General features: G+C 43.8%; 4 protein-coding genes and 1 non-coding gene across 12 annotated transcripts; all 5 read right to left on the minus strand.

Moving 5' to 3' along the window:
* Positions 1-54,776: 54,776 nt before the first annotated feature.
* Positions 54,777-113,224, minus strand: LOC118252907 (nucleolar complex protein 4 homolog). Of its 4 annotated transcripts, XM_050714155.1 has the most exons (67): positions 113,132-113,224; positions 110,418-111,794; positions 108,181-108,291; positions 104,287-104,374; positions 103,747-103,854; positions 102,660-103,039; positions 102,085-102,387; positions 101,144-101,329; positions 99,587-99,727; positions 99,395-99,473; positions 98,896-98,948; positions 98,352-98,406; positions 97,595-97,684; positions 96,279-96,386; positions 95,356-95,549; positions 95,002-95,179; positions 94,279-94,415; positions 93,741-93,910; positions 93,108-93,282; positions 92,571-92,707; positions 91,710-91,896; positions 90,581-90,747; positions 89,782-89,936; positions 89,023-89,259; positions 87,800-87,964; positions 86,787-86,954; positions 84,716-84,795; positions 83,909-84,207; positions 83,333-83,535; positions 83,061-83,230; positions 82,660-82,856; positions 82,131-82,242; positions 81,318-81,461; positions 80,953-81,111; positions 80,601-80,684; positions 79,890-80,021; positions 79,736-79,780; positions 79,473-79,626; positions 78,799-79,040; positions 78,120-78,293; positions 76,674-76,810; positions 76,067-76,123; positions 75,864-75,942; positions 75,102-75,302; positions 74,035-74,080; positions 73,824-73,933; positions 73,018-73,222; positions 72,316-72,479; positions 71,729-71,935; positions 71,200-71,395; positions 70,493-70,623; positions 70,108-70,275; positions 69,279-69,356; positions 64,532-64,670; positions 64,348-64,454; positions 63,958-64,065; positions 63,285-63,434; positions 62,577-62,676; positions 61,766-61,800; positions 61,612-61,662; positions 61,191-61,302; positions 60,500-60,560; positions 59,806-59,916; positions 58,344-58,507; positions 57,798-57,880; positions 56,768-56,881; positions 54,777-56,460 (listed from the first exon to the last, which is right to left on the minus strand). In XM_050714155.1, exons 2-67 carry the CDS (start codon positions 111,738-111,740, stop codon positions 56,344-56,346), a joined length of 10,521 nt encoding a protein of 3,506 aa, XP_050570112.1. In that variant the 5' UTR covers positions 111,741-111,794; positions 113,132-113,224; the 3' UTR covers positions 54,777-56,343. The 4 variants fall into 4 exon arrangements, with proteins under 4 accessions (XP_050570112.1, XP_035412610.1, XP_035412608.1 ...); XM_035556715.2 differs by lacking the exons at positions 54,777-56,460; positions 56,768-56,881; positions 57,798-57,880; ... (10 more) ...; positions 64,532-64,670; positions 103,747-103,854 and adding exons at positions 65,009-67,500; positions 77,829-77,876 and having other exon boundaries at positions 70,114-70,275; positions 84,716-84,807; XM_035556716.2 differs by lacking the exons at positions 54,777-56,460; positions 56,768-56,881; positions 57,798-57,880; ... (11 more) ...; positions 103,747-103,854; positions 108,181-108,291 and adding exons at positions 65,009-67,500; positions 77,829-77,876 and having other exon boundaries at positions 84,716-84,807.
* A 1,098-nt stretch (positions 113,225-114,322) lies between these two features.
* LOC118252829 (E1A-binding protein p400-like) lies at positions 114,323-124,485 on the minus strand. The gene is made up of 14 exons (XM_050714280.1): positions 124,435-124,485; positions 120,787-120,983; positions 120,388-120,499; positions 120,007-120,159; positions 119,153-119,236; positions 118,627-118,755; positions 118,145-118,189; positions 117,887-118,040; positions 117,213-117,448; positions 116,866-117,036; positions 116,258-116,448; positions 115,694-115,769; positions 115,086-115,205; positions 114,323-114,538 (listed from the first exon to the last, which is right to left on the minus strand). Exons 1-14 carry the CDS (start codon positions 124,483-124,485, stop codon positions 114,452-114,454), a joined length of 1,806 nt encoding a protein of 601 aa, XP_050570237.1. The 3' UTR covers positions 114,323-114,451.
* LOC118253039 (small nucleolar RNA SNORA49) lies at positions 121,466-121,603 on the minus strand. The gene has a single exon (XR_004780319.1). It is a non-coding gene; the product is annotated as a small nucleolar RNA SNORA49 (small nucleolar RNA).
* A 10,751-nt stretch (positions 124,486-135,236) lies between the features above and the next one.
* Positions 135,237-141,259, minus strand: PUS1 (pseudouridine synthase 1). Of its 2 annotated transcripts, none has more exons than XM_035556575.2 (6): positions 141,155-141,259; positions 140,640-140,855; positions 139,210-139,347; positions 138,394-138,496; positions 137,423-138,120; positions 135,237-137,026 (listed from the first exon to the last, which is right to left on the minus strand). In XM_035556575.2, exons 2-6 carry the CDS (start codon positions 140,841-140,843, stop codon positions 136,976-136,978), a joined length of 1,194 nt encoding a protein of 397 aa, XP_035412468.1. In that variant the 5' UTR covers positions 140,844-140,855; positions 141,155-141,259; the 3' UTR covers positions 135,237-136,975. The 2 variants fall into 2 exon arrangements, with proteins under 2 accessions (XP_035412468.1, XP_035412469.2); XM_035556576.2 differs by lacking the exon at positions 141,155-141,259 and adding an exon at positions 141,024-141,144.
* Positions 141,260-147,240: 5,981 nt separating this feature from the next.
* ULK1 (unc-51 like autophagy activating kinase 1) lies at positions 147,241-227,048 on the minus strand. Of its 4 annotated transcripts, none has more exons than XM_035556571.1 (28): positions 226,479-227,048; positions 225,818-225,910; positions 225,687-225,728; positions 210,876-210,908; positions 210,106-210,142; positions 205,099-205,272; positions 203,579-203,652; positions 200,494-200,595; positions 192,527-192,585; positions 188,533-188,615; positions 184,375-184,425; positions 176,888-176,976; positions 174,541-174,706; positions 173,580-173,640; positions 172,638-172,727; positions 168,487-168,612; positions 164,872-165,023; positions 163,958-164,041; positions 163,512-163,774; positions 162,675-162,859; positions 161,730-161,845; positions 160,997-161,143; positions 158,276-158,463; positions 155,349-155,527; positions 155,107-155,225; positions 152,719-152,876; positions 152,367-152,502; positions 147,241-150,427 (listed from the first exon to the last, which is right to left on the minus strand). In XM_035556571.1, the coding sequence occupies exons 1-28, from the start codon at positions 226,566-226,568 to the stop codon at positions 150,372-150,374; spliced, it is 3,153 nt and encodes a 1,050-aa protein (XP_035412464.1). In that variant the 5' UTR covers positions 226,569-227,048; the 3' UTR covers positions 147,241-150,371. The 4 variants fall into 4 exon arrangements, with proteins under 4 accessions (XP_035412464.1, XP_035412465.1, XP_035412467.1 ...); XM_035556572.2 differs by having other exon boundaries at positions 174,541-174,703; positions 226,479-227,008; XM_035556574.2 differs by lacking the exon at positions 160,997-161,143 and having other exon boundaries at positions 174,541-174,703; positions 226,479-227,008.
* Between the last annotated feature and the right edge of the window lie 18,616 nt (positions 227,049-245,664).

Consider the following 245,664-nt stretch of genomic DNA (forward strand, 5'->3'; position numbering starts at 1 on the left):
TCAAAGGTCAACAGGTGTCAAAATATCAACCTGGGCCTTAGAGAGGCTTTTCCTTTTCTCCCTTTCCAGTGTTTTAAAGAGGTTTTGTCTCAAGCTGGCAGCTTCAAATCTTTGATCAATGCTCCTGCTGACTCCCATACAAGGAAAATAGGGAAGAAGGAGGTAATTGTGGGCTTTGCCTCGCTCCATGCCAGAGATAGGGCCCTCAGAAATGAGGACTTCAGGAACTGTTTGTTTGTGTTCAGATAAGTGCTTTTCTACTTGAAGTTCTCTGGAGACTGCAGGAAGGGAAGAAATTGCAAGGTTATTTGTTTTCTTTAGCATTTACAGGCAACTTGGCTTCTGGCCTTACACATTAACTAGAGTTGGCTCCTTCACAGAAATGATAACGTGCTCTGACTTCCATTTCAAATCCAATTTTACTGGCAAAATTTAATTCTAAATCCATTCTTCACGATGAAAATATATTTGCAAAGTCAGTGGGCAAATAGGAGCCCCAGGTTACCAGCATCCTAAGGCAACCAAAGCTCCTCGGCAAATACTGGTAAAGTGATGCCACTTCCTCCTGATACAGAGCTCGAGGAAGGTACCAAAAGCAAAAGTTATAAAATATCACCAGCTCAGAATCAGTTTCTGAGGTTTCCGAGCTTTAATGCAAGAATAAACTGGTTTTGGTGAGGACTCTGCAAGTCATCATTTTTAAAGGCCTTTAAAAGCCCTGCGGGAGGGGAGAGGCCTGCATGCGAGGTAACGAAGAGCGCAGATCAAGTGGTTAGCAATTAGACAAGGCCATTAGCTCCTTTGCAGCTTCCAAATCAAAGTGAGGCCTCCCAGGCCCTCTCCAGGCAGCCGTGGCGATGGCTCTGGATGGGAACTGGGTCCCCTTGGTCTTTAATGTGATCCACATGCTGGCTCTTTGGCAGGCCTAGCTCTGGCTCCATCTGTCAGGGTGGCATCCTGCCCTCTCGCTAAGCACAGTGCAACAGGGTAGCTCTGCTAATGAAGCACAGGTTGAGAGACAGGGACTGGCAGATAAGAGCAAGTGAGCAATTGGTTTCTAGCCAGAGGATCACGGAGCAGAAGTCAAATTTCCTGACGCTGTTTGGGAGAGCTGCAGATCCCAGGAGGCCCTGTTAGGCATCTGGGATGGCAGAGTTTCCTCCATGTGGATCCTCACGCGCACAAAACCATCCTTGAACCACCAGATTGGTGCGAGGGCTTGATCCACCTCGAGTAGGGGGTAACACAACATGGATGCTGGCCCAGAAGCTGCAGCTCTGCTATGGGCTTCAGAAATGCTTTTCAGCTGTGTCTCTAGGGCAAGGTGGAGCCCTGCCGTGTGCAGTTATCTTGCAGTTCTTCTGCAGAAGCCAGAATGTGCCACATCCGATGTGTGGGTGGGTGGAACATGGGTTAGCTTTACCCAGCCAGGCTTCCCCCCGTTGGCAGACCCTTTATCCTTTGGTGCATGAAGCCACTATAAACAGGTACTTTTTAACGGTGTTGTAAAGTTCTGCATGCTTCACTAGTAATTGCCCGTTTGCCAGGCAGGGATGAGCAGAGGTTGCTCCATAAGAACCTGCTATAAAATAAATGTTCTGTCTGTAATGCAGCAGTTTTAATCCAAGAGCTTTTTAGCCCTGTTCTACTGTAGAACAGAATACCAACAAGAAACACAGGCCAGCCTAATGTGTGCTACAGTATTTTCATTGTAATTTAATTTTTTATCAACAACTTGTATGAATAAATTATATTGTTCAAAACTAAGCATATGGAAAGTGGGGAGGGGACATGTCTCTGTGATTCCTCACTCTAGTATCAAATACCTGAAAAAAGGACAGCTCACTTTTGTTTTGTTTAAACTATATTTTATATTACTTAGACTTTATCCTGTCTGAACAGACTGATGTCTGTTGTATTGTAGATTTAAGTAGATGTATGTTATAAACTGTTCCTCGTATGTAGGCACAAGTATCAGCATGGTACTGAAAGAGCTAAGGGACTTTGCTAAATCAATGCCTCACTGACTTAGCTGAAGTAGGATGAGATCCCTAACAGGACTTTTGATGGTACATCTAAAGCTAGTGTTTGTATTGTAGTTACCAACAAACGAAGCCAGCAGATTGTTTATCAAGTATGCCTTCAGAAGTAAGGGGAGGTTTGCATGGGTATGTGCAAAGATGAAAAGCAAGGGTCCAGACTGTCCTAAGCTGAGCTGTACTCATTTTTTCTTGATCTGTCACAGCCATAAGTAATGACTGTTTTGTTGTTTCTCCCTCTTTCATATGCAAGGAAAAACATATGAATAGGTGGAAAGGTTTTTTTATTATTATTTTCAGGCATTGCAAAATGAGGGGGAGGGAGAGGAAAGAATGGTTTTAGGAACAAGGGTCATAAAAACTAAAACTGGAAAGAATAGCAGAAATCGAGACAAAAACATTTTATTTTAGCTTTTGGCATCTTGTTAAAAAAAAAAAAAGCTTTTAATGAAAAATCGTTCTGCCTCGGAAAACAAAATATCACAGTGAAATGTTTTGACTTCTTTTTGTGGCTCTTTTAATAGAGTTAAATGGAGTCCAAAAAGTTGTACAAAATACTGTGGCATCCCCATGCTAGTATTTTTCTTTCTGCTGTGCTCCAAAAGCAAAGCAGAAGAATCATCTGGTTTTCCTTTGCAGTCTTCCAGCTTGGGACCAAAGCAGTGCCTTAGGTTTGTCTCAGTTGCCTGGTCCAGGGTTAGCTGCTGTGATGTAGTCCTGGCACTGACTTCATCCTCCCTAATATGACTGTGAGGTTTGAGGCAGTACTGACTGGCTATATGCATGTTATTTACAGAAATGGTGATTTCAAGGCAACACACTCCAGCGTGTTCATCACCTGTGCAGCTGTAGTAGGATAAGGCCATGCTTGCAGGGGCTTCTGCAGTAGAAGTTTCAAGAGAGACACATTAAACAGTTTGCTGTATAAGACTCTAATTCCTTAGTAAAAAGAAAAAAAAAAAACTCTGCTTTTATCTATGAGGTGTGCATGAAAGAAAATTTCAGAGCAATGACTTTTATGGCATGTGCCAATATTTTCATTTTAGCTTAATGGAGGATGTAAATTATTATTGTATCCTATTTTCTAAAGAGAGCAAGTGCACAGAAATTTGATTATATTGAATCTCTAACTGCATAAACACAATACTAGCCCCGATGGACTAATTCCATTAACACCTGAACTATCCATCCTGAAGTTGCTCATGAATGCAAACTGCCAGAGCTGCTGGCATTACTTGGTTTGCAAAACAACTTGTATGTTTTTGTGTCAGATAATAAAAAGCAGCTTTATTTGGAGAGATATTAAAATAAACAGATTTAATAATATATTTTAAAACTTCATTGTTACTCATATGTTGTTTCTCTCTGCTTGAATGCTATTCTTTATTACAGCTGTATATTACCTTCAAAATGCCTTTTGCTCTGAAGCTTGAAAGGTGATGGATCTGTAAACATATGATCTGTAGTATAGGCTGGTGGAGAATTTTAATTCTTGCAGTAGAAAGGGACGTTTCAATATTTTGCCTATCCAAATTGTGCTATGGCTTGCCAGTTTTTTAATTCTGCCTATCTTTTAGATAACTCTTTTCTATCTAAATAACATATTGCTGCTGAGGTTTGGGAGTCATTAGGGAAGATCTGCCCAATTAGCATGTTAATTAGGACCTACCCAGTTTGGGGAGAGGGAGGTGATTGTTTTATTAGCATTCTGTGAGATGAAAGAAAGATTAATGACTGTGCATGCACCCCTTGAGGGGTATAGAAGTAACACTTCTTTTTGGAGGTATCTGCCGGTGAGAGGAGGTATTTGAAATGGCTGGGCTTACTGAGGGAGTTGCCCGCTGATTAGTTATGCCTGGAGCAGCAAAAAGTATAACTGAGTTTGTTTCTTGATGAGATGGAAATGATGGTACAAAGCAAACATAACAGGGCAAGAAGGTCTGCTGCTATAAATGAGTGAAGTCCCACTGATCGATTGATATCAACTAAAGCCTCTGGACACCCCGTGTGTTCGGGCTGCAGTAGTGCCAAATGAAGCGTGTCCTGTGCACTGGCAGTGCCTGATGGTGTGGTCAACTTGCTCCTCATCGGCTCTCTGCAAGCAGGATTGCACCTCTCTTCCAAGTGCTGTGCTGTCTCATGGCCACGTATTCTGGCACAGCCATGGAGTTTGACCCATCAATATATTAAACAAGTTATGCCCAAGATATTAAAATTCAAAAGGCCTAAAGTAAAGTCAACTCACGGAATAAGAATGAAATGTAGGCAGAAATCTGTATTCAAATGGAGAAAATAATAATAATAGTCTGGGCAACGCTGAGACAAACATGTCTTTCTTATAAATTCATGATTGCTTTCCCCTCCCATGGCATTTCACCTTAAACTAATGAATTCTGCTGCAAGAGAAAATACTACGTGCTCATAAAATGCTGAAGAAAGAAGCAAAGTGTTGTCGTCATTGATCTTGCCATCATTTCTCTCTTGTGCTTGATTTAAGACTTGTCCTCTCTTGCTTTGGTTGATGAGCTGAATTCTTGAAGTAGCTGATAGCAGGAGACTCTCTCCAGTTGCATTCCGCCAAGTCTTTCGCTATTGCTTCTTGTGACAGCACCTACAAACTCCCACAGTTTAGCACTTTGCACGCTGCTCAGTGCTGTATGCAGAGATTCTTCAGTAAATACTATCAGTTCCTCAAAATTTAGAGGGTTGTCAATGTGGCCTCTTCTATGAATACATGGGAAATTGCGTATCTGGCTTGGGATTTGAGCAAATATTCTGTGTAAAGCAAAGGATATCTTCTTCCCTAGATTATTCCCAACAGCATGAAGACCAAAAAAAAGATTGTTGTGAAGCTTATGAGTTTACCATAGCTTGATCTTGTTACAAATGCAGGACGTTCTTTAAACCTTTGTTCTACTGTTTTGTCTGGTGCTCACACACACATCTGCATTCATATGTTACTCATGAAAATCTTAAAATTTATGTGATATATTGCTGCAGTCCCAGGAAGATTTTCTGGAAATAATTGTATCATATTTCTCTGCATGTCAGTTGGCCCTGGACGTCTCCACCATTCGATGACCATAAAGTACCACCTGATGTAGTAAAATCCTGACATGAGTTCCCATCATACAAGCAGGGACCTTTTGCTTTCAGTGGTTTACTGTATTTTTATGATAGCGTTTTTCAGTCAAGTAAAGCTAGGATGGATTGCTTTATTCATAGACTTTTCTTTCTTTTGTAATGCCATGTCATTCTTATCCATGCGAATGTGGATCTGGGTTGTAAATTAAGCTCCTGATGAATTTTAAATTGGGATATGAGCAGCTTGTTCATCTCACTCAGAATGCAGAGAACTGGGATATGTGTGTCTGTGCTCATGTGAGTTACAGCCAGGCTGTTCAATAAAAAGCTACACACAGCAATAGTGATGTGTTTTTTAAAGTCACCCTGAGACGGAGTTTGCTGTTTGTCAAATGATAGCTTTTTGATACTGGTAAAAACTGCATAAATTATCTTTCCATACAGCCAGCAATACCTGTGGGAGACCACAGTTATGCATAAAACAATTGATTCTACTGATATAAGCAAATTAGGTTTTTGTGACACAGGGAGGAGTTTTCCTTTTAGTCTAAAATGCTCCCCATTGAGCACTCCCACCAGGTGTACTATGCTTTCTGAAGTCATTAATGTAGATCAAAGAATAATTAGGCTTTGGCAAGCATAAGCAGATTTGATTAATCAGACTGAACAGCATCCTTTTATCTCATAATACCAACTGCCTGTTGATTCAGCATGGTGTGATCAGGTTTTAAGAAAGTACTTTTGCAATTATTTTCTTTTTCTCTTGCACAAAGGTATGATATTAAGACCAAGCAGAATCCAACCTTTTGTTTCTTATCTTTCCCAAAACTGAAGACTAGGAAAATGCCTATAAGCCAAATAGCAGATCCTGGGTGGAAACAGCAAAAGGCTGTCATGAAATTTAAAGCTGGAATTTTCTGGTGGTTGACACATTGCTGGTCTCCAGGAGATAGCAGGTTTTTTCTTGTCCTAGAACAAGATAATAAGGTGATATTTTAAGATCGACAGCTGGCTAGTGACAAGTGCTGAACTGTAGTGGAGTCAACTGCATGAATCTAGCAGGTGCCAAATCTTCGCAGTTATGGTACAGAATCACCATGACTTTCACAGTGGGAGGGCGTGAGGGGAACTCTGTCTGGAGATACTTCCATGTTCCCTTTCTTTGACTCTTGCTGTGGAATTTTCTCTGGCCACAATTTGTGCAAACTTTTGTGTATATTAAATGCTTTGCAGCTGAATTGGGTTTTCATCCTTAACCTTTTTCAGTACATCCTTCTATGTTTCCCAAATGTTGACACAAAAGAAATGTTAACCACCATCTTTTTCAGAGTTTAGGAGTAAGAAAGATAGGGAGAATTAGCGGGCAAAATTTGACCGCTGTGGAATTTACTGGTGATATCAGGAGATTTTTAGCATAAGAGTGTTGAACTTGTTGCAAGGCGTCATGCCTAGGAATCGTGTTTTCTCTTTATGGATATCTGAAACTGTGTGTGATAAAACATCAGGCTCCAGGACTCTACCTAATGATCGCTGGAAACAAATAGATTTTTTGTACCCAGGCTCCAATGTATCCACTGAATAATGCTGTCTTCATAGTGGTTGAACAGAAGGGGTTCACTGCTACAGGAAAAATAAAAAAACGTAGACTAATCATTGATGGTATGCAGCAATTTCTAAAAGAAAGGGTGTATCAGCCACTGGTATTGGTGTATCTTCTTGAACAGCCATGACATCAGAGAGGCAGAGGTTATTTTATAGTAGAATGTAGTTCCAAAACTGTTATGAGATACACCTGTACATCAGAAAACTGCTTTCCCAGCAGCTGGCATCCTTGACTTTGTCTCTCCGACTTCCTGAAGAGGGAAATAGTCATAATTCACAGTTTTCAATATGTCATATGAATAATACCTGGTCCAGGTTCTGAAAGAACAACAGAATGAACTGCAAGTAGCTGCAGTCGATTCCATTAGACGACAACCCTATTCAGATGTCTGAATTGAAAAAAGGATGGAAAATTATTATTTACAGATTTTATTCTGATGGCTCTTCTGGCTACACCTCTGTTCCTATCAATATACTCTATTACCCGATAATTAACCTAATGAGACTTGCATATCATAACAAAGTCCTAGAAAACTTGCATTTGTCTGGGTCAGGCCATGGATCCCATATCTTTGCATAGGATTCAGGTACCTAAACAAAATAATGTTTCTTATACTAGGCAGGTTTACTCTGTAGAACAATTGTCCTTCTGTGAGAACAAGTAAGACTCAGGCTGTTAGATCTTTTAAACAATGCATCTTCCCTCTGTATATGAGGGCAGATCACAGAGAAACGTTAATGGTAGAACTAAATCAGTGTCCAGTTCGCTCGCTTGTGTTTTCCCATTATGTGGCCCATCTTAAATCTCTTTAAGAGATAAGCAACCTCTATTGGAATTGTTGAATTAAGTATATACACTTTTTAGCCAAAGTTAAAATTGCTTTGGGAGCATTCACTTAATAAGTGTAGTTTTTAGATACTAGACCTCAACATCTAATTCTTCAGTGGCAGAGACCATTAGCCTCACCTTGCAGTTCATGTATATGCTAATACCTATAGAAAGTAGGAACATAGTTACACTTTTCCAAGCTTCGCAGTTTTTCTGTACCTTTGCAAGTGTGCTTTGCCTGGTGGCACACCAGATGTAGAAAATCTGTGTTGAGGGTTCATTTCCCGAGGACAGAGTCCTTGGCAGTGCGAGACAGGTTCTTACTCTGTATGTGTCAGAGAACAGACTGGTACTTTCTTGTTCACTTGCAGGAGTTTGATTTATTCATTGAAATCTCTGTTTGCAATTCATAGCCCATTTTTCCAAAAGATTCCCATACTCCGTGCCAACACCTATGCCATAGCTTTGTAAAAAGGGCATGCCCTGCTACCTCGGCTTGCAGATGGCCTATCAATTCCTACGATATAAATGTTTATTTCAGATGACACAGGGCAGAAAGTCAATGGTGTTAACATGATCTTGTGTCTGTAGAGCACTGGTGAGACTGTCTAGCGTAAAAATGATCAGGGTCTGGCATACAGAGACCTCGGCTGCCTTAATCACCTAGCAAAACCCTAAAAAATTACTATCAACATTTTATAGTACATTGATTAGAGCAGACAAGAGGAGAAGAATCAAAACAGGATTTTTTTTGAATTGATTTTGCACTTTTTTTTTAAATACGAGAATACAGACCTCCTTCAGGGAGAAGGCAGCTGCTTGGGTCGGTTCTGTTGTGCAGCTCTGGAGAGGTAAGGGAAAAATGGCTTTTGATGTTAACATTTAAGTTGACTTTAATGGCCAGTCTAACATCTGAGGGAGCAGATAATGTAACTGGAGGAAATATAGTTTTTTTGACTGACCGCAACCCTGGGGCTTGCTGTGCACACACTGAAATTCAGGTGCTGCAATGGAGGGGCCGTGAGCATGGAAGGAGGGGCAGAGGAGGAATGTGTTAGACCCCATCCTAGTCCCTTCTTTTATATGTCCCAAAGGAGGTAAGATCAATTATCAAGGCCTATTTTCTGTCCCCATTTTGACCCAGTCACTTCCAGTTCATTCTCTCCTTTCCCAGAAATGGCTCCCCCGCAGGCACTGAACAGGTTGCAAGCATGTCTTCTGCTGTGATTAATTCAGCCCTCCCTTTTTGTGTGCTTACCGCCTGACATTTACGGCGAGCTGGGTGTAGCAAAGTATAGCAACATTATGAATTCTCACCTTCTTCCCAGAAATTGTTCTCTGCTTTTCCCATCATGCCGTAATAGTGTGAAACACCGGTAATGTCACTGCTGCACGAGAGCATGCGCCTGGCAGTAGCCAAAGTTGTTTAAGGTGTGCTGAGAACAGCCCTTGAGAAATAATCGGAGTGGGACACCCTGGGTTGCATCCCTCACCGGTAATGGGAGGAATGCTGGCATGGGGAGTTGGACTTGATAGAAAACTGGTAATGAATTATTTTAACTCCAGCAGTTAAAGAAGAAATAGCACAGAAAGCTGCTCTGTGTTACACTGCATTTCCTTATGAAATGCATCTGGGTTTTCCCTGGTCGTTGGAGTGGAAAAAATAGAGGATCATAAAATGAACTTTGCTGTTTTATGGTAACAATATGATTTTCATCTTTACTGGAAACGAGTATTTCCCATTTTTTAGCACAATTGTAGATGCTATCATCTTTCTGGTAAACTCACACAGAGTTACAAGCCCCCCAAGGTCAGCTGTTAGCAGCTAGAAATGACAGAGGATCCTGGGGAAATGGGAGCCTGCAGGCAGAGCACCCAGAGTAACTTCAGGGTCAGGGCCTTGGCCTCGCTTCAATTACAGATTAATGCAATTTACTCAGAAAGGTTTCTAGTGGGTTTTGTGTCTGGCTTCTGTGGAAAAGGAGAGAATTTCTGTGCAGCTGGAGCACACGAGCTCAGAGAGGGTGGGAATTTTCACCCAGGTGAAGATCAACCTTGTGGTATTTTCAGGTGGAAAGAAAAATGCCAGAAATCTTTGTGAAGGGAATAGTCTTCAACTGACCTCAGGGACGGAAAAAAAAAAAAAAAAGCCATATCTGTTGCTTTTTCTAAAAAGAAACCTCACAACTGCTTAGTTCCCCACTGCTTTCCAGTAGTCACAGCTTCCATGCAAGGCAGTCAGCATCACACCGCCCGTCCTTCGGTGTACCACACAGCACTGGCTCCCTTCCAGCTCTTGGGGTTGATTTTAGTTAAAATAATAATGATAAAATGATCCTCACAAGTGTGAAGGCACTTTGCATAGAGAATGGCACCAGGTGATGTAGCTGGACGTGCACAGCAGTGCTTAGCGGAAACATTAGCTAAGGAATTGAGCTCTGCTCTGCCCAGAGGAACAACAACGTGTTTCTTTTCACCAAGTGGTGAAAGATACCTCAAATGAAGTAGGGAAAGTAATGCTTTTATCACCAAAGCACGTGGAACAAAGTGCTTCCTTCTTCCTGTTTATTTCTGAATCATATTCACACTAGCAGTTGCATCTCTTTCCTGACTTCTGTCCGTGTGAGAGAAATTTGGGGAGAAATTACCTCAATAATGTCTTTCTAATCTTCCTTGTTTACAGCACAGTTTTTGTTCAAAGTCATTATGACAGGCGGTGGAAGATTCTGAGTATGATGCAGTTATTGAATTTTAAATGAAAACTAAATTGGCTGTGGTAGAGGGGAAAAATATTTCATAACATAGTAATTTTTCCTCAGGGTACAGTTGCTACATTTTATTAGAAATAAGTAATTTTCACTATGTCTCCAAAATGTATAGAGCAGATAAATGTGAGATATTAATCTAAGGAAAAAAAGCTTTTACAAGTATTTAACACCAAATGGTGGTTTAAAATTTGCATGTTTTCTACCTTTTTCTGGTGTGCTGGAGAAGCTTTTCACTCATTTTACTGAAGTAAAACATAGCTTTCTGTTTTGGTCGAAACTCTCCCATGAGGTCAGTTTAGACAGTATTTAATGGAGCCATTTGGAGGTTTTTCTGCTTGATCTGTGCATTTGGGAAGCGAGGAGCATTATCCATATGCGATAGGTATTCCGGCGCCCACGTGGCTGCTGAACAGGCAGCGCCTGGCTCCCTCAGCGGTCCCTGCGCACCATTCTCTCCTCGTGGTTCCTCTAGCAAGGGAAGGGGAGGGTAAGATATAACTACTGGAGTTAAATAATCACATCTCCACCCCAGCATCCCAGGCACTTCACAGGTATTCACTTCAGAGGACGACTCAGTTCGCTGGTGGGTGTCTGCAGGGAACAGGCCTCCGGCCCAGCACAACACAGGCCTACCCAGGCTCAGCTGTGGGCACCCTGCCATTCAGCCAGCCCCTCCGAAGGGAACAGCACCGCTGCGAGGCTTTCTGTCACAGCCCACGTCTGCCAAAAGAGAGATGGGAGCATGGCCCCTATAAGCACTGGTGGTACTGAGCAGCCGCGCTGATAGGCCACCTTTGTGCATGCCCCTGTGGATGGCCTCTGGAGGCTTTATGGATGTTTGCCCATCAGCTTTCCCTACTTGTGTCCCCGATTCGTTTCACGGCTGCAGATCACATTGCAAATCTAAATAAATACACCAAGTGTGCAAAGTAGGGGAAATGTGGCAAGCAGGCATGAAGCAGTTCGATTTGAGCAGAGCCTGTAGGCTTGCAATGCGATGCGATTATGGAGAAATCATGGGTTGCTTGGACTCAGATTGCTCTATACTTTGGAGAGTAAAATCTGCGTAGGCACTGAGTGTAAAATGAATGTTAGAGACACTTTCAGAAGAGCACGGATATGGGATTTTGTTAGATCCTCACAGACTGGTGCCATTTTCAAAACCCAATCTGTGGTTGGATTTTTCACGCTTTTGCCAGGATGCAAAAAATAGAAATTCAGGGGAGGTTTGCAAGCCAGCTCCCAGCAAACCTCACACTAAGTAAGCTAATTCAATTTATCAGTACTTATCGAATGCTGGGATGAGAGACCATTTAGAACTGCATATGTTAATGTAAGTCTCTCTCCAGATTAATCACAAGCAGTTATATTTTTATGATTTAGCAGTATTGTTTATGACTAACATTTACAGAAGATTACTGGTAGATTTTCAATAAAAGCTTTTCATCTAAAACTCAGATTATAACAATTTTAGCGCTAATTGGACAACCATTAAATTCAAAAGCTGATAAATATAGGGAGTTTTTCAGAACTCTATATTACATGCTGGCATAATGGCAGGTTAGACTTCCAGATGCATCACTATACGATGAATGTATAGCTTGCTAAAAATAATGTTGTTGTTCATTGGTTGAAATATGGCACAGCCTGCAAGCAAATGAAAGGAGTCATCGTCATCCGTCCCCCCCTTCAAATTAAATCAGTCATAAAAGCATTTTATAATGAAAAAGTCTGTTCATTTCAGAACAAATACCAAAATCCCTCATATTGCATCTTTCCCTCTTCTCTTTGTTCACTCTGTAAACATGCCAGTACCTTGGCATCAGTTGCTTGGCTTCTCACATAGTCTGTGTGGGCTTCACAAACCTAAATGGGACAGAGATGTGTGTTAAGAAAAAGTAAGAAAACATGATTGTGAAATCTTGGAGGAAAACTTATGGTTCACATGTAGTTTCTGAAAATAACATTTTTTTCTCCTTTTATGCTGCCATGTGATACACTGGTACTGGTGTCCCCTGAAGGCTCCAGGCCGTTGGCCGTAAGTGATCAGATTAGCTCAGCTAAATGAGTGTCTGGGGGGCAGAAAGGCCAAAGTAACCCACAGCTGGATTTACCAAGCACCACGTACAGAATAAGTTCTAGAAAGAAAGAATCAGACCCCTAAAGGTATTTAACACCTGCAGTCGAGCTGCCTTTTTGCAGCCATGGGTTCATGAAGATGTAAAAAGTCCTGGTCTGGAAGTCATTTGGCTCCTTCTATCACAGTCAGTGATGAAAAATCTCTGGCCTAGGAAAAAACTATATCCTCTCTGTCTCCCAAACTGGGATCTTATGGTCTTTAAATTTTGCTGTCAGATTTGCCATTAGAGCTCTTGAATGCAAATACTGTTTCCCTTACCTTCACACAAAAACAAACACTTCAGATGTTTTCTATATGTGTATGGGTGCCTCATTACTCAGACACTGCTATGTCAGACCATCCTCCATTTCATGATATTTTAATTAATTGTTTCCTGGTTCTCAGCATTGTACTGGCAGCCACACTTTCAATCTTAGTCTTATATTTTGCACAAACCTTGCTGTAAATAGTCTTTCACTGTCTACACAAGAAATGTAAATGTTGTCCTAATTTCCAGCATCATTTAAATGCCCACATAACAGTTATCCTTGTGAAAGCAAATTGAGCCTGTCACGTCATCTTCTATGGAAGTCTAATTCTTGGTAACAAAAGATATTGCAGCTGACAGATGGAGCTGCACACTACATAATTAAGTCTCCAGTGTGTGTCAACTGTAGCCTTTCAGACACAATTAGAGTCTGACCAGTTCAGCAATTTAGGTACTTAAAAAAAAAAAAATCCCTGAGGTGGATGCAGAGGTTTCTGTGAAAAATGAACTCCAAAATGCGCTAAGCAGAACCAAATAGGATCGTGTTCATCACCAGACTTTCCAGTGATAAAATTTGATACAACTCTTTAAATCCTCACTTTACCTCTTTTTCCTTTGCATTTATTATGTCCTGAGTGTAGCTAAGCATAAACTCTTCTCAGCAGGGAGGCTCGTGGAGTCAGTGGATGGAAAATACATTTTCTTCAGAAAACTAGCTTTGGGAACCCCCAGCTGTGCAGGAGATACAATTGTGTTAGGTTTGTAATGGTAAATTGTAAAACTTAGGAAAAACTACAAAACAACAGAAAACTTTACAGAAAGAAAAAAAGAAGAAAAAAAAAGCACTTAGTGATGTGTGATGCATTCAGAAATAAAGACGAACCTGGTACCTTGTGATCCAGATCTCAGTATCTGCCATGCTCAGGGATTTCTATGTTTAGGACTTTTCTTCCTAGATCTTCCTAGAGTCACAAAAGATAAAAACAGAAGAGGTTTTTAAGTAATCTGTTCCACTGCTCTGCTGAGAAATGGGAACACGTCTCACAGAATCTTCTCTGACTCCTCATGAGCTCTTCTGGTCTGTAGGAATACCTGAGCAATACCAGGTCTCAGTTTTTTTCCTCTTACACCTGTGTTTTTAGTCTCCAGAGTTGATTCCAGTATTTCTAATGTACGATCTTTGATTCATTTTTTCTTCCTTCCTTGGAATACACATAACAGCTGCCTGAAAGTCATTATGATGATGTACCAACAGCAAAAGCAGCTCTCAGAATACAACTGTTTGTTCGTGCTCCTCCTTGCTCTTTAGGTTTGCTTTGTTTTGCTGAAGAGAAATTCCATGCTACGTTTATCACCCTGGCTACTACGAAAGGATAATTCATAAGTTTTACAGACCCACTCAACACAAAACTACTTTCCCCTAATGTCTGCCTGCAAGAAGCACGCAGTGGCACAGCCATCCTTGCTGAGCATTTGCTTTGGCCGTCTGTATTTCCAGCTGGCCCTGGCAAGGTGGTGGGAAGCAGGGGACACCAGGACGGCTGTGCACAGGGCAGCACTCCCTGCACCCAGAGCTGCACTTCCCAGAGGGGAGACAAAGGGGCGAGCGACATGTAGGCGTGAAATCTGAATTTTCAGCTGAACACACTGCTGTTCCCCAAGGCAGAAAAATGGCTGAGGGCATGTTTGTGGGAGGAGTAAAAACCTCTGTCCCCAGCTCGTTCCCTCCTTTTGTTGCTAAAAATGACTTTGCTTTTTCAACTGATTTGTGTTCATAAGGATGCCACAGCTGTTTAATCCCACAGCAGCTCATGGCTGGGAGGGTTTGTCTGCTGGTAGTTCATATTAAGTCACCATCCTTTTTCGTGTGCTGTCTTCCCAGTAAGATACACACCGGACCATGGTGAGCATTTCCATCCGTGCCACTGGTGCCCATCTTATGGCAGCTTCCTGTTAGGAAGCCACGCACACAGCAGCTTCCCTGGCTGTGAGGAAAGGTGGTCTAGAGGAAGGCAAAACTAAATCCATCAACTGCCTCATGCCTGGTCCTCGGGGGAGCCTATGGAATGACTACTTCGGCTGGGGAGTTAGTTCTAGCTGTTTAAATTAGGATAGGAGGGAGATTTGTCTACCTTTCTTGAGACAAATCTCCAAAAGGCATGTAAACTGCAACAGGTCTGCACTGAGAAAAAAGGGAGCCAGGTCCCAGAACTTGGGTTTGCTCTATGGCTTATACTAGATAGATTTGATTTTAAGAAGCAACCTTTCCCTGAAAAGAAAAGAATGAATCTGTCTAATTCTGGGAACTGCACTTGATGGTGAATATGCCCTCTGACCTGCATCTTTCATGTTGCCTACCCCAATCTGGCATGGATTTACAAAACTGGTTTGAAGACAGCTTTCTCTTCCCATTTCCGTGCTCTCCCCCAGCATAACCAAGTTACAACCCTTTCCTCAGGCAAAATGCATTATGGAGAATAAACCACATGTCAGGTCAGGCAGGAGAAATTTTTTTCCTTGCAGTCTTCTGAAGAATAGGAAAAGATGGCAAAAGAGTCTTGATTTCATCTGTCAGGCTACACCCTGCTCTTTTCTCTTCGTTTGAGCCATGGAAATCCTGGTGGCAGCAAGTGCTGCCAGGAGGGGCTGATTCGGGTCTCACACCCTGGTGCAAGGCAGGAGAAACCCCCCCCAGCTGGGACCTCAGCGCTGTGATCCAGCTAAAAGCAGTAATAGCCATGATACATCAGGTGCAAGACCTGCAGAGAGCAAATGCTCTTATCTCATGCACCAAATTTACAGTAATTAACAACTGTAAATGCAGTCGCAATATGTTACGGGCTCGCCTTCCTACGGCTGTGGAGAATGGAAGGTAATGGAAATACACTTGATAATACTTGCTGGCTGAAGGGCTTACATTAGCTGGTCTAGTACCTCCAAATGCGCACTTAGGTAATAATGCTGTAGATGAATCAGGGGAGGAATGAGATTATTTTTTTTTGAGAAATAATAAACATGTTTCTCTCTCACTAGGCTCAGATGGGATATTACCACTGTTCATATAGCCAAGTGTTTTGTCGGGGAGATGAAGTGCTGCGTATAAACTTGTTCATTACCAGCAACCTGACAAACGCTGAGCTAATATCATGTCAACAATCAGCTGGGGATAATGCATTTCCTCTCCTTCTAATAGATTTTCTTCTTACGTATAATCATAACCAATACTAAAAATTACAATGGAAAAAAAAAAAGGCAGCAGAAGAGTGTTCTCTGATATGCAGTTCTTTTGATTTGAAATATCAGGGACAGCGAGGATGGATATAATTTGTTTGGGGATTATCTGCACACAGAAAGAAACTCGATAATCACTCGAGTGAGTAGCTGCTGCTTTTGTTTGCTGCACTTTTGCCTGGTGATCTTGACTCCGTTCAGTGAAATTATTCTTTCCGAGGGTGGGGAGAGAAGGAGAGCTAAAGGGCCTCTGCTCCCCTGTGGCAGAAGTGTTAGTAGCCACTTAGCAGGGCCTGCAGGCTCAAGGAGGTGTGTTAGCCAGATCTACAATATTCATTGACCAGTTAGTGGTTTTTTTTTCCTAGGGGAGCACAAACGTGTTAACACGATCAGGAAGGTTTAATCTCCAGACTAACTAGTCCTCAAAAAAGGCTTAGTGCATCTTCAGCACAATGTAGCACTTAATGGCACGTATGTAATTATGTTTTATAAAGATTTTATAAGAATGGTCTAAATAATATTAATGACGTGTGAATATAGGTGGCAAGACTAGATTTATGTTTCAGGCAATTACATTTTACAAGCTGAAGTAGAGAACAGAGGTAATTAACAAGAATAATGAAAGCACTACCTTGCCATAAATCACTGTTAAAAAGAGTAAATAATAGAAGACAAAGGGATTGTGAGTCAAGTTCAGCCATTATTCATCAATTTTAGAGCGGGAGGGTGGGTTTAATTAGTGAAATGGCATAGCACTTGTTTGGTGCTTTTCAAATAATCCTGATGCTCTCCTATCAGGGGGAACAAACATCTGATTGAATGCAAATGACAGTGATTGCCTTCTCTACATTTCTAATCAGTGCAGGAAATTTCATTTCACCCTTCTTTTAATGAAGCAAATGGAGCTATTAGTCGGCATGCTGGACAGGGGAATTTTGCAGCCCTGATTGCAGATGAGGGTACCAGTCTCCTTAATCTGTGAAGGAAAAAGCACCCGCTTCTCCAGCAGTTTCAGTTTTCTATGAATTGTTTAGTTCCAGTTTTTAATCTGCAGTGCTTTGTGGATCAGAAAGCAAATCAGCCTCCACTGGGAAGGCCCTTATCTATTAATTACTTTTTCCTTTCCTTATCCTAGGAGAAGATATTTCTCACGCTGAGCTACAGGAAGTTGATGCTGAAATGCAATGACAGCAGATGTTACTGGGATGCAGTCATAAGATGGAGGCAAACGGGCTCTTTGTGACCAGCTCAGGCCATAGCACCAGCATATTTCCAGGTGATTTCTTTACATGTCTTGAGGAAGCAGCCCATCTTCAGCTGAGTTTACTCTTACTCCCCATTCTGTCAGATCTTGTGAGAGGAGTAGCCTTATCTCTGCCCCACAACTGACTTTTGCAGAAGAGGAACATTTGGCTTTCACGAAGCATGAGATCACAGCAGATGGCACGTGCTTAAGATACACCCGTGGTCTGCTCTACCAGGGCTTGAATTCACTATGGCCCTTTTTTCTCTGTGTGAATTACCTAGTTCAGTCCTGACAGCAGTGAGTTGCCCAGCATCCTCCAAGGCTGTCAAAACCTAGGACTGTCTCTCAGAGCGATATCGTCTTAGTTTGTCTTCGTTCTTTAAGCAGAGGATTCATCCTCAGTGCATGCAGGAGGAGCTATAACATTCTTCCTCTGCCTGTGTTTTGCAACTTGCGTTTACACACGATGTGCTTTGGGCAGGTCACTTGCTATTAGAAGCCTCTTTTATATGAAAACCTTGCAGTTCTTCCTCTGCTGTGGGCTGTTGGCCATGAATACCTGGACACCATGCCGGTATAACTGCTAACTGGTATAACATTGCCAAAAGGCAATGACATGCTGCCATTCTGATAAGGAAAAGTTATGCCAAGTTATTTCTTCATTCGCAGAACACAAATCCAGTTTTTGCAAGCTGTTTGCCAGATTCTGATATAAATCAATGTAGCCTCTTTACTTATCCCCAGTCAAGGGCCATTTCGTTTGCACTTGGTATTTGTCTAGTCTACTCTAGTTTAATCGGAGGAGGGGGGGGGTTCTGTGCACTGCTCAAGAATTGCTACAAGGCATCGTGAGAGAACGCTGTGTTATTGCTGGGTAAAAGATCTGAAACATATGTAGTCTGTTTTGTAGAGCATTAGGGCATCCTTTGACTGAAAAGTACCATAATGAGGAATGGACTATTAACTGTTATTCATGATTACATATGCAAAGCTTGTGAGCCAAGTTTAATTAAATTCAATACAGACATATGCAATAAAAATGAACAATTAACAGCAGTGAAGAGTTCTGATCTGAATCTGCGAAGACTTTCTTCATCCCTATTTGTACAGTGAGAAATAAAAAGAGTGTGTAATCTCAACTCTGACATGTATAGAAAGAGAAAGTGCAATATGGAGCTATTGCAAGTGGGTAAATTCTATTTACTTGTGTTTGTCCTTGATTATACACTGCTTTCTCCCCTGTCTATAGACCTCAGCATAAATGTCTAGCGTACCAGCTCACCTTCAGATCCTGACAAACTGCTGTGTGTCACACAGAGAACACACCTACCAAATATAAAAGGTTGCAATGCAAGTCTAATGAACGCTTACAGGAGATCTGCTAATCTGTACAACCAGTCGCTAGCAGCTAGCCAGGGTTCCAGCACACCCCACACTGCAGGTCATGGGGTGAGTGCTAAATAATTCTGGAGGGATGCAGTGCTGAGCTAAGGATGCTCGTCCAATACTCAGGGTTGTCTGTGCTGTGTTGTCACCTCTGGTGATGCTGGGATTAGAGTAACAGCATAGCTCCGTTGTGAAAAGGCTCGATATTTTCTCACGCACCAGTAAAAAATGATCGAGGTGGGTTTGAGCAGTGTAAATAGTGGATCTTTGATGGGCTGGCTTATTTTGACTGGAATGGGCTGGGCTGGGGAACATTTGTAGGAAAAATTCTGCAGGCAAATCTGGGTCAAGCTGATCTTTAACTTGTGAGAAGTAGCCGGAGCCAAGGAGGGGGTGGTCAGCGTGATTGCAGCAAGGTGAGGAAGAGGATGTGAGGCAAGCAGCTGAAGGCTGTGTAAAGAGTTTCTGTGCACTCCTTCTGGGAAAAATCTCGGTGGTTTAGGAGCTTCATTGGCTGATAACAGCCATGGTGTAGTACTTCATTTTGGAGTCCTCAAGAAATCAGACTTTCCAAACCTTTTTAGATCTAACTTCACCAGAAGCTTAGCCTAAAAAATATATTAAAAAAAAATTAAAGTATTTTAACTTGTGGCAAATATATTTCTTTAAAAATCCTAGAGTAGAGGAAGAGATTTTTAAAAAAATGGCAGTTTTATGTAAAACAAAAAATCTGTTTTCTGCTCAGCTTTACAGACAACACTGCCCATGTATACAGCTTTGGGTGATGGCTTCATACGAGAAATACTCTTGCTATACTGAGGTTGTATTCTTGCCTTTAGCGATCTGAAGCTCTGGATGCAGGTGCATTGAATACTTTGAATTTCAGACTTAATAGATAAATGCATAATAAGTGTTTTCCTCAAAATTCATGGATTTTTCAGTTTGTTGGGGGATTTTTTTTGTTCCTTGCATTCACCTCTGTGTTTTTGTCTGTATCTAGGCTTGGAGAGTCAAGCAGAGCTACCCTTTAAAGATGCCATTGAAAATCAGGGGAGGGGAAAAAATCTTCAAAGGCTAGTTGTGGGCATGTGGAGGGAGGGGAGATTTCTAACAGGATTTAATGGAGCTAGGTTATTTAAGACTTGCACAAAGATCCTTTGTATTGACAATTCACTGTACGAGACATAAACTCTTCACTCTGTGCATATAAAAGATGAAAGGACCAATTACTTATTGAAGCATTAAACACCCAGGGGACAAAGACTCCTGTCTGGCAATAGTAAACATATTGACTGAAACCTATTTGAATTTCAAATTGCCAAATGTCCCAATTTTTGAAAAGCTTCCTATGATAACCAAGGTCTGGAAAGTCAATTGAAACTTAATTCTCCTGGATATCTCATGGGGAAAAAGTACATGAATCCGGACAGATTCAATTATTTAATTTTAATGAAAAAATAGATAGCTGCTTTATTCCCTTACAGAGCAGTAGATGGGAATTTGGCTCCTTTTCCTAAGATATTTTCCTAGGATAAATGACAATTGAGGCCTGCCAAATACATTGCCAAGGGGTTTAAGTCCAAGGATTTTCTGCTTCCTCTTGTCCCTAGATCTTCCTTTTCACTCCGTCTGGGACTAGATCTTTTTGATATGCCAGGCTAATATTTTCTCTCTGTCCACAGACGGTGCAGATGCTATTTATAAAGCATTGCGCAGGGGATCTGTTACGGGGTGCTTTACAGCCACACTTTGCAGAAGGACACGTCTGCTGTCTCATCCATTGAGAAAGACTCTCCCAGAGCAAAAGAGCCACAGGTCAGTGCTGCTGCTCTCAGGGGCATGTGGTAAGATATCCTGTGACTGTAGCGAGGACAAAGTGGGTTGTAAAGAGCAATTGGGAGAAAAAGCCTCCCTGATCTGCCCAGTGTCCTGCTTCTCTCTTTGGGATGGAATGACAAGTTTCTGTTTGGACTTTCTCTAGTTTCTTATGTTCTCTCTTCATGATGTAGAAAAGGGGCTGTAAGGAAAATTCTGTTAATTTCACATTTTCTTAAAAAAAAAAAAAAAAAGGCAGCTCAGACTAGTGACTTAGTCCATACACCACCTTTGAATTAGGCACAAATATATGGCTCTGAACATCTCCTTGAGGTGCTTGAAATGCCCCCACTGTCAGCAGAGAAACTCAGATGCTCTGGAAGAGGTGCGAGCCCTGTGTAACTTGCCTCTCACCAACTTGCACTACTCTCACTACATTTGTTACTAAAAGGGTTCATTGTGATTAATGCCACTGATAATGGAACATACCAATGGAATCAGTGATTTCCTCCGCATTGTACAGCATTCCCTGTAACTTTGACTCCATGGGAAACGGTGAATGCAATTAGTACAGTATAATCATGGGTATTTACTGTTCAATTCATTTTCCTTTTGTTTTTACTGTAATGTCACATACAGAACAAAGATACACAGCAACAGCAAGGTTGTTATCAAAACCTCAGAGGAGTTTATCCTCCCCTCTGTATGCTCTGCACACGTGGAGTGAACATCCATAATTGTAACAGTTGTCTGCATGTGTACTTTGGGGCAGAATAGACGCCTACTACTGTACAGCTGCCCTTGACCTTGGCATACTAAGATTTATCAGATACAGTCAACAGGACTGCCACACGGTGCTTCTGGATGAGTAAAACCAGTATTTGCTGTTTCTTTTGTTTTAATAGGTCCTTGTTAAATAAGAGAGGACGAGTTGCTGCATATCAGATAGGTTCAGCTTAATGTGAAAGAGATTTCATCTCTCTGCCTTTGTCTCCGGTGGTTTCTGTTGGGATTCCCATCATGCAGTCATTTTTCTGTATTCTGTCTTCTCTCTGTCTTGGTGTACAGTCAGAAATGAAGGCACGCATTCATCACCACAGCAGCTTTAAATATCAAATGCTTGATGAATTTACTCCCAGCTGGCCGGAAGCAATACTGTGATTGCAGCGTTTTATAATCATCAAGACTTGTTTCTCTTGTTTCTCTAAGCTGAATTAATTTGCATGAGCAATGAGTTATTAGCAAAGTTGCTGGTAACTGCCATGTACAAGCAAATAGTAGGAGAATTCGTGCAAGCTGTGCTTTTCTTGGGGAAACACAACTTTGTGAAAAGTTTTAAATCGGTAGGTGAAGAATTGTATCTGGGGGTAAAGGCTTAAAACGCGTGCAAGGAATCCAGTCCTGTGTGGTCACAGCTGGGATCCTGAGGAGTCAAGCTCTATCTCTGGCCATACAGAGCATTCCCGTATTTCTACCAGCACTTATCCCCAGCTGTGGTCTTACCTTACAGTAAATCCAGCACTAGGGTTTGAAATGCCTGTCAAAAATGCAAAGAGAAGCATTACTCTTTTATAAACTCAACCCATCGCTCAAGTGTGCTCAAGAATTCTTGACGAACTAATACTGTGCCAGCAGATCAGGTATCGTCTGTCCTCCTTCGTGCAGCCAGTGTGAAGCTGATCTGAGCTCTATATCCTGCATGCTGGCTCTATCAGCAAGAGTAAGCGCCATGCCTACCTGTCTTTAATCCTAGTATTTACAGCTAGGTGTGCTGGTAGCATTTGGATCTGGATGGATGATTGGGCCAGCAGTAGTTCTCATGACCATGATATTTTTTAAGATGGTTGAAGGTTTCTCTATCACGGCTGAGGACAGACATTTGTGTCTGCAGCCAGAGCTTCAGCTTTTTCTTTCCGTGAAGCTGCTGAACTGCTTCTGACAATTACTTTAAGTGGAGGGCAGTGTTTACACTTCCCAGCTTCAATGAGGTTTCTCCAGCTCATTGTGGTATTCATTGCTGTATTAATTGCACAAGTACAGAAGCTTGTGGTATTGTGCAAAATGCTAATAACGGATCTTAATGACTGTGTACTTCCCTCTCCTTCTCCAGTCTGTGTCTTATTGATGTTTTCATTAAACAGTCCAAACAGCGAGGCTGGATGCACACAGCAAAATGTCTCCACCTCATCGGAGAAAAAGACAAATCCTTAAAGAAATTGGCAGCTGGAGGATGCCAGACACCTCGCTCTGAGGACAAATAAAAGCACTCTGAATAATCATGTAAGAATTAATAGGAGGGATGGCAGAGGGAGAGACTGCGCCTTCCTCCACACAGCTCATGGAAAGGCAGCTAGCAGTAGGACATTAAAAGGTAATTTTTGCAATTTTGAGAAATTTGTCTAAAAAGGGGTCCTGATCCTTGAAGGATGCTAAGAGAATTCATATGGCAATGGAGTACACTGTGTTTGGGGAAGGATGCATGTGGAGAATCTATTTTTTGGATGCTTGTCTGTAATTGTAAAGGACTGAAACAGACATGGAAAATAATTTATCAATACCGAAGTAAAGCCTTTAGGAGAGTCCTCTCCTTGCCTCGGGAGGAAGAGAGACACTGGGCAACAAGGGTCACTACTAGAGGTTCCAGAAAATTCTTCCTTGATTTAGTGTGCTGGGACGAAGGTAAAATGCCAAGCCTCTGGGCAGACCTAGGTAAACACCTCTGGGTGCATCCCTGAAATATGACGGGATGACCTGTTAACTTAAAGGCCCACGTAGCCTTTTTAAAACAATTTACCAATCCTGCTTTGCCATGTCCACTACTGTAAGGATCTTTAATAATTCTGAAGAAGGGAAAAAGCTCTGGGAGAAGGAGAGGCTCCAGTATCAGCAGCTCTTGTGGCAGGACAGCCAGACATTTAGCACGTGAATCTGAGATTGCTGAGACTTCCTACGGCCAGGAACAGCAGTCCACAAGTTGTTTTTGTTCTAATGCCTGATACTTGGCTTTCTGGCAAGCACCGTTGCTGTTTCTTGAGGTGGAGGGGAAATGACAAGAGGCTGGTCAGACCCTGAGGTACCTGTGGCTGATCTGCAAGGACTTCCAGTCTGTGCACAGCTGCAAGGGGTAGAATTTGGTGCTTCCCCACGAAGAGAGCTGGTAGCTCAAGGCCAGAGCCAGGCAGGCAAGGTAAGTAGTGGAGAATGGAGACTTAGACATAGCTGGAGTCAGAAACAGAGTCAGTCTTGTGTCTGTAGCAATGGGGAGGTCTTGTGCTGGTCACAGATCCCCTGGCAATAAAGTAAAACCACTTTATTTCATTGGAGGATCTGGACCACTGAGAACAAAGCTGAGCCTTTCAGTGAGAAGCAGAGAACTGGGTGCAGCTTCTGAAATTCCCATGACGTTAAAACTTCAAAATAAAGCTATTTTAGGTCAATTTTAGTGGTTCTGAAATACATTAATTATATTTTTTCTTTTGCTAGGTCTGTGCGTTTCGGCTTATGTTGCCAAGGGAACTTGGCAGTATTGGTGGGAAGGTATGAAAAATAGTGCTAATGAACCGCAATTTACTTCTCAAGTACTCAGAGTAGAGGGACGGTGTGATGGACATGCAAGTTTTTATTGGAATTTACTTGGACAGACCTGAATAACTTGCAATGCCTCTGTACAAAACTTGTGTTATTCTGACAGCTTTATCATGTTCCTTCTCTTTCTAGGTATATGTATTTTTCTATATATGTACATTTGTGTACACATTAATTTATTCTTGGTTAATTCTCCCTTACATAAAATGGCATCATTCCTTTGCCTCCCAAACTGCGGACTACACCATCCCAATTTTTATTCTTTCCTGGAACTCTGGGGATGGTATGTGCAGAAGGTGCAATAACTCTTTGTTCTTCATGTTTTTCTTCTCACCTTATGAATTCTGTCAGATATTAGTTCAGATGTCTCCTTTATTGAATTCATAAATTACATTCCACCTTTATTTGTCTGTTCATCAGATCACCATCTATTTTGTTATTCCTTTGAGAAGTATCCAGCATGAATCTGAATTTATGAACTATCAGCATCTCCCATGCTCACTGAATATTCTAGGTGCTCACACATTTAACTATTTTCTGCATTTTAATCTTGAGCTAGTGATCGGAATTTGATTTTTTTTTTCCAGCAGAATATTCAGAGATGTTTCTTTTGCAGCTAGGCTGATGTCCCCCTTCTAGCTGCACAGGACTCCAGCAAGCCTGATGGGTGAGTATGAGTAATAACTTGTCATTTTGTAGAGCTTTTCATCGGAGCCATTTGAAAGCCCCTCACAATGGAATTATCATTATCTCCATATGCCAGAGGAGAAACCAAGGCACAAAGCTGTTCAGGAGATCAAAAAAGCAGGACTTGCAGGACCTTGCTTCAGTGCTTTGTCAACTGTCGTCACTGCTGACCTGAACCTGTGTCTTTGCTGTTATTCTTCCTTTCCCTCTTCAGTTGAAGGAGGTACTGGGGAGAGGGCAGTGATGCTGTATCTTCTTCGGTGTCACAAAATGCACAGCAGACCTGGAATTAGAAAATAATAGGATTTTTTTTTTAATTCCTAATATGAGTTTGTGTTAGAACTCTGTAAAAATAATTAATTTTCAATTTATACTCAGAATAATAACTGACATGGTAGTAAATGTATTCATTGATATCTAATTTGGTATGGCTAATTTCCTCAATGCCAGTGAGCTGCCTGGGTCCTTCTTATCACCTTCATGTATTAGCTGAATCTTGTTGCACATTTGTTCTGTGCTTATGTAACTATGACTTAATTATATGGCAACTGAATTTATACCCTGATACAGAAGGGTTGCTCCTCAGACAGTTTCCTCAGATAAACAATAGATAATTGCCATGTTCCTGCTTTAATTAATGTAAGTTATAGCATTATTTGAATGGTCTTGTGTCCAGGCTTGGTGAGGTGCAGATCACTGCTCCAGCTGTGCTGTGCTCCCACCGTGCCCCTTGGAGTCAGTGCTGCTCAGCAGAGATGGGTTCCATCCAGCTGCAAACATCAGCGATTTTACTCATGAAAATAGTCCCTCGGTAGGGGGGAATGACATGCACATAGCATTTAAATACTTGCTCATTGTGGTACTCATTGCCTGTCCCCATGCCTCAGAGAAGAATGTGCAACATGCTCCTGCACTGCGTGACCTACTTACAGCAAGTGGGAGCCAATTCCCATCAACTTCTCGCTGTTCTGTCAGTCAATACTTTGTTCTTAATGCTGTTGTTTTCCTCTCCCAGCTGCACAGTTCACGATCGCAGGGAAAAAGGACCTTTTCTTGCCTCCTTCCCCCAACGCTTTTCCCCGTTAATATGGTCAAGTGGTGTTGATTTCCAAACCACACCTGAGATGTGGAAGACAAGTGTAGGAGGGAGACAGACACCCGGTACCGCAGCTCTCTCAGCACTCTCTTCTGTTAGAAGAACAACAGTGATTTTCACAGATTTGTAACTTCCCCACGATGCCTTGGGGTGGGCAGGGCAGGAGAGTGCTTTGCTGGAGCATGGCTCGAGGCTAGGCACGGAGTGTTAACTGTCCTTCCCCTCCTGCTGCTGCTGGAGGAATGCCTCCAAGAGCTAACATAATTAATTAAAAATGCCATAGCATATGAAAAACTCCCATTTATCCCACACCGTCACCTGCGCTGTGAAGAAGAAGGCAGGCACCCACCCATTTCTGCATCCAGGTGTCCTCTGGCATGGAGGTAATGGGACGTGAAGGTGCCTCCGCTCTCAGGGAACGTGGCAGTGTTTGGCTCCTGGGGAGGCCATGAGGAGCTCAGGGGAAATGGGATTTTGTTGGCTTTGGGCTGAGCTGGCCTTTGTTTGTTTGTTTTCAGTGAAAGTGTTTATGTCTTCAGTGTGCAAACTGGGATGCTTCTGCCAGGGTTCAGCCCACAGGAATGTTGTACAGCCCACGAGCAAGAAGAGACACTGAAAGCGTCCCTGTGTGGTGCAGCTCCTGAAATTGTGGGGTGAACGCACGCTGACTTGGAGACGCTGGGAGGAAACACAAGCGATCCTTCAAGATACTTAAATAATGTTTCATGACTCAAGTGAAATGCTCTTGTTAGGCCCTCTGGAGGAGAATTTGACATTTTCCATGCCACCTGCAAGATTAAAAGAAAATGCTGTTGGCTTCTGCATTGTCTCCTGAAAGGCAGAGGGGCTGACAGAAATGTAATTAAATTACCTGCAGCATTCATCTGTTGTCATAGCAGCCCTTGCAATGAATATAACAATAATTTCATCCACAGTTTAGCTTAATGCAGCTTCGCCTAGACCAGCCAGCAGGCAATTTTTCTGTCCCATATCTGGCAGAGAAAGAGTTCAAGAGTTCCCATTTCTGCTTCGCCAACTGTGATCTACCACAGGGTAAAATCACCGATTATGTCTTTGCTGCATTCCTCCAGCATCAGATAACACTGGCCATTACCTGTGGGTGTTCTTGTGTGATTCAGAAGATCAGATTAGGTGATTATATTTTCTTCAGGCCTTAAAAATCCCAGAATCTCTGCATCAACTTACATGCAAGTAATAAAAGCACAATGCAGTGTTTTCCATCTCAGCTAAATCCAAAAAGACCTGGCTGTGCTGTAAATATATACCTTCATTTTGATGGAGCAGTGTTTGAGCTTTAGTGTGAGGAGCACGGTAAGGACACAGCAGTGCTGGCATTGATCAAGGGCACAGAAGAGCGGGTAGAATATCTATTTATTTTTTAATTTGCCAATAGTATATTTCAAACTGAGATGTTCTTGATGGACCCAGGTGTAGAGGCTCCAAGCATCTTGTGGCTGTCCTTTGGTAGCTGTAGAATGAGCTCCCTGGCTCGGTTCAGTATCCTATAGGTAAGTGGTACCCATCGCTGTGCTTGGCAGAGACAGGCCAGCAGGCTTTCTGCAGAAAGGCTAAAGGACTGGGGGATCCTGAACACCTGCATAATGTCTAATCCCAAAAGGTGGATCATCCGTTAACTCCAAGAAAAGGTAACAGGGTAGTACTAATTTCTCCGTAAACACCAGTGATAGGACCCGTGGGAACGGTGTGAAGCTGAGGCAGGGGAAGTTTAGGCTGGACATCAGGAAGAGGTTCTTCACCGAGAGGGTGGTTGCACACTGGAACAGGCTCCCCAGTGAAGTAGTCACTGCACCAAGCCTGTCTGAATTTAAGAAGCGATTGGACTGTGCACTTAGTCACATGGTCTAAACTTTTGGGTAGACCTGTGCGGTGCCAGGAGTTGGACTTGATGATCCTTATGGGTCCCTTCCAACTCAGGATATTCTATGATTCTATACCTTGCCCTTCTTTGGGAATGGAGGACTTTGATTTACCACCTTAGGAAATTTCAACAAAATTTACTTCAATTGCTGATAATCAATTTTTTTTCTGAAATTTATGTACTACTTTCCTCTAGAAATGACTGCTATTTACCACTTTTCTCAATTAAGCAGTCACACAATTCAGATATGTAGGAGTAACATTTCAAGAGAACAATTAAAAACAACTCAAAAATGGAAGAATAAGATAGCGGAGACATACAGCATCCACAAGAAATCTGTGGATCCACCTGGTATACCTGGGAAACATCCCCTTCTTTTTGCTTCTTCCCTTTCCATTCCAGTTAGGCAGTTCTAGGAAGCGGAGGTTCCCCCTACAATGGCTTGTTCTTATCTCACAGATTCAGGAATTCACAAGTTGAAGACTGTTTAAATACCATGTTTAAAAGGCTAACTTGTGCATGGCCAAGATAAGCTGATTTGTAAGCTGAGGCTTCCCCGAGCCTGGTGTTCGGAGGATTCTTCCTTCGGGCATGCTCTGCTCAGAGCACTGAAGCTTTCTCTCTCTGGAGCAACTGTGCATAATGACCTCCCCAGGCTAAGCAGTAAAAAAAATGAGTTGTTGCAAATTGCTTGTGTGTTGTCATTTTACTTTTCTTCATATAAATAGAGCCAATGATATATCCACATGCAGTATCTTTCCTATGATGCTCTCAAGTGCTTTACACAGGTGCATAGTTTGTTCCTGTTTTGCAGATGAGCTAAGAGGGATGGCAGTACCAGAAGAGCACAGCTGAGTCTCAAGTAAGGGTAGTAAGAGTCTAAGCATTTAAATGTGCCTTTGTCATGCTGGAGCATTCCAGGCAGTATTTTCTTAGAGTTTGGTAAGTATCAAATACATATCAAAGACAATTCTTGCATCAGGCTGTATGTATGGGCCTGTATATCTGTCCCTTTGAAGGACCCAGAGGGAGGTAGAGAACACTGAGCTAGAGAGCAAGGAAGAAATGTTCCCTACCTCTGCAGCTTCTCCACTTCCCAAAATACAAACACAAAAAAAGCTGAGAGCTTAAATACTTCAGTCATCTCCTGTTAGTCGTGGAATGTCACAAGGTGTTAAAGACCCTGAGTTAAGTATCTTCTCCAGTGGTTTGTTTGGCACTGAAGAAAGGCATCAGGAGATGAATTTTCCTCAAATTAATCATTTCCCTCAGTGCTGTGTTCCCCTGTGTTTTTCCCTCCTTTCTTCCCATGTTTAACTACAGCACACTGGGCAGCAAAGCTACCCAGTATGCTAACCTACACTCTCTGCTACCAAGGGATTTGCTTATAAAGCACACAGGAGGGATAATTATGAGCATTCATCTGTCCCTCATGCCTAAAATGAATCACTCTTTATAGACAAAATTTGCCTTTCTTGGGTTCAAATAGGAGATGGTCCTTGGTCAACTCCAGTTCCCACTGGAGCCAAAGACAGTAAGTTCAGAGCTGTAAATGATGAGTTGCATCCAAGTGAACTCGGACCTGCAAGGTTTACAAGGGCTTGCTCACTGAGAAACTCTGCCTGATGGCCATCTGGCAGTACTTTCATTACAAAGCTGCAAAACAGACTCTATTACAAGACACCAAAAGCTACTGACTCAACAAAAGTCTTGCTCTGAGTTTCATTACAAATACTGCAGTGTCAGAAACAACAACAAAGTTTTGCATGACTTAGCCCTTATAGCCTGGCTAACCTCCAAATAACTGTTTTTCCTCTGAATTGGATGTTACATTGAAAAAGTTCCAGTTTCTCCTTCAGGGGACAGTACAGATTTAAGTCGATTACATTTGGCTTCTGTAGCCCACCCTGAGAGGCAGCAGCAGCAGGTTTCTCCCGCAGCTCACAGGGGCTGGGCTCAGTTGCTCCGAGCTCCCTGGCTGCTGGGTTTGTGTCCCACGGGGCCGGCGTGGCTGCAGCCTCTGGTGCCTTTGAGCATCACCTTCTGCTACCACTGGCACTGTGGGGAAAAGGAGAGAGCCAGCCTCTCACAGCTCTTTCTGTGGAGGGACTCCTTGGCTGTCTGTTTTATAATCTGTTAGAGAGTGTCGGAAGTGGAAAATGGACTTCAGGATTTAACGAGAGAAGCTTCTGATGAAAAATGAGACCCAAAAAAAGGATTGAATGCCACCGGTATTTCTGGTCTGACACAACAATGAGGTCGATTGTGAGGGAGTAAATTAAAGAAGGAAGGAAGTTTAAAGATCCAACAGTAAATATACTGAAGGTCATGGGACATAACAAGTTAATAAACTCAACTGGATAATTTAATTCAACACAAAGAATGTGTCTGTGTGTGCTGTATAGTAGGTAAGAATTTGACATGACAAGATGGGAAGGTTTTGTTATCCTCTTGTCTTGCTGGGATCTGCTTCAATTACGCCAAAGAATGTTACTTCATTCTTGCCCTAATAACACTGTAGAGGAAATTAAATTACTCATATATAACAGAAGCGAACTGATTTTGACATCTCTTCTAGGCAAAACTCCCACTGTGCTAACTCCTAAGCACATTCTCCCTCATGTAAGGTCTCATGCATAAGTATGATTATCACTCATAGTAAATATAAGCACTTTGCAAGAACGCAAATTAACTGCAGAATGTAATGGGGTTTGCCAAGGGTCTTTTTTATTGTTGACTGTAACGTGAAGTCTGCAATATGGGTACAATAATGAATGGGTCATGAGACACAGAAATAATTCCATCAAAGGATGCTGTGACATCAGAAACCACAACAGCACAAATGATGTCACTAGAACCCTGAGCTGCTCTGATTGTGTTTTTATTGCATTTCACATTAAGAGGAGCTTTGGTTTGGCTTGATTTTTTTCTTTATATTTCTGTAACATATCATTTGGTGAAAAGAACAATTAAAGACAGTAGAGCTAAAAAAGAATCTTTTTTCTTTCTTTCTTTTTTTTTTTTTTAGGCTGACAGACCTTACCTTTGGTTTTAACTAGATTAATAATGGTGGGTTGTCTCTAATGTGATTGCTCTTTCTCAATATTTGATTGCATTTTCATTGTATTAGCTGGGTTTAGGGAAGTTTTTTATAGTAAATTTAGCTTCCAGAAATAAACCTCACAACCTTGAAACTAAGGTTGAATCCTTCAAGGCACAGACTATTGCCCAATGATCTGCTCTTCCAGGCTTTCATTAGGAAGGAACTAACATGTCCCAGACAATGTACCATTTAAAACAGGAGAGCTTTATTTTTAAAACCTGTTACTTTTTCCAGCCCGTTCCGAATGCAGCTCTCAACCTTTGTTCTTTTGATAAAACAGCATTTTATCTACCTTTTTTTCAGACTGATCTTTATTCGGATCCTTCCCCCAGGCCAGCAGTACCTGCACCTTCTGAGCCTGCACGTGCCAAGCCCTGTGCCAGGCGAGCTTTCTGCTGCAGCCAAGTCTTTAGGGTTGATGAGCATTACTTTCATTGCCCCCTAAACTGTTGACCTGTTCAGCAAGAGCCAGTTTTGAGATAGGTATTCCTGAGCTATTTTCTATAATTTCTGTCTGGAGCCTCAAGTTATTTCTATGAAGTGGGGATGGTGTTTTAGGGGGGGTTGCTGAGCTTTTTCTTTTAAACTCAGTGAAAGAAACCATAAAGGCTGGGAGAAGAGTTGAGGGGTGGGAAGGCAGAATAGGCCAGCTGTAGCAAAGGGGCCTCTGCCTGCCTTTTCCTAAGGCTCGCAGCACTCTGTCTGCACTGCTCTCCCAGGGAACAAGAGACAAGTCCTCTTTAGGCCATGATGGATCTCCCGGTGCACAGGGACATGCTGCCATTGTCAGGCACGTCATTGTTATAAAGGAACAGACCCAAGAAAAGAAGGGAGAATATATATTGCAGGCATGGGAGGAGCGGGGAGGAGGAAGGGAGTTGAACTTTCATTGCAAATGGCAACGTCCACTCCGTCCATGATTGAGTAGAGGAGAAAAAATGGAGACAGATGGTCCTGGGGTTAACTTTAACCATGCCTTGCTGCAGTTCAGCATCACAGGCTGTTCTGTGCAGTGTCGCATGGGTCAGCTCTCTTGGCGCTGAGAAATTGCATGCGTGGGGAGGCACTGAGCCGGCAGAGAGCGAGCATCGAGGCTCTGCAGAGCCTGCAAATGGGTCAGAGCGGCGTGCTCAGAGCATCACGCAACCAAGGGATAAATGGTTCTGACACAGCTTCCGAATAATAATTCCAAACACCAAGCATTTTAAAAGACATTTACAAAATAAATGAAATATGGAAACTAATGGAGAATGAAAATTGTGCTTATTTTACCCATCATCATTTTTGTTTCTAAAGCAAAATGAGTCTGCCACACAGACAATGGGGAACATAGTGTTTTAATGACACTTACAGCATCCCAGAGGACCATTCAAAGCAACAAAAAAGACCTGATGATGTTCTTAATGACAGCAGATGGTTTCTTCAAGGTGAATAATTTTATTGTTTATTGTCTGCTCTGTATAATGCAAGGAATGACATTTAAGAAACTGCTCAAAGATGTTGTTTCAATGCACAAAGAAAACATTTAGGAGCCAAATTAGCTATACCAGTGACTGTGTCATCACCAGAGCTTTGGGCACATAACAGACGGGGGCTGCAATGGGCCGTGGATGTTCAGAAAACATAAAGTCGGGGTCAGGTTTCTAGAAGTGCATGTTTCCTACACAGTCTTTGCAATCGACATGCTTAAGATCTAGGAAGAGGAAAAGAAAAATAAAACAACCTCCCCCTAGCTGAATTTTAAGTTAAGCAGCAGCAGAACATGTCTGGTTTTAGCAGCTTGATCAGTCACTTCGGTATCGCTCACCGTGCTGCTGCTGTGGTGGTATTTTAAACTTGATTGCACACAGCTTAGCTGAAGAAGTGCGTTATAAGGCTAAAAGCACGTTAAATACCAAACATAAGGTCTCTTGCAATGAGGTAGTGATTTCACTGTATTTCATGCTTCAGTGGGTTTTCTGACAACGCCTTTGTGAATGGAGAGACTGGTGGGGAACTGACTGGTGTACGCTACAATGGTCTCTGCTGAAAGGGGGCCACTGACGTGCGGCCGGTGAATCCTTCAGCTGCACTGAGCTGGAAATGGGCCTGGAGATTCAGATACTGGTAACAAAAGTCAAGGGTTCAGAGGAAATCTCAGCAATGGAATGCTTTTACCTAGTACATGGAAATACAGCCTTTGAGGGGAAAAAAAAAAAAAAAAAAGTGTTATAAAACCAGGTTATCTTACAAAGCTTGTTTTACGTTTTTTTGTTTTTTGTTTTTCTTTTTTTTTTTTTTTTGGTGGAGAATGAAATACCGTTCAAAAGCTTTCCTTTTACAATATATTTCTGATCAAAGTTTCCAGATCTGACCAAAAAATGTCATACAAAGCAACAGCACCTAAAAAAATGTCCTTGAATCTTTTGTAAGCTTGTGTTCAACCTTTCATCTGGACTGAGTATTTTAATGCCTTCATATTGGCCAAACCTTTCACTTTGTTTTCAGGTGTTTTTTTTTGTTTGTTTATTTATTGTTGGGTTGTTTTTTTATTATTATTGTGTTTGTTTTGTTTTGTTTTGTTTTTCATTTTCCTATTTATATTCATGTTCTCCCTTCAATTCCTGTCACAGCAAATATCTGTCACTTCTCCAGAGGAGTGTTAACTCTGAACAGAAATTTGTGTGTGGCTTTTCCCACAGGTAGAATATTTATTGCTCACTAATGCAAACTGTTTGGGGAGTGTGCTTCCTCTGTGCCCTGTCCAAGGCTTTGACCATTTTGTTCTGATTTTGCAGTGGGATTTGAAAAAAAACAACAACAACAACAAAAAAAAAAACTTTCTGAAGGTAGAAGAAATAACTGTTTACAACTTTTTGGTTTGTGTTAGTGTTTTGCTTTTTTTTTTTTTTTTTTTCCCCCCTTCAAGGTTGCTCCTGGAAGGATGGTGAAAAGGTCACAGCAGAAATACAGGATAAAAGTGTCCAGAGATCACAAGCACAAGCTGCTTTCAAAGCAACTTTTCCAGGCAAAAAAGATTAAACATAATCGAAGCAAACAACTTTTTTTTCTTTTGCCTGAAAGTCCATGTAAAATTTCAGGTCATCTAGCTGGCAGCTGCTCAGCCTTGAGAAGGATGGCAGGAGACACAAGCCCTTAAAGCAGGCCATGCCTTCGCCCAGCAGCTTTCTGCAGCTGCTGGTGCGCCTCGTGGCCTCAGGCTCCTCACCATACAGTTGCAGCAATGCAGTTTGGCAGATACTGCGCGTCCTTGAAGCCCAGTGTTGCTCCTAGGCTGAGATTAACAATAAACCTCCTCTCTTGGCCTGGTATTTCTTAATCACATTTACAGAAATCCCTCAGGGAGCCCACCCGTCAGCCATTTTTAACACCACAACACCTAGCAGGATCACGCTCCCACAAACTATTCCCTTGTGAAGGTCTTTCTAAGCTGTTTCCCCCTTGTCTCATTGCCGTTCTGCTGTCCACAGAGAAGTTCCTCAGCACTTCCACATCATGAGGAGGCAGGAGGACCCGTATTCCCCTACTTCCTTGCCTTGGGGCCTAGTAACAGCCCCCAGCCCTTAGCGCTGGGTTTCAGATTCACCACCTACATGATGTCAAGCGCAGTGTGGCCATCTCCTAACAGACAGCTTTTACAGCCTCTCCTGTTCTGTGTGATACAGACCTCTTTTCTATCCTTGCACAGTGCACAAGCATGGCTATCAGAGGCCACCAAAATAATCTAGACCTGCCTTTTTTTTCTGTACCTCAATATAAAACAAGATGGAGCCTGTCTAGGAGCAGAAAGCCTGGGCCAAACTGATCTACATGTCCTGGGAGAAACCTGTGATGTGTTTTGTGGAAAAGAACCAGCAGGAAGGCAGAGAAAACATGGGCTTTGGGGTTACTGCTGTGTCAGTTTTACTACTTATGCAGAAGGCCTGGGGGCGGGGGGGGGATGTTAGTAGCTGGGCGTGAATAAAGAAGCCAGGCCTATGTGGCTCGCTAGTGAAAATAAATTTGGGGTTGTGTTAAATTGAATAAGCTTATATATGAAATCTGGAATATAAGTATCTCACTGTAAGAGTTATGTGCAAATTAAATGATGGCAGAAAGAGGGGACTTTGAATACAACATCAGGAGACATGGTTATAACATCCCCCCTCCCACAGCATGGCCCGGGCCTGCAGAGCTGCTGCACTCCTGCCAGGGTGGGCTTTGCTGTTGATTTAAGTGAACGCTGCCCTTCCTTTGCACCTGCCAAGACATGTTTGATTATTTGGTCGGCCTTTTCTTTTTTTGAAATTGTGGCTTATGTGTGTTTACCAGTAGAGAGATAAGCAGTCAGAAGCACACTTTTGAGATATAAAAATGCCAACGAGAGAGAAAACTCCTTTTGCATAGTAAGAAGCTGTTATAAGTAGGACTACTAAGATCAAATCAAAGATAGGAAGTTTTTGGTTTGAGTGTCCAACTGGTGTGATTTAATAGGCTGGAGAAAAAGCGGCCATGGGCACATGGGTGCGTGGCACTGAGTACAGTGGAGGCACAGCCTAGGATCCTGCCACGCTCTGATGGTACAGATTATCAATGATATTCGTCTCCTTGCTTCATTTGACGTACAGAAAAAAGAGATATCAGTAACAAGCCTAAAAACAGAGCGGATGCTAAGGGTGGCTCACAACATGAGCCATTTGTATTGCTGCATCAGAAACAGCCAATTAAACCACGGTTTAAGAAGCACGAGCTCTCTGCATAGCACTGTAATACCAGTTATCTGCCCAGTTATCTACCAGTTATCACCCCAGTGCTAATGGGCTTTCATAGAAAGCCAGGTACCTCATGGTAAAGATGCTGTATTCTCCCATTGGTCTATGGGACTCAGGGTCCCGTATCACAGGGATGTGAAGGCAGCAGCTTTGCTTTTGGGTCACGTTTGAGACTTGGACCTCGGTTCTTGGCAGACAAGCTAGTACACAGCTCTGTTCACTTGAGAACATATCGCCTGGAAAAGCACACATTGCCTTTATCTTCTTTAACCGTTAAAGCCATTTTCCTAATTGACTTACAACTGTTGTAATGTAGGAGTTTTAACACTATGAATAAAGATTACATATGATTTGATAAGCAGTTCAAAAGCTCAAGGGACTGACTCACTACATTTGTTAATTGTGCTCTCTCATTTATCTTTGTGCTTTATTTATTATGATACAGTCCCTGACACCTTAATAAAATTGTTTCAGAAGGAAAAGCTCATTGAAAGCTACTTGAAAAAAAAAGTACATCACTTATTTAATTAGGTCAATGTGCATGTCCCTGCATGGAGGGCTCTTGCTGTAACCCAGCCGGGGTGCAGGGGCTGCAGAGCTGCCTTGCTGTACCCAGCCTGGAGGTCTGAGCCCCACTGCATGAAGCAGCCCTGTGTTTCCTACTGGCAGATCCTCTCAGACAGGATCACACCTATAAATGGATAATTTAACTCCATTTCTTCAGATCAGTTTCCAGTCTGAAAACCGCTGTCGCAGGGCTATGGTAGTCTGCCTTGAAATGCATGAGCGACTAAATGTTAATGTCCTTCCTTGGAAGGGAAGGGCGCAGGTTTATGCTTTGTTTTCTTCCCCTGGCCGACAAGAGATTACACTGAACTGTAAAGAAGGACCTGGGCTTTAGCCTTGTGTATACATTTTTTAAAGAAGTGGCAAATTAAAAGTAATGACTTGGGCATTGCTTGTTTGCACTTTCAGCTGGCCATAATAAATCTCTACACCGAACTGTCGGAAGTATTAAATCACTACAGAGAAGCTTGTCCTTGTTCCTCACTGCAGAGACAATAGGATTTTAATAAACAATATCTTTGATTAGGTTCAGCAGAAAAGCCAAGGATAACCAAGTATTTGTATCTGTCAAGGATTCAGCAAGAATCCTTGTAATTCACCTTGACTGCAAAAGCTCCTACAAACACAGGTGAAAATTGATGATAGGCTTTGGTTGCTGGGGAGAGGGGGTTCTCTGAGTGCTCACATGTGCACAGGTGGAAACTCACCTGCATGGTGACAAAGCCTTTTTTATTTCTCTAGTACGTTGTAGAAGATACAAAAATATTAATATCCTACCCAAAGTTTGTGATCTGTAAAATGAAAGTCTCTTTCTCAAAATACTGGAAGCCAAACATCAGTACATTAAAGCAGAAGCAGTGTAAGCGATGCTCACAGCTCTCAGGGTCACCCAGAGAGCTGCTACCTGCCAGGGAAAGGCTGCTGGAGGGCTGATGCCTCCCTGGCTGCTGAGCACAAGGGCACTGACCCGCTCAGTCTGTGCTCCCCTGACACAACCCCAGCAGGCCACCTCATGCTAATTTTGAATAATGACAAAAAAAAATTTAAAAAAAAAAAGTGGGCTGATAGACAGCAGATAGCATGGAGGACCTTGTCCTGCTTTAACGTATGGTAATGTGGTCCTGTTTGGGATGCAGAATAGCACTGGCTGCTGCCCGGGACTCGCTCTTGCTGAAGCAGAGATGCAGCCCCGTGGTCTAGGTGCAGCCTGGGTCTGGCACAAATATTACACTGCAGCTTTTTAACACCATTAAATCTGGGACCATTGAGGCGAGTTACCACGGCATATACTTGGCCTGAGGCTGGCCTCTGACTGGTAAATGAGATGGCACCAAAGTCAGGTGGTTGACGTGAGTCAGCCTGCGTCCTGCAACATGTGGCTTGGCCCTGAAGCCCCCGGCTTGGTCAGCCACCACGTCCAACTCGTGGTGCCACCGTGTCCAACTCGTGGTGCCCCTGGCATCCCGGTGTTCCTGCTCCTAGGCCAGCCCTGCAGCCTCACAGCCTGCTGCACTCACGTGCAGAGTGCTGTGGTGCTGGAAACCCAGCTGCGCTCTGACTTTGTGCCCAACCCCGAAATTGTCCTGAATGTCACCTATAGGCATTTCCTTAGGGAAATAGCAGCAAGTAGAGAGAGTCTTGCTTGTTTACACATGGTAAGAACTGACTCTGAAGCACATGCAGTCTGTGGACGGTAGTGAGGTGAAAAACTTATTGCTTTTTCTTCCCTTTCGTGCAACTGTATAAGTCAGTTCATAATTTAAGCAATATATGTCATGCATTGCTACATTCAAAGCCTGTTGCTATCAAGTCCGGAGCCTGACTCTCCAGGGTTGTGTGCAGATGTCAACTACAGGCACACACCAGGTACAGCAGTGCCACCCTCCTCCTAAAATAGAAATCTTGTCTTCAATATGATGACTTGAGCATGGGTAGAGGATATGATGCCGTCCCAGATAATAAATGCTTATTATGATAAATGGAGTCATGTTCCTCAGAAGAAGCAGCAGCAACTCACAAAAAAAATAGCCAAGGAAAATGAGACATGACAAGCTGAACCAGCTTGATGAACAGTAATGATATATAGCCACCAAAAGAGATTTGCAAAATGCACTTTGACTTAATTTTAAAGTTGCTTAATATTCTCATGATATCTGTAAAAGGCTCCAAGACAGACTTTGCACTGGTTTAAACATATTATTATTTATGTTCCAGCCACAGAGAGGGCTGGAGTATGTGACCAGTACTTAAAATGAAAGAAATGCTCAAAATGAAAGTGAGCAAAGAAAACTGCGAGATTTTGTTTCAGAATAATGACTGCCCCAATGGGATAATTAATTTCCTTTAGAGCAGCTTGTTATTTTTCAAAGATATTATACTTATGCAGATTTAACTGTAGAAATATTATATTGTAATTTCTCCAGTGTGATGCATTTCTAATTACTCACTGCTCAGAGCATGAAAAGGAAATAAAAGATGAACAGCAAGTTAATTTTTATTTTTAAAACAAAGAAGAAAGATAAGTTAAAAGAAAAAAAAAAGAAAAGAAAAGCAGACCATCATAACAGGCTGGGAGCGCTGATGCATCTCACGCACAGGAGCAGCATTAACAGGGGTGTTCCCAGGGGGACGTTACCAAAGGTGAGCTGCAGCCTGGAAAGAGCGCTGCTTTTCATTTTTTTTCACATTTTCATTTTTAGTCACACGAGATACAGCAGGATGAAAGAAGCACAACCTGCAGTCCCTGCCACTAAGATCTAATGTGCCGTGCTTCTGTCACCTCTTTCTTGGGAGTCACCCTTAATCCATTATAGACGTTGGATCCCACTTGTCTCCAAAGTTAAGGCGCCATGGTGTCTGCAGGCTGCCAGCTCCGGGCTGCTGGCTCGGGTGTGCTCCCAGGGCAGGAGCTTGGGCACTGCAGACAACAAACCCACTGGCACAGGCTGCTATTTCTGTGTCTGTCACAACTCTTCTGTGCGTCTACTGCTTATGCTATACCCTTTAAGTAATCCAATCATCTTCCCAGGTTATGAAACCCCTTTTCTGCCTCATTTTTCCTTGCCTTTCTAAGGCCTTGCGATATAAGGTGCTGAGCAGGCATTCAAAGCTCCTGATTCCTCTGCAGCTTGGAGAAATTGTGCTCAGCGCAAACAAATTCTTGAGAGCTTTAGTAAATCTGGTGAACAGCTTAGCCGCTGCCTCCTGCCCGAAGCACGCACCTTGGTGCATCCGTCCACGTGAGCTTGGAGCGGTGGGGAGAGCTCTGCACAGCCCAGGTGAGGCTGGAGCCAGTTCCCCCCACGGGGATTGCCAGCAGGTTGGCTGTGCCTTTACAGCTAACCCCTGCAGCAGAAGGAGCAAATCCAGCAAGTCTCTCCCTCGGATGTGCGCATGCATACCGCCAGAAAAGGCTTGAGACAGTTGCAGTCCAAACCAGCTCTGAAGCATCCATCACTTGAGCCAGCGCTGGCTGCCGCTGGGACAGCAATTAGGCTCGTGCTGGCTGTCAAGGTGCGATGGGACACTGACAGCTCCCCGCTTCGATGGGGAGCCCCAGCACCTGATTGCCAGGATCTTGGAAAGGAGTTGCACTTTGTGCCAGGCTTTCCAGACCTGCCATGTGGCCTTCACATCATGATCATCAAATGACTCTTTATGGAAACAGTTTTTGTTGTTATTTTTTTTTTCTTTCAGCCATGCAACCCCTAAAAATACCACTGATGCCAGTGGAGCTTTCCTTAGGTACTTGCACACTTTTTCCCTCCCAGTCTTCTGGTCTTCTCCTGCACTGAGATCCCAGGTGCAGGTACTGAGGATGCTGGGCTAAATGAAAGTGTAGTGAACCAGCAAGCCCTGCCAGCTGCTTATCTCATTTCTGACCAGTCACCGCTATCCCCCTCTACCACCAAAAAAGAAGATTAAATTGCTGCCCAGTTTCTCTGCCGTGTGTCTCAGCACCCCACCAAGCACAAGCACAAACCCATGTAGCTTCCATCCCCTGCCTGACCTTCAGATTCAAACTTCTTGAACGCAGGGGAGCAGGAAAGGCTGCTTTGTCACAGACGAGCGTTGCCTTCATATGCAGGGAGCTGAAGGAGATTTCATTAGACATTTTAGACATGCTATTGAGACTTAAACGTTTGATTCAAAACTTCATTGTTTTCCATAAATAAGCCTCAGCTGCCACACAACAGAGAAAATCCTTTATCAGAAACCCTAAGGCTGGTACCACACAAGGCTCCTTTCCCTCTTCCGCCAGCAGATAGATAGCTCATCTTACGGAAAAATAATTCATTTTAATTAAGTTGAGGAATATCTTTAAATTGTGCATGCAAATTGAAATGTATTGTTTCTGATGTATAGGACATCAGGATTATGGTTCACACCGCGGTTTAACTCATTCATCCACGTTACATAGCATGAAGCAGTGGAGACACCATAAGAATACACAGATTTGACCTTGCAGTGTCATACAGCCAGGAGGTGGTGGCAATGTTTGGGTGCCTGCTCGTCAGAATCAGCTGGTGCCTCTTGGGCAAAGACAACTCCCACTGCTAAGCCCAAGCAGGTGGACCAACATGTGGGATCACATTGCTGTGGGAAGCTGGAGGTCAGCCATGAACAGACATTAAATGAGGCCAGCTACATTAATGGAGAGATAGGGTAATCAGGGGTTATTAAACAGTGGCTCTGGATATTTGGTTGGAAAAACTTTAATCTGATATTTCTCCAACCCTTCTAATGCTCCTGAGAACTACATTTAGCAGACTGCTCCACCGCTGTCTGCAGGGTGCTCTCACCGGCTGCCAGAAATATTTCCTAGCTTGAAACAGCCCTGCAGCTCTGACCCTGCAGAAGGCAGGTCCCTGTGGAGCTGCTGCACCCAGCTTGTTTATTGAGGAGCTGCAAATAGGTCAGGGATGTGACCCCTGTACAAAGGCAGCTAATTAAACGTACAGCTCCAATAACAATAAATATGCCACGTTAATATGCAGGTCCTGCTGTTCCAAAGATAATAGGATGGCAGTCGGTTGCTGTAGCTACCAAGATAATGGCAAAGAAGCCCAGGCTAGCCCAGGGAAAAAATACCATGGGCAGCCAGTCCCACTCCAGCCATGCTGCAGTCAGCTACCCCAGGCTGCTGCCTTGGCTGTGGATTTACGGGCTGAGTAAATGCAGCTTTTCCCTGGCCATTAACCCTCTCTTGCCTTATTCCTTACTGTTTTGACATCAGTACTATTTTATTCACATCAACTGATGGCTGTGTGCCTGCGCTGCCAAGGGCTTTGCCGTGCGGTGGGCTAGGAGCTCCCAGCGCTGTACCTGGCTGGCCCCCACTGCTGTGCTCTGGTGTGCGCTGGCACAGAGGGGAAGCGGCTGGGGCATCGCACACCCAGCCATGGAGCCACCCACTGCTCTAAACCAGCATCCCTGGCTTGTACCTGCAGCATTAAGTCAGTACAGAGAAAAAGCTCATTAGAGGCGCTTTTGTCTGTCGATGTGTCACTGTACATAGCAAGCAATAAAAAAAAATAAACTCTTCCCAGGCCTTTTGCTCTGCCTGGGAGCTGGACAAGCTATCATCAGTGGTGTGCTGGGGCTGCTAGCAGCTGCAGTGTAACACACACGGACACACACACATGGGCACAAGTGCATGTGCACACACACACACACACACACACACAGAGTGCTCCCAGGCTCCAGCTGTGCAGTTCGACTCCAGACAGACAAATAGACAAAGTTGCCCCAGGTTGCTGTGTAAAACCCAAGCAAATCAGATACACTACTGTTTTTTAGATGGTGATGCAAGTTATTGCACTAAAAGCTCATTTATGGTTCTCAAAATAAAGAACCTGACTTCTCTAGCTGCTCACTTTGCCGTCACAGCAATGCCACCAAATCCGGTGGGGGAAGAGCAAAACAAACAAAACAAAGCAAAATAAACAAAAAGGCAAAGCAGATCAGACTCCCTCACAAGTTCTTTTTTTTTTTTTGAATAAAGCTGAAAAGATAAAATAAGATGCTGAGAATTCATGTTTACAGCAATTGTACCAAGTGTAGGGCATGAAATTGAGCACATCCATACCACCGACAAAAATTAAACAGAAAATTGAATGCCATGATTCAATTCTCACCTAACAACAGCTGTAACAGGGGGAGGAAATTGAATTCTTTTACTCAGTTGTCATGACAATGCATTTTTTAAAAAATATTTGCTGTGCAATAAACCTTCACTGCCTCTGTGTGACCAAGGAGCGCGTGTTTTTGCTGGGCTCCCCACCTCGCTCTCCCTCATCTCCTCCATAACACAGCACCTTCTCTCTGATCAGTCCCAGGCCCTGCCATCACCCTGCGGCTGTGTGTGATGGCAGCAGCATGAATGGTGCAGGTTCGGATGCAGTTGCTATAACTAGGTTTTGAAAAAGGCACTGCGCTGGGAACTTCTCCAGCTACATCATTATATGTATAATGGGCTAAATGCAATATGATCTTGTATTTCTCTTTGCTCACATTTTTTCATTGCTTATATGCTTGTTAAGCAGTGACAAGTATGTGAACATTTGTTCACAGCAGAAAAATGAAATGCGAATGCTATTGGCATTCCAAAAAACAGTCTTACTGGCCACGAGTCTCCTCAGCTAACATCGTGCCTTGGTGTGTGAGGAGGAACGCTCTGGGCCCATGGCTTGGGTTGGGTGCATGACTGCAATGACAGCCACTGCTAAACACCATTAAGAGTGAAAGTGTTCTAATAAAATGAGACAGAGAGTTTAGGAAATGTAATTAAACTTTAGATAGAATTGATCAGAACACAGTGGATGAAGGCAACTGTGTCAGTCACTGCCAGTGGGAGGAGGCAACTGGCACCAGCTGCCCCGCATGCCTAGCAGGGGCCTGGTGAAGGCCGCAAAGACACTGAGGTTGAACATGGCCTAATAAACTTGTCAGTGTGTGATCTAAATGGCTGTTTGCTGTTATTGCCACCTTTTGCTGTGAAAACAAACAGGAAGGGAGAGAGAAAAAAGCAGTGAATATGAGAAGGCCACAACTAGTGAGGGGCAGAGCAGGCCAGCAAGGAGCAGGCAGTGAGGAGTCACCAAGCGCAGAGTTTGGCCCACACGGTGCAGCAGGCACTGTCTCTTCTCCAGTCTGGATTTTGAGGGCATAATGAGGCAAAACACCTCACAGTTCCGTGCTTTGGGCAGAACTCAAGTGAATTGGGGACAAAGCAGCAGCTTTAACACACAGATCCCCGAATCACCGTCCACACAGCCCATTACAGTAGGCACAAGCACTGAGTGGTTCCTGTGAGGGGTGCCTGGTCCTTTGGACACGCTACGGCACAAAGCCCCTCACAAGCACAAGTGTCTATGAGTCTGTGGAGCAGTGCCTTGCTCCCCAGTGCTGCATAGGCCCCACAGGAGATCAGCACCTGAGGAGCTGGAGCCAAGCCCCAGGAAGAAGGACACGGACAAGGGTTGGCATAATGATAATTAGGAACAGCTGGAAAAGGCATTGGCTGTCTCAGCAGATCAACACATTTTAGCAAGGGGATGTTACACACAGGAAAACATGCAGGCTGCAGGTTCAGATACAGAGAAAACAACTGAACTGCTCCCAGCAGATGAACTGCTGCTTGCTGTGGTTTAATCTAAAACCAGCTTTTGGACAAAACAACCACTAAATGCAAGCAACTGGCTGCCATGCTTTTTCTTCTGAAACCCAGAGGGCCACATAAATCCTGCTTGTGCCTGACCTTCCCTGACAGGCAGTGCACTTCCCAGACCTCTTTGGAAGATAAGGACAGGCAGTATGATCAGCCAAAGATGTTCCACAAAGTAGGCTGGAAGTTCAAAATAAAAATTAAGCTAGGACTTACAGAACCAAAAAGCTAAAAATATATTTATCCTTGCCCTTCTCTTAAATGATCTGAAACAACCTACAGGAAAAATAAATAGTTTTATACAGAAATACAGAGTCAGGTACAGCGAGGATGTGCTTGCAGTTTGGCAATAGCCTCCTTTTTTATTTTTTTTCTCCTTGCTAAAAATCAGTTGGCAAGAGATGTGATCTGAGAACAAAGCATTTGATTCAGAACTAACCAGGACAGAGTTAATCTGGGAATTCTTTCCAGAAGTAAAGGAAGGAAAAGAAAAAACATGTTACAACAGACAACAGTTATTTCTTCAAGAAGTCTCTCTTTTTGGTAAGCACAAATTATAAGACATGGGAGGCAACTGAGGGGCAATGCTGGAGCAGAGAGGAAGGGCTGCAACCAGAAATTAAGCTGTCACCTCAACGAGACACATGAGGTGTTGAAGGTGGCCTCTCTGCAGCAATGAACTCACGTGTGGCTTGCATGGCACGTGGGGTCCCGTAGCAAGGTCTGGTCCTCTCGTTCCCCACTGAAGCTCTGAAGCTGTGCTCTGAAGGCAACCGTCTCACCCGCGTGGAGGAGCTGCTGCTGACAGCCAGCCAAGCTGTTATCAGGTGCTCATTCACAGTATGAGCAGAAGGAGACAGCACCCAGAAAAATACTCTTGCATTAAACAATGTGTTTGTGATGCAGTGTGAGAGGTAGCTGCAGCACAACTGCAGGTGGGGAAGCGCCCAGCTGACATCCCTGCCTACACAGTCATGCAAAGGCACCATGTGCCCCACAATATCGGGGCGCAGGAGCTGGGAGCACCAGTCTGGGGGACCAAGCCTGCAAGTAGAGCCAGCTGAACACACACTCAAAGGGATGAATAGGATCAGGCTGCATGCATGCAAGCTCCTATGCTTTGGTAAGGCTGTTTTCAAGGTCACCACAAATGTGCTTAGACACAGAACAAGTTGAGTCTCACCATTAAGAGGAGACAATCCATTAAATCTGCCTCTCACTGTCCTCTCATCCCCGCTGCTGATTTGAGCCCACCTCTGCGAGCTTAGTGAGTCAGGCATCAGGGCAGCACAAGGCAACCACTTGTGGTAAGCAAGGACAGCAGATACCTGCAAGCCTGCAGTTTGCTAGCTATCAAACATATGCGGATGGCTTGGCAGATCCAAAATTACAGTGCAAGAAGGAACTGAAGGTTTTACAGGGGAAATTATTTTTGTCAGTGTTTTATGGAGAAAATAACCCCACAGAATGTATTTTAAGGTAGTAGTTTAGACAGGAGCATGATAACATCATAAACCATAAGAGGAAAAGTTGAGGCATTCAAAAACATCAGGGGAAAAATGAGAGTGAATTACTGCTGTCTCATCTTTCCTAGTTATTTGTTGTCTTAAATGATATACATGTGTGTTTGCAAATATATTTCTTTAATTCTTTTTAGATAGAGTTTACAAATGGAAGAGCTCACAGTGTCACTGTATTAAAGAATGAAAAGGTGATTGTTCACAAGCAGCAGCTGGGGTGTTCAAGTGAGTGACCCCAGTGCTGCAGGAAAGAGAAGCACAGGCCCCATGGCCAGCTCACCTGGTTGCAGCCAGCAGGAACAGCAGTGTTCCCTGCAAAAGAACACAAGCGTGAAAGTCTAAAACATATTTAAGCAAATTGCTGGGGATTTTCCTCTCTTCTTCAAAAATATGATCGGGATTCACCACTGTTTTGAGGCTCTAGTACAACATTTTTACTGCACATCACTCACCAAGGTGGAAGCCAATGGAAGGAAATGTCTGGTTGATGCAGAGAGAGGGAAAGTGATTTCACCCTTCACTGAACTCTTGCAGCTTTGCAAGGTTTCGCTCTCACAGCTGAGCTTTGTAATAGGGCCTTCTCAGAGCAGGATAGGGGGCAACACAGAGGCGGGCATCTCGCAGGGATGTGAGAAGCTGTCACCTACACATGGACAAAATGGTTTTGCCACAAAGAACAGATTTCCAGGTGGTGTACAACAGCCTGGATGCTGAGTTCAGTGGAGCTATGCTGATTTCCACAACATAAAAGTCTGACTATTGAAAAAGTGGGTCTCTGTTAGAGCATCTTCCAGGATATTTTCACGGCAGAACACACCCTTTCCTAGTGAACTCTCAGTGGGGAGCATGAGTTATTTTAATGGCTACATCAGTTCAGCCAAAGCCTCCACCATCTGCTATACATTCTAATTACAAATGCAGGAAACATAATTCACAATCAAATCACATGGAAAAAAAAAAAGGCAAGAAAATGAGCAATTAAAATGCACATTCTGCCAGGCAAATCAACCTTCCCTTCCAAGCCAGTGTATCCACTACAGCTCTCACCTGTTACAGGCAGAGGCTGAATTAGTCCCGGACCATTGGAGACTTCAGTCCTGCTGGTTTCCCTGACAGCAGCCTTCCAGGCTTGATCTTCTCATCTTCTCATCTTCCTGGGATGCTCTTCAGCTCCGGTTTGCTGTTGTATTTACTGATGGCTTGCTAACCCTCGGGCTAATTTTCTTTTTCTGAGGGATCAATTTACCTTTCCAATGCACAGACATACCTTTGTTATTCCCTGTTCCCTGCCTCTCTTCTGGGGCTCCCACAGCTCACGCGTCAACAGAAACTTGAGTGTTTCAGGGGAATAAGCAGAGATTGGTGATAGCGCATTTGCCAGAAAACACCCCAGGCTGAATTCATCTTTGGTGCAGCATTGCTTCACTTAGTAAACTTATCATCCTCTCCATAACATTCATATTGAAATGTGCATTAACATTCAGGCATCATTTATACTCTGTAAGCAATCCAAACCTACAGAGGCTACTTCTTGAATGTTCAAAACTCTAAATCTCCCTCTGGAAACCCAGCCATTGGGAAGGGTTGGAGCTCAGTGCTGGGCCCAGAGCATATAGGGGTGCTTGGAGAGCTCTGACAGGAGCTGGAGGAAGCATTTGGCTGCTGTGCCTTGTCCCACGAGATGGAGGAAAGACAGCTCTGTCTGTCCATCAGTCACAGATGAATGGGCTTTTTGGCAGTCCAAACGCACATTGTGTCCAGCCCAGGAAATCAGGGTCAGCACCATGTAGCAGCTCAGAGAAGAGCAAAGAAACTTTGCTCGGTTAATTCAAATAAAAACATTGGTCAAGGAATTTAAAGCTCTGTCTCTGGAGTGCCGGCAGACCCTTTTCTTATGGCACATTCCCATTCCTGCGTGGGTGGAACTCCTCTGAGAGCCAGCGCTGCTGTCTCCCTCTGATCTTCCTTCCTGCCAATCCCTGCTCAGAGCCTGTAAAAGTCTCTTTCTCTTTTTGGCAACCTCCATTTTCCATGCTGGGTCTCAAGAAACACACAGCAGGGCTGTTCCCATTATCCCCTGCCTGTACAGCTGCTGTACAACATGGCCAGGGCACAGGACAGCATCAAAGGTCTCATGCGTGCACAGAGCTGACTCGTATTGCATCTTTTTGACTTTAAAATTGTGTACCATCTTACCACAGGTTAAGACCCCATAGTTAAGCCTGATCCTACCTGCTCAGTGTTAGCACTCAGAGGCAAACACACAAAAGCAAATTTTCACATCTTCCAGTGTTTCAATTCCTAAATCATTTCTAATTTTCCCTCTAAAAGCCTGCTCTGGTAGTCTTCTCCCCCCAGCCTTTCAAAGGTGCTCCCTGAGATCCTCATCAGCAAGTACAGCACAAGGCTCTGATACCACTTCGGAAATGTTTTAAGGCTTCACAACAGTTTTACAATATCTTGCAGCAAAGTGGCAGATGGGATTCTGGACAAATCAATACACTAAGTAGAGCCAAGCACTGGATCACTGATCTGAACTGAAAGAATAAATAGTGAATCAAATGAATACAAAAGCACCATCAGTTCTGTAAGGCAAGAATAGTGGTGCCTTGTTCTGTGAGCTCTCTCATCCCCAGAATTACAAGACTGCCGTACCATGAGCTCAGCGTGTTACGACAAGGAGACATTTCTCTTCCTGCACCAGCCCCAGCTGCTGTGCCTGAGGAGCAACCGCAGTCCTGGCTGCTGCTGCAGCTGTCACCTCTGCAGCTCCTTGCAAGCTGCTGAGCCTAAGGCGAAACAGCTGGGCTGGGCTGAGCACCGGGCAGCTCCCCGGCACGCTGCCAGCGCTGTGTCCCCTTCCCTGGCCTGACTCTGCTCTTCTTCGTGAACCAGAAACATAGGAAGTGACATGAAAAGCACAAGATGCATGCAGCAAAATGAGGTGCCTGCAGCCGACCAGTTTCACAGTGCATCACTTCAAAGGCAGCTCCCCAGCTTCCTCCCTCCCACAGCAGCGTTTGCCATCAGACATGCAGCAGGCTTCTCTGGCAATTAGCAAACAGGGCTGAGACAATCCACAGCTCCCAAGTGCCGCCAGAGCCGCAACAATGCCTCAACAAAAAGCCAAGGGTCACATCCACATTGCCAGAAGTTGAGAACTGGTGGCCAGGAGGTTAACAGGACCATTAGCTGCCACAAAGGGACAAGTGCCGGCTGCCCAGCTGCAAAACACGCACCACAAAGCTGCGTGTGGCAGAGGGGAGGTCAGCAGGCTTAGGGGTCAGGACAAGCAGCCACAGCCGTGCACCAAGTTCAGGGGCACCAGTGACCCTCCAGAACCCTCAACCGTACAGCTGCAACCTTAACCAGGACCAGCAGAGACACCACGCTGGATGTGGCTTTTCCTCAAGAAAAGCAAAGAGCTCCTGGCAGAGGAGAAGCGATCTGTCCTTCCCATTTTCTTAATGGTCCCAGGGAACTGACCCTGTTTTCAGGGAAAGTCAAAGCCTTTTTGTCTTTTTCTTCCTTTTTTTTTTTTATTTTTTATTTTAACTATTTAGGGATTATGAAAGCCAAACAAAGGACATGCAACATGTTACAAATTCAAAAGAGATCTTTTTAAGTGCCAAACAGCAGCTGAACTGTAGTTATGGTTATTATACAAAAACAGACATAAAACTATAATGTGGATCAACACATTTTATCACAGTCATTCAGCGATATACCAAGTTCATGCAGCTCAGCTATTACCTTTCTACAGCTCTGAAAGATTTACCATAGTTTCAGCTTAATCTGGAATTTTATTATGTAGTTATTTTAATCTCACTTTGATAATGGGACTCAAAGCAGTGATAAAATAAAGTGAGATCATATTTAGATACAACAGTGATGAATAATGTTAGAAACACCTAAAAGAAGCACGGAATCCATCTATCTGCTCTGTTTTGCTGTACTCGGTAGACAACCATCAAGAGAGCCTTTATGATGTAGTGTATGAGTGATAAAGGGGTAGTTCCAACTGGGTGTCTGGGATGAGTGTTTAATTGGATGTTCCCTTTCCTCATTATTTATCCGCGTGAGATCTCTCACCCTTCACTGGTTTGAAAGCCAGAAAGGGCCATGAGACCATCTCCTTTGAGCCTATGGCTGAAGACCAGGCACTACCCTGACTTCACAAACTCCTCTGCACATTGCTCTGAGCTGAAGTACTCACTCAGGCAGGACAAACCTCCTGCACCATGAGCTCCCACTCCCCGTATTTCGCCCCCGACACTGAAAGGAGGCTTCAGTTCCTCCGCGGTAGCCACGCAGGGCCTGCGGCCTGGGGGAGCAGGCCAAGGCCGAGCCCCTTGCAGCTCTGGGCCGGAGCAGGCCCTGTCCCACCCAGCCCTTGTTTTCTCTTTGGCACTGCTCCCTGCCTGTTCCAGGGCCTCCCTTTACCCCCTCCTCTTCCCCTTGGCTGTCACTGCATGAAGGACTACTCTGGGGACTCATCAGCAAGGCTCTTGTCTCTATTGCTGCCACCCCTTGAAAGGCCGAAGCCTGTCCCAGTCAGGAAAGCAGTCTGCAATGTGGATGAGCAGAGCTTGCCAGCCAGCAGCATCCCACGTTCCTTCCTACGACTGGTTTCCCATCCCTTCTCACCACACTGGGGTCAGTGTGTCTCTAGGAACAATAACCTGGCAGGGGCATCCTATACCAGCAAATTTCCAGAGAGCCAATTCCCCTTGGCCCCATCAAACATCAAGTGCTATCTCAGACCAAATTACCTCACCAGTCCCTGCACCACCATGACAGGACACTAAGCTGATATTGCAAGGACGCTCCACCACTTTTCTGTCTGATCCCTGTCTTTTAGTTTCAAACAGAAGATTTTTAATCTGTTTTTCTCCATGATAGCGCATGCTGCTGGCTTTTTAAAGCAGACATTTTTCCACAGTCTTGTAACAAGGAGATAAGAGACCAGCAGCAGATAAAACTACCGAATAGCAGTTGCCTGCTGCCGCGACTGTACAGAACAGCAAGGGCAGCAGTCCCCGTGAAACAAAAGGATGAGCACAGGGGAGGGCAGGCAGGCGAGACCCCCTCTGACTGCTCTCTGGGGTTGTGGTGCTGCATGCAGAGTCACACAGGATGGCTCCCAGCTCGGCAGGCTGCAGAGCAGCCACGCTGACTGCTGAGGATCAGCTCACCCTCCTCCCCAACACCTCTTGCTCTGGTGACACCAGTAACAGGCTACCAGAACCACAGCCCCCGGCCATGTTTCCAATGACAGCAGCACCCTGGAAGACCCAGGGCTGCAGCCACCTACTCTTTGACACAGAGGATGGGAAGGATTTTTTTTTGCTGTGGAAAATGATCCCTGCTGTATGAAAGTATTACATTTATTTCATGAGTATGAAATAAAAAGTTTTATGTAAACTCAGGCCATAAATCTGTGGGTAAGCTGAAAGAGGATGAAAGGCCTCATCAATATTTATACTCAGTTCCTCAAAGATAACAGCAGTTCATTTACTAAATATCTTTGAGAAACTAAGCCTTCAGTCAGATGTGGTCAAGAGGAAACATTTTAGCCAGGCAGGATGCTTCAGGAATCACCTTAACAAGGAAAAGCTTCACAGGAGACAACTGTATTTCTGGAAGCTGCACACTATCACTTCACACACGACGCAGGGAGCACAGGAAGCCAGGCCCTGGGACAAGCAGAGTCTGTCTGCAGAGCTGCTCCAGCTCCTCTTGGCTTCACCAAGGCTTGGAGCAATCCCATGGAGCATATTAGGTTGTTGAGTGGTCAGACACCCTGCAGGCGCATATCAAACAAAAATCACCACACGCTGGCCCACGGATCCAGCCAGACACAGCTAATTGGAGCCACTCTGCGAGGCTCCATGGCAGAGCCCCATGGCACAGGCTGCAGAACCAGCAGCAGTCGCTGCCGACATCCCCGCTGCCTGCCTGCAGCCCCCAGGGCTGGCACGGGGGGTTCATTTACTGTCTGCATCCCTGCTTGGGGAGGTGCCTGCAATAACAGGCAGAGACCTGTCTCTTCACCACCTCCAGCAGATGGGACCGAAGGCCTTCCACTTGGGAACTGCAGTTCTTTGTCATCGAGCCTCTGTTTCCAATACCGCAGCATGTGATATCTCCTGTCTCCTGCCGTGATAACTAAAACATAAATCCTCACTCTCCCAATCTGCAGGAAATTGATTTAGGCAAAAGGCAGGTGATGATTCATTCTCTTGCTATCTTGGAGCCCAACACTCTTTCCCCAAGAGCAGCACAAGACTGCACCTTGCCACCCACCTAAATATTTGATAAAAGTTAAATACAACTAGCTGTGATTGATGTTTCTCCTCACATAAGCTCTCCAGCCACAATCTGGATAATGTGTAACATCATTAAAACATTAATTATCTTCAGTGCAAGTGAAGCTACATTAGCAGGACTGAGTCTGTTCATTTTGATAAGGTTTTCTCTGTTCGTTTATCAACACAATGGGGATACCAGCAGGCCAGGGAGCCGGCAGGGTTTAACTCTGTTAGGATGGAGTTGACACTTGCATCCTCTGTGCATGCACCATCAACAAGAGCATCCTGATTGTCAGGGTTTATTTCTCAGGCAGGTTGGCACTAAAGCCTGTGAAGAACCAGTGCTCATCTCTGGCAGATATCCTCCAGCTATAAAACACCGAGTGAGCTCCCTGGCTCCCTGCGGTGTGCTGGTGCCTGACCAATAGCGCTCCAGATACCCAAGCAAAGGGGCCAGAGCCATCAGGTTCACTGCTGAGCAGCTGATGTTCCCAAACAGCTCAAGTTTTGCTCCTCTCATGTGGCTGCAGGATGGTGGCTTGGAAAATTACAGGAAAGCGAGACAGTAACCTCTGAAGCTGGCCATCCACTAAGCCAGCTGCCTTTCAACAGCTCTGAAGTTTCCCTCTATTGTTCCTCTCTTTTGACTCTAATCAAGAGCTGCAGTTCTCTCTCCTTTTAGAGAGGCAAGCATGGCCTTGACAGGGCTAAGAAACTGCAGGAAAGCAATTCCTTTTCTTAATAGACCTAAAATTTCCTTCATAAACTACACTCAGATAGACTCTTGGCTTATTAATAGCGGTAAATCTCCAAGTCCAATAGACTTCAGTTAATGAATATTGATTATGATAGTGCTGGAAAAGGCTGGTGTCAGTCGAACTGATATCCTATAGTCCCTCTTTGTCTGAGCAGGGCTGTAAATTACACAAGAGCTCATTTGTTTTTCAAAACTAGGCAGTGGAAAACGTGGTTATAGCTGCACTGCAGCTTTCACTAACCCAGTGCTAGGAAACCACCTTAATGCTAATAGCAGCTGGTCGGTAAGGCCAAGCATTTCTTACTGGGTGTTTGTTGGTGTGCTTTTTTTGTAGTTGTTGGCTTTTTTTTCTGAGCACTTGGGAGTCTGTGGGTCTACCCCTACAGAGCTAAAACAGGATTTATCAGGATGAGAGGAGGGAGGCAGCTGCTGACCCTCCAGGCCACATGCAGCTCCGAGGAGCAGAGATGGACTCCCAGGTGGGTAAGAGGGCAGGCAGGGGATTCCTCTTAGACAGTTCCTAACACCTACTGGAGATGCCTGAACGTATAGCATGAAGTGCTATTTTACAGACAGACCTAATTTCTTAGAGGGCCAGCCTGCAACCAAGTGTTTTTATATCCCACAGCACCGGAGGAGGACAGTCACTAACGCTGACTGCCGCCAAGCAGACATCCATCCCTGCACTTGGGCAAGCCTGCCCCAGGCCTCCAGCTGGCATTTGCACTTTTCCATCTATTTACAGATGTAGATGCATGCTTCCCTCTATCCCCCCAGTGAATATCTTAAAAGTAAAAATCTAAGCTGATTAACGCAAACGCCATGGTCACACAGACCTTTAACTCACAAGATAAATCTCATCGTGCTCTTGATGAGCAGCTCTATCTTTTACCTTCAGGCTGGGATGACTTTGAACGGCTTTTAAATGAATGAAAGCTCAGGAAAATAAACCAAGGGCAGTCCATTGCAACCCAGAGACCTTATCGCTATCCTCTGGTGGGGGAATGAGGCAGTAACAGGGATGGGGAGGGGGGAGACTATGTCAGTATTTTCATAAAAATACACTTCGTGCTTACTGAAATAACCCAACAGCAACAAAAACAAAACAAACCACAACAGCCCTCCCCATGTCTGATAAAAATCAAATAATAACAGGAGTGACTTATGCGCTCTATGCCTGGTACTTCAATCTGGCCTTCTAGTTAATACACACCATGATTAAAGCATCTATAATCTGCAGTCTGTGGAGACCTGTAGAGCAGCAGCAGCAGCGGGTGTGCAGCCTGATAAGGGTTGTTCACTCAGTGCAGATGAAACTTTTAATATTTATAACTGCTGATTTTTTTCTTGATGCCTCCTATTGAAGGGAAGAGGGTGAAAGTTTAAAGATAAAAGCTTGATGAAAGACCAGGTGGAATGTTTTTCCAAGGGCAGGCAGGGGCTTAAAGCTATCTCCACCTACGAGCAGGTTTAAGGATGCTGCTTAGGCAAGCACAGCATCAGAGATTGGGGGTGAAGTCTTGGGAAGACCTTCAAGGCTCCTCTAAAGAGCACCCAGGCTTTAAGCTAGAAACTCCCATGAGCAAGGACTGTGATTCCTGCCTGCACGGTACCGAGCACAGCGGGGCTGTGCCTGGGATTGCTAGGCATCACCACAAAATACTTAAACCACACCAGGCTAGTTGCACAAACTTTAAATAAAAGTGCTAATGGCATTTCTAATTCAGCACTGAGGTATGCTGATAGATCTGAAAACATCGTGTTAGCCTAACCCTCCATCTCGACATCAGTGGAAGCTTTGACAGCCAACATGCACGGCCCTGGGAATGCATGAAGGAAAAATAAATCACATCGTACTCCAACCAAGTGTCTGCTCACTGCAGTACAGTACACAGGATCCACAGCTGGTGAAATGTTAAAGATGCAGGTGCCTTCCCTGTCCTCCTCCTGGGAAAGAGCAAAACCTCCCGTTTCCAGTAGCAGCCCTGCTCCAAGTGTATTGAAAACATTTCAGTCTGTGGGCATTTGGTCCCAAAGACACAAGGCTCTGCCAGGCTTTGCCCACAAGGCAGCAGCAGGCCCTAATCACAAGCCAGAAGCTGCTGCTCTCCACTAGTCCCCAGCAAATCAGTCAGCCTCGTGTGTCGGATACCCTTGCTTGTCCCAGGAACACCCCGGTTAACAGACACACACAGGTTCTGCAGCCCTTAGTATGCCACACTGCTCAGAGGTTGTGCTCACCCTCCTTCCAGGTATGGGAAGCCAAGGAAACTCCCTCATTTTCAGCATCACGAGACCTTGACTACCCCCTGCCCACATGGTTTAATATTTGTGTATTAAAAGAATCTTAACACTCCCAGAGTGTCAATACTGTGAAAGATATGAATGACATCACCCATCAGCAATTTCGGACAGACATACCCAAGCAAAACAAAAAGACGCAGAGAAAGGTGTTCAATAAAAATGTATTTCCATAGTACGTGATTTCATTTGAGGGAGACACGTTGTAGAACTGAAACACGAGGCTTGGGTGAACACGAGCTGAGGCATCTCGAGCTGTAAGTTATCATCTCAGCCACTCTGCCTTCCTACCACAGATAGCAGAAATGAAAGAAAGAGGAAATGCAGGCTGGCCAGGGAGGAGGCAGTCTTGCTTCTTCACAAGAGAACAGATTTCTTTTAAAAAGATCCTCAAAGCACCTCACCTAAATTCAAAAGTACCAGAGAAAAGAGGTAGAATTCTACATTCTGAGGACACGTCCATCGTTTGGATAGCATGAAGAAAATGTAACACAGTGGCTCTAAGGTAGCTGCAGTTTTTCTTGATCTAAACAATTTGTCTGCCAGAAATTAACTTTCTTAGTCTCTACTTTACGAACTGTATTTTTTTCCTCCACAAAATGTGATTTCAAAACATTGTAAGCAGAGCTGAAGTCTAATGAGACAACATTAAGCTGGTGAAAATAATTAGAAAGAGTCCTGAGAGAGTGCATCTGCATTCTTAACAAGGAATTTATCTCAAACCAAGGCAGAGCACTTAACACCTTGGAAAACACCATCAGAAGGAATTTCTGCATGACTTCTGGAACTGTATGAGAAATCCAAATTAACAAAGCCACCTCGTATCAGTGGGCTAGCTAAAACTTAATTAGCACCTGCATACACACTGGCCACAGCTCCTGCAACGCTTGCAGGTTACAAGCAAAACTGCATTAAGCTGCTTATCATTCTGAAGCAAAAATCAAGGATTAGACATACCTTGCACTGCACATCAGTCGGCCTCCCTAGCTACAGTAGTCACCAAGATTATGTTTATTTCCAAAGCTCATGAGCATTTTGAATTAAGCAACTTTACAGCATGAGACGGACATACATGAAGGCACATTAGCAACATGACATACATGGAATGACAGAGCATCATCTGTAAGTTGTTTCTGATAAACCTAAGCTTTCAATGCCTCAAACATGGGTTAGCACATGGAAGCTAAACATTTCTCCAAAAAAGTGAATTTAAAAAAAATATATAAAAATTTATAATTAGACTATGATCAGGTGTTGTACTGAGGTCAACTGCTACAAACAAGTTGTCTGCTCTTGTATAAAACTAACACATCCGAAAAACAAAACCAGTATTTGGAAACCACACTTCCCCTCAGTCCCCCGAATGGCAGCAAGGTGGTCTGTCGACAGTCACTGATCACAGCCAGTACCAGCATCTCTGTAGAAAAGGGCTTCAGTTCCAACAATGAACAAGTCCAGAAAACTTTGCTCCGAGGGAAAATCCCTCCCAGATATCAGGCAGCAGTATGTAAGCTTGAGAAATGAGAAACAAAGGAAAGTCCATCCATGGATAATGGCAAAGGTCACTGAAGAAGACCGCACCTTTCTCAGGCAGTCCAGCTTTCACCACTTTGAGATATTTCAAAGTCAGAAGTGTCCAGCCCAGCAGGTGAGCTTTCTGCATGTCCCTAAGATCAGTCAGTTGACGCATATAAATACGATAAGAGATCACGTCAATCTAAACTGAAGTGCTCGGCAAAAATATCATTTTTCTTCCCAAACAAACCTCGTACTTGCTCAAACTCCAGAGGCACAGTAGCAGCTGATTTCTTTACTTCTTTATCAAAAAGCTGATGAAAGAGAAGATATTAGCAAAAATTCAGTACAAGCTCTTCACCCTTGCCAATACCAGTGCTCGCTCTAACATCTTAGAAGGTACAGCAACAAACCTTTTATTTAAAAGCAAGTCCTGCCATCATTGCTACTTCATGCTCTACCATTAAACAGACGTTTTCCCTTTTTCTCAGGCTCTGGGTAACCAAAAGCCAGCCTAGCTCCCTCCCCACGAAGGCTGATGAACGGGGCACGGCTACTGCATTCAGGAAGCAGTCTCCCTTCCTCTTATTACAATCACTCACAAAGGCCCAGCAACACTACCTCAGAAGCTGAGAGCTCCAAGAGCCCTGATATGTCATCCTCTATTTCAGACAGCGACTGGTTCAGGGTAGCAGCTGCCTGGGCCACATCTGGGTGATAATGGTTTTGTAGAGCCTGCAAAAGCAACACAAACAGGAGATGGTTTAATGAGAACAGGGTAACACAAATCCATCTGGCTTCCCACACAGGTATCTAACCCTTTGGTAGTCAGCAAACATCAAACTCAGACAAAAGAGGCAAGTTTACTGTACTGTGTTACTACAGAGCTTCAAGAAATTCCCATTTTAGCCACGCTTCAAACACAACTAAAGGCCCCTTTCCCCTGGTTCATGTCCAGCTCCAGACAGATGGATTCCTCCACAGACCATGCCTACAACACATACCCCAATTTTGCCACCTCCCATAACCCTAATGCTGCATCTGCGCTTCCTGCTCCCAAGCAACATTCTTCTTGCTGCTTCAGACCCTCACGCAAAACCCCTGTAACATTTAAATGGAAAGTGATAATCCTGCCATTAAGGTTTAGAGTCAGCAGCAGCAATTTAACCGATTTCAGCCTTCATACGCCATCCTACAAATGATCCGGGTGAAAGGTGAACATTATAATCTTCTCTAGCATTTTTAAAACCATTTCTACAGGATGACCTAGGTGTACCCAATTAATTTCCATCAATGCTCAGTAAGTTCCTCTCTCCCCTGCAAAGCAAATAAAAAGCCTTATACATTTGCAGCTATTAAGTCTTGTTTCAGCTGTTAACCGCACGCTTTTCAGCTGCATGGTCAGATGTGCACTCACAAGTCACCTATTAATTAGCACATACTAGTTCTCATGTGTGTGAAATCCTTTGCCTCTTATGCAAAGATAGAAAAGGATGCAGAGTAAAAGAGTAGCCAGAAGTCATCTCAATTGCAAGATGTGTGTCAGCAGGTTCTTATAAGTGTTACTGCTGACTGCCAAGGTGTCATGAAAAAGCAACAAGGGGGGAAGAAGCCCACACCATACACAGATGTGCCCCGTTAGCTGACATACCTGAAGCTCCCAGAGAGAGCTCTCCAAAGCCTTGCTCTCAGATGGTTCCTCCTGTTCCATAATATATGGATCTTCTGACAAATCTAAGGAAAGAAATACAGAGCTAAATACCTCCTGTGTGATGCCCATAATGCCAAAGCGAACACAGAGACCCAGAGCAGTGCTGCACCTTCCCAACACATTTAGCATCCAGGAACACGCTGACGCACCACAGTACGACCTAAGTATCACTGTTTGCAGCACTACAGAATCATAGTACTTCTAAGGGCACAAAGAACTGGAATGGTCTGAAGCAAGGGCATCTCAGGTAACCTCGATCTGCCACTACCGTCATTCAACACTGGTCAATTAAACCACAGAGGAAGAAAAACTCGGGAGATTGCTGAGGCCCCAGTAGGACTGCCTACACAAAAAACCCTACAGACTGAAACTGAAGAGGTCTCTGGTTTCTGCGTTTGGTCTCGTTTCTCATTTCTTTATTATAGCCTTGAAGTGAACAAGACAAGCTCAGAGCCCAAAAACTCCCCTGCCCACCTTGCCCCTTACCTGCCGGCCCATTAGGTCTGTGCACTAGCACTTTGCACGCAGGGTGCCTCCGAAAGAGATTACAGATGAAGGGAATGACCATGAGCAGAGCCTCGGGGGGAGCCGTGAGGGCCAGCCGGGAGAGGCGCTTTATAAAGGCTGCTACCAGGTACGCCGGCAGGTGGCTGTTGGAAGGGAAACAGAAGAAACCAGCATGGACAAGTCCCAGCAAGCAAGCCAGCGGACTCATCAACCCAAACTGCATGTCAAGCTAAGGATCGGTGGGATTCTTCAGCTTTTTGGACTATGGAGTGAAGCGAAGCAGGAATATAGGGTCTTGAGTGCTGTCTGGAACAAACCTGGGGGCATTTCCATTCAGTGCATGACTAATCTCTAATCATTTTGTGATTCAATCCAGATGCATGGCACCACTCCAAACGCTTGCTGTATCCAAGCACAGCTCTTGTCCACAGTCATTCACACTGCAATCTTTATTCAGTCATTTTACAAACTTCTGAGTGCTTGGCCAGGCAACCTTAATTATATTCTTCTAATGCAGCTTTGTGGGTTTAATTAATACACGTGCCATGGTGTTAAATTTAATACTTCCAGGACTAAAGCAAGCAGTGCAGCTGTTAATGGGAACATAAAGCTGCTGTAACATAAATGTGCAGGATAGCTCTCTTTTATGGTAAAAATGCAAATTTCTAACAGCAATCAGCCCATCCAGGCACTTTCTTAAGGTCAGAAGATCTGGGATAAAAGATGACAATTTTCAGCCACTCAGCCTTCAGCCCCAGGGCTCACTACACCTGCAAGGCTCAACAAAGTCACCCCAAGGTACAACATCTGTCGCATCTTGTTACTCTCTCCAAAGTACAATATGAATACAAGTGGGGTTGATATTAATGCCTAGTGCTGAACTGTAAAGCGTTTTTCTTGGTTTTATTTTATAACATATGATGGCAACTACATGACCAGCTGCTTATCTAGTTTCTCTCCTGTGCACAATGAATTGACAGCATCAAGACAGACTGTCAAACACTTTATATTTCAATGTTATATGTCTGCAAAAGGTCATCAATTTATCAACAGCTTTATGATACCACGTCTATAAAAAGCCTGCAAATGTTACTTTTCCATATTCATAAAGATGGAGAGAAAAATCATCACTTTCAGCCAAGCTGGAATACAGATCAAAATACATCCATAATGATTTGCAGATCAAACTCAGATAACTAACTGCATTTTTACTTTTTACTTTCTGGAACTAGATGGATGTGTGGCAAATCTTCAAAAAAAAGTGCCTGAAAAATTACACAACACTCTCGGATTCAGTTTTCTCAATAAGAAAAAGAATTTAATTCAGCAGGCACAATGAATACATTAAATCCAGATGCGGGGGAGTGTTCAAGAACAAACGCTAGCCAACAGAAAAGCAGGAGTAAAATATGTGAACATATATAATAAAGTTGTTACTTACGATGAAGACAAAAACAGATCAAGCAAATGGAAAAAGCGGGCTCGGTACTTCACGTGATATATAGAAGGGTCTAAAAGACTGTACAGCTTTTTGTAAAAGTCAGGGTATTCTCTGTTAAAAAGGCAAAAAGAAAAAAAAGTCAACATCCTCTGCTGATTAGTGACATACAATGGGACTACACTGAGTCTAACTGGTTTTTCTGTGCTTTCATGACAAATTGCTCCAGGCCACTGCTGTGCTGTGGGGGCAGGTTTAGCTTTCTTTGGTTTGTCTCCAGAACCACCACTTGAAATCAGGCTGTAAGGTGAATTTCTGGCTGTTGCAGTGCCTAGCCATCCTGGAGATGTGAAGCTATGTCCACTGACTTCAAGTGGTACAGGATCCAGTGAAAGGCACACCAAAGACTACAGTTTCACTGTGTAATCAGATCAGTGGAAATCGATTTTCAAGTGCTGAGCAACCGCAGACCACAGTCTGGAGAAGAGGATATTTAGGCTCAGCTGAAAAAAAAAAAAAAAAGTCAGACTATAAAAACAGCTCAGCATCTAAATAGCTGAGCCTCTCGTGCAGGGTTTGGCTTTCCTGTGGGGGAATGTTAAAGCCTGAAGATGTGGAGAATTGTTTTCAGTCTCTTCTGCATAAGATAAAAATACAAAACCCATGGCCCTTTAAACAATATGCTCTTTTTACTTACAGATTATGCTGATGAATCAGAATAAATAATCCATTTAAAGCCAGAAGACTAATCGCTCCACCTGTAAGAAAGCAGGCAGATATCAGCACAATATAATCAATCAATAAATAAATTTATCCGCTGCAACTTTTTTCTATTGCAAAACCTTTCCAGAAGGAACACAAAACTAAAAGTACCTAAAATTAGAGCCAGCATGATGGCTGTCAGGTGAGACAAGCTCACCTAAAACCTTCCAAAGGCTCACAACTTACTTGCAAAGATTAAGCTGTAGATTAGAAGAACAGAGAGACAAAGATGCTGCTCTAATCCCCTGAGAAAGCCAGACCAGGAAGGCAAAGTTATCCTCAGAAACACCATTTCTGTAGGAAACTGCACGTCCTGCGTCTGGATACAGGCCAGGTATCAGCAGTGCTGACTGAACTCTGTGTTTAAAAGAAATCACTCCAGTACTCAACACTTTTCAGGTCCTTAAATATAATTTTCCTAACACACAAGGAGCAACAACACAGACAAATGCAGGTAACATTTCACTTTGGGAGGACAATACATTTCACCCTAGTTTCTTATCTTCGTTCCAGCCAAAGCACATCTACTTCATCCAGGCTGTGGTGTTGTGTCCAGCAGCCCTTTCAAGTCTGTATGTACCATGCTGCAGAGCCCCACAAAGGATAAAAAAACTGTTTTCACTCACCTATGCCATAGGCCACCGTCAAGAAGTCTATCATGAGAGTGGGTTCGTTCATATAAGGAAGGATGGAATCATGCAAAATGACAAGAACTTTTTTGTAAAGGCCAGTGGGTAGCTGTGAAGGACAAAACAATACAGTCAAACCACCTTTGCAAGGAGAACTCCAAGAGCAACAGCAACACACGGCTCAGAAAGGCAACACACAAGCAAAAGCGAACGTGTCAGGACAGAACAGAATGGCTTGTGGCAACAGTTCCCAAATGTGAGAGTTTACAAGTGACATCTGACAATTAGGTTCATTCAGAGAAGTGGGTCCTCACAACTAAACTGTCATCACAGCTCAGAGAGAAAAACTCCAGGCAAGGAGCGTCTAAGGATTAGCAACTGGAAAACAATACAGATCAGTGACAGAAGTAACACTCACTTTGTGCTTCAGGAAACTGAGCCACATTCTTTCAAACGCCTGCTTGTGTGCCTGAAAACAGAATTGCAAACAGTGAGTTAAACACACTGGTGTAGGTAAAGCTCTGTTTTCAGTAGATGAAAGTTCAACTCTGAAGCACCGAATGAACAGTTACCTGCAGCTTCGAAACTTTCCATTCCTCTCGGTTACCTAAGAAGAAAGGTAAAAAGAGACATGGAACTTGAAATGGATGTTTAAAAAAAATAAGATGATTCTTGTTTTACTTAGTCCTTTGAAAGTTCTCACCTTAGTTATTACAAATACCCACCTAAGACTGAATGAATATTAGTCCACTTCGATAGAGGACCCAACTTATTTATAAGTGAATTTGCATTCTATTAGTCAAACCATTCCCTAAGCATAATTGGACGTACTAGAATTAAATGACAGTTTTCTCCTCCTCCTGCAGTCTAATACAAAAATACTAAGAAAAAACCTTCATAAAATTTAATTCCTCTGAATTTAGCAGAGTGAAGATCATGAATGTTCCTATGAGTTATTAAAGCCATATGTTTGAGTTTCCGATTTTCCACTACCAAATGAGCTGGGGGACATCAGAACTCAGTGAAAAATGTTCCTACTCCAACTCAAAAACATCGCTATCAGCTCCAGAAGCAGGCCTTTTCTCTACACTAGGAACACTCCTTTTCCAGTCATTAAGACAAGACTAGGAACAAGAGGAAAAGGTAATATTCCCCAAACCAGGGTATCTAAAAGCTTGCTATAAATTCCTTGTATTGATAAAAAGCTGGTGACAGACCCCACCGTAAACCAGGGAACATGGATTTTGTAATACTGTTTGGAGTCTCTGTGATCACATAAGCAGGCATTTTTCATTAGCAAACTCTAGCAAAGTCTTTACACAACAAAAATCTTAAACGTGATTTTCCTTTTCATATGCAGATCGTCACGTGGAGTTTACTAACCTTGTTTCACCATAAATTTGACCAAGTCACGCTCTTTGTTTGGCATGTTAATGGGTGAAATGAGGGAAAATATGTTCTGCTGGTAAAATGGCAGAGGCCTCTAAGAAAAAAAGCAGAGAATCAAACGTGAAGTAAGGTCCACAGAAGATGGTAAGTCACACTGGACTTCCACAGTGTCCTATTTCCCAAGCATGGAATATATTTAGGAAAGAAAATGGAACGGAAAAACGCTGATGCATGAACTACATACCAGCTCTCCATTTTTGCCCTGTCCTGGAATATTACTCATTCGAGTAACCTTCAGACATGACTTATGTCTGAACTAACGCTGGTTTAACAAAACAGGTGGATTGGACTAAAGAAAAAAGACCCTTTTCCAGCACCAAAGGAAGAGTAAAACTAAATACTCTGTGCCACTCGAGCTACAGAGATTTGGGTAAAACAGAAGCTAGAGCCCAGACCATGAGGTTTTGCAAGAACTATATATCTGTCTTGAACGACCTCCAGTTTTAGACTGAAAACTGTCTTATGCATAGTCGACATACCTTGAAAGCACAAAAAAATCAGTGCCTTCAAATGGGCACACTTACTCCTGCTTCTGAAGTCTTCCCATATACCAGTAGTCCCTCCCTGCTTCGCACACAAGGTACGGGCTTCAGAGCAAGTGTTCATCCAGACCCACCCCAAGAGTAAGGTTGGGGTCGTTACCTCTTTCGTCTTCTGCATGACTTGCCCAATACTCTCGGTGACAGCCTTCATGACAAAGTACCGAATGTCGTCGTACTCCATGTACTCTTGGAAGCGAGAGATCAGGAGCGATGCATCCTCGTTTAAGGGAATTAAGCCATCAACAACCACCTAGCAAGAGGTTTATAAAGAAAAGCAACAGGTCAGTTTCTTACAGTACTGGAGCAGACAGCTGCGATGGCTGGGGGCAACCCCTGTCTTTCTGAAGGGCAGCTAGCAACGCTGTGTCCTGCTTGCCCCGGATCAAGGGCCTCTGTCTCCTGACCTCTGAGACAAGTCCCTCACGTCGGAGATGTCACTTCAAAGTGACACAGTGGCTGAACCAGGGGCAGTACCTTCCCCCTCACCTCCCACAACTGCTCGCAAGCGAGACCGAGGAATAAGAAAGAAAGACCGCCGATACCTCAGAAGCACTCAAGCATTCAGCTTGTTCCTGCCCAAGGCAGCTGCTCCCACACCTGCAGGGGTCACCTCACCTAGAGGCCCTAGACTTGGTGCCACCTCTGTAACACCCTGTCTCCCATCCCTATCATATCTCCTAGTCTGAAACTTTTGTTCTGGAGGACTCAAACACAGCAGGTTGTGCACGTCACTGGCTACCTGACAGCAGGAACTTTTCAGTTCTACAACTGACCTTTAAAAGTTCACGAGGAAACGTGAAACTCCCCTTCCACTCCACTTTGACCAAAGGATATTCTGCCTCCAACTCAACAAACTTCATCAGAGTGCAGAGCGACAATTCCTTCAAAAAAGAAATAAAAGAAAAAAAAACATTTCAGCAAGGACAGCAGTGGGCAGACGCAAGGGAGGCTGCTTCTAGGCCTGTAGGAAAGCGGGAAGAATGAAGTACGACGTTCTTTACTGAGAAAGTTACTGGCAGATCAGTATGCAAAGGTAAGTTGGAGCACCAGCAATGTCTTATAGCATTTACTATCCTTGGGCACTTTCGTATTAGAGCGATGATGGCTTCTCCACCGCGGGAGACCCCCAGGTAAAGCCGTACCTCGGAACCAGGCTCACTGACCTTGACCTGGAAGGAGCCGTGGCCCATCAGCTCGGCCAGCCAGCCCACGCAGTCGTTGTAGCGGTGCCGCATCCACACCTTGTACTTCTCCTCGGCGCTGCCGCCACCTGCGGAGGGGACGGCGCCGGGCTGGGGGCTCAGCGCCTCGGCCCGCGCCCCGCCGCCCCCCCCGGCCCCCACTCACCTGCCAGCGCGGCCTCCTCGGCGGGCAGGCGGCCCACGAAGAGCTCCCCCCGCTCCAGCAGCGCCCCGAAGAGCCGACCGCAGGCCCTGAGGGCTCCGAGGACCTTCTCCTCCTCCTCCTCCTCCTCCGCCGCCGCCGCCTGGGGAAGAGCGGCGCTGTGAGGAGCCGTGGCGCCGGGCCCCCGCAGCCCCCCGCCCCGGCCCGCAGCCCCTCACCGCCAGCCGCTCCAGCAGCTCGTAGACGCGGTTGGCGTTGCCTCGGCTGCCCAGCACCGCCTCCAGGCAGGCGGCGAGCCCGGGCTGCGCCATGCTGCCGCACCACGCCGGCGGAAGGGCCGGGAGGAAGAGGAGGAGGAAGGAGAGGAGGAGGAGGACGAGGAGGAGGAGGAGCCCGGCCCCGCCGCTCCGCCCGCAGGGGGAGCGCTCCCCGCCGCCGCTGCTCCCCCCCCGGTCTCAGTGAAGCCAGGACACGGGCAAATTATAAAAATGTACACTTTATTACACCTTCAGGTAGGATACATCACTACTCCTTACACCCCTACTGGATCAAGTACAAATGCTTATGTTCAGAAGTTATGTACAGGTTGACTTCCTAACACACGCCTGGGAGAAAGACACACAGAAAGAGGGAAAAAAAAATAAGTGATTTTTATCTTCACTAACTGACCTAAACAAGAAATAATTGCCTCTTTAGACACCAAATCAGACCAGCACAATGATGCAGTCAACAGCTCTTTCACTGCTGAAGTGTTCCCCCCCACGCCTTCCATGCACCTAATAGGAGCTAAACACTTAAAAATAAAAATGGGGCGAACTGTGCAGTATTTTCGGATGAGCAACGTACTGTACACGGCGTCAGTTAGCTGCTACCACTGCATTTACTTTGCGTGTTAAACTGTTCCATTGCCAACGTTACTGGCTTTCCAGAGAGTAACAAAGTTTAGGCAATGGAACAAAACAGGGGTTTGGCAGGGTCAGGGGAATACTTCATGTACAAGCTGAGAAAGGAGGAGAGAAAAAAAGAAAAAAAATATATCTCCCAGATTTGCAGACCTGAGGGTCCAAGAAAAAATGGATATAGGAGAAATGCGGTATAAAATTAAAAAAATAAAAAATAAAAATCAGTAACTCTGCCTGACCCACTGTTTACATTCGTGATCTTAACAGACTGGGCTACCAGAGGAGCTGACCGGGTATTCTTTCTTGTTTAAGCCATTTGGATTGCTAGGTACCAATAGGTATGTACATATAGAGGTTAAGAACAAAAGACAGACTTTCCTTGCCTTTAAACAGGCTCCCCTCTTAGAAGACTAAAAAGATCACACAATGAAAAAAATAATTTTAAAACCATTTCAGAAAAGGAATGTTGTAATTTCATCTGAATCTTACATGTTGTGCAGTATTATGGCCAAAAGTAAAATAAATCTATTCAAGCCACTGAGAGCTTTCTGATTTCTCATGCAGTGCTGTTTGCAGTTTGTTTTTCTTTTTATGTAAGAAAAGTAAAGAAAACACCCACAGTTCTATGCAGCTTTTTGCTTTTTTTTTTTTTTCATAACAATAAGGCAAACTGATTTGGAGGAAGAGGCCGCGCTCTATTCACATCCAAAATACCCACCTGAAGATACATTCATCATTAGCTTTAGTAAAAGAATAGTACAAAAGTTAGATCTTATTCTTTACACAATTGAAGAATTAGTCTTAGAATTTCACCATTCTCCCCTTCCCCCAGTCCCCCACCCTCCCCAAGCTGAAAGCTGAGTAGAAAGTACTGAACATTTAAACATGTTGCAAGAGCAGAATGAAACTAAGAGATTAAATGTTATCTGTTGGAGAGTTTCCGAGACCGAAGTCCTATGAGAAACAGCTATGGACCATTTGTTTAGTTGTATCCACTAAACAATTCTTTTACAAAAAAAAAAAAGGGGGGGGGGGGGGACTACACTTTAATACACATCTACTATCAACACAGTATTTACTCAGTTCATGCCTAAAATATCCATTATCTTAAAGTGAAATAATGAGAATGAGGGCACAGGTTGGGTGCTTCGGTAAACTGTACACAAAACTACTAACAAACATTTTAAAAGACATACAAAAATGGAGAATGAAACTTTTTTCCTTTTTTAATTACAAATACTTACAGGTTTTCACATTTAGTGGCTAAACTTTTCAGGGAGCACTTCAAATGTAAGTTAGATCTTCCAGAGGTATTTACCTCAAGAGAGAACAACATGCAGCTTTCAGACAGGTGGAAAATACTTTGCTATATTAGCCGCACTTGCTTCACTGTGCATATTGAGTGCACATCCAAACTATAGCAAAGAACTGCATATTCCCACGGGCCGTTTATGGTATGCTAACATGGATGGATTTTCCTGCCATTTATGGCATTTTACCATTTTACTTTTGTGAACCTGGGCAGAACTTAATTCTAACTAATAGTTGCTTTATCTGGTTTGAATGAGCACAGAGAACACTGGCAGAATGCACTTTGTACAGGTCCTGAACACTAAACAGTTGCTAATATGCTGAAGTTATGTGAGAGTTTCCACATTCAAATGTTCACCAGCAAAATCCTTCTGTTAAAAAAAATAGAGGTGGTTTGTCTTCATTTGTGTGTTTGGAGTAGCTTGTCACTTGGCGTAGCAAACAAGAAATGGTGCATTTCCCTGTTATTGCATTTTAATCGTTAGCTCAACTTGGTTTTGTAGGTGCCTTTAATCTGACAGTAGGCGTCCTCATTTGTACTTTTGCTTGCTGATTCTGGGCTTCAGTTGTTGCTGGTGTCTGGGCTGGGTTCTGTACACCTGGAGCCTGAATTTGGGGAGATGCTGTTGTCACAACTTGCTGTTGTATCAGTTTCTGCTGGACAACTTGAGCTGTAGCAGTTGTTGCAGGAATCACCTGAACCTGCTGTTGACCTGCTGTTGTCTGTGAAAGTGTCACGGTTTGGGGCTGAGCTTGTACCTAGACATTAGGATAACAAGGCAATTACAAAATAGTACTTTGGTATTAAGCAGTGGTCATTAAATTTCTGCTCTACGGAAGGAGGTGTTTGCTCTCTTGACTGACAAGCATCCTGGACAAAGTAGAAAGACTGGGAGGGATACTGGGAACTTAGGGTCTGTGGCTTTAGTACGAAACAATGTTCTGTCACATTTTCTAGAACCTTATCAATCAAAACTAAGAGCCAGGATGCCTTTAACTCAGATCTCCTCAGTGCAGATTAAACATGAAAATATATGGAAGGTTAAAAACAAAAAAATACTGGAAAATAGGAAATTCTAGTCCTGCAGTAGTGTAGGGACAGAGAAATGAACAGAAGGATAGATGGAGGATCAAACGGGGAAGCACCCATATTGTGACTGTAAATACAGCCATTAAGGCTTCCTACCACTTCCCAGCATTAAACTTTCAGACTACAGCTGCAAGTCTCTATCACAAATTTAAGGTAGAATCGTTTGAACTTCATCCAGAAATCTAATTTTCACAGCCCTACCCAGAGGAAGGGAGAAAGAAGCTGAATGTCTCCTTACTCAGAAAAGGTAATGAAAACCAAGCAGCTTCAGATGCCTTTGTCAAGAGGCAGAAGCCCAATGATCCTGCAAGGGCTTCTCCAGGGGACAGTTAACTCCTGACTGACCCGCTGGGAAGCACTAGCAAGGCAGGTGGCTACATACCGAACATCAGATGCTTAATATAAAGACCAGAGTTTTAAAAAGAATACTTCACAGGGCCTAATCCTACTGTCACTGCGTGTGTGTGAGGGGAGCTGTTTGTTTTTACCATGGACTTCAACAGTCCCAGAGTTATGCCAACACCAACGACTTCTGAAAAGCCACTCCTTAATGTCCCTTGAAAAATTATCTAAGAGCTCTCAGTGACTACAGGGAGTAACTCGTGTTGACTGATGAGGTTTCTACTCCCCGCTGTCTACCTTGCCCTTGCAGCATTCACATCTGAGGTGGTTACCAGCCAGCTTACACCACTTTATCATCATTTTAAGATAAACAGTCACAGATTTTATTCCACACTAAAACATTGCACTATAAACTGTGACAGATTAAGAGCTGATTGGCTCAGATTTCTGCGCACTGAGGGCAATAACCTCATCCACCATCCAAAGTTAAATCATTCTTGCCAATCAACAGCGTAAGTTATGCCTGTTGCTAATGGTCTGAAAGAGATTGTTCTAAACAGCGTTAAACAACCTGCCTGGTAGCTACGGGAGGGCAGACCAAACCGTCTGTCCCTCTCTCACCCTAGTGCCGCCTGCTATCATTCCACATTTAGAACAGATACCGTACCATTCTGACTTTTATTAAGCACTTTGCAAGGCTTTATGAACTGGAACAAAACAAACAGTAACTACCTATTAGCCCCAGTTTTTGTAAAACAAATTTAGATGGTGCTCATTACTTCAATTATTTGCTATCTTGATTAAACATCACAAGAAACCAGTATTTAAAAAACACTTTCTGCTCTAGGAAATACTTTCTAAAAATCTGTTTTTCAGCTCATCTACAGCGGTGAACAACACATTGTTCCATCTATTAAAGTTTTATACTAAAGAATATACAGCAACCTGACGGTTTTCATGTGATTCATTTTTATAGAAGGGAAATTGCTACGTCCTTCAAGAATTCTATCTATACCACACAAGGGGAAAAATACTTATCTCCAAATAAACGAGCTTTCAATAGGATTGTGCTTCTAGTGCTTTATTTGACGAGTGCAAAACCCACCTGTTGAGAAACCGAAACCATCTGTTGAATGTTGGCAACAGTAGCCTGTTGCTGGACCACTTGAGGAAGTTTTGCAACCTTTATTGATATGAAATAAAGAAACATCTAGTCAAAATAAGAAATTGCTAACAGCAGCAACACACCATATCTATCAAAACTGCTACCAAGTGAAAACCTTTCCTGAGTCCTGTTCACTGCAAGTTGGTATCTTGGCCTCCTCAGTGATACTGCACTTTTGTAAAAATAAACTTTCTAGAACGGTGTATTGAGAACTTGGCTAGGAGGGGAAGAGGAGTAGTAATATTTTCAGTTTTTATTTTAACATACTTTTTTCCTCCCAGCTATATATAACACTGAAGGAAGCACAGACATTCTAACGGGCTACCTTAAAGATAAGACATACTTAGACATACTTTTGAAAGAGTAAGGGTTCCAGTTCCTAATCCCCTTCCTTTTCCTTGGTTAGACTGATCTAGTTATCCAAAGAAGTAGTTAACTATCAGCTACTCTTGGCTGCTAGAGATTAGGCCAGAAGACAGCACCAGAAAACGGGAAGAACCACATCTGAATTTTCCTTAGTAATACAGTACAAATCCCTTCCCTAATAAAGAGGAGTAATACACTTTATTTCTTTCAAAGAGGAAAGGCAAACTTCTGTCTCAGATGGTTCCTTTGACCTGCTAAAAGGCCACGTATTCACCACCAATGTATTTTATTATAAAAATAATTTAAACAAATATGCAGCTAATGGGTGTTAAAATGCTACATCACCTGACAGCTTTAGGGTTATCCAATCACAATAGTGTTTAAAGGTGTAAAACTGTGTTACCTGTACCTGAATCTGGGCCTGCACTTGCTGGGTTCCGCCTGGCTTCTGGGTTTGGGAAATTGGCGTTGTTAAGAACTGTGTTTTAATGGCGGGCTGTGTAGTATAGGTTACTTTTTGTTGCTGTGATGTCTGCTGTTGGGTTTGGACTGTAACCTGTTGAGCATTTATCTGCAGAAGAAAAAAGCATCAGTAACTACGAAATATATATATGTATTTTAAAGAACAGGAATGTAGCTAACAAGATTAATTACATTTTATCATTTAAACAAATCCTCTCATGTTTCAAAATAGCAAAATGAGCTAGGAGTGGCACCACAATTCACAGCCGAAGCTTTACAGCCACAGCAGCATTACCTAACTCCGTGGAAGGGCAAACAATAAGTACCTTTTGCTGCACAGTAGCTTGGCCCTGTGCAACCTGAGGCTGGATAGCTTTCTGTTGCTGTGCTGCTTGATGATGCTTGAGTTTTAGAAGCTGCTGGACATGCAGTGGCTGTGCAACTACTGTCTGGCCTCCTGAAAATTACAAAAACAATTAGAACTGTAAGATTCTTCATTTTATTGCTTTGTCCCAGTAACCACAGCTTGCAAACACAGATTGTGCTTTTATAGACTTATACATCTGCATAGCTTTGAGCACTAGCAACCCACTGATTTTAATAGGAATAAGACATGATTTTGACAGTAAAAACATTATTTTATCTAAGGGCATGAGTAAGCTAAGTATGTGATCTTACAGTCGTATTTCCTACAGGAAAAATTCTGTCTGCATTACAGAAGACAGTTATGAAAGACAAGTTTTTCTGTTTCCACTTCACATTTTAAAAGATGCAGTTACTATGGCTTTATTTTTAAAACTGTATCTGTTCACCTACTCATACACACAGATTTCTGAGTTAAGAATCACACTAACCTCCAGATTAAATGGATTAAGTGCAATTCTCTTACTTCATTTTTGAAACATAATGGAGTTTAACCTCTACAGCGTTAGTTTTCAAAAGTGTCTTCCACAGAAGACATTACTTGAAACAAACATCCTACCTTTAAAAAGGCGGAATTTAAAGTTATGTTTTAGCAAGTGGGTTGACATACCTGCTGCTTTCTGTGGCTGCCCAATAGCAACACTAATGCCTGCAACAGTAACAGGGAGTGTAGTGACTCCTGCAGATGACACAACAGCAGCTGGAACGGATACCACTGGAGGTTTTGCCAAAGCAACCTGTGCTGCTTGTGGAGTTTGGGCCTGGATCTGTCCTTGTGCTTGAAGCTGGGAAGCAGGAACACGAGTCTAAGCAGTAAGGAATGAAGATTATTGTACTGGCACAAATATATATATATATATATATATATATATATATATATAATTTGCTGTATAGAACAGATTATTATGAAGTGATAGTTGCAAATGTTTCCAAATATAATGTCTCCTTTACATGAAGCACACGTCACAGATGGTGTCAGTTGGTCTTTAGAGCTATTTGTGTTAGAGTTCTATCTTTTGTACTGCCTAAGTAATGCAAAAGGCACTTATGTGCATGAATAACCAGTATTCAGTTAATTTAAACTAGCAAAGAGAACGAGCTGTCCAAGACTGTTTTCATGAAGTCAAGGAAAAACTTACAAGACGAGCAACTTGCAGGTTTGTCACAGTAGTGCCTGTGAGAACTGCACCAGGACGAGGTGCTGTAACAGCAGTGAGTTGTTGAGTTTGCTGTTGCTGTTGCACTTGTACTTGTGCTGTTTGCTGTTGCGCTCCTTGCTGCGTCTGCTGCGCTGTCTGCTGCTGAGGAAGCTGCAGTTTCTGTTTCTGCAACTTGATCAGCTGTTCCTGCAAAAATAAAACACTTCCATCATTTCAAATTCTTTATATGACTACAGGAAAAAGAAGGGAGATGAAGTTGCAGCCTTAAAGGAGAAAGATTCTATGCCAGACTTCAGTTAAGATCAAAGAGCTAAGAATGCAACTTCTTTACACTATGGGTTGCCAGTGAGGTAGAAATAAGTACTTAACATCCTGACCTGCGGCGATAGTGGTGCTATTTGAAATGGCTGTCAGACTCCCTGCCTCCTTGAAATTTTAGTGAGATCAACTTTAACAAAGACCCATGTTTCATTTTAGTTCAAGAAAACAGGGTGCAACACACACTGCTAATGATGCTTACAGTAACAAGAGCAACACGCCACATTTCTTCAAGGACATTTCCTCACCTGTGACAATTTCCCAACAGTTTTTATTTGAGCTGGAGACTGGGCTTGTGCCTGAGCCTGAATCTGTGGGACCTGCACTTGAGCAGCCTGCTGCTGCTGCTGTCTCAGAAGCTGGAAGTGAGCAGGGGTGATGGTTTTACCGGAGAGCTGAACTGTTGGTGTAGCTGTGAATTAAAAAAAATAAAAAAAAAATAATCCGTGAATGGATATTTCACTGAAAATTTCACATTCAAAAACTGTCAGCATATGAATTAATTCAACACCAAATTTAATTCTTTGATTTCACCTCAAAAGCTACATTACAGTTTGGGGACTAACCACAAATAACAACATATTCACATAAAAATGATGAAAAACAGCATAAATACTGCAATATATACTCCTTTCTTCATAATGGGTTTTAGTTGCAACACTCAATTCTAATATTTTACTGCTAGGTTGTTAATAAACCTTTTTAATTGTAATGCCTAGCAGCCAAGCCATTCTCTACTGCAACACTCTATCCATAAATACTCACTGGCAAAAAAAAATATATCATCTAAGCACCAACAATAAGCAAGTTAAAAACCACAGCATCATTTAACTGGTCTGTCTACAAATCCAGACTTTCAATACTGTGGAACTACAGAGGTCAAACAAACTACAGGAATTCTGATGTCCTTGTGTACCCTACGAAAAAATCCCTCAACACACGATTATTACCTGGTGTAACCTGAGTCACCAAAGATCTTGTCTGGGTCTGCACAGGTGTTAAGTTTGTAGTTACCACTGCTGATGCTGTCACCGATGTTACTGCACGAACCCCCTGCGTAGATGCAATGGTCACCAGTTCCGTGGATGCAGCAGGTGCAGCCGCCGTCCGCTGCTGGGTATGTACCACTTGTGCAGTTGCAGTGCCTCCCGAAGTCTGAAGAGGAACACAGTCATTATTCCTCAGTTCTCATACCTCACATAAAGCTATGGAACGTTCTGGAAATAGACTATACGGTTTTAGAAACAAACATCAAAAATAAAGTAAAGAAGGTTCACATCTTTCTAACACATCTATCTGTTCGATTAGATCGCACAATTGGCATCTGGTTAAAGTTCTTTCAAACATGCTAATCACCAAACCCTTAACTACATTGCAGTTTACTACCTTTCATTTTTTTGCTTAATCTTTTTAAGATCTTGCAACCTTAAAATAATAATAAAGATCATAGTTAACAGAGCATAAAATTATTACAGGCTGGCAATGATATTGACATAAACAACTTCCTAAGACAGCACTCAATTATGGACTAATTTCAACATTATTTCTTAGATATTTTGTTCTGATAAGCCATCCCGGCGTATTCTGGTATTTCGGTAAGGGAGAGGAGTTGGATACAGAATCACAAGACACACATGAAGTTAGCAAGGAGCAGAGTTTCTGATAACATAGAAAGCTAATGAAGGAAGCAGATATGCTGACACAACGTACAATCAAAATCAATCCAGAGATACAACTGGTGCTGCAATCTACTCACAGTCAATGTTCCGGGTATAACTGGTGAAGCCAGACGTTTATTGATGGGCTGAAAGGTAGCAGCAGGGACTCCAGCAACAGTATTCACTATGACATTTCCACTCACTGTAGCTGAAAGCAAACCAGGATTAAATGTGAGATTGTAAGAAAAAATAAAAGAGAAAATCTGAATGTCCTATCACCTCCAATGCCCAATTATAAAATCTTCTTACCAGTCTGTATACTTGTCCCTGTAACTGCTGTTTTGATTGTGCCTGCCTGTTTAGAAGACAATTGAGGTAACAGTTCAGAAAACAATAAAAGAAAATTGAATATAGCTCTTATACTACTATGTTGTTTAACAAAGTGATGTATTCCAGAAATGACAATTCAAGAAAAATACAATAAAATTAACAGTTCTACAATTGCTTTCGTTTTGCATATCAACAACAATTTCTGTATATATTAGGATTCTGCCACGCTAACGAGCAACTGGAGACCAGTCAAATATCTGGTCACTTCACATCCTTGTTAGAAGAAGGGAGCGACATGTTACTCTGGCACGCCTCACGTAACCTCTCACACATGAGCATCGCTGAGCAGTAGATACACAGCACTACCTGGGGGTTAGAGCACTTCGTCTCTTTCTGTAAAAGCTGCAGTACTCTGGCCTTTCAACAACCAAATTAAAATCACCACTACCTGCACACATTAGTATGCAAACTGGACCGACTCTAACAACAAAAGCCTCAAACTTGTCATCAGAATTACTAATAGACTCTGGATTTAAAGCAGCCATGAAAGCTTTGCACAGACTTGCAGTAATACAGCTATTGTAGGTCCTGTAGAATGCAACATTCCACTTTCCCAGCTGAGGTTAATTTACTCAAAGCCTTGTTTTTTAAGTTACTTTATCAGAGTAGCTGATACAGCTACAGTCTCTTTATTCTCCAAGTTCTTTGGATACACACTGTGTAAATTCATTTACTTAAACTTTAATCAAAGTCTAAACTCAAAAAGACAAAAAAAATCTTTGCAAAGCATATGGCATTTTTTCACTTCAGAATTCCAACACCTATTGCAATAACGCTATGAACAGAGTTTTAATAAGAGAATAGAAAAAGATGGAGAAGAAGATACCAAGCATACTCAGGAAAAAAAGAAAGAAAAAGGAATAGCTTTTATTTCCCTATACTGACCTAAAATTCTTACTTTCTAAGGCAAGTAGAAACCACATATATGGTACACACAAAGGAACTGAAGTTACTACATCAGAGACACCAAGCTCTCCCTTTCTTACCAATACTGCTGTGTTGGCCACAGTAGTTACTGCAGTCTGTACTACTGCCTGTGGCTGCTGAACTACCTGTGCCTGAGCCTGCGGCTGTGGTTGGGCTTGTGCTTGCTGTACAGCTGGTTGCTGAGCTTGCTGCTGGCCGGCTTGCTGCTGCTGAGGCTGCGGACCTGTCTGTTGCTGTGCCCTCTGCTGTTCAGCCAAAGCCTACGAAATCAAAGTGAGAGCTTCATCGTCTTCTTCAAAACAGTGCATGGATTAATCAGGATGTATTTAAAATGAAAAAGCCCCAAAATTTAATTCTAAGCATGTGTACATCATACAGATCTGATTTCATTGTAGCTCTCTAACTGTAACTTACATGATCTAACTAGTTTCAAACTACAAGCTATAATCATGGTTATATAGCTTGTAGCGTAACACAACAAGCAATTTACCATCAACAAGCAAGGATAAGTATCTCCTGAATAATTTAAAAAAGGAGGCTACAGAATGGTCACGAATAAAGAGATTTTTACATCTTTTATAAGATTTTTACAAGTTGTTTTTTTTCACGTGTTCCAAAACAATGCTTGTAAACAATTATCAATGTCACATACCGGCCCAAGGAAAGGTCCCACTTTGGGCCTTGTGTACATTAAAAAGTTACAGCTACCCAGAAAAATGACTATACCAGCAAACTTCGCCCAGGAGTTAGCCCTCCTCATACTTCCTCTGTTGTCTAGTTTAATTACTGCAGTCTACATATAACCAAGACAGAGACTGTACCTTTTTCTCTTTTGCAATACGCTCTGCTCGGAGGGATGCAACTTGAATTGGAGGAAGTGGCTTATCATAGTTAATTCCACTAGAAACAATGGTAAGACAAAGTACGCAATAGTTAAAAAGTAAATAACTGAAAATAAATAAATAAATAGTTAAAAAGTACTTTTTACACAATCCATAACTCCTTCAAGATATAAAGTGCCCACCTTTCTGCAAGAACAGATGCATGCTTTGGATTCTTCTGGAAAGGATTCATGCCAAGTCTGAAATTGAGCAAAATTGTATTATTGGAGATAGAAGAAATTTAAAACCAGTATTTAATTTCACATGTTTTAGTAGATGACACTGCAGTTGTGGTGAAGTTTTCATGATATACCCATTAGTACTGGAGGCTAAATAAAGACAGATATTTTAAGAGAGACTCAGAGTAAATAATAAATGAATACAGAAAAAAAATACTGCAGCAATCTACATAAAAAACAGAGTGCTACTAATCAGCATAGACATCAAAACATTTGCAATTCAGGCAAACAGAAAGTCTGCTTTATAAAGTAGATTAAAAAAACAACCGAGCTCTTAATCACATACAAAAACAAATTCATGCAGTGAGTAAAAACTAACCCAAACACATGAAACATGAAGATGTTCCAATAACACAAGGCCAGAACACAAGGAAAGAGGTCAAGAACAGAGAAGCAAAACAGCAATTTGAAACAGACTGTGAAATAACTCTCAGCTGGGAGAGCAATTCAGAACAAAGTCTCCAGGAAGTCTGTGGTGATGGGGAGACTGGATGATCCCAGTTAAACTTACAGAGGTTTGATAGGTGGACTTCTTTTCCCTGCAATCATTTTCATCATCTCAAAATGATTAGTATAAAGCTGTGTGTGGGTGGCACCTTCATCCTGAGCATAGATCTGATTGGTACGAAGTGGGCGACTGTTTTTAGTCTAAAAAATGAAAACAAACCAACTTTTAATTGTGAACACACCCCACATTGCATTTTGTCTATGTATAAACACATGGTGCGCTTGTAGATTATTTAAAAACGATCTCCAACATATCCTACCACAGACTGGTTTCTGCCTCATGTCATTGATAACTTACTGTTACACAAAACTCTATGGGAAATATATAAAGAAAAAGCAAAATAAGGAGCAGTTCTCACGGTCACACTGGCATCAGCACTTGGGGACATACAAAATGGCAAACTCTAATTTGAAAAAGAATCTTTGCTTTAGTTTAGATCTTGCAAGTTTAATTCGGTACCCAAACCAAGAGCCCATTAGTGTATAGTTATGCATAGCGCACGCATAATATAATAAAACCATCACTGCACTGCTCTCCCAACAAAGCTATGTTAACATCCAACACACCATGCCATTCTAATGCTTGGCTCCTCCTAAGTGGAAACTGCCAGTCAGGGACAAACCTGCTTATTAGTCAGAGAATGGGACTACAGTCAGAAGTTCTAGATTCTCTACCCAGTTCTGTCACTGAATCGCAGTAGGATTTGGAAGAAGTTGTTTATAATCGCGGAATTTATTTTTGTTTCTGCAGCGCATTATCGTCCTCATTTACAAAGAGGTGCTTCAAACATTAAATTCACTATGTATTCGTAATCCACTTAGACCCTACTATGAAGTACGTCCTTACAGATCTTAAGTACCATCATAATAATCAAGATAAGTTACATGGTGGTTGTTAGATGTAAAAATATCCACTACAGTTTAAGTGAAAACAAACTTTTTGCATGATTTAAAAATTATCTATCAAATCCAAAAGCTGAAGTCTGGTGTCAATCCACTGTATCAACAAAGAAAGGAAAAAATAAATTTGGAATTTTAATTGATGTTTCAGAACTCAAGTAACACTCAACATGGATCTCATATGAATTATCTGCCCACCTCCATTGCTGCTAAATACCACAGTGTCTAGATTTGATTTTGAAAGAATACCAATGCACACCTTATAAATACTTTTTGTCTTCTTTTTAGGATTAGCTTCGTACATTAGCTGTAAAATAAGAAGGAAAGTTAGATGATCTTTTGTGGAAGATTTTGTTCAGGTGCTTTTTCTTTTCAAAGAAATCATATAAAATAAGTGGAAATCCTGATGAGGATAATTTTTTAATCTTTTAAAAGTTATTTATTTACACTGTTGAAACATTTAACTAAAAAAAAAAGTGTTTACGGAGATAAGGAAAAAAAATTCTATAAACTTAATGTAAAAAAGATGCATCACTCTACATAAACTCACCTTTCCTTCTTCCCTTGGAATAATGACATTTTCATATCTGTTTCGGCATTGTTTTGGTGAGCGATAGACTCTGCTGCATGAGTTAACAACATCACTAACAAGGTCCCAATTGGGAGTGTGTGCTGGCGATACAACAGCAAGATTTAAAGGAAGCTCCAGCAGCTGCTTCACTGCCTACAACAGATAAGGGTACAAAAGCTTCAGGTGACAAATCATTCCAATCCTCCAAACCAATCCTTATTTGCATGTATCCACACACCATTATTACAATGGGGCAGAGAGCTTAGAATTCAGTCCATGGGTTCACCTATGTTCAACAGATAATAAATAAGCATAAAATGCTTTTATGCAGATTGATGTCTGCATAGGTAGAACTGCCATTCAAGTGCTGCTCTCTTCTCAAAGGCGAGAAGAACTTTAGCGGCATTATCCAATGTCCAATCAGACCAATCTGGGCCACAACAGTAAGCAGTCTCTACAGCAAGAACAGAACTTAATTTATCCTTAGGGAAACACGAGTGATATGCAATCTGCTCAGAGTTAGATCAGCAAAATGCCAAGCTAACCGTAAGGAATTAGAAATAAACTTGAAGAGAGAAAGTGCTGAAAGAGCCATTTATGAAATTAGAAGCAAAAATACAACACATAATATCAGCAGAAAGTACAGGTATTGTCTGACCTGCAGAAGTGCCCAGTCTTCACTGATCAACCACTCAGGATTATCCTGTCCAGCTTCAGCAGCAGGTTTGACAAGTGTTGGCAAAGGCTTTGCAAACTGTGTTTGTTGCTTCAACAAGATATTTTTCTTCTGGTCCTTGCCTTCTCGTCGCATTTTCAACATTCCTGGAGTTGCTCGATCAAAAAGTGAACGAGGAGGAATAACTGTCTCTCCATGACGTTGCTTTTTCTTCCTACCTGCAGCTAAGAGCAAAAAAAATTTCTCAGTAAATAGTTACTACCATTGTTTGATTCGTGTACTATGTATAGCTGCAAAATGCTCCTAAACGCTCCTAAAACAGAGTATTCTATACTACCTCTTAAAAGCACAATGTCAGAAACTATAAAGGTGCTGGCCATACTATGTTTTAAGTGAGAACAGCCTAACTCACCCAGCAGAATATCTATTTTCTAGGACTTTAGAGGTAAAAATAACCATATGTCTAAATCAAAAGACACACTGTCTAAGACAAATTGAGTTTTCAGTGACACAAGACCTCAGTGAGACAAGAAATTTCATATCCTCAAAACTGTACGTTTGATCTTTACTAGACCAGACATGTAGGAAGTATCAAAAATCCCGACGTTTTTAACTTTCAGCAATAAAACTCCCAACAGTTTTGAACAAGCATTTACCAGAAGGATCTGTTTTGTGTCGTTTACGTTCCTTCCTGACATACACTGGAGGCAACTTTGATTCTGGAATAGGGGTGGTATCATACATCAGGCACATAACTGAATCAATATAGATATCATTGTCATCCTGAGGTGGAGTGGGGGGAGTCCAAAGCTGCATAGAAAAAAAAAATTGTAGTTACTGCACTATTAACTAATCACAGGTTTTTATATTTCAAAAGATAAAAAGCCTATTTAGGCTGCCTGCTATTACGTGTACTTACTGGCATAATTTCAGTTTGTCCATCTGGACCTTCATAGACATACTCCTACAGAGCAAAAAGAGAATGCAATTCAAATGATCTGACTGAACTCTGAAGGAAAAGGTATTCTCAGAATAACTTAATACACTTAAGAAATACAATAATCAGGAATTACTTTGTTGTATGCATCCTCTCGAGTGTAGGTGAGAAGTTCTTCTTCATCCTCCCAGAGCATTTTTTGCTCTTTTTCCTTTAACTCCTTCATATGCTGGACTTCCCATGCTTTCTTTACAGTTTTCAATTCCACCTAGGTGAAAGTTAGACTCCTTATAAACTTTATGCAGTAACAGACATTAGATTAAAAGTTACTGATTTGTGTTTTTGCGGACAAATTCCTTAAGCTTCGATATTTACAGGCAAAGAAATCTTAAAGATACTTTATATACTTTTATGGTCAGTTAAAGGAGATTTTGCAGGTATTGCAGGTATTAAAACCCTTGAAATAAAACTCTGAGTTAAACATCCAAGACAACCAGAACAAGCTCCTTTACCCAAATAAGCAGGCTCACTGAAGTTAATGATATTTTTCCCTGCTATCAGTGGAGTACAACAAATATTTGCTGAACTGTGCTGAATAATGGCAAACCCATTTTACAAAGAAGAAATGAAGAATTGACACCTGCTTAAACCTAAAGAACGACAAGACAGGAAAAACTCTGTAAGGCATTCTTGGTGTTCATAAAGTACAGCAAGAGAAGACAACAGAGATGCCTACAACATACTTACTCCATGCCACTGGAGCACCTTCCACTTCACACTGAAAACATTAACCCTGCTTGTACGCATTATGATGAACAACATGGAATAGAAATATTTGCTATTTTACCTCATTCAACCGAGGCTCAGTCTCATCACCTGAAACGTGGAAGAGCTCTAAATAATTCAAAGCGTACTTCTCAATTGGAGTCAACTGTGAGAATGTATCAAAGAAAAAGAAAGTTAGTATTGAGGATAACAAAAGAAACGTAACTGAAGGAGAGTGTATCAAAGGTTTCCTGAAAACTAATCTCCCTTTCTGATAGTTTAACAACAGCTTAAAATCAGTACATTTCCCATCCATTTAATGAAGTATCAAACTAATTGAAAACAAAGTTGCTTTAAAGCAAGACTGCAAGGGAATTGAAATATGTGAACTAAATATGACTTTTTAACTAAATATTCATGGAAGGTCACGGTACCTGATCCACAACAGCGACTAATTCCTGCAACGGTGAGGGCTCTTCGTTGTATTTTGTCCCGCAGAGCTCTGAGATTAAAGGTTCAATGTGTGACTCAGATCTTATTTCTTGTATGTAATCATTTGACTCTTCATCTTCATGCTCAATACTGTTGAGGGCCTTTAAGAAAGACATTTTTTAAAAATAATGAGGACTTCAAAAACATGGAAAGAAACTCCCATAAGAAGTTCACTAAGGTCCAACACAAATTTCTGCAATAAATCTCTCCTTGAGCAAGAGAAACAGTCCCCCCAAAAATACGATAGGGCAGATGTTTAACACTAATGTTGTACAGCTGTATTTTTAATGTTTGGGTTAATAATTACCTCTATGAATGGTCGTGCAACTTTAGGTGAAATGGTTTCTGCTGGAGAAGGCTCCTGAGAAAGTACTACAAACTCTTCTGCTTTCACTCTAAATCCAGAATCCTCCATAGGAGAATGAACCTCAAACAACTCCTGAATGGTTTGCTTGGTAGTTGGAAGAAAAAAAGAGAAGTATATTCAGCTTTCAGAATTATTTTGGCTTTTATATTATTTTAAATTAACTTAGGTTCAAGTAACCTTATAAACTATGTACTGACTAAAGAAAAAAATAAATCTTTATCTTTTATTTCTGGAAAATTGTCCATTTTCTCTTCTGTAATTTTCTCTTGTGACTACACAGCAGAATAAAGTATTATTGAGGAACTTATAGGAAAGCCAGAAATGCACGCTTTAACAACCTACATCACAATATCAGGAGTGCCAGAAGAGGACAGACTAGCTTCATCAGTGCTGTCAATGTCTTCTGCACCTTGAGACCAGCCTACATCACTGAATACCCAAACTTTGTATTTCATGTTTTCAAAGTCATTGAAAACTTCAACCTTACAAACTACAGAAGTTTGTAGCAAAGTGCAAGAAACCAGAATATAAAGTCACAAAGGTGATGACTATACAAGCAACAGAACAAGAGCAGAGAATACCATATTCTCTCAAATACTGACAGCTATGTTCCAGCAATCCTGAAATCTAATATGCTTGCCTATCAGTTCCAGCCCAAACACATTTCTTATACACTGTTATTAAAAATTCCAGCACAGATTTTTGAAATTATTAAACACCACAACACTGGTGCATGTTTTAATATTAACTTACCTGTGTTAAAAAGGCCATTGAATAGTCATTTCCCTGAGCAGCTACTTCTCTGATCAAGTCCTTTGTGCCATTTTTCAAAAGCTTCTCTTCTACAGAATTACCACTGACAAGCCTAAAAAGGGAAGAAAAAAAAAAACAGACAGCTTTCAGAAACAGAAATTTCCCTTGTAGAATAACGATGAACTTTTAAAAAACTTTTTTTTTGGTGCTGGTACAGGCCAAGAACAAAACAGATACTACCTTCTCTACTTTAAAGTTTTCTTTTAACAATTAGTATAAAACACCTACTGTTTAAAAATACGAGGTATGCAAGCATAGAAAAAACATGCATATATGATTCATTAATTACACGTGTGTTAAGAAAGACTATAACTTCGCATGATAAACTGGAGGAGGGGGGTGAATATTGAAGTGAGATGATGGGTTCGGCACTGTTTCAACTTTATTTCAGATCATTTAGGGCAGTGCTATCTGAAATAACCTTACATTAAAGCGTGTTAAGGAAAAGTTGCTGATCTGTAAGCATCACCTGTATATGTGGATATCTTTACACCTCCCAATTCTGTCACACCATTCCTGTGCCTTTGCATCCATCACTGGATTTAGATCATTGTCATAGAACACAACAGTGTCTGCCTCAACAAGATTGACTCCAGTGGAGCGACTGTGAGAAGAAAGGATGGCACAGAAAATGCGCTTGTCCCTGTTGAAACTTTTCATCAGCTCCTACATAAACAGAATAAAAGCAAGTAGTAAATAAACCACACACCAAAATAAAACGCCAAACCACATTCACTGAAGCCTAATAAAAACAAAAAAGACAAAAAACAAGTCAATATTTCACAAGAAGTGAGAAACAACATAAATTTCCTTCTACTAGCATATAAAAGCCTAGGGAGCATGTACTGTGGTACCCATGGACGCACTTACCTGCCGCTGTTCATAGTTAGCATATTCATCAATCCTCACAAACGTGAGGAAATGGAAATTCAAGAACAATTCCAGTATGTCCAACATCAGAATCATCTGTGACAAAATCAGCACACGGCGCCCTTCAGATTTCAATTTCTGAAGCAAGACAGCAAGAGCTTCTAATTTTCCTAAATTTTAAAATAGAAAAACAATAATGGTTTTTATATAGACACTCCGTTGATCCGAAACTTGAAATTACCAAAGTATTGCCACCCAGTGTCCACCTTTACCTGAGTCATACTGCACCAGCCGGAGGTCAGGAAACTGCAGCAAGTGTGGAGATGTAATCCGTTGCAACTGACGCAAGTGTGGAGCTGCCTTCTGCTTAAGACTGTGTTTAAGGACTTTCAATCTGTGGCTATATGAAGGGGGAGGATTTGCTACATACAAACACGGGGGAGCAGCAACTGCAGCTGGCAATACGAAGAGAGCCCTGTGAAAAGCATTTTAAAAAGTGAATGCCAGGTTAAGAAGCTACGCACAAAATGATGTGGCAATAATTTTCAGCCTGTCAACAGTGTAATTTTACACTATTACCTACACACTTTGTTGAACTGTCTTAGTAAGCAGTACAAATCTTAAAAGTGTTAATATTCTCTCTCTCCCCATCTTTTTTGTTTTATCTGTTTTGATGATAGCTTCTATTAAGATGTTTGTTATCATTTACATCATTGTCTGGTGAATAAATCAATCTAAACCAAACAAGCTCATGAACAGAAACAACAACTTTACAGTTTTACTGAAAAGGACTGTTTGAGAAATAACTAAATGTGGGAAAGACCTACAAGGGCTGAGCCGCACGTTACCTGTTAACAACATCCCTTAGAGATTCTTGTTGCTGAACCAAAGTCTGGATCATTTCTTGCAACGGATCACTTGGGCCTCTGGAGGCACTTGAAGAAAGGCAACAGTTCACAAAGCCAGCCCACCTCCAACTGTTGTCCTCACAGGAAGACAGCTGAGAGGGCTTTTGTTCACCAGTCAAAGAACAAATACCCAACAAGTCTCTGCCATACACTGGAGCCCTTGAACAACGGCGCTCATTGCCAGAAAATATTCTGTCCAGACGTTCCTTTAAAAGTCGGTTCTTTTCTTCATATGTTTCCTTTCACAAGAAAAGTTGAAAAAAAATGTATTTGCTGCCAGTAACAATTACTTAGAAATTCATATTTCTTTAGAATTAAGTTATCAGGACCAGAGTAGTGTGTCTTTTAGTATTAACATGCTCATTTCTAACAACTACTTAGACCAATCACAAAACATGTAAGTTTCAAGATAAAATTTGAAGATTACATTTAAATCCAATAAATATTAAAGTCAATTCCACCTTAGATTGGTGTCTTGCTTCTATTAGAGTATATTTCATAGTTTTCAAAAAAAATAATAATTTATACTTGGGACATTTCAAGTAATGCATTAATATTGATAAGTAGCAGTTTCTTGCATTTTAATGTTTGATGTTTTCCAATGTTTTATAGATTGCTTAAGTACCTTTTTAAAAAATTGTCCACATTAGAGATCCATGAAATTTGCCCAATTGCCACTGTTGTAAACTATAGGTTAATATCAACCCTGAAAAGTTGCATTTCCATAAGAAAATAGAAATTAAGTACCTGTGATTGTCCATGTGTAGGTGCTGGTTTTAACACTGCTCCCATATCACCAGATGACAAATTAGTAACTGCAGTTCTACCTGGAATACAAACTGAGGATAAACCTTGTGTTTATATATTTATTCTTCTGAAGTTGCATTTATTATTTTCAATAAGCAGACATTTCTTAGCTGCAACACATACCAACATTACAGATAAACTTTTAGTCTAAATATTCATTCGGTACTGGAAATTCGTACCTCCTTCACTACACATCAGGCATCTGATACATGTTTATTCCAACTATTTTCACAAATATAGGAGAACAGAATTTTACTTTGCTTTGCACAAAGACCTGTTGCATTCATAGTTTATTCAGAATGTCATGTATAGTGCATTCAAAACTTATAGTCTAGATCAGAAGAAGATCATTCTAATTTATTTTAATAAAACTATACAAGATTTTGCAGAAAATATATTAGATTGGTATATCTACAAATTAAAGAAACTATATATGATGGAATCTAACAGTAGCATTTCCGTGAAGTCAACTGCTTTCTGATGTTTTACCAGGCACCTAACTGAACTATAAGAATATTACACACAACTAACTGAAAATACAATGATACCCTTCATATAGTAGCAGACTACAGACACCATGTACTGATTATTTTCTTGATATGATTTATAAGTTTCTATCTCAGGCAGAATGCATTGCTTATCAGCACTGATTATTTGTAATAGAAAAGCAGCACAACCCTCTGCTAGTCAGTGTGAAACTGGATTTAATGGTGAGTCGATACGCCAATGAAGAATTGAATTCAAGTTAACAAGCAGACACTAGCTCTTACATTAAGAATAACAGTCTCTGAGGAACAAGCAGAGTTGAAAGCTTTGCCTTTATACATTTTTATTACAGAAAAACATGCCAATAGAGATATCCAACATATTCCGATCACCCAAAGCAATTTATTTATCTGGTATCTTTTCCAAAATTCAGGAAGTCAAAATAGGTATTTTCAATACGCTTTACATCTTCCTCCAAAGATAAATAGTAATTTTTTTCTTTCAGTACTTGAAAACAGTATTTTTATTATTATTATTGCTTTTAACAGAGCTCTCTCTTTACCATCACGAGAGTAGTAAGATGTGTGAGTTTTTGTAGAAATCTTTTATCGAGTTATCAATTTCGGTTGCGGACTGTGGCCATATTAGGTGCACCTGTAATGTTATCAGAGCTCGAGGATGAAACATTTGAGCCACAGATCTTACAAATTATGACAGAAATTCTTTACCTCCCAACAACTGGGAGGCTGCTGAAGATTCCTCTCCCTTTTTATGATGAGGTTCTTAGTCTTCAGAATGTCAAAATATGAACTTCAAGGGCACATTAATACATCAAAAAGGAGCAGTAAACAGTCTGTTTTAAGTGAATGGTTTATATCCAGAGAAAATTACAGCAGATGGCCATTTCCAAGGCATGAACTCCTAGTACTGCATTTATCACCACTTAACAACCTGCTGTTATGTTGTAAGTACATCCTAGACCACAATTTCTCTATTGTTTTTTGATCAACATCTTGATTGTGTTTTAAAGCAAGGAATTGATCATATTCACAGCAAGGCATCTGAGCAGCATTTACAGAGGGAAACGAAAACAGTAGCTTGAGTAGATAGAGAAGCAAAGAAAATTAGTTATCAGAATTTATGTGCAAAAACAGAGGGAACTGCTGGACATTCTATGCCAGTATAAAAAAGCATCACCTTGATCTTTCTTTGAAAAAGAATCAAAGTATTTCAAACTCGTTTCTTCCCCAAAAAACCTGACCTAAGATATAACTGGTAAAGAAAATTCTGTGTATTTAATTTGGTTTCAAGCTCTTCCAAGTTTGTACTAAGACTTTACCTAAAACTTCGATACACATCACTCATAAATCACTAGTCAGAAAGATTTCCCTCATAGTTTACCTGCTTCTGAACTCAACTGAAAAAAAAAAAAATACAATCTGTAAAACTGTGGAGTATTTATGAATATGTGATTTTAGCAACTGAGTGTTTAGATAGAGACATTTCTTCAGGTCAGAAAACCTACCTTGCTGTGTGACTGCCGTGGAAGTTGGCACACCTGCTTGATGCTGGTTTCCTAAAGCATTCAGAGCATTCTGAACAGTTCCAGCTTGGGAAACTGTCTGCATGACAACTGGACCCTGAGGTCTCAAATACTGCTGTCCTGGTGCTGAAACAATTTGGAGAACGCTTCCTGCAACAGATGGATTTTAAAAAATTAGACTGGATAGAGTGTAAAAGGACCTCTAGTGTTCCGTAGCAAAAGATACCACTGTTACAAACCAATCATTACTGTTTCAAACTATGTTAAAATTTTTCCCCAAAAAGTCATTATACCCATCTGATTTAAAATTCCATAATTTCTGCTAGGAGAGACCGAAGTCTTCATAGTTATACAGGAGTTTCACATGGTCAGAGTATCATTACATATCTAGGTATTTTATATGGAATTTGGACAAAATCCAATTAAGTAAAAAAATCCTCACTTAGTGTTTCCTCTATTTATTTTGTTAGCCATAAGAATCAAGATTTCTAAATTCTCCTGAATTTGGCAATGCACACACCATCAGGAGGAGAAATTTGAGAGCAGAAAGTATTGTAAGTAGAGCTTTCGGATCAGCGAAAGCTCTGATCAGTACAGAAAAAATCATAGGCACACCAATCTTGAAGTGTTATTTACACCATTTTCGAGCAAATGAAGAATATCCTTACTTTTGTCTGTTTCTACTCATCAGGTAATTTATCTGAAATAATATCTCACCTTACTTCAGCTGTATTGCATACATGTGAAAGCAAATTCAGTAATAAAATCTTGAAATACAATACAGAAAGGAAAGTAACCATGTCTTTGACTTAATACACATTTATTTACAAAACAGAGCTAGCTCATTGTCCATCTCACGCAGAAAACAGGTAGAACAGAACAGTACAAACTGGCAGGATGAAATCTCCTTAATATACAGCAACAAGGAATGTGCTGCCCACATCAAAAATGGAGCATTCTAAATAGCAGAAAACTCACTGTTTTGAAATTAGTACCTTGTAACTGCAAAGGCTGCCCTGCAGTGAGCTGGCGAAGTTGACTGTGTGATAAAGTAAACTTGTTCCCTTGGAACTGCAGTGTTACAGGGGTCTCTGGCTGAGCAATTCTGCCTTGTGCTCCTGCTATAGAAGCCAGCTGGGCTATTTTTACTACCTCACCGCCTGTTGAGGAGGAAAACAAGCATTAAGAAAAACAAAGTGGAAGGTGGGTTGTTCAATATTCACAGTTCTAAATTTTGGTTAGTAAACTGGTGCTGAAGCGCCTTCCATGCAGAATTATACTTAGTGCATCAAAAGTGTCATATAAAAGTTAAGCAGGTATTGCTTTCTATATTTGTTGGACAAACTGGAAAAAAGCTGATTGTTTAAAAGCTAAGAACATCAACATTTTAGAAGTTAACACTTTCATTAGCAAAAAAGGTAAGAGCTACCTGAAAACTCATGTGACACTTTGTAACAGAACAAGTTTAGACACTAAAGTGATTTCCACTGCCTTTTCAAGAGCATAAAGGAAGGTTGAAGGAAGAGACAAAAATATTCACACATGTAGCTATAGAAATACATTTAAAATAATATGAAATTTGCTGATGAAACATGATTTACATTAAGCAATCTGCACTTAGACAAACCAAAAAGCTTTAAAGTGACAAGGACCAAGCTTTTTGTGATTTAAATGCAGAAAGGTTAGAGGCATTTAAGCATTAAGTTTTACGATCTTGAGAAAATACGGGCATGGAAATTTAGCTTTTGTAAAGGCAGTGCGTTACCCCAGAGAAAAAATTACTACATCAGTGCTCAGTACTCTACATACATGCTAATAGGCAGTGCACATACAACCTTAAAGCAAAGCCTCATTGCTTTTCTCTGCCTAACAGTTGCGACGCTCCTCTCTGTGAGAGGCCTTTAGCAGATGGATTAGTGTTTAATATGAAAGGAATAATTAGGATAGAGCTAAAACATTTGGTCTGAAGGAAGTCTTGCCAGCAGAAGGAACATGCAGAAATAGGAGATTAAGTTGACACCGCTAATGTATGTCCACAGCAATTCTATTGTTTCTTATCCAATTTTTGATTTTCCTTGGTCATAAGCAACGTACTGAGCAAGGCTAATCAGAAGAGTGAAAAAAAAACAACGATTCTGTACACATTTTAGGGTGCCTAGTAACTTAACCTCGTTGTAGTAAAAAGGTGGGAGAAACCTCGAAAGGGGAGGCCACTTACTAGGCAACCGTGCCTGGGCCTGGGAGGTGAGTACCAGCCTCTGAGGCAGCACACTCTGTTGGATGGTGTGCGGGGGGGGCTGTGGCTGGGCCTGGCCCAGCTGGGAGGCCTGTGCTGTGGTCTGGCCCCGCTGTTTCACAGGATGGGCTGTGCTAGTTGCTGTGGTGAAGGTCGCTGCGGGCTGGTGTCTTGGAGCACTGGTGGAAGCCTGAGTTGTCTGAAACTGTGCTGCTGCGGCTGCAATCGATAAGGTTTGTTTGTGCAAGCTGTTAGAGGTTTTAACTCCACTGCTTTAAACAACCTGCATTAAAAAGAAACCTTCCAACAGGATATTAAAACGGCTACAGGAAAGGCTTTTCCTTACAGACTGGGATTTCTAGCCATGCCTACTACTCCATCCTACTTTTACAACATTATTTATTTGGTAAGCATTGTTTAAAGGTTAAATAAATACACAAAAGTACTCTAAATTCCCAAGTTTGACAGAACATTACATGTGATCAGGGTTTAAATACCAACTATGACATATTAACTCCATACACTATCAGTTAGGTTACACAAAGCTTAGTTTTGCATTACACTGGCAGATCATACTGTAGAAACTAGTGGGGAAATTTACTGGCAATTAGTTTGTTGGTATTTTTAAGCTATTAGTATTCTAGACCATTAAGCTAGATGGAAAAAGAGTTCTATTGTCAGGCTAACTGGTATCGGTGTATTTAGAAGTCTATCTAATCAACAAAGCCCTAACCCTCTTACCTTGATTTGAGGACACCGTAGCTATGGGTGACCTTCCCCGTACTTGTCCCTGTTGAGTTACTGTTGCTGTGGTCACCGTGCGTTGTACCTGAGTGCTTGGAAAAACTACAGTCCTGCCCTCTGGTTTCTGACCATACTGAACCGGTTGAAACAACCTGAAAAGAACATGAAAAGTCAAAGGCTATAGGAAAATCATAATTTGGCTTTTAAAAAGTAAGCTCTATCAGCAGGGAAAGCATAAACTGATCCCTCAGATACTGATCTCTTGCTTACAGATCGCTGACGCTGGCAAGACTCATCACTGGCAAACTTCAATTACGGAAATCCCATAAAGTCAGTTTGCCAAGTACACACAAGAAGAAAATCTCCATTGCCATGCATCCAGTTGAATGCAGGAAAAAACAGAACTACAGTAAACAAGTTACACAGTCTAGCTTGAAACTGGAATGGCATCCTTGTACCATTTCCAGAGAGATGTCAACCTGCCAGCAGGTCATCGGGCAACTCCTTTTCATCAAAAAACCAGTTCCACATAATTTTGAGATTTTCCGAGAGAAAAATACTAATACATCCACCAATCAAGTAAAAACTTTGGGAAATCAAAAAACAAACTTCAGAAGGATTGTATAACTGCGGAAAACTATTAAAATGGAATCCCTACTTACAGTTGTAAATAAGAAAGAATAAAAAAAATACAAAGCAAAGTCTGAGAATTTACATGAATTGCATTACCAGAGATGCAGAGAGAATTACATTTTGTTCAAGTAACTCTAGCTAAAAGGAAGACACTTGAACATACCTGCTTGGTTTGAGCTTCACTGGGTTAGGCCTAGCTGGTGGTGGAGGGGAGCTGTAGATTTCTTCAATTAATTTTCTAGTAACCTTTTGTTTTGGCAACAATTGTGCTTCATAATGAGTCATTTTGTTTTCCATTCCAATGAGATCAAAGAGAGACAAGTCTGACTCCTAGAAGTATTGTAAAATAAGGTTTATTATTTTATGTGACAGCACAAACAGTTAAGTATTCTCTACACTAAATTCACTTTCTACATTTTACTTTTTAATTTGAAATACACTATCTAAGTTTAAAAAGTTAACTATTAATTATTAGCCAAAACCATCTAGAAACTTTGGAAACACATCTTAAGCTGGTAGTCCCGTTTTATGCATCAGCATCAGAAACAAGAGAATTTAAATCATTAGCTGCCACTATAGAAAACAAGGCAAGCCATCATTTGACAATTCCTCATACACCATAATTTCCACAGAATTACGTAAAATTCTTAGAATGTGTTTGTTGACTATGGAACTCAAATGCCAAACTATAAAGTATGTGTATAATTTAGGTGTAGAAAAATACGAAGAATGAAATATGATCAGCCAAAAAGATCACCATTACTCATGCTTCTCTCTAGGGAAATCATTCCATTATCTTGAGAGAACACACCTTTGATGATAACGCAAATAGTGATACTTCAAATGGACTGACAGAAGCGTACTAATTTAGTCATTGAATCAGTGTTTACTTTCATGTGAATAAAGAATGGGTCCTACTCTCCTTTAGCTACTGAAAGCACACAAAAAAATGTTATAAATAAGCACTGTGCTACCCAAAGTGTTGCTGGTGTAGGAAAACTGCAAATGACTATGGCTACGATGAAAGCAAAGCCAATTTCTCTTCAACCAAGTAGTTCATGAAAAATTGCAAACTACTTGAAAAAAACATGATTGGAAAACACTCGAAAAGCTCAAACTGCTATTATGAAAAAGAGATGCAGCAAATATGTGCTTGGTAGGCATCGGTATGGAATTGTGAATTCCTTCTATTTATAACTTCAGGTAGACTTACGATGTATAACACAACAATATTAAGTACCAGTATTCTACGAGGGCACTAACAGAGAAAAATAGTTTACTTTTCTACTTACCTTCCAAATATCCCTTTCTAGGGCACTCAGTACAAGAGATGCAGTTCTGTATTCCAGTGTTTCTGATACATAAGAGGTACTTGAAAGCCGGGGGTTTATCAGATCAGGGTGATTACAGATCCTTTGCAGCTGCATCAGGACATGCAGGACACTGATGAAGTGCCCACTTTTGAGGGCTTCTTGGGTTCTACCAAATAATTGATACAGAAATACATCAGTTTAAGCACATTTTTTCAAAGCCATAAAAAGATGTCCCTAAATCAGCAAGGTGAGAACGTGCAGCACAATATGTTATGCAAAAGTCTATAATGCAAGCTTAGTCTTTACCTAGGTCCTTCCAGGGTGGTTTAAGTAACACTGCAGTGAATATAAAACTGGGAACATGAAGCTTAGGGACCAGTGCTACCTTAAAGTCAGATACAACCTTACCATCTCCCTATCCTCCAACTTTCTTTGTTCTGTTTCTGTTCCATCCTTCCACTTTTCAATAACCACTTGGTATCACAGCACAAGTTAAGAGGAGAAAGGTGGAGGAGGGAGGAGAGGCAGAAACATTTTGGGCTTTAAGAAATAAAGAACCAGGCATTAGAGAGAAATCTTGAAGCAAAACAAAGGCAAAACTGACCAATAATTACAATTTGATTTTTAGGTTTCCGATGTAAAAGCATGTGTTTTTCATTAGGCTCACAGCATCATCTGTCTATCACTTTAGTTTACAATTTAATTGTATTCTAACCACTGGTCATGCAGGAAAAATTCAGAAAAATATTAAAAACACCTCCAACCATGACATTCCAAGCATATCATCTTGCTTAAGCACCAAAAATGAGAGCATTTTTATTTCCTGTTTTAACTCCTTACCCTGGTTGTAATATGACATCTTCATACATAGCTTTTTGTCGACTAGAAAGACGACACTTTAGCACATGTTCGTATTTCTTTGTTAGCTGCTTTTCAACATCCCTCTTTGATCTTCGCAAGATAAATGGCTGAATCATCTGAAACATTTCATAATTGAAGAAAGAAACTTCTCTCACTTCAAAGATGCAATTTTACAACAGGAAGCTAAACCCATTCACACCCAATACATTTTATGTGACAAAACTCATATGCCATATGCAATCATACCGAACGTACACAGTTGTATAAGCATGATTTGTTCATAAATTTCTGCATGTTATCCTTCAAAATCTGAGCCTCACATAATTTTCAAATGATACCTCTATACTTTTTTGGTAGCAGAAAACCCTGCTTACAGCTGGACTTTCTGTCTGAACTGAACAAAGATTAAGAAAGGCCAAAAATCTAGAGGTAAACCACATCTTTTACTTTTTTTTTTCCTCTCCAACATCTTCTACACCTACTGTAGCATGGCAGATGAAAAAAATGACAACATACTCTGTGTAACCTGATGACCAGTTTATGGCAATAATCCTGGTTCTCTTCATTAGCTGCTTTTACTGGAAAATCTAGATAAGGCCTGGAAATTCCCGGAATCAAGAAGTGTACCATGGTCCACAACTCCATTAATGTGTTATGCAAAGGAGTATCTATCAGAAGTAAACGATGTTGGCTGCAAATAATAAAAGAAAAATTGTAATCAATACAGGATTTAGCTAACATCACTATGGAGACCAATATTCAAACACTGTACAGGTTTGTCAGATACACAGAAGAAAGAAGGAGTAGTGCTAGTAAAATTAAATCTAGGATAAATTGTCTTTTTAATCTTGCATATACCACCAAACTAGCTTCCTCATTGCAGAGAACATACAAGGGAACCTGTTTTGAAGCAGATTATCAGCAAAGAGGAGTTCTAGTGTTACAGTGGAAATAACCAGAAGATCCTGAGCATGTCTCTGTATCCTGACTGTTTCAAGTAGAGGCACCTCCATAGGCAAGTGCTGGTAAATAGTACAGTAATTTGGGCAGACCAGAGTATTCTTACTGTTCTCTTTTGAACAGAAAACTGATGTGGCGTGAAGAAAAAAAAAAACGCTGCCAATATGAAAAAAATGCTCTATGCCATACCTGCGGAGACTGAAAAGTGCTTCCCAGTGTTTCTCAGTCATGTTCTTAATTTGTTGCATCTCATCTACTATTAAATATTTCCATCTCATTTTCATAAATGCCGGGTGGCCTTTGAACAATTGCTTGTAGGAGGTGATACACACATTAAAGCTGTTGGGTTCTGACCATTCCTACAGAAAAGGAAACAAAGGGTGAGACAGAAAAGTTAAGTCAGAACGCTCTGGTATAGCTTCATTAAGAACAGAAAGATGCTATGACCCAAAGCGTTCTAAAAGATAGCCTTGTCTTTAAATGGCAGTCCGTTCAGAAAGCAGGTTAAGTATTGCATGTATTCCTCAATACCAAGGAAGTTCCAAAGATGCCTTTCAAAATCTAGAACTGTTAGCTGTGAATCTCTCGGTAAAGCAACTGGTAGTGTTAGAATTTTTTTTATATCCCATCAGGACAGAAGGAATATACAGATTAATGCCAGTTAAGAGAAAAGTCTTGCCATCTAAAATGAAAAACATAACAGTGTAAGATTCACGGAACACAGTACCTGTCTCTTTGCTCTAAGTTCTCTTTGGCTGCCAAAATAGAGAAGAATTTTCAACCCTGGGCACCAGCGTTTCAATTCCAGCTCCCATTTCAGTATGTTACAGCTCCGTACAACAACAAGGTGAGGGCCCCAGTTACCTACAGTTAAAAATAGAACGAGACTCCTATAATTCACGTGACTTATCTTCAACCCTGATTTTGAAAGTACAGAACACTAAATTCATCATTAAATGTGAGATCCAACAACATCAAACAGAAGTAATTTAATGACTAATCTACTTATTATTTTGAATAAAAGATATGAGTCCCACAACTTTTGCCTTACTTGTAATTCTTAAACCATGCTGACTACAACAACACTGTTAGTAATACCTGAGATGACATACAAGACACATTCGTCCAACTGATTATATTTACTCCTTGAATTTAACCATCTGCAGCTATCTGCTTATTACAATTTGTGAAACTTTTTTATTAAACTAGTAAACTAGGCTTCAGAAGAATTTTGTCACCTAGAAGGTAACAGCAGATTGGTCAAACAGTATACTTGATATGAAAGCACTCCTTTGTCACACTTAACCTAAGAAAGCTTTTCTGACATAATCCCACTCTGTACATTAACTAAAGTCTGATACAGTTCAGCAGAAAAATGTGACCTTAGTCTACCATTCACAAAGACAATGTTGGCCCAGTACCTGTCTAAAATTGAGACAAATCAACTCACCTTCATTACAGGCCAAATGTGCAAAAAAGGCAATAATTTGCACTGTTTTGCCAAGCCCAGCTTCATCTGCCAGAATGCCATTGAGGTTTTTCCTGTACAACTTTGCTAACCAATCCAGCCCAATCTTTTGATATTCTCTGAGAGGCCCATACAACAGGGACGGAGTATTGTATTTTACCTGTAATGAGAATTCATTGTTACTTTTTTTTTCAGTTAAATTGACAGAGCATGTAAAAAAAAAATACCATAATTTGATAAGCAGAAAATATTTACTGTTATTTGTGGCTAAAATCTGTTAAATCACATAAAAGCTTCATTTAAACACACACAGTAGCAGAAAAGAGGGAATTTTACCGTTGTTGTTATCCTAGAGCTGCCTTTAGGTAACAGCATTTCTGCTGCAGCAGCAACTTCTGATATGTCTCGCATGTGCTTCTTCGGAGGACTTGATCTGTCTATACTTTTGTACTGGTCAATGCTGAGGAGAGAGTCTATGAGGACAACTTCTTTCTGAGGACTTTCCCTATCAGACATATGGTCATCCATTTCTGTGAGACAAAAATGACATTGGCATATAAAATAAACAAAAACTTAAGAATCAGCTACGCAAAGGAATTGAGATGGCTAGCATTCAGTAATGGTTTAAAAAGAAACAATTACATGATCTTCAGGGTAGTCAAGATAAAATTCAAGTAGCTTAAGCTCGGTAAGATGAGCACGTTCTAGATGTTCACACTAGGTATACAAACAAGACCATTAGCTTTTCACAACTTCTGTGGAGGTCCTCTCATATTACCTATTATCTATCTTCAAATACTTAATTCCATCATCACTTTAGTACAGAACAGATGGCAACCGTGTAATAATAACTACGAAGTGTGCTCTCCTATTCAGTGCAGAGAAGCTCTTTTATCACTCACTATTGTTTCTGAGAATTTCACATACCATGACTTTAAGGCAGGCAAATATTATTCTCTTTTTCATGAACTAAAAAATGAAAGAATGGAAGAAATTCTCCACAGGCCTTTATCCAAAAATATATAGCAATAACAGAAATAAATCTAACCATCTTTCCAAATGCTTACTCAGAAAGCCACTGTACTTTCCATTCATTCTTGGAGAGAACATTGCTCATCGCTTAATAAAAATAATTTCAGATGTAATTCATTCAATATTTGTTTTCCCTTAGCATAAAATGTTTTTGAATACAGAACCTAAGAGCCATTCAATTTATTTCACACTGTAAGTCAGCACTTTCTTCTAGACAAGTAATTTACCTTCCTCACTGCTATCCTCTTCGCTGTCAGGTTTAGGCTGGGGCCAGTGAAAATTTTCAGAAAAGGCACCTTCATACATCTTTAGTAAATCATCCAGAGGCAATTCAGCTGAAGGTCATTAAAGCACATGAGTTTAAAAATATCAAAACTTAAAACAAACAATACCATTATTTTTAATCTCATGACATTCTTCACTTTTATAAAGACAGTCCTCTAATCAGAAGTTAACTGAAGGAGTAATTACTAGTTGGAGGAAGGCAGTATTTATTTAATGACCCAGAGTATAGAGTACACTTGGCATTACACCATGTAGCCTGCTCATCCAGGTTGCTTTTTACTATACTACAACCCACCACGCAAACATACAGTAAGCTACTGGTTGGCAAGATAGGGGCATCAAATCGAAGTGGTTGAAAGACAACTGAAGACTTCCAAGTTTCAGAACTGAACTGCACCTCAACCCTGCTTAACAGTATCTCCACGACCCCTTGTCTGATCTGTTGAGGCAGGAATGTACATGTTGCCAGTGGCCAATCAATCAAGAAACACCCTAATTAGGAACTTGGCTGACCAGCCAAGAGTTATAATCCCTCCAACTGGCCAGCTGGCTGCAGCCACTAAGCTGCCAAACAGACCAAACAAATGGATTAGGAAACTGCATGTTAATTGCCAAGCGGGCCTAGCTTAATGGGAAGCTCGCCTCTAAAAACCAGCAAGGTTTTTACCGTGATAACTGAAGTGATCCCTATGGGACACTTTGCACACATCAAGCTCTGCATAGTAGTTACTGTTAAGTTCCTAATGAAAGCAAATCAGCAGCATGAGCATTGTCCCTAAAAGTCCTATACCTTTCAAATACTTAAATCCCAAGAGCAGCCTTTCAGCACCATTTCAGACTTATCAGACGCATCACAAAACCCTTCTGAAATACTCAGGACAGTTGATGACAAAATGTTTATGTTCACCCTGCTATACTTCTGTTTTTCAGTACTTATCATATGTACCTAGAACTTAGATTGAGTCTTTTGGTTGAGGTTTTAAAGAAAAGCCATGCTTCAATAGAGACTTCTTTTCTCAAGCCGCCTTGCATAATAACTAGGTAAGTACATGGACTGCTTTATGAAGTACAGAAATCCATCATCATAAACTAACTGCTATAACTTCCCAAACAGAAAAATAATATCGGTTATACATGACTGAATACCTCAATGCATTCAACTTTTCATCTATAAGCCTATTTACAAATACAGTAACTGCTGCATGTTTTTATCTGTTGTTTCAGAGCCCACCAGAGAAGAATCAAGCTACATGCCTACCTTCTTTGGCTAGATTAGACAATTCAGCTTGATGGTTTATATTTCCTTCTTTAGCTTCTTGTTCTTCAATTGTTTCTTCTTCATCTTCAACTAAAATCAAAACAAATGCTAACTGTGTCATTCAAGTTCCAAAATAATTCTGGAAGTTTATAACTATGTACCCTTGAAGCGTACTAGCATAGAATATTACAAGTTAGCAGGATTCAAAAAGAATGGGATATGTATATGGAAATCAAGAAAATCTGACAGCAGCTATACCTAGAAACTAAAAAAAAATATGAAAGGGAGAGAAGCATTTCTGTCTCAAGACAAAAGACAGTCTTTAACTGTTTACTGTTGGTTGACAGTAGTCCCCAGATTACTCTGTAGCTTTGAACTGGGAATTTTCTTTGTCAGAAACGTGCAATAGATGTCTTCACAAGAAAGTCACTAAAGTAGATGTGTTATTCAGTCTGAAAGCCTCAAAAGAAGTTTAAGACTACTGGTAAGGTTTGAAAAACAAAGGAATGAGAAGAGAAAGAATTTAAATCTACCAAAGATGGCAGTTTGATTCCAGGGAAAGTTTTATTTCCAAATTTTCACTGAAGCTCTTTTCCACAGTTGACTATCTAATCTCTCTAAGAAGTGGATTAGGGTTGGTATTATTTTGGGAAAGGCAGCAGGTCCATGCAGAAAGACTGAAAAACAGTGGCCTCGGGGTTTTAATGCATAACTTATGTACTATGCTAGAGACAAACAATTTTGAAAAGTGACATACCTTCCTCATCAGTCAAAGATGTGCTTGCCTTTCTTTTCCTTCCAGATGAAGAACCCTAGCATTCAATAATTAAAATATTTAAGATCCCAGAAAGCAAAGCTAGGATTTTTTTTCTTTGCAGTTTTAAAGAAAATGAGTGCCTTGCAATGACAGCAGCAATCACTAATAGACATTTAATATCTATTAGCACTTTTCTGGTCATGGAAAAACAAAACACAATAAAATCAAACTGGACATGCATGTACACTATCTTTGTCAAAACCGGTTACCTTCTCCCCAGCATTTGTTTCCAAACTCTCATTCTCACCATTAAGGACAAAGATTAAGGTATTTCAAGGTGCACATCACGCCCTGTAATTCTAGCTAAATTGTGCATGTTTTCAATGAAGTTTAAAACTGAAAATTCCCTTTGGATCATATCCATACCATTCTGCTTTACCTTGTGATCTGAGTATTTTACCAGCTACTGTCAACCTGAACAAGCAACACTGTATGAAAAAGCACAGCGTGACCAGGCTGACTAGCTCAGGTTCAGAAGACTTACCATTTCACTTTCTTTTTCCAATAAAAGCTCTTCTGAAGGCTTAGCATCCTTACCTGGAAAATTATCACACTTGATGTAAGTAATGGTTTTAAAATAAATAAGTGTAGATTTAGATTAGAAATTAAGAGGAAATTATTTTCTCAGAGAGTGGTGAGGCAATGGAACAGGATGCCCAGCAATGTTGTCAATTACGCATTCCTGGAAGTGCTCAAGGCCAGGTTGGATGGGGCTTTGAGCAACCCGATCTAGTGGAATGTGTCCCTGCCCACAGCAGCGGAGATGGAATTACATGATCTTTAACGTCTCTCTCAACCCAAACCATTCTACAATTCTATTAGTCACTTAACAATTTTATGTTTATGTTAACTTTTAAAAGCATCCAACAGAGAACTAATACTAACTAAATCTAGCAGAAAAACACTGCAGAGTTTTGTACAGTTCTGTTGCCACCAAGTAACAGCATTTATATTGAATTTCTTATGAAATGAAATGCAATTACCTTTCCTTGAAATTTTCTTTAAATTCAAAGCTTTTTTTCTTTTCTCTTGAAATTCAATTTGCAGTTTTATTTCAACGACCTAAAATGTAAATCAAGTCTAGTAAAACACTTCCATTTTAGAAATTAATTACTGAAGATTAAAAAAAACAGTGCAACTCACACAAGTATTAATGAGTCAATATTGTATTTTACCTGCTCAATGTTAGACCAGAAGTATTCTATTTCTCTAGCAATTGATGCAGCAATTCGCCTCAGTTTGTTTTGTTCCTCCCTTTTAGCTCGCTCTTCATTAAGTTTCTTCTCTTCATGGTAACGGGCCACAGTTCTTACCATCTATGATACAAGAGATACTGACTTCGGTTACCTCAAAATACACATCATCACATTTCTTAAGTTTACATTAGTTGGCAGCAGACAGATATTGACTGTAGCTTTAATAGATGTTAGCACTTAGTTCCATTATTACTAATGCTTACCATGTCAGTAAAACAGACATGAAACTGGAAAGAAAAAAGAAAATACAAGAACTATAATGAAAAAATCCAGTAGAGAACTCTTAATTCACTACTCTCTCTTAATACAAAAATTAGGAAAAAAAAATCTACTGTAATAATTGGCAAATGCACAAAAGAAAACTTAGTTTTCAGGCAGCACAGACAAAGTCATAGAAACCACACCACAAAATGTCAGAGACCAAAGGTAAAAAAAAAAAAAAGTTCAAAAAGGGAGCGCATACATAAATGACAGATAAGTCAGTGGCTGCTAAATACTGCTTCAACAGGAGGTCCCTAAAATGCTGACTTCCAGAAGTTTGAAGCATACTGCCAGGGGAAGGTTCATTTCACGTTTGCCCTGCCTGTTTCTCCTATTTTTAAAAACCTACCATTAGCCACATATGGAGTGAGTGCTTGAAATCTATATTTAAATTATTTTCAGATTGCAGATCTGCTTTTACAAAATGATACACCTATCTTAATACTTTGCTTACAAGGAAGAGAGTCCTGAGTTCACATTATTTCAGAAGACACAACAGAAAACAATACGGTGATTTCAACTAATGACCTTCAGTTGCTCTCTTCATAACCCCAAACTGGTCATAAATGTATGGAAAGAACGTACAAGATTGATAGAATCCATAGAAAATGCTTGCTTGTTCTACATAAACAAGTTTTACATATTTCATCTCATCCTAGTTTTCGTTCCGTCACTAAATTAATTATATGCACTGTGTTGCTTTCTTTTCCTACGGAAACCATTCTGTACCATGTTTCCACTGCTGTCCCTAGTGGAGACAAAGAATGGAAACTGTGGTTTCCCCTACAGATTTTTCTTAGAGGAGAGTTAGACAACCACATCCAATGGAACTTACTTACAAAATTCTGTATTTACTCTTCATTGAGAGGAAGTAACCAGTATATAAGGCAGGCACAATAACTGTCATATTTAAATATGACATAATTAACGTATTTACTGGGTCCCCTAAATAAGCTGGTTTGATTTCCAGAGGAACAAAGACCACAAAAAACAAAACTATTATTTGCATCTGTAACAAGTAAAATTATCAAGTCCATGCCAAATGCTAGAATATTCAAAGCTAACAACATGGCTTCTCATTTAAGTTAAAAATCTGTGCTTTATATTCCATGACTTTTATCCAAAGGACCAAAAAAAAATATTTAAACTTTGTTACAGAATTGAATGATATCAAGATTAATTGTTCTGACTCAAAGCTGTATGTATGTCAAGTACCTTCTTAGCAGTTGCCATTTTCCATTTTCTCTCTTGGGCAAAATCGGTTGCCATCCACTGCATTTCTTCCAGCAAATAATCCCAGTGAGATTTGGGTCTTGGAGCTTCTTGGAGTTTGGGCAGTCGCCTCAGGGACCATAAACCTTCCTTCCTCAGTTCTGCTATCCGCTGATGGATTTGATTTTCCTTAAAAAGACACACATATGGTTACAGAGAAGCTGCAGAATGCACCTAGAATAGTAGTCAAATATAAAAATAATAATTGCTCACACTTCATCAAAATAATTGACAGCAAAAATAAAAAAGCAGTGAAACAGCATGATAAATGCATTACAAAACTGAAGTCTGAACTTTACATTAATGGAAAAATTACTAGGCTAAATTCAACCCATGCAAAAAGAGTACTTCAACCTTTATTACAAGAGATAGTCTGTTAAATAACAGGATAAAAAGTTTCACTTGGAAGCACAAAAATTTACAGGACATATGTAAACTATAATCAGATAATCCATTTTTTCATAAACTGAAATTGCAGCTGTATTTAGCCACAGAGAAACCCAGAAGATAAATATATCTTCCTTACTAATAGGGCTTGTTTAGGGGAAAAAAGTCATCTTTATGATGTTAAATAATCAAAATGTATCTCTAGTTAGTTATAAAAATAAATAAGGTTGCAGACACCTTGAATGAGTAGATATAATCAACATAATAGAGAGAATGCAATGACTGCATGAAGACTTGAGTCTTCTTTAATTTCTCTGAATGTCCATAAAAGCCAAATTCATTAAGTAAAACATATGAAAAAATAAAAAGAAAAAGAAAAATCACAAACAGGTAATAGCTCGTTTTCAAAATTAAAACATATTGCCTGCATTAACTGTTACCTGTGTGTTAACTGTCGCAAGTTTTTTGGGGAAAAAAAAAACAAAACAACAACTTACCAGCTTTACTTGCTCAGCGAGCTTGTCTTGAGAGTTGTCCTGTGGTAATGCTGCTGCATTCTGAGCTGGACTTTGTGTTTTAGGAGCTGCTGTTACTGCTAAGCCTGGGGGTTTTGATGCAATAGGAGACAGGGACTTGTTAGTTGCTGGAGATGTCCTGTTTGTTTGTACTGGGTATGTAGAAGGCGGTGTTGTGCCTGAGATAGTTGCTGGCGCAACAGATGAGGTAGGCGGTAGTGTATTTGCCGTAAGACGCTGAGAAGTCTGAGCAGGATCTGCAGATGGTCGTGTCAGAGTCACAGTCTGCCCAAGAAACGCATGTTAGTGATGAGTTTGGCATTCAATGCTGTCTTAGTCTGCATTTCAGTAGAACATAATAAGGACTTTAATTTAGTGAAAAAATTATACCTGTATTTCTACAAGGAAAGACTTTTTGTTTGCGGGCTACTTCTAAGTGCGTTTGCCCAGAGGAATTTAAAAACGCTAACATTTTTCATATATTTTCAGGACGACAATATTCTTACATTGTACTAGGCGTTGAAACAGACATTTTCTCCCCAGTGAAGTTCACATACCTGTTGTTGTATTGTAGCTTGTGGCTGTGACACTTGGTTTGGTGTCTGTCCTTGTACGTGGATTGCTGGTGGCACCTGCTGTTGAAGCGGTGCTGGAAGTGGAGCAGAAGTCAGGGGTACGCTTTGGGGCTGGATCTTCACCTGAATCTGGGGCTGAGTTGGAGATTCCACTATCTGTGGTTGCTGCTGCGAAATCTGCAGTGCAGCTGGGAGAGACGCCATGGGGACATTCACAGGTTGCAGCCTCCCCGGGAGCTGCGGCGGCGGTGTATGCAGACTTGCTGCGTTCTGCACAGGAGGGCCTTTCGATGGGTCGTACTGTTGTTGACTCTGTTTCTGTCCAGTCAGCTGTACGGTTTGAGGAGTGGGAGGCATTCCACCTACAAAGTAAAAGAAAACAACTCAGATGAAATTAAAAGGTCCAATTCTTTTTACTAATATAAAGAGGAAATCGACTGCAAATAGACTAATTTGTTACTTACTTTGCCACAAGACACCATCACTTGAAAATACCACATCACAATCACAAAATAAATCACTATTACAATAAACAACAAAGTATTTCATGCACTGGACTGCAACTAAAATTTGGAGCACGGCAACTACTAAAAAAAAAATGTCATTAAATGTCTTCTGAATGTCCTATACTTAAAACAAACACAAAAAAAGACTGGTGAGCTAATGGAAATTTAACCTAAAATAACTACATGAAGTCTAAATAATATTTAGTTCTTAACACATTCACTCTAACATAATCTAGAGCTTGGCACGAATAATGAATAAAAATTTGTCTTGAATGTTGCAAATTAGGAGGTTTCCTTTTCATGATCCATTGGCTCAGGTCCAGAATTCTCAAATTAACCGTTTTGCATCAGCACCTGTGACGTATTTCCATGCCCACATGCACTTTTGGAGCCCGTCACTCAGCTCCTTAAACAAACCAGGCATTGCATACCAAGTATTAATTTACATGGAGAAGTAGGTGGTGGGGCTAGGATCTTGGAAGGTTGGAAGCCCAAGTTTCTAGTCCCATCACTAACGTCTCCTTGTTAAATTAATGTGCAATTGGCATGTGGTGACACAGTACCTTGTGCCGTTGGCATTAGCTGTTGAAGAGGAACTCCGGAAGCCACACCCGGATGCTGAAAAACCATCCCATGACGGCCCACTTCAATTCGTGGTCTCTTAGACGAATCTGTGATATTCAAATTCCATTTATGGCATGGTACAATGGAATGGGTTCAGTTTCACAAAGCAAACTACTACACATGATTCCAACATCAGCTCAGAAAGCTACGACTACTATACATGTGTAGCATTTATGAAGAGCATGCTCCAAGGGCAGGATCCTTTTCACTTCCAGTTGGCCAGCTCCAATCTTCTCAGCCAGAACAAGCAACCTAACAACATCTCCATGCTTGCCAGGTCCGGTCCTATGTATTGTGAGTGGCGTGCCCTCTTCACACAGCACCATTCACAATAGATAGTCCTACCAATCTGTCAGTTTCCAAGGTGAGGCAAAACTGTGTTTCGATAGTTACTGAACAGTGGGCTCCGTCAACTGTTTGGAAAATGAAATAAAAGAAAAAAGAAAAAAGGAAAAAGAACTTTTGCTCGAGAAACGTACCTGCTGGTGCAAGTGCCTGCTGTCTATTAAAAGCTTCAATGTCTATGGTGTTCACAGTCCCCGTAACTGGAGTCCCTGTATGCGTTTGCTATTGGAAAAAGAAAACAAATCACAGAAGTTCAATCTGTAGGTAGTCTAGCACCAAGACGTAAGACACAAATGGATCTAAAAAGGCCATCAGAGAACAAAGCCTTGAGAACATTTCTACAACTAAGAAAACAAGACTGATTCAATATCCGCTAGGAAGTTTTAGATGTCCGTATTGCCCAGATATTCTTCCTTCGGTCTGAACTTCAAAATCACAACGAAACTGATGAAGGTGGTTATAAAGAACACATTTACATTGCCCATTTTTTTTGGTTTGTTTTTTAAATAAATTAATGTTTGCATTAATGTATAACCCTGCTGCAATGAAGTCAGAACAACATCTTCTTATAGTTTACAGCTGCAATAAAAGGCTGACATGAGAAAAATTAAACAGTGGGACTTCATTACAGGATTAATTAGAAGGGACATCAGATTAAGGAAAGAAGTCACGCACAAACTGTATCATAACTAAGATGACAAAAATCAGAAATGAGAGTCAATGCATTCGTGAAAGCTAATCCTTTTCACTCTGTGCAAAACATTAGCAACACAAAAATTAATTCTCATCCCAAAGACAGTTCAAGCTTAGTTGAGTCTCCACCACTGTCACCTTTAGGATGGAGTTCCATGAGATTTAGGCTCGCAGTATTTCAGGAAGAACTGCTAAGACTCAGAAGAGTGGGAATAAAAGAATCGCAGCAACATTGCAAATTCCAGTTCCAGTTTTCCAGAGGCTAGCCTCGCATTTGTTTGGCAAAATGAGTACAATGAAGTAACTTTATGATGAGAAACATGGGATTGCTATAGTGCTAATGTCACCTCAGAGCATGTCAGAAATTACTAGACATTTTACCTGAGGATAAATATCATGCACCTAAATATCATGAATTATCAAGCCTTGAAGAGCACTGATGGTATTGAGACAGAAAAGAAATCTCAGGGCTTTGATTCAGCAAGTTAGAGCTTAGCTTCAGTAAGGTTACGCAGTGCATAATAACTTTATTTTAAAATTATTACAATTAATATTGACCAAGATGTCAGCTGATATATTCTAAAAAACTCGTGCAAATGGCAGACTTGCATGCAGGATTACCTTAAGAAAGTAGTCTGTGAACTTGATGATTTCCATGCTCTTTGGGCTCTCAGCACTACTGGCAAATTATTAACGCCCATCAGTGTTTGTATGAGCCCAGTTCTTTTCAGTGAGTTTCTGCATCATATTTTTAAACTCTCCTCAACATTGAGCCATGTTATAACCAATGAAACTATATGAAACTTAACATGAGAAAAATCAGGGCTACCCAAAGAAAGGGCTTAAGAGCTTCTATCAGAAAACAGAGGCAGCCTTTATGTACTGCAGCCTCTATGCCCTGGAAAATGAACTCATCTACCACTCAGGCTCTCTAAGTGTAATCTGCTCTTGGTGAGAGCCTCTACCATATCAACGTACAGTGAGGGTTTCCAAATGTTGTGAAAAGTTACTACAACATCAGAGCAAATACAGCAATTTCCCCAAAGAATCTTCTACTTTATTCACGGGTCTTTGCTTCTCTGATTTTTCACAAAAATTCTGCTATAGAAATTTTGTAAATTAAACCTCAGGAAATAAACATTGGTCCATATTGAAATAACCTGTAGCAGCCACAACCCCACATCTTCAGTGCTTCATTGAAGAGCATTAATAAACACGGACATTGCCACCTAAAATGGCTGGGTTTAAAACATTCCTTTTTGAGCTCCATGTATCTCATACCCTCAGATTCTATCAAGAGCTACGAATTACTAACATTTAATCTCTTTGCTGCTGTGAGGATATTTGTGACCACTCTAGTGATACAGCTATACTCTTCAATGTCAGTTTTGGTTTTAAGAATATCTGACTCATATTCAGTCACAGGTCACTGTCATATCACATTCAACATGGATCAAGTTTTCAAATGTTTGTTTTACCATAAGGCAGACATGCAGCATATTTCCAGTTCAACAGTCAATGTCTGGCAGCGCATCACAGACTTAAGCATTTAGAAAACTATTCAATCAATAGATCACAAAAAAAGTATTTTGTACAAGGGTCCTGAATTAATTAACAAATTCTGCTCATGTGCAGTTTGGATCAAATGCTTTCTGGGACATCAGTTTGAGAAGGTACGTTCTCCAAGCTGCTTCAAATGTTTCTTATGTCACCTGCACTCATGCCCTGGATGATCACATTCTCACATTTTCAGGCTGCTGCATGTCTACTTCAGGACTTCTGATTGACACTTTCTGAAGTGTATGCCTCCCAGCCGTCTGCATCATCGCCGCGTAATTTAGGCCAGACACTTCAAAGAGCAAAGATGTTATGCCTTTATAAACTGTAGTCACATACCGCTTATGTTAGACTAAAACTGTCCTAAGTTTAATTAAAATAATGTGGTTCTCCAGAGGTCATGATTATGCAGCACACCCGCAATAATCATTCTGAGTGCTGCATTTACGCACTCAAATTTGAATGATGCCGATCAGCACACGTTATTTCTCTATAAACAGTTAGGAAGAAAAAGATGGATGGGAGGAGATGATGCTTCCAGGTAACAGTTTGGGCTGACATTACAGAGAGTTTTGTACAATTACAGAGAATTTTGTACACTTCTAGCATGTACCTGCCAGTTTCCCCGAAACACCTCTGAGATGCTATAAAACTTTCAGAAGTACTTATTCATTGGTGTCGCCAGAACATAATGACAAACCTAATCACTGTAATAAATAACCTGACACAACATTACTCATTTTAAACAGCTTAGATGAAGCCTGTCTACCTGCTAAACATGTCAGCACTGGCTGTAACAAACCAATGAGTTTGCTGTGCAACTCATTTGTGAAACACTGCCGGTAACCTCCCATTTGTCAGATGCAGGGATACGGCCCGTTCGACAGTTCATTTAACTCTCCCTTTTCCAAAACCTAGATGAAGGCAGTGCAGACCTCACAGCTTGCATGGTACAGCGGAGCAAACTCCACGACATCTGCTCTCTAAGTGTGCACAACTGATCTGACAGCTGAGCACGGTAGTTGCAGGGAAGCAGGCTGTGCTCCTCCGGGTGCGCGAGCACCGCTGTCTGGGTAACGCAGAGCCGAGGGTAGCTGCAGAAGCACGTGCCAGCCTGAATTTGAAAGTTGCAACACCATCGATCCACGGTTTTTTTGCTATTACATTTATTCCTTTACTTTGCTCAGTGTTCTTTCATGCAAATACAATGTAAAAGACCACCTATATAATAAAGATGAGCACTTCGGTTTCTTCTTCCCAATATTTACCGTAGAGCTAATGGAAAGGGGTTAGTTTTTGAAAAAATTGCGTCAGAGGATTTTATCATTATTTTACACATTTCATGGAAGGTCAAACCAAAGCCTTCTGTAGCCACACTCAAAACCTTTAATACACAAAGAAAAAAAAAAAAAACAAGAACAGAAATTTAGAAGAAATCCACAGTTACAATGCCACAGACAAAAGAACCCATATTATCACTATGCAGAATGCACAAATGAACCAAATGCATTAGGGAAACAAAAGACAAACAAACCAAAGTGCAAACATTCAAGCTGAAAGTTAATGAAACAAGCCAGCAACCTGGAGACAAAGATTTAACTTCCTCAAAGCTTCATTAATATCGATGCATTTGAAGACTGTAAAGGTTTTCGTTTTGTTTTGTTTAGATGGTAAGGGATGGGCTCTAGGGAAAATTCTAATTCATCTAAGAAATATCAAATCTGAATGAAGAAAAAAAATCTGGGATGAAACTACATTTTAGAACCATTGAAAAGTACCTGAAATGGTTGCTGCTGGGATGAAAAAGCAGCAGAAACATTTGGAGGAAGCTGGGTTGCTATAGCGACAGGAGTACCAGTCTGCCCATCCTTTCCTGTCACAACCTTTACCTGAGAGAAATATTTTGGGAAAAAAAAAGAAGGGAGAATCATTTTCTTTTTAAAACTTTTTCTTCTTTTTCTTTTTCTTTTTTTTTTTTGACTTGTTCAACAACAACCTTTTGTACTGATGGCACCTCGCTGTAGAGGGGATTATTACCAGGCGACCATCAGCGCGGCTTGGCTGCACCGCCGGCCGTTTGCGAGTTCTGTCTGACTTGCAGTAGCAGAGCAGAGCACGGCCCTCACTTCTTACAGCGGCTTCTCACCACTTTTCTTAAATCCAGTTTACAGAGAAGCGTGCTTTGAATTTAATGATTGCTGCTCCTAACGGACAACAAACCAGCATGACAGACAGTTTGAACTTAAGAGAGCTCCGACATTCATTTAAGCAATGAGCACAGCCACCATTCGCTCTCCCCCTGAATTCCCAAAGGGATCAACCTTTCCAGGCAGGGGATGGAGTGCGTTGCTTTAGCAGAAAGTGATAAAGAAGGGGGAAGGGGAAATAAAAGAGAAGAAGACAAAAAAATACAAAGAAAGAACATACTCAAAAGATGTCTTAAACTTTCAAAAGGATTCACAGTCTGAAAACACGCGGACTTTCGCTGTTGCAGCTTGCAAAATTCGCCAGCAGTTAGACTGACAAGAGGCTTTCACAAACAACAGATGATCCATCACAAGAAGGCAGCGAAGTACAGCAACCTCCGAACCCGAAAGACTGAGGGTGATGTAAATTGTAGCAGTGCCACTGATTTCAATGAACTTGTACAATTTACACCCACTAAAGGTCCCTCAAAATTGGCATACGGTAGTTAAAGATACGTGGTATTTCAGCTGACAAACACGCAACCCCACAAGAACACCTAAACAATTTGACAAAATACAAACCAAGTGAAAAATTATTGAATACCATTGTCAATAAATAACAACAATAGGCTAGCTTTTACTTTACTATATCTAGAAATGATTCCTTCCAAATTATCAGTAACTAGTACGCACAAATATTTTTCCTAGCCAAGAAATTTAACCACAAAACAATTAACAAATTAAACTTTCGCTGTTATACTGCTAAAATTTCCCACGAATTCCAGCTAAAGATTTCATCACTAGCAATTCATACCTAAAAGCATCGTCAATTTTCTCTGAAGACACTGATTTCTAATAGATATTTCAGAGTAACAAGTTTATTTACATAATCAGTTTTGTTTTGTCTTTTTACAAACTGGCAACTACATACCCATATGTGTTTTTACAAACTTTAAAAGGTCTTTACGCAGCGCCATCACTTGTATCAACGCTGTCACAACCACTTGCCATGTAACTGACAGGTACTGCTCCAGCACCCGAAGGCTGCTGCAGGTCAACATCTACACGAATGGGTACAAACACCCAGGAAAAGCTGCACAGCATCTCTTTGAGGCAAACTTAATTCAACTCATTTGCCATTAATAAACGGTGAATCGAAATTATTTTAAACCTCTGTGTAAATAACAAAGTTAGCTTGTTAACATCCAGGCTGTAAGTACAATTTTTTTGGTATCTTTCAGAGTGCATTACGTGCACAAAGCTCCAAGACAGCCTCTGTGAACTAATTTGTTACTACAGACCCATACACGTTACGATTCACGTGCTCTGACTAATTAGATTACTTCAGGGTTTTCTGCTGGCCACAGCAACACTGAACTTCAGTAACATCTATACTTAGAAGTCACGAGAGTCAAATAAAGGTTAACCTCTTAGGAGGCTTTGCTTACTCTTTTTAGGTTTGCGTAAGTCTAGTAAGTGAAATTTAATCTACGATCCGTGTTCATTCTGACAGCTTAAACCAGCTTCTATAGCAATGCTGTCTTTACTTGTGCGTTGCCTTACGTATTAACTGGGACAGCAAAAGTTCCCTTCACTTCTCTGCTCTTTGCTTTTAAATACGTGCATCTGATGGCCTGCTCGATCCAACCTGTCAAATCACACCACCTAGCAGCACGGTGCTCTCTCAGACCAACCACTTATAAACAAAATTGCTGTACTTCATCAAGCAAAAAGGATTTTTTCAGGTACTGTTACGTTATCTAATACATCACAATTCAGGTGCCACATCTACTCTTTTATTGCAAAACGTTAAAAAACAGATTTCTTACCTCATCGTTGATGACCTCAGATTGTTCTTCCTCTTCTTCCTCCTCCAGATCCAAGTCATTTTGCCTCAGGTACGCTTGCAGGGGAACACAGTGCTTCTTCTTAAAGGCTAAAAAGTCCATCATATTCCCTTGAAGATGTTGCAGAAAAAACAGTTCAATCAAACATTCCTTAAAAGTTTCCTTAAGAATTTCCATTTGCTTGTGGTGATGGTCCAAGCACTGCTTTCTCATTTGAGCAGTCTCTTGGTTGGCAGGAGGTATCTCCTCCAGTTTTTTGGGTTGTTTTTTCACGGCCGCATTAACTGCAGGAGCAAGAGGAAGACTTGACAGCCCCTGCGGTACCGTGGCGCGGGAAGGACTTGTGGGAGGAGGTGGCGACGTCATTCCAAATGCACTCGGTCCTCCAACTCCTGCTATTAAACCCCCAGAAGTCCTGTCATACCCAATGGGTCTGCTCAGCTGCTGTCCTTGAAGCACTTGCTGCTGCTGTTGCATAAGCTGCCCTTGGATAATATTGCTGATTTGGGGTGGCAAGCTCGTTGTCGTAATGTGGCCCGGGCTAGTCAAAGACTGGATATTCGCTCCGCTCGCTACAGGACTTTGAGGACCAAGGTGATGAATGGTGCCGCCAGACTGCGAGTGAGGTTGGGAAAGCCTGCGCTCCCTTACCGTCGCGGGCGTCCCAGAAGATGGAAGTTGTACTTGAGCCGCAGCTCCTTGAGCAATCTGTGCAATTCCCGGCCCTTCTTGATACACAAAGTGTCCGCCATTTGAAGGGCTCAAGCTGATTTGTCTCACGAGCACGCTAGCATCCACAAAGCCTCTGGTAGGGCTCTGGCTGCACATACCCAAGCCGGGGCCTGGCGTGCCAGCCCGGACGTTTGGTAGCGTCTGCACGGGCACAGGGCTGGGCTGCGTGGGGCTCTGAGACTGAACCTGCTGCGGCAGCGGGGACGTAACTTGAATATACGACGGGGACCCATGCTCAAACCGCCTCTGCTGCGGGCTGAACTGAAAACTCGGCGACGTCGGGTTTGGAATTGGCAGTGGGGTAAGCGTTATCTGCTGGTTTCCTGAAGCCACTGGTCCGACGTTTTGCAGCGTGATGTTCACATTCTGACCAGCTACCGGACTCCTACTCATTATAAACTGCTGAATTTGGTAACTGGGGGATTGGGGTGCAGACGGACTTGCAGAAGGCGCAAAAGAAGCTGCAGGGGACTGGGGTAAGTTTGCCTGTTGCTCTTCTCCCTCACTGCCCGTGAAGGACCTGGACCTCTGGAGCTGGCGCTGGGCATTCTGAGGACCATTGCCATGGTGCATTCTCACTGTCAGATGTTGGTGGTTCAAAGGTGGTTGGTTTTTTTACAGGATATGCTAAAGGAATACACGAAAACAGAAATTCAAGTAAGTTTCAGTTACAAAACTATATTTACCTATTTAGTAACTATTTAGAAGAATACCTTATAGTAAGAACTCAGTTATCCTGCCTTTGCAGTTACTTAGATGTTTTATGTTAACAGTCAATTTATTTGAAATCCTCATTACCACAAACTCACTTAAATATCTCATACGTCATTCTAGCTAACAAAGTGCTATTGGATAGTTTAGAAGTGATACGTTCCTCTTAAAACTGAGGAACAACCAAGTTTAAAGTCTTCCCCTTTCTTCAAAACTTCAGAGTGAACTGTCTCCAGCATCAAAAATACCTGCTCTTTTATGTCCATTATTCCTAATGTTTCAACGCTTTTAACATAGTATTATGTCCTCCAGACCAGAATAGTTCCTCATAACGTAAAGTACATTCAATCAATGATAACTAAAAATACGACAAAAGAGGGTATAGACCATTTGACTTTATTGTTCTAGCCCCTGGACAAGAAATGCGTCGTGAAAAGTCTCCCTAACAAATTAATTGAAAGTTTGAAAAAGTGTCATGCCTAATATTTAATGCTGCCTTCTCTTTCCTTCTGAACACCAACCGCTTAAAGAGATGAAAATCAATGCTAACGTGCATTTGATTTTAAATGCCATTTATCGAGCCAAGCTTTCCAGAAATCCAAACACAGTCTGGTTTTGAATTTCAGAAAAAAAGATTCCAGTGACGCGCACCGACAGGCAGAATCGGCGCTGGGAGTCGTGCAGGGATAGCACCAGGAGAAAGAAGAAAAGTGGCTGTCGTTTCTTCGGCTTGTTTTGTTTTCCCCAAAGCTCTCCCATTCCGCCTTTGGCGTTTCAGACCAAACCCAGCCACGGCGCGCTGCTGTTCGTCCTGAACTCGCAGCCGGGCTCCGAGCGGCAACAGGCAGCGAGGCAGCAGCCGCTCCTGCCCTGCGCCGGGACAGCCGGGGGGCTGCGGGGGTCCCAAACCCGCCCCTCCCGTCACGGCTCCGGCAGCCCGTTATTTAATTACCCCGGCACGAAACAATTAAGATCCAAACGATACCGCCTATCGCCGGCTCGTTGCCCTAATTACCCGCGCCCCGCTCGCAGGCACCGCAACGCCCCGTGACGGGCCGTGAGGGGCCGCGGGGCCGCCTTTTGTGCGCCGCGCGGCGGGGGGGGGTGGGGGGGGCTCCCCTCACGGCCCCGCGCCGCTCTCCCGCTGCCCCCCAGGCCCGGCCCGCTCCAACACCGGGACGGGGCCCGGGGGGACGGGGCAGGGGCGGAGGGGAGCGGGGCCCGGCCGCCCCCCCAGCCCCGGCCGCACTTACCGGGCCCCTGGCAGGAAGCGGGGGGGGCCGGAGCGGCGGCCGCTACCAGCGCCGGCAGGAGCCAAACCGCGCCGCTCCGCGCATGCGCCGCCGCCCCGCAGCGCACGGAGACTGCGCCGCCCGCCCGCGCATGCGCCGCGAGAGCCGGCGCTGGGGTTGGGGTTGCGGCGGGGCTGGGCCGGGGCTGAGCGAGGCCTGGGGGGGCTCTGAAGCGATAGCCCGGTGCTGGGACGCTGGGGACAGTGGGGTAACGGGTGGTGGTGGCTGCTGGTTGTGGAGGTTTCGTGTGAAAATCACCAATAAAAGCTTGCCTCTCACCTGGCTGACTAGACCCCGCTCACACAACTGACTAGACCCTGCTCACCTCGATCGTGGCCGTAAAACCCTACGAGGATGTGAAGAGAAACACAAGGGAGGAAGAAAAAATTACCTGGGGGTTGAGTCTGGTTACAATAAAATGCTGCCACCTGCACCATTATAGAATCATTAGGGTTGGAAAAGACCTTCAGGATCATCTGGTCCAACCATCCCCCTACCACCCACGTCCCCCTCTAAGCCATGTCCCCAAGCACCAGATCCAGCCTCTCCTTAAACAGCCCCAGGGACAGTGACACCACCACCTCCCTGGGCAACTCGTTCCACTGCCTGAGAAGGAAGGAAACACTTTGCTAAAATTTAAAGAAAAATATTGAAGAAAAAAAGCCACCTGATAAAGAACAACTGCTGTCATTTACATAACAGAAATACATTTACTACTTTTCACATCGGCTAGTAAAAATGCCATGTGTGCTGGAATCCAGGCTGCATGTTTTCCATGGGGAGACAGGTGCCTGCTGCCTACCCTCAGGGTAACTTCTGTATTGATTCCACCTGTGCCGGAGAAATGACTGTAGTCTGATGATCAGGACTGTGTTCCTGGAACTTTTTGCGACTAAATCTAAATTTTAGAAAAACAGTTGTTACTAGCTAAAAGTATAGAACGTGTATGCATTTAAGATAAAATTGAAAAGAAGTGACAGAAAATGTAATTTTAAATACCAACATATTTGTATGTAATTAAAATGAACTACACTGTTATCTGAAGAGTAAAGGACTTAATGAAAGTGTTCTCCCATCATTTTCACGTATTGCCAATTTAAAAGTGAACAATGATATTTACTAACGACTTGAGGCATTTATTTTCAACAGCAGAATGTAAAGTAAAAGATTACCTAACATAAACTGAATCATCTAAAGTATCTGCATGTATACAGTTGCCATCAGACTGAGAGTCACAACGCATGCTGTCGAGTGCTTCTGCTTGAAAAAACTGACAGGGAGTTACGGGTTCGGCTGTGCTGCAACAGCAGGTACTGTGGACATCTGCTGCAATGTAGCTGTGGCTGGAGTGAGCATACTTCCTGAGGCCTGTAAGTACCATAAAACAAACTATTGTATTTTTCGTTTACAAGTGTTGCAAAGTGACCACAGAAGAGGATGTGAAGACTTAAGAAATTCTTCCACTGATGGAGATAAATACCTTGAATGAGAACAATTATATTAGTACCGTCAGATGACATTTGTTCCACTCTGTGTATGGAATGCCTTTTTCATAATCAGAAAATCCACTGTGGGATGAAACCCAAAGCCTTGTATCTTTAAGAAGGAGCTTGTCTATCCTTGTTTGTTGAATAGTGTTCTTTTATTCTTGAACAAGACTGTAATTTTAATTTACATTTAAGTCCATCTCCAATGACCTCAGCTCAGATAATACCAAATACTCTTGTTACTCAGCATCCCAGTTCTCCAGATTTGTTGAGAGTCCCACAGGCAGCCTCAGTGAATTCAAAACAGACGCCATAAGTGCACATGAATTACAGAATCATTTAGCTGAGAAGAACATGTGTCTCTGCATGCAACTTCAGGAGTGAACTGAATTCACACACCACATGGCAATCATGATTTTTTTTCTCACCTGTGTTCCCCATTGTGGTTGATGCTGAGTTTGGACTTGCTCCACTGTTTGTCCCTCATCTTGCTTCTGAGGAGGCTGCCACTCCTGCAGCTGTGGAGCTACTACATCTTCAGTCAATGCCTATGACAACAGAAGTAGGGGAAGGAGAGGAAGCTAACTCAATAATCCTCTTTAATTGTTTTAACTTTGAGTAGAGCAAAAACATGGTTGTTACCATGAAGTCATGTGAAGATTTATGCTGAAATTAATTCCTATTTATCTATACCAATAATTGTGACAGAAAATTCTGACTTGACAAAAAAAATTATATATATGTAACACAGTTGCCTGTTTCTGACATTGCTAAAATACCAGGGTGTAAGAGAACAGATCTGGAACAGACAACTGATAGCTTTGTGGCACTGATAGAGGGGATTAGGCAGTCAAATCCCATATTGAATAATTTTCAGGCTTTCAAAAACCCTTATAATTTTTCCTAATTTCCAGCCTTTGCAATTGTTTTTATATGAAAGAAAAAGTAATTAAAAACATTTGAAACTTAAAAGAATTTTAAAACTATATTAAAAAGAATTAACAGAATGGAATAAACGTGTAAAAACTGAACAGACCTTTTCCATTGTCGTCATAGGCTCTGCAGAGCTGGAAACAACTTCAGACATAAATAGCTTGTCATAGTTGCCTACACTGAAAGTAAATAAAATAACTTACACTAACTGAATTTTGTGCAACTGTTTTAATATTCGTGACATTTTAAGACAAGGAATTTTAAAAGTCTGGAATAGAACTCTGATTAAGATTCAGCAAAACTGGGGAGCTGGGGATTAGCAGGGAACTCTAGCCAGTTCTCTACCTAGAAACGTGATAGCTATATTGTTGGACCTAAGAACAGAGTTAAGGAAAGCCTGGGCTAACCCTCCTGGTATATCACATGGAGCAGTACTAGAAGCTTTTCTTTACATCAGCAAAATGCAGATTTGATCTTTGACACTAAATGCACTACTTTAACTCAAGGCTGATTGTCATCACAACACCTCTGACAAGAGAAATGCCACTGTGAAATACATTTGTGCTTAAGAGGAAACAAAAAAAAAAAAAAATCACCGATCAAGCCACCAATGCGATTAAATGTTAAATCTGGGAAAAATTGTAATTGATGGTAGAAGTAAACTTACAGAAACCTGTTTGAGAAACTTCTTTTTCTAGCAGTCATTGTCATCAGCTCAAAATGGTTCATATAGATTTGATTATGCTCAGAATTCTTGTCTTTAGAATAGGCTTGTCTAACACGAAGAGGATAACCATTTATGTTCTGGAACAAGTAGAAATTGAAGACACAGGTACCAAAGTAGTCACAAATGCCCTCCTTCAAAAAACAGTTTACAATATTCATGACTGAAAACAATTCATATCCTATCTCTTAAATAAAAGATAAAATAAATAGCTTCACTGTCTTCTTATTTGTAATATACTAGAGTGGAAAGTGGTACATTCAAGGTCATAATATTCATACAGCAATGGGAAAATTAATATTTTTAAGTGTAAGGAAACTATAAAAAATACACCCTATAGTAGCCATACTGACAGGGGAAGATATTTACTAGCATTTATTTGTATTAAAAAAAATAAATATAGTTATGATTCTGCCTATTAAACACTGGCATAGTCCACTAACAGCAATGAGGAATAAACAAAAAAAATAACCAAACGACAACAAAAAACCTGCAACAAGTAGGTTACAGGTTTGCATCATAATGTAATGCATATCTCAATTGAAACTCACCTTTCCTTCTGCACCTACAAATGTTTTTATGTAATGATTTTGGCATTGTTCTGGGGAGCGATAAACATAGTTACAAGAGTTAACAACATCGCTGACAAAGTCCCAGTTCACTGTCTGTGCTGGCGACAGGATAGCAAGGTTTAAAGGAAGTGCCAGTAACTGTTTCACCGCCTAGGGAACAGAGAGAAATCTAGTGTCATGCTTTAAATGCTTTTTTTGAGCATACAGATATGTATAAACGCATGTTAATCAAGATCTACAGAAGCTGTAATAAGCTTCAAGGTAACTTTTTTTTTTTTTTTTTTTTTAAAAATCAATGAAGTTCTGTTCTGAAGACAAAGTCTTACTTTTAACAGTGCCACATCTTCACTAATTAGCCATGCAGGACTATCTTGCCAAGTGCCAGCAGCTGACTTGATGTGAGCTGACAAAGGTCTTGCAAAATACACTTGCTGTTTTACAAAGAGGTGGGCCTTCTGGGCTTTGCTCTTTTGTCGTGTTTTCAATGTTCTTGGAGTCACTTGATCAAAAAGTGAAGGTGGAGGAATCCTTCTACGGCAATGTTTCTTTCTTTCACCTGGAGCTTATTGACAGGACAAAGTACAATTTCCAGTAAGAAGGGAACTTCATGCAATAAGATCATGACAGAAAACTGACTGCTACAAATGATATGAATAATGATAAGCCTTTCACAGTGCTTTTCTGAATGCAAGTACCTTATATCTATGGTCTTCTAGTACTGTATGTGACTTGATCAATCATTTTTAAATAGCTTCTCACTTCAGGAAGAAAATAAGCATTTAAAAAAAAATAGCAAAGAAAAGAAGAAAAAAATCCCTCTGCTCTCACTATATCCTACTATGTTTTGTCTAAGCAATGTCAAGCTTAACAGAAATAACAGTACATGCATGCCTAAAATTTTAAACTACAAATGTAAAGGTATTCTTGCAGAAAGAGGTTTCATATCGTTTCCCACAAAAATGTTACTGCATCTTCCAATGCAATTCCAAATCCAACTTACAAGGCAGATCTGTTCTCTGCCGCTTACGTGCCTTCCTGACAAACGGAGGTGGAAGCTTAGACTCTGGTATTGGGGTACTACTGTACATCAGACACATAACAGAATCAGTGTAGACATCATTGTGATTCTCAGGTACGACAGGGGGAGTCCAAATCTTAAAAACAAAATTAATAATAATAAAAAAGAAACATCACAGTTTGCCATTAAAGTGTTTTTACATAAGGTTTCCTTCAGATGAAATAGGAGTCGTTGACTTACAGGCATAACTTCTACTTGTCCATCTGGTCTTTCACAGACGAATTCCTGTATAAGAAAAGGAATTTTTGATACCCCAATGCATTGTTCACCACAGAACCTAGCATTTATAAACATACTGCAAACATGCTTAACTATAATAAAAAAAATGCATTACAAAAAATAATTAAGAAATAAACCTTAATTTTCAAAAGGCAATATATTTTGCTCAGTCTCCTCCCTCAGTTAATATCGTCTTGATATATAACTGCTGTTTTCACAGGAGGACTGTGGATTGGTAGGTTGACCTGGAATTGCAATCAACTACTCTACAAAATTACTGCCGTCCACAGAGTGACAGCTTCACGTTCAAAAGAACAATATTTGTGCAAGGGTACAAGATGAGTACAATAGGATTTTTACAGACATCCTTAAATACACGAAGTTCATAGTTGCAATATGCAAATTTTTTGAAAAGCCGGGACTTGTAGATCCCTTGCTGTTACCATGTTGTAAGCATCCTGTCTGGTATAGGTTAAGAGTTCTTCTTTCACTGCCTGCTGAGTTTTTTCTTTTGCCTTTTTCAGCTCCTCGGCATGCTGGTATTCCCATTTTATGTTTGCAGTTTTTAACTCCTTTTGGGGAAAAAAAAAATTACACTTTAAAATATTACAGCTTTTCACAATAAAAATGCTAACAGCTGTGAATTGCCACAGATTTGAGCCTGGTAACTACATCATAAATTCACTTTTTATAGGCTAGTAGTGATAGCAAAGTTAGTTAAACTGCGTTTTCATTCATGGGCAAGGACTTATGCCATTAAAGAGAAAGTGAAATATGTCTACCTGTTAGTTAGGAATCAATGTGTTTTTAGAGCACAATCATTTCAAGCAAAATTTCAGTGCTCCTAAACAAAAACAAACGAACAAAAAGGAAAGAAAAGAAAATCTGGCAAATGTTGGGGTTTTCTGGTTTTACAAATTTAACTTTTGTTTTTATTAATTACTCCAGAAATGAAATACAGTCCCTTACCTTGCTGACTTTCTTGCTTTTTTGATCATTCATAGTATGAGACGATTCCAAGAAATTCAATGCATATTTTTCAATTGGTGTAAGCTATTCAGAAAAACATTTTGTCAAGCTGCTAGTTATTTAGCTTTAGAATTAGAAACACATATAAATAACCAGTGATTTAAAAGCAAACAAACAACAACAGGAAAAAAATAATAATGTATTTATTTCGGTTGCAAACACCGGCACCGTGATTAAGGCAGAGAAGAGACCCAAGGACCAAAGTTTGGCATTCTGGTCCCTAGTTAGTCTGCTGACATTCCACCAGGATCACTGAGAGTAGGCTCCAAATATTGCCCACCATTTTGCTAACTGAAAAAAAAAAAAAAGAAAGAAACCCATCCAAGTTAGTCTGCAGACTCTTGACAGCTTGTTAATAAGCAGGCTGTTACTTGGGTTCTGCACTAGTAGCCAAAAAAAAAAAAGAAATAAATTGGAATCCGACAGAACTTAACAAGTGCTAAGAATAGTCATTTTGTGAATTAAAAGAAAGAGACCCAAAGCTTCTAAGAAAAAGCACAAATATCCGGCAAAGCATAGGGCTGTAAGACAAGTTTATATCACAATTTAGTCAAAAGCAAGTCACAATCTTCAGGAGAACATTTGGTGACTTAAGTGTTTCTGTACGTGAACAGATCTGCCGACAAGCTCTGAGTACCTCCCAGGACTGTTTCAATATTTACGTTTACACAGAACAGTTTCATGTAAGTGAAGTGGAAATCAGGTACTTTGTGAAAGCCAAATGGCTCGTTGCACAGGATAGTAAATATTGAATATCTCTAACGGTTTTTGTAAATCCAGAGAAATCGTCATACCTGATCCACAAAGCTAGCCAGCTCTTCTAACTGCGAAGGAGCCGTGGTATTTCTTGAATTATACAACTCTGAATCTATGTCATCTCTTACGTCAGATCGTGTCTCTTCTGTAAACTTTTTGGAATCCTCTTTTCCACACTCAGTACAAAGAACCTAATGAAACATGTATCATGCCAGAAGTTTTTTAATCATCTTAAAACTCAGTTTTAAAACAAGTCAGGTTACTGACACATTTGAAACCTTTTGCTGTAGGAAATGTGATTTCATTTGACTAAAACAACAAAAATAGTTTTAAAATAGTTTAAAACTCTGACTCTGATACAGTAAAGCACTTTTTTTAACATGTCAAAGAAAACATTCATATTCTCAATATTGAAGTACCTGAGTTAAAAATTCTACTGAACAATCATCTCCCTGAGTAGCCACGTCTTGAATCAGATGTTTAATACCATTTTTCAACAGCCTCTCTTCTACAGAATTACCACTTACAAGCCTGTAAAACAAAGAAACATTAAATACTGTTCCCTAGAACACAGTGAAACTTCCTGAAATTCAATTTTTCCATTTCTAGTGTTCCTCAACTACCACAGTGAGCAACAATGCCAGCTGAGGGACCACCAGGTATTTTTGTAGAAAACTTTGTATTCAATTTTAGTTTCACAGAGGAACCAGATTATGTAGACTACAACAATAACCTCAGACAAAAATCCTAGTTTCCCCTAGAAATATCATCGCTCTATTTTTCATTTTAAAACACCTATTTGTCAGTGTAAGAGTCACCTGTATATGTGAATATCTCTGCCTCTTGCAATTCTATCACACCACTCTTTAGCCTTTTTATCTGACAGTGGATCTAAATCAATATCATAGAACACAACAGTGTCCGCATCTACATGGCTGACACCTGTAGAAGGAGTGTGGGAAGAAACAATAGCACAGAAGAATCTCTTGTCTTGGTTGAAGCTTTTTATGGATTCCTAAAATGCAGAGACAAATAACCTAGTTACAAATTCACATTAATAAAGCATAAATCTCTGTGCAAACTTTTCAAAAAATGAGAAGATCAGAAAAGCTGCCTTCTGATTAATTCCTAAACATAACTTAAAATGTTGGCAAGCTTAATACATCTGAAAGTCCATGTTACAAATCTACGCAGTTCAAAATTAACTTATGGAGCATTAAAAATATCAATTTATGGTGCATTCAACCTGATAAAATCTACAGGTCTATGACAGTAGTCATATTTTTGTCCTATGACTAAGCACACCTGACTGGGTTATTACATTCTGTGCATGCTTCATTTTTCTTCTCTATTGACTAAATTGAATCCCTTCTACTGTGCTGACTTGCGTTGCTTTAAACCAAAGTACTCCTTTATGTTTTATAGTGCATCTGACAGAAAACATAATAAGGCAATCTGAAATCAAAAGTAAGAAAAGAATAATGTATCTATATCACTAATGTTTGCTCAAACGGTAGGCCCCAAAGGATACCAAGAATCTTACTGGGGAGGGAAATGAGCATGCTTTGAGTTTATCCTCAGGCAGTGCCAGGGCACTCTACAGAAACAAAAGCCCCTGGAGTAAGGCTGAGGAAGTACCAACATAAAAACAGGAGCTATGCTTGAAGTGTTAGTAATGTAGATGCCTACAGACACAGAAAGTAAAAGCAATTATTCAAAACACTATTGCGAAATTAAACATCTGTATTTCAAGCACAAATTACTCATATATACATATAGGACAACTTACGGCACATCTCTCAGAAACACCCTGGATGCTTCATCAAATAGTAATATGACTGACATATTTTGTACATAATTAGGTATTTTGTGCTACAGACACATATATATTTTGCTTAAATAACTAATGAACTTATGCAAATAAATTCTTTGAATGCATTAAATGACATTTAAGCATTTTCCCTCCCACTATGAGCATCTATTCACTATTAACTTGAGTAAGAGGTCCTCTTACCAGATAATGGCAAACGTGAGCATCAGTCTTACCAACTCTTATGTACGTGAGAAAATGCAAGTCTAAGAAAAGCTCCAGTATATCAAGCATTGGAATCATCCGCGTCAAAATCAGTACACGATGCCCTCTTCCTTTCAATTTCTGAAGCAAAACAGCTAGCGCTTCCATCTTGCCTGTTTATGAAATAAGAACTTGAAGGTTCTGCAGGCAGCATTTAGCAATTACAGAAACTGTGTTTGAACAGTTGTAAAAGGTAGCTTTGTGTGTGTGTGTTGGTTTTTTTGTTGTTGTTGTTTGTTTGTTTTTTTAATACCTGAATCAAGTTGCACCAGTTGGGGGTCTGGAAACTGTATAAAATGAGGCCTTGCTATCTGCTGCACTGGATGGAAGAAGGGCAGTAGCTGTTCCTTCAGATTAAACTTGAAGACCTTCATTTCATGGGTATATGAATAAGGAGGATTTGCTACATACAAACATGGAGGAGCAACAACTACAGCTGGCAACACACAGAGGCCTCTAAAACAGAAAAGCAAACTTTAATATATCATTTTTTAACATTTTAACTTCTTAAAAACAGTAAGAATGCAGATGTCTCCATGGAAGCATAAAGGACTTGGCTAAAGGTAGTTGCAAGTAAATCAGTAGATAGAAGTTTTATGTTAACATCAGGGAAATATAAAAACACTCAAGATCAGAAGACATAAGGAAATTACCACTATCCCTAAAGTTACCAAGACAAGCTTCCCTCTAACTTACAACTCCCATATTTTTGGTAATAATTCACAACAAAAAACAAACAAACAAAACAAAAACAACAACAAAAATCAAGGTATGTCATGCTTGAAAATAGAGAATTGCTATATAACTGAAAACAATTGCCATGGAACTATTAAGAGTTTTAAAATTTTAGGATGATCTGAAATTATAGATTAGGGATGCAAAGTCGATTCAGCATAAATGAATTTAGCCTGCAGTAAGAATAAAACAAGGTAACACGCTTATCTCTTTTGGATATTTATGTTAAATAAACTGTTAAATGCTATTTTGAATGGTGTTGGATGGTAGCATACACCCATTAAAATTTGTGCAAAGACTGCAGACGGATTTGTCTCAATTACCTAGTAACAATATCCTTCAGGGCAATCTTTTGGTGCTTTAGTGTCAGAATGAGTTCTTGCAGTGGATCCTTTAGAATCTCCGAAGTACTTGAATATGGAAAGCAATTTGCAAAGCCAGCCCAGCCCCATTTGTTAATCCTGGCAGGATAATGCTGAGAAATTTTTCTTTCATTGATCCACAAACAAATTTCTAACAAGTCTCTGCCATACAAGGGGGTTCGGGAACAACGATGCTCATTCCTCAAATATATTTTGTCCAGGTGTTCCTTTAGTTGTCTTTTTTCTTCTGTGGTACCCTTTAAAAATAAAAATATATATATTTTTTTTCTGAACATATTTTGACCAGACAGAAGAAAAGAAATCTGTGCAGAAGAAAGATGAAAATAAGATAATTTAGTTAATGTGAGTGTTCTTTGAATTGATATGAAAGGAGAAGCAAATATGAAAAAAAATAATGATTAGAATAATATCTGTCCTTGCATCACAAACATTAAGTTTGGTATTTAATGGAAAATAAAACTGCTTTCCTACTCTATGCCTACCAGAAAAAAATATAATGGCATTTCAAAACACCATTGGAGAGTCCACTATGACAGGTGGATGAGACTAGTGGATGCTACATACTTTAAAAATAAAAGCTTTGTCTATTTCAGTGAACAGATAACCACACATGAATCTTGTATATGTTACATTGTTTGTGATCAAGTAAGTACTCTATCATATAAAGAGTTAGTGTAATACCTGAGTTGGACACCAATGTGTAGATATCAATCTAGATTTAGTGCTTGAGTCATCCACTGTTATAATTAAATGAATTAATAAATTCATTTTTCCAGGAAAGCAGCAAGACAAGAAAAATATTTTAGTGAAGAAAAATAATTCCATTTAATTTCACAGACATGACATTAAAATATTAGGATATTCTAGCTTCTATGGTTTCCATTTCTGAATAATTCAAAAATGGAAAAGAAAAAAAAAATGAACTCAAGCTGATCAATGAGCTTCACTGAAGTTCCATGCTCTTCTAGAAAGAAACAAATTTAAAGACAAGCAACAGATTCACTGTTTAAAAACATAAAAGTGTACTGCATAATGTCACACCTTGTTGCTTCAAAGACTCTCTACCAACAAGCAGACAGAATTGACTGTAAGACAAAGTAAAAGTTTTCCCTCTAAACTGTAATGTTACAGGTTTCTCTGGCTGACCAATTCTCTCTTGTGCTCCAGTAGTGGAAGCCATTGGGCCGAGTACTGCCTTGCTGGCTGTTAAGACAAAAAAGGTACAAAGTTTAAAAATAATTTCCTCACTGTAAACTAGAAGATTTCATGCTTACCTTACACTTATGTGCTGTATTTCCAGTGAAGAGGAATTTTACTCCAGACATGACTCCTGGGTTGCACTTAAATGCAAACAGACTAGGTCTCTCTGTTTGTTCTTAAACTACATGCGAAATGTTCTTCCCTCAGTGAGGATAATTTCCTAGATGCTAACTGTTTGACTGGTATTTCACATGTATATTTGTATGAATTGATAACGTACAGACTTTGTGAGGGCTTCAAGAATCTGCACAGGTATATTTTATGCAAAGTTATTGGAGAAGACAACCACAGGATTAGAGATTTTTCTCCTTCACTGTTCATTTTTAGCAACATGAGGAGCTCTTAGAACAGTACAACCTTATTTCTCCTCCAACTTTGAACAATATAAAAATACGTAATTATATGAGAAAGTCAGAAAGCAACACTTTATGTGTACCGCACACCTTTTCTATGCTGAAATCCTGAAAACATGGCAAGGGGTTGTCGTCTTTGTATTTTCTCATGGTGGTCTGCCATAACCGTTGCTGTGTCCACTGTCTGCTGCAATTGAGACCTTGTGAAGACTCGAGTCCTGCCTTCGGGTTTTTGTCCATACTGCACTGGTGTAAATAACCTAAAAATTAACAAATCCATCTTACTACACATATAAAAACCATACATGAGGAAGTTGTTAGTCCCTTCATCCTAATACACAAATTAAGTTAAAAAACAAATAGTTTTAATCAGTAATCTGACCTAGAAGAGCTGCAGAGTGTACAGCAGGAGAGATTTTGCTTCTCTTGTGGACTTAAAGAATGCAGAGGAAACACAATATACTATTAAACGTAAGGTATGCTGAATGCTCTGAGGCTCCAACCATCTCTGAAACATTATGTGAAGGAATACAAGGAACACAGATCTCCCAAATACCTTTATCATCTTCGGAGTTTGGAAACAGCAAAAAACCTCCCCAAAAGATGCTAATAAAGGTCAAACTTCTTAACAAAGCAAAATCTTAACTGTGGCTGGGTGCAATGTAAGGACAAAAAGCAGAGGATCTCTACTTCCATGCATCTTGAATGCCTACAAATTATTCATACAGTCTGGTTTTAAAAACACACTGAAACAGCTGACTTCACAGTAATTGTTTCATATACACTACTTCAGGGAAACTAAAGGTGTCTAAACAGCAAAAGAATGAGATCTGTTTCTGTTCAACTTTAAAAAAAAAAATCTCTCTCTTCCAACTCTCAGATTTTATTAGCTGACAAAGCTTCATTCTGGCAGAACTGCCTAATAGAACTAGTGCAGGACCTCCTCCTTGTCATCTGTTACAGCCATGTGTTACACAAGCTGTCTTGGAGCTAATGTAATTCTGCTGTAGAATAAGTCAGAGCAATGTTTAGGTAAACACTCTACAATACATTAATCTGATAAAAGCAAAGTATGGTTACTGAAGTCCAACACTGAAAAATGACTCTCCCAATTGATTTTCAGAGAGTAGGTTCAATAGAACAAACAAAAGGTCAAAATTCATCAGCAAGCCTCTTTTCTACCCATAGAAAGAAAGGAAAAAAAAAAAGAAAAAACAAAGATTTAAGTGCATTGCAAGTGCATCTTAGTGTTAAAGTGAATTAGGAGGAGAAGATTTAATTATTATGCTTAGGAAACTCTCTACAGCAGAAATCACTTCCAATGTTCAACAGAGTTGAAGTCTGTTGTGTTTCTGAGTTTGGCAATAAGGATCACAAGTGAGCCTTCATAACTGAAAAGAACTATCAAGTGGTAAAATGCAGTTTGCTTTCCCTCAGGAGACTCAAATAGAGTCCTATCAGCAATCAGTTTGGAAACAAAATAGCAAGACAAACAAATGCATCTGAATGTACCCCCTCAGCGCTCACAAATATTATTCATTTTCACCCGGTACTTAAAAATCACTAGAACGTTGCATACCTATTTGGTTTGAGTTTCACTGGCTCGAGTCTGGGTGATGAAGGAGAACAGTAGATCTCTTCAATAAACTTCCTAGTTACCTTCAGTTTTGGCAGCATTTGTGCTTCATAGCGAGTCATTTGGTCTTCCATCCCAATCACATCAAAGAGAGACTGGTCTGTGTGCTTAAGAAAAACAAAATAAAGAAATATTCTACTACCATTCAAGTGCAGCTATAAAAAAGTGGTAATAATATTCCACATTATCTGATGATTAAAAAGCACACAGCTGAAGCCAGAACGAAATGAAAACTTGGAAGAGTCAAGTATCATGCGATTTTGCAGAGAGCAGCTGCAGTTACTTTAAAAGGTTTCAGCAACCTCTACCATGAAAATAGAGTATTATGCTCATGTTACCAAGAGTCAACAACAGGACAGCACGCTCGGATTACAAGCTCTGCAGTTAATGCAATGCTTGTAGTCAAAACATTTGTCTTAGTAGAACTGAGATTCCAGTCTCATTCATTCCCACCTTGATACATTAACCCTACTTCCTCCACAAGCCCTGACACCCTCCTCCCACCCCAAAATAGTTTTCCAACAGGCTCAACTGAATAATTATTTGAATTTCCCAGAAAAAAAAAAAAGGGAAGAAATCTCTTGCAATGTAACTTCAACTGACTACGGTTACAACTAAACTGTGAAATGAGACAGCTTCTCATTTTCAGGGCAGTACACAGCTTAATTATGCCGTTGCTGCTCCTGAGGACAGGGCAAGAATGGCACTTTTCCCTCGATTCCAATATCCAATATTTTAGATTAACTGGAAACTTTAAGCAAAATCAGAAAATGGAAAATGTTGCAAAATAGTCTGACCTTCTGTGATAAGGACAGCAAGTACCCAGCTTACCTACTAAATTCAGTACTGCCATGAAGTCAACAGGTACTATTTATAATCGTCGTGGTTGCTTCTAAGAATTAAAAGAATTAGCAATTCACAGATTTTGAAATTTATTGGAACCTGACTTGTAATATATTGTACTCCTAAACCACCTGCTCTCCCAGTCAAATTAAATCAAACACAAGAGAGTTACTTCCCTACGTACCTTCCAAAGATCCCATCTTAATGCACTCAGCACTAGAGAAGCAGTTCTAAACTCCAGTGTCTCTAGCACAAAGGAAGAGCTGGGAAGCCGGGGATTTATCAGATCAGGATGATTGCACACCCTTAGGAGCTGCATCAGAATATGGAGAACACTGACAAAGTGCCCACTTCTAAGACATTCTTGAGTTCTGTTATTTAAAATGAAAATATAATTATGTTTTTTAAAGTGCTTTTTAGGAGCTTAGGTCTTTCTGCGCATTCAAATTGTTTTTCTAAATAAACCTGACAAAACCAATTTATTGAACTTACTGTAGTATGACTTTAAAAATGCAGTCTTCCATTCCTCCAGCTTCTCTCACATCCACACAAACTTTTAATAATTTGTAGAATACATTCTGATTTAAAAACTCACATTATTATAAACCTGCATTTCTTAAATACCCACTATTTCAAATGAAAGTGGCATGAAATAATATACAAATACATATTGTCAATATTAAGGCCATGTTTTTTATTGCCCGAGTAAATACCACTTTAAATCATCAAATTCACTGTAAAATGTAAACAAGGCACATTAGGAAAGTGAAGTAAAATATAAACTAGGATATTCAGTTCCTAAACAAGTGTTAAATTTAAACAAAAGCTGTGGCACATGCTCAATTGCCTAAGTTATAAATATAGAATACTGTGTTTTGTCCCATAATCTGCAAATACTGTTCATTTATTCTCCTTTTCACCTTGTAAAAGGATTAGATATAAAAAAAACAAACACGGAAGAAATTACTGAACGCAATTGCCACTTAGTGTGGAACATGATTAGCCTGCACAGCACTATGATTATGCCACACACTTTAATCTTTTGGTTTGCCCATGACTCACTTAAAAATAATATGCCAACAGTTAAGCTCTCTTACTGTAACTGGAATGCTTCCTAACTTATCATTTCAATAATTGAGCAACTAAGAACAACTCAACAGATGTACCTGGGTTGAGACAGGATGTCTTTATACATTGACTTCTGTCGTTTAGAAAGAGTACACATCAGCACATGCTCATATTTCCTCGCTAACTGCTTCTCGACATGAATTTTGGACCTCCGCAAAATAAATGACTGAACTACCTAAAAGAATACAAAACAATAATTTCTTAATTGTGTTCCCCCAGAGAAAAAGATACTAGAATTAAGACACTATCCTCAAGGGAGACATACTCTCTGCAGTCTTATTGCCACTGTCTGGTAATGATCCTCATTCCCCTCTGCAGATGCTACCTTTGTAAAATCCAAATAGAATTTGGAAATCTCTGGGATCAGGAAACAGACAGTGGTCCACAGATCTTTTAGGGCAGTAGGCAGAAGTGTATCCATCAAGAGTAAGCGGTGATTACTATAAACAATGAAGATAACAAATAACATAAAATTTATTTCATAAATTGAATCACAGCAAGAAAAAAAAAGTTTTAAGTACTGAAGTTATTTCAGCAATTATCTAAGACAAAAGCAAAAGGAAAATTTGTAGTGAGTACTCCAGACCTGTGGAGACTGAATACTGCATCCCAGTGCTTCTCTGTCAGATTATTACCATTTTGCCTCTCGTCTAAAACTAGGTACCTCCATTGCACTTTCATGAATGCCTCATAGTCTTCGAAGAAGTGCTTGCAGGAGGCAACACATATGTTAAAATTGTTGGGGTCAATCCATTCCTGCAACATAAAAACACAAACATCCTAAAGGGATATATTTTTTGACAGATATCAGAGCAAAAAGAGGGCTAGAAGTTGTATGTTGTAATAGCGTCATTGGAGGAATCCAAGAAGTTCCTTGCAACTATGGAAGTCGGAAAAAATAAAAATAAGAGGGGAAAAAAAAGAAAAACAGGAAGAAACATATTTTGCAAATAAGTGTAATGGAATCTTGAAGCCTGGAAACAAATACGTGGTTTCTAAACTACAAAACACACACCAGATTTCCTGTTGTTTCTTCTGGATTATACATCAGTTTCTCAACAAAAAAAAACAAAACAAAACAAAAAAACACTCAACGCAATTTCTTAATAAGCTTCTGCAAATACTAAGATGAGGTAAAAGTCATTGGAACAAAGATGGAAGAGATTAGTCATTAGTCAAAAACATCTGTACAACGAACATCATGCCAATAAATAAATACGCACTAAAAAGGCTAGCCACTGCTGGTCATCAAAACAAGTTTTATCGGTAAATACCACACTCTGCTTTTTAGCCAGCATTCATGAAATGAGAAAGTATCTTCATTCTTCTTGTGCTTTCCGTATGTTACATAACAATAGAGAAAAGGAGGAGATTGTGAGATCGCCATCCTCAAGTTTTTAACCACAATGGTGCAAGTGGGATTCAGCCTGATACTTCCTTTCAGTGTAATGCTTACCTTACTCAGAAAATGTGTAGACAAAACTATGTTTCGTAATACCTGTCTAGTTTTTAGAAGTTCTCCTGGATCCCCAAGGTACAGAAGGATTCTCAAAGCAGGACACCAGCATTTCAGTTCAGTCTCCCACTCCAGTACATTAAAGTTTTGGGAAATAACAAGAATGGGACCCCAGTTACCTACAGAGATAACAAGTACAACGTAACTGGAAGTGACTACATATCACTTCACAGCTTACAAGAAAAGGCAACTGTGTACATACAAACAACATGCACTAAAACTCAATAGCAGGAGTTGTCTCTCCTTTTGTATACAAAGTATTTCAGATGCATTTCGTTAAAAGCATATTAACATATTAAACAAACATACACATTAACATACACATATTAAAAGCAATTTTGTCCTTACTGAAAATACATTCACTAATGAACTTTTAAAATAGATATTAAAAGGTCTATGTTTCATACCTTCATTACATGCCAGGTGGGCAAAAAAAGCTACAACTTGCACTGTTTTACCAAGTCCAGCTTCATCAGCCAGAATGCCATTAAGATTCATCTTATAGAGCTTTGCCAACCACTCTAGTCCAGTCTTCTGATATTCTCTAAGAGTGCCGTGTAACAAAGACGGAGTATTGCTTTTTACTGCTGTTGTGATTTGAGCACTGCCTTTGGGTAACAACGCTTCTGCAACAGCAGCCATGTCTGCTAAATCTCCCATATATTTCTTTGCAGTGGGCATGAGTAGGTCTGTAATCACCACATCTTCCTGAAGGCTCTCTTTCTCGACCATAGAGTCTCTTATTTCTGCACAAAGTAATAAAGTTAATGGCGCAGCCACATCTGAACTGAGCAATCCATTAAAAGGTTTGATGCCACTTACAGCTAAGCCAGAGTCTAAAGAACATAAGAAATCTACGCTATAAGAATAACGTAAAAAACAGTTTATGACAAATGATTACACAAACAAGGGCAACCTGCAGTGGGACACAGGTGCACATATGACAGTTTTAGTGAATTCAGTCTCACTCATGGCCCCCAAGGGACCCTGATTGATACAAACAGGAACTCAGCAACAAAAAGCCTTTACAGTGCATTCACCAAAGCTTTAGTAACACACGGGAAGTCAGAGAGCTAGAGAAAGGAGATATTTATAACTCAAGAACAAAATATTATTTTCTTAATATTTATTTTGGTAAGCTTATTTTGTTACTACTGGCATGTCCCACAATATTATGCTAAGAAAAGCCTGAGGTCCTTATTACCTTTTTTTGAGGTGTTCTGGCAGTTGAATACTTTCCTTCTCCTCTCTTCTAGCTCTACTTGCAATTTTAAATCTACCACCTAAAGTAGAGAGAGTGCAGAGGAAAAAGAGCAGAAGAAAGTGACAAATATGAATGCACTTAGCTTTAAATACAGCTGTGAATTGTTCAGCATTTCTTCAGTGGTCAGACAGACATCCAGACATGGCTACAATGCAGAACACTCCAAGAATAGCGTGTACAAAACTGACCATTAATAGCAGTTATCCACATAACACTTCAGAGCTACCCCAAAATAACTTGCATCAAAACTTTTATGTTCACAGTGAGCCAACTGCACCAATGAGGTTTAGTAAAACACTCTCCTCATGACATATAAGGCCTCATATTATTCATGCAATCGTAACGTGAAGCTATCTTTACCAAGGTATAATATTCACCAAGAGGACCGAACAAAGTTCAGTTGTAGAACTCTTGTTGTTACGATCCACGGGGTTTTTATTCGGAACTTCTTTGGGGGGGGAGGGGAGGTATTTACCTGCTTAATGGTGGACCAGAAACATTCAATTTCTCTAGCAGTAAAAGCAGCAACAGCCTTCAGTCGCTTCTCTTCTCTCTTTTTGCATGTTTCCTTATGAAGGGTCAGATCCTCATGGTAACGATGCACACTTATAATTAGCTGAATAAAGACATACAATTATTTTAAGTTTTCACTACATGTATTCTATCTAATAAATGTGTTTCTAAAGAAAGAAAAAAAATACAATCGATACGCCCTAAACTTGCCTCTTCACTGTGTTTGTGAAAACAAAAGTCATATACCCTCAGTGATTAAGTCCTAACCACAGAAACGCTGCCTATTCTTCCTACCCACAACTCCTTTTCTAGTAGGAAATATCAAATTCACATTACTCTCTTGGCACTTATCATCTTCCATCTTCTTTCTTGAAGAAAATCTGCTGCCATCCACTGCATTTCTTCCAAAAGATAATCATGGTGTGATTTGTGTCGTGGGGCCTCTTGGAGTTTGGGCAGACGTTTCAGAGACCATAAACCTGCTTTCCTCAGTGTTGTTATTCGCTGCAGAATTTCGTTTTCCTTCAAGCAAGATCATTATTACTATTGCACAATACAAAAGCAAGACAGACACTGTGAAAAGCGTTACACAAATAACCAATACAAATGATTCTGCAGTCCTTGCAGATATTCTGCATGGTCTGAAGTTGCACTTTATTAATATCTAATGAATAACCCATCTTTTGTAGATTTACATAAAGCTCTATGAGGAACTTTGTTATGGGGCAGTGTTACATCAAATCTGTAGAAAAGTTTGAGATGCACTGATACTGTCTCTAGAGAACTGTATTTTTTCCTCCTAAACTATAGTATTTCTAAATGTCATCAGGAGAGCAAGGTTGATACAGTGAGAATTTTCATAAAACTGAAATGCCATGCCAAATGGCAGATGGCCAGAATTCCCTAAAAAGTTCACATACAATTTAGTTTATGGCATTTGTATTAACACATGCAAGCATTCTGCAGCTGCTGGTGAGTAAGCACAAGCAATAGAAATTTTCATTGTGATTTTTCCTCCTTGAATCTAAATATGTTCCACAAAATATTAAAATAATTGATTCTATTTAATTAAATCTCCTTCTAGGATATCATTAGAAATACAAATTCTACTTCCCCAGAGAATCTGCCTGATTTCTTCTCATTCCTTTTCTTTCTTCAAGAAAAATTACGTAGCATGTCTGCAACTCTGAAAACCACAGGAGAGATACTGCTAGCTACAGAGCATTCTAAATTTAAATGAACACAAAGTTTTATTGTAAAGTGAGATTTAAGCCGTTATATAGTTCAGTTGGGCGACTTGAAACAAATTATTAGTACTTGGCAAAGTCATCTGTAAAAAATAGTCAAACTATTTGCTCCTTTCTCCCAGGTTCGAGCAATGCTGTCATCCACAAAGTCTCAATACAAAGGAAAACACTGCCTCACAGTGAGAGGTTAGAGTGGTGCTCCCTCTTGCTGTAAATAGCAATGTACCTGCAACTTTGCATACACATCCTAAACTTTCTCCACAACATGAAATTTGATTCAATGAGAATCCATCAAAAGAGTCTTTAAACTGAGAGCTGGGTAGCCATCGTGAATTGGAAAAAAAAAAATGCATGCTTTATGGATGTAAAATTTCAAGAGAAAGCAGCAGCAGCGAAGTGCCAACAATTAATCTTGTCTAGACTTTCCAATAAGATGATATTACCTCTTTCGTTCCGAGGATAGTTTTCCCAGTATTCAAAGAGAACCATTTAATGATGCAGAACAGAGATGAGCAGCAATTTCAGTACATACAAAACAGGCACTAAAAGCCACATACAACATACTATGCAAATCTGATACCTGTTGCTGTGGGGAAACTGGAGCTTGGGCCAAAAGCTCATGGTTCTTATCATGATCTGCTGGTCGTACCTGCTGAAGAAAAGCCAGGTTCCTGCTGCATGAAGCAGGTGAGGAGCTATGCAGGCTTGGTGAATTCGGTTTGTTTTGCTGTCTGCTTTGCTCCTGGCTGATCTGTTGAGCCATGTGATGAACAGGAAGCATTCCACCTGCAAAAGAACTTTTAAAAATCACAATTTTGGTAATTAACAGAAAATTAGAAACAAAACAGAAAGAAGTGGCAATGCACGCTGGTACATCGATGGTCAAATCAACTTCCTAGCACCCCACCAGACAATTACATACCTAAAAGCTATGCGGATGCAAATCAATCAGCACCCTGGTCTAGTACGTATTTATCACCTCTTTCAACTGACAACACAAAGATCTTTTAAAATAACATCCTACGGAGAGGTGATAATGAGGCAACCAATCTCCATCCAAGTATCAAATGACCAGAAAGGAAAAACTTGGTGCAACAACATCAATTAAAGAAATGAACAAATTAGGCACAGAGGGTACGAGTGTTAAGCCCAATGCATGGAAAATGAGACGTGCAGCACCTACATTTCCAGGATCTTCTCCTGAGGGCTTTTAGGTCTTATAATAATTGGTATTAGATATAATCTTACAGTTACAGAAATTCTCATTAAAGCAATTATCTTTAATTACAAAACTCAAACCTTATATTTGATAGCAAATACTTTACCATAAATCATTAATATATATAAGATTTGTCTGTGTTATTTTAAAGGTCTTTTTTTTTTTCTTTCTTTCAAACCGTTACCACTGTCAAAAGTAATTATGGCACTGAAAGAAAACATTTAAAAATAGAGGGTGCTTCTGCACCTAGCAGCAAGAGATGCCCGACTATATGTAATGGGAAGCGATTTGAACATAATTTTTTCCTGGGAGGAAGAACTGGTTGGTGCTGTACATATATGCTTAGTGTTTGTGTTGCACACAGTAACCAGACGGCCGGGGCTCCTGTTGTCTCGGTCTTTATGTGAGGGCTGGCTTGGAACTACAACGAAATTAGCCGAGGAAAGCGTCCCGTCACGAACGAGGAGGCCACCCGCCGCCTCCCCCCTCCCGCCACCTCCCCTCAGCGGGCGCCCACCGCGCACTCCCGCGGCCCCAGCGGGCACGCGCGGCGTCTCCCTCCCCTCAGGAGCTCCGCCCGGGGCCGTACCACTGCCGCCTCAACGGGGGGAGCAGCAGAGGACGGTGCCACCTGCGGGATGGGGAGGGTTAGCACGGCGCATGCGCGAGGCACCGCTAATGGCGGCTGTGACTGGGGCTGGGGCTTGTAGCGGGAGCTGAGGGAACCCTCAGGAGCCCCAAAGAGCCCCGAGGAGCCCCAAAGAGCCCCAGACAGCCCCAAAGGGCCCCAAAGAGCCCCAGATTACCCCGGCTTCCCTCGCTCCGGCAGCAGCCGGGCCGCCGGCCCCAGGCTGAGCGGGCACCGATGTGAGCCCGCCGTCCCAGTGCCCTGACAGAACCGAGCGCCCCACATAAACGCCCCGGGCTGAGCACGGAGAGTGCCCCAAGGGGCAGTTTTAAAGCTTGAATCGCTTTTAGAGCCTTTATTTATTTATACTCACGTCCCGAGCCACAAAGCCACTTACCTGCACAGAAACCAGAGTTCAAACACCCAGCTCGTGATCCCCACGAAATAAAACAGAACGTGTAACAAGAGGTAAGAAACACCCTGGTTTTATTATTATTGTTTTTTCTCCATAGGTTATAAATAGACATTCCTGTTGATTTCAGCTGAGCCACTGGTGTCAGTTTTGATGCCTCTATTTTTAAGTAAATAAAGGCATTGTTCTCAGATTGAAAGGGACAGAAAGATAGAGCTTTGGACAGAAGACTAATACAGACTAGGTCAACAGTATGAGTTAGCAAAGGATGTAAAAGGATCTAGGTAGAGTCCCTCTCCAGAACACTTACACTCCTGTCATTCCAAAACAGTACGGCCTTCACATAAACAAAAAGCTCTGATTAAAATCCAGATGAAACATGCAAATCCCTTTTCAAGGGACAGCTGTACTTTGGCCAAAAAAAAAAAAAAATCCAGGAGGCGTAAAATCAGAAGCCATGGAATGAAGGCGCAAAGAACCGTCTCCTCTAAGAAGTAACTACCATATTCAGTATGGACCCCCAGTTTTGATGCACATCTTTGGGCACGGGACTAGTCTGTATCCCAAGTTAACAGGACAGAAAGGAGAACAAGAACTGCAGAGTATGCAGATCCCAGAACACAGAAAATTAAAACAATTTCCCAGAGGAAGACAACACTCAGGCATGCTCTTCCCTTATTACTGATCACTGCACACTCCTCTACTCTGAGCAGCTTGATAGAAATTACAAATTCACACATACAAAGCAAATGCAGACTTGATTAAGCCCCGAGGAAGTCAGCACCATTCCTTTCACACATGCTAAGTTGAATCAACCCAGAATCTAGCAGATGGCAAGCTAGTTTCCACTAAAAACAGAAATACTAAACCAGCAGCAACACATCTAGTGAGCCACCCCAGGGAACACTAGAACTTTCATAGCGGCATGCTTTGAATTGCAGTGCTGGCAATTAATTTACATGTGTTCCTCACATCTCAACTGCAGGTCTGTGAAACGACACCTCAGGCAGTGGATGTCCAACTACGTACGTAGCTGCAGAGCTACGTTCTTGAGCCTGCCCAAGCATGAGGACAATAAAGGGAGGATGACACCTTTCAAATATAAGGTCTTATCTTAAAATATGTGGTTCAATCCATGTTCCAACATTAAAACCTCTCACTGAGTAAGGAATCATTTCCTCTAGGCTTGCAAAGCTTTAGAAAACATGGAAATTTTGATTCAATAGCAAAAGAATTCACAGCAGTTAGCATGATAATGAATTTATACCCCACACATGTTATTCCACAAGAAAGCCATGGATGGCATGGAAGATAAAAGCTTAAAATGATGTTTAGAGATCAGGTCAATTAAAGGTGAAAGGAAAATAAAAACTAAATTGAAAGTTCATGGAGTCATAAATTCATAACAATCATCAAAAAAGTATATTAAAATGTTTTTCCCCATCTTTATGTAAAGATTATACATATTTAAAATACTACTTCCAGGTAAACATGTAATAAAAACGTTATTCAAATAGCAATTAAGACATTCTGCATTACAGGAATCTTTTAGAAAGCTTCTTTCTTGTTACACTTTTTTCAAGTATACCAGGCAGGTGGATCAGTCAGTGGTACCAACGGCTTCTTTTACTCTTTCTACGGCAGTTTTCCCCACCCAGTTTTTCCTGGGCATCTGGTTCTTGTTCTGCATGCACGCAAACCTCTGCTTTACTGGGTTCTTGGATTAGGATGGCCGCTTTTTTGTAGACAAAGTGAGCTGCAAGCAGTAAGGGTCCCAGGTCCAAACGCTTATTGGCTCAGTCAGAATCATCACCACAACCATCACTGCCTTCAAGATCGCTGCTGCTCTGAAATGTAAAATGGAAAACGGTGTGTCAGTATTTCACATATAACTAGAGATGGACCTAAGTCAAAAGACATTGACCATTGACTTTAAGCTTCTCCAGAAGCGTAGGAAAATGCAGCAAGATTTGCCAGTTTATGACTCTGCAGTCAAATCAGCCAGTGTTTCAAAGCATTCCTTCCTCCTTCCCTCAACTGCGCCATGCAAAACCCTGCATAAGTAACACTCTAATTCATTCCACCAACATCAAGAGCACGCAGACTGAAAAGATAAAAACATTTTATACTCCAGATGACTGTCCTCTTCCACAGTGTGTTCACGGAAAACAAAATATTACTAAGGGAAGAGCCATTTTAACTTGCAGCTTCTGTTTGAGAACAACAATGGCTTCAATCATTACCTTTGAATTTTTGTTGTTAGCTTGCATCTCAGCAGCAGAAGAGTTAAAGTCATGGATGGAGAGGGTGTTTAGCCAGTTCATCATGGATTTCTCCTCCCTTTCTGTGTTAATAATAGTAGGATAGATATACTGCTCTTTGAAAACAGCAATCTTTTCCTCCTCCTCTGTCCACTCCAGCGGCTCATGCAGCCCATCATTTCCAAACCGCCTGTTGTACTTTTCAAAGTGTACTCTTTCCAAGACCAGACCGAGTCCAGGAGCTTTGGGGACATCTACTTTCTCTTCTCCCCAGCTGCGCTCTATGATCGACTCTGCAGCATAACCTTTCACGACAGCTATCACCAGCCCAATCATCTTCCTTATCTGGTGCATCATGAAACTCTGACCTTTCACTTTGATCACTGCAAATTCGATGTTTTCCCGCACAAAGGGCTCTCCACAGTACATCTCCATTATGTACCGCTTGGCGCTGGGGTCCTTGGGTCCCTTCTGAGACGTGAAGTTGTGGAAGTTGTGTGTTCCTTTATAGCAAGCAAGCAGCTTGTTGACTTTTTCAAGGGTCTCTTTGTTCAGTCGATAAGCCTCTTCTTGCACATCTTCGTCTTTATGGGCAAAGGTAAATGTTGGCAGCATGTAGGAGTAGGTTCTGGCATCACATTTGTTCTTGGAGTTGAATCCCCCAGTGACTCTCTTCAGCCCTTATTTTAAAAAGAGATGTTAAGTTTTTGAATCAGTAGGCCATAACCCAAGTGTGATTTCAGCTTTACCAACCAATGTATTTTTTTTAAATAAAATTCAATTCAAATATACAAAGATTTATTTTATAGGACACTAATTTCAAAATAGCAGAAACATAGATTCTTGTTAAAACTAAACTGCTTTTGAGGAAAATTATAATAGTAAGGGAGAGACTTTGTGCAGGAGAAGGCTCCTCTTTGAAAAGTTTTCTTTGCCCATTCTGGCATCCTTACCCAGAATTCTGATGTGAGAAGGAAGATGGTTATTGATCTTTTCTAAGATGTCATCTATTAGCCTGACCTTTAGTGACACAATCTGTCCAGCTGCAGACACACCCTATAAAAATCATAAAGCACATATACAGATAATTATGTACCTTGGAAGGTCTAGGATAGCACTTGAAGAACTGAAATAGCTAAAGAACAAGTTTTTCTCACTGTCATTTCAGGCTGAAGTAAGGCAAATGCAAGGTCACAGGCAGAAATCCAAGTAAGAGTACTCCTGGAAGACCAGCTGGTGTTGTATGGCCACCCAGCACCTTAGCAATCTTAGACAGCATAATATTGCACTCCCTTTCCTGATGTATCTCACTGTATTTGACTATTAAGTAAAGCACCAGCAGAAAAGAAATGACTTATACATAAGATCAGCCATGAATTCCAGTTCAGATTTAGAATCCTGCTGTGGCAGGGTTGAAAATCAACGGTGATGCAGTTACATTTCCAAGCTCCGCATCAGCCAGGCAGCAAGAGCAGCGAGGAGCAGCAACAGGTTGGGAAGCTGAAGCAGATAAATGTGACAGCAATGCAGAGACACAGTGTAAGTGTGAAGCACCAGCTTTACAAACACCATATAACCAATATCCCACTCTAAATATTTACTTTTTACTTAAGTTTAGTAATGAATGAAGGGAGGAGTTTCAAGTAACATTCACTGCAAATAGGATTTGCTGTTGGATCTCATGCTAAACAACACTTTACCAGGCAATCACAACAGCACTGGTGAGAACAGACCACATTTTATGAGAGCAGAGGCCCTAACCAATGTACCTTATCTGTTCGAGCACACCGCTGAAAAGACATTTTCTTCATGTTCTCTCCATGGTTTTCTGGGATGCAGCCTGACTGAACAAGGGCGGATACCAAGTCGTCTTCAATTGTCTTGAACTGCGAAGATCCCATATTTCTCTAGAAGAGAATATAAAATAAGAAAACAAATAGTAATAATGGGGTAACTGTTCTGAAGAACATCACTGAAAAATTTTGTTAATTGAGTATCATTATGCACTCTTTTAAAAATCTTCCCTTCACAACCCTGAATTAATTGCTAGTGCCTGCAACAGTAACAGCTGCTGTTCTAAACCTAGCCTCTGCAAATTGGGCTTCTAGAAATCAGTGGACTCTTTTGGTCAGGTAGCCCGAGCTGTTATATAACTCAGACTACTGTTTGCTCCAGCAACTTCTGCACTAAACTTGTAGACGGACTATGAGAGAAAACATGCAACTCTACCTGTGTAAGGCTGCTTGGCACATACCCTCCAACACACACCACTCAGTAACAAATGCAGAAAAGCTGAAATGCACTTCCACAGACATGCCCATGCACGTTGTTCACTGCTGCTGAACAAAGCTACTTTGCTGTATAAGCATGAAAAATTCTTCTGTGTTCAACCATTACCAATTATCCCGTAGAGCTTTTAAACTACACCTCGGGAATGCGTATGGAGCATGCAGTATGCTGAGAGGAGCAGCAGATGGAGCAAAATCACGCTGTTGCTGCTAACACTGTGCCACAAGACCATTCCTGCAGGAGCAAGTCTGGGGCACTTTGCTGCTGCAACAAAGCAGCATCCCACGTGTAAGCATAACAATCTTACAACAGTTTTCCTGTTCCTAAATTGCTACAAGCCACTCTATTGAGCATACCAGGAAAAGGACAATTTACAATGTCTTTGAATACAATCTTTTCATATATCCAAGAGATGTCAACACAGCTGGCAATTTGTTTCTTTAAAATATGCAGCTCAGTTCTCCAGGATCTGCACGTTTTGCAGAACACAGTGAGACAACCTGAGGTCTGACCTAAGGAAACCTCTGCACGGCTGCTTTGAAATGTAAAGCTTCAATCTGAAGCTGGTGCACGGGTCGGGAGGGATCATGAGACAGCACATCACGCGCTGACAGAACAGCAGTGCCTGTGCTTTCAGCCTCCTCAAGAGCCTTGTCTGCAGCCCAGCTTTTGAAAGACCTGCTGATGCTCTATACTGAAAGGCATGTTCACTAGTCACGGAATACAACAGATGTACAACTGACAGCTTCCTAAGTCCAGCTACTACCACACCACTTGACCCCAGGAGCCACTGAACCCATCTGTCCCCGCCCCAGCTCCTGAAGCCGCAGCCCTCCCTCCCTGCTCCTGCAGCTCTAAACCCCACAGACCTCAGTAACGGCCGGCCGCGACGCTTTATTGACCCACGTACTTGCATGCCGTGGTAGCCTTTCCCCGAATACGCCATCAACAACACGATCTTCCTCTTGGGCGACCTTTTGCTCTGATCCTCCTCCTCCTCACCCCCGTCTCTCTTCAGCCTTTTGCTTTGGTGCCCGTTTTCCTCCGGCCTTTCCAGCACCTCGCCGCCGCCGCTCAGCCTCTTGGCAACCGCTGCCCGCAGCCCCTCGGCCATGCTGGGAACCACCTGCGGGGAGCAGAGCGCTCAGCGGGGCGAGCCCCGACCGCCAGCCCCGGCCCGGCCCGGCCCGGCCCACCCCGGGCAGCCCCAAGGAGCCGCCCGGCCCCCGGTGAGGCGCGGGGTGCCCGGGCCCTGCCTCCCTCGCCCCGGCCTCCCCCCGCGGCCCGCACGCACGTTACGCGGCCGGGCCCCGGGCCCCAATCCCGCGGGGCAGAAGCCGAGGCCCCGGCCCCAGCCCCAGGCCCAGGCCCAGGCCCAGGCCCGCGCCCCCCACCGCAGCATCGCGGCCCGGCCCCGCCGCTCACCCGCCCGGGCACGGCCACAGCGGGCCCGGCCGAGTCCTACGGAGGCCGCGCGGGGCCGCGCCGAGGCGGCGCTGGTGCTGCCGCTGCGCGGAGCGGGGCGGCGCTGAGGGGCGGGAGAGCGGCTGCTGCATCCAAAATGGCCCCCGGGGCTGTGGGGGGTCCTCAGCAGGCTCTGGGCCCTGCAGCCGGGCTCCTCTCGTGTTTTGGCGATGTTTCTCCGTAGGCTCGCTCACACACAGGCTCTGTGGGGCCTGCACGTGTGAAAAGTGTGAGAAGTTATTAATCCAAGAAGGGGAAAAGGCAGAGTAACAAGTGCGTTCCTGTGATAAGCATTACCCATATAAGCACAACATTTATTTCCTCACAAACCCACTTGGTAAAGCAGTACTACTAGCAGCAGTTCAGTCACAGTGAAACACAGCAAAAAGTGGTGGCGTCACTGTCCTGGGGGTGTTCAGGGAAAGGTTGGACGTGGTGCTATGGACATGGTTTAGCGGGTGACATTGGTGGTACAGCATGGTTGGACCAGACGATCTTGAAGGTCTTTTCCAACCCTAATGATTCTATTCTATTCTAAATACCTCATGTGAAGCACAGGTCACTCGCTAAAGCTCAAGATCACCCTCCCAGAGGGGTACTTGCAGGGCAGTGGTCACTGTCCCTTCGTTATGCAGCTGCCACCCGCACCAGCATTGCCCACTGTTGAGCACAAGCCCCCACGCTTTTGCTTTCCCTTCAGGTTTTCCTCCCTCTGGCTTTCTCAGGCAATCATTATGCTCATGTCTCCTCCAACAAGTTTTATCTGCACTGATGTACTTAATGGGAAAGCTTAGTACAATAGGCACCCTTATCAGGCAACAGCACGTACCTCCTAAAAAGCCAAATGCACCTGGAAATTGTTTTGTTATGCTATGAGCTTCAGTGCTTTATGGGAGGGAGCTACCCAGAGAGGATGCTGCTCCCCTGGCATGGCTGTGAAATTAGCGTAAGAAAGCTCCATTTATTCATTCAGATGGAAAATGGAATGGTTGACAATTCCAAGCAGGCCAGATTATCAAACGCAGGCTTGTTATTTCTGCTAATAAGGGGAAGAAATGCAGCACGTCCTTTTTTGAACTGACACATCTGAGTTATTTCAGTAGCGGGATGGGGCAAGGGAAGATTTATCACATGTTCCCAGCTGTACTTTGTTTAGAGAAGTGATAAAAGATAGCCTGTCAAATAGCAGCACCGCTGCCAATGGAAACAGGAATATAAATGTCTGTATTGCTTAGACCGGGGCGTCTGAATCTCTTTTAGCCTTGCTTCCTTAGGAAGTGAAGTGTGTGCAGTCACACTGCCTGTCTGTACAACACCGTCTCTTCCTCCTCCCTTCCTGCTATGATTGCTGAATTTGGCCCATTTCGAGGGAGGGAAGAAGGCCCCAGCAGATAGGATAAAACAATGGTATGACAGGAGAAAAACTTACGTGGATGTCCCCATGATGGAAAAAGCTTTGCTATCCCAGCCCCTTATCCATTCTAAGGGCAACAAAGGAGCTTCAAAACAGCATGAACCTTGCTCTGAAGCTGCCAGAGCACACACTGACTCTTTCCCAAGATAAAAATTAGGCAGGTGGAAAGGAGATGGAGAAAGTTGTTGGTCCCAGTGCGGAGTTGTAGGACACACACATGCCTCACTGCTTCACTGTTAATAAAATGACTTGGTTCGTAGTGTGAACCTCATTGTCATAAAATATTAAGAGTGGTTAATGTCGCCTTCTTGCTCAGTCCCTTCACTCAGTCTTGCTCAGTCCCCTCCATTCCCAGGCAGATGGGAATCATCTCTGTGATCTGCCTACCCTGCCATAAACCCCTGCCCTATCCCTGAGCATATCACACCCCTGCAGCTGCAGCCAGCCTCGGGTCATGAGGAGCACTGCCACCAGTGGTAAGCAGCGCTGGGGATATCGTCATTTTACTCAGTTAAACATAACGACAGGAGTCCAGGTGACAACAGGAATCAAAGAGGAGGCGCTTGCTCTATGCAATTAGCCAGCTTCTTACAGCCCACCAGTAAAACGCTCCCTACAGCACCACAGAAAATGACTGACTTGGATGTTCCGAATGATTCATTTAGCCTTCAGGTTTTCTAGCAGAGCAGAACTGATAAGCTGCCAGCAACATCAGAGGTCCCAAATGAGGTTGGGACCATGCTACAGCACCTGTCAAAGGAGCATGTTTCTTGCAAGGAGTTTGCAGTCTAAATCCTCCAAACAAAGGAAGGATTATTGTCCTGTTCTCATTTGGTATTTTTGTATTTTATTTTATTTTATTTTATTTTATTTTATTTTCAACAGGTAGATAACAAAGGCGAGGAGAAATTAAGTGACTTCCCAGAATTGCCACTGTAAATCAGTTCTGTGGGAATCTGCACTGTGAAGGCAGTACCTCAGGGATGTACATCTTGAGTGAAAAGGCAGCAGAGACGAGGCTGCAGTTTCTGGTGTAGAGCAGAAGGTCCAATTGCAGATCACTGCATGAGGTCTGCAAAGCCGGTGCACTTGCTTGGATTTAATTTGCATCACACTTACCCAGCATCTTCAGGAATTTGCCTAATCTTCAAGAATTAAATTAGCAGGGGTTTTATTCCTCTCACAGCCGTACCCAGGGTTAAATTGGAATAGGCACAAACAATTCATGAAACTCCCTGCTGTTTGTGTGAGGAGCAGAACGTTTCATACATGTTTAATAGGACTGGTGAAATTAAAGTACGCTTGGCCTTAAGTGAGAGTGCTGCCGTCAAGTTTACTCAGCAGTGAAATCATCCTCATAAAACATTTCCAGGTATGCAAGTGGCCCTGGGGACTGCAGGCTGTAGCTCCAGGAATGGGCCATCCTTGAAGTTTCAGGACAAGCACACCTGCCGCTGCAGAACTGGTGGCGGAGCTCTAGCTCTAACAGGTGATTTAACATCTTCGTGCCCTGCTCTGATGAATCACTCCAACATCATCTCCTTTACAAGAAGAGCAACATTAACACCCCCACAAACTATCACTGCAGCTCCAATATCCAACCGCTGGCCCAGCACAGTCCGTGCAATACCCGCCCCGACAGAGCGGTCCTGTAGTGCCATCTCTGGCAAAGCCCCCATGCCTTGTCCGTGAGGTGAAAATAGGCACCCAAATCCTCCCCCTGCACAGTAACAGTGTGGGCCAGAGCACAAAGGCTGGCTACCACCGGGAGAGTGAAACCTCTGTGGTGCAACCCTGCATTTGCGCTTCCTCCACCAGACCCCCCTCGCTCTAACACAGGCCAGCCCCTTCTGGCTTGGAAGTGACCTGACTGCCTGAAACGAGGCCTGAACTGGGAGAAGTGTGGCAACAATTCACCTGTGGTGGCTTTAAGACTACCTGCAGCAGGAATCCCAGCAGGCCTGCAGTTCCCCACCGGAGCGCGTTAACGGTCCCGCTGCCAACATTAGCAAGCACACCAGGTGCTGAGGAGAACCCGAAGGCAAGACCCCCACGTGCTGTAGGCCCGCAGAGTGTTGGGGGTGCGGAACAGGCCCGGGAGCAGCACCCTGACTTCTGGCAGCAGAGCTCTGGGCCCGTGCCGTGGACACAGGCATCGGGGTGTAACCAGTGTAAGCCCAAGAGGTGCTGGGACCAGCGCCGGGGGAGCTCCGACAGCACTTGGGTGCTAGCAGGGGTTCATGTCAGAAAACCGTTTGGAAACTCAGCCACCCTCTGTCCACAGTAAGGAAAGAAGCCCATGTTTGACTTTATTTTCTCAAGCTTATTCTAAGAAATATATTATTTAATGCATTTTCCGAGAGCATCCTGCCAGATTTCAGCTCCCAGGAGGAGTGGTTCTGACTCCATTGTCCCTAAAAATGCTGTTTTTAGAACAGAAATGTGCCAGGGACATTTGTATCCCTGCCCTACGTGCAGTTGCTCAGCCAGGGAATGGCACCTATCCTCAGCGCTGCATTTATGGTCACAGATTAAGGGTGTCAAGAGGCCTTTAAAATCCTCCTGTGGGGATTTGTCAGCAGGGCATTAACTCCGGCCAAAGGAGTTAACTCCTCCTACGAAATAAAGTTTTTAGAGGACAGAGGGCTTGGTAACAAAAAAAAAGCAGGGTACTTGATCTTTTTATCACCTTGGTGTGAAGCACACCCACCTGTTTGTACTTCCTTGATGTCACCAGGCTACGTCTGATCTCTGGGAGCTGAATGAGCAGGTTTTTGCTGACGTACTTACAGCAACTAAATATAAAATACGGGAACAAAGCCAAACACACTGGAAGAATCGCTTGGGTTTGTTTTCTCCTAGAATCAACAGCAATGCAACGTCACCATAAACATCTCAAAAGTTGTGCAATTTTCACGGGTGCTTTTAAGCTGTTCAGGCCTCATGGTTTGGAGCTTTTAGAAGAGACTTTATTTCTGTTCAGTCTTCCAGCTAGCTCTGTCCTCCTTTGTCTGCTGCCCATGAAAGAGCGCCATGGATCCAGCCGGGTGTTCTCTATCTGCACATGGCACACACTCTCTGCCTTTCATCTGGCTGTAGGTTTTCCACATGAACCCTGAAACTTCCTCACAGACAGCTTCAAACCCAACCCTTTACCCTGAGCATCTTGAACACATTTATTTACGTTCTTTACCCCAACCCCACGCCACAGGGAACAAACACGATGTCCTCCCACAAAAGGGTGTTGTTCACGTTAAAAGCAATACAAAAATCCCAGCGTGCCAAGCTCCAAACGCTAAGCACCATCAGCAGTTGTGTTTATTTAGCTGTGAGCAGCTTCCCGAGGTCTTGCCCGGGTTGTACCACGCCGTGCCTCCACGACACGCGGCTGTCCCCGCGAGCGAGCCAGCGTTAGCGGCAGCGCACCCGGGCACGGCCTTCCAGGCAGCCCTGTTCTCACGGAGGGACCGCGTGCTGCCCTGTTCCCCTCGGTGGGAAAGGCAGGGCCAGGAAACAGGAGTTATAAATAGGGCTGAGCAAGAAATAAAAACAGTTCCAGCTCAGGGTAAACTAAGATTTTGAAATAGGAACTTTTCTTACAGAAAAACAATACAGCCCAGTAACCGCATGGGGTGATGCTGAGTCAGACAGCCTGGCAGGCAGGGCTCTCCCCAGGGATGCTCACGGCCAACAACAACACACATGGCACAGCAAGCTGAGTTTTGGGAAACGTTCCATGGAACTACGGTATCAGGCTCCTGAGAGATCACATCTCTGTCGCTTAGTTTCTGTCAAAGCGGAAGGACTGGAATAATTCACATCCCAGACGCAGAGCTTCGCTTTTTATCCTAAATATTCTGATTCAGAGAAGAGACTACAGCTACCAGTCTCGCACCAAAAGCCAGGATCAAGGTTGACAGCAACCTGACTGTGGTGCTGAAGGGCTGCTCATATCTACCTGTCAGGAGTAAGGATGAATTAAGCACTCAGTGCAGTACCTCGCACACACAGGTTTCACATAAGGCTCCATGCTGCTCACAGGGCACCCTTCTCTGAGCCCACGGGTGCACATTCAAAGAAGATGCCTGCACTGCTCTGGCTGCTCCCTACTGCCCAGGGAGCCATACAGTCCAACCCCTGCCTTGAAAGCACATCTGAAGTCTCCTCGGGCTTCTTTATGGTGTTCCTTGCTACAATTACCCAACCACTTCCCATGCCTCAGACACCCCTTCTGCAGTATGCTGAGCGCTGGACTGCAAAGAGGTAAAGAGCTCCAACGGGTTGATCTTGCAAATCCTGAAACATGGGTGAAACTTCATGCATCAGCCTAATGGGATTGGAAGGGGTCTGCTATCAACTCCTTAGAGTTTCTATCGGTAGCAGCAAGAGAACACAGCCAGATAAACCAGCAATTACAGCCCCAGCCAAGAAATTGGGTTCATTCTTCCTAACTTCAAAGGCTGTCTGTAGCTTTAGGCAACATAGCTTCTTTGTCCCAAGCTTCACCCTCTTTGAAAAGAAGGTAACAGCACTGCTTCACCTGAAAGTCGCGGCTGGTGGAACCAAACACATGAAATACCATACATAACCCAGTTAGTGCAGTATCTGAGTAAGTACTGAAAATAGGCCACTAACAAGTTCAAAACATTTTTTATTTCTTAAATTGGTGTTGTACAATTTAAAGCCAAAAAAAAAAAGTCACACAAAACACAAATAAAAAATGTTGACAAAGTATCAAGCATTACCTTATAAAGAACATCATCATACGCTCTCACAAACCTGAAGATACATGTTATTAGACTGAGGTTTCTTGAAATCTATTAAGACGCTACACACAAACGCTGCAACAGTAACAAAGCCATGACAATAGCAAGTGGACTATGCTAGCAACTTCAACAACGGTTGGGGATTTTTTGTGTATTTTTTTTCTTTTTTTTGTTGCCTTTTTTTTTTATTTTGCATTCCTTATTGTCTACAAAGCAATAAATATTTTTCACCAAAAAAATTGGTTTCACGCTACATGCAATTAGATAAAAAATAAAGTCACCAAAGTGATGGCAAAATAAATCACCTGATTTTTTTCTTTTTCTTTTTCCTTTTTCTTTTTTTTTTGTGTTTTCTTTTTTTTTTTTTTAATTCAAGCACAGTGGCTAAGTTTCAAGTATCGAGAGAAAACTTATATACACGTTTGTGTTTGTGTGCATATATATACATACACACACATACACACATACTTGTATGTATATATACAAACACATACATATATATATTGGTTGTAGGTCTGTAAACCACAATATTTTGGAGCAATATATACTTGTGTACATTGAATGTGGACAATTTTGATACATTCAAGTAATTAAGTACAGCTGGAAGGTTAGTGCTGAGCTTGCCATGTACAAGGATCGTTAAACCTGCGGCACAAACGTGGGTCCTGGGCTGCGCTTCTCCTGGGCAGGAAGCTCTCAGCGTACGCTCGTGGGATTGCCGTGAGGGTTCAGGGCGAGTAGCAGGTGTCTGTATTGCAGGGTCAGTCCTGGCTCGGTGCTTTCATGCTGCATCCCAGTGCACTCACCTGCGGCATAGCCCTTTGCAGAAGTGGTAAAATCCTTTTCTAAGCAGTCTGGGTCTCTTCAGCATTCCTGGCCACAGGTTGGGGGGTTGTTTCTTTGCTGTTATTTTCTTTTTTTCCCTCCAGGCACAAGCATAAACAGCCACAGAAGCAGCAGGCTGTGAATGTCCGATGTAACAGAGGCCCAATACTGAAGCATTTGTGTAAGCTATGCTTAAAACTTCCCTGGTGGGGCAATCAAAAATATTTTTAAATTTCCTTATTGGCATTTCTGCTCTGCGATCAGAAGTATCCATGTTGCCAAAGATGATGCCAGCTCAAGCCAATTAAGTTGCTCCTGAAACCCTTGCAAAGTATCACACTGAATGTGCCAATATTGAGAGAAAAAAGCAGTGAGGATTTAACCACCATGTGCAAATTATTATTAAATCCCCAAAAACAAAGCCTGAGGTTTCAAGTTGCTTTCAAAGATACTTTTCTGCCCAGCACTAACAAAATACTGCCATGACTCTGATAAATTAAGACACACACTTGCGCACGCAGACAGACAGAAAGGCAGCCAGCTATCCTCTCACGCACATGCTCACAGCATCCGAAGCCTCAACCAGAACTCGAGCCACTCGCACCCGCAGTCTCATTTGGCTACAGAGTCTCCTTAAAAGAAATGCTGAACATAAAACCGAACACTACAAGATTTCTTTATAAAAAATTTAAGCAGCAAATAAAACTTTTTTTAAAAATGCGTTTCCAATTGTAAGTGTGTAGGATCTTAACGCCTGTTCTTGAGCTCTTAAAAAGCATGGAGCTTTATATTGACTGTCCTTTAAAGAACATTTAAATAAAATAATTAAAAAAAAAAAAAAAAGAAAACTATCTTGGTACTGCCAGACTGCAAGTCAGCTTTGCCTGGTGTGGAGGAGGAACAGCACAGACTCCGCAGTGCTTTTTGCCTCACACTCACAAGATACAGTACAGTTAAATACGTACAGTTACACACAAACCATATATATCAATATATATTCACCCTTAGGAATACATATTAATATATGCACACACGTAGTGCAATAAAACAACCAGGAAACAAGGGAAGGAATAAAAAGAACAGCATTCCTAACAGTCGTGATGTTCCTGGGTTGTTGTGTGATGCAAAGTCAACTTCTCAAAGTTCCCATAGTGTGTAAAGTGCTCCTTTGATTCACAAAGCTAGTGTTTTCAGTTTCAGGGGAGGGTGAGGGATACGGGAAAGGGCTTATCTAGCCAACAGCTGAAAGCAGGACAGCGCTAGTGCTTCCTCGTGGTAGATATGTACTGACAGGCTGAACCGAACAGCCAAGAGTCTTTAATGCTGATCCCAGTGAGCATAGGGACCAAGGGAGGAACGGATTCATTTTGGCTTCTTAGAAATCCAGGAACATTGCGTTTTCCGTCATCTTCCTGTTTTCCAGGCAGAGTCTCTTTCCCTGTGTCGTTTGCCCGTCCGCAAACAGAGGCAGTCCACGCGACAGCCACGGGAGGTGCAGACTTCCCCAGTGGCAGCACGCTCTCAGCCTTGCTCAGTAAGTCTGTAGAAGGTGGCAGCTACTTCAGCAACGCTCAGGCAAAGTAGAGCAGATTCCCTCCTCTCGGCCATTCAGCAAGCACTCCAAGGCAGAAATGAGTATGAGAAAGGACAAAGGAGAAAAAGGCAGGGGGCCTTGGGTTGCCAGGAAGCTTGAAGGTGCCTGGCTATCAGCTGGGGTAGGGGAAAGTACACAAACTGGCCTTGATTTCTGAACGACATCCTCCAGCATGAACTGAAGCCAGCAGTTTCAGCACATCCATTGCCTGCAATGGAGACAGCACGGAATACCCTGTTCTTAAGCAAGAGGACAGGCAGCAGTCTTTATCCTTCAAAGTGCTGGGAAGAAGCAGACTTCTATCCTTCATCCCTGCTGCCAGTGAGGGAAACCTTTCCACATCAGCTACGTCTTCGCCCAGCCTCTGGGCAGGGAAGTATTTGTGCTTGCTGCAGTCACACCTCCCCACAGAAGAACTTAAGTCTGTGGAACAACTTCCCAAAACGTCAAAATACAGGACATCGAGCAGTTCATCCTCCAGGTATCCTACTGCCAAAATTGATTCCTGCCACAGCAGCAGGCCGTCGGAAACAAAGTGATCAGCTGGGATGAGGTGTGTGGAGAAGAACACTACTAAAATCAGGCGCAGAACCCCGACAGCAGAGCTGACAGCCTGCGCTCGATGCAAAGTTTACCTGGGAGAGAAAAAAAAAAAAAAAAACACAACAAATCAGCTTCTCACTTTCCTGGCAATATAAAGACCACCAAAACATGCTGGAGATTTGGAAAACAAACAAGCAAACGAAAACCAAAACACAAGAGAATTCCAGCAAGCCTAAGCAACCCTCTGGAATCACTACCACGTACCGATTTAGGCTAGATGAGGACCTAGCCACAACAATCTTGCTGGGAAGAAACAGGCCAAAGAGCTGAACGATTAGAGATCCCGGACTGAAAGCAGTGAGGCAGCAGTTCTAACACAGTTATCATGATGTTCTAAAGGACCACCATCTTCTGTAAACAATTTATTCATTTTTATTTATTGGAGAGGCTTTTGTCAGCAGTCAAGATAACTCACGGTCTCCTGTGCCATTTTTCATGGCTTACAACTGAGAGACGGAGCATGCACAGCCCAGCACAGTCAGGGCCAGATCCTCACCGTCTGAGCCTGAGACCCTGTCAAAAGCTAAACGTTTGCTGTATTTCTACGTTCATCACTTTACTTTTCTGAAAAAAATAATCAGGTAGCTAAGATCTAACATGAAATGTGTGCATGCCTACCAGAGAACAACTCAATCAGGAAGCCGGAACATAGGGTAAAACAGGGAATACCAGGATATCGGCTGGGAAAAGAAATCCATTAGACGCATTAACTGTATCTCTGGACAAAAGACGTGATTTAGGTTTGTTAAGAAACAGTACAACAGAAACTACTTGGTACTCCCTATTCACTGAGCCCTCCAGTACCGCATACCACCTGCCAATCTCCTTTTGCTCTCCTTCAGCGAGCCTCATGTCAGCTGTTAAAGTTAGTGATAATTAACTGACTGATTGCCTGTGAGCCAGAAATCTCTTCTCTCATTACCTATCCAAGAGCTCTGTCCACACGGACAACTAGAGCAGTCTGGCAGCACTTTGGATGCTGGCCCAAGAAATGCACTCGCTAGCCAGCAGAGGGGGAGAGGCACAATTTGCCAGCTGCTTCTGCTCCCTTCAGCTGCACTGACGCGGTGCTGGACTGCCGCCGATGGGCTGGTTTAGCTGTGATGGAGCAGAGCTGAGGCCAAGTCAAGCTGCTGTAATGGACAAAGGCTGTCCCCCATCCCCTCTGCCTCCCTCCTGTACAGAGGGATAACAAAGGCGATTAAACCCCAGCCAGAAGGGCAGGGAAAGTTCAACTCTGAGCAAGTGAGGTCAGTCATTTCCACGCTGCATGCATTAGTTGTGGAGCCTGCAGCAGTGGAGTACAACCCTCCCTCAGACACACAGCAAAGGGAGGGTACAAGAGAGGTGACAGCAAAGAGCAGCGAACAGAGGGATCCGTCTGTCTCTGGGAAGGGAAGCCAAACGATAACAAGCAGGTAAAAGCTCAGCTTTCACTGCTACTGCAGTCACTTCCTAATGAGAAAAATACTTGTTTGCTGCCTTCTTGGCCTGTCCTGGGGAACCCAGATGGGCGAGCAGTCCCGTTTTAGAAGGGTTGGAAGGAGCCCGTGCTGTGCTGATCAGCCGCCTCTGCCTGACAGCCACTGCAGTTTCACGATCCCAAGTGTGCTGTGCAATCAGATGGATGGTTCCGGTTGGAAACCAAACCCTTGTCTTTGCTACTGCCAAGCCACTTCCTTCAGCAAGTTCTTTCACACATCAAAAACTCCAACAAAGCCCTGGCAATTGCTCTGCAGTGCGGCTCTCAAAATATGGCTCAGAACAGGGACCTGCATTTCTAATATTTTCTCCCTGGGAAAATAGGAGGCCGCGCTGCTAGGAGCTGTAACAAGTCGAGAGATCTGTGCTATGTCCACCAAGATGTAGCCAAAGGAAAGAGGGATGATGGATACTGAACGTTCCGATCCATGCAGCTATAAAAACACAGCATGACCTAATGAGGGAAAAAAAAAGCCACCGAACACTCACATTTATTGATGTTTTCTATGTCCCCCTGTTCAGTGATGATGTTCAGGAGCCCTTCCATCAGCAGCAGAGCCTTGTGGTACCTCTGTGCGCAGTCCTCTCTGTGGTGGAACATCTCATCCAGGGCTGCAGACTGCACCTGCAGGCAACAACCCCATGCAAAAGGTTACTCCCAGACCAAACCCAGCTTTCCCAGCACGGCCCCTTAGCCGTGTGAACACCTCCATCATCCAACCCGCACAGATTGCACACAGCATCATGAATGAAACCACCTGCTAAGGCCACCAGCAGGAACTGCCAATGCTTGACACCTGCTCTGTGCTAGCCCTGTTCCCAGGCACGGGGCGGTTATTACCATTTGCACGGCGTAGCTGAAGATGAGCTTCTCTGCTGTGATGCTGTTGATCCGATCCATGAGTTTCTGTTTGTCCAAAAAGAACCTCTGCAGTCTCATGTTGAGGCAGTGGCAGGATGATACACTGGATTTATAAAGCTCATTCAGCTTCTTCACAACTAGAATAAAGGAAAGAAATGCATTGGACATTCTTCTAGCTCTCCCTGTGCCTCCCAATCTCCGTGCACAGGACCCCAAATGAGTAACTTCAAGACAATCAGGTTATATTAAGGCCAATGTAAGTACTTGCTGCACCAACACAGGGTCTTTTTCCTTTCCTTTGTCACCTTCACCAGTTACAAGCCTGCACGTTGCAACACCTACACATCTATTTCACCTGAGGCCAGGCCTCTTATTTGTTTCCTTCAGCTGCCACAAGGTACAGAGCAGTTTGCGTGGTGCAAGATGTCTCACGCATCACCAGAAGCAGCAGACATGCCAGATACAAAGCTTCTGTTACTTGACGGGTGATGACGTGCTGTGAAGAAGAACGTGACTTGTATGTGGTAGCTGTTGGAGCTCAGTGTGGCTGAGCAGTACTGAGCAAAGGAATCTCTCTCCTGGGACAATGCTGTCCCAGAATGAAAGGTCACCTCCTTTCCTGCACCGTGGCAGCTAGGACAGGAAGGTTGTGACAGAGAACCAGGAGTTAAATATGATCTAAGAGATTAAATAACCCAAAACAGCAAGCGAAGCCATGAGCTTGAGTCTCACTAGCTGTCTGGCACGACCTACACAATGTACCTGGCACAAAGCATCGGATGAGTATTAACCAGTACGTGCGTGTTTGAAATCCCCCCCCACTGCACAACTTGCTTCTGGGGGACGGAAACGAACCCGTACCACGAACAAACCTATCTCGGGTACTATGCAGAGAGGCAACTTCACTGACAGCCAGGCCCTGTGACTAAATGTAGCCTTCCTACGTAGAGATAAGAGAGCAGAAAGCCAGAAGAGAGACTGCCTCTGCGAACAAAGGCAGTTGAAACTCCAAAGGACTGAGGCACAAAACCTTAACCCTGTCAGGGTCAGACTATCAGATCACCCTGGTTCAGAAGAAATTTGAAAGCGAGTTGGAACCCCAAAGCTCGTGGGTGACATCAGAAGGGCAAAATGAAAAACTCCAGGAGAAGAGAGCCAAGACTACTTAAAAACAAACAAACACACCAAACCAACCAACCAACCAGCACACAACAACAACAAAAAACATATGCAAATAAAGCAATATCCTCCTCTGGGGAATTCAGTCAGAGCTCTGGGCTGGGCCCAAATTACCAGGAAAAAGATCATGGCTGCAAGGCGAGGACCCTGCTTGGCACACACTGCCCAAGGACACTCCGGGGCAGCGTCTTGTCACACTTCCACCTTTTTTTTCCATACACACGTGAAGAAGTTACACAAGTGCCTTGACAACTCTCATGTCCTCACCGTGCCCTAGAAAATCTCAAGGGAGCAGTACTTTGTGGGGACAGAAATATGAAAAGACAGCCTTATCCAATTCCCACACACTGAAGGAAGAGTTATGCTAGGAATCTACAAGTTGCAATTTGCCCGGAAAAGGAAGAATTTATTTGGGTTATGTTAGCCCATGGGGAACACGTGGAAGATGCGTAGCTAAATCTGTACATTTTACTCCATATTGCCCCCTATAACACGTGTGTGCTCATTGTGCCTAACTTCTACTTTTTGCAGCCCCACCCCAATCAGCATGGGTACTTTCAAAGACTAAACCCCTGGGGAAGGGGGCTGAGGGGTCAAGCACTTCAAGTGTTTCAAAAAGCTGCCTCAGTAATAATGCCATTGTGGTGTTAAAATTGTTTTTTCTAATCACTGAATCACAGCCAGCTCACATCACTAGCCAGCCAGTCAGATGCAAATGTACGGCTGTGAGACTAGCAAATCAGTGACTCCTGCATTACCAGAGTTTTACTTCCTGTGTTTTTGTTTCACCTGAAAACCATCATTGCCAAGACACGTCTCAATTTGCCAAGTAAGCACTTACTAGGCCAGGCACTGTGTAATTAAGTTGGACTTGCGTGGAGTACAAATAAACACCTGAGACAGAGAGGTACAAGGAATCAGATAAGATGAATTCCCCTCTCACCAATTAGCGCTGAAGATTCTCACACGGGCATGAGCAGGAAGGAGTTTGGGACCTGAACTAAGCACTGAGAGGGGAAGATTCCTCTCAGTAGGAATGAACAATACCCCAAAAGGAAGGTCCGCCCGTGCAAAGGCACAATGAGATGCACAGCTGGGGGTTCACGCTCACTCAACATCCTCCCTGCCTTTGTAACACTTCCCATTCTTCCATCCCAGGCCTTTGTACCATGTGCCAAGGCCCCTTACCTTGCTTGACGGTGGAGGACAGGCACAGCTTGCCAGCTTTGATCTGCTCTATGGCTGTCTGCAGGCCCGAGGACAGCAGCTCTGCGACTTTCAGGTACAGCACCAGCTGCTCTGCATAGCTGCAAAGAAAGCACGTTGTAACACAAACCCATCAGTGGGGCAGCACTACGTGTCCCGAAGGCACAGAGCGACACGTCGGGGTGGCAGGGAGTGACGTGGGGGGCTCTCTGCCCAGTCCTTACCTCCACTCCCGGCTGAGAAGGCTGATCTGGTCAGCCACCACGCTCTCCTGCAGCTGGTATTCAGACGCCACCGAAGTGCTCATCTCGCTGGAGCTGCCTTTCAGGGCAGCGATCTCCATCACGTAGTGGACGAAGGCCAGTGTGAAGCGGAGGCTGCGCAGGATGTCGGTGTGCTCTTGCTGTTGAAGGAAATGTCAAGGTGGGGTTACAGAGGGAGAGCTGGCATGCAGGGAAGGCTGCTTACCTAGAGCTGTGCCCGTGGCTCATCCCAGCTTAAAGAAATAACACCTGGGCCTGAAATCCCCCCACACCTCTTCTTTGGGCAGGGACAGCCAAACACAGCGCTGAGCCCACACGCCCCACCAGTTCCTCCTCCACATTAAAGGCAGTGACAGCCCCAGGCCAGAAATTCCCAGCCCAGTCCCTGGAAAAGCTGGTGTGACTTGCTCCAAAACTACACGCTCCCTTCTTAAGGAGTGTTCCCAGCAACTTGGGACTGTTTCAAAAGTCGGCCAGGAAGGGGACGAGACCATTGGCACAACTGCCCAGCCCTGGTCCACACCACAGCCATGCTGGTACAAAGCTGGAAGTGAGTGTGGATTTCGTGAGCGACAACCTCGTGCAACCCCAGCCCTCACGTAGCTGGGTCTCTGCGTGCTCCCAGCCCAGTGCAGGAGCCCTGGGTGAGGTCCTCTGCAGCAAGGACAGCCTTTCAGCTGCAGCCCCTGCCCAGTCAGTGAGGGGAGAGACTCGCACTCAAATCACTGTGTTCATTTCAAAGCAGTTTTTCCGCTGCTATTACAGACCAAAGGGTATTATCCTGTTTCTGGGAATCTGTATTGCTTAAATCATTGAAGCCTTTTGGGGAAGTTAGTATTTGTGGGAAAACTGCATAGTTGTGGGTCCTACAAAAAGAATTGCTGCCTGGACCAGATGCAACTCCATTGTTTGCACCCTCTGCAGAAATGCAGCTAACCTGCCTGACCTTCAAACATTTAGTGGATCGGTTCTCTTAAAGGGGCTTGGTAAGGATGTTTTCTACATGAATTTGAGGGGAAACCAAACAAATAAAAAAGCACATGCTCAAATTCTGCATGCTTTTGTTTTTCATTCACCAGCTCAGGCGCTTGGCTGCTAAAGGAGCTTTGACTATCTGAAATATTAATCTCTCCTCTACTACCTTGCTACCTGGAGAGTCCAGTAAGGTAAGGAAGGCTCAGTCTTCCTCTGTTTTCTTTAAAAGCAAAGGAGGAACTCGGAGATTAAGTAATTGCCAAGTCATCCAAGAAGTTTGTGGCAAAGTAGGAACCTGCTGAGATCTTGCAAGTCTCAGCCGTATATCTCTCACCAATGCAGTCCTTCCTCTCTGCAAATACAGCTGGCCTTATTTATTACGCTTGCGTTTCTGGCCTTATTAGGCATCACAAGAGTCTTTCCTTCCATAGCCATCTCTACTGTGTTTCCAAAGCACTGCAAAACAGACTGAAATTTAGCATTCGGTTTGCCTTGTCTGCACCTAAAGAAACTTTTCCAAAAGACTGAAGAACTACCACCTATCTGAACACAGCAGCTCCGCTCAGGATAAATAGGGGTGCTTTAATTGCAAGATTTCAATGCCCTGAAAGCATCAGAAATCAGAAGATCTGCCAGGTTTGTATTCTGGCCAACTCCACAGAGCACAAAGGAGTCTCCAAATATGCCAAAAAGGTTTGGTGCCAGAAAGGTTTTGTGACATGTGGATCAATTATTGTGCTCAGCAGAAATTATGAGCAAACTCGGATGACTCCTTACAGACACGAGAAGCTGAACTGAATGGGATTAATAAGATCAAGCTGATAACTTTTTTAGCACATTTCTCTTCAGACCCTGAAAAGCGACGGCAGCTGGCAGGGCCCCATACTTCTGGGACCTCAAAGACAGGATGCTCAGTTAAATTCAGTACTATTGTGATAGATCAACGCATATCAATCAATCCCAGCACTGGGGCTCTGCAGGTAATAAAGCAAGTCAACGCAATTCAATGCATAATTAACAACAACAAAAAAAGCGCTAAATAAAATCTGAAGCAGAAAAGCAAATCCACATCCTTAAAATGACGTATGCAGACCTTTGTAGGTATCTAAGGGGTTTTAGCAACACCAGCAAAATCCAGATACGAAGAGCCTTTCCCAGCCCTAGGCAGCCCAACGCCGTACCATGAATAGAGCTGAATCCATCGCTGATTCTGTCTCCCACCTCTACCGCAAATGGGCAGCCTGACCTACATTTCAAATATATCTCAGCTACAAAAGCATTTGCTTTGCTTCAGCTGGTCTTCAGCCCACACAGGGGGAGCCTGGCAGCCTTACAGCTTGACAATGTGGTTCAGCTGTTCTGGTGCAGGGCATGTCATGTCCCCTGCCCCCCATCAGTAACCGTGTCAGGTTTACTTTTTTTCAGACTCTTTGGGCAGAGGCTGTATCACTGACTGACTCCCTAAGTGCGTGCAGCAGGCAGTCATTTGATACACCACGCTACTCATTCTCTCAAGTCAGCTATTCTAATGCTGAGCCTTCTAAAAGGGAGAAGGCCTGAAGTAACCACATTTTATTTAGAAACTGTTCGTGCAGGACACACCAGATAACTGATGTTTCCAACCTGCAAATTCAGCTTTTGAAATGATAAATTTTAATCCTATTCATGGGCAGTCCCAAGGGCTACATGGCTTAATAACAGGCTCAAAAACCAATTTCCTAAATACGTCCTGGGCTTCCTGAGCACTGTGTTGCCTACCTCTCCTGAAGCCAGCTCACACCATCTTTGGAAGCAACCGCCTTGGATGCAAACATGAGCCTCTGGATGAACCAGACACTGGCCTTCTGGATTTGCTTTCCCTTTATTCTCCCCTATCTTTTGCCCCCAGCAAGTCCCTGGGGGGATATACCCACCTCCATGAGGGTCTCTTCAGGCAGCTCTGGTGCCTCAAACGTAACGGCACTTTCCAGGTTAGCGGTGATTGGATCAGCAAAAGCGTAGCGGAGACTCGAAGGGCCTTCCACAGCATCCCCACCGGTTCCCACTGCCAAGTGCCTGCCGGTGAACGAGCCTCCAGAACTCAGGGAGCTGGAAGACCCCACTGGGAAGAAAAATAGGCAAAGGAATTACTTGAGATGTTAATATTAGGCCGGGTATTCCTCGACCAGCACAGGGGATAACTGTAACTGTAGGATCCTGGCTCTTATGAGAGCCAGCAACAGGCACTCTAGAAAAGACACAAGGACCCTTGATGCAGAATAACCACTCCGCATGCAAGCTCCTCAGTGACTCAGCTAGACAGCTTACAAACACAAGCAAATTTAATGCACCTTCCAGATTGCCTGTCATTTTTGGGGACAATTCCTGAATTCCTTCCCTCCCTGTCCCCAACCCTTTCTGAATCCTGCCACAATATCTTGGGCTGCATTTTATCATACACCACCATAATCAGCTTCCTTATCATGGATCAGCATGGTTTGAACCTTGATGCCTTAGTTTTAACACCATCACCGAGTAAGCACCTCTGGTAAGTGAGGTTTTCATCGTGGTTTTAAAACATCAGCCACTTGCATGCAAACCAGGAAAGCTTTCTGTTATATGCCCTGTGCTTCTGCCTTCCCCTCCTTACAAATACGAGGTTGGACAGAGTGACTTCAGCTAAGTCAAGACCCTAACCTCAGGATTCAGGAGTAAGAACTGTGTTCACCAAACAATTCCCTCACCATCATCTTTTCCCTTTCTTGGCCACTGAATCCACCTTAAGAGCATACTGCATATAAAAGATACACACTTCAAAAGGAGTTTCTGTCTCAGGGTATCGATAATAATTCCAGAGGGCTTCGTATCCCCTGACACACTGCTGCAGAGGGGTATATTCTGTCTGTCAGGGGGTTGCTAATACCAGCTATGCTGCTCTGCTAATTCTCCACCGTCACTGATCCTCTGGAGGGAGATAGTTCTCTTCTACCCATGAATTTCATTTGCTGCCCTACGCTGACTTCAAAAGGTTTAGCAATATAATGCACATTTGAACAACTAATCTACAGAGACGCACAGCCTCCTCTCCTGGAGATCTCTCCCAGTTGGCAAGCTTCAAAGCTAAATGGATCATTAAACTGATCAGAGTATTTCCAGATCTTTCAGATAGAGAAAAAGACCAACAATACCACATTCTGGATGCCCTGTAATTCTGAGACGCTGCTTGCAGAAATTGTTATGACAACTCCTGAAAAGGCTCTGCCTTTGTATCTGTCAAGTGATCCTACTCACGGATTGTCTAAGCACTTGGGGTGTAGAGTTCCAGCTTGCAAAGCTCCCTTTTTCACCATTTTGTGCATTAACTCTAACATAAGGAGTTACTGCACAGACAGAATAAAGCTTGTCAAGCAGCATTGCTTTGACGGCCTTTACCCAACGCTGTGCATGTGTTGTGGGCTCGCTATTTAACAGCCTCCTTTACCAGGCATTCCATCTGAACTCTTTGCTACTCAGCAGACCCTCAAGTATCCAACCATCAACCCACTAAAAAAGTAGCACTTGGATCTGCTTCCCAAATGTTATTATCCCTGCAAAAGCAATACAGGAAGTCTGAATTCTCTATTCATAGCGTTTCAGTGGTAGCTAGAGGCTCTAGCCAGGATAGTAGCCCCATTGTGCTATAGGGCAGTCAGGCACTTTGTGTGAGTCTCTGCCCTATGAGAGTCCCTGCCTGCTTATGAGACAAAGGAAGGATTATGGTCCCAGCTTTCCAGACAATCAAGGATCCGAGCGGGTTTAGCTATGATGGGAATCCAAGCCATGCCCAGGAACTGAGCCATATGTCCCCCCACAGTCCCAGTCAAGCAGCTTATTCATAGTAACATCCAAACCTTCCCTGCAGTAATTAAGAACAGTTGACTATGTTCAGATGAGGAACGGCCAGGACAAGAACCCAAACAAGCCAAAAAAGCAAACAGAAGTGTCCAAATATTTTCTTAAACTGAACATAGGCTCCAGCTCCCAGACACACTGTCCCAACAGGGACAATTACCACAGCCTCAACTGTTGGCTGCTGGGGCCAGAGTGCCGGCATCTTAAAAGACGTATCCGTCCACCAGGAGTGCTCTTCCCCATTTCCTACTTAAGCGATTCACAGCATAAGTGACACCACTTGTACTTTAGCATATAGAGCCCTTATACAGAGCCCTTTCGTAACGGTACTTGTGCATTGAAATTGTTGGGCATGGACGGTCTTGCTTGCCTTTTATAGCTTATCTGCAGCCCACGAGGAAAACCATCAGAATACAGAACGTTCTTTATCTTTGTTGACCTATCAGCAACAGTGGATCTATGAACAGCTGCAGCATTATTCCTGAAGCAGACAGAAACGATGTAAAAGGACAGTTTGCCTCTCTCTTCCAGTCCTGGAAACCCCTAGAAGGCATGAGTCCTTGTGCCAGTGTGAAGAGTTACCAGCAATAACTGGGGTTGGCATGAGCCAGCACAAGAACCTCAAAGGCATTTAGACCAGCTGAGCTCTCTGGATTGGGCTTTGAACAGCCCTCTGCCACCACCGGCGTGCAGCAGCAAGGAAGACAGCACGTTGCTCTGCCCCCAGACATTCCCACTGGAACAGGCAGGTATCAGCCCTTTACCTGAAAACATCCTGGTCCTCGTGGTCTGTGGGGGGGTTGTTCCACTGGGAGGGGATCCGACAGTAAAAATCACTGGGGATGGGCTGGCAGAGGAGCCCCCAGCCCGGGCACCAGAGTGCAGGGTCCCTCCGTAAGCACCTGAGGGAGCTGGGGAGACAGTTGAAAGGCGCAGACTGGCATTACAGGAAAGTTACTCTGAGCACGGTGTGCCTCACCCAGCGGTTTTATGTTCCTGTAGACCCTCTCACCGTGGTCACCAGCACAGGGCAGCACTCCCTTTAGAGGCATCCTGCGATGACGCGACCAGGCCAGGCCGGCACTGACCGCAGGATGTGAGCCTGGCAGCGTTACGCACCGCTGCAGCTGTTCTCCCCTCCTCGCTTCCCAACCTGCACGCGCAGGAAGACCCACCCTTGCAGAGCCATTCATATTCAAGCTGACTGGCAGGAAGTCCCCACTTCCACATGATATCTCATTCAGAAGGGGCCAGGAGAGGAAGCCTTGCCTGCCTACAAAATCACACCGCTAGCCAGCAGTTACACAGCACGCGTAAGCCCACAGACCTTCGAGCGCTCACAGAAGAAAACAAGCAGACATCATTACGCTCCTCACGCACAGCAGTCAAAAGCCATCAGAAAATCATCCTCCCTTTCGTAGGAGGCACACAGCGAAACTCTTCCCACCCAACCCAACCCAGGACATCCCCCCAGATCTGCCCAGCTTTTCCACCTACCTGCAATTTCCATTGGCTTCTCGTTGTTCAGGCTGTCATTGCTGCCAGCTTCTGAGATCTGCGCCCCAAAGGCTGCCTTGAGAAGCAGGTCAGTGAGCCTGCCTGTGCTCAGAGATCTGAAAAGAGAACATACGAGATGATGCAGAAAATCACCAAGCAAGTTTGGGGCAGGTGCAAAGTTTCAGCCAAGTTCCACTCCAGTTTGTGCCATTGCTGGTCCACAACCACTACACAGCAAAGAGTCCAAAACTGAAATAGCCACTGGCCCTATTCCTCTTTTAGCAGAGCATCTGAAGCACCTCCTGCCACTTGCAGAAAGCTTATGACTACTTTGACTAACTGCAGTAATGAAAGAACTGAGTACAGAATTGCTGTAAAACAATTTTTCTTTGATGGAAGATACAGAAATTAATACTAGAGAACTCTTCCAGATCACTGGAGAAAGTTGCTATCAGCAGAGAGGCAGATAAGAAAAGTTTAACACTGACACCTGAGCAACTTTGTATCCTGCAACATTCGTGTCAGTACCTGGCTTTCAAACAGATCTTTGAAGACCTGTGCCTACAGTTTGATAGACAAGGAACACCTCTCCCTCACGACAGGCACAGGATCCAAAAAGAGCAAAGCACACATTTGAATAATTGCAGGGAGTCTGGACTAGTAACCAAATCCTTGATCCTCCACTTGATGAAACCCTGGGCACTAAACAGTGTGAAGCTGTAGGCAATCTCTCATTTTATAAAATCTAGGCCACAGCCTGCTTCTGTAGAGAAAGACTTCAAAAAATCTGCATTAGATCTGCCTGCAAGCCAAGGGTGCTAGCAGATGACTGCAGAATGCTCGCAGACCCATTATAATTGAAGTTGTAGCTGGGCTTTGAAATTTGCCCCGCTCATCCCATGTTAGGGAATGAAGCACCACTACATGAAGCAGACCATAGCTCACCTGCCCTTGATCTCTTCCACAGGCCTCAATCCAAAGCCAGTCTGCTGGCAGTGGAAATGTCCCATCTCCTTCAGATCTGGCAGGGTCTTGTTCCGTGTTGGAGTCATCATGACCCCCTGATGGGCCAAGAGGGTGAGGAGGTTCTGGGAACTTGGGGTTTTGGGAAACTCAAAAGGGGACACAGCCTAGGAAAAAGAGAAAATAAAGATCGGTCGTTAAAATGAAGGATGAAGGTTCCCCTCACCCCTCATTTGTTTATCAGAATTCAATCGTACACTTAAAAACAAGCCTGAAATAGGAGGAAAAGAGGGGGAAATTCCAGCCCACACAGCTACTTGTCTCCTATCCCAGAAAGACTAAAATGAAAGGACAACAAGCTCTGCTGAGAATTTGTAGTAGCCTAGCCTAAGCACAGAGAAATGCCATTGCAGTGCCAGCTTCACGTCAGGCAGTGGGGCTTTCACCCACTTAACCGCCTGCTGTCTCCGCTGGGGATTCCTACCGGACGCACGCTTGTGTCACAAGCTGTGATGTACAAATCAACCCTGACACCGCAGCGCACTAATGCGCTTCTGTCCTAATCTGGGCAGCTCCTTTTCATTGCCTGTTTAAAACCCCGGACTCTGCTCAGATGCTGAATGCTGTTGCCAAGTGAGATCTGTCCACTAAGAACTAGGACACTGCCACATTTCACACAGATCTCTAAACAGCCCTTGAAGAAAAGGGAACAAGCGGTGATAAATCCAGGTCAGAGATATCTGAGCACACAGCGCTTCACCCCCAGATAACCCAGCAAATCAAGCCATGAGAAACCCAAAGGCAGACTCCTCGATATACCTTTGTAGGGGAGCCCATGATAGTTGGCAATGGGCTTCTCTGCATGAACTCAGACAGCTTTGGTGAGGATCTGAGCTGCCGGCAGTGCTGCAGGCCATGAATCTGCAGAGGCTGGCTGACTGGGGTATGGCCAAAGTGAGCAACTAGAGGATCAGAGTGCTGCTTGGTTATCTTCTGCCTGCAGGAATGCAAATCTGACAGGTTGGGAGCACTGTGGAGCCGGGAGCCCATCCCTCGAGGAGAGTGTTCGGGCGCTGAGGCACCTGGAGAGCCCAAACACAGTGACAAACCATATCATTTTTGGGTTCTAAAAGAAAAAAGCCAGCCCGATCCCACGATTCAACTGCTAAGACATCCAAGGAGGTACATACCCAACCCTGAATGCCCTGAGACTACGGCTCCAGCCTTACCCATAGGAGTAATAAGCAAAATAAGGACCAACTCACCAGCCATGGGAATCCGGCTTCTCACTTCTGCTCCAACAGAAGAGGGGATAACAGTCTGGCTGGGCTGCTCTGGGATCGTTCCAACTTTAAGGGAACAAAATCAAAGTTTATTCAGCATTAAGTTTTCATAGGCAACACCTCCTATTTTATAGAAAGGTAGTAGTCATCTCTCCCAATCTTCTCAGCCCTGGCTGTATAGTGAAAAGATCAACAACTCCTGTAAAAGGAGGAAAAGAGCTCTGGCTGGTATTCATTTAGCCAGGTTTAGTCTGACTTTGCACAAACATTAATTCAGAGGAATAGAATATAAATATTCTCCATTTCCCCATCAGCAGAGACTAATAAATATAGGACAGGAGACACTAGGGATATAGAATAGCTAGTTACATCAGTCTCTTCCTTTACAGGAAGCAGCAAATTGCATCATTTGCACACTAGGGTTTTTCTTATCCTCTTCCGCTTGATTTGCTTGTTAGCATCTGGATCAGGCTATCAGGTATTCAGACAGCTGCTTTTCAGTAGACACAGTGAAGTTTCAAGCCCTTCCAGAGCCAGTCAGAATTCTATTCTGATGGCAATTGGCTCATATTTTTCTCACTTCAACCCAAACTGGTAAAAAAAAAAAAAAAAAACAAAAAAAAAACTTTCCACTTACAGAAGCCCTCTGGAGAGGAAAGCAAAATGTTTCACACATACACCAAAACACAGCTCACCTCTCCTGAGGCTAATAGGTATTTTCCTCTCCATTTTACTGAAGCCAAAACACCTGTCAAATATTCTATTGAGAAGAGCCATGGGGGAACACAACACTCTGAATTCCCTATGACCTAGCGGTTACAGCTGGTCAAAACCTCCTCTTTACAGGAGAGAGACGTGATTTTATTAGAGCAGCAATAAGCCAGTTGACATCTTACCTTGCGGTGATGGCATAAATGGCTTGGCACCGCCGAAGGAGAGCTTTCTAGAGCTGGGCACAGATCCATGCTCTCCAGGATAAGGAGGGGAAGCACCAGTTTTAGGAAAACCAAGAGGACTTGTACTGCTAGATCTCCGGACCGTACCAGACCTTATAGGAAAGAACAGCAACATGCACATCACTTCAGTTGCCAGTAAAGAAGAGTAAGGAAAATATTAACACCTGATACTCAAACACACCCAGCTACCCACACAGAAGTGGAGCTTCACGGCTGTTGATCTTAGATCAAAACTTGACTGTACTTGGAGTACATAAATACAGATTAAGATGATAATCGTTGTTCTCAAGAGTTCCAATCCAAATAAATTTTTGCGAAAGTACGAAAAGAATGAGCTGGATTAGCTCAGCTGTAAGCAGGGAAGCCTGTCACCTTTTAAAAAGTCACTTTTAGACACTTGCAGGTATCTAAATCAGTCCTGAACAAGACAATTTCCTATTTTGCTGTGTCCAGGGTGTTTATTGGAGGTAGTGTCTTCAGACTGCACTGAGAAGGTTTTATTCAAGTGTCCCTCCTGTGCTGAGCCACGTACTCCTTTGTCAGAGCAGCCTTTAAGTTAGAAGGCTCTGCGAGTGCTCGTCGTGCTACAGGGAGTTATGCTGTGCCAAAGGAACTGCTCTGTAACAGTGCTTTGACTCTACTCAGGAGAGGCTACAAAGTGAAACAGAGCAGCGCGTGGCTGTCAGATCTGAAACAGCTGAGTACTACCCAGAGGAATTTCTCTTTGAGGTGGAATGGTCAGAATTGCCTGGGCTCCAAACTCCCCTAACTCCTTGTGAAACCTCACCTTAGAGAACTGAAATTAATTTGTACAGGGCACACACGCAGGAACCTCAAGCATTACCTAGCTGCTAAAAAGAAACCAAGAAGAAACTAGAATAGGGAGAAAGTAAGTAGAGCCACACCACCACTCTGGAGAGAGATGGGATTTTTGTATATTAATTATCAATATTTGAATGGTTTCATCACGCTTTAAGAACACAACCTAACTACTGAAATGCCAATCTGCCTCTGCAGGCTCCTCCACCAAGATTCCTGCACTCCTTCATGTGAGAAAACAGTTTTTTCATCACATCTACTCTTGATTTGGAAACATCTTTTCCATTGTTGAAAGAACATTAGTCTCAGCCAGTGGGTGGTTTTCTAGACAAAAATCAATGAATACGCTGAAAAAACTGTGTGCAAGCCACTGAAAGATGCTGTCACCAAGGTATCCTGCCTCCTCTCCCAGCAACGCACAATTAATCTGTCCGTGCATATCTGAACAGAAGGAACAAAGCCATAAAGGTGTCAGCAGTACAAGCAGGGCTAACGGCACTACAGGCAAACCCATCCTGATGGAGTGTCAGTATGTCTGCTCAACAACACTACCAGGTATATGGCACTACTTGATGCCATGTTTCAGAAAAAAAAAATCAGTCATTGAGATATGAGTTCGATTTTTTTTTCCCTTCTCCCTCCTCAACCCCACCCCAATACGTTGCTGTTTTTCTGTTAAATTAATCCACGCTATATTCACAGGCTAGGGGAAAAAAAAAGGAAATCATTTAAAGTTTTAACCTAAAAATCACTTCCGTTCATGTTGCTCCAGATTTAGAGGCCTAACACTCACTAAGTGCCTGGCCCTGAAGCAAAACTAATGTACCCAAAGAAAACACACCTGACACAGTAAAAAGACACCTAGTGACAGAAAGAAAGCATTGCTCTGCCAAATTTTTAGCTCTTCAGAACATCAACCATCGGGAAGACTAATTGTTATTTATTGTGAGCTTGCAGGACAAACCAGGAGCTGACTGCAGCTGCTGAAAGGTGTGGAATGTCAGACACCACCCTACAAGACACGGCATAGGCAAGGAGCAGACGAGCAGGACAGGTGATGTGGCCAGAAGCAAGCACACATAATCACCACCTCACCACACGAGATATCTGTCCACAAACAAGCTGTGCTACACAGGCATCACCAGCCAGTCAGATGACAGCAGTCGACACTGCAGAAACAGAGTGTATGTCAAAGCTCTTAGTCAGGCTACGTGCCAGACGTGATGAGGCATTTGGCTGTAAAGGCCTGTTTGATACAGCTGATGGAAAAGTGGAATCCCACACAAAACGCAAGTTTTCTCCTTCCATTCCCGAAGTGTGTCTAATCAATGTGCTGATTAGAGGAAGTGATGATGAGAGATAAATATGGCTTCCTGGGGCAGGAGACAAAACATGACGCCAGAGATTTTGCGATGATGCTAAAAGCAGAGCGTGAATCATCTGATTGGTTCCATTCCTCGAGTTCCTCTGCAGGGACGATGCTAATCTCACCATTACACAGTGCTGACTAAAAGGAGCAAAACATGACAGTTTGATCCCAGACTGGTATCCGCAGGCTGCGAGCCCGAACTCAGCAGCCTGTCACTGCGCCTGGTGCAGCCTCTGCACGTTCTCCAGAGCTTTTTATACATCACATGGATGGCTGGGACCCTTTTGTTAGGTTCAGCACTAACAGGGTACACAAATACTGCTGTAAGAAATACAGGGCATGTAGGAAACTGGAAGGAGCTTACCACCAAACCTGTCACGCATTCAAAGAACTGAGCATAGAACAGTATTAAACTAACACTGACACAAAACAAATCTCTTCGTTGATCCGTGGCTATTATCAACATTGTGTCTCCAATTCTGGGTCCACTCTGAGTAAGCCTTATCCTTAATTAAGCTGGTAAGCAGCCCAAATTCAGGCTGACATAGGCATTACCCTACTTCTGAGCAATCCAGATACTTGGAATATTCTATGCCCTTGCCGCACAAACTCTCTTTAAGAACCTGTACGCTTCTCCTTCTACAACCTGGGCTGCCACTGTTAATCCAGATCTCAAAACTGTAGGAACCATAAATTACACGTGTCGAGGGAGAGAAGCTTGGTGGGTTTTGGAGGTAGAAGACACCACCACCAAGCTGAGGAAGGCAGCTGCACGCAGCTGGAGGCTGACATCCGGCTCTTCCTGACGGCCCTCAGAAGGCATGCTCTGCCTCACAGGCAGGAATTACTCGTGACTTCATCGGGATGCGTAACCACATTCATATGGAACTCGTGTAATAAACATCTATGGTGTGACTAGCTACAGGAACCAATTAGTAAAGTCAGGTAAGTTTTGCATCCCTATCCATTTCAGTCATTTATCTCAACTTTTTCCTTTCATAGAGGCAAGAGCCAAATGAATGATTGTCTCTGCTTGGCCCACCAAGCCATATCTGGCATAGGAAAAGCCGTCAGACCGAAAAACGCTCAGCTTACACAGAAAGCTGATGGGAGCTATGTCACATACACACATGCAGACAAAATGTACAGTACCTGGTAACAAGTAAATTTCAACATCGTTACAGAAATACTCCAAAACTAAATGTCACCACAAAACATAGCCTGCCGTGGCTCCCTACAGCAAGGGGAAAGGCCCACCACACAAGGAAACTTTTAGAGACAGAGAGAACCTACTGTAAAAGGCCCCCCAGGATGTAATGCAGTGTAACACACTGATGTGACCCCCTCCTCCCAGCCCCAGCACTTACCGAGGAGAGGCGAATTGGTGGGGAGACTGCAAGTTCTGCTCAATCCGCCGGTAGTTATGGATTTGCGTCGGGACCGGAATGGGCACGGAGTGTCCGTACTTGCTGCTGGAAAACTGACCCGGCCGGCTGTGGAAAGGAGACAAAGCCTCGTGTAAGGGGTGGGCCTTCGGCCCCGTAATTGGAGCTATTACCTTCACAGAGCAACCTCACGCAGGGAGTGCCCCCTTCGCTCCTCTCAGGCTGCGGGTTTGTACCGGGTGGCGGTTCAAAGCCATGCGAAAGGGAAGTGGCGGCACACATCTCCTGGGAGCAGGCACCTTTCTTCCAGCACGCTTCCCACCCACGGACTGAAGCCAAAACATACACCCAAGCGCACCACTCCCTCCAGGAAAATTGGAGCCCTGCTGTTTCATGCCACAACTGGCCCAGTTTCCAACAGACTCGGATCCCCAGCCAAAGAGCACATCAGCGAACAAAGGCTAAACGCCTGTGGCTCACACAGGACACCAGCAAAGGTTTTGCTGCCAAGAGCTATCTGCAATTCATGCAGAGACACTGCTGCAACAATGGCACCTCCATCAAAGCCTCGGCACACCATGAAGAGAACACACACTTCTGGTGTACTTCAGAGTATTCGCAAGTTAACTACAGGGTGGAGAAGGCAACTCGGGAGAGAATAAAATCAGGGGACAGGAGCTGGTATGTATATGCCCATCAAGGTTGGCAAGAGTATCACACACATAAAATGGGACAGGCCCACTCTGCAAACTTCAGACTTCTTTCCAGTTCCATCCAAGCAGGTAAATCAGCTCATGTCTGATATCTGTTCCCCCAGGTGACAGTTTCCCTGTTATTCTTAGCCTGTACGTCCCACTCTGCAAAACCCATGCTATACAAAAACCATGCAAACACCGCATTTAACTAAGTAGCCGCCTAAAGTCTTTTCCCAAAGGCTCCAGGATTCTTGGGTTAATTGCCATGGCGCTGTTATTTACAACTGCCAACATCAATTGCAGGGAGGTTGCACAATTACAGAAAGATCTTATTGGAAATGAAGGCTTCTGCAGTCCTCCTTGCTGTCAGTGTAGGATGCACACCTTAGCCTGCACCTTAGAAGCAGGAAGTAGCGCTTCTTCGGGTCTAACACTCAGAGAGGAAGCGTTTTACATAAGGTGAAGAAGGCAGACATTTAATTCAGCAGGAGCGTACACGTGTGCATAGGGAACAGGCTGTGTCTTGTTTGGCAGTTCAAAACATCCCATCACCAAAATTTCTTTTTTGGGGAAGGTCAGCAGTACTTTGTGGTTTATGGTGACAGCGTCCAACAAAGCTGATCTGCAGTTCTCCACACTGTGCACACGAAGACACTCCTCATTCACAAAAGGACGAATTAACTAATCAAGGCTGAAGGATCAAAAAGTGATTCTGATTTCTCTCTTCCTCTCTTAACATACCTACTAATTTTTTTCCATTCATTTAAATTCTACTCATTTAAATTCTACATATTCTTCCTCGCGTGTTCTTATCTTTCCCACCAGAAAGACTTCACCAACAGCCTCTCAGCCTGCCTCTAAAAGGCATCACCTAAGCCTTGATTCTTCACTAGCATATAGCAAAATAAAGGCATTCAAGGTTTCTTATTGCTCAGTGGAAAGGTGACGTTTTTGGTGTCTCTGCCTTCCATCAGTACATGACACGGTGTCAGACAGACATAAAGCAAACAAGCTTTAACCAACAAATCTGAGGGCTGACGTCAGACTTCACACACATCCTGACTTCCAACATAAATTTCAAACGCTCTCTCTTCAATCTGGCCAAAACCCTTCAAGGGAAAAGATTTCTTGGGTGAAAAGTCTCTCCCTCTCCCCAGGATTTACATGAGTCCTTATAGGAGCCAGATGTCCTACACAAGGTGCAAGTTGCAGAAGAAAGTGCCCAGCTGACATATACTAAATCTGCTAATTGGCCTCAAGCCTTAAAGACTACAATGGACAATAAATTTGCAAAGACAAAGAGATAAACCTGGGTCAGGGAATTTAATTACTTGAGAGTAATTAAAAGCTCTTTAAAAATTGCATGAAACCCATTAGCATGGGATATATACAAGGAAGTATCTTTCGTTAGAATTATTAAACATTTTCAACAAGGAAGTATTAAAAAAAACAAAACCACCCTCAACTATCAGCGTATTTCAGTTCTGCCTACTCTTCGCCTTTTAGTTAACAATGAGGAGAGCTGCTCTAGAGTGTATCGTGACATCCCGAGGAAAACCCACCGCTGGCCACTCTAAAAGCTTTTGCTTTCTGTCCCAGTTGGGCTACGTCCAAGCATTGCTTGCTAGCCTAGAGCCACACACGAAAGGGCAAACTGCTGCCTTCTAGCAAGAAAAGTCAGAGGGAGAGAAAATCAGGCATTCTCTGCATCAGTGAAGCCAAGTGCTGAACCAATGGGCCTCCTGAAATCTACAGCGAAGAGCACTGAAACTTGTGTTAATAATACTTCCGAGGGACAGATCAAAGATCATGTTTTGCACTCCAGATTTGGAGTGACTGCTCCAACATTTCATTATCTACGCTTTGTTTCCCATCCTGGACAGGTTAGGAAGTAACTTTTCAGTGTTTCGTTAAAGCAGATATAAAAGTGGGAAGTAGCTGCAGAGGGTGTGGAATCTGCTCCACAGAAGCTGCAGGAATGAGTAGGAAGGACAGCAAGAGCAGCAAAAGGTTTAGATCATAGCCACCGGCAGCGCCTTTCCGCCTTATGATCCCCTACAATAAGATGAAGAGAAGAGAGCAGCGAACAGTAGGCAGCATTTGAAGTGAACTTCCATGAATTTCTACTCACTGCTGTCCAGAAACAAGGCCAAATCCTTTAATAAAGGCTGATCCCCAGAATGCAAAGGAATCAGTTTATTCAGAATAAGCTGTTAAAAAGCTTAGCAGGCGATGGCATAAGAAGCCTCATGCAATTATACTGCACACTGTGGTACGTGCCTGCCAATTAATCTGATCACGTCAGCAAGGCTTTGAGCTATATTCTTTTCCTTTATATTTATATGCTTTCAGGCTACGTTTTGTCATTTTCTGGGCTCTGTTTATGTGATGAGTGTGTTCAACACAGACTGGGACTACATTTTCTTCTTAAGAAAGATTTTAGGGTCATCCCTTCCCCAGTGTGAACTCCCCTCCCCCAACACGTGCCATATTGACAGAAGAGAAGATTAAAGCTGTCCTGCCTTCCCAGCAGGCACGAGTGAGGTGGGAAGCAAACCTGCCAGCTCCCTGTAAGCTAAGCATGAACCCTAAAGGTTCAAAAGTTTATAGGATCACCTTCCACAGACCACTAGCAGCTTCTGAAGAAAAACGCATCTGGACCTGCTGGCGGTGCTGGGCAGTTGGTGCTGTTGCGTGCGGGCAGCTCTCACCTACCACAATTCTAAAGGCCAAAACTGAGTTGAAAACAACTGGTTCAGTTGGAACTAAACCTGTGACCGCACCTGTTTGCGCTTGTTATGCTTACTCTTGCATCCTCTCTAAGAGCCGTGTGTAGCAGCATTACTTTATACAGACACAGAGCAGTGAGCTGCTTGGAGCTTCAAGCAAGCTGTAGACAATTAAGTAAGCCCAGGTATCCGTCCTTCAACAGCAAGGAGAGATGAGCAACACCCCTCCACACTTGTCCTCCTATCCTTTGTCCAGTAATTCAAGCCCACAGTAGTTTCAGCCTTGGCTAACGTATTGTGCTCTAATTCACTGTGTGAATTTAAAAGCACGGGTCTTCAGCTGGAATAACTCACTGCCTCTGCAGGCTGAGCACAGAGGGGATGAGTAGCACATACATACCAGTGGAGCAGACTAACCCTCTGCTTGAGAATAATACCTATCCCCAGGGAACAGAGTTAATGCCAGCTCTACTGCATTCTCTCTTAGCCCCTTCTGAGGGCCAGTGGTGGGAGAGACAGGCTTTATATTTGGGATGGATCAGTGCCCAAGGCTGGGGAGTTTCTCCTGGGTGTTTCTTGTTACCCTTTAATTAAAAGAGAGATGTGGATCTTGCTCAGCACACCAACATCTCTTAAAATCCTATCCTGGAAGTCAATGGGAATTTAATTAATCAAAGTTGCACAATCACCACAAAACAGTCCTTCTTACCTGGAGGGGCTAGGAGAACTGCTGTAAGGGGGAGAAGGAGATGGCGTCCTTCCCTGGCTTTCCAAGCCTGCTGAAGTCAGCAGAGAACTCCTGAAAAAATGGCAGAGAGAACCCAGGTGTTAGAGCCTGCGAAACAACTCTGCTCCCCGCTGCAGAGCACAGAACAGAGCTATGCCTTTCCCACACCCTCTGCTGAGTCCAGTCATAGCAGCCCTGGAGCTGTCACGCTGCCCCACGTACACTCCAGTATTCAGGCGCCACATGCTGATCGGCTGGCAGCGTTAGAGTACCAACAGGCATTTTAGACCGCATTTCTCCTACGCCATTTTAACCTGGTGTAAGAGCCTTTACGCAAATGAAATGCAGTTTAGTCCTGAGGGAGGAGGAAGCTAAGCATAAATCAATACCAGCTCTAGAAGTTGTGTGTTCCCATCAGCATACACACGTTCTAGTTCTTATGCAATACTTACATTCATGTTAGTGCAACTCTTCCTAACCCCAAGAGCCTAGGGAAGCATCACTGAAGTTTGTCTCTATGGCTATTTTTCTGATCATGAATTTGACAGGAGCGAATGAAGGTAGATAAAATAAGTAACAAAGAACACCATCTAAAGATGACACCTTCTTTTCATACTAGTTTCTTTGCAAAAACAGGTGATGTGTAAGGTCTGTTTGCTAGCATTAGTGTGTTACAAACACAACTAGAGCAGAAAGCTTTGTTCCAAGTTGTTTCCAGCTGTTGGGACAGTTCTATATATATATATATTTCTGACTCAGACCTAACAGTGAAAACTGAAAATGGTCAGAAACAGGCAGGTGACAGTCATCCCTATCACGAAAGCTAACTCAGCAACATTTTTCCTCCATTCACCAGAACCCAGAAAGTCCCCAGTGCACGGTATGCTCCAATGGCCTCATTTTCAGTTGCCTGGGTGCTCTTACCCACTGTACATCAGGCTGTCTTGGATGGGCTTCCCTCCTGCAGCCTCAGCAGTCATATCACCTGAGGAACACGGAAGTGAAGAAACATTAATTTGAGATCAATTCCTCAATTGGAGGAAATTTCAATTTCAACTGGAAACGTGGCTAGCGCTAGGCATATGTACATTGGTCCCATTGCTGCTCCCAGGAAGAATAAAAACAACATTGAGCTCTTCCTTACTGTGAGGATTACACAGCAGAGACCTGCCTGTCACAGTTCAACCCTTCTAAATCCCTCTTTTAATAAAAGTAGTGCAACTGTGGAAGGAGGAATCAAAGCATTTATCACTAGTCCTAACTCAGCAAATCCTCATACACATAGCTGAGATTGAACAACATCCTTCTGCTGGCTAAGTACTAATGCACGAACATACTCAGGTGTGTGGCTGAACTGTAGCCCTGGACCCTGCGTACATATATATTTCACACAATTCTTATCAAAGTATAAATAAACAGAGGTGCTAATGTGAAATTCAAAAATACTTCAAGAAAAATCCAACAGTTTTATTTTTTTCTTAGGTATTTTTCAAGTATAAAATCAGCTTACTAGCTGAAATGCTGTCTTGCTCTGTGCTGCTACGTGAAACTGAAGATAGGATGATACAGGAGCATATTCTGCGAGAGGAAGACATTTCCCTGTGAACCTACTTATCTTCTTTTCCAGTTGGATTTCCAGTTTCAGTCTCTTATTGAATTCCCCGAATAACCTTTACTCTCAAATCCTATCTTTGAAGATAATTACAAAATATCCTATGAAGCTAACTAGGGAGACAGAAATCTCTTACAGCGTGAGGACTACAACACTCCTGTTACTCCGCCAAAGCAGACCGGTTTAATCACTGTTTCAACTGTCTATTAACTACCCTTAACATCCACATCCCCCCTCTCCTCAGAACGTCTGCATTTCCAGAAACCAACTTACTTGAGAACTGTGCTGGGACCATAACGAAGTCATCTGTGTCACAGGATGAATTCTTACTGCTGCTTCCAGCAGAGTCCTTCGATCCATGCAGAAAACCGGGGGAATCCTGGGTAGGAGATGCCAGCGTCTTCTCTTGCAGCTGCTGCTGCATCTCTCCAAGGGACTGCTAATTCAAGAAGAAAACAAATACTGGCTTCAGCACAGCTACTTCTTCATTCTGCTGGATCCTTTAAATCGAGCTGTACAAGGCTACAGACAACATTTTGCTCGTAAAGCAGGGCTGATCGTTTGCCAGAGGCAGCTGTTCGGCTTACTGAGAAGGAACAGTCTTTTATGCCCATGTCAGAACCGTGCACCTTTTGTTACAAAAAACATAGTATCAGCATATCTGATGTTCCTTGGATAAGAAAAAAATCACTTAAGGTATCACACCACTCTGCCACTCCTGAGGCTTTCTGGATCAGCCACGCATTTGCTACCAACTCAGTTTGTAAGGCCAAGAAAAAGAGAAGAGCCTTCAGGGAGTTTTTGGTTGTCTTTTGTGTTTTTTGGTTTTGAACATTACACCTTTAGTCTCTACTCACATCCCTGCAGTAAGAAGCACTCAGGAACAGGTATGTAAGCGTCTCGGCATTTTTCCGACAAACCTGTTCTGCTGTAATGCTGATGAGGAGTTAGGGAGGTCTAAAGAAGGCTAAGCGTCCAAGAGATAAACACCTCACAGCTATCAGAGGCATGGCAGGCCCCTAAGAGTTCCGTTTTTTCTCTTCCTTCCGCCAAATGATGGATAGCACCATAATCCTTTTACGGATAGATGGAGGCTAGATGGTTTTAGAAAGCTGTAAGATATCTCAGTTGCCCTCTGTGCAGATCATAAGACAGTCTTCATTCTAATGCACTTTTGGGCTGCAAAAGATCAGAATCAGTTTTCACTTGGGCCCTATTAAGGCCTTGTCCACTCCCCAAAGACTCTCCTGCTGTATCTACAGGGACTGACTCACTGCACGTGCAATACATGCAAGCAGAAGGACTTTCCCAGCTGTCGAAGCTGTCTCTTTTCCACATAACACACTGGCTCTGCCCTGCAGACGTGGCGTTTTTCACGTGCTGAGCCAGTATAGCTCTGTCAACAAAACTTCCAAACGCAGACCAGGACTGGTGCAGTACACTTCTCACATGGAGACCCCAAAGTCTGCACCACCCTTGAGCTTCCTGATTCAGGAGAACTCAAGGGGAGAGTCTATTTTTCACACCAGCTACCCATTCCTGAAGTCATATGGCCAAGGAGCACCCCAGCGAACCACCCTTCTACCTATGGTTGCAGGGGGAAAAAATACAGTCAGGAACACAATTCTGTGCCATTCAGAGCAGAACAGACCTCTCCTCTCTGTCCAGTCCATACCACGAGCACCTAGATCAACTGTAGATAGTGCCCCTCAATCCCTCCCACACCAGCTCCTCACAGCAGATGCAATATCTTCCATGTGAAAACATGGAGAGAAAGATTCAGTCATGGCACTTCCTGAAAGAGGCTGAGAAGCCTTGGCCCAGGGAAACCTCAGAGAACAAAGCAAAAGAGCAGCAACGCCAGGGACGAGAAAAGAAAATTCAGTCCTTCTCCCTTTCCCATCACACCACCAGCATTCCTCAGTTCAAAGTCAAAAGGCAGCTTTCGCCAAGAGCCTCCGAAAACAAGCTTCCAGTCCAGTGAGCTAGAGGAATGTCACTTCACTGGTCAGTTGATATTCTGCCCTCCAGGAAAGTTTTCATCATTTCAGGTAACCAGAGAGAAAAACCATCAGTTCAGATCAGCTCTCCTGAGACCACCAGACTGTGGCAGGCCTGGTCTGAGCAAACAGCTCTGCTGAATGTCTCTCTGTGGTGCCTGGGAACGCTGGTCAGAAAGGAGGAGGCTCACCTTTCAAAAAAAAGGGTGGGTATGCTGTCAAGCTGCAGAGACTTAGCTTGAGAACAGAGAACTTCTAGCCAAATAAGCAGTACTACGCCCCGAATTAGTGGCCAATTTTTGGTTTGTTGTTTTATTTTTATTTTTTGGTTCCAAGGAGCTTTCTGTCTCTGCCAACACAAGCTAGTATCACTAACGCCAACTCCTTTCACAAAGGCTTTTCACATAATAGACAACAACAAACTGAAATATTTCTTGTAGGGAGAAAGACAACCTTCAGAATCCACACTGAGCAGACTGGGAAGAACACTGCACCAAGCACACGCAGAACTCCAGTGTTCAGTAACTCGCACCAGATGACAGCAAAAGCAAGGCTGTACTTCAAAGAAGCAAGCAGGGAGACCACTAACATAAGCAGTGCATCCTCTGAGCTGTACTTACGGGAGGTGATGCCAGGTGGGAAGTAGAAGAGCTGCTGGAGGAACTACCGGAACCTGAACTGGGATAGGAAGGCATTGGCACAGAAGCAGCTAAAAACAAGGGAGAAAAAAACACAACATAAATTAGTTGCCAACCTGAGATGAGTCAATAAAAGAAGGTCTTTTTCATCTTTTCACATCAGGTTTACTTCATGTATCAGATGCTGCCAAGTAAAGGAGAACAGCAGAAAAATTAGCATGCTGTTCAGCTCTAAGATTTTCCTCCAGCCCCTCCTCCCCACGCTATTTCACAGTTGCAACTCTTAGGGTGGATGCAGAACATCCAACCAAGATCAGAGGTCCACCCTACAGCTGACCTATACAGGCAGCAAGATGGCTTCTGCCCCGAAGAGCCTACAAAGCACCTTTGTAAATGAAGGGAAAGTTGTGCAGAAAAATGGACTGAGTTACTCAGGCCAGTGACACAAGTTAGGAGCTAGACTGCTTCCACACCCTCACAGTTTCTTCTTTATCAGCCCTTGTGGCTTTGAGCAACTACCCCAAACGCTGGGAGCTCTACTATGTAAACCACATCTGCTCAAGCCAACACAGGCCCTCTTAAATCAAGCGGCATTACTCCACACTACAACATTATGGACTCGGTTAAGATACAATCACTGCGCATTTATCAAGTCTCTGTGGGGAGGAGAAACGCACTCTCTGCAAGAGCGACCATCGTGGGTGAGAAGTGAGGTGCAAACAAGGATCCTGGCTCACGCACCATTTGGCATTTGCAGGCTTGGAGCCCTGGGCCGTTCCCTGCATCAGCCCTTTGTAAAGCCCTTGCAGAGTTGTGCTCCTCAGTTTGCCTAATGACTCCCAGATATGACACACTCGATATCCGAGACATCCTGGGGAAACAAAGTTCTTCGCCATGTAAAGGTAACTTCTCATTTCTGCTTTGTGCTTGCTGCCCCCCCAAAAGTCATTCAGGCATCTTAGGCCACGTAGTATAAAACCCCACAGATTTAATCATTCCACAAGGAAACAGTTCATTGCTTCTTATTCCTCAGCTCATTCTTCCTCGGTGACACCTTCTGCAAGTTAAAGAGCTTTTGCTTATTTAATCTCTTCGTGCAGAAATTGTTCCAGAGCGCTGGCTGTTTTTGCAGCCCTTCTCTTGATGTTTTATTGTTCAGTATCAGAACTGTTCGCTTTATTTACTTCATTACTGAACTGTTTTTCCTGTAATCTTGACAGAGGCATACAGCTCACGCTGAAAGGACAAGTTAGCATCGACCTTCAGGCAGAAAAGATGATCAAGGCATCACAAGAGCAAAGAACATTCAACTCCAACGACTTATGCAAGTGAGGTTCAATAAGTAGCTTGGGAGAGCTCAGCTCAGGAGGGAGATGAGTCAAAGGTAACAGTGACTCCTCAACGGGCTTTGAAACTTTTAGTGCTTCAAACTCCCCAGTCCCCCAGCACCAGACCGAGTGGTACAAAGATGCAAGAGAGTCCCAACATCCTTGCTAAGCTACTTAAAATCAGATTTTACTTTGCAACCACTTTGGTATTTGAATGACTTTAGACAGAGATCAGAGGCGACGATTAAGTGAGGAGAACATTTCGCTTTGCTCCTCTTCCATGGTGCTGGCAGAGAATTTGCATCTTGTATCAATTTCTGCCTTTACAGGACCTGTGCTAATGACTCCCTGCTTAATGCAAGGAGGAGTAATAACGTCTCAAAGAACACTTCTGTTTGAAGTAAAACTACTCCTGTCATTAACTGCACCAGCTGCTACAACATACTTACTCCACTCAACTGGCTAGGAAAATAAAAGTACATCCCTCTGCAATTAACTGTTGAAACAGTGTTTTAGCGATAAAAGAATGGGAAAATATGCCTTTTAATAAAAGGCTTTAAAACGTTTAGCCTATCAAAGGAGGTTAAAGGATGACTAGCTCGGCGTCTCCCAGCACAAAGAGAGCGGTCGCCCAGCTGCTGAACTCCTCACTCCGACAGGGATGCAACAAGAGCAGCAACAGAAAAACCAAGCCAAAGCAGCGCAGACTTAAAACTGTAACGGTGTAACCGGGCTCACAGCGATCTTCTCCACCCCTCGCTAACGCTACCAGAAACGGAACGCTTTCCTGCAGACGTTAGGCTATCCTGCAAAGGGGGCGATTCAGCAGAGCGCGGGCCCTCGTGCAGCAGGAAGCCCCCCGAGGACTGCTGCGGGTGGCTGCAGTGCCACACAAGCGTGCACACACACGGACGCCTTCCCGGCTTGTGTCAGAACACACGGGCAGCGCTCACTCCACCACAGCTTTAGCGCTTAGGTCCATAATGAAAAAAATCTTCGCAAAGCTTTGTTAGAGGCTACTTTATTTTACCCCCTGCATCTACGCTGTACTGGGTTTGTCCCTGCGATGGGCCATGCAGCTAAAACACACCGTCCCACATCCAGTACAGGAACAAGCACCGCGGCACCCTACAGGCGGACGTTCTGGGAGGTCGGTCAAGGACTTGGCACGGAGAGCCACGTCGCCCACAGCCGGCATCGTCTCCCAGCTCAGTGGGCTTCCCGCACAGCTGGTGCGCTCCCCCCACTCAGGGAACACACACAGAGCGCTGAGAACTCGCCTGCAAGATGGAGAGCCCCAGCCCCGTCCTGCCTCTAACACGCTGCTTCTGATCCCAGATTGACTCCTGCAGAGGAATCCCTACTGCCTTCCCTATACAATTCCCAGAAACCAGGGGGGACATTTCCCCATTATCTTGCCACCTCCTACAGATCAATTCACCCTTGTGCAGACAGATCTCCCCATTACATAAAGGCTCTTTTAGGAAAAGGTAAGTGATTTTTGAACTGTATCCACATGGGCCTGCTGCAAAACTTGTGCCACCGTTCATTTTTCCTGGAATTCGTATTTTCATTAGAGTCATTTCAGGGCTCTATCAAGGTCCCTTCCACACTATTTTGGTTTTGTGTTTATTATTGATTTGAACCTGGCTGCAATTGAGACTTTTCTATTTCTGTCTATTTGCTTTGGCCAGCTTTCCACTAATCTCTAAAGGAAGACAAGCAGGCAGGCTTCTCCGCTACCAACTGAAACCCAGATTAAAATTCTATCTGCGTGAAGCACAACCTTTAGATACAGCATCTTTAATCATGTTCTTCCTTAAAACCCAAACTCCCCAGATCCACTCTGTAATACCGTGAGGCCCAATACAAAAGCTCCCGCTGCTAAAAATGAACTTTCAGTCCATGCAAGTAGAGCCCTGAGGCTTGGCTCTGACCAGCTATCTGACTCCCATACGCCTCTCGGTGCATTTTTCCCTGCCAGGCACCCAGGAGAGCTTGGAAGCCCGACACTCGCTTCCATCTCCTCCACACGCCCAGGCACTCCCAGTTCAAAATTAAAAAGGGTGCAAACACTTGGCTCATCGTGTTTTCAGCTCAAGTCTGAATGCGGGGAATATTAATGTGAATTGTAGGCCCCCACCCAAATCCAAAAATTGCTGGATTGTAATTGTAATGTAAATAAGTCTGTTCTCGTAATTGTCCTCTCCAACTCGTTCCAGCACCAAAACAGAGTGGATGTTGCATAACCAAAATCAACTGGTTTCAAACGGGAGAGCTACGAGCTGCAGAGGGAAGCCTGCGCTCCAGCTGTGTGCATCTTGATCCTGAATCCTACACCTGCAAAAATCACTGCTGACAAACCCTCCTACAAGGGGCTGGGCTGTCCTAAAAATAACTGAGCCTCAGGCTTTACAGAAGCTTTATTTGGAATCTGAGTTTTACACGCGTTGGAGAGATGCGTTTTTGTTATTATCTGGATTTAATCAAAACCAATCATCAAGAAGTTATTTGACTGCAGTCTCTGACAAGGCAGTAGTTTGAGTGCAAAAACAAAGGACTTGCCTGAAGAATACGATTGTTTTTCGAGTAAAAAAAAGTCTTACCACTAAAATTTTTTTTATCTGCACAAGTGATGGTGATTTTTTGCTAGTTTCTACCTGGGTATTTTATGTACACTAAGATTATAAAGATGGAAAAAACAGAAGCCAGACATCTTCCAGACACTTGAACCATCCCAGCAGCATTACCTCGTGCACTTCTGAACCACAATTGCTCATGTTTAAACTCTCTTAAGTCAGAGCAAAGGAGGTACCAGCTTTGCATTCATTAAAGACAGGAGCAAAAGAACTCCAAAATACTCTGCACGGGTGCCAATTACAATGTGTTTACGGACAGAAAACTTGCACAAGTATCTAATTATGCCTCCTCCTGTGTTATTACTGTAACGCACTGCCCCGTCTTACATGGCGATCAGAGGCCTGGCTACAGACAGACGACATCCTGGCTAGACAGGGTCTTTTGAAGACTTTATTAAGAAAATTTTACACATCTATAGTACATTAGTCACATGTACAAAACCCATAATAAAATATAAATAAAGAAACAGAACGTAAAGTGCATGGTTTACTTAAAACTCAAGGCCTTGAACCCACTCTCCAGGCTAAAGCCTGTGGCAATCAGAGCTTTGTGGTCAGCACTGGATATCAGAAGATTTAGGTTCCTTCTTTCACTAAAGGAGTGAGACGATTCAAGGGACGGGAGAATTACCATCCCTCGAAACCTCAGAGGAGAGGATGAATTTGTTAGAAAAGTCATATTTAAAGATTTTTGACAGAAACGTTGATTTTGATGAAACATCTTGAAAAATATGAAAATTTATTAAATGAGGTAGCTTTGGCAACTTCGAAGTTATCCACTTGGGAATACCGTGGAACTCTTAAATAGCATTATGAAATCCAAAATTTTCGTGCACTAGAAGAAATCCGTATGATTTCATGAGGTGGTAGTCTAACACATATCCCAACAGAATAGCTCCTCCCAGAAGAGCTGATAGCTCTTACGTCATTTTTAATTGCTGTGTTTTGACCAGGTCTGGACCAGCCTTTGCAGCGTTCGGGAGCCTGGGTGATGTCCTCAGCTCTGTGTGCCCGTGGCAACTCTCCCGTTCTGCCCCTCTGCCTGAGGGCAGATCTGCCTGCAGGGGCAGAGGCCACCGTGCTCAGCTCAGACTCCAGACGTCCTCAGATGGAAAGTGAGCAGCCCACGTTAAAACTGGTTTGGGACCTAAATGCATGCAGTTATCGGCATCCACAGCACAGGCATCCCCGAACTGTAAGCTCCTTTAGGCTGCACGCTGGGTCCCTGAGCATAGCTGAAGTCTTGGTGCATTCACCATGCAACGGGTATTGTTCCAAACACAGATGCTTGTGCAGATTATGCAGACTCTAAGGGAAACTTGCACGCTCAAATCTGCATGACCTACTTGTGCTTCCCCTGAAGTCAGTGGTAGCACGATTATCAGTTCCCAGGGAGAATGAAAAACACCAGGGCAGGCTGTTCCTCCTCCCAGTTCTCCACTATGCAATCCAATCTGAGCACGACCATCATGATTCAAATGCAGCCATCTCGTCTTCTTCAATGCTTCCCACACTTGTGATGCTGTGCCACACATTTATGTGAAGTAGCACAATAAACTTCTGGACTTTTTTTGGTTCTGCACACACAGCCAGGGGGCTAGCCCCTGAGCAACTGTGACTGTGTTTTGTCACCTAGACCTGTGCAAATATTAAGCCCCCTACGGTGTTTAGCAGTGCCCTGTACAGCTGAGTTTTTCTGATGAGACCACCACAACCCAGACGCTTGCTGACACACTGGTTCTTCTCTCACACGTTCGGAAGTCACCAGGACCACTACTTCCACACGCAGCCTCTCATCCAGGCTCTTCACTGCACTTCCCGGAGGCCTCCATCCAGCAGCTGGTGCCTCCACAGCAGACTACGAGAACGATCTCCTCCGGTAGCAGGCTTCTACCAGTGCACAGCATCTTGGAGACTTCCAGCAATGAAGAGGTATTGCTCCCCTCATCTTTTCAAAACCAGTAGTAGTCTCTCCTGCCTGGAGAGGACTCCAGGCTGGGAACATAGACCTGGAGGCAGGGGCCAGCAGGGCAGCAGAGAGGTCTGGAGTTAGGACAGTCCTTACCTGCCTGTACAGGGGCCCTCTTAACTGGGCCTTGACCACACGCCATTAACTGTGGTGCAGATGGGGGCAAAGGCTGAGCTAGAAACCCCTGCTCATAACGGTGCCTCTGGTTTCTGCACAGCAAGTGTGCAGAAGTCGGAAACTGAGGCCAAGCCAGCAGAATCCTTTCATGTTTGCAGGGGGTTTCCTGTTCCTCTGGCCAACGAAGCAACCGAGCAGCTGGAGGTAAGAGATGAGCTGGCTGGCATGCAGGACAGAGCCGTGGGAGCCCTTCCCTGCCCGCAGGGGGATCAGACTCCGAAGGCCGTTTCTCACACAGCAGCGGTACAGCAGGTGCTGAGTGCCGAGCTGGCTTCGGAGCAGTCCTAAACAGGCAGAGCCCTTTCTTGCCTGAAGAGGAGTCCCGCTTCACAGGACTCACGCCACATCTTGCTGCTTTGCAAGCTCCCCTAAACCAGAACCATCTTTTCTTGCCCGCAGGACGGTCACCTACATACACAGTTAGAAATCTGTATCAGAAACAACTGAGAAGCCCTGCTCTTCCCTCCAGGGGCATCCACTGTGACACATGTCCGAGAGTGGCTCCGTGTTCAGAAAGCACCGGGCATGTTTCCTCTGAAACCTCCAGCCCTTGCGTTGGGCACCCCAAATCAGAGCCAAGGTTTCCAGCAGTGACTATCACTTACTTAAGAGATTGAAGGCCCAAGAGGATCCTTCCAGAAGAAAACAGATGACCTTATACGATTCCACTAAACCAAGTCTTTTGGCCAGCACTGTTATATCCCATGCGCTGGCAGCAGCTCGGAATTGCTTTCCCACAAACAAAACTGAATCACAGTACATGTGGTTGGAAATTTGCAAAGTTTTGATTCAGAAGAGGGAAGAAAGAATTCTCAATAGAAATCCGGCTTTGTTTTGGACAGTTCTCACAGAGCACCAGTAAATAACCTTTCTAAAACAAGATTTTGCAAGATTTTGGAGGTAAATGTGGCAGGTTTCAGTTACCAAATGTTCTTCCCATTAGGTGGTTGTACCAAATGTACCACACCTGATAAGAATGTCACCACCTTTCTGCCCGTTCACTATCTTGAATCGTCCTACTGATGTGGCTGAAAAAACATGATCTTGCTGCATAATCCTGTTTACCTACAAGCATCCCCACTGGCCAAGCACTTCACAGAGAACAACTGAATGCATTTCAAAGCTACATTTACCTCTCATTTAGGTTTCTAAATAGCCCCCAAATCCTCCCTTTGAAGATGTCGACAACATTAAATACATTTTGACAGCAAAATCTGGACACGACACGGTAATGAACCCTGAATCCACACCTAAATAACCAAGAAAACAAAGCAGTCTTTTTGTTTCCTTTTGAACTAGCAGCACAGAAGACACGTCATGGTTCAAAAACTGTTGTAATAGAAATGCGACACTTACATTTCTTCATAGAGGCACTTGCATCCAAGAATGGGTGATGGAAAAACTCATCTGAAAAAATATCAAGAACAATGAGTCAGTGAAAGGAAATGACTGTAAGGAGTTTACAAAGCAGTTAAGCATAACAAGTTACAGTATTTTTTACAGTGAATTTTCCACACAGTCCAGTCACTTAACCATGGAATCTGACTGTTGATGCAGATAACACTGGTCAAGAATGCAGATGCAACCGGATGTAGGACTTGCTCAAAAAAATAAGTTAGATAGCAATCCCTGGATCCAAATAACTATAGGGGAACACAAAAAAACAGTAGCTCCTATGCTACAGGCATCTCTGCAACATCAGTTGGGGGTGGAGAGGGAGATCAGGCTGGCCAGCTACACGAATGAAAAAATAAAAAGGGAAGAAAAAAAGTTTTGCCAAAAGCATGGCCAAAAGACATGAAGATTTGAACCTTAGGATTCACCACCACTACAAATGGATTTTTCTTCCCCATAGGGTATTAAAGAACTTGGTAAGGTTTTGCTGCAAGCTACAACTTCGGGTTGCCAGGAGCATAAACCAAATTACTTGCAAATGCTCCCGTCCTCCAACAGCTGTTGCAGTTGTTGGAATGGGATTCAGTTACCAAGGGCCAGAAACTGACTGTCAGGAGCTGGCATGGCCATGTCACAAGCTTGTATCAGCAAGAAGGGGAATTCTAAAATGCAAAGAAACATTAAAAGCCCCAATTCCTGACTGATCAGGACGACAAGATACCCTAATCGTAGGAACCCAGGGAAACTATATGTTTATACCGTGCTGCCACTAATTCCACAGAAGAGAAACACTTCTACGGAGTGATCTTCCATGATACACGGAGCCAAACCCATCCTGCACTTAAGGCAGAAATGCATTTTGTAAAAGGCCACCACGGAACTGAAAGCCCAGAACTCCCTTTTACACCAGCACAACCGCCACAGATCTGCTTATTAGGGGAGGATATTCTACTCGTCCAGGTCAAATGTTTCCATCCTGGCTTGCTAGAGACCCTCTACATGTTCCCCTGTCTTCCTAAGCACCTCTCCTGACTCTGCCATCTCCAATCCAGTGAAGTTCTACACCGAGTCCTAGCAGAGCCCTCCCCTCCTCTACCACAATCAGCAACCCGAAGCGACTCAGCCTTTCAGGAGCATTAGTCATGGATCAGCGCTGGCTACTCGGCTAACTGCGAGAGCAGCTCAACTTGTTTTCCCAGCATGGATTTCCTATTGCAACACCCAAGGCTTACAAACTTCTGAATTCTGTAAACAGCTCCTCTTCAGACAGTGAGCTTTCCAGAAAGTAGCAACTGGTTTTGACGTCTTTTTTAAAAAAAAGAAAACAACACAACTTAATTCCTCTTTCCCAAGCCGCTCCTTGCCACGGCCACGCCAGGGTCCTGTAGTAAGAGCACGCTGGTTTGGCACTCAGCACAGCAGAAGCGATGCCAGGTTCCTCTGGCAGAGAATGTTGGAATCTCACAGATAAAATCTGCTGTGGACGGAGAACATCCCTATTTGTGAGGAGTTGCTCAGCTGCTGGACTTTCCTGCTGCTTCTTGAGCCCACTCCTCTAGAGGTACCATCCCCTCAGCTACGCTGATTCAGCTGGCTATGTAGTAACATCTGAGGGGGTGGAAATGACTACTGCTTCCATGTTTCCCCCTCCAAATTGCTTGTTAGCTGTGCTTACAAAGCAAAATTTAACAACCCTGCTTGTGATCATCAACAGGAAACTTCAACTTGAAACCCTCCTTGTGCTCCTCTAGATAATCCTGGAATTGCAAAGGCCATCAGTTCCTGGTAGAAGAGCAGCTGAGACACACAACAAGCAAAAGGAGCTTCAGTCTTGCATAATGAATGCTTTTGGGTGAACCAAGATGTGGGGGAGCTTTGTGGAGGACGCCACGCACATCTCCAGACAGATTAAAGGGGCCGGCCTCAGGGACCAAGAAGGAACAGCACATCCAGCTCCTCAGTGATCCGCCCTGACCCAGGAGTGCACGTGGATCTTCACCTTCAGAGCACAGAAGGGTAAAGGGACAGCTAACAAAGGCACTGACCATCAGCCAAACATTTTTTATAAATAGCATACGTGGACAGAGTAGCCTCTGGTTAGTTTGCCAGTAGCAGGACACAGCCCCGGTGTACCAGGAGCCACCTAAGAGAAATGGCTCGGGGATCTGCTTCAGATGGGATCTTGAGCTTCAGGACATTCACAGTCTGTGCACTGCTGGCCACTGGCAGCAGCTGAAAACATGACGGTAGGTGGGCACAGAGATGTGCTCCCATTTAAACACTGCTACTGTTTTGGCAAGAGGCATCATCTGGCAGCGTCCTGAGCTGACACTAAGGAAAGGAATAAAGGAACGTTCAGCAGGTGTATTTCAGGGTCTGAGCCCCCAGGAACATAAAGGAGCTGAAGACCTAGCAACAGAAGACAGTAGGGGAAGGAAAACAGTCGTGTCACAAGCAGGGATGAAGCTCATACTTCAACAGAAGTAAACAGGAGAAAGGAAGGAGAGGTGGATGAGAAAGATGCCAGACAGCCATTGAGATCTGCCTTCTATGAGGCACAAGGTCCATCTCAAATACAGGCTCCTCTAGGAACCTGCAAACCCTCCCTGAGAAACAGTTCTATCTCACAAGGACATGCCAATCTGCAGAGAAAAGGATCCCTTATGTGATTAACAGGCAGCAATCTCTATCCAGCAAGATGTGCTGTAACCGTTGTCTTGAGTGAAATCAAAGCATATTATCTCAGATTTCCAAGTGTTAGAGACAATGACTCATGCAGTCTACTCCCAAGAGGTACAAAACCAGCTTATAGGGTGGCTAAAAAGGTTTACCAGACTCCATTTCTGACAGAGGGGAAAACAGGAGCCTCAAATGTGTTTTTCTTTTGAAATGTACAGCAGCATGACAGAAGCAGCAGAGATGCACAACCCAGAGAGAAGGTCTGCAGGGACTGCTGAGAGATACTTATATTCGGTCTGTTTGTAGCTACAACAACTCCCTTTTGAAAAGACTTGTGTTCTCACTTCTGCACTGCAGCGAGCAGTAGTCCTTCACATTCAGCACTGGATAATTATGATCAGCCTTGGTTAATCCATGTACTTGCTGTACCCAGATGACAGCGTCCCCAGAAAGGCTTTCCCAATAACTCTAATCCAAAAGAATAACAGAGGCTGCAAAACAATTTATCTTCATCAACTAGCATGTGATGCCCTGCAAGAAACAAACCACCTGTGCTGATAAGCAACAAAAAATAACAAAACTAACCCCCAGAAGACAAATACCAAACACTTTTATCCAAGTCTGACTAAAAGGTAATGCTCTGAAAGCACAAACAAGCACACTTTACTCTCAAGGAAAAACACAATGGATGTGCAAAAAGCAGCTAATTGTTGGCTGGTGTTGTGATGGTGCACAACTGATATTCAACACAGATCTGTGCGCTTTGAGGCCCCAGCAGCAAGGAAACCACTTAAACAGGCTTGCCCAGTGCCAAACCTAACTCAAACACGGAGGCTGGAGGAGCAAACTTACCCATTCACCAGCAACACAAGCTAATGGAAGCAAAGCTTCTGTTTGTTCTTCTCTGAACAGCATTGCTGTTCTTCTCTGCATTCAGAGGCTAACACACCATCAGGACCAACTTCCTTGGTGAGGAAGACACAAGGAAGACAACGTTCTTGTCCCAAGAAAGGTCTAGACTCTCTCTTTCTCTGAACTGCCTAGCACCTAATGATTGTTCTCAGCCTAGAAGGAATTAAGACACTGAAAAAAAAATTTAAAAAGGAAGTCTCCATGCCAGTCAAGTCGGGAGACAGGTCTATAGTGAGAGTCAGAGAGCGTATACATTAAACGGATGCAGCTTGCAGCTTGGGGAAGTAACTGTGACAGTAAGAACTGGGATGCACAAGATGCACGTTTCCCCTGACAGCATGCTTAGCAACACAAGTTCAGAGACTACAAAAGCAGAAGCTGGGAGAGGGAATGCAAGTAAGAAGCCAGGTACTACCAGTCTGGATGCTTTTCCTAGCACCGGCCAAAACCACGGAGGTCTGTGCAGTGCAATAGGTCAAGGAAGGCACAGACAAGCAGCACAGCCGGAACTGGAAGGAGGTCTCTTACCGAAGTCCATGCGGTCCTTGTGATTGCGCTGCAGAAGGCCCAGCAGCAGCTGCCTCAGGTGGCTCGATGTCTCCCTGGGGATGCTAGGATTGAAAACAAAAGCACGTAAGAGACCCTCCATCTACTGAAGCTACTTCTGCATATTCACGAAGGCAAACTGCAAGTGCAAACTCACTTTCTGCCTGCTGGGCTAGGAACACCATAGGAACTCACTGGAGAGAGGCTGGACAGGAACATCTCTGCATCTGTTTGGCTTTTACTCCCCATTGTCACTGCTAAGGCCACAGTGAATCAAGCTTTAGTGGCCTCTCCCATGAGCACCTGCAGATCCTTCCCTTCCACTGCACTTCCAACCCTCTGGTTCTCAGCTCAGTCTAGTCAATATGCAATATTTTGCACATGCTGAATAAAATATCTTCTCCTTGCTCTAACAGGAATAAGGAGGTCGTTAAAATGAAGCAGTTACTGAGGGGAAGCTCCCAATTAGGACATTCGTGGTGAAATGTATCACCAGTTACTGCCATTTTATTAAGGCATTTCTTTTTAAATGCTGCTTATGTAAGACTGGCAAGTGACCTCTGTCTATTTGCTTCTCAATATACATCATTTATTAGTCAAAGGCCAGTAAGATATGAGCATCTGGCACTCAAGCAAGCTAAAATTAGTGCAGCTATTTCCCTACTTTCCAGTTTAGCTAGGAAGAAAATTCTCTTTTCAATGGCCACTGCAGCACAGAAGAGCCAGCAAATCGTTGCTCTCTCCAACCCCACAAGCAGACTGGGGAGAGGCCAGGTCAGCTCTTTATAACCCTGATATACTGCAAGAAGCAGGGAATAAATGAACGGATTAAGGAAGGGAAAGTAGAGTTCAGCTCTTCTGTAAGTGGATTCAGTTCTGCTGCCTTTCCTCTGTAACCAGCAGCGCAGTTAGGGGCTGTATTTGCAGCGTCCTGCCTGCAGCCAGGGCAGAGCTCTCCAAATTCAGCGTAGGTGGCTCCAACTCCTTTCAGCGTTAACTCTGTTTACCGTGGCTGTGCCCAGCACGGCCCCACGGTCTGCCAAGCTTTCCCCTCTCCCCACGCAAGGGTCAGCCGAGGTGAAGGCATGTGTGCTCAGCCCAGTAATTCCAACTGCGCCGAGCCCGAGCCGACTCGGTCGCACAGCACGTGGCTCACTCGAGCAGTGCTCCGCTCTGCTGGGCTGGCATCGCTCACCACCCTGAAGCCAAGGCCGACCACATGGGGTGACACAACTGCTCCTGCACCATTTCCACCGTGTCGCAGACAGGGTGAAAAAGAAGCTGGGTCAGAAGTGTGAGAGTGGGGGGAAAGAAGAGCTAGCTGGCCCTGCCAGAACCTCGTTTGGTTTGGCGTGAAACCAGAGATGTTGGGCAAGGTGTGTATTTATATATATTCTGTGAAGTCCTAGGCCTCGCTTGTGCAGGAATTTGAGCCCAGTGATTCCTAGAACAGAGGATCATGCCAAGCATCCGTCGTGCTTGTTTGTGCTGGAGGAGCTGCTTTTCCATCCCTGACACTCTAACGCTTGTGTGGGTCTTCCCAGGCTGACAGAGGGGGCACCGGGGCTCTGGAAGGGATGCAGTTAAACCAAGCCTCAGTTTGAGCCAAGAGAAAACAACGGCTTGTCAAAAAAAAGGCGTGCCTCAGAAGCACACCATGTAATGGAATAACCCAGCATACCACAGCTAACAGTCTCCTGAAAAATACATTAGTGCAGGAGTCCTGCAGTCCTCCGGTGTTATCGTCATAACTTATTTATCCATGACACAAACTGCTCATCCAAAACGAGTCTGTTTCCCAGCAATGACTTGAGCTTTTGTATGATTTTAAAGCCAAGAAACAGGCAGGTCAAGTAGTAGACCTCAGATGTCAGAACAGACTGAGGACAGTGCAGATTAACAGCCTGTTTGTCTCCTCATACCTCTCACCTCTAAACCATCAAGCTTCGAAACCTACAGTATTGTTTTCCAAGGCCATCTTTTTAAACAGCAGCAACAAAGCTGCCTCCTTCCTCCCGTGATCTACTATATACTTTGCCATTCAAATCAGGCAACGAATGTTAGTTATTTAGATCGGCGCTATTAAAATTGTGAGGCCTTTGGGCTTGGTCCTACCGACACGGGCTCCCCGCCTCCGAATGGCATTTCACCTGTCAGCAATAGCATCGGCTTGGGAGGCAGAGGCTGCTGCTGAGGGTTTAATCAGCTCTTCCCCACCCCACTCCCAGGCCAAAACACACCGCTTTCCGTGGGGATGCTGGGGAGGTGGGTGCCAGCATGCCTAGCCTCGAGGAGAATGAAACCAAACCCTGGCACTGCTGCAGTCTGAGAATGAGATCTCTCGAGTGGTTTCGTGTTTCATCCTGCGCTGGCAGGGCTGATGGAGGCAGTTTGTTCGTGTTTACTCAGGAAATAGCACAGATTGTGGCTCACATTGAAGAGACAAATGGACAAGCTTGGGAAAGCATTAACAAAAGGCCACTTTGGATCCAACTTCTATGGTGGAAAAAAAAATGGGCTTGGATTTAAACTTTGGTGATATTTGGGAGTTAAAAAGCAGAGATGAGTGAAAATTGTAAACGCAGTAGCTCTAGCGAGCTCCTAATGAAGAAAAAGGACTAATCCCTACACGAACAGACATGCTCTCCTCTTATAGCTGAGTTTCATTCCTCCCCTTGGCTGTCTCCTACTGCATACACGAGCCAAAGCAGCAGCAAGGCAGCACGATCAGCGCAAGGGTACTTACTAATTGTAGGGATTTATTTCTCTCTTTGTAAGAGGCACTACCTCGAAGGTGAGCAGCCATGTTTAAGGCTGTGCAGGGGAAACAGAAGGGCTGCTTTCTGTTCACACAGACTATTCGGCTCCAGCTATGTAGGAGTGGTTTTGTTCCGAATTGTTTTGTTTGGGTGTTTTACTCTATCACACCCTCTGGTTCAATCCAGAAGAGTATGCAGGTACACCAAATTTAATTCTGATTGAAGTTTGCCCCTTCACCCCAAAAATCAAAAAATGAAGTATTTAAAGGGAAATTAAATGCATAGCACAAGTCATTGGTAAGAGGTCTGGCTGCTTTGTAGTTCCTTCTACCCACTCTTAAAGCTGTCTGAACTAACAAGGAAAAAATCCAAATCAACTCAATGAACTTCCAACATATGTGGCTGCATTAGCAGCTCTGCCAAAAGGAAGCTAACTTTCTGGTTAAAAATGCCTTCCAGAATTTGGATGTGTAATCTGGAACTTCAGCACTTTCTCTATACCAGGCTGAGGTTTCAAAAGCAAGCATGAGGTTTGGCTTTAGGAGCTTGCAGTTCAAAAGTGAAGACCACAGCAACAAAACCAAAATATACTGACAAATCGCAGCACCGCGTAGCAGCTAGTTACTTCACTAGGTAACATACACCCCTGGGACGAGGGCAGTTATCTTCCCTCCGTGCCCCATGGAGACTGCAGCAGTGCCCGTTTCCACAGCGGTCACAGTATCTCCTCCTGTTAGCAGGATGGACGCAAGCAGTTGCTATCGTGACACGTGAAAACATGGGAGTGTGATCTCCAGGCAGGTATGACAGATTGCAGGAGAAGCCGAAGTTTGGCTGCTTGCATGAATCACGAATTGCCATGATTTTTTTCTTCTTAATAGTGGTACCCAGCCTCAGAGAAGCCATACACAGGAAGGGACTACAACCTGGCTCCTGAAATCACGAACCACCCTGATTTTTGTTTTTTTTTTTTGTTTTTTTTTTTTTGCAATAGAGGAGAGCAGTAGTATCTACAGAAAGCAAGAACACCATCTCTGGAAATCCGCTGCTCTCTGACCTTCTCTGAGCCCCATCACTGCTGGTTTAAGCAATGGGGCAAGGCAGGTAGCCAAATATTTTATAGGCATCTCCCCGTGTGACAAGCCAGAAGCACGTGGGGATAGGTGTAAAGAGAGTAAACAAGTGCATACAAACATGAACACTGGGAGAATGCTTACTTCGGCATCAGCATCTTGTTTTTCTCATAGAAGAGACGAAGATCCTGTGGGCTGCTGGCCTGTAGGGGAAACATAAAAACAGTGCATGAAGCAGTTGATAGTAGAGGAAGGGGATTAACATTTCTATTTCACAGTTACTCTGCAGAGCAGAGAGGCACTTTTCAATCCCTGAACCAACAGAGACAATGAGAACCTGCAGTTTGCTTTAGTGTAAAAAGCCAGCCCTGTGACAGAGTGAAAATACCTTATTTCAGCCTCCTGCCTTTTTGTCGCTGACCTGGTTCTGCCCTGCTCTCCCGTTCTGAGCCCTGAGCTTCGTTTCAGTGGGCTCTGATGCTCAGGTCTGAGCTGGCCCAATAGCCTCACCCAAGAGGTGAAATAATTGCAGACGTGAGGAGTCCCAAATGATGAATGGCAGCTCCTGCTGAGGGCATGGATTACTGCTGCAGGGTATTTAGAAGAGGGCAGGGAGCCTGCTGATGGGCAAGGAATCTATGAAGAAACCAGGAACATGGGGAAACAGCAACTGATTTAGTTTTTTACTTTAATTCTAGGAAGCCAGAAGGTCTCAAGCCACAGCTCTTATTTCTGTAGTAACATATAGAACTGGTAGAGATGTTGACAAGATCCCAAATTGTGAGAGAGAGGATTGAAAAAAAGGCTCAGCACAACTAGAGCTTTACAGCTGAGGTTAAAAATAAGTACAGAAGCACAGACGAGTCTGCTAACATCACTTCTCCATTTGTTTTTATACAATCAACAAATGCATGCCAGTCAATTAACCCTAGTGTCTAAAGCTTTTCTGCTTAGGCAATATCTCTTTATTAAAGAGAGAGTAGGCTGGGTAGCATGACACAGACAAGGTAAATATAAACAGGGAAGGAAGATCAGAAAGATCCGTGTGCACCCAATTACTGGTGCAGCAGAATGCTTAGGAAAGTGTGAACCAGGAGGCAACAGGCAGCTCTCCTGGTGTTGCAGACAGAAAACCCTCAAGCCTTCCACCTGCTTCCATTTCTAAATTACAAGCATTTAAGGTCGATTAAGATGCTTAAAATGGCAAATCAGACAAGCCAATCTGCAGATGGCCATCACAATACCACCAACACAGCACGGCTGGAAAAGCAGCCACATAAGATGCTGTTTCAACATCACCTACTCCCTCTGACTAAAGATGAGCATGAAGTTAAGAACGGCTGAGAAAGCTCAGTACCAAACTCAAAGAAACCACAAGGTAGCTGCTAGTATCAATAAGACTGGCGTAATCCTGATCAGGACAGCACTTCTTACATGGTGTTAGCAACCCAAGCTTCGCAGCATTGCTTGCGGTAAGACCACAATGGGCACCGCTGTTTACACGCACCCTCCCACCCACCCAGATCCTTGCACAAACAGAGCTACTGGATTCCTAACAGAAGGAAATAAAGGTTTCCTAGTTCTCTCTGCAATAACCTACCCTCTGCTGTTCACAGACACAGCAGGGACCCAAACAGGAGACGCAAAAACACCGTTTTCAGAAGCCATTAAATGGATGTTGTTCAGCAAAGCATGTTGTTATGTAGATGCCAATCTGCATCAGCTTTCCAATCACCGCCGCTCAATTTGATTTGCTTCAGTAAAACTCCATTTTACACCTCTCCCCTTGCAGATTTTGCCCTGTAATTAGATTCCTAATATTTGGCAAACTTTAACGAGGCAAGTGTACACACTGCACCAAATGGCTTGGCCACGACACCGTGCGTAATGAAAAATATGCCTGACAGACACAGCGTACACGGAGGAACAGAACTCCACTGCAGGGAAGCTAAGTGTCTGCTCACATCAGAGAGATACAAGCCTTGGCTGTTTTCTCTGTTCATTTCCTGTCGCAACAACTCAATTGTTTCACAAATACAATGAGGCTCTGATCTATTTCAAACAGTGTTTTGTCAGAAATTTTCCTGGCAATAAAGATGAAGTATATTAAAAGCAGCACATATGCAAAGCCCAGTTCATTAGAAAGGGTTTCTAAGCACTAGCTTGGGTGGAACCAAAGTCCTCAATTAAATTCCCCTCCTCTTTGTACAAATTAAAAGAGAGACCCGTTTAGGGATGCTGTTTCTCCCCATTCTACTTTCTCAGTACAATTCGCACTTGTTCTGCGAGGATCATACCCAGGCCATCAGGCCTCTCTACACCCAGACCACGCTTTCTCACTGGGGCTTGTCCCCAGCAGCCCACAAAGCAAGCCGGTGCCTGACATAGGTGGCTGTCTGCTGGGGAGCACAGTCATTTTAATGAGCACCCTGCACAGACGACTGTGGATCGCCATTCCTTTGGTAAAACCAACTGCAGCTTCACGTCACTTTGAGCGTTAAGCGAGTCACACAGCTCTGCTCGTAGCAGCAGGCTCCCAGGAACGAGCCCACTGGTGGCAGCCACTTCACAGACCACTGCTACCTCCAGCCACTTCGCCCAGTTCTTCCTACAATAGTGTAGTGCTTCTCTGAGAATCCTACGATGGTATAGTGCCTCTCTGAACACTGAGATGCTTGTAAGACACTAAAAACACCATTTGAATTCCTTCCTCTGGGATTGAAGGCCTTAATATGAGATCTACCTTCCCGGTAGATACACACCCTGTCCAAGAAAAACATCAGAAAAAAGCACGCAAACATTTTAGGCGCCTACCAACTGCACCGTTCAAGGTACGCAGAGCCAGCTGCTACCTGCAGGGCAGCACCCATCTGCCAGAAGCCAGGATACAGAACGGAGAGTTCGGTCTTAGTTTTCCCTATCAATAGGAGACGCACCAGCAGGCCACCTCATACCCTTGCTCCCCCTCTCATGTTACTATGGAGCAGCTGCGTTAGCGTAACTGGGTCTGTTTTTGTCTGCCCTTTCTATATATAAGACAATCAGACAAATCCAATCCTGCCCCTCTGCTACTTTGTCCTGAGCAGCAGTGGAAACACGTTTAGCCAGCAAAGGCATTCAGCACAGCCCTGCCAAATCCCACCCGGTGCTGGCTGCCTGCGAGGGAATTGCACCCAAAAAAGCAATGGTGTTTCCAAAAGCGCTCAGCACTGGATTTGTTGCGCTGGGGGAAAAGCTGGAGCTGCACTGGGCTCAGTCGGAGGGGGCCAGAGACATTCACACCCCCGGTGAGCAGCACTGCCTGGTCAACAACTCACAGCACACGTCATGGTATCTGCTCCCCTCTCTGAAGCCTTTCCTTCAGATTCCTGGGGATTTGAGGGTGCAAAGATGCAATTCAGATACGTTAAAAAGAAGTGAGTAATAATGCCCCCAGCCCAACAGTTCCGAGGAAGAGCTTGAAAACCTGCTGCAAATACCTCTTCCTCATGCAGAGCTACATTTATTTGGTGTTTTAAGACTCCCAGAGCTAAGTGGCAAGCATCCAGAGGAACCTGAAAGGACAAGTAGCAGAAAAAAAATCTCTTTTCTTTAGCTGTCCTTGGAGGTTTTTCTCTCAGTTCCCAGGAGAACAGGATCTGGTCCGCAGACACGAGGCAAAAAGCTGATGGCTCTTACTACAACAAGAAGTCGATCGCTCTGTCAAATCTTAGCACAGCAGTCCAGCACCACTTTTAAGCTCAGCAAGGAATACCTGTCCCCTTGGACACAGAGAGCTGCTCCCAGAGGAGCAGCTTTGGGAACGCAAGAGCAGCCTGCCTAACAAATAAACCCGGAGTTCCAATTCTGGGTATAAAATCCTCCTCCAGTTTTCCTCAAAGCCCATTTTACAACACAGCAGGTTTTTTTTTTGTTTTTTTTTTTTAAGTGACACTTAATCTTAGTACTTACACCAGAGGACTTAATTCAGAAATAAAGCAGTAGACTTGGTACACCAGGCTTAGAGACTAATTGTTCATCTACCAGCTAGCTGGGATGAGAACATACACGTGCAGGTTAACTGGTTCAGAGCTGCCAGACCGGCAACTTGTGTTACATCTCCTGCTCCTCCCTGCTCCCTGGCCATAAAGCAGCGAGGAGATGCTTACAAAGGCTCAAACAGGAAACAACCAGGTTTCATGTTCCCTGTCAGGACTGCATGTCTGAATGGACTCGGTGCCACTGCCAGATACAGCTCTGACACGGGTACGTGTGTGTCTGTGCATCTCCTTACCCAGTTTTCAAAAGGGTCACACAATGGAACCCACCAGGATCACCAGTGCTATTCTTCCACCTCCCCAAAAAAGACTTGAGTCATTTAACTAATCATATTTCAAACATCATCTACAAGGACAAGATAGCTTTTGGAAATTATTTTTGACCTTGTGTGATTTTTTCTCCCCTGCCTGTCTCCAGTTTTGCTTCTAGTTGTCACCTGTCTACACAGCCTCCACCTCCCCGTGGTGGGCACTGGTCCCGATCTTTTTGTCCCAGCTAAGCACAAGAGAAGACTGCTACACTCGAGGCATTTCTCAGTGCTGGTCAGCAAGACCTGGAAACGCTGTTCCAGTCCTGTCCTCAGTGACGGCAACGAAGAGTTGCAAGAGCAGACCACTTATTAGGCAAGGCAAATTAACAGTTCCCCATTAACACAGCGCTCAGCAAATCTGTTTATAGGGATTATGAATCCTGTTAATCTCATCCCTATGGCAGCCTCACCGTTTTGTTTATGGGCATGTTTAATACAAAAAGCCCCTTACGACAGCTTCACCAGCCATCCTACCGACTGTTCACATCTGAGCATAGCAGTTTCTTTCTTGTCTGCAGGCAAGGAGGCAAGTAAGGGACAAGAACGGCTCTGGGAAGTTGCCTTGGGTGACCCAGCTACAGTTAAAATTAACTCTGAGACAGCTAGAAACCACACTCACGCATATACATGCACTCCCATATCGCTGTCTAGATTTACAGGCACTTTCTGGATTGACAGCTGCCTCAGCCTTTCCACACGTGTTTGATCTTTTCTCCATCTAACCCAGCCCCCTGAAGCCTATTTATTTTTAGGCAACTAATTCCTCCTTGCTACAGATAACACCGGAGTCCTTTTGGTTTGCATCTCCCTGAAGTTGTCTAATTGGCTCACGCAGCGAGCAGCCAGAGAGCCCGAAGGCAGCACGTTTCACGCTGTGCTCCAGACCCCCATGGGAATCTCAGCTAGACAGAGGTCAGGTGCTGCCTGGGAGGGAACACACCGTGAGGATTTAGCCTGAAGAGGTTAACATAAGAAATCCAGCTCCTGGCTGCCCACAACTGGCTGTGCCGCTGGCACTACGCAGAACGAGCCTGTTCCCTCTCCATCCGTTTCTAGATGACCCCTCCAAAAGCACGGTGTCCCCAGCACCTCTGGCCACAGGTCCATCACCTCTGTCCGCTACTCTCCTCTCGCCAGCCCTGTAAACAATAGCTCCTCGCCTGCTCAGTGACTGGCAGCAAATTCTTACAACACAGTCATGCCAACAACGAAATAAAGCTTGTTAACCTTTAACTAGCTTTCCAACATCTGCCCTAGACAGGCTTCGTTCACCTGAAACTTACAGCTGGGAGAAGGCAGCTTGTGACACACGCAGTCAAAACAAATAGATGGAGCACAGAGAACCATCTGGGCTGAGCTTTTCTTTCTCCCTGATCAAACAAATCCACAGCTGCCACTGCAGTAACAAATGGGGCTGGGCATTTTGTTTCAAAATACAAACCCCAAAAGAAGAAGGGGAGGTGCGGGTGGCGGGGAATATAGAGAAACAAATGACTCCTAGACCAACAGATGCCAGATGTATATGGGAAAGAAAGAAGTTCTCCATTCAGGCAAGCACAAAGCAAGGATCAGAACCTGCTGGGCAGGGGCTGCAGTGCCCCTTCATCGCCCACTGCAAGGCATGGGACTGCCATGGCTCAAAGGGACACGAGCATCACAGGACTGCCTCACCTCTGCGCGAGCCTGAGGACACAGATATAGATAGGCAGGAGGCCAATGTTATTCTGACCATCCTCCTGCCCAAAACCTCGTCTGGAGAGCTGAATGAAGCTGCCTGGTATTCAATTTTATTTCCTGTGAGAAGTCTTGGCTATAGAAGCAAATGTTTTTAGAAGAACATTTCTGCAACATGCTTGACCAGAATGAAATGACCAGAAAGAAAAGCCACCTAACTCTTTTCAAAGAAATCAGATGCCCGAAGGTTGTGTGAGATATTAAGTGGAAAAACTTCAGTGAAAAACACCTGTGAACGTCACCATGTTAGTGATAACTACGTCATTTAAATGAATTCAATATCAAGGGGCCTTCAGAGACTAAAAGGGACCAAGTTACAAGACCAAATCAGTGCAAAGCTCTCCTATGCATGCAGTCAAAGCCTGCTTTCTCCACACCCACATTTTTTCTTACTGCACAAATATTTTCTTTTATCCTAACAGTCATTTTCTCCTCTCAAACAAAGATACCAACACTAATAACAAGTGCACGCAGCCAGCAAGTGGGAGCCATTCAGGAGTTTCCATGTACTTTTGTAGCGGTGTTTATAAAAAAGAAACATGCAAAGGAAATGAAGTCTTGCGCTAAATACAGAGCAAGCTGGTGGGTAGAATATAAGGCACTGGAATGGAAGATTCTCATAGCAACAGGGAAAAAATTACCCTGAAGGAAAAAAAAAAAAAGTTCTTCACTCTGAGACAAGACCGAAACATACCATTACTTTCCTTCTGTATTTGCCCACTGTTTCTTGCAACAGATTCAGAATTCATTTTATCCTTCCTGATGATTTAACTGCATAAATATTCAAGGTCTCATGAAATTGTAAAGAGCTATAGAACTAAGCTCAGAAAATCCTGCAGATTTTTTTTTTTTTTTTTTAAAAAGGGAGACAGGATGGAGAGAAGTCAGGACACGCGAAAAAAGGGCTATAGTTCACAATTGCCCTAAATGATCTAAACCTGCAGGGCTGGCACGAACTGGAACTCACATCAGCATACAAATTTGTGTTTGTTTTTTTTTTTCCATGGATTAGACAGAGATGAGCTCTAAAAAGAGCTCGAATATTAAAGCAGCAAAGAATTATCAGCAACTTGAGTATCTCTGCTCCGCTGCAAGTCAGAAAGGAAAAAAACCTGACAAGTACAGTACTTTAAAATAGTGGTTGTAAGGGGGAGTCTCCAAATCTCATTCAGCATGGAAGAAAAAAAGTAACAGGCAGTGTACTCTGTGGCACACTAATGATTGGGAACAAGAAAAATGCACTGAGTTTAGATTAATTCCAGCTATACTTAAGATTAGAAGTATGTGAAGTAATCCTGAAGCAACCTGCAGAAGGTTGCAACGAGTTCTCCATTATTTCAAAGCTTAAAATCAGAGAATGCCTTTCACAAAATATATGCTCTAGCTCAGTCAGGAGTTATGGCATAAATTACAGGGTGGAGTTTTACTGGACTGTGTTATATTTAGAGGGGTTTGGACTTGATGAACATAAACATTTCAGGCTGGAAGGGATTGCTGTGAGATGACAGATAAGATCCTGTTGATAAGATCCTACTTAGCTGCTCTAAAAACAAAGTCAATTTAGCTGCAATACACCACTTACCACCAAATCACCCCTAACAGTGACTTGCAATTAGTCTTCCTTCTTGTCCCTACGGACCCATCAGAATTAAAGTCACGAATTATACAGTGAGCATAGTTGTAAATATGAAATGTCCTTCCGGCTCCCCTACTTTTATTCAGGAAAATTGTCACGGATCAGCTAAAGCAGTAGTATTTCCAGGCACACACTTTTTTTTTAATAAATGACTTTCTCTAAGGATCTGTAACCATGAAACACATTTTACTGAGATACAGCCCAGAGGAGAGGAGAGCCATCTTCTAGTACCACTTCCAGCATTAAAACATATGAAGCACCACATTGTCAATGTGCTGGACAGCCAGACCTGTATAAGGCTGGGTCTATGGAAATTTTTTAAATCCATTCACTCTAAAGTAGATGTCATCTATACTACTACTAATTTAGAAACATGAAATCGAAGCTACTCACCTGAAAAGGAGCCTTTCCGGTCAGACACTGATAGATGATGGTTCCTATACTCCACAGGTCAGCTTTGGCATCGTAGTGTTGAGACATGATGACTTCGGGTGCCTTTTTGGGGAGAGAACAGAAGTTTCAGAAGTTTGTTTTACTAAAGATGCAGGCCATTTTTGGCAGCTGCAGGAAAGAAACACAAGTCACTGATATGCTTTAAAAGCCCCTGAGCTGGATTTCCCAATAACTATAGAACATTTGCTCCCAACAAGACTAACTAGCTTGACAAGGCCAATTCCCTCGTTAAGCAGGGGAAGCAGAGACTTTTGCTCAGGCAGACAGAAGAACACCCTATGCTGTTAAGCCTACTTTAGGCAAACACAGTACTTTCCCTTCTCAGTCATACCATATTCTGCTGAATTAGCCTGTACTGAGAGAAGTCTCCTCGAAAATCACAGAGATCTTCTAAAGCAAGGAACAGATAAGTGATCAAGAAAAGCAAAGGCACAAACCGCACAGGTAAGCTCCAGCCTCTGCCCTGATCAGCATCACTCACGTATTTCCTTCATTTAGCCCAAGATGACAGCATACTAAGCATGCTCCAGAGCCTGCTGCCAAAGCCAGTTTGGGTTCAAAGGCAGATCTGCGCGTTGCAGTCCAACAGCTTGAGCCCTGCTGTGCCTCAGCCTCCAGTTTCCTATCTCACACCATACCCTCTGCTGCTCTCTCCCATGCTTGCTCCAGAGGCTGGAGGCAGCGCAAGCCCGCAAGGCCCTGCGGTTCAGCACCCAGCCTGCCTGGGGAGCGGCGTTGGAAGAGGGGCAGGAGGGCAGGCTTGCTAATCCCGCGCATTTGTAACAACAGATTAGGCTGCATGTAACAGAAAAAAATGGCAGCGGAGAAGTCAGGGACAGACCAAGCTGCTGTCACCAAACGAAGCAGGAATGACACCAAACAAAGCCAAAGAAAGCTAGAGGATGAGAACTACAGAAGGTTTCAAGTCTCATGTGACATGGATTGTATCAGGACTAAGCCACAAAGCTCACTGTGGTGTTGGTAACATGCCTTTCTTTGTAAGAGAGCAACATGAAAACAGCAGCAATGGGCTATGAGCTAAAACAGGGAATAAGGGCTTGCCTTCTGTACATGTTCCCAGTGCTAATGCACAAGATCCGTAATAGCAACAGAGACAGACTTCAAAGCATCCCCTGAAGACCAGTTTCACCCTCCCTGCACAAATTTCCCTCAAACCTATCAGTAAATAGAGAACAATCCGAAACACTGAGACTCCCTGTAATGTCCAGAGTCATTTAAATTAAAAAGATAAAACAGCAAGAGGTCATCAGTAGCTTCTTTCAGCCAAAAACAAAGAAAAAACACATCAAGTTGGGTGTTTTGATTTACTTTCATAAGAAACTCTGAAAGAAGAAGTATTACTAAAAACAGACAGTTCAGGAAACTCATAGGAGGGAAAAAAATGACATCTTCACATATAGCATAGTTCAAATAAACATCAGGCTTCAAAAAAGGGAAAGAGAGGAAGTCTGTTTTACTTGAGTTTGTACTGTGGAACATGCTACCCCTGTGCAGCGTAGCACAGTCCAGCTTAACTCTTTGACCTAAAGGTACAGACAAAACTCAAAGGGATTAGAACATATTTACAATCAAGGAAAATCAGGAAAGCTGGAGAGGGACTCTTTGTCAGGGAAATGTAGTGATAGGACAAGGAATAATGGTTTTAAACTAAAAAGGGGTAGGTTTAGATCAGATATTTGGAAGGAGTTCTTCACTGTGATGGTGGTGAGGCACTAGAACAAGTTGCCCCAAGGAGCTGCGGATGCCCCATCCCTACCATTACTCAAGGCCAGGCTGGATGGGGCTTTGAGCAACCTGGTCTGCTGGGAGGTGTCCCTGCCCATGGCAGGGGGTTGGAATTAGATGATCTTTAAGGCCCTTCCAATCCAGACCATTCTATGATTCCGATTCCAAGTGCCTGCTGCCCTCAGGGCACTTGCAAAAATTTCAACCTAAACTGATCCACATAAACTTTTTTTTTTTACTTTGAGCTCAGACACACACCCCCAGGAACTATTACATGGCTGGTTTTGACATTTTTATTTCTGTCCTGGCTTCGTCATTTTTAATTTCATTGGCTTGCTGAGACACTCAGATCCTGACTGCTTCCATGAAAGCAAACAAGAGACTACATCCTCACATCCCGGTCACAGACGAGGAAGTTCAAAGGAAGTGAAAGGGATCAGTTTGTTTTTGAAAACACATCTGTTTCTCAGGCTAAGAAGTCATCCCTGAAGTAGCTGGTTTGCTGAAAGAATCAGCATGCAGAGGGTGGAGAGAACAGGGAGTGGCAGTGCACAGAACAAGAAGCAAGCGGTCTTTACATTTACACCCATTTCCCGAGTACAAAACATGCTTAGCAGCAGTAAGTTAGCAAGAAGGCAATATCTGTGCCTGAATAGTCCGTAGGCCTGAAAGGATTTTGCAAGACCAAACAGCTAAAAATAGTTGGAGAGTTTACAAAACTGCTGTTTAGCAAGGACCTTGCTCTTGATATTCTGGCCTTAGCAAAAACAACTGAAAGACTCGAGGTGACCGTGGGCTTATGGAACCACTGTCTGAAACAGTCCGGCCAAAGCAGTGATTTACTGAGGTTCTTCAACAAGGAAACAACACTGCCAATATAGTCAGACGTGTGGAATACCATCCTGGCCCTCACTCTGTTGCTTCGCTGGCAACAGAGAAAATACATTTCATTTCCCTGCACCTTCAGTGGTAAAAGCTCTGGTCCTCTCTGGGAGTACTGTTTCTGGGAGCGGAGAGCAATCAATACCCTGTTTTGTTCAGTTTTATATATCAACAGCTCACCTGAGAGTTAGATGACAACACGTGCACCTGTTGCCTGACATTACCCGCAGCTAGAACTCTGAAGTAATAGCTGTGTAATAGCTGTTTTCTAACACGTCAATAAAATTTCACTTTTTTGGGGGACGACTAATGAAACACAAAGCCTTGCCTCTGGGGGTGGGAGGTGAACAAAGAAGCAAGAACAATACACAAAAACTTGTAAGCAAAACACACTTACCATGTACATTGGTGAACCACATAACGTCGCTGCCATCATATTATTCTGCAGGTATCGGGCAAATCCAAAGTCAGCTACAAAGAGAAAGAGAGGGGTGGGCCAAGATCAGACGTGAGCTCTAGGGAGCCTGCACCTTCCTAAGTTCCCCCGAGCCCTCACAGCAGGTCATGTACCCCACACGAATCACAAGACTTTGACAGCTCTCTCCCTGAGCAGTAACCTCCTTGTGCTCATTACTGACACATAACAGAGACACTAGAAAAAGGGAAACCAAACCACACACAGTATTTAGAAGAACGAACTTCCATTCATTTTTAGAGATCAACAGACACTTCTTTCTGTATCCATTTGCTTGCATTCCAAAATGTCAGCTGCTGGAATCTTCTTAACTTCTGGGAGACTGTACCAGTTCTACCAGCCATTCATCTGCTGCCATCCCAACTTTTAATTTGGGGAACTAACAGTTCCCCTCCACTGAAAAGGGTGCAGTGCAGCAGGCATCCAAGAGAAACCACTGCTTGCTACCACCCAGATTTGTAGGAAAGCCCTAATGAAAAACAGTCTTGCTCTATTCCTTCACAAGTTTCAGCAGTGCTAACTCCAGGACGAAGGGAGAAAGCTGAGCCATTAGTTCATGGGAATACAAATATGAGTTACATCTGCAGGTTACTCAGCATCTGATCATATGATACTTGGAGGTTCTTTCAAGGTTAGTAGATATTTCGAGCAAGGAGATTATCTGACACAGCTGTTTATACTGTCATCTGTCACTAATTGGTATAGCTAGCTGTTCCCTGGACCATGTATTTCTCAGGGAGGTGGGAAGGAGGGGTTGCAGGGCACATCACACCGAAGAGCAGCAGTGCCCAGGAGGTGGTGTGCTGTGCCCACAGCCCTCCCGCCTGCATCTGCGACTCCCAGATAGCTTATTTCCACCTTCCAGACAATTCTACGCTTCACAAAAAAGTGAATTTCTGAAAGATGCAGCTGCGAAGTCTACCTCTAATTCAGACTGTAGAAACATCTGCTTTGTGATGTGCCTGACTTCCTTTATGCTCTGAAACCAGCCAGGAGAAGAGCTACTTCTAGGCACTAGGACACCACTTAGTGTTTACCCTCGGTTCTACTAAAAGCCTAATAGAAAAGCCACTGCAGCAGCTCCTTTCTTGGTAAGCCTGGAGATTACAAGCCAGTTAGGGCAGGTTAGTATTTGTTTTTACAAAGGGAGGCACCATTCAGCTCGGAAATGGAGCAAGGCCTGACCAATTTATTTTATATTAGTCCGTGTCTTGACAGAGCAGAAAGCTCTTGTTCCTACTGCTTGGAGGCGCACTGAAGTTAGCTGAACTCGGTTATGTCTAACAGAGGAATTAAGTGAGGAAGTGGAAAAACATTAGGGCGTATTAAAAAGCGGAGAAATTGTCTTCTAGACAGTTCCCAAATGAAATTGAGGCTTGCCACTTATCTGTTACCAAAGTCTCCAGAGAGCTGTTAGGGTGACACTTGTAACAGGGTCTTACCAATCTTTATGCGTATGTTGTTGGGATTTGATTTCCTGCCTCCAGCGTAGGAAAGGAGGATATTCTGTGGTTTCAGATCCCGATGGATGATGCCTTTGCTGTGCAGCATTTTCATGGCACCTGCTATCTGCTGAAGAAAGAGCCTGATGGTGTCTTCACTAAGTGTCCGCATAGCTAGGGAGGAGGAAAAAATAACCACAGATGAAAGAATTACACTGCCAGTTCTCTGAAGAGCCCAGGGGGTAGTTTCTCCACAGCAATTAGCAACAATTTGGCTTTTTTATTTATTTATTTATTTTTTTTTACTTCCACGTATGGCTTTTTTTCTCCACGCACTATTTCTGAATGCTTAGCGCAGGCACTAAGAGAGAGCTTTTGCATTCCCAGCTTATACTGTGGCCAGGGCTGTTTTCAGCCCTGAGAGTCTAATAGACATGGTGAACTCAGGTCAGTGGCAAGTGCCGCATTTGGGTTATCAGCTGTGTCCAAAAGTGACATTTGATGAGGTTTAGGACTTCCCTCAGCAGGAGCTGCCAGCTAGCTTTAAGCATGCAGCCAGACAGAGCCCGCAACTTGATGAGTGAGAGGGTCACCTCTGAGCTATGGTCAACAGCCATCAGACGTTACAGCTTTATCGAGAAGACTATGTCTAAACCTGGAGGCACGGTTAGGATTAGGATTTATGTCTGCAGCAACCGTTATGGCTCAGGCTGGGCATGGAAAAGGCAGGCAGATTCGGGTACATGGCCACCAGGGATCTGAAGCCAAGTCTAGGCCTAATCCTTGTGCATCATCACCCACCGGACCAAACCATAACTCTAATCCAAACCCAGTGTTAGGATGAAAAGCAGTCCAATACCTAGCAAAAATACCCCTACCAAACGTCCCCTGCAAAGTCTTTATTAATTTTTAAAAAAATATTTCTTTATAAAAATCAAATTCTGGTCATACGGAGGCACTGAACTTATTCTCCTTAGCTAAGGGCTTCCCAAGAACTGTGGCGTGAAAAATAAATAACAGTGAAGGGATTAAAATAATGTTCATCTGGACCTTCTAATCAGACTGGTGCAACATTAGCTTCTGTTATTTTAAGAACTGCATGCATGAAACTTGTCAAAGCTCGGAGCAGCCTGCTGAACAAACCACAGGACCAACAGCGCTACCAGCCTGCTTCCTGATCAGTCGCTGAATAAGTCAGGCTTAAAGAAAGCACCGTTCCACTTGAACTAAATCATTTCTTTTGTAGAAGGTCCCGGTAAATTACTCGGGACTTCATTAGTATTTTTCCAGCTGTTCTCTAGCAAAACCTTAAAACAAGCTGGCAGGAACTTCAAAATGCTACTCTACCTCATCAGCTAGAAGGGAGGAATCCTTATGAAAACACAGATGAGGTTGCAGGCAGCTTTAACACAACACAGGAAATTAAAAATTAAATCTAACTTTTGAAATATGCGCATGGGAAGCAGATAAGTTAAACAACATTTAGAATAGAAAATAAACTCCCACCGCTCCCAAACCCCACTGTTCTAGGGAGAGGCACAAGCAGAGCTAAAATGTCACCACGGCCATCAGCCGCTCCTGGATGCGTACACGTGACACAAGTGCACATGTATATAGAGTTTCTCTCCCCTTGCTGGGCCTTTTTCCTCATGGACTGGCACTCGGCTGGAATTCAAGAGACTGCCCTGCAAGAAGGGACGATTCTGTGAAGAGATCTTAAAGAGATAAGAGGCAGCTTAGATGCAGATCTACCAAACCTACTTGCATCTTCTGGGGAAAAAAAAAAAAAAAAAAAAGAAAACAACAAAACACCCACTCCACTTCTTCCTCTTTAACAAGGCTTTCCCCGAGTGGACTGGGACACCTGTTCTTGAACAGATAAAACACCATCCTTCTGCGAAACAGCAAGAGCTCCAGAGATTTTTGCCCAACTCAGCTCAGGCCCCAGAAAGAAGAGGCTGTCTCACCTTCCCCCAGACAAGAAGCAAGACTTGGAACTTGGTGGTTCTTAGCGTTATGAAGCCAGCAGGCAATTAGGAACTCCTGGCTCAATACGCCTTGCCTCTAGCAGAGAAGCTGTTTTCTTTAGAGCCTTGTCTTGACCTGCAGTTCCAGCAGCATGCCACATCTTCAAGGCGTTACCCTCCCTTTTATATAGTGTGGTGGCAATAAGACCAACACTGCACTAGCTGCCATTCCCTCAAACCAGTTAAGCCTCCCTAACCCTTCAAACCGTGGAAAAAAATTATAGATATATATATATAATATATATTTTAAATCATAATAGCCGAGACCAGAAAATCCATTCCCCTGAGGAATATAGTGCCTCTAAGCTACCAATTTCTGCAGAATTTCCGCTTTTCCACTTCACAGAAGTTCTGCTTGAAGCTCTTAACCTTGCAAAGGTGGTGTGCTCCTAGCACACTTAGCATCTATGCTCCTGTCTTGAGCCTGCAGAGAGATGCCTCCAGTCAACCTGCTGTGGCACAGTGAAGCCACCACGCTGCAGCATAGCAAAGTTAGGCAGAGGTCTGCCGGGTCCTCTGGCAGCATTAAATCTCAAGAATCACAGTAATGAGGCAAGGAAGGACTGTGAAATTGAGAAGATGCTCTCCGTAACAGAAGAGGGACAGGCGGTTACACTGGGAGCCCAGGGGCATACCCTTTCACTTCACTCCATTAACGGACACATCACAGAGAGTCCTTATCTCTCATACTCAGCCCATCAGTCTACCAAATGACAGCAGCAATCTCCAGCTGAAGGACAGAGAAACAAATGCAACTGTCATTTTGAGAGACTCCCGAAGTCTCTGAAGAGTAGGGCAAAAATTAACACGGCTTGTACTATCAAGCTCAGGGATTCAAAACCCTACAACAGAAGATCTAGGGGTCGGACTCCTGTTCCCTTCACACTTTGCAGCATCTGGATTTTTCTGTGTGCTGTCTGTAGCTCATCTTGACACATCCTTCCTACTGACACCTTTCTCATTTACTTCAGGCTAGCAGGTTTACTATCACATCAGGTTGTCTTGTTCTACAGACATCAGGAAAAGCAGCATTCGCATGCTCCAGCTGGGAAGATTACCGAGAGCCAGAAACATCTACACATCGGTCTGCAAACGGTCTTCAGACCAACCACCATCAGCAGAGGGAGAACATACAGAAGACTCATTCGAGTTAGACGTCACCAAACAGATGTGGCAAACGAGACAACTGTCTCCATGACATCCCAAACAGGAAACTTGTACTTCTGTCCCTGCAAAAAAAAGGTCACTCTCTCATCTTCCCCAGAGAACTGGCAAAACACCGAGCCTGCACTGAAGTCCAGGCATCTCCGTGGAGGCCTGTGGTCAGCAACACATTCTTGCAGAGATCGCTGCTTCACAAGCCTCACTTTGCCATTACTGAGAAGTAATAATATCCCCTCTGTTTATTTTCATGGGCTCCACTTGAGTGAGGAGGCCCTCAGTGTGCTGCCTTGGGAACAGCAGCTACGCAGGTCAGGAGATCAGAACAAGCATTTACCGCGGGTCAGCACGAGGCCTGCCTGCCTGGTAGCTCTTGAGGCATGGGAAAAGGAGGAAACCACCTCAAAAGGTGGTTTTTGGTCAGCACCGTAGAGAGATGTAGCAAATGTTCAACCAGCCCAGAGGCTGCCTGGTAAAGCGCAGTAAACAGGCCCTGACAGCTGAGCCAAGGGTAACGTACTGGAGCACACTCGCTGATGTTGAATGACAACACCATTTTGGAAAAGTTATTTAGGAAAAATAACTTCTCCTCTTACCCACAGGTGCACAAGCATCTCTTTAACAAGCATCCAATCCAAATCATGCTGAAGCCTGAAAGGCCAGGCTGATTTATTTGGGTCCACCCTGCAACCCCCCCAGGGCCACGTGTGCAGAGCGTGGCCAGCACAACTCCTGCAGAGTCCCTTCTATTGACACCAGGAAACTAACGCGACCACCCATAACAGCCTGTGTCAATGCCAACTCACAGAATTTACAGAAATTGTAGATGAACCTGCTCTGATCTCCTGTCACAAGCTACAAAATTTTAGTTATTCCTGTAGTAAAAACAGTGACTTCTGGAATGCTTCCCACGGCTCTACCATACATCGCAGAGATCTGCCACGGTAAGCTCAAAACATACCCTGCGATGGGCTTTAAATGACAGCAGCATCCACAGAGATCTATCAGAAGGGGAATCATTAAAAAACACCACCACCACAGGAGCTCGGCTCAGCAGAACACATACAACCTCGGCTTGTATCGGAGGTGGGGTTGACCAACAGTTTAATCCAACACAAATGCGCGCTGCACTGAAACGTGCACATATGCACGTCGTCCAGTTATGAAGACGAGGGGAATTAGAGTGCCTTTTGATTCAACACAGGATTACCATATTGCCTAATGCTTGTAATTAGAGGGCAGAATGGATTGAGAAGCTTACAAGCATCTCATTCAATCAGAAGCAGTGGATTTGCATGCGCTGCTTGTGGAAGTGCTACAGGAACTACCTGCAAAAATGTCAGAGGAGTCAGTGGGAAAGTAGATGTTGCAATGAAATATAACCATGCGATTATCAAAATAACCGAAGCAGCACCATCGCCGCTCAGTAAAGATGTGCCTCACGTATACCAGAGAAATATCCTGGAAGCAATCTGAATTTTCCAAGATAATTTTATCCTAAAAGAAAGATTATCATCAAAAGCACCTGTCAAAAGTAGGGATATCAACACTAGCTGTAGGACAAATGTAAATTTAGCTTTTAATCCTTCATTTTTTGCCATTTGCAGGCATTATTTCCCTCAAATAAGCAGCCTGAAGTATTATCCAGCTGACTAACTCTGAATTCTAACAATGAGACCAAACTTTGTTTAACCATGATGCAGAGCCACATAAGAAGGGAGATTAAAGGATGATGTCAAGCCCCAGCAACTTTAAGGAGTGAGAGCCATCAGTGATTCCTTACGAACACAGAGGATACTCTCCATGCTGTTCTACTTACTGTGAAGGTAGTCTGCCAGGTCACCACCATTGCAGTACTGGAAGCAGAACAGAAAGCTCAGTTAATGCAAAGCAAATTAAGGACTAAAAACTTCAGTAAACTTCACCAACATTGCAGGCTTATCATGGTATTTAAAAATAATTACGTACATCAAAATATATATTCAGAAACTGGCAGAAAAAAAGATACTCCAATAGCTTCCTCTTCTGGCATATTTGCCCTACACGTGTACATCCATGCACATGCACAGAGAGAAAGACAAAACCAAGAAAGAGCAGAAAAGTCACCACTTGAAGACCACCAGGAAGCTGACTAAGGAAAACCTGGGAGCAGCCATAGCTGAAAACTAAAATTCCCCACAGTATGTTCCACATCACTAAGGAAAGGTCAACAAGACCTCAGAGCAAAGACTGCAGAAGAAAGAAAACATACAAAAAGCTTTGCAGCTATACTGTGTGGATAAAATGTTCTTTCCATGAATCTTTGAAGCAGATACTATCCCGTAATGCTCATTTGACCCTTGAGGTAAGGCATCCAACTGATTAAACCTCTGCCACCATGACCTTCTAACAGCAGCAATATAAAAAAATCCCACTGCTGTCTTCACCCACACTGTTCCAGTTCTCAAAGGTATGCAGCTGCAGATTAGATTAGCAAAAGCATCGCAGGTGAGACTGAGCAGAAAGCACTCCTTGTCTAATGGACTGGTCTGCTTAATCCAAGGTAAAGATGAAAAAAGTTGAAAAAATGATAAAAAGAAAGACACTCACCTCCATAACCAAGTAGACAGAATTTGCCATCTCCTGGGGAAAGAGAAAACAAAGATTTATGCATCACAATATTCCACATGCATTACCACTGCTGTATTCTTTTAAACAGTTGAACTCTTCTGTACATGACAGGCTTAAGAGAGGGAATGAACTTCATTACAGATCGATTCCTGCAGGGTCCCCTACTTCTTAAGAATCAGGTATTTCACACCAATTTAAGCATGTTATTTCTTTCTCAATGTGCACCTGTTTAACAGAGCAAATCTGCTGTATTGTGGCTTAGATCTTTGTGTTCCTTTCCGGCTCTTGGGATTAACAGCAGAATGCAATGCAGATGCCGGTACGTTATTATCTTAGAGTCTTAATCGTTTCCACATTTAACGCTGCCCTTTATAGCAGCTATTCCGCATGAGCAGCTCTAGTCTGAGCAAAAAGATAAGAGCAATGCGACTTTGGGACCTGCATTTCAACCCCCATGGATGAAAGGTGCTTCAGAGATCCATCCACCTTCGATTTCATGGAGGGGAAAAAAAAAGAAAGATCTCAGCTTCCTTCAAGCTCAGAACATTTGGCTACGCCACAGCGATACAACAAAGATGTTTCTGAGTAACTGTTCACCAGCTGGGCCCTTGCTCCGTTCTAATAACATTACACATTGGAAAGTCAATGCTTAACCGGCTGCGAGGTGCTCAGGCTTTCATTTTAGGTCTCACATACAACCAACAGAACACAGCACAACTGCCCATCTGACAGCACTGACGCAGTTCGAAAAGGCAACATCAGCCAACCAGTTCCTACACGTGCGTTAACAGGGCGCTAATGAAGGTAAGAGCCTGCTATTAGTGGGTACCTAAAGCTTTCTGGATTATCATGCGGTCAACACCAACCAAGTCCAGACCAAACGCCTGTCTTCCCAAAGTTGTTATCGGTGCTGCACTGTGGTGTTCCTTCCAGTCCTGAAAGTTATCCCCAGCCCTAGCTGATCGTCTCCACCGGCTCCCTGGACACTGGAAGCATGATCGTGGCATACCCTACAAGCACACCCTGCTGCAGAGAAGAGCCCCCCAAGCCCACAGCACCAAGCAGCAGGAGCTCTGGGGTCTGTGCAAGAAGCAGAGCTGCCTAACCAGTAGCAGCGGAGAGCAAACGTGCAGACAGCCAGATGTTGCAGCCCCGGGTAGACCAAGAACATCTAAATCCTCTTGAACCCGAGTGAGAGAGGAGCAGATCCACTACAAAGAAGCTTGTATGCTAAAAGCCCTTCCTAAATGCAAGGCCCAGTCCCGGACAGAGCAGGCAGCAATTACCTGGCTGCAGAGCAGCACTGAAAGCAACGGTGGAGCAAAAGACTTCGCTGCATTTCCATAGCTCCAGGGCAGCATGCCTTTACTTACAGGCTGTTTAGACACCTGCCTGATTCCCCTTCGCAGCCTGACTACAATTTCAAAGAGCCCCACATCATCCTTCCAGCATTTCAGTTTTCCAGCAGCCTTCGCGGTCTGCCCTCAGCTCCTTTCATCTTGCTCTGCACGCAGGACTACCTCCCATCAAGCCTGTACCAAACTGACCACCTCTGCCTGGAGCTCTGACTGCCTCCCATCACCTCTCCTGCCGTTCTCTTAACCTCACAACACAGGATGCGGGTGCTGGCAGGCTGGCTGGAAGAGGGCAGAGGGCAGGGAGACGAAATTCCTGCCCTGTGAAAGGCACGAGGCACAGCTGTCCACAGCCACCGTCCCCCAGGAGGTGCACGCAAGCGCTGGCAGCCCAGCAGCCTCATCTCCCACAGCTTCCCCGGCAGGACGGGCTCACCAGAGCCAGGGCTGGTGCTCCCTGCTCTCACTGCTGCTCTCACCAGCTGACATTTTGAAGGTCTCCTCGTTTGTCCAAAAAACAGTGCCCTGCGATGCTTCAAAAGGGCGTTTGTTGTATTTTCACCCATGGCAAGCACTGCTTTAACCAGGCCTTATTTTCTCGTTCCTGCATTTAAAGGCAGCACGTGTGTGTTATCTCCTTCCACACGTGCTTCAGATGAAGTGACAGACATCCAGGCCTGTCACTTCTCCTTGTGCCACAGCCCCGTACGCACCGTGCGAGGCAAGGACACGCGGCACCGACACGCGGCCGGCGGCACCACCGCTGTGCCTGCAGGCCGCGGAGCTCAGCGCAGGGCAACTTCCAGGCACGGAGGAAGTTTCTAAAGCAGGGTTTGCAGCCTGCGCCGAGTTCATCGCTGCCACGGCAGTATTTTGCAGAGACACGTCTTGCTGAACGTGCTGGAGTCACAGCAGCTCAATACCAGTAACCCATTAATATGTACGGTGCCAGCGGGGCTCGGGGAAGCCTAATATATTATCGCCTGTATAGAAAATGAAGAGGAAGTTTAGCTTAGACAAGCTAAATCCAAAAGATATTAGTAATAACTTCTCAGCTATTAGCTAACAGCTAATGTACACTGCATAGCTCGGTTGTTTTTCCTCTGCGCTTTATTTAAAGACTCTGCAAACACACATCATAAAGCAAGTCATTGATTTTTGGCAGCCAACGTGCACAGTGACGGGGTTAAACAAGGACCCAGGCAGGCAAGGGAGATTCTCTGCCTGACTGCCCTAGCAACAAAGCGACCCCGCTGGCTGGTGCCTTTCTCTCGCCAGCCCAGGGCTCCGAACCAGAGGCAGTGCCTGACGGGCAGCTGGAGGAAAAGGAGGTGGCTCCCCCAGCCACCCGCTGGCAACAGCACCCTCTGCCAGCCCAGTCTCATTAGGAAGCCTTCTCCGCTGATTAAGGTCAACACAAGCCTCACCAAACTTGCCTTCAGTACCCCCTGGTTCTGGCGGAACTGAAATCGCCTGCCTGTGATTTGGAAAAACGCCTGCAAGTGAGAACTGGAAGCGTGGCATTCGCCAGGGCTACACTCACATTAACAAACAGCAGATACCACGAGAGCACGGCAGAACGAAGCAACCGGTGCCCAGATCCAACTTCACCACCAGACACATTTATTTCAGGGGGTTATTTTGCAGCGGTATTTTGCCAGGACTGTGAACCCCCACAGTCCAATACTGCTGGCACCAGTGAGCGCCGTACTGGAGCCCGCCTTCGCACTTCGGGGCTCGCTTCCCGGACAGATCAGTAGGAATTTTACCACCAGAACTAAACATTTATTTAAGGAAGGGCCTCTGAAACAAACTCATCTTTGGAAAAAGCCTTCAGCCAATAGCTTACTGTGGTTACAAAGGAAACAGACATCTAAAGAGACTTCTGGTTTTCCAAATGGGCTAACCGACTTCTCTCATACCGGCTGAGCAGCAGAAACTATTTTTTTTTTCCTTTTTTAATCCTTCCACAGTCCTTACTGTTTGTTCATTAACAGAACAAGGAAAAACACACTGAGCCAAACTTTGCAGGCTAGCCGTCTCCCTAAAGAAACGAGATGCCCAACCCGCTCGTTTCCACATCAGAAACGAGAACAACATTACAGTTTGCTGTATTTCTGCGGAGGCTGATGTCCAAGAAGCGCCGCCGACAACTCACTCTGGACTCCTACTCGCGTGTGCCAGCCCCTGCAGCCAAGGCCAGCCCTGCCACCAAACAGGGAGCGGCACAGAGGCGACCCCCCGACTCCTCTCAGCACAGCGCAGCAGCAGAACCCTGACCGTGCTCTACAGCAGCACCGACGGCCTCTGCCAGAGACATCAAGCTGATAATTAATCAGTCTGGATCACTGCCTGACTCGCAGCTCGTACAGCAGAGGCCTCAGCGATGAAGTTACAACTTAATTGAGTGTAAAAACAGGCAACAGGCTCTACCGCCTACAAATAACACACATCTGCTGATGGAGGAAAAAGAAAAACTTCATTTAGGAACGCAGCAGCGATCACCCCAGGACAGCGCTTTGTTAAAATCCCTCGCTGAGGCACCGCGAGGGACGGGGTTAGGGGTGTTACGACCCAGCAGTGCTGTCTCCAAAGCGTTCTCTCCACCCATACTGGAAGGTGGCATGATCCTCTTCTTGGAAAGCCTGTGTTTAGGTGTGTCCAAAGGGAAGCATCTGGGTGTACCCGCAGTTAGTCATCCTCCTACCACAGCTTAAAAAGTCCACGAGAGGAAACTTCCTCAGAGAAATCCTCCCCTGCACTCTGCCCCAGCGCCTCGCCTGCTACCAGATTTAGAAAGATGCTCAGGAAGGGAAAAGCGCTTAATTACACAACGCTCCAAAACCCTCGCAGCAGTGCTGTATTTCCACCCATCCGTGTGGGACCAACGCTGTAACAGATGCCGGGGTACGAACTTGGCAAAAAACGGCTTCCACCTCACCTAACTCATCTCTAGGAGGGCTGGGGGAGCAGCAAGAGGACTCGGAAGATGAGCATCGCCCTGCTGGTGCGCCCCTGTGCTGCACACCGCTTGGCTGGCACGGCTGCTCCTGCAGAGGCGTGTGGACTCAAGCCCTCAGAGCTGCTCTTGTTCCTCTCCTGAAGAGAAGCACGCCGCTGCCTGTTTACTTAGCCTCCCCCGGTGAGATTCCTGTTCTGCACCTCCAAGAAGATCCCCGCCGTGCGCTGCCTGACACCGCCTCAAGCGGCGCCCGCAGCAGCTGCTAAGGGAAGATAATTGCCACAGAGACCTTGGTGAGCAGGGCCAGGCCTCACCGATTGTACCAACCAACAGAAGCACGAAATGAAGCTCGGGGTCTAACCTGGCAATGGAAGATAAAGGGGACACCAACCGAAAGCTAAGTTCTACTGCTTTGAGGTTTTTACTTTTGTAAATGCCACTTCCCCTGCTTGCTGCAGCAGAACCTCAGCACCGAGGCACGCTGCGTCCTCCTGTCCCGCCAGCGGGATCTCACGGAGCTGGTGCCCTTTTGATGTACGATCTCTATTTTCTGTTCATCCCTCTTCTGAAAGTGGCACTGAGTTATGAACACCAGCTGTAGCAACAAACCTTGCTCTACAGGAACCACCTGGAAAAGCCTTTAGCTAACATCGTGGCTCCCGGGCCGGCTGGGCTTGGGGACAGAACCTGCTGTTCTCAGAAGAAAGTTTCCAAGCAATAACGCCTCGCAGTGTTATTTCACTCCGGCCCAGAGCTTGGCTCAAGCAGGTTAACCTCTGAAGAGGAAAACGTTCATGCTATGCAAGGATTATCTCTTGACGCAACTATCTGAACGGAAGCAAGATAAAAGACAATAGTAACGTTAGTATGAATTGTGGGAGCACCTACCACTGTTCACCCTTAGCAAAACAGATCTAAAGCAAATAGCTAGAAGATATACATATGGCTCTTGACCTCACACAAAGAAAAACATCTCAGAGCCTATTGTGCTTCTGTTCTCTTGCCCTGCTCCCTCTCTTCACTCCCTCTGAACCTTATTGATAAAGAACTCAGGAACACTTCAAACAATTTCTTACTCTGGAAACAATTAATTCAGATGAAGGAAGAGAAGAAGAAAGCACCCGTTTGCCACAATGCAATCTCTTCTCTGCATAGACACGCCATCACAAAGTGCTTCTTACACCCAGACAAGGCTGTAAGGCCAGACAAAAAAGCACGTTTCAGGACAGTGCTTTGGGATTCAAGTTGTGCAGCCAGCGAGGTCCTGCCCCAAAGCGAGTTAGCGTGTTATAAGGAACAAGCGGTCACGTTCCTCTTGTGCATGGGCCACGCTGCAAGTCAGAAACTTGGGGCTGCAGTAGCAGTCACACACGCACAGCCCGACAGATGGTATGCGAGCAGCAAATGCCATCGTGCCACGGCCTACTCAGTATCTCTGCCTGTTTTGGCAGATCCAGGTCTAGCAATAAAACCTGCTGCTGCTGTCTGGAAAGCGTTGTAACGAGCTCTGCAGAGTCAGCAGATCCGTGAATTCCCAAGGGAACGAGGGCTCCCAGTGTCCTCACACAGACCCTAAGGCGTAAGAGGCAAGGCCCAGGGCTGACTGACTTCTGCATCAGCTCTCGACTACGTTCTGCTCCCTACAGACCTGACAGCATGCTCCAGGATTTGGAACACCAGGCAATATAGAGGGCAATTAGAAAGGAGGTCCTGCAGCACAGCAGTGGTTTATGGCCACCTCGCTGAACGTGGATATTTGTAGGATCCTGAGAACAACGATGCAAAGTGCTACACCCCCACTCCAGGCACTACAGTATTCTCCGCTGATGAAGCGGAACTGTTTCGGGATGGTCATGCTTCAGTGTGGATTAAAAACAGCAGGAAAGCCATCATCCTCTGGTTCTGCACGGGCTGCAGGAAGGGAGGAAAAGTACTTCCCATACAATCACATCCCCCTGGCAACAGTCCTAAAGTCCGACTGTGTGACCTTAAAAAATGAACAAGGCCCTGTCACGTCCAGGGACACAGTGGGTGTGCCGGCCAGCTAACACCACCGCAGGCAAACGGCAGGACGGCTTCTTCAAGAGACCCAAAGAAGCTCCACCATCCCCTGCCACTAACACGGGCTTTCTGCAGCTCCCTTCGAACCAGGAGCTGCACCTCTCTTCTGCCTGCAGTACCACGGCCCCGCCGGCTGGCTGCTGGCTCCACGAAGGTTCAGGGCCTGCCCTTGCTGAATGACGGATGACTACCATGCTCGGGAAGCGCCCCGACAGGAAAAAACGGCTCTCCTGCAGGGGCACGCCGGGCCTCCGCAGAACAAACGCTGCAGCAAGCCCGAGCTGAGCCGACGTTAACCACGGAAACCAAAACACAGGATCGCTGTCATAAGAGGAGAGAGACAAAGCGGCAGGTTCAACAAGTCACAGAGCTTCGAGGCGAGACCGGAGACGTGTGCCACAGCAAATTAAAGGCTCTTGCTGCGGGGACACTGAGGAGCAGTCGCTTCTTACAGCGCTGTCTGGGGGCAATGCTGTGTCACCCGCGCTGCCGGTGTCCCCGGCTGGCCAGCTCTCGGGGAAGCCCCAGGGCGTGCAGTGCAGGTCAGGCTCCTGCTGCACAGCCCAGCAAGGACGAGAGAGGGGAGAAAAAAGCGGCAGAATCCTGAAAAGTCGGGACTTTCTGCCATGGAGTGGGAAGTGCAGTTACCCCTTTGCTAAGGGGGATAAGACCTGGGAGCTTCTTTGAACTAAGCGAGCATCTCTCTGCAAGTGGCAATGCGTTGTGTTAACGCCGTCAAGAGAAGTGACTTCAAAATCCTGAAAGCAATGATCCAAATACTGACGATCCAGTTTGCTTTTCTACATTTATTCCTCATCTCCTTTCCATATCACAGTCACTTTCTGAAGGGCGCATTTAAGGTTTGTTTCCCCATTACCCCAGGCTCGGTCACACGCGCTGCAAAGAAATCCCCGCGCACCGTAACGCTGCCTTGCGCCAGCCTACACAAAGCACAGGGGCAGTGCTGTGGATCGAGGCAGACAACGAGGCAGGCTACAAGAACAGGCTTCTCCGCGGATCTGGCACCACGCCGAATGCTTCTGCTGGCATCACGCTCGCTGAGCCATCCTCGCTTACCGAGACACGCTCAAGTACGAGCAGAGCCACTCCGTCTGAAGCTGGATTTTAGAGCCAATGAACGCAGTTGTGAACAGCGTGGGTGTGTTTGGGATTTGCCATCAAAAAACTTAATCTGATATCCCGCAGGAGATGATTTTTTTTTTTAAATGCAACTGTGGGAATTAGAGGCCCAACCCCACTGGGTTTCTTAGGGCAGATGCGTGAGCTGGCCTTTGAGAGTCTTCTTCTTTCATATTCATTTATTTCATACTTCATTTACCAGGTTTAGGAAAGCCCATATACACTATCACAGCACAAAGGCGTTATAACAAGGAATTTAAAGAAAAAAAGTGAGTTTTCATTCAAATAAAAATTATCTTAATTTATTATGAAAAAAATCCAGCTACCAGAAGCCAGGTAACGCGGGCTTGAACCTGCAATATTTCAAAGACAAAAAACACAGAGTATGTTTTAACAGGCTGGCTACAACCGCCAGCTAAATTAAACATACACGTATGTGTCAAACACAAAAAAGCCTCCAAAGAGAAAGTTACTCAACTGCCCAGTCGCGTGTGCAGCGTTATCACGAAGCGCGCACACACACAGAAACAAACCACACGCTTTAAAGCCGCTGAGCGGCACCATCTCGGCTCTGCCTCGCACCACCTCACGCCCTGGTGCGGCTCCCGTGCTCCGGGCATCGAGCAGCCTGGAGGCCCATCTTCTCCTGGACACGGAGGATGCTTCGCTAAACAGGAGCTCTAATGGCTTGCAATTCGGCATCTTTCACTGCCCACAAGCGAAGCGTGCTGTCTGGCTGATCGCTAGCACGCCGGCTGAGCTGACCCAATTCCTCCTGTTACTCTGACGCTAGGAGACAAGCCAGGTGTTCTCGCAGCCAGACTGAACGTTTTTGCCCTCAGCAGCCAGTGATGCAGGATTTGACTCATTTCTCTCAATCCCCCACCTTGAAACAGCCTTGGATATCAAAGCAAAGGCAGCTTTGAGATCCCCACTTTGCGTGCGGAGAGCATCCTTCCACGTTTACAGTGGTATTTAAGGCCTGCACATCATAAAGCAGGAGGCATCACGGTTAAAACACCTCTTCGCTATACTCTAAGCGCAAAGAGGCTCTAAAGCTATCTGTTGGCAGAGATTTTTATTGGATTCTGCTGTGGACATTTCTTTCTAAACTTCTCAGAGAGGAGCCATAACATCTGGCAAAGATAATTAAGACGGCTTCTCTTAAGCAAAGTCGATTTAACTGCGCTATACCTGAGGAGCGCTGCCGCCTTGGAAGACCACACCATTTATATTCCCTTTACATCAGGTTTGCCGTTTCGTTGTGCTACATGAACACAAGCTAAAGCAATTAAAAAATAAAGAAATCCCCCAACAATGAAAAACCCACACGCAAAAAGTTTTGAAACAAACCCACGAAAACCCACCCTTATACTCCTGACTGTGCAGATCAAAGACCACCAGCTGTTGGCCACCCCGGGCTCAGCTTTTCACTCCCTGCTGCCCCGTGCTGAAGGCTGCCTGCCTCACAGAGGAGCCGTGTCCTCTTCAGAGGAGCAGAGCTTCTCTAGCAGCTTGCCCAAACCAAGGGAGGCACCCAGCTCAACCTCCTACCTTCAGCACTGGCCCTCACCCTTGCCGTTTGCTAGTCTGACCGTTGTGCAAAGGCTTTTCGGTTGGTATCAACATGTGGGATGGCATGGGGTGCAGAAAAGAGAAGAAGGAAGACACATGAGAGTGAATTAATCGCTCTTAATTCTCTACACACGCTCAAGCATTAAGATGAGCCTTTGCAACGCACGCTTTTATTGCGATTTCCTGCTTTAGGGTTGAGTCCAATCCGGTCTCAAAACCAACTGGCCTTTGGTTTGGACCTACAAAAATTGGGAAGAAATTCGAGCAATGGTTCTCCATCTGAATTCAGCCCCACTCAGGCATTGCTCGGGGGCATTTTTCCCCTGTCAACACAATTAGAAAGCCCCTCTCGCCATCCGCCTTCCAAATCTCTACCACCTTGCTTCACCCACTCGAACCGACCGCGTTCGGTCATCACGAGGACTCGAGCAGTGGAAATTTTCACGATGGAAACACTGATGAAGCTTAAAGAGCAGCAGCATGAATAGCACCTCAGCCGCTACCAGAGCTCTGCTGTCCAGGCGAGCACGACAGCCTACCAGTTTCCGATTACTCCTGGGAAACATTCCTCAACGGGTCGGTACAGCCTGAGTAATGCTACCTTCCGCGGCAGCTTCGGAGGCTATTAACCTTCCACATCGCTGGCTCCCCCATGACATCGCAATCACGTGAGAAGGACGCAGGTATGTGCTTTACATACAGGATGAGCAAAACAGGGATGACCATTTCAGAAATGCAACAAGACCACTCCCTCTAAAAAAAGCCCAATGACTCCTCTAAGGTCTATATTTAGTGGTCAACATTTGCTAGATGTTTGTCACCTGCGCAGTGGAGTACCCAGCTAACGAAGCCAACATCAAATAGAAATGTAAGATGATAAAATATAGTATAAAATACTCTACTCGCCATAAATGTAGCTATTTCAATTCACTAGACTCTCAGACCTCACCCTACAAGATTACTGGCAGAGAACAGATGGATTTTCCATCCTTTCCCCTTCTAGCTCTAAATTAGGCCGGCCCAGCCTCCAGTAACAGCGATACCCTCCAGCAGATGCGAGGACGCTGACAGAGCAGGACAGCAGACACCCCATTCTCGTCCGCAGCACAAACAGGAGGAGGATTGCCTGGCAGCGCCCAGAGGAGCCTGCACTTCACACCCACTCACGAGGCAGCTTGCCAGCCTCACTCAGGGACGGAATTAAAACAGGATTTAACCAGGCAGCCTGCCTGACCTCAGGAGCGTGATCTCCCAGGCACAGAGTGCCTCCTTAATCATCCCAAGTGTCACCGTGGAGCCCCGTGTCTCCTGCGACACGGCACCTGAACGGTAGTGCCCGAGGAGGAGATCCTGCGTTAGGTGGCACGAGCAGTGGCAGGGAGGGAGGTGACGCTGCAGCAGCACTGATTCATCCACCACCACCAGCTCAGCAAAGCGCTGCAGCAGAAGCGAGCGGTGCTGGAGGGCACGAAGGACACTGCTGCTCACGGAGCCGCGCCAGGGGACACGAGGTGGGGACTGGCGGCTAAGAGCTCTGTGTCAGAGGAGGATGATGGCGCAGGGAGCACAACAGCACGTCGCAGCCCAAACAGCCAGGATCCTGTTGATCAGCAGGACTTTTATAGAAAGCAGCAACAGAATGAGCCCGCTAGTACTTGGCCCCAAAGACAAACCCAGGGCTCCTGATCATTCAGCCACAGAACCTTTGTTCTGCCACCTTAATCCTTGGGTACAAGGACTGCACTGCAAGGACTCCCTGGTCTCTGTCGCCTCTTCGGGAGCTCGAGGTGATACAGTCACCCCAGCAGACATGTTTTTGGTGAGACTTCACTGCACGAGTGATTTAAGCGTTCCTCTGAGCTCATTCCCAGCTGATGAGTACAATGAGCCAGCTCGACATAAAATTATGGAAAGCAGACCCTCAGGTAACCAAGGCTGAAATAGAAACTCAACACCACGTAGGGCACGGAACTGCTAACAACTGCATTTCTACTTCCCACCCACGGGGGAAAAAAAAAAAAAAGCAATACCCACAAAAGCAGTCATGGCTGGGCTGTTTTAGGAAGCTCAGATCACAACACACCACTAGGGAAGATGTGCAGGTAAAGTAATCCTTCTTCCCATTTCGTGCAAGAAAACGCTTTTTTTAATATCTAAAGCATGATTTATGTCCACAAATAGAGCATTTTCTGAAGGCCTTGAGCAGCTGGGCTGGGGTTGCTTTGCTCTGCGGTACTGGAATAAACCTGCCCCTGTACCAACAGCTACACGTGAGATCTTCAGTTGGCACCTGTTTAACCAAGCTGCCTGGTGGAGGAAGAGCACGGGGGGCGGGAAAGCCTTCAGTGTCAGCACGCACGAAGAGCTGAGCTGGTTTTGAAATCCATGCTCTAAGAAACCTTTCCCAAACCAAATCCTCATACAACGGAAGTGAACATTTGTTTCCTTGTTGTCACCGATTTCCACCTTAAAAACAAGATCTCAGTCAGCTCTCTTCAAAAAGAGTAAAAAGGCTCCTGGTCTCCAGATGTCTCTCCGGATTCCTGCGCTCCTCTCGACCGCTGCAGCCTGGAAACCCCAACTCCAGCTCCCCTGCAAGCCAGCTGAGGAGCCAGCACTTGTTCAGTAGCAACTAACACACCCTGCACATGGAAGGTTTTTACTTTATGCCAAACAACTTCTGTGCCCAGGAGGGATCTGCAGCAGAACTCCACACAGACACTAAAAGTGTAGCACTTTTAGGAGAGCAGTAACATATGATTTATCCTCTCCTTGAGCAGGGGTTGTCTCAGTAGGCTCCTAGACTATTCACAGCACCTCTCATTAATACATGAGCACATAATAATGGGAATATGCATATTTCATTTTGTGAGCCATTCTCATTTAATGATGCTGCTCTTAGGACTCTGGCGAGGGGATCTATAAAAGTCCAGACACCACACTTCTCTGCATTAAACATTCACCAGGATCATTTATTCCTAGGAAGCATCTTATTTTGTCACTGTGTATGAGACAGGATCACTAAGACCTATGAAACAAGAAGGAACACAGCAATTTTCTACAAATTGAAGGATAAAATAAATGTGCAAGGGCGTGAGCTGCTGTCAGTACAAGGTATCAGCTCTGCAAGTGCCTGTCTGGGGCAAATCTGGCATCACATCAAAAACCTTGATGTATGGGGCCTGGTTAGCACTAGCTTGTAACCAGGAAAATGCAGAGAGCATCGCTGGGTGTAATCGCTTGCTTACAGCCTCTGTGGTTTTGGCAACCATTTCCTTGTGTGTAAGGAAGATGCAAGTAAAAGTTCAAGTCGCTGCTGAGAGGAGGTGCAGAGGAAAGAAAGACAAAATGCAAGATTGAGATTCACAGCAGCTATTTTTTCCTTTCTGCTCTGTGATGTTGTAATAGCAGAATAAACCTCTCCAGTTTTAGAAAGCCTAGAAGTTAAGGGTTCCCACGACACTCTGAAGGGTAAACATATACACATCTATGAATGAAGCAACCCATCTCCTGTCAGAAGAGGGGTAGATAAGTAGTCTTTTCCACAAAGTAAGGAAAGGTTGGCAGAAGGCAGGCTTCCACCGAACTGCACTGCTACCTCTGCAGACAGCGTACTCGTACAACTCCTGAACACAGAACAGGGCCAGACACCAGGCACCACACACACAACCTGTGCAGGTGCCTGATTACAGACCAGCTTACACCAGCGGGGATTCCACACCCTGCTAGCACTATGTAACATCCCTACTCACAGCCTAAGTCACCTCACTTTGTCCAAGAAACCAAATTACCCAGGTCATACCCAGAGTGTCTGACAACGCTGGTAGCTAAACGTACACCCGGGCATGCCCTGAGCCCAGGGCCATTCCCAGGTTTCTGGTTTGTGGCATCTTACACAGCCTCTTGCAAATACCTCACCAGGCCATGCTGCTACACGCAGAAGTTAACTAAAGCTCATTTGCCAAACTATAAGGAGAAAAACGCGTTGCTGCAGTTATGAAATCATTCCTTTTGCAGGAAATCTTTGAGCTGCTTCCCATCAGGCAGCTACCCGAAGCAAGGAGAGTTTAACACAATATAAAGGTTTTGAAAGATGCGCAAGAAGTAAATCCAGCACTGTCATGCTTCGTACAAACGCACGCTACAGAGGAAGAGCAGAAGCAGCCACTCGCCCTCTCAGCTGAAAAGTTACAGAATAAGCACACTTAGGCATGCAGGAAAGGAAAATGAAAAAAACAGAGATCCTAAAGCCTCGGATGGCCTATGCTCGGAGGGAGGTTCTACAGCCCTGGGCTATTCTGCAGCGTGCATCAGGCCAAAGGCAGTCACTGCCCTGGGTCTCTGCAAGGCCAGCTCTACAGCGTGGTTTGGGAGCAGAGAACAGGTGGCCTCCCACCCAAAGGGCATTTCCAAGAAGTGATCCTGTTCCCAGCGGCCTCACCTCCCTCCCAGAAAACCTAAAATCCCCCACGTCCACCCGCCTCCAACAAAAACAACGCCAGGCACTCGGCGCTTTCCAGGAACCCGACCCCAGCAGGCCCCCGCAGCACCTCGCCATGACCCTGTCCCCGAGGAGGGGGGCACAGGGGGGACGCAGCCCCCCAGGGGCACAGAGCCGGGGTGACACAGGCGGACTACAGCACCCAGGAGGCACTGCGACCGGGCTGCACGGTGCCGCGGGTGACGTGAGGCTGCCCGAACCAATCCACGCAGAAGGAGGAATGTCAACAAACACGGGCCTCGTGACAGGGACAGGGCAGGCAGCCCCCCGACACGGGACCGGTGCCTACCGGGGTCTGGCATGGGGTCCTGGGCCCCCAGAACCCAGAGCCATCACTTGCCAGTGCGAGGCCTCGGGGTAAACAGCGCTGCCGACGGGCTGCCTCCAGCCCCTGCGACCACAAACAGAAGGTTTCCACTTGATGCTGTTAGATCCTGCAGTGTTTTTCTTAAAAAGCATCACTAATGCTGGAGAAAAAAACCTCACGCCACCAGGCCACGCAGCAAGTTAACCAGAAATTCAAGGAAAAAAAAAAGAAATGTCATTGGAAAACTTGGGTTTCAGAGTAGATCAGTTTTAGCCCCTTAGATTAGACCTTTAGAGCTGACTTCAAAGGAAAAAGCAGCTGTGGGAAACCACAATAATCTAAAAACGTCTGCTGCAATTTTTAAACACTTACTGATTGCCACAAGGACAACAGAAAAATGCAAATGAAAATCCTCAGGAACTGAAGGCAATCATATGCTACAAAGTCATGGTCACACTATTTCTACACTGTATAGGAAAATTAAATTTTCTTAGGCATATCCATAACCAAGGAAGAAAAATAAAAGGCAGGTGTGCCCAGAGTAACTCCTGTAATTTTATTTTATTTCTAATGTTTTGAGAACTTCAGAGCTTCCAGCACAAACATATTCACCACACACTGCGTTAGTATCCTGGGAACAGGAGTTCCCACCTCAACTCCCAGCTGCTTAAGTTTTATTGTCCAGAGCACAGTCCATACGTGATCTGCTCAGCCATCTTTGTCCACCTTTTCATAACTTATGAGGAGACTTTTTTCCCAGAAAGTGTTTGATTACAAACTGTTAAATTACACTGTTAAAAAAAAAAAAACCACCACACAACAAAAATCCAAGAACTCCATTCAACCTCTCCCAAATCTAGAAAGCTTTAACATAAATGAATGTATTTACCTGGAAGTCATACAAGGCAACAATGTTTTCATGTTTCAATTCCTAGAAAAAGTCAAACAAAGACAGTAAGTTAGGAGCAACAATGGGCATAGAGAACAAAGACAGAAGAAAACAACTCTGTCTGCCTTTACCTTAAGGATTTTAATTTCCTTGCCCAGCAGCGTCTGTGATTTTGCAAGGTTCTTCTTGTTAATGCATTTCACAGCTACTTCCAGCTCAGGTTTCTGAAAGTGAAGAAGTGCACATGTAATTCGGAGCTAGATGTCAGTTTCACCATAAATGTACACTGGGATAAGCAGCCTCCTAACAGACTGCAAACACTACAGAAAGAAGCATCCTGCAGCACCACAAAAGGCCTCCACTTTCTGCCCTGGTGCATATCCCTCACTTGTTCAGACTTGCCCTCTCCTGAATTACACTTGCCAGACCGAGGAGAAAATCCCAAGGTTTGGGGTTTTGTTATTACTTGATACGACGGTTATCCTCATGTTTAATCGCTAGAAATAAACACGCCATGGGAGCCACGGCTTATCCCAAGCCCTGATGGTGGGAAATCCACAGAAGGATCGCTTTCCTTGTATTTCCCAGGGAGCCACTTCCCCTGCTTTCGGAGGGGCGCAGCGGTGGAAGGCCAAACTTGGCAGAATAAGAACCCAAAGGCAAAGCGGGGCTCCCCGTGCCCCCCGAGAGCCCCGGCGGCACCGAGCCCTCCGTGCCCAAGTTCAGCCGAGGGGGGGGGGCGGGGGGGGGAATAAAAATTAATAAAAGGGAGAAAAAGAAGGGCTCGTTCACCTCTTTGTGCCTGCCTTTGAAGACGACAGCGAAGGCTCCGTGCCCGATCAGGTCCTTCCTGCTGAACTCAAACTTTCCCACCGTCTCCATGGCGCTGCCAGGGCCGGCGGGGCGAACTTCAGGGCTGGAAAGCGACGGTGGCGATGATGGTGGTGGCGGTGATGAAGGAGCTCCCTTTAAAGAAGGCTGAACCTCTCCCGACCCGGACGGGAGCGCGCAGCCTGCCCCGCTCCCGAAGGGCAGTCAGGAGCTGGAGGCCGGCCGGAGGGGGGTAGCCCCGGTGCTGTCAGCCCCTCGGCAGCTCGGCGTCTGGCTCCTCTCCCCCACCTCGCCTCCGTCCATGGGCTGCCTCTTCCTGCACCAGGGCCGGGCGCTGCTCATCCTCGGCGGCGGCGAAGGAGCCGGCTCCTCAGCAGCGGGCCTTCCCCATGCCCTCCTCGGCACGGCCGGGCGCTGCTCCTCGGGGCGGCCGCTTCAGGCGCCTCTCCCCATGCCGAGCCCCGGCCCGGCCCGCCCGGCAGGCGCGGCTTGGCTCCGAGTCCACCTTAAGCCGCGCTCCACCTTAACCCCGAATCCACCTTAACTCCGCTTCCACCTTAAGCGCTCGCTCCACCTTAAGCGCAGATCCACCTTAAGGGCCGCCCGCGGCCCGCCGCCCCTTCGGGCTCACCCGCGGGGTCCCCGCCGCCTCCCCGAGCTCCGCCGCCCGCTGCGGGCCCAGACAAAGCTCTGCGGAGCGCGCCGCGGCTCGGCCCCCACACACGGCCGCGGCCCCGGCGGCGCAAGCGCGGTGCGCGGCGGTGAGCGGGGGAGAGGCCGGCACGGCGGCGGCGGCCACCTGAGGCGCAGGGGGCCGAGCCCGGCGCGTTTAAAGGCGCCGCCCGCCGCCGGCCCTGAGTCACCGGCGGGCCGCTGAGACCCCCCCTGCACCGCTGGGGGTGCCCCCCCCGCTCGGAGCTGGAAGGCGGGGGGTTTATGCTGCTGCCTGCCAGCTCCCCCCCACCCCCCCAAAAAAAAAAGTCTTTCAGAAATGTTTTAAATAACTAAATAAATGAGTTTCCTTCCCCCTCCCCAATAAAAGTCTTTCAGAAATGTTTCAAACGGCTAAAAAAATGGCGAGTTTTTCAAAATTTACCACAAAAAAATCGCTGCGGGGGCGGTGGCAGTCCCACCTCCCCCCCAAAAAAAAGTCTTTCAGACATATTTCAAATGACTAAAAAAATGGCGAGTTTTTCAAAATTTACCACAAAAACGTTGCTAAGGGGTCAGTGTCAGGGTCCCCCTACCTCACCCCCCTCACCGCCCCCCAAAAAAGTCTTTCAGAAACGTTTCAAATGACTAAATAAACGTTGAGTTTTTCAAAATTTACCGTAAAACCGTCTCTCCAGGGGCAGTGGTGGCAGCCTCCTCCCCCCCCCCCAATAAAATCTTTCAGAAATATTGTAAATAACTAAATAAATGGCAAGTTTTTCAAAATTTACCGTAAAATCGTCTCTGCGGGGGTAATGGCCAGGCGCACCCCGAGACCCCTCTCCTCCACAGGCTGCCTGCGCTGCGCACAGCGGGGCCCACTGCTGCTGCTCTCTGACATCCTCCGAGGGCATCAAAATGTCCCTCAGCTCCACATCCAGGGCCGTTTTCTAGCCGCCACACCCTGTCCCCATCTGCATCCTTATCAAAACATAAAAATCAGAACACGCTATTCCAGCTGCAGAGACAGCCGTGCATCTCAGGCAGCACTCCTGTTTGTGCCTTGCAGCGTGGGGTTTGCTTTTTGCTCAATCGTGTGGCATCGATCTGTGTTCGGATGCCGGCCCCTTTCCTCCACCCGCAGCTGCCAGGTGGGCACGTGTCAGGGGATGGCATCCAGGTGTCGTCAGCTCCCCCAAAATGTCATTTTGTCGTAATCTGACAGTGCAAACAAACACAAGGCCGGCTGGCTCTGCGGACACGCAGGGCTGAGGGTGCTCGGTGTCATGACGCCCAACATCTGCGGTTATCGCTGTTTTCGGCAAAAGTGAGGAACAGGCAGCACCTCACAGCGTCAGGCCTTGCTCAAAAGCAGTGTCTGGCTGATACGGTGCCTGGCCTGCGCTCTGTTACCCTTGGCTGCTAGATAACTCATGTTCAGGTGCTGTTCTGAGCTTAAAACGTAGCTGGAAAAATGACAGCTTGTCCCAAAACCAGATACAGAAGTTGCAGTGTCTGATCAGGGGTAGTTTGTGCCTCAAACTCCAGCAGAATTAAGTTTTTAGGAGGACTTGTGCAAGTGAAGGGTGTTCTTTGGTGTGAATTTGGTAGAAGTATCTGTTGAAATGGCCTTCAGTCCAAAACAAGACTGGTGTATATTTGTGATTTCAGTACTGACAACCCTCAGAATTAAAAACTTATTACATTTTTAAAAACACAATATGCTTAAGCTACTTGTTTGCTTTATCGCTTCTAGGCCCATGACATCCACAATTTCAGGCTTCTGTCAGTGATCACAAGGGGTTAATTTAAAAATGAACACAGAAACTAGCAAAATGGCAAACATCATAAAACTTGCAAAAATAAAAAATAAAAAGTAAAGCTACTTGGCAAGTGACAGACACAGGAATTTACCAGCTGTTTCAAAGCTGCTGTCTTTAACACAGAACGTAACAGTTGCAAAAGCTTAAGGCAGGAAGTGAAGAAAATGTTTTGAAACTTCTTAGACAATTTCTAGGTAGGCAAAATCTTGTATCCCCCCTTCGCTGGAAAATAGCCAGGGTGCCACGGCTAGCAAGCATGCTCTTGCAACAACTGTGGTAAAATCTCTGGTGACCACAGGTGCTTCTGCCTTTGTTTTGCTATCACAGCAGAGACAGAGTTCCAGCGCAGGGCAAAGAAGGAAGTTGATATGAATGCTGTTCAATTGTTCTGTACTACGTGTGCTTATTTGTTATTTCACGTGCTGATGGCTGTGAAAAAAATGTGCAACCTAAATAGGTTTTGATTAAACCTGGGTTCTAAGGTAGCTTTTTGCACACAGTTGCCTGCTTTGCAGGCAGCAAAGTCAGCCTCCTCTCCACTGACATTTATTTTTCTTTTAAGCAAAGTGGATTTGTTTATAAGCAGGCCTGAAGGCTCAGTGTGTAACTTTCTAGTGGAAAAAGTGAAACTTCAAAGCAGCACAAGAAATTTGAAGGTACTCAGCGATCGCTACAAGGATCAGGACCAAGTTGTACTGCATGCCCTGTGCACACCTAAGGCACTACACGATCTTTGTACTGACAGCTTAACATTTGTAGCAATTAAATGGCTCAAATGAGTCTTCCAAAAATAGGCTAGTGAAAAGATTTCATCAAATTTCCACAGAGATTTTAAAACTTCCCAAGGACAACTAATAAAACGTAATGCCACTTGACAGCAAATACAGTTCTGAGATGTTTGGAGTGCAGTCTGCAGACACATGGTATTAGCAAAACATTTGTTCATGATGGAACAAAGAAGGCTGAAAAGATTTTTAATTGGAATTGGTAGCCTTTTTTTTTTCTTTTTTTTCCCCTGTGGTTTGCTGATTAAATACTTATGCTCTATCAATTCCTCCCCGATGTCCAGAATTGTGAGAGATTGTATTCAGGCCAGCATCCAACACATGTAAATTCTGTTCTCCTCTCATAGTCTCCCATTTGTTAATGATGTAAGTACTACCACCAACAGTTATTCAACTGCTTCTCAGATGGAGGCATTCATCTTTGAGGGGACAGAATATATAGTTCAATTTACTAATGCATGGCTGGGGGAAAATCTGCTGTGATTTATGATGGGTGGAGAACTGTACAAGCATACACCCAGCTGTGGGAAACCTTCGAATATTTTCTTGAAATTCTTTTGCAAGTTAGTGCAACTTTATACCTTTTTGTCATTCACGTGTGAAGACAAGCAGTGAGATAGCTGACATCCTGATGATTCAAATGATACTCTTTTCCAATACGATGTTTTAATTAGCAGTCATAAATATGTCCATTTCTATCTACAGGAATCCAAGAGTGCCATCCTCACCTCAGTGCTGCAGAGGTACCACATAATTATCCATGACACAATTCTGTACTGTGGAATTGGCTAAAGCTGTACTGTGGAATTGGCTAAAGCAACAGGATTATGAAGGAATTATGTAAGAACAAGCAAACACAGAATAAAGATTTAGAACAAAGAATAAAGATTTCCATCTAGGGATAATTGTTCTCATCATAGTCCAACCAAAGGAATAAATTACCTATATACCCAACCAGTGCAGCTCAAGGTGTGAATGAAGCTCATGTAGGTACAGCTACACTATTTTAAAACCAGCTCTTTTACTAGTAACCTGGAGCAGCATAGACTTTGTCCTGGACTGCAAATCCTACCTTAGAAGCTGGGTGGATTCTATGGAGGGCTAGCACACACCAAGCTTCTTGCTGCTGCGTGTACTTTGCTGTAGGTACCAGAGCTTCCATGGAAGATGTATCCGTTAGACTATTTCTTCCAGGACAAGTAACATTTTACACTTGCTGCTATATAGCAAAGACCTGCATTCACATCTCAGAGAACCTGTGCCAGATACATGACATGCTTCTTGATGCTTCTGCATGGGCCAGACAGCTGTCTTTCCCAAGATCCTAGTGTTTTTGCTTTTCTAGTTCAGCAACTCCATCCCAGTGTTCCCCACAGTGTCTGATGAGAGACCAGAAGTGTCACAGAGATAAACCACCATATCTGGAAGGTGTGGGGGAATCCTTGGCTGGATATGATCATAAAGAACAGGTTATTTAAATCACTGCATAACTCTGTTTTGAAATCAAAGTTCTGCGACACACAGAGGGAATTTCCAGGGCACTCCTCTGTGGTATTTTTTTTTTACAGCAACTGCCTCACAGAGATGATAAGGACCCAGGAAAACATATCCGTGTTTTTGGAGGAAGGGAAATGCCAAACTATCAGGCTTGGGCACATGAGCAAGATGTGACTGCACATAGACCAAGCCTGTTAATTGGCCACACATCTCCTCACATGAAATGAAAGCTTAAGCCTTAAGATGAGCTTTAGCATGAGCTGTGGTACAGTCATCGGTGGACACAGAGGTAGTGCTGCTGCTGGGTAATTCACTGAAAACTTTTCTTGGTATTTCATAGCCAAAAGAGATGGACAACCTAGCACAAGAGGATTGATCAGGTATGGATTAGTTTCAGAGTTTTTCTGAATGAAAAGCAGACCCTATTTGTGTAGATTCAAAATTGAATTAAAATTTGGACACGTTAAAACCAGTTACACATCTCCTTTCCACAAACTGCCTAATAGCTGAGCATAACCAGAAGTATCTGGGCAGAGCCAACAGTAAGCTGAATGCTGGAATTTTTACCAAATTCATCAGGAAGGAGTAAAGGAGATGAATATCCAGTACTTGACTGGAAATCACTTTGGTGGAAGGAAATCACCTACGTACACCAATATCTGTAAACGGTAAAAGCAAATATTAGCTTAGCATTAATGGAATACAAGACAAGCTGCAGGAGTGAATTAAAATTACATCTTTTATTCTCACCCCTTTCAGATGGCTGTCGGTAGGTTAGATTCTGGCTCAGCTACAGTAAGGGTAAAGCACAGACCTCAGTGGAATTCCAGCGGGAAAAATGTGTGCTTTGAACACAGCCATGTCACGTTACCTTCCTGGAGAGGCTGAACGAGTAAATTTATCTGGCATCCTGAAAACATATGTAAATTTACAGCAGTGGTGTAAGCTATGTTAAGAGTATTTGTTCATGCCTCACACAGGATCTGCAGGAAAAGCATTCCGACTCTGGCGAAGTACTCTTATCTGAGAGAGGGAATGATCCCCCCCCTCACGGCGTCAGCTTTTGGTGATAGAAACTGAATTCAATGATGGAATTCAGAAACCACTCCCCACTGCTCACAGCCAGCTGCTCCCCCCTCGCACACATAGCTGAATCAAAGACATTTAGGTGACATCTAAACATGGGCCAACACGGCTGGAAAGGCTGAATGTTTGAACTCAGCTACAAGGAACTCAGAATATGGAGTGCACTCAGATGCCAGTTGCTCTAGCAGTATGGCACCTCGCGTCATATGCAGGAGAGGAAGAATCACTTTCCATGCACTTCCCCAGCCCTGTCATATTACATTCTGGATTTATTTACACTGTGGGCCCCTTTATTGATTAATGCTGTTGAGAGATTTAACCAGCCACTCAATTATCCTGGCAGGCCAGGTCTGAGATGTTTTATTACCCCCCTCCCCACACATAGACTACAGCTCACTGAACAGATTTCATGAATTATTGAAGGCAGTGTTTTAATGTACTCAGCAAGGTGCTCTGGCAAGGGGCTTCATAGGTTCCCTTACATTTTAATATCAGATGCATTTCAGCTGCTGGCAGAGGGCTCTGGGGGCTGTACTCCGTGATCAAATCTGTTAGTGCCCACATCAAGGACCATTACCTAACCTGCCTGTCAAACAACTGATTATATTAAATTGAGATTTGCCAATAAATAAGAGAGAGTCTGCAAATCTTCCACTCGGAGGAGTCTGTTTTCAGGCTAATTGGAAGCTATCGCTTGCCAAAACACACACTGCTTGTCCGTAAGTCAGCAGGTATCGTCGTGCAGTTCCTTACAAGACGTGGGCTCCCTCCAGGGTATGAACAACTCAGTCCCCACCACCTTCATCCTCCTCACCCAGCTCCATGACATCCATGGGGCCCCTCAGGCCCCTCCTGGGGAAGCCAAGGGACATGGGCCTTGACTCAGCCTGCAGCCTGCTCCTCTGGGACCTGCTCCAAAACCCTCTCAGGTCAACAACATCCTCTCCAGCAGCCCCAATACGCTTCAGCACCACCCCTCGGTTTGGTGACCTCTGTGTTAAAAATAATCTCTCACCTCACGGTAGGAGGAGAAGGAGGAGGAGGATTGTCATGTCCCTTATATTTCAAATCTCCAGAGTCGTACATTTCAGAGAATGTCTACTCAGCCTTTAGGCTTGGCTTCTCTCCAGATACAGCAGGGCCAACATGGAGAGGCTGCCCGGGCAGCAGAGCACCGTCACTGTGGGAGCATTTTTGGAGCAGTTCGGGCAAACATCTGGCAGGAACAACACAGGCAGGGTCAAAGCGTGTCCTTGGACAAGCAGGCTGCATAATGCTCAGCTCTCTCCTGCTTTCTGTGATTTGTCTTCAGTGTACTAATTTGGGGCAGAAGCTGAGAACATCTCTCCTAAATCCCTAAGATGAGCAGTTAGGAGTAACTCAGACCTTGGATGTTATCATCCTTTTCCAGCTCCTACAGATGCAAAGAAAGAGCGCTTCGGAAAAAACAGGCTCTTCCTTCAGACCTGTTATCAGCCAGCTTTTTCACCTGACTGCCTCACAGAAATATAAAATTCGGCACAGATGAACATTGTAGTGAGTTTCGACACTGCTGTTTGCAATGGCAAGAAGCTGGGATCAGCACACTCATTGCAATCCTCCAAAGCAATGATCCCTTGTCCTTGCACGTTTCTAGGAAACCAGAGGGGGACAGTACTTCAACACTGACACCTGAAGCAACGAGGGGAGAAAAGGTTTTCAGCACAGCATCAGAAAAGTTTTAGTGCTGAACGCCTCTGGGATCATTTTATACATTAAAAAAAAAAAAGGAAAAAAAAAGAACAAGAACAACAAAACCAAGCAAACAAAAAACACACACAAAAAACAAAACACAACAAAACAAACAATAAACCAACAACAACAAAACTACACTAGATTTGCTAAGATGTCCCACCTGCCCATATCTGTACCCCAGCACTTATGCCTCACAGCAGAGGAAGATTGAAGCACAAGGAAGCAATAAAATAAGAGTGCTTTTTTCATTTTGTTTGTTTTAATTTCTTTCCTTTTTTTTTTTTTTTCCCAAATATCTGAGCTTTTTGCTCTAGGAAAACAGAAGGCAACTACCCAGAAATGCAGTTTTGCTGAAGCACTTGACTGGGCTTGAAGTTCTCTAGTTGCTGACTTCTTGCCTCACAAATGAGAGGTGCATTTCTGAAAGGTATTTAGATACTTAACTCCTCTCGATGCCTGCCTTTTCCTCTCGTCTGTGTAAATGGCAAGGTCTTTGAAGACTTAATTTTTCATAATTATTTCTGTACTACTTTGATTTCAGAAGCAACTATAATACAGTAATTGCTACATCCAATTAAAGATCAGAAATGTATGTGTCTCAGCAAGCAGCCCTGTTGTCATTTGCCCTTTGTCAGGTAAAACAAGGTACAGTCACTAGTAAAAAAAAAAAAAAAATACTGAATGAAAATAGGAGAAAAAAGGCTAACCATGATTTAGGAATTCTCTGTCCACAGTTAATGTTCCCCTTGGGTAGGTGCAGGCTGGGAGAGTTGTTCAGCTAATAAGCCAGGATACCCTAATGTTTCCCAGCAGGGTATTTTGTTTTACTGACACTATAAAGTGTTACAGGATGCAATCACGGTACATCCAGGCGTTGGGAAGGCACTCGACCGGGCAGTACTGGACAAGATCATTCAAAGCTATGAAGACTACAGAGGTTTTCCATGACTCATGAAATTTAGTCAAATGTTCCATGACTCATGGATTAACCTAACAAAACCCAGAGGGAAGGAAAGCTATTGGGCTGTTGGTTGACAAGAGCACGTTTAAAATTAACATACCATAACAAGCAGGACACCAACATCATCTTTTCGACTCTTGAGAAATTTTTAAGGAAGAGTTGTATCCACCCTCTTATTAATAGGGGACCTGAGCTGAGGTTGTGTCATTAGGATGGGACATTTTTTGCAGCTCCGAGGCTTGAATAGCAGCATTAATATAATCCAATTACAGAAAGCATAACCAAATGCAACAAACTATTAATACTAGCTTGTACTTAAAAACAGTTCCATTTTGTTCTACTTCAAATAAACAACGTTAGGTGAAAAGACAGAAACCAGAAAGTAGCCTTAAATGAACCACTTGATAAAAATACTGTAACCACTATTAACTGGTCCCCCTTCTACGAAAAGGTTATACGCATGCTTAACTCTAACAGGAACACTATGCTGTGTAGCTGACCCTGTGGACAGGGCAGTGAAGTCTGACTGCATCCAGGACTTTGGAAACGTGGCCTCAAGCTCCCCTCTTTTGCCATGAACTGCCTGGGAAGCTCTGCGCAGGGTGCTTCCACCTCTGCAGCTACAAGAGTATGATATACTGGCTAACTAAATAGTGTAGATGAACCTCTCTATGCCCCTGTTCTCTCTGTAAAATGAGCAGGGTGGGATTGCAGAGTAGAGCCGATGAAATACATTAAATACTGGCGGGGCACTGCTTGACTGCAGTACCAGAGGCCATAAAAGCACCTGGGATGCTTCTTGTTAAACAGGCATAAATCCAGAGGAGCACAAGGGGATTGGCAGAAGAGAGCTTGTCCACTGGGGGACTTGCAGGGGATAGAAAGTGCTCCATTATTTTTAATTTGGTATTCAGTCTCAACCTGACACTTAACATATCTGACATCCTGGTGGCCTGTTTGAATTCTCTTCTATAATCATAATAATACAGACCTAAGCCCAGGGAGCAATGCAATGCATTTTGCATTTAAAACATCACAGCCAGTCTGGTTTAATTTACATCATTTCAACAATTCTGGTTAGATGTTAATAGTGATTTTATTCTCCAGAATCGACATATGGATAAAGGGGAAAAACAGGCAAAAGAATGCAATTTAACTGGCATCAAGGGGAAAGAGGGGAACACTTCAACTCTTTGTTTTAAAAGAACTTATTTTCTTGATGATGAAATTATCTTCTGGTTTATAAGACTAAGATTTGTGGGGCATAACTTCCTCCAGATCTCACGGTTTGTACTGAAAGCCAGATTTTTCTGTCAACAGACAAACTTCTAAACTAACATGAAATGAATTCCAAGCACTTCACAGACCTCAGGTCACGAGTTTTAAGACCAGACTAACAGTCTGATCTCGCAGCCTACCCTCCTGAGAGCAAAAGCCAGAGAATTTAACATCTTGCTCACATCCAAACCTAGAGTCTCAGTCAGAAGCAGCAAACCTGACTTCATTGACCTGCACCAGCAGAGGATCAGGTTAATGCCAGCCAGCATACTTAGGAACAGAATCAACTTGAAAGATATGTAACCCCTGTGGCACCAGTTTAACGTGTCATGGGACACCAAATTAGGCCATGATAAAAAATCTGCCGCTACATGTGTGGGTGCAGATGGTGCATGAGGCCCAGAAGCACTATCCCTATGATGCTGACACAAAACGAGCCATTATACATGAGCAGGAAGGACAGCCATAGCAAGGTGCACACTCATTTTCTCTCCTGTGTGCAAGTCTCATGCTGATCATTGCATATGAATGAGAGCTAGGAGGATTATGCCTCTGTAGATGTGAGGTTTAACTTTGCTTACAGTGAGCTTCAGAGGAAGGGTGCCTCTATAGGCAAATAGGACACCCCAACAGCATTCAAAGAAATACAGAATATATATATATATATATAGATATATAGATATATACCACAAACAACCAAAATACAGCCATTACCAGCCACTGAAAGTCAGCACTGTCATGAAGAATGAGCTGCAGTCCGCAGACCCACTCATGTCAAACCAGCCTAATTTGATTAGAGAAATTCTTTGTGGTTGGATTCAGTTAGAAAGACCATAGACAAATAGGCCCTGAAGCAAATGGTACCATTTTAACAACGTAAGTATGTTCTTATCTGAATCATAGAGGATCTGCTGTTGCATAACGAATCAGATGCCCTCCCTATAATCAGTTAGCCACTTCTTTCATGATACAGAAGAGGCACATGCCCGTCTGCATCACGCAGGAAACATCCCAGCTCTCCCTCAAACAGCACAGCATCACCCACATAAAGGCAGCACTATGCATGGCAGCAGCAGTGAATTATTCAGCATCCCTGCCAATAGGTCCTGAATAGCACACCATATTCTGGATTTAGGCTAGCTGTTCATCGCTTTTCTTTAGCAAAGCTCTTGCCAGCCCTTCTGCTTTTAACAGACTTGCCAATATTAGACTATTTTGATGGTGGGAATGAAGACTACAAGGCTGCTGGAATACCTGCCCGATTACCTCTGGCTGGGGAGAAGAGGTGAAAAACTTCAGGAGAACATAAGTAATGAGGATGTTCCAGGTTCACGGAGTGCAATAATTAAAGACGGCATTAAACCTATTTTGTAACTGCACATAATGACCAGCTTATGCGCTGCTGACTTACATAACGCCTGCTCTTTTTTTGGTTTTGTTGTCGTTGCTGTTATCCGAGAAACCAAGGCCTCTTAACTGTTTACACGTTAACTTCATTAAAGTGTAATGCCTCTTATCACCCAGCTCCTTGTAACAGGTTGGCTGTGTACATGTGTTTTCCAGGAAGTTTCCAACAGTACTGCTTGTGCTGATTGCAGGAGCAGTTATCAATCAACTGGTTTTACCTAGACAATGATATATGCATAACCTCTGCAAAGGGATTGTTTTCAACCTAAGTTCCATACGTGCTGAAAAAGAAAAGCTGCTTGGCAAAGTTTTCCCCCTGCACCCTCGTGTCTTTGACCTTAACCCCCTGCCAGTGCTAGGGACCCAGGAACGTAAAGGACTTAGCCCTCTGCTACCCAACACCTCAAACGTCAGCAAATGTCGGGGTCAGGCCATGCCGATAAACTGAATTTAAGCATTTCTAAGGTGGGCCACAAAGAGGCTACCCACCTTTTGCACTCTGCCTGGAACATCTACATTTTCATATTTACTTTTCTTACATCCCCGCTAGGCATGATTTTCAAGTGTCAGATGGAGCCTGGAAGGAGAGCACGACAGAGCACTTGGGGACGCAGGCTACTGGGAGATTCCTCAGCTCTTACACGGCCTCAGAAGTGACCTCAGTAAGAAGCAGGGAGCTGGAAGTGCCTGCCAAAATTGATCCTTTTTGGAAATGCAGACAGCAGCTGAAGCAGACAAACCGTGCTTCTTGTCTCTGTTGCCTGTTATGAGTACGACAAAAAAGCAAGCCAGGAAAAGCTCATCTCTGACACTATTTTTTTTTTCCTGAAGTTCTTGAAAATTTTTAATATTTTTTTTCAGTTAGCTCAAGTAGAGATGATTTAACTTTATGTTATAGCATAGAAATTAGGGGAATACCGCACGCTGTGTAAAATCAAACACTAGAGATATCTTCAAAGGACAGCACAAAGAGGAGGTAATTATAAAAGGTATTTAAGCCTGAAGACTCAGTCCTTTACATTTCAGGGCTAACAAATTCCTGATAAGAAATTTCTGAGCCAAAAAAAACCATCTCACAGTGGGACTAATGGAAAAATCCCAAATTAACTTGAGAAAGCAATCAGAATTTGTTAAGCAGAAGAGATTACCCAGTCCAGGCCGATGCTAGGAAAGGCTGGCAGGACTGGGATGCTCTGGGCATGATCCAGAGCCAGCTGGAGTACCCATGGCAGAAACATCCACTGTCTATCCCTCTGCTACAGAGTCCTGCTCCAGAAACAACCCAACAAGCTGCGTGGAGACGAGGAGAGCCCCGTGGGCAAGGCAGAAAGCCCCCCATGGGCTTGCTTGGGCCTCTTCAAACTCCTGGCCTGGCAGGCTGGCCTGTGAAATCCCACACAAGTGGATATGCCTTTCCCACCTTTTATCCCCCAGCTTTCAAGAGGCCCAGTGACACCAGTGCAGCTCTGTTTCTGAGTTCATACTTGATCATTTCACTGTCCCTTTCCTGGCTTTACCAAGTGCTGAAGCATAGCAGCTTCCCAGGGACCAAGAAGCAGAGATCTGCAGCTCACGAATTAATTACTTAGCAAGTCTCTTTGGCTCCTTCGTCAGCTCAGCCAAATGAAAATAAGAGCTCCAGTCCCAGAGAAATGGAGGCCTCCACGTGGCTTTGAGCTTGGGACTTTCCAACAAAAGGCTTTTTTTTTTTTTTCATGCACTCTGAAGTATTTGCATGCATGCTGACAGCTTGCATGCCAGGCAGTGGGGCAGAAATCAGTAACAGAGCTCTGAAATTCATGGTGAAAATGCTCTTCTGCAGGAAACCATGCACAAAGAGCAGACACTTTCCATTTGACACAGGAAAAGTCTGAGGACTTTTTGCAAAGGCCGCATTTCAATCACACTCAGTAATTTCCCCCAACTTAGAACCCAATTGTTACTTGTAGGTGTTTCAGCTTGGTGAGACTGCAAAGCCAGAGCCAGCATGGTGGAAATCCTGCACCAGCAGGCTCTGCAGAAGCTTGTCATGTATTGCCTGAATGGAAAGAGTAACAACTGAACACAAATATTTGAGTTCCTCTTTGTTCCTGTCACGGCTCTTGCAGCATACATGCGAGCAGATTGCATTTGTTTTTGCTGGGATGGGAGAAGCAATAGAGACAGCTGGGTACGAGCCGAATCCAGCCCGCAGCAGAGGCAAATGTAGCTCGCAGTGCCGTGCCCACAAGTGCAGGGCTGTGTACCAGCACAGTTACTTTTATCAAGCCAGGACGAGTTGCTTCCCGGAGCCTTATCAGGCTGAAGATCAAGGATGGTTGTTTATCGGGAAGAGCAGCACAGGGCAGAAACTCCAGCGGGTAAATCCTCAGCCTGTGGGTGTGCGCAGAGCCGAACCAAAAGGCCCCAGCTCCAAGTAAACATTCAGGAGGTCCAGACTTGGACATACCTTAAAACTGCTCCAGCTTGGCCACGTGCCTCTTGACCAGAGCAAAGCACTAGCCAAACAGCGGCACGCTCCAGAATAATGGCCCATTCCTGTCCATATTTCAGAGCAGGGACACTGGAGAGTTCAGTGACCCCTGCTGCACGATCACACATGTTTACCCCACTCATCTGCAAGTCCAAATACACAGCACTGCTGTTGCTTATAGGGCTAATTTATCTGTATGAGCAGTTACAGTGTGGTCACCTTGTACTTGGCACTGTGGAAACCTGTGCAAGATGTTTGCCCATCCCAAGAAGCCCAGGAGCAGCAGCTGAGGCCCCTGCCATCTGCAGAACCCGAGGCCATGAGCAGGCTTGGTTTCGCTAATAGCGCTGGTGCAATTCAAACAGGCTGTGGAAAAACAAACCCAGCCCATCGGTCAATACGTCTGATTCCCTGGCTGGTGGCCCAAGGAGAGAAGCTGGAGAGCAGAGCAAAGTGTGCAGAGGAAAGCCCTCGAGGCAGACACTGCTGCAGAGCTTCAGCTCCCCAGCTGGCTGCTGCTCCCCTCATCCTCCCATCACAGGACAGCAGTGACCAGAAGGGGCTGCTCATCAGCAGCTTAGAGTAAAAGTCCTTAGTGACATAATTTTCAATAGATATAAGAGGTGAGATTAGAGTTAATTTCTTATATAGATACATATATATATATATTTTTTTTTCTACTGCTCACCTCGCCTGAATTGTGGTTGGCTGATGACTGCATAGGTTTTTGCTCTGCCATTTAAAAAAAAAAATCTACACTCCTGACTGCAAGAGGAAACAAGCGGAGGAGGAAGCCCAGCAGCAGCGTTGTCTTTGCTGCTCTGCCCATAAAGATGGGCTCAGCCAGCCACAGCAGCTGCACAAGTTGGTCTTCTGCAGCAGCTGAGCTTTTTCAGCACTGGGAAGAGCAACCCAAAGCATCCACCTCCAAAAGCTCAGTGTTATGATGGATATTCATTGCTACTGAATTATTATTCCGTAGCATTTGTCAGAGCACTTCACACCCATCTATACCTGCCCGCTTCAGAAGCTGGGTTCAGGTGAGGCCAGCGCCCTGACGCAGCTGCAGAACAATGCTGTGCTTTCTTCCTGCTATCTGCACCGCGGTCACACCCCCGGCAGCCCAGCTGCCCGCACCTGCCGAGTCCAGCCAAGCCCAAACAAAGCTGGAGATAGCGATACTCACGCCACAAGGACGGGCAGCCAGACAGTTCTGCCTCGTGGAGCCCGTTTGCAGGTGTTTGCTCACGCTTAGCAACATGGAAAAGCAAGTAGGAAGCAGGCTTGAATTAAAACTGAAAGCCATAATTGTGTTTGCGTGGCTCAGGTGGAGCTGGAGAGCACTCCCAGGAGCATTGCGTGTGGCCCCTTTGGATATTTGTCATGCTCATTTCTCCTGGCAGCCTCCTGCCAGGACCCAAGGAGCCAGGAATTGCGAAGGGATCAACGTCTCCTGGTGAGCACTGGCTGAGCCAGCCCATATCAGTCATTCCCCAGCTACTTATGGAAGGAGGGACCGTACCCTTGAATGGCATTGCCCAGGGTCCGTGGAGGTGCCAGCAAGCACAGCTGCAGTCCCCATGTCCCACAACGAGGGGACAGGCAGGACAGGGCCGAGCATGGAGCCCTGCACCTACAGAGGCACGGGAGGCGAGGAAGCCTGACCTAGCTGCACACAACAATCAGATCACGACGTGCTGAAGAACGTTTCACTTTGCTAGTGAGAAGCTGCTCATGCCCCAGGGGCACAGCAGCACTGGGGCCATTTCCCTTTGCTGCAGAGAGCCCAATGCAGGTCTGGATGCAGCTGATGGTTGAGCTGCACTTCACAGCCCCAGTGACAGCACACGCGGGACTACGGTACCAAGCTTTTCCATTGCATCACTGCTACCCTGCTTGACCCAAGGGTTAAGAATAGCAGTCGGGCTCCACCACCCCACGCTGCCAGAACGAAGCTATTTCGGGGCAGCAGCGGGCTGGCTCCCCTGGCAGGGCCGTCCCGTGGTGGGGCCCAGCAGCACCCCAAGGAGCTGGAGGCCGATGGGGACATGACTTCATTCCTACAGCACGGGATGTGCCAAGTGGTTGGCATGTGCTTTGCAGGGGAGGGGTAGCAAAGACCTTGCAAAACTCCGCCCGCCCGAGCATGGCTTTTGCTTAGAGGGGTTCTGGTCTCACTTGTTTATCCTTGTTGTACGTTTTCATGAAAGCCTTCCAGAGCCAGCAGAGCTGAAGAAAGCGCGTTCCTGACAAGCTACTCTCAGCCCCTTCTCTTTCAACTCAAGACTCAGCAGCATACACAAGGCATTGTGTTTCTCATGAGACCAGAATAGGATCCATGTGCAGTTTCTTCTTTGAAGCTATCCTGAGGGCCCAGACACAGTGCTTGCTACCGATAGAGCAGCTCTGAGCTGTTTCACAAGCTCTTGTTGTAACACCCGGCCCCTGCACAGGCTCGGCACTGACCACATCCCATGCGGGCTGAGGTAACAGAGGAAGCCACAGAGCAGTGGTGAAGGCAGGCCCAGGACCCAGCGAGAAGCCTCATTCACCAACACAATCAGCTCCTGCCTGCTGCAGGCCCAGGGCTGGGCCTCTCACTTCTGTTCGGTGTGGTGCTATTCCCCCTGCCAGCCACACTCACGTGCTGAGGGAACCTCAACGTCCCCCTCACATCTTCCTCATCGGAAAAGGAAGGGAGATGGGGAGATGGATGAGGGAAGATAGACACTGTGGTGCTGTGCAAGCATTGCTGAGCACTAGAAATGCTCTGAGGAGAGACATCTGCACCCGTCTGAGGCCCAGGGTGAGGAAAAGCAGGAATTCCCCAGGTACGTGGGTACCTCAGGAGGAAGAGACAGCTAAGCAACCAATATCATTGCAAAGTTGCTCCACTCTGCTCGTTTCTTTACACCCACATTCACTGCAGCCTGGGAACACTGTTGTGGCCCAGTAGCACTCTGGTCCTGCTCACTCCTGGCCTCCTGTTCCCAAGCTGGGCCATCAGAGGGTTGCTACAAGTGATGTGGGACTTCAGATCCTCATGAGCCCGGGCTGAGAGCCTGCTGTCCTCTCCTGGGTGGTGCTCACCCATTACGCAGAGGAATGAGGAGCTCTCTAACCACAGGTGCCTGCAGAGCTCTGGGATCTTTCCTAACAGGCCATCGACTCCAGCTTGAGCTGTGCACATTTGTGATGGGGGGCAGGACTTCATGGCAAACGAGGAAAAAAAGGGCATATGAACACAGCGGTGGAAAAAGGGACTGTTAAAGCAGGTAATCGCTGCAAAACACCTTTACTTTTATGTGCTCAGAAAAACAGAGCAGTTACAAGCCTGGGCTGAGCATAATGATGACATTTCAGATAAGTTCAAGCACAGCGATGCAAATAAGTGGGACAAAGAGCTACCAGTGCTTCTGGGGAAATCCCTCCCCACGAGCTCTGTTTGAAGGCAGGGTTTCAAGGCACCAGCATAATTTCATGACCACAAGCCTTCATTGGCCACAGTTACCCCATTACTTGGCAACTTCAGAAACAAACAAACCCGTCCTATGGCTCTGCCTCCTCGCTGATGCACAGGAGCCGACGTGTGCAGCATGTAGCTGCCTCCCCACCTACCTGGAGCAGGATGCTGGGTCCCCAGGAGCAGAGGAGCCGCATGATGCAAGATGCTTTTACACAGCTGGTAATGAACAGGCTCCACATGAAGACCACCCAGCAGCATAAATTCATATTCGCCAGACAAAAACAGCCCCAGATCCCCAATAGCCATCAGTTTCTCCAAACTGGCTGGAGATGGGAGGGAGCCACTGTCACCGAGTTGCCCTGTTATCACCAAGCTCCCTGTCCTACTCCGCAGGTGAAGCACGTCACTGGTCAGAGAACACTGGTTTGTGCAGCACAGCTGAGTGGCAAGTTAATAGGGCACTTCCACCCTCTGAAGCTCAAAGGAGGGGCAGACAGGCTTCTGCAGGCATCACAGGTGCTCCCACCCTCAAATCACCTCTTGTCCTGAGGGACAGGAGCACTGTCAATGTCTGAGCCCAAGTGAGACCCTCTCACCCCCGAGGTTTCCAGCTGCAAACACACTGGCTGGGTTTGGCTTTTCAGATGTGGGGTGGGAAGGCCTCTCCCCAGGAAGTGTATTTCCTCATGTCAAGTCCAAAGAAGCCACCACAAGCCAAGCAGCAGAACCCATAAATCTTGACGCAGTTCCTTGTGGAGCCTGTGAAGTCTGGTCCCCACCGCAACAGAGTGGCCTTGTTGTCGATGCAGAGGGCCAGCAATTCCTCTGCCAAGCTCTGAAAGCTGCTTGGAGCAGACAGATTACTCCAGCGAAAGCCAGGACTGGGCTTCATTTTATTTATTTATTTATTTTTTGACTGTTTTGGGTGTGCAATCAAGCTCAAAGCCCCTTAAAACACACGCACATAAACAAAAAACCCACATCCCAGATCCCTTCTATATTATTGAAGAACAAGTCCACCAGAGCTGGCAACCCAACATCAGGTTAGGGTTTCACTGCTGACAGGATAATAAATCTTGCCAGAGGCTTGGGATTTTGTTTTATTATTACTTTTTTTTTTTTTCCAAACCAAACCCCAGAAATTTGGGTGGAGGACAGGGAACTGCTCTGGCAGCTCTTGTAATAATCTTGTTGGTACCACGAGGCCAGTAATAACTTGTACTGCAGGAGACCGCTTCCCAGTTTACAGCCCCAGCACATGCCTACAGAAATCCTCCACATACCATCCAGCTTTAATAGCCTCTCCTATTCTTAGCACAAACTTGCCTTCTTAGAGACTATTGCAGTGCCATGTACTCCCTGCTTTGGCTGTCCTAAATCCCTTCCTGGCCTGTTACAGCCCCACGAGGGCCAGCCAACTCCCCCTGTCTAGAAATTTCAGGGAAAAGCAAGGAAGTGATCCAGAGCACTGAGCTTACCAGGAACTGCTGGAACACGGAGAGCCAGGACGAGTCCCCTCACCCTGACAAGGCATCCCCCGGGCTTGCTGTTCCAGCAGCTCTGGGTTCAGCCTGGCTCATGCACCACATGCACCTGGCAGAGGAGATGGAAAAAGCAAGGTGGCTGGGCTCGAGGCAGCTCTGGGATTTGTCCTCTCCTAGCCTGCCATCTGAGAAGCAAAAGGCAGCTCCAGGGCCTGTGGCAAGGCAAGAAGAAGCTAGGAGCACCTGCCCACCTCCTGGTAGAGAGCATCGGCTGGAGTAGCTCCACCTGAGCTAAGGGGCTGATCCCCAGGGCCTGCTCTCCTGACCCACAGCTGTGCAGGGGCATTTGCTGATTAAACTTTGGGGTTGAGGAGAGAAATTTCTTTATTAATAAATCAGAAAGTTGCATTTGAGAAAAGCCCTCAGGGAGAAGGGTTGAGTCTTCCCCTCAGCTATTCTGGGGCTGTGGAAGGCAGCAGCCTTCTGTTACACATAAGTTTGA

This window comes from Cygnus atratus, chromosome 17 (genome assembly GCF_013377495.2).
Source record: "Cygnus atratus isolate AKBS03 ecotype Queensland, Australia chromosome 17, CAtr_DNAZoo_HiC_assembly, whole genome shotgun sequence".
NCBI classification, from domain to species: Eukaryota; Metazoa; Chordata; class Aves; order Anseriformes; family Anatidae; genus Cygnus; species Cygnus atratus.

Bases quoted from the DNA above. Each gene is read 5' to 3' on its own strand.
- LOC118252907 (XM_050714155.1), bottom strand. From the start codon at position 111,740: ATGCACCATGGCAATGGTCCTCAGAATGCCCAGCGCCAGCTCCAGAGG. The intron at 83,231-83,332 runs GTAAAGGTGGAC...TTTAAAATTTAG, and splicing joins GCTGGTGCAGTATGACTCAG to GAAAATTAGAAGCTCTTGCT. The intron at 62,677-63,284 runs GTAACGACCCCA...TTTTTTTCTTAG, and splicing joins TCATGCAGAAGACGAAAGAG to AGGCCTCTGCCATTTTACCA.
- PUS1 (XM_035556576.2), bottom strand. From the start codon at position 141,131: ATGCTGCGGTGGGGGGCGCGGGCCTGGGCCTGGGCCTGGGCCTGGGGC. The intron at 139,348-140,639 runs GTACGTGGGTCA...ATTCTCTTCTAG, and splicing joins AAGGCTACCACGGCATGCAA to AGAAATATGGGATCTTCGCA. The intron at 138,497-139,209 runs GTACATTGGTTA...TGATTTTTATAG, and splicing joins GGTGTGCTCGAACAGATAAG to GGTGTGTCTGCAGCTGGACA.
- LOC118252829 (XM_050714280.1), bottom strand. From the start codon at position 124,485: ATGTCTGGAGTAAAATTCCTCTTCACTGGAAATACAGCACATAAGTGT. The intron at 118,190-118,626 runs GTAACAGCAAGG...TTTCTTATACAG, and splicing joins GACAGGATGCTTACAACATG to GAATTCGTCTGTGAAAGACC. The intron at 116,449-116,865 runs GTGAGTTTCAAT...TGTTTTTTGAAG, and splicing joins TTGTAGGTGCAGAAGGAAAG to GAGGGCATTTGTGACTACTT.
- ULK1 (XM_035556571.1), bottom strand. From the start codon at position 226,568: ATGGAGACGGTGGGAAAGTTTGAGTTCAGCAGGAAGGACCTGATCGGG. The intron at 164,042-164,871 runs GTAAGATGTCAA...GTTCCCTTAAAG, and splicing joins ATTTATGCCATCACCGCAAG to TTGGAACGATCCCAGAGCAG. The intron at 161,144-161,729 runs GTAGGTGGAAAA...CTGTCTCCCCAG, and splicing joins GAAGCCAATGGAAATTGCAG to CTCCCTCAGGTGCTTACGGA.